The 228,261-nt window shown below is 45.7% G+C and overlaps 8 protein-coding genes, 2 long non-coding RNA genes and 1 other non-coding gene across 19 annotated transcripts in view; 6 read left to right on the top strand and 5 right to left on the bottom strand.

Annotated features, from left to right (window-relative positions):
- Positions 1–12,306: 12,306 nt before the first annotated feature.
- On the top strand, positions 12,307–58,899 carry Dcaf8 (DDB1 and CUL4 associated factor 8). Of its 5 annotated transcripts, none has more exons than XM_076862373.1 (14): positions 12,307–12,436; positions 13,524–13,597; positions 31,266–31,340; positions 33,667–34,337; positions 35,833–35,973; positions 37,550–37,644; positions 43,399–43,509; positions 48,610–48,682; positions 49,147–49,204; positions 49,722–49,829; positions 51,194–51,324; positions 55,550–55,669; positions 56,088–56,204; positions 56,780–58,899. In XM_076862373.1, the coding sequence occupies exons 3-14, from the start codon at positions 31,292–31,294 to the stop codon at positions 56,894–56,896; spliced, it is 1,791 nt and encodes a 596-aa protein (XP_076718488.1). In that variant the 5' UTR covers positions 12,307–12,436; positions 13,524–13,597; positions 31,266–31,291; the 3' UTR covers positions 56,897–58,899. The 5 variants fall into 5 exon arrangements, with proteins under 5 accessions (XP_076718488.1, XP_076718490.1, XP_076718487.1 ...); XM_076862372.1 differs by lacking the exon at positions 12,307–12,436 and adding an exon at positions 12,443–12,607; XM_076862374.1 differs by lacking the exon at positions 12,307–12,436 and adding an exon at positions 12,617–12,759.
- On the top strand, positions 17,477–17,549 carry Trnav-cac (transfer RNA valine (anticodon CAC)). The gene has a single exon. It is a non-coding gene; the product is annotated as a tRNA-Val (tRNA).
- Positions 58,900–59,260: 361 nt separating the features above from the next.
- On the bottom strand, positions 59,261–69,756 carry Pea15 (proliferation and apoptosis adaptor protein 15). Of its 2 annotated transcripts, none has more exons than XM_076862378.1 (5): positions 69,610–69,756; positions 66,601–66,714; positions 62,946–63,119; positions 61,445–61,600; positions 59,261–61,303 (listed from the first exon to the last, which is right to left on the bottom strand). In XM_076862378.1, the coding sequence occupies exons 3-5, from the start codon at positions 63,115–63,117 to the stop codon at positions 61,239–61,241; spliced, it is 393 nt and encodes a 130-aa protein (XP_076718493.1). In that variant the 5' UTR covers positions 63,118–63,119; positions 66,601–66,714; positions 69,610–69,756; the 3' UTR covers positions 59,261–61,238. The 2 variants fall into 2 exon arrangements, with proteins under 2 accessions (XP_076718493.1, XP_076718492.1); XM_076862377.1 differs by having other exon boundaries at positions 66,601–66,693.
- Positions 69,757–73,201: 3,445 nt separating this feature from the next.
- Positions 73,202–85,303, bottom strand: Casq1 (calsequestrin 1). The gene is made up of 11 exons (XM_076862371.1): positions 84,776–85,303; positions 82,643–82,727; positions 81,781–81,881; positions 80,814–80,925; positions 80,429–80,502; positions 79,912–80,042; positions 78,047–78,092; positions 77,484–77,538; positions 77,162–77,262; positions 76,088–76,162; positions 73,202–73,835 (listed from the first exon to the last, which is right to left on the bottom strand). The coding sequence occupies exons 1-11, from the start codon at positions 85,034–85,036 to the stop codon at positions 73,677–73,679; spliced, it is 1,200 nt and encodes a 399-aa protein (XP_076718486.1). The 5' UTR covers positions 85,037–85,303; the 3' UTR covers positions 73,202–73,676.
- Positions 85,304–85,369: 66 nt separating this feature from the next.
- Positions 85,370–92,397, top strand: LOC143404008 (uncharacterized). Its single transcript, XR_013091913.1, has 3 exons — positions 85,370–85,571; positions 89,286–89,469; positions 92,327–92,397. It is a non-coding gene; the product is annotated as an uncharacterized LOC143404008 (long non-coding RNA).
- On the bottom strand, positions 88,809–122,081 carry LOC143404006 (sodium/potassium-transporting ATPase subunit alpha-4). Its single transcript, XM_076862370.1, has 22 exons — positions 121,929–122,081; positions 121,312–121,371; positions 120,355–120,558; positions 119,445–119,558; positions 116,491–116,625; positions 115,632–115,749; positions 112,384–112,652; positions 110,074–110,272; positions 109,726–109,835; positions 109,387–109,521; positions 105,650–105,839; positions 105,336–105,508; positions 100,523–100,659; positions 99,985–100,135; positions 99,402–99,570; positions 97,756–97,910; positions 97,485–97,608; positions 95,960–96,105; positions 92,517–92,647; positions 92,307–92,408; positions 89,242–89,333; positions 88,809–88,981 (listed from the first exon to the last, which is right to left on the bottom strand). The coding sequence occupies exons 1-22, from the start codon at positions 122,079–122,081 to the stop codon at positions 88,953–88,955; spliced, it is 3,096 nt and encodes a 1,031-aa protein (XP_076718485.1). The 3' UTR covers positions 88,809–88,952.
- Positions 93,349–97,206, top strand: LOC143404009 (uncharacterized). The gene is made up of 3 exons (XR_013091914.1): positions 93,349–93,441; positions 96,868–96,990; positions 97,084–97,206. It is a non-coding gene; the product is annotated as an uncharacterized LOC143404009 (long non-coding RNA).
- An 8,428-nt stretch (positions 122,082–130,509) lies between the features above and the next one.
- Atp1a2 (ATPase Na+/K+ transporting subunit alpha 2) lies at positions 130,510–156,954 on the bottom strand. The gene is made up of 23 exons (XM_076862359.1): positions 156,849–156,954; positions 151,693–151,797; positions 151,544–151,603; positions 149,423–149,626; positions 148,649–148,762; positions 148,264–148,398; positions 147,466–147,583; positions 145,295–145,563; positions 144,270–144,468; positions 143,805–143,914; positions 143,486–143,620; positions 142,461–142,650; positions 142,150–142,325; positions 139,059–139,195; positions 138,178–138,328; positions 137,915–138,083; positions 137,535–137,689; positions 137,158–137,281; positions 136,660–136,805; positions 136,320–136,450; positions 133,365–133,466; positions 133,145–133,236; positions 130,510–132,287 (listed from the first exon to the last, which is right to left on the bottom strand). Exons 1-23 carry the CDS (start codon positions 156,858–156,860, stop codon positions 132,259–132,261), a joined length of 3,063 nt encoding a protein of 1,020 aa, XP_076718474.1. The 5' UTR covers positions 156,861–156,954; the 3' UTR covers positions 130,510–132,258.
- Positions 156,955–171,639: 14,685 nt separating this feature from the next.
- Positions 171,640–178,527, top strand: Igsf8 (immunoglobulin superfamily member 8). 4 transcript variants are annotated; one of them, XM_076862351.1, is made up of 7 exons: positions 171,640–171,845; positions 174,800–175,177; positions 175,805–176,266; positions 176,639–177,046; positions 177,273–177,686; positions 177,960–178,090; positions 178,276–178,527. In XM_076862351.1, the coding sequence occupies exons 1-6, from the start codon at positions 171,797–171,799 to the stop codon at positions 178,073–178,075; spliced, it is 1,827 nt and encodes a 608-aa protein (XP_076718466.1). In that variant the 5' UTR covers positions 171,640–171,796; the 3' UTR covers positions 178,076–178,090; positions 178,276–178,527. The 4 variants fall into 4 exon arrangements, with proteins under 4 accessions (XP_076718466.1, XP_076718469.1, XP_076718468.1 ...); XM_076862354.1 differs by having other exon boundaries at positions 174,719–175,177; XM_076862353.1 differs by having other exon boundaries at positions 172,965–175,177.
- Positions 178,528–181,759: 3,232 nt separating this feature from the next.
- Kcnj9 (potassium inwardly rectifying channel subfamily J member 9) lies at positions 181,760–185,458 on the bottom strand. The gene is made up of 2 exons (XM_076862091.1): positions 184,609–185,458; positions 181,760–182,091 (listed from the first exon to the last, which is right to left on the bottom strand). Exons 1-2 carry the CDS (start codon positions 185,456–185,458, stop codon positions 181,760–181,762), a joined length of 1,182 nt encoding a protein of 393 aa, XP_076718206.1.
- Positions 185,459–227,632: 42,174 nt separating this feature from the next.
- Kcnj10 (potassium inwardly rectifying channel subfamily J member 10) overlaps positions 227,633–228,261 on the top strand; it is a 1,140-nt gene continuing 511 nt past the window's right edge. Inside the window, exon 1 of the mRNA XM_076862882.1 lies at positions 227,633–228,261. This exon is cut by the window's right edge and continues 511 nt beyond it. Coding sequence (XP_076718997.1) covers positions 227,633–228,261 — 629 coding nt within the window.

Genomic DNA, 228,261 nt, shown 5'->3' with positions numbered 1-228,261 from the left:
TTCACTTTTACTTCCAGGGTCTTTGTGCCTTGTCTCTACTCCCTCTCTTGGATCTGGGGAGTAGGGGCAGAGTCCTGGGACTCTTATTTCTACACTTCTCTTGGACAGGGACTTTGGGAATGGAGAGAAACTTAGCCTCAGCCGGAACTGTAGATCTGTCCCTTGCTCTCTTGCCTTTAGACAGACCATTCTGTATTCTCTGAAGGGAAAGGGCCTTAGTATCTATTACAGTAGGGTTGGAAGAGAAACCTTTTCCTCCCTCTAGGTGCTGAGTCCTCAACTTCCTGTTCCAGCCTGAGAACTTCAGTTGCTATCCTGGTTCTTTCTACAATGCTGTATGATCCGGATGAACCTCCTGCCTGTCCTCTTATCTCCTTTTTAAAATACCCTTCATTCCAATCCTTCTTAGCCCACACTAAGATAAAGAAGGGCCCTTCCCATTCCCCCCCCATTTGGTTCATCCACCACTTTGACTGATTCCTTCCCTCTCTGGCAAACACATAGTAGTAATGTCAGATGTGGCAAATGAATGGCTATTCTACCCAGATATATTCTGGCTTATTTGAATCATCTGATTCCTTTAGAATCCTTGGTTCACGAAGGTGCTTAGGGAAGGAGAAGGGGTGCAGCCTAGGTCCTTTTCCTGCAACCTCATGGGGCAGTGTCTAATAAATATTCTGAGTGAGGAGTGTGGCCTGTTTTTCATCCAGGTCTTTTTCTGTTTCCTTAGCTTCTATAAGCTGCAGTGTAGGGAATGTGATTAGTTTTATGTAACATCATGCTAGCCTTCACCACCGCCCCCATTCCCCAGCTCAGTCTGCACCTCAGTTGGCAAAGGAGAATAGTTCTCTTTCCTCATTTTTCTCTTGGGTATTTCAATTTGAAAAGTGTTGCAATTGGTATTATATTTTTACTTTTCATTTTTATACTATGATTAATGTAATATATTGTTAACATGTTTTCTCAATTATTTATCTTTGAGCTGACATTGCCCTTCTCAGTGGATCTAGGTATCTTGGCTGCCATATGTTTGGTGGATACCCTGGTCAGCCTAGCTGGCTGTCCTTGTTCACTGGAAAATAATTCTTGCCAGAACAAATTCACATTTATCATCTGAGTCACTTTGAGCTACTGACATGTCACTTTCCCCTGGTTTAAAATTTTTTCACTATTTAAAAGTCCCATACATTCTCTGGCCTTAGAAAGAAAGGAAATGTTCTTGAGGCCTTAGGCTATTTGGAAAAGTCCAGTACCATACCTAATGAGAGCTTGGAAGAACCCAGGTCTGAATGTGAGACTTCTACTTTGTGACACATAGAAAAAGTACAAGGGGACTTGTGATGACGGCTATGTGGCCTGAATGCCAAAATTCTCTCCTTAAAGTTCCAGCCCCAAACTGGAAAAGAATAGAGAACAGGAAGGATGAGTAAAAGGGCTCTGCTCTTTGAATTGTGTATATACTGTCTTGCCAGTTTTCTTTTCTGGTAGCCTGACCAAGGCTTTTAATCCATGGATTTAAAAGATGCTCTAGTCTACTTTAGCTCTGTTCCCAAGACACTTGTTTTCATTTTCATTTATTTTGATTGAACATGAGCAAATTGACTTCTGATTACTCTCTGATTCAAAGTACTATTTGAATTATTCTAGGACTTGTAGAGGGATAGAGCTGGGTACCCTGGCAGTCTTTCTTAACCATGTATGGTGTAGAACCAGGTTTTTTTTGTTTTTACACATCTAATTCTTCATATATCAAAACTGACATGTATGGACTTTACCCTGCATTGAACCCACCTTGTAAGATTTTGTTTTTGTTTTAATACAGGGGATTGAAGCCAGAGGTACTTAACAACTGAGCCACTTCCCCAGTCCTTTGCCCAGGGCCTGGCTGAGTTGTTGAGGCTAGCTTTGAACTTAAGATCCTCCTGCCTCAGTCTCCTGAGCCATTGGGATTAGAGGCATGCACCACTATGCAAGTTTGACAACATCCAAACTGTCGAGACCTTGTTCAACAGGTTGAATCCATTGGTCATGTTCTTGGACATCACAACAATGTAAAATATTTAAAAGTTTCTTAACACTCTCAATTTCTAATTCCTCATGCCACAAATTGGAGGTTGGAGCCTTTTCACAGACCAACACAAGTCTCAAACCACCTTTGAGAAGCATTGCTCTGGGCCCTTTTTAGTTTTTTCATAGATCATAGTCAAACATACATTTCTATGCTTGTGGAGTTCGCTCCCATGTGAGAGTTGCCCTTAGAGAACTTGTTCTACAGCAAGAATATGTCACTGGAAGAACATCTCACATTTTTCTAGCCTGCCTTTTCTTCTGCTTAAAAATAACTATTGGCAAAGCTTAGGTTTGATGAAATATTTATGCTGCTCTCAAATTTTATAGAAGATGCTTCTTTGTTCCAAAATTCTATATCTTAGATAATAAACTTGTGATTGTATGGATGGCTTCATTAATTAAGAATCAAATCCATACAGAATTTGTAATATTAAGAATATGTTCCTGTGACATCCTTTTAAAGCCTCATGAAGTAGTTATACTGTTGAGATGGCTTTTGGGAGCTTGGAGAAAACTGGTCCACATTAAAAAAGACTAGAAGGCCTAAAGGAAGTGGGCATGTTATATAACAATGAAAAACCTAACCAGCTGACCATATCCCTCAGAAAGGCCTGGGGCTTTTTTTGTTTGTTTGTTTTAATAAAGACAATAGGAATAGGAAAGACACTGAGGAAGGGTTACCAGCAATTTGAGAACTTTAGAAGTGGCTATCTGTAAATTGTTATAGAACTGTTTTTCTTTGTCATGATGAGATGATAGGATTTAAAAAATTTTTTTAGTTGTAGATGAACACAATACCTTTATGTTATTTATTTTTATATGGTGCTAAGGATCGAACCCAATGCCTAGCATGTGCTAGGCAAGCACTCTACCACTGAGCCACAACCCCCCACTTCCAGGATACCATCTTGACATAGCAAAGGATAGTTGGCAACATTTAATTTTAGAAGCAAGGTAGGTGAATTTCTGTAAGGGAAACAAGTTCAAACTAATTTAACAGATGACTAATAGAACATGAGTGGTCTAGGAGTAAGGTGGACAGCCATGAGAATTTTAAACAAGAGAGGTGAAGAGCTTGAACCAAAGACTGTAATGAAAAGTCAAAATTCTTTGCTAGTTTCTAAGCCCAAGACAGTCTATAGATTCACAAACTAACAATTGAAAGAGTTGTTTAGTTAACTACAAGTTAAGGTGGCTGGGGATGTAACTCAGTGGTAGAGCCCTTATCTAGCATGCATGAGAGGAAAGAATATCCAGAAGAGTTGGAAAACAGGGATATAGGGTCTGAGTAGACACAGACACCCGGGAACCCAAAGCACCACACACTGCCTCCCCTCATAGTAGTAGTAGACCCACTCCCATTAGGAAAATGTGCAGTCAGGACATAAATGGAATGTTGGCCCAAATCTGCCATACAGTGGGTCCAAAGACCCACTTTAAGCCAGGCACAGTGGTGCACGCCTGTAATCCCAGTACATTTGGAAACTGGAGAAATGCCCATTTTTGTTTTGTTTTGAGACAGGGTCTCTTAAAGTTACTTAGGGCCTCACTAAATTGCTGAGGCTGGCTTTGAACTCTTATTCCTTCTGCCTCAGCCTCTTGAGTCACTGTGAATATATTCTTTCAATAACCTTCAGGAAGGAAAATTAGAAGCTGTTTGCATTTATGAAATATAGGCAACAGTCTGTATGTACTCACTGTTTTAACCTAGAGTTATGTTAATATAGTCAAAAAGGACTTGAGTGCGGAAGGCTGAGGCAGGAGAATTGCAGGTTTAAATCTAGCCTCAGCAGCTTAGTGAGGTCCTAAGCAACTTAGCGAGACCGTGTCCCTGGTACCAAAAAAAAAATGGGTGAGTTGGACCTGGAAATTCTGCAGAATGTACGTTTGTTTGCTATACCAGGGTTATGGCAATCAGGTATTTGAGGGTATGTTAGTCAAACCTAATGATCAAGTACTTTTCAGTTTCTTGATGAGATTATATATACATATACATACATTAATATATATATATATATATATATATATATATGTGTGTGTATATATACACTCAAGATGGGAAATAAGGGGCCGAGGTTGTGGTAGAGCGCTTGCCTAGCATGTGTGAGGCACTGGGTTCGATCCCGGGCACCACTTTAAAAATAAAAAAGGTATTGTGTCCATCTACAACTAAAAAAAAAAAAGATGGGAAATAGGACAAGTCCTGGAAAGGTGCAGGGGTCTGCCACATTTTAGTCTATTGGTCTGAAGCATTCTGGAATATTCCCTCAAGTAATGGACAGGTTATCACAGAGTTCTTACAGTTTTGGAGGCAGCATATTCTTATCCTAAGGCAGCTTAGGAATGCAAGAAAGGGTTCAGCAACAGGTATTGGGGGGGCATGTCTCCTGGAAAATTCCACAGTACTAGAGGTATATATGATAGGAAATGATCCTATGTGGATTCCCTGGCAATCCAGACCTCAAGGATTCTGGAGTAAGATGGTGACATCTTCAGCAAAGAAAGTTTTGAGAAGTGTCTTCTGGCAGGCTGTTAAACTCCAGTAGAGACTCAGTTCCTGAGATATTAAGTGACTGACTGTATGATCAGTTACCCATATAACTAGCTGGTTCTTGTCAGACCAAGTTGTAAGGTTAGGTGGATACAGCTACAGTCCATTTTACAACAGAAAAATATAGTCAGGAAGAGGCCCAAGCAAACTTGGTGGCACAAGTAAATTAAATTGAACAAAGGGTCTCAGCCACCTTCCTGTGCTAGTTACTTTAATTGCATTGAAATCTTTGCCTTAGCTCATACCTATGGCCACATGAAAATTCCTTCAACTGTCTGACAGGAAGGAAAAATTGAGGTCTAGACAAGTTGGCTTTTTGCCTTGGGGAAAGCCAAATAGGGCCTACAGCCTCTCAGTAGCCCCACTCAGAAGTAGCTCTAAAGAGAGATGTTGAGGACAAGTCCTTTCAAAGTGTAGGGTATCAGGTGCAGTGGTACATGCCTGTAATCCCAGAGGTTCCGAAGGCTGAAGCAGGAGGATTGCAAGTTCAAAGCCAGCCTCAGCAATTTAGCAAGGCCATAAGCAATTTGGTGGGCCCCTATCTCAAAATAAAAAGGGCTGGGCATATGGCTTAGTAGTTGAGAGCCCCTGGGTTCAATCCCTGGTACAAAAAGGGGAAAAAAAAAAAGGCTGGAGATATTGCTCAGTAGTAGGGTGCCTCAAGATCAATTTCCAGCACCCACCCCACACACAAATCAATTGTATTTCTTTTTTGTTTTGTTTATTCTAATCAGTTACACATGCCAGCAGACTGTGTTTCCATTCATTGTACACAAATGGAGCACAATTTTTCACTTCTCTGATTGTACACAAAGTAGAACCACACCATTCGTGCAATTATACGTGTACCTAGGGTAATTATGTCTGTCTCATTCCACAAATCAATTGTATTTCTATACATTTATAATGAACAATCTGAAAATGAAATCCAGAAAGTAAGTCCACTCAGCAGCAAAAGGAAAAAAAAAAACAGATGAAGTGAAAAATTTTTGCCATGAGAACTACAAAGCATTAGATCAAAGAAGATCTGAATAAATGGGAAAATATCCATGGTCATGGGTCAGAAGACTTAACAGTTATTAAGTCTGTAACAACCAGGCGTGGTGGCTCATGCCTGTAATCCCAGATGCTTGGGACACTGAGGCAGGAGGATTGTGAATTCAAAGCCAGCCTTGGCAATTTAGCAAGGCCCTAAGCTATTTAATGAGACCCTGTCACAAAATAAAACATAAATAGGGTTGGGGATGTGGCTTAATGGTTAAACATCCCTGGGTTCAATCCCTGGTACCAAAAAAAAAAATACACTCCCCAATTAGTCTCCAGATTCAATGCAATATCCATCAGACAAGTGGATTCTAAAATTCATGTGGGCCGGGCATGGTGGCACACACCTGTAGTCCCAGAGGCTCAGAAGGCTGAGACTGGAGGATCACAAATTCAAAGCCAGCGTCAGCAAAAGTGAGACATTAAGCAACTCAGTGAGACTCTGTCTCTAAATAAAACACAAAACAGGGCTGGAGATGTGGCTCAGTGGTTGAGTGTCCCTGAGCTCAAAACCTGGTACTCTAAAAATTTTTTAAAAAAGTAAATAAAATAAAAATTCATGTGGAATTTCAATGGACATGGAAGAACCAAAACAGCTAATAAAGAATAAAGTAGGCGGGCTCATTTTTCACTTTCAAAACAGTACAGAGCAATGAATGGTACTGGCACAAGAACAGACACTTGAGATCAATGGAATAGAATTGAGTCCAGAAGTAAAACTTTATCTGCAGTCAAATGATTTTTGTCAAGGGTGCCAAGACCATTCAGTGGAAAAAGAATGACTTTCTCACAAATGGTGTTGAGTAAATAGTCATATGTAAAAAACAAAGTTTTGTCCTTACACCATTTACAAAAATTAACTCAAAATGTATCAAATATCTAAAAATAAGAACTAAAACTAGAGCTGTTAGAAGAAAACACAAGGATAAAACCTTATGACTTTGGGTTTGGCAAAACATTCTTAGATAGGATACCAAAAGCACAAGCAACAACAAGAGATAAATTGTATATCACCAAAACTAAAAAGTTTTGTGCTTCAAAAGACTGTCAAGAAATTGAAGAGAGGACTGGAGTTGTGGCTTGGCGGTAGAGTGCTCACCTAGCACATGTTTGATCCACAGCACCATATAAAAATAAATAAAGATACTGAGTCCAACTACAACTAAAAAAAATTAAAAAAAGAAAGAAAAGAAAAAAGAAATTGAAAAGACAATCCCCTTTTAAGTGCACGAAGACTTTGAATACTCATTCCTCCAAAGAAGGCATAAAATTGACCAAAAAGCACATGAAAAATTTGCTTGACATCATTAGTCTTCAGATAACTGTAATGAAAACCACACTGAGATCCCACTTCACAACCTCCTAGGATGACTAGAATCAACATAATGAGATTACAAGTATTAAAAAGGATGAGGGGAAATCAGAATCTTCATACTTTGCTGCTGTGAATGTAAAATAGTGTGACTGCTTTGGAAAACAGTGGGAATTCTTCAGATATTTAAGCAGAATTAAACATGATCCACCAATTTCATTCCTTGGTACATATCAAAGATGAAAATGGATCCACACAGAAACTTGCACGTGAATGTTCATATTAGGATTATTCATATTATCCAAAAAATGTAGCCAGGTATGGTGGTCCATTGCCTTTTAATCCCAGCGACTCTAGAAACTGAGGCAGGAGGATGGAAAGTTCAAGGCCAACCTCAGCAATTTAGCGAGGCTTTAAGTAACTTAGCAAGACCCTGTCTCAAAATAAAAAGTAGAAAGGGCTGGGGTGTAGCTCAGTGGTAGAGCACTCCTAGATTCAGTCACCAGCAAGAAAAATAAAAAATAATAATTGCCAAAAAGTGAAAATCCAATGTCAATCAACAGAATGTTGTTTGTCCATAAGAAATGAAGTATTTGTTAGGTGCAGGACAGGCTGAATAAGTTGTATGCAGGGCATGCCAAAAAAAGTTAGCTGCAGGGTGAACTGGCCACTCAAACCCTCTGTCTGGTTCTTTATCACCTGTTTGCTTCAAGCCCAAACGCCCAAGTCCCCGCTCAAGACTGAACACTTAACCCCCCTTGTGCCAACAAGACAGCTTGCAGACCCAGAGACCCCATTAGAATTTGGCTATAAAAACTTCCTCCTGTGGGGCCCCTCTCTCTTGCTCTCTCTCTTGTGCGTGCTCTCTCCCTCTCCTCTTCTCTCCCCCACCCCCTTTTTCTTTCTCTCTCTCTTTCTCCTCTTTTGCACTGCTACAATAAAGCTCTTTTGGTCGCTCCAAGTGTTGTGGTCACTTTCCTTTCAATACTCATACATGCTACAACAAGAATGAAACTTGAAAAACTGTGCTAAGTGAAAGAAGCCAGTCATAAAAGACCACATACTGTACAATTCAATTCATATGAAAGTTCAGAATAAAACCAGATACAATGCACACCTGTAATCTCAGCAACCCTGGAGTCTGAGGCAAGAGAACTCCAAGCCAGTCTCAGCAACTTATTAAGGCCCTGTTTCAAAATAAAAAGGCTGGGTATGTGATTCAGTGGTAGAGTACCTCTGTTTCAATCACTGATACCATGCAAAGGGGACAAATATTAAGTTCAGAATATGGAAATTTCTGGAGACAGAAAATAATAGTTTCTTAGGAATGGTGACAGCATGGGAAATTGGGGGCAGGTGATAGCTAAAGTATTGGGTTTCTTTCTTCTCCTTCTCCTCCTTGTATACTACCAAAATTAAAAAGTAGAATTTATTCATTTAAGAAGAAAAGAGAAAACTCTCACAGGGCAAGAAGGGACCCCCTTAGAGTTGCCCTAGGTTTCTGTTTGAGGTGATGAAAAGGTTCTAACATTGGCTGTGGGGATGGTTGCACTTACCTGTGAGTTGTGCACTTTGAGTGAATTGTACATAAATTATATCTTAATAAAGCAGTTTTTTAAAAAAGTGTCATCCATCAAGTCTGTGAGTCTACATCTTAAAAGAGAAGCCTGGGTTTCCAAGTAAAGACTTGAAAGTCAAAGTATGTGGATGGTAGTTTAAACTGTAAAAACAGATACAATCACTTTGGAAGAATGTGTAGACTAAAAGGGAAGAGAAGCTAATGAAATAAATGGTCAATGGGATGATGTAAATGCAGCCATGGAAAATAGTGTCACCGAAATTAATATGATTGAGTATCTTGAAGACATAATTATCACAACCTCAAATTCAATAGGACAGCCCAAATGAGAATGGGAAAATTTAGTGCTAATGGCAGTTGTTTTGGTGGGAATAGTAATGGTATTCATGAAGAAATGGATACAAAAAAACAGATCATGGAGGATGAGGCTTTTAGTCCCCTATCCTTCACTAAAACCACTCTTGTCAAAATCTTAAATCTCCATTTTTTAAAGTCTGTTGGTCAGTTTTTAGTCATCTTCGGTCTTTTGAGTGGGAGCGATGCAGCTTATCCAGCACATCATGGAACATTTTTGGGAACGTGTTTTGTAAGACCTTTCACTCCTGATTTTCTTAGCTTTCTTTCCTGACTACTCCTTTTTGATAACTTTTGCTGAATGCTCCTCTTCTCTGACCCTTCTAGTTAGAATGCCTCACAATTAAAGGTCTCAGTCATTAGACTTCTCTTCCACATTAACTGAGCCCTCCCCATCCCATTGCTATCTATACCATTTATAATTTAATGACTCCCCAATTTATCCCTACAGTTTTCCCTTCTGTGAGCTCCACATACATATTTCTAATTGTTTATTCAGTAGCTCCATTTAGAAATTTAATAGGCATCTCCAGTTTAACATCTCTAAAATAGAACTGAATGTTTTCCCAAAAAAAACTATTTCTATTCCCCCATATGCTCTCAGTAAAAAGCATTGCTATTTATTCAGTTACTCAAGTCAATCTGAGATATCCTTGACTCTTTCTTACATCTAACATTCAATCTATTAACAAGGCATTTCTATGCCACTTTCAAAGTATATTCTGAGTCCAACCACTTCATATCATGTCCATTTTAACACTAGTCTTGCAGGTCTGCAATATTTTCCTCACTGGTTTTTAAGCTTGTATTTTGCATCCTTGCAGGCAGTTAAAAAAATCAATCAGGCTGGGCACAGTGGTGAACACCTATAATTCCAGCAACTCAGAAGGCTGAGACAGGAGGATCACAAATTCCAAGCCAGCCTCAGCAACTTAGCGAGGCCCTCAAAATTAAAAATAAGACAGAATCACAGACTCTGAGACAGGAGTCATCTTTGTTTTCCATTTGCTAGCAAAGCAATAAAACTTTTTCCTTTTCCTCAAAAATAAATAAATAAATAAAAAGGGCCGGGGATGTGGCTCAGTGGTTAAGTGCCCTTAGTTTTAATCTCTGGTGCCCAAAACCACAAAATCAACAAGAATGAACCTCTTCAGCCAAGTGTAGTGGCACACACCTTTAATCCCAGCAACTCTAGAGCCTGAGACAGGAAGATTGTAACAACTTCAAGACCAGCCTCATGGGCTGGGATTGTAGCTCAGTGGTCGAGTGCTTATCCAGCATGCTTGAGGCACTGGATATAAATGAATAAATAAAAAATAAAGGTCCATCAACAACTAGGAAAATAGTAAAAAAAAAAAAAAAAAAAAAAAAGAGACCAGCCTCAGCAACTTAGTGAGGCAATTCAGCAAGACCCTGTCTCAAAAAATAAAAAGGATTGGGGCTGGGGTTGTGGCTCAGCGGTACAGCGCTCACCTCGCATGTGTAAGGCCCTGGGTTCGATTCTCAACACCACATAAAAATAAATAAATAACTAAAAGTTATTGTTTACAACTACAAAAAAATAAATATAATAAAAATAAAAAGGATTGCGAATGTGGCTCAGTGGTTAAGTACCCCTAGGTTGAATCCCCCATTCCAAAAATATTAAAAAAAAAAAAAAAAAGAAAAAGAAAGAAACTTCAGTTATAACTCAGATGATGTGACTTTTACTCAAAATCCTGTGTGGCTTCATAGGATAAAATTCAGTCTCTCCTTGGTCTATAAGTCTGTAAGTGACCTGGCTCATCCTCCAACTAATTTCTTTACCTGCTCTTTTGCTCACTGGCTTTCCAATTAAGCACACTCAAGCTTCAGAGTCTTTACCTCTGACTGGAATGCTCTTTCCCAAGTATGCATGGGTCACTCTCATAGTTCAGGTCTTTATGCATATGTCACCTCAATAAAGGGGCCTTCCCCAAACTCCCAAAGAAAAAGAGCACCCCCATAACCCACTTTTATTTTCCTTTACAGTACTTCTCATAATTTTGTGCTACTTTTTGTCTCTTCTCACACTACCTTCCCATCTACTCCAGTAGTCAGTTCCATGAATGTTAGAATCTTGGTTTTATTTACTGCTGTAACCCCAGCACCTAGAACAAACCCTCCCAAATAAGTAGTACAGTAAGTAGTTGACTAGCAGAAACAATAAATTATAATGGTCGTCATAAAATAGCTACTTTGCACTCCAGCCCTGTTTTACGTGTTAAATTACAAAGATTTTTTTTAGACACAGTTCCTGCCCCCAGGAGATTATATTCTATAGGATAGCTAGATTAAAAATACATAATTATATATTAAATATTATAGACAAAAAGTCGTGAAAAACGCAATACAAACTGGTGTGCTAGACCTGATTTAAGTGGAAAAATCCAGTCTAATAAAGATTTAATAGATGCGCAGTCCAAGAAAAGGGAGCAAGCCTTGGGGCTGGAATCTGCTTTGGTCTGACAGCCAAAAAGGTCAGAGCAGAGCTAGGCAGTGTGGGAGGAGATAAAAATCAAAGAAATAAGTGCCAGATCATGTACAGCCTCGCGTGGAGGTCACTGCTAATTTTGATTTTTATTATGTAGTCAGACATTATTAGAGGTTTCGAGCAGGGGGCTATGACCCGACTTCCATTTTAAAAAGTCACTCCAGCTGTCCTGATTAATTGCAGCAGGGCAGCGATGGAAGCAGAGCGCCTATTGCACCAAGTAGTGAAGTAATGTAAGACTTGGAATAGGATGATAAGGGTAGAAAGGTCCAATTCTTGCACCCTGACCTTCTGGTTAAAAGGGGCGGGGAGATAAAGAAATAAAAACCGACCGATCGATGGATCCCCAGCCTGGCAGCTGGGAGTAATCTTCTACAGGATTCCTTCAGGTGTCAGAGCGAAGTAGAGTGTACAAAAATCACGCTTCGTCACCGACCCATTCTTGGGAACCTTCACATCACCCCTCTTCGAAGAAAGCCTCCTGAATAGCTTAATTGCACCTCAAACTTGAGCCCCTTTTACAAAGACGGATAAATAAGGACTGTCGGGAACATGCGCCTCCTTAAGCCGCTCACGAAAACGAAAGTCGTCAAAGGAAAGGGTTTTTTTTCAGAAGAAATCTGTCGATAATTGCTCGTTCCGGGTGTGCAAGAATGGTGGTCACCCAGGAATTTGCCTACCAGACCCTTGGAAATGAAGTTTATTTCCGTCACAACTCTGGGAAGCCCGTAAATCGCACGAGTTTTGAGTTATCACGAGAGACGCCAGCCCTCCGCAACATTACGAAAACAACTTTGCCTCCTCGGTAATGCGCACGCGCCCCACACAGTTTTCCGTTGACTTTAAGCCCCGCCCCTTATGCGTCCTCCGTGGAGGGTTGGGAGCCTTGAGCTCGCGCGACCACTCTTTCCTCAGTCTTCTAGAGCACATCGTCGCAAACGAGGCCGGAAAGCGTGGCGGCGCAGGCGCAGGCGCAGAGAGCGGAGGCGGTGGTGGTGGCGGCCGCTGGCCAGTGTAAGATGGCGGCGGCGTTGGTGGCGGCAGTGGACGGGGCGGCTGGGCCTGGAACAGTCGGAGCAGCCGCTGGCAGAAGGATGAGCCAAGACGGGAAGCGGGCTGCTGAGCCTCGCCGGCTCCCGTGCTTGTAACTGCCCCAGCCGGACACCCCCCCCCTTGACCTACCCGGTCCGTGTCTCGTTCCGGCTTGGCCTGCCCCCCTCTCCCTTGCCGGTACCCCACAGGGTAGTCCTGATCCCTTTTCCAAGATCCTGGGGCTCAGGTCTTCTCCTTCCTTTGACCCGAGTCACTGTCAGGAGGACCGGTTGTCCTATCCACAGGTCTGTCCTGGGGTTGCCCCCAAAGCCACCCCCATAATTCACAGGGACTTCTTGCTTCGTCGGGTGACCCATTTGTGTGCTCTTATTTCTCCCTTTAAATTGGGGGATGCGAGTCGCCCTGCGTCTCCCGGTCACCTCGGGGCCACCGCGCAATGTGTCCCCCTCCCCCATCCCAAGTTCTCAGGCCCAGCACCTTGTACGGAATGCCGAGGTCCAAGGAACCGGGAGTCGGTTGTTGCCGTCTGGTCTTGTCCTCTTTAGGATAGGATTCTCTTAGTTTACCAACTCCCACCTCCAAATCGCTTAGGACACCTTAGAACGGTCCCGTTTGGTCCCTGTTAGTTGGAAACCATCTGGCGGCTTGAATTTCTGACTCATATGATTGTTGCTGGAGTCTCTGTAAACAAACCGGCACTAGCGCTATCACATTCTCTCCGAGATTCCCACCCCCACTCCCTGCCCTGTGCGTTCTTGTTGAGAGGTTGTTTGGTTGTGGTTTAATGTTGAAAAGACTCAGGTTTTCCTTCTAAATGACTTCTGGTTTTAGTGGAGCTAGGATATCTTAGCTTGCCTGGCTTCTAATCCTTGGATTTGTTCATTTTATTTCCCTGTGTGTGGGGATTATTGTTGAGCTGTCAGATAAGTTATTCTGTTTTTAAATAGTTCAGAGGAGGTCTAAAAAAATACTAAAATGTACTCATAAATATTTTTATTATGTTTAGTAGAATAGACACCTTTGCCATGTAAACTTTAACTTTTCTCAGTCCTTCAGTGAATCTGCAGACCTATTTTCTCAGGAGTTCAGCCTGGCCTTACTTCAGTGATAAAAGGAGGAAAGGTGAGTGGGAGTTGAAGGCATTTAAATTCCTAAGTTCTAGAGAGACCCTGCCCTGATGCTTAAGTGTTGACCACTTAAGTCAAAATTGCTATCACAATTTCCAAAAGAGTTTGGGTATTGTTCTTGGCTGCATTCCAGCTTTGGTTAAATTACTTTTCCAAGTTTAATTTGCTGTGTTTTGACTTTCTGTCCTAGACTATGGCTGTCTGTATTCAAATGGCTTAAGCCTAGAAGTGAATGTGTGTCCCCCATCCCCTGTCTCCCTTTTTTCTTGTTCATTTGTCTTGTGTTTTGCCTTTGTGAGGATTATGTTTCTTAAACTGTAAAAAAACTAAGAATTATTTTGCCTGAATTCTGTTCAGCCTTTTGTCAAATCAGGTTTCTTCCCCTCTCAGAGGGCTCTGGGTTGTCATCTTTGCCATTTAGAGAATAATCACTTGTAACTAACTAAAAGCTGAGGGTTGGTGAATGATGCTGCATTTATTTGGTGTCTCAGACCTGTCTCTGAATTCCAACTTTTCAGAATATAGTGGGGAAATTTTTGGTTAAAAAAATACAGTAGGGCTGGGGATATAGCTCAATTGGTAGAGTGCTTGCCTCGAATACACAAGACCCTGGGTTCAGTCCCAGCACCACATACAAACACACACACACACAAATGTATATACAAATATATATATATATGGGTTGTACCTGGTCTGGTCTGAAGAATTCTTAGCAGAATTATCCAGTGCATTCAACAGCATGAGAGAAGAGTGCTAAGGTTGAGGTTCATAAGGTATGACAGAAAAGCTGACTGGCTCTGGAAGGTAGGCTTAGCCAATTCATAGTATTTATGATGATTCTTTTTTTATTTTCAGTACTGGGGATTGAACCCAGGTATGCTCTGCCACTGAGCTTTATCTCCAGCCCTTATTTTTGTTTCGAGTCAGGTTCTCATTAAGTTGTTGAGGCTGGCCTTAAACATGTGATCCTCTCACCTGAACCCCCTGAGTAAGATTACAGGCGTGCACCACTGCACCTGGCTATTTTTTTATGATTTGTAGTAGGAAACAGTTAAAAGAGTGATACTGGTAAGGTTTTTTCCCACATGGTGCCCAGATTAGAATGTGCTCATTACGGACTGGATTATAACATTTTTAATGATGGTGTATATGTAAGTTAGTATGTAAATCTGTCATAGACCTGGGTTTAACTTTATTGAGTTAAGATTCATTAGTTGTGTGACCTTAGGTGAGTTATTTAAACTTCTTTCTTAATTTCCACATCTTTAAAAGTGGGATAATACCACTTACCTTTCATAGTCATTGTTAGTATTATATGGGAGAACCTATATAAAGCTCTTAGATTATGCCTAGCATATGGTACACACTCAAAAAAATATTTTATTTTCTCTGCAGGTCATTGAAACAGCTTTGAGGGGTTGGGGTTGTGGCTCAGTGGCAGAGTGCTTACCTAGCACACATGAGGCACTGGGTTCAATCCCCAGCACCACATTAAAAAAAAAAAAAAAAAGTAAATAAAGAAATAAAAAATATTTTAAAAAAATAAAAGAAATAGCTTTGAATAAGTTATAAATTCATTTATACTTATTTGCATTTTGTTTTAGAACACATTTTTCTGGTTAAATTTTTAAGTTTTTTTTTCCCCTTTGGACTACTGGAGATTGAACCCAGGGCCAGCAAGTTTTATATCTGAAAAAATAAGAATAAAAAACTGGTTGGCGGGGCTGGGGATGTGGCTCAAGCGGTAGCGCGCTCGCCTGGCATGCTTGCGGCCGGGTTCGATCCTCAGCACCACATACAAACAAAGATGTTGTGTCCATTGATAATTAAAAAATAAATATTAAAAAAAAAAAACACTGGTTGGCCATGGGGGTGCACACCTGTAATCCCAAAGACTCAGGAGGCTGAGATAAGAGGATCACAATTTCGAGGCCAGTCCAGGGAATTTAATGATAAGTGCTAAGAAAGTCTTCTTCTGCTGAGCTCCCCATCCCCTAATTCATTTTTAATTGTTCACCTTAGATATGTACTTTGCAAATGCCCACCCAGGGTTGCCTTCTGAACCCCTTTCAGGACAAAATGATTAGGGTTCAAGACCAGAGGATAGAAGGAATACTAGATGTTGGTGTATGTATATTTCCAAATGTATTCTTAAAGTCAGCATCAGTCATTTCCTTTGTTCTTTACTTCCTGCCTCTTGTTCTCAGCACACTTGATCCAAGTTGTCAGTGATGTAAAAGAAAGAGCCCTTCTGCTGTAATGTTGCCCACCTGTACTGCAGCTACCTTTTATGCCTTTCATTTTAGCCATGGAGAAAATACATTTTCTCCAAGATATTAACCTTATCAATGGATTATAAAAGATTATTAGAGATCTCTTTATTTAGGAAATGAATCGGTACTAAGAGGTTATGAATACAGAGTTGTTTTTTATTTTACAACTGGACTTGTTTTTTTTTTTTTGATACTGGGGCTTGAGCCCAGGGACACTTAACCACTGAGCCACATCCTTATCCCATTTTATTTTTTATTTTGATACAAGGTCTTGCTAAGTTGCTTAAGGCCTCACTAAATTGCTGAGGCTGGCTTTGAACTTCTGATCCTCCTACCTTGGCTTCCTGAGTCACTGGGATTACAGGCATGTGCCACCCCCTCTACCCTCAGCTTGGACCATTTTAGTAATAAAACAGCACTGTAAAGAATTTAAACCTCTCAGCAAAAGTGAAGTGCTAAGCAACTCAGGGAGACTTTGTCTCTAAATAAAATACAAAATGGGGCTAGGGATGTGGCTCAGTGGTCGAGTGTCCCTGAGTTCGATCCCCAGTACCAAAAAAAAAAAAAAAAAGAAACCTTCTTTTGTGGGCTTCCACATATTTTTGGAAGAGCCAAGGTTACATGAAATTGTAATATACTGATGACATTGCACTGAAGGCAACTTTATTGGTTCAGACCAGTTGTCATTTCAGGGTTTATCAATTTTCATTACCACCATTGAGCTTCTGAATTGTCTATTCTAAGGTAAAGACTCTTGCCGGTATTGATGAGGTGGGCAATTATATTTTTTTGAGATCTGGAGATTTGTGTTGTATGGAAGAAGGGTCAGAGGAGAAAAGGAAATAGGTTGATAGAGGAATAACTCTGTTCTTCAATGCCACATGTGCTAATTAAGAATCCCACCTGCCAACCTTCAGGAGGAATTCATATTTTATGGTCCAGGTAACATCTGTGTATACAATATTCTTATCCAGGGAATCATAGCTGTAAAATTATTATCTTTCTGTAAATACTTTTATATTTTATTTATTACATAAGAATTATGAAATCTTATTAGAAAGTATTTTCTAGTATGACTGGGGTAGGAGATTAGGTATGCCTGTGACTTCTTCATTCCTACCACCAATCTGATAGAGCATTTTGTAATACAGTCTATTAAAAAATGTGTAAGAAATCAGTCTCAGTGCCATTGTCCTTAGTGTTACTAAAATCGCCCTAAAGTTAGAAACTTCTCTTCAGAAAGAGCTAAAAGAAACCAGCCTTTTTGTTGCCACTTTAAAACAATCCTGGCATTTCAAAAGCAAGACTCTAATATGGTACATTTTATAGAGGTTACTCTGTTGTGGAAGTCAGATATTCAGTTTTATGCCCTAAGTCCTGAATCCTATCATGTGAATTATAGGCTTTTAAAGTCATGAAGTGACTAGTTATACAGTTTTCAGATTTATTACTGGATTGTTTGTACTGTAGAAATGTTACTCTAAATATGTATAGGAAATGTCCAGATTATAAAAGAGTAGGAAGTATCCTAACACAGGTTTCTTATTGTATAACACTGGTGTTAGAGTTATTTTTAAATTTATGTTAATTTGGTGGGGGCTGGAGATATAGCTCAGTTGGTAGAGTTTGTGCCTCACATGCACAAGGCTCTGGGTTCAATCCCCAGCGCTGTCAAAAAATAATAATAATAATAAAGAATAAATTTATGTTAGTTTTATATTTATGGAGTATAGCATTGGGTGTTTTGTTTTTGTTTTTGTTTTTTTTTTTTTTTTTTTTAAGTAGGTTATCAATGAGCCCAAATGATCTGGTGTTTCTCCTCACCTATTTAGAATATAAGCATATGAATTAATTAAATTAGTATCAGGCATGGAGGTAGTGACCATGTGTACAATAGCCCCCTGCTTTCTCTGGTCAGCCACAATACAGAAATATTAAATGGGAAAAGACCAGAAATAAACAATTCATAAGTTTTAAATTGCTTGCTATTCTGCATAATTTGGTGAAACCTTGCCTTGACCTGCCTGGGTATGAATCGTCTTCTTGTATGGTATCCCTACGCTGTATACCCACTTATGCCTTGCTTGGCAGTCATCTGGGTTATCAAATGACTGCCAATTAGAAAATTGAAAAATTAGATGTTTTTCTTAATAATGGACCCAAAGTGCAAGTGTGGTGATGCTGACAATTCAAATATGCCAAGTGTTTCTCTTTTATGTATGTGGTGCTGAGGATTGAACCCAGTGCCTCATGTATGTGAGGCAAGCACTATCTACCACTGAGCTACGATATAACCCCAGCCCTCAGATAACTTTTATTATAACATAATGATATAATTATTCCATTTTGTTGGTTATTGTTGCTAATCTCTTATCGTGTCTCATTTATAAGCTAAACTTTATCATAGTGTATGTATGTAGGAAAAAACATAGCATACATAAGAGTTCAATACTATGTACAGTTTCTGGCATCCTATGGAGCCTTGGAACAAATCCCCCTTAGGTAAGTGGGACTACTGTGTCTTGATTTGAATGCCAAAAACCAATGCATTTTAGATTAGCTTTATGGTAATAAAGAAAATTTTATCTTTCATTTTCATAAATGTACCCAAGAAACTTCAGTGCTGCTAAAATCTGTCAGGAAAAGGGATTGCCTACTCTTGTTTATTGAATTTGTCATTCTACTCTTAGAGTGAAAAGAAAGTCCTGAAAGCTCTTCTGAAATTAGCCTGTTATAGGTTTGGGGTTTATAGCCATCTTATCATTTTATCTCTACAGGTTATAGTTTCTGTGTCAGAAGTCCAATCTCTCAGGTACTACCTTATCCTAGGAATGTATTGTAATGTAGATTAAATAATGAACTGAACTTGCTCTGAGTTAGCCAAGGGTATTGGGGAGTGATTAATGTAACAAAACTAGTATTTTATTAATGAATTGTGGTATGTCTAATGGATTGGATCATTGCATAGGTTTTCATCATTGTATCTGAAAAATTAGATATTTCCTCTTATCCTCTGAAGATCGTGTTTAAGGCCGTCTGGCCAAGTTCTAATATGAAGCATTTGTACTTGTCTCTTTTTGTTCTTTCTGGTTTTTCCTAGCCATTTGTAAAACTAATATAAGGTTTACCTCTTTTGGTAACCAAGACTCTATTCCTTTGGTGTACTTTGTTCATTGCCACATTATCAGGTATGTTTTGTTGAACTTACTTGGTACTAAGCATTGGACCTGCCCTGTAACCTGAAATGGGTAGGAGAGTACATTGTCCTTTTTTTTTTTTTGTACCATGGATTGAATCCCAGGGGCGTTTAACCACTGAGCCACATCCTCGGCCCTTTTTATTTGTTTATTTTAAGACAGAGTCTCATTAAGTTACTTAGGGCCTCACTAAGTTGCTGAGGCTGGCTTTGAACTTGCAATCTTCCTGCTTCAGCCTCCCAAGCCACTAGGATTAAAGCATATACCACCATGCCAGGCAAGAAGGTACTTCTTGATGTTTTCAGCCTTTTTTTTTTTTAATAGTATATTTGAAGCATCATATTTTAAAATTATATTATATTATATATATATATAAATTATATATTTGGTATAGTGGCTTTTCCAGTGATTTAAGAAAAATTTGAATTGTGAATGGCAGAAATTGAAATAAAATGGGGACTGAATTTTGATGGTAAAGATAAGTCATGTTGGAAACCCAATGAAAAAATAGATAACCCTTAGGACTATTTAAATTGAGATAAATGGACTTGCATGTTATTATAAAGAGTAGCAACTTTGCTGCTGGAAAACAGCACTTAAGGATTAGAGTGCATTCCTAACATACTCTAAAAAGCTATTACTAGAATTAAAACCAGTAAACTGTAAACTCTGTATTTGGTGTTACCAACATGGAGAGAAGTCATTAATCCAAAAAAGTAATGAAGTTTCTTATTCATAGAATACTAGAAAGAACTTCCATCTTGGGTATCCTTGGAACTTGAGAGGGAGGCTTATGTTGTGAATTCCTGGATGGATTGCTTTGCCCCAGTACACAAAACATGACTGTGCTCAAAAGAAGTTATTAACAGAGTTCTCTGAATTCTTTAAAAGGCCAGTGAGACTGGTAAGCAAATTTCATAGACTTGGAACTGTGTCCTAAATTACAGTGTATGGAGGATCATTTCTGAGTAACAGAGAAGCCCAGACTTCTCTAAGTAATGCCATCTGGCACCAGAGTTGGAAAACTACTATGTACAGACAGCTTCTTTGCATATATTATCTTTAAACCTCTAAATCAACTCCTGCAGAGTTGTGATATTATCCTGTTTTACAAAGGAAACAAATATAAAAATACTAGAATAGAATTCATACGGTTATTACTGGTCTTTTTATATAAATACACATATATACAAATATATGTAGATGGATATAGATTTATGCACACACACGTATGCAATTTGAATCTTTGGAAACTTTAGTTGTGCTGTTAACTTTGGAAACAGTATCCCAGTTTATAGTGTTGAGTTGGCATTGTATAGAAATTAACAGCCATATTGGTCTAGAAACGTTAGTCTTTTTCCATTTGTACAGGGGTATTTACTGTATTAAATATGTAAGATCTTATCTACATGGGCTTGATTACAAAACTAATAAAGTATTATCTAAACAAACTAAAAAAAGTAGAATTCAAAGCCAAGTCTGACATGAAAGCCCTTTTCTTTCTGTTTTACGGTGTTGTCTTTAAGAACAGGGCTCTTCACTGCCAAATGATGAGCAAATGAGCTGAAAGGTAGAATTAAATATTTCTTATAAAAGTGTATGTAAAATATAAAAAGTATTCAGATGACAGTATGAATAAAAATGTTTATTTAGGACTGGGGTTGTAGCTCAGTGGTAGAGCACCTGCCTAACATGAGTGAGGCACTGGGTTAGATCCTCTGCACCACGTAAAAATAAATAAAATTAAGATATTGTGCCCATCTACAACTAAAAGAAAAAAAGTTTATTTGTTTAGACATGGTCACAAGTTATGATAAATTGATAGGCTAATGAGTTGGGGTTTTTTTTTGTTTTTTGCTTTTGTACCAGGTATTGAACTCAGGGGCACTTGACCACTGAGCCACATCCCCAGCCTTTTTTGTATTTTATTTAGAGACCGGGTCTCACTGAGTTGCTTAGCACCTTGCTTTTTGCTAAGACTAGCTTTGAACTCATGATTCTTCCATCTCAGCCTCCACAGCTGCTGGGATTACAGGTGTGAACCCAGTTTATCTGGTTCTTAACTAGGACCCTATATAAAGAAAAATAAAGGAAAATAATAAGTAAAAAAATATTTTTTTCTACTGTGCCAGTGCAGCTAATTAGTTTCTTAAAGAAAGAGTTTTTATTTGGGCATTGTGGTACATGCTTGTAGTTCCAGTGACTTAAAAATTATTTCTATTTTATAGAATTAAATGAAGAGATAGCTAAATCCTGGTGATTTTTTGTTTTTTGTTTTTTGGGGTTTTTTTTGGTTGTTGTTGTTTTGTTTGTTTTTTGGTGGTGCTAGGGATTGAACTCAGGGCCTTGTGCATGCAAGGCAAGCACTCTACCAATTGAGCTGTATCCCCAGCACCCCCCCCCCCCGTGTTTGTGATGCTTAAATAGGGAAGAAAATAATTCAGATCCTGTGGCAATTTCTTGGGAAAAGCTATTATGACTCTTAGAACCTTTTCTTAGTATATCTCCCCCACCTGCCCCTGCCCATAGCATTGGATATAGGGGAAACATGGACATTTCCCACCTGCCTGAAACCTTTTTATCGTTGACTTCCAAGGCATTTAACATTATTTTTCCTACTTCTCTAGACCATTTATCTGTTTCCATTCTTGCTTTTATCTGAGGATATGTATTTCTTAAGATTCTTTCTGTGGATCTCCTTTCTCGGAGCTTGCGTTTTTTTTTTTTGTTGTTGTTGTTGTTGTTTTTAAGGAATGTTTCATTCTTTTTTTTTTTTTCATATATACCTTTATTTTATTTATTTATTTTTATGTGGTGCTGAGGATCAACCCAGGGCCTTGCATGTGCTAAGCAAGCGCTCTACCGCTGAGCCACAATCCCAGCCCCTCAGAGCTTGCTTTTGTACTTCTTTTTATTTTTAGTTAAGTATAATTTATAAGATATCTGATATTGAAATTTCTTTGTACAGATAACTCAGAAATCTATATGTCAGGTCCTAATTTCCTAATTTATTTCTTCTTCCTTTTTTTTTTTTTTTTTTTTGTACCAGAGAGTTAACGCAGGGGTACTTAAACACTGAGCTACATCCCCAACCCTTTTTATTTTTTATTTTGAGATAAGGTATCACTAAGTTACTTACAGCTTGCTGAATTACTAAAGCTGGCTTTGAGCTTATGATCCTTCTGCCTCAGCCTCTCAAGAGCCTCAGATTATAGGTGTGCACCACCATACCCAGCCTTAATTTATTTATTAATGTCCTTACCTGCATTGGTTTCTCATTACCTTCCTAGCATGTCAATTTGGATTTTAAACACATTCAAAATCAAAATTCATCTCTTCCCTCTCATGTCAGCTTCTCATTTGTGGCATTTGATTTTTAGGCTCAAAACTTGTGTTGACTTTCAGCTTTATAACTACTTAAAGAGCTAAATATTATCTACCTCTACAGTATTTCTCATATCAATTCCCTTTTATTTTCATCTGCTGCTACCAACCTAAGACATGCCTTCTTTACTGCTTTTCTTGGCAACTACCATAGCTATTTAACTTGTTTCCCCTTTCTTTTTTGTTAATTTCAGTTTATCCTATGTTTGACAAAGTAATCTCCCCGATGCATAACACGCACCTGTCAACTTACTGTATGGGTGTTTTTTGTTTTGTGATGCAGCATAGAATGCACATTCTATGCTGCTACTCTACCACTGAAGGATATCCCCATCCCTCCACTTACTACACTTCATTTTGTTTTTGTTTTGTTTTGTTTTTTGGTGCTACTGGAGATTGAACCCAGCAGCCCTCTACCACTGAACCACATCCCCAGTACCCTCTTCCCTTTTTTCATTTCCTTCCTTTCCTTCCTCCCTCCCCTTCCTTTCCTTCCTTCCTCCCCTCCCTCCCCTCCCTCCTTCCCTCCCCTCCCTCCTTCCCCTTCTTTCCCTCCCTCCCTCCCCTCCCTCCCTCCCCTTCTTTCCTCCCCTTCTTTCCCTCCCTCCCTCCCTCCCTCCCTCCCTTCCCTCCCTTCCCTCACTCCCCTCCCTTCCCTCCCTTCCCTTCCTCCCCTCCCCTCCCTCCCTTCCTTCCTTCCCTTCCCTTCCCTTCCCTTCCCTCCCCTTCCCTCCCCTTCCCTCCCCTCCCCTCCCCTCCCCTCCCCTCTGTTGACTATACTTTTTAATTAAATCAACCCTGCCTGTCATCTACTTCTCATATTTTCTTGAACCTGTCAGCTTCTTAACTTACATGTTGTTGCTCATTCTGCACCTTCAGAATATCTTTTTTTCTCAATTCTACCCATTGAAATCCTATCCTTTTTTTAAAGTTCATCTTGAAAGTTAATTTCTGGTGGAAGCTTCTCCTTCTCCTTGAAACTAATATAATCTTTTCCTCTGTTCAACTGTAACATTTTTATTTTTTTAAAAGTGATATACTTGTATTATAATTCTGTACTCATTTTAAAAAATTGATTATGGCTGCAAAAGGGATTGTGGACACATTGTTTATTTTTGTAACTTCTATATTGCATACCAGCATGTTTGTCTACAGATGGGCCACTGGGTGGTGCCAGAGGCCTATAATTTGAATAAAAATGGGTACTATGTAGAGCCTGTATACAATTGGATTTCCTTCTGTTGTCAAATCTTGCACAGTAGGAAAGGAAATTAATTTCCCTGATCCAGCAAATCCAGCTTGTCAGAGGAGACTATGTTGATTATTCAACCCCTCCAAGTATTTACTAGAAAGTAACCTAAAGTTCTGTCTCCCTTTAAACATGTTTTATACAGCATGAGTTCAAGCTTCTTTGGGGTCGTCCTTTGAATTTACATGCCAGAGGTTCTCTGTCTGATTAATAAACATTATATTGTTAGGGTGTAGCTAGCAGCAGAGTAAAAAATTGGCTTGGAGAAGTATTTGTTATGAAGCAGAAAAATATTAAGGAAAGAAAAATGAATTTAAAATGAGCCATTGCATTTTGAAAACAAAAATTGGGGGTAAGGAAAGTAGGACTAGTTGATACCAGATGGACTGTGGAGCCTAGAAAAGCAAATTTGTACTTTGGATGGAGATCAGCCCTGAACATCTGTTTAGTTATAAGAGATAGGGGACATCTGTCCTTTCAAGAGGAACCAGGGACTGTATGACTCTCAGTATTTTTGTACCATCATCTTTCAGTTTCAGAGGAAGTTCTAAAACCTTGCTTCATTGAAATATGGATGTTTCTGTAGGAAAGTTGGGCAGTTGAATTGCAGAATGAGTCATAGACTGGACTGAGAATACTGGGATTATGTAAGTTATAAGAATTGACTGAGTTCAAGTCTTAGTAAAGAGACTAACAACAGTCCAGTAGTATTAAATATGTTGATGTTTCCATTAGGCTCCAGGTCATATAAAGTTATCAGATCAATTTTTATAAGGCCCTAGATGCCAAAGGACTTAAAATGAACTAGAAGTAAATTTTAAAAAATAAAAAGCACAAACATACAGGTGCTGGGGATATAGCTTAGTGATAGAACATGTGCTTAGCACACAAAAGGGCTGGTTTTGATCTCTAGCACCAATAAATAAACAAACATACAAGTCAGTAGTACAATTGCTAGAAAAACTTTGATCTACTTTTAGTCTCTGATATTTTTAGTTATCACCACAACAATAGGGTTGGAGATTTTTTTTATGTAATTCAGATTCATCTTATAATTCACATGCTGGTAAATCACAGAGTGGCTTGGTGGCAGCAAAAAATCCTTCTGGCACTTTTCAAGTGAGAAGACCTGACATTTTGTTCTCATGTACTGTGATATATTCACTACTTTAGTCAACTTACATTAATAATCACAGCCTTGAGAATTTTCTGTTTTTAATTGTTGAATATTATCTGTTATATAAAAAGATCATGACTTTTTTTTTTAATCTTCACCACTCTCCTCCCATTCTCACTTTCTTTTTTTTTTGTACCAGGGATTGAACTCAGGGGCACTCAACCACTGACACATCCCCAGCCCTGTTTTGTATTTTATTTACAGACAGATTCTCACTGAGTTGTGTTTAGTACCTTGGTATTGCTGGGGCTGGCTTTGAACACCAGATCCTCCTGTCTCAGCCTCCCCAGCTGCTGCATTCCGTACCAATGTACTCTTTATCCTACAGTTTTATCTTTCCCAGAAAGTACCATAAATGGAATTGTATATATTACATAACTGAGTCTGGTTTTTTTGCACTTATTATAATGTGATATTCATGTTGCTTCCTGGGGTGGGAAGGTTACCTGGAGTGGGATTCCTGGTTTGTATGGTATGTTTTCCTTAATAAGAAATTTCTTTTTTTTTCCTTTTTTTTTTTTTTTTTTTAAAGAGAGAGTGAGAGGAAGAGAGAGAGAAAGAATTTTAATATTTATTTTTTAGTTATCGGCAGACACAACATCTTTGTTTGTATGTGGTGCTAAGGATTGAACCCAGGCTGCATGCATGCCAGGCGAGCGCGCTAGCGCTTGAGCCACATCCCCAGCCCCCTTAATAAGAAATTTCCAAAACGTTTTTCAAATTACTGTTTTTTATTTTTATAAGCATTGTATGAAAGTTCCAGTTGTTAAACTTATTGTTAGTACTTGATACAAATTTTCCTCATTATTTAAAAGTTTTTACTCATTCTGATAGGTGTTTAGTGGATTCTCATTGTGGGTTTTTTTTTGGGTGTGGGGAGTGTTTGTTTTTTCTAGTACTGGGATTGAACCCAGAAGCTTTTTACCACTGAACTACATCCCCAGACGTTTTTATTTTTTATTTTAAGACATGGTCTCACTAAATTGCTTAGAGCCTTGCTAAGTTGCTGTGGCCTTGAACTTGTGATACTCCTTCCTCAGTCTCCCAAGCCACTGGGATTACAGGCATGCACCACTGTGCCTGGCCTCATTGTGGTTTTAATTTATATTTCTCTAATAATGTTAAGAATTAACTCCTTCTCAAGTGACTACTATTTAGTTATAAGAGTTTAAAAATGCATTATGGTTATCGTTCTTTACCAGTCATGTTTTCCGGATATTATCATCTAAAACTTGGTTTTTTTGTGTGTGGGGGAGGTGGCACCAGGGATTGTTCATTGAGCCACATCCCCAGCCAGGTTTGGTTTGATTTTGTTTTGAGACAGGGTCTCACTAAGTTGCTTAGGGCTTTGCTAAGTTCGGAGAAGGGCTTTGAACTTGAAGTTGCCTCAGCCTTCTGAGTGGCTGGGATTACAGATGGGTACCACCCAGCTTTGAAGAGATTTTAATTTTGATATGTCCAATTTATTAATTTTTCTTTTATGCTTGTATTCTGTTCTAAGAAACAGTTGCCTAACTGAGGGCCACAAGGTAATCATCTTTGTCTTGTTCTGGAAATTGTATTGTTTTAACTTCTACATTTAGGTCTGTGATTTCTTTAATGTGTGTGTGTGTGTTGGATGCTTGGGCTTGAACCCAGGGCCTTTTGCATGCTAAGCACATGGTCTACCATTGAACTACACCCCAGCCTAGAATCCATTTTGAGTTAGTTTTTGCATATTGTGCAGTGTATGGGTTAAGGAGTTTTTGTTTTTTCCTTTTTTGTTTGTTTGTTTTTTCCCCTCTCTTTTTTGCTTTGGATATCCAGTGGTTCTATCATACATAGACTCTTGTGCGAGGGAAAGTAGCCCCAGAGACGTTTGGGGCTTCTATAAAGTCCTCTTATCCAATATATAAACTCCTCTTCTGCATGGTTTTTAGTTAATATTTTATATAGTTGGCTAAAAATGTAAGGCCTTATTAAGGCATAAAAAACTAGGCCACTGGAGTTTCTTAGTGAAATTAAAATGATACCTGGGTCTTTTTTCTCCATCCTCCACTAGTTTACTCTTTAACCTTCAGTTTGGTAGGGGTTATGGCTATTTTTAGAGTACAGGCAGGAGAGCTAATCTAATTAAACTCCTCCAGCTACCTGGGGCAGTGAACTCATCAGCTTTTCTAAGCCCAGCATGGTTTTCTCTGGACTGGATGTACATGGATATTGATGAAAGTAGAAACAGTGGATTTTGGGGGTGGGGTATGTAATGCATTGAGGAATGAAGAAGAGTCAGACCGGTGATGCACACCTGTAACCCCACTGGGGGCGGGGCTGAGATGGGAGAACTGCAATTTCAAGGAAAATCTGGGCATTTTTAGTGAAACCTTGTCTCAAAATAAAAAAGGATTCAGGGTATAGCTCAGTGGTAGCGTACCCTTGAGTTCAATCCCCAGTACTGGGGGAGGGGGGCATGAAGGTAGTGTGAGTTTGAGTCAAATGTCCCAAACTTCAGATTATAAGGTTGTATTTGTTGGTGAGTGCAAAAAATTCTAGAGTGGCTCCTATACTTGAGTCTAGGGCACAGACACAGTATCTCTGCCTGCTTTAATTTTGATAGCATTTTAAATAGCTCATAACAAAATACTTTAGACTGGTGCCTTAAACAACAGAAATTCATTTTTTCAGTTCTGAAGGCTCCAAATCAAAAGATTGAAGTGCCAACACGATTGGTATCTGCTGAAGGCTTTCTTTCTCTCTTGTACATGTAAACCTTATCTCTGTGTCCTAACATGGCAGTGGGGAGACAGAACTCTCTGGTGTCTCTTACAAAGACATCTTGTTGTGTGGGCCTCAGCTGTGACTTCATCTAAACCTAATTATATTCCATAGTCTCCTTATCTAAATACTGCCATGTTGGGAGTTATTCCTTCCACATATGAATGGGGAGGGGGATAGATAGAATTCAATTGTAGTTACTCTACTTTCTGCACTAGAGTTGAACTGGTTTTGTTTTTTCGTTTTGATAGATTACAGAGTCTCTAAATTGCTGAGACTGGCCTTGAAATCACAGTCCTCCTTTCTCAACCTCCCCAGCCTGTAGGATTACAGGCATGTGCCATCACATGTGGCTTTTGATTAAAATTCATATTCTAAGAATAACAACTCATTCCAAAAGTGGTTGTGTTTTATTATTGTCATCGTATCTTGACTTTCTAGAGAAGTGGTCCCATGAAATTGGAATTAATGCACTTAAGAGATGAAAGATGACCCAGTGATATACAGGAAAAGGATGTTGAAATATCTATTAGGTATTTATCCTAGAAAAGTTATCTGAATATTGAGTGAGAATTGACAGTATATCAACACATATTGGGCGTTTATGCTCAAATTTTTTGCTGAGAGAGATTCATGAAGTTTGGAGACCACTGCTCCAGAGTACCCTTTTGCAGAAGTTATAAAATAAAATTCGACTTATCTATACCATCTCTGGAATTACTACAGGTAGAGTGACCCTTATATGAAATGCTTGAGACCAGAAGTGTTTCACATTTCAGAGTTTTTCAAATTTTGGAATATTTGTATAGACTTTACTGGTTGAGCATCTCTAATAGGATGAAAATCTGAAGTGCTCTGAAATCTGAAACTTTTTAATTGTAATGTCAGAGGTCAAAAAATTTTAGATTTTGGACACCCCCCCCCCCCCCCCCAGGGATTGAACCCAGGAATGCTTAACCACTGAGGCACGTTACCAGTTCTTTTTTTTTTTTTAAATAGCTAGAGAAAATAAAGTTCAAAGAAGGTTCAATAGCTCATGTGAGGGCATGAAGTATGCTAAATGGCTTGGCTCACATACTGAAATCCTGGACTTCTGGTTTTTTAGTCTAGGAATGATTTTACTAAACTCTGTGGCTTCTGTCTGTTAACTGAGTGATTAAACAGGGTTGACCTAAGTTTTTTTTTTTTTTCCCTTGGATACTGAGAATTGAACTCAGGGGCACTCAACCACTGAGCCACATCCCCAGCCCTATTTTGCATTTTATTTACAGACAGGGTCTCACTGAGTTACTTAGTGCCTCACTGAGTTACTTAGTGCCTCGCTAAGTTGCTGAGGCTGGCTTTGAAAGCTATCCTTGAGTCAGCCTCCCCAGCTGCTGGGATTACAGGTGTGTGCCATTGCACCCAGCTTGACCTAAGTATTCACAGGGTTTTTGCTTTATGAATTTAGCAATAAATTCTAACAGCTGTTTTCCTCTAAGAGAAGATTTGTTCTTGAAAGAACCTTAAGCCAGGTCCCACCAAAACTACTCAATAACCTCTTGGTATAAGTTGAACTTCCTGGCTCCCTCTTTCCCACATCTCAGAGCTGGATATGAATATAGTCTCTGGCTGTTACTGACCATGGCGTTGGAAAAGCAAATATATGTTTTAGAGCAGATATGACTCTATAAAGTTCAGGCAGTTTGGACTATTGTAGAAGTTGATTAGTTTTGAGAAAGATTCTCTGGAGCTGTCTTTCTAGATTCTTATCTGGGAGTGGATAATAGTAGGGTGAGAAGTATGATATGGTAAGCAGTTTTAATTCCGGGGTAGAAAAATATCATATCCATTCCCAGTTGACCACAAGACTATATTGCTTATACCTTTAGTTTTTAATCTTTGTAAAGTAGTACAATTATTTTCCCCATGTCATAGGACTTTTGCAATTAATATAATAAGTTTTACACCAATTATGGGGGAAAAGATACTGCTAAGATGCTAAAGAATATAAACAGACTATTGAGAAGGAAAAGCAAGTGCTGTGTTAGGAATGCTGTATAGAAATATACACTTCAAAGTTAGAGGAAAACAGCCTGCTTACAAATGGCTCTTCACTGTATTCTTTATGTGGCTTCTCATGTTCTTTTAGTTGACATTGTCTTTTACCATCTCCCATCCAGATGTCTTTTCCTTATATTTAACTTCAGCCCTGTTCTTGTAGTATTTCTACTACCCAACCCTGCCCTACAGTGAGCAGCTGTCTCTTGGCAGAGGATACTTTTTATGAAGCAGCATGGGTTTCTGTAGAGGAGAGTACGGGGTAAAGATAAGGATGGGAGCCGGGCACAGAGGCACACCCTGTAATCCCAATTGTTTGGAAGGCTGAGACAGGAGAATCATGAGTTCAAAGCCAATCTCATCAACTTCGAGGCACTAAGCAACTCCGTGAGACCCTGTCTCTAAATAAAATATAAAATAGGGCTGGAGTTGTGGCACAGTGGTCAAGTACCCCTGGGTTCAATTCTTGGTATCCAAAAAAAAAAAAAAAAAAAAAAAGATAATTGTTATGGGAATGAAAGAGCTGTTGAAAGATTAGAGGCCAGTGTGCCTGGGCCCAAGGACTGGGGTCATAATCATACTTTGTCTTTTACCAGTGCCTTTTGTCCAAGGCCCTGAAAGGGCTTAACAAAATTCTGGTCTGAATAACATTATTCTTTACTCTTTGAAATTTGCTAGAGGTGGCAGTAAGGCCCTGGGGTGCGGGTGGGAATGATCGTGCTATAGTGGCACAAAGGAAATAAGCTAGATAGCCTGGTTCCTAGTTAGAATTTTGCCAGAATGACAAGTCTGATGAAAGTTGTTGGTATTAGGTGAAAGTTTGCCATTGTTTAAAATGAACTGAGGTGGTTTAATGGAAATGCCCTTTTCTTTCCCACCTTTGTACATGGTGACTGTAAGTACTAAAAGGGGGGAAATTTTAAGAGATTTTTTTTAGGAGTCTTAAGTGCTCTTGAGTTCAAGTATAAGAAGCTGTGCTTCTTATATTCCTAAGTATCTATGTTTGTACTAAGCTTGAAACTAGGAGTCTTGAGTGAACATAAAGCCCAAGTTCAGTAATTAACAATAGCTTGATTTATATTGTTTATTTCTGTATAAAATGATATTCAGAATCTGACTCACCTTTTCATGTTGTGAAAATAAGAGTTTTACAGAGTTTGTGGATACATATGAATATTGCTTAAAACAGAATACCCTTGTCTACAGAAAAGTGCTGAAGCTAGCTTTCTGTGTTGAGTTGAGGCTCTTTGCCTGCAATACCCTGTCATTTGATTTGTGCCTGCTGTTTCAGGTTTTCGGTTCCTTCTTACCCATCTGAAAAAAAATTGCCAGTTATTCAGTGAATAAGGTTAAAGAGATGGCAGTTGACTTCCCCAAATATGTTCCTTTTTGGAGTAGACACGGGGGTGGGGGGGGGGGGAATCCTGACATGCTTTTCTGTAGCTGAGAAGCCCTGTTAAGCACACATAACAAAAATCATTTTTATAAAACTGACAAAGTCTATACATTGTTAAATCTCTTTGCCCCTTTTGTAGTCTTTCTGAGGTTAATTGTTTTCTAATTATTTCATTTTCTTCCTCTCCCAAATCCAGGCTGGCTATAGCAAACATCATTCAAGATGTCCAGCAAAGGAAGCAGCACAGATGGCAAAACAGACTTAGCTAATGGTAAGGGGCCAAAATGAAGGTGAAGCTATTTTTACTATGAACTGAGGTCCTCCTCCCTGCAAGACATGGGAGGATTTTTGTGGGGGAAGAAACCCTTCTTGGGTTGTTTTCAGTATAGGGAAACACATTATCTGGTACTTTTTTCCTTCAAATTTTTGTTTTCAGAAAATCAATAACATGTCAAGAGGTTTAGAATTCTGAAAGGCTGTACAGGTAGGCTGAACCTAGGAAATGCTATTAATGAAGGAGAAAAACAAGACCTAATTGATGATGGGAACAGGGAGATTTTGGGGAAAGATGAGGTTCTCCAGTTATATTGAGAGGTCTCTTTCCATGATAAATAAGAGTTTCTTCATTAGAGGTATTAGATAAGAGATGAAGTTACCAGGCTGGGGATATAGCTCAGTGATAAAGTGCATGCTTAGCATGTTTAAGCCCTGAGTTTAGTCCCTGGTGCCAAAATAAAATAAAAAAATGAGTTACAACCCTAACCAACGAGGATTGGGCCTGCCTTCCTTTTTTTCCCTCCCCTCCTTTTTCACTAGGATTAGTTGAAAGGCACAGAGTTCCAGAGGGATTTAAGTTAAACTATTGATTTGGAGCTTGGTCATTAGTTTAGATCAGGGATTGGCAAATTATAACCTACAAGCCAAAGCCAGCCTGCCACTTATTTTTGTAAAAGTTTTATATCCATTCATTTATGTGGTGTCCATGGATTGTTTTTGTTCTAATGGGGTTGAATAGCTGTGAGAGTGCCGTATGATCTGCAGATACTAACATTTTTGCTGTCTGGCCCTTTACAGAAGAAATTTGCCAACTCCTGAACTAGATCATGATCATTGACAGTTGGGGCCTTGTTGCTGAGTGTGTAATACGTTCTGGCCCTTGTATTAATGTGGTAGGACTTTCAGAGTCTGAATTTGTTAATATTAATAATTTCTAAGAGTTTTGGTGTTTTATTTTTCCTCTCCCCACATACTTGTTAGGTGTGGTGTTTTTAATCCCTTCTTAGCACTTCCCAGCTCAAGCTCCAATTGCATTTCAAACTATATCTCTCTAACTTTTGAAGGATTGGAGGGTAGTGGGAATTGAACCCAGGGTTCTTTACCACTGAGGCACATGCCCAGCCCTTTTAATTTTTTTATTTTGAGACAGGGTCTTGCTCAGTTGTTTAGGGCCTTGCTGAGTTGCTGAAGCATATGTAACAGTCTCAGCAAATGTGGTTCTGTTATTTTTCCCTTTTCGCTCCAACTCCTATCCCAGTTGATTTTCACACTGTGCTGTCAGTTGAGGTGCTTCTATGTCACCCATCCTTCCATCAAAACAAAGCATTTGTATTGTTATATGTTTTATGTACTGGATTTTGTCTAGAAGTTCCATTTCTTCAAGGATCTTCACAAATTACTGCCCTAAGCCAGATGGCTAGTTAGTAAGGTGCTCCAGTTTTAAATCCCTAAACATCAATATTGGAATATTAAACATCATATTGGAGTCAACAGCTGATCTGTCTTCCCCTAACAAGTTTTAGGTCTGGCAAGATAAAATTTGTAGTCATCTGAGGAAATATTTCTTTTTTAGTTGTAGTTGGACACAATACCTTTATTTTATTTATTTATTTTTATGTGGTGCTGAGGATCAAACCCAGGGCCTTGCATGTGCTAGGCAAGCGCTCTACTGCTGAGCCATACTCCCAACCCTCTCAACAACTTTTTTTTGTTTCAGGGGTACTGGGAATTAAACCCAGGGCCTCATGCATGTTAAGCAAACACTCTGCCACTGAGCTACATCCCCAGCTCTTTTTATTGTTTTATTTTAAGACATGTCTTACTAAGTTACCCAGACTAGCCTCCAATTTGGAATTCTTCTGCCTCCGTCTCCTAAGTCCCTGGGATTACAGGTGTGTGCCACTGTACCCAGCTGGAGATTTTCTTATAGACAGTCTAATTATTTGCTGCAACTAATGGATGTCTATCCACCATCCACCAGGACAGAACCTAAGTGGTTGCATCAGGCACACTTTTGTATAATATTCCAATGCTTAGCCTCTCAAGAAGTTATTATAGATTGTCCTGTAGTTCTTTGCTTTTATTGAAATTCATTTATGTGTGTGTTGCTTTGATCTTAATTTTTTCAATTTCTGTTCTTTATAAGATTTCCTCTCAGAAGTACTCTTTATGAGCATTTATAATGGAAACACTTTGACTGAAGTTTGTTTCTTAGTCTTTTGATGTAATGGTTTCTTACAGTGGGAAATCCCTCTGATAACTATGCTAATCCTGTTTCCTTATTTTTGCCTCTCACCTATTGATTCTTCATCAATGTGCAGGAAGCCTGTCTAGCAGTCCAGAGGAGATGTCTGGAGCTGAAGAGGGAAGAGAGACATCCTCAGGCATTGAAGTAGAGGCCTCAGATCTGAGTTTAAGCTTGACTGGGGATGATGGTGGCCCCAATCGCACCAGTACAGAAAGTCGAGGCACAGACACAGAAAGCTCAGGTGAAGAAAAGGACTCTGACAGCATGGAGGACACTGGCCATTACTCCATCAATGATGAAAACCGAGTTCATGACCGCTCAGAGGAAGAGGAAGAAGAAGAAGAGGAGGAAGAAGAACAACCTCGGCGCCGTGTACAACGCAAGCGAGCTAACCGTGACCAGGACTCATCAGATGATGAGCGAGCCTTGGAGGACTGGGTGTCCTCAGAGACAACAGCCCTGCCCCGACCTCGATGGCAGGCCCTCCCTGCCCTTCGGGAACGGGAGCTGGGTTCAAGTGCCCGCTTTGTGTATGAAGCCTGTGGGGCAAGAGTCTTTGTACAGAGGTTCCGCCTGCAGCATGGGCTTGAGGGCCATACTGGTTGTGTCAATACCCTGCACTTTAACCAGCGCGGCACCTGGCTGGCCAGTGGCAGCGATGACCTGAAGGTGGTAGTGTGGGATTGGGTACGGCGGCAGCCAGTACTGGACTTCGAGAGTGGCCACAAAAGTAATGTCTTTCAGGTGAGGCAAGGATTCATAATAGCAACTGAGAGAATCAGACATGAATCAGACAAATCTGAGTTGCTGCTTAGAGTGGAAGCTGAAAGTGAGTTTTGGTAGGAATTAGACATCAGGACTCTACATTGGTTCCCTTAATGACACTGAAGGCCCATGGTAACTTTTTATCTCCTTGCATGTAAGCATTAGAAGCTTCATTATAGGTTCTTGGAACTTATCCGGAAGATATTATAGATGCTATGGTAGAAGGTAATATAGTATTAAGAGCATGGACTCTTGAACCAAACTGGCTAGATTCAAATTCTGGCCCTAACATGTAATAACTATGTGAAGCTGAGCAAGTTATTTAACTTGTAAGATGGAACTGAGAGCAGAAAGAATTATGAGGATTAAATAACAGTTGATAGGCTAGGATGTAGTTTGGTGGTAGAGTTCTTGGGCTAGAATGTGTGAGGCTCTGGGTTCTAGCCCCAGCACTACAAAAAAAAAAAAAAAAAAATAGCAAAAGCAATGGAAGCTAAGCACTTAGAACCATGGCTGATACTTAATAACATTTGCTAGAAACTAGCTAAGATTGTTATTATTCCTTGGAGATTTTACTCCTTTGCCCCATCCTCCATATTAATATTAGCTCTTCATCCATAAAATTTGTTCTTTTTCTTTTTCCCTGTATTTCATAATTTCCTTTTCCTTTGTGGCAAAATTCGTTTGCTTTCTGAATATTTCTTACTTTCTCTCCTATTAGGTACATTCTAATTCACATGAGCTTTTTTTTTTTTTTTTTAGAGAGAGAGAATTTTAATATTTATTTTTTAGTTTTCGGCGGACTCAACATCTTTGTTTGTTTGTATGTGGTGCTGAGGATCGAACCCAGGCCGCATGCATGCCTGGCGAGTGCGCTACTGCTTGAGCCACGTCCCTAGCCCCTCACATGAGCTTTTAATCATGTACTACCTCACCCTTACAGAGTTAACTGAAATTTCCCTTTACATCAGAGGAAGTTTTTTCTATCACTTTTCTTTAACTCCTAGATGAAATTAGGTTTATTCAGCTGTATGAATAGAAAAGCACCAGGCACAGTGGTGCACATCTGTAATCCTAGCCACCTGAAGCAAGATTGCCCAAGTTCAAGGCCAGCATGGGCAACTTAGTGAAACCCTCAGCAACTTAACAAGACCCTGTCTCAAAATTTTTTTTAAATGGGGGTGGTGGGGTCTGAGATGCTTGCATAGCATACACAAAGTCCTGAACTCAATCCCCAGCATTTCAAAAGAAAAAAAAAATGTTAAAAAAGGCTGGGAGCAAAGTTTAGTGGTAAAGCACACCTGGCTTTAATCTCTAGTACCCCCCAAAAAACAAAAAGAACAGGAAAGCTACATCTAGCTTTCATGCAAGAAAAAAGTGTGAACTTGGATCATCATCTCATTTTTTTCCTCTCACATTCGTCTTTTCAAATTTCTTATGTATCTTTTTTTTTTTTTAATTCTTAATATTCCAGGCCAAATTCCTTCCCAATAGTGGTGATTCCACCCTGGCAATGTGTGCCCGTGATGGGCAGGTTCGGGTAGCAGAACTGTCTGCCACACAGTGCTGCAAGAATACAAAGCGTGTGGCCCAGCACAAGGGAGCATCCCATAAGGTAAGAACGTCCTTACTCCAAAGTTTGTGAGTGTAAGCTAGATATGGTAGCACATGCCTGTGATTCCAGCTACTTGGGAACCTGAGGCAAGAGGATCGCAAGTTCAAGTCCAACCTAGTCAACTTAGCAAGACCCATTTTCAAAATAAAAAGGGTTATCAATGCAACTTGGTGATAGGGCACCCTGGGGTAACTCCCCAGAACTGCACAGAATAGTGAAAAAAAAAAAAAAGTTTGTGAGTCCAAATCCTTTATGGATATCAGCCATTATCACCCTTTTCTCTACCCATTGTGTTCCTTTTGTTATGGTAATCTGCCTCACCTTTTTCAGTGCTAAGATTGGTTAAGAAGGGAGCAAAAAAAAAAAAACAACCCAAGCAAAGTATAAAGTATATCATTGGTCAGATCACATACTTATAGCATTCCGTTGAATTATATCTCGCTCCTAAGCTGAGCTATGGTTGATTTGGAGATCCTTGAGATCTCATGCTTTCCAAACCCCTTAAGGTTATTCTGATTGTTTTTAGAACGTTTCTAACAGTCCCAGAGTGCTAGTAGTTGGTTCCTCAAATGTTAGAGCTCCAGCTTCTCTGCTTACAATTCAAACTCACAAGTTACACTATTTCTGGAAGCCACATTTAGAGCTGTGAATATAGGCCAAATGGTCACGGTGTTAGCTAGTAAGGAACTAAGAGCTGTCCAGTCTCAAGGAAGGTATTGTGTTTTTCAGTGTCATCAAAAGAGGATGGTTTAAAAAAAAAAAAGATTGTACTCTCTTCTTTCAAACCGTAATATGTAGCATCCTTTTCCAATTCAGGTGCTTCAGGAAACGTGAAAATCACCTATTTCTTAAACCTTTCCCCGACCCACTAGATAACTACTTTTTAGAACTAGGATGTAGGGAATGAAGCTTGGAAAAAGAAGAGAATTTGATTGCCATGTTTCTCCATATCTGAAGGCATAGAATTGATTTTTTAAAAAATATTTTTTTAGTTATAGATGGCAATATCTTTATTTATTTACTTTCACGTGGTGCTGAGGATTGAACCCAGTACCTCACATGTGCTAGGCAAGTGCTCTACCACTGAGCTACAACCCCAGCCCATGAAATTGATTTTTGAGAATGAACTTTTCATGACTGATATTCTCCTTTGGTATCTCTATTTTGATCCTTTGGGACTTAGTTAAAATTGCAAATCATCTGTCTTTTTTGAGTTGTATAGAATAAGCAGACTTTGAATAGTTCACAGAATAAGAGTGAGTGGGGAGCTGGGGTTGAGGGCTCAGCAGTAGAGCGCTTGCCTAGCACGTTCAAGGCCCTGGGTTTGATCCTCAGCACCACATAAAAAATAAAAATATTGTGTCCAACTAAAAAATAAATATTAAAAAAAAAAAAAAAAAAAGAGTGGGGCTTAAGTTATCTCCCTTCCTAGGATTTTACAACAACAGAAAAGGCAGACATTTCTCTTGCTGAGACATTTTATATGCAGCTCTTCCTAAAAGTAAAGGAGTGGGAACTAGCCTGACTAAAATTCTGAGCTTTAAAAACCTTATCCCTTTTCCTTTGTCTCCTTCAGTTGGCCCTGGAACCAGACTCTCCCTGTACGTTCCTGTCTGCAGGTGAAGATGCAGTTGTCTTCACTATTGACCTGAGACAAGATCGGCCAGCTTCGTGAGTATAGCAATAATATCTATAAAATACCATTCCTTGGCCTTGAAAATATTTTTTTTCTTTTTTTAAAAATATTTTTAGTTGTAGATGGACACAATACTTTTATTTAATTTATTTATATGTGGTGCTGAGGATCGAACCCAGTGTCTCACACATACTAGACAGACGCTCTACCACTAAGCCATAGGCCCAGCCTGGACTTGAAAATATTTCATGTGTCCCAATAATGCTTAGCTCTCAGGTCCATCAGAATAGTACCTTTCTGTCTATGGTAAGAGATAGTTTAAGGTTTAGAATTCCTTACTTTTTATCCCTGTTTCTCAGCATTTTGCTTTCATTTCTCAGTTGGTGTTTTTTATATGTGGACTTCAATAACTTGAACTCATCCTTTCCAGCCACTTAGGTACCATTCATCTTATAAAGAAGCATTACATATTAGTTTAGAGAGACAGGATCATATAAATTTGCAGTTCAGTTAATATTATAGACAATCATAAGATAGACCTTGAAAAATATATTGATAGCTATAGTAGAGTTCTGACATACCACAGCTCATTTGTACATGAATTTGAGATACATGATTTACGTATAAATTATTTTAATTCTGTGATACCATAGAAAAAAGCACAGCATCTTGTTTGGATATAGGTAGACCTGTCCTAGTTCAAATCTTAACTCAGGCCCTACTAGTTATGACCTATGTAATATTTTGAACCTCAGTTTCTTTGTTTTTACAAATATAATAATATCTACCCTGACTTAATAAACAGATACATTTTAAGAGATTCATAGACAAAATATTAATGCTTCTTGTGTATCCCCTATTTGTGCAGCTATTGATAACCACTGTTAGTAATTCTTTTTAAATATTTATTTTTTTAGTTGTAGTTGGACACAATATCTTATTTTATTTATTTTTATGTGGTGCTGAGGATCGAACCCAGGGCCTCACACATACTAGGCAAGTGCGCTACTGCTGAGCCACATCTTTTTTATACACACACACACACACATACATATCACAAGCCTCGACTTGTTAGTAATTTTGAAAACATTTCCAGATCCTTTTGTATATATTTGTGTACCTAGGTATGTATATACCTAGTACACAAATGTGTACATACCTAGGTACACAAATATATACTGCCCTCCATAAATGGGCTAATTATATGTATGCATACATGTATACTTTTGCAATTTGCTTTTTTAATATTATATTGTATTTTGGAGGTCTATGTCAGGCTATAAAAGCCTACCTAATTTTAAGTTTTATTTATTTTTGTGTGTGGTACTAGGAACTTCAGCACTGAGCTATATCCATAGTACTTTCATTTTTTATTTTGAGACAGGGTCTTGCTGAATTGATAAGGGTTTTACTAAATTGCTGTGGGTAGCCTTGAACTTGCAATCCTTCTGCTTCAGTCTCCTGAGCAAAAGCCTATTTAATTTCTTTTTTTAAGAGCTTTATAGTTACACATAGTAGTTGGATTCATCATAATGCTCAGCTCATACATCCATGGAAATTGATTTTAGTTCGTGATTTCCCCCTTTTCCCTCCCCTCCTCCTTTACCTTTCCCACTCTTTTTCCTCTTCCTTTCGCTCATCTATTAATTTCTGTTTGATTGGTTCTTTGTTATCCTATTCTTCCCTCCCCCTTTTCTTTATTTTATTCTAATATCCACGTATAAGAGAAAATATTCAACCTTTGAGATTCTGAGTTTGGCTTATTACACTTAGCATGATATTTTCCATTTCCATCCATTTACTGACAAATGCCCTAACTTGTTTTTTCTTTTCTTTCTTTTTTTTTTTTTTTTGTAGTAGGGATTGAACCTAGGAGCACTGAATCACTGAGCCACATTCATTCCTAGCCCTTTTTTTTTTTAATTTTGAGATGGGACTTTGCCAAGTTGCTTAGGGTCTTGCTAAATTGCTGAGGCTGGCTTTGAACTTGGGATTCTCCTGCCTCTGCTTTCCAAGCCACTGGGAACACAGGTGTGTGCCACCATGCCCAGCAGTTTCGTTATTTTTTATGGCTGAGTAGAGCTCCATCATACACACACACACACCCACACACATACACACATATACATATATACACCACAATTTCTTAATCCATTCATCTTTTGACAGGCATCTGGGTTGATTCTATAATTTAACAATTGTGAATTGTACTGCTATATACATTGAGGTGGCTGTATTGCTGTAATGTGCTAATTTTAGATCTTTTGGAAAAATACCAAGGAGTGGGATAGCTGGGTCACATGGTGGTTCCATCCCTAGATTTTTGAGGAATCTCTATACTTCAGCCTACCTAATTTTTAAACATGGCATATGTGTCATAACATTGGTACACCACTGTTTACTTCATCACTGCCTTGTTGATTGATACCTAGATTACTTATTGTCTTTTTAGATGTAAAAATTATAACAAATTTCATGGTTCAGTACCAATATTAGGAAAGGGATGTCAATGTTTTTATTTTTAAAGAGATATCTTGAAAAAGTTGTCAGGAAGATAGAATTTCAACAGCTGCTTAAATGATGGAAATGTTTCAGGCTTAGGAAAAGGATATGCTGGTTATTCATATACCCTTAAGAAGACGAAGTTTGGGAAATGGTGCTGGGTATATAGTGAAAGGGGAGCTGTGTGGTGGCACAGGCCTGTAATCCCAGTGACTCAGGAGGCTGAGGTACAAGGCCAACCTCATCAACTTAGTGAGACCCTGTCTCAAAATAAACAAAAAGTGCTGGGGGTGTAGCTCAGTGGTAAAGTACCCTGGATTTAATCTCCAGTATCCCATGCCCCCTCCCCACAAAAAAAAAAAAAAAAATACACAGAGTGGAAGGGAGTAAGCCTGAGTGTCAAGGGCTTTGCCCTCTAGTACAGATGATCCCCAACTTATGATGGTTTGACTTAATGATTTTTCAACGTTATGATGGTATGAAAATGATATTGATTCAGTAGAAACTACACTTTAAAAACTTGAAATTTTGATCTTTTCCTTTTTTTTTCTTCAACAAATAATGTATTTGAATATATAGATATACAGACCCAAATAGATACGCATACACACACACACACACACACACACACATACACACACACACATACACACATACACATAAATATCCATTTTTACGCATTTGGTAAAAAATTAAGCATATTCTTCTACAGCACCCTTTTTAAAAAGAGAGAATTTTTAAAATATTTATTGTTAGTTTTTGGTGGACACAACATCTTTATTTTTATGTGGTTCTGAGGATCGAATCCAGCATCCCGTGCATGCCAGGTGAGTGCGTTACCGCTTGAGCCACATCCCCAGCCCCTACAGCACCCTTTTTATACCTAATCATATAACTTGTAAGCCAATCCCTATTCATACATCTAGAACTGTCTTTTTTTTGAAGAATAATGAGATTTTATCCTGTAGATCAGGTTCAGAGGGAAACTACTATTCAGCCACAGGAATGGTTGAAATAATGGCTAGTGTAAATGAATTTGGCAGATTATTGAATTTGAAATAAAATGATATAGGCAGAAAATCTGGCTGAGAGCACAAACAATGGTAGGCAGCATGGAAAGTAAAGAGGGAAAATTGGAAAAACTTTTGCCCCTCTCTTTGGTCCTAGGGATTAAACCAAGGGTTATTTTACCACTGAGCTACATCTCCAGTCCTTTTTATTTTATTTTATTTTTTTTTAATATTTATTTTACATTTATGTGGTGCTGCCTCATGCATGCTAGATGAGCACTCTACCACTGAGCCACAACCCCAGCTCCTTTTTTATTTTTTGAGACAGGAAATTATTGAATTGTTGAGGGTCTTACTAAGTTTCTGAGGCTGGTTTCAAATTTGCAGTCCTCCTGCCTTAGCCTCCTAAGTCACTGGGATTACAGGCGCATGCCACGTCCTGGTACATTGGAGAAACTGGATTAGGAGGAGGCCCAGATTCTAGATTGGAGGCATAAGAGTATTTTAAACATTTTTGCTTTAGGAGTTAAAGAAGTAGTTTTACAGACTGGAATGAGGTGGAAGGCTGAATTGTGAAGGTCTCAGTCAAAAAATTCAAGCTGTTTTCATGTGTTCAGCTAGTACCTAAACACTTGCTTATATCATGCATTTTGTGTGTGTGTGAAGTTGGCATGGGGAATTTTTTGTATATAATTTTTTTGTACACTTTCTTTTAATGGAAAACTACAGAGATTTTAAAATCACAATCTCTCTACTTTGCCTAGAGCTGAACTGATTTTGACTATGTAGAGAGGATGCTAAAATTGTTTCTTTACAAAGAAACTCATTGTCATGGTTATATTTTTTCCTGTTTCCATAGCATCAAAAATGAATTAAACCTTAAAATAAAAAACAAAAGCTAAAGCTAAGTCCCTTTCTGTAGTTTCTTGATGTCTTACTTGTAAATTTATTAATCTCCATGATGTCAGATTTGACTGGACACTTAGATATGGGAAGAGTATTCATATTGCCACCTTTAGGCTGGGATACATTGTAGTTGTTAAGCCAGATTCTCCTCACTAAGCTTCTGAACTTTCTGTGGTTTCCCCGAGGCTCTTTGCCCTCCTATCACTCACCTGTCTTGTGTTACAACCAGGATAATTTGAAAATGTTTTCTCAGCCTTACAAAGAGCTATCTTCATAAGAATGTTCTCTTCTGCTTTCTTTTGGCATACCTCTAGGTTAGAAAACTATAGCTTTTTTTAAGTATGTGTTTTTTTTTTTGTTGTTTTTTTTTGTTTTTTAATGCTGAGGATTGAACCCAGGGCTTCACACATGAGTATTCCTACCACTGAGTTCTACATTCCCAGCTTTTTGATTTTTGAGACAGTGTCTTGCTAAGCCCTGACTGGCCTTGGACTTGCCATCCTCCTGCCTCAGCCTCCCAAGTATTTGGGATTACAGGCATGTGCCATTGTACCCAACTGTGTGTGTGTGTGTGTGTGTGTGTTTAGATGTTGATGGACCTTTATTTTATTCAAACCCAGTGCCTCACACATGCTAGTCAAGCTCTCTACCACTGAGCCACAACCCCAGCCCCTTAGTATATATTTTTAAAAGCTAGGGAGTTTTTTGGGGGCGGGGGGCAGGTACCAGGAATTGAATTCATGGGCACTTGATCATTGAGCCACATCCCCAGCCCTATCTTGTATTTTATTTAGAGACAGGGTCTCACTTCTGCTGAGGCTGGCTTTGAACTCAAGATCCTCCTGCCTCAGCCTCCCGAGCCATTGAGATTACATGTGTGCACCACTGTGCTTGGCTTTAAAGCTAGGTTTTAAGTGGCATTTTTCCAGAATCTGGGAGACACACTCTGACCTAAAGTTATTTTTTAACCCAGTGGTTCTGTAAATTTTTCTCCACTCCTCTCCAGGTGATTGGGAAGATATACAGTATTTACAAATAGAGGAGGGAACTGAATGGGTAACATCTCTTTTATGACTGGTTGTTATTGTGTTGGACTTCCTGAAGAGCATATACCTTTAACTTACATTTCTTAAGCAACACAAGAAAAAAATTTTACTGAATATTTTTTCCATCTTCAAAGTAGCATGTAGTGAATATTTGTGCTTTTTCATTTTTCATTGTCTAAGACAAACAAAAATAATTTTTCTTTCCAGATGAGAATATTTTCGTTTTCTTATTAGCCATACCTTTATTGCTGTCTTGGCTCTAATTTGTCATGACCATCTAGATCTTATGGAGACTAAAGTGTTGTGTATTTTTCTACTCTTACAGAAAACTGGTGGTGACAAAAGAGAAAGAGAAGAAAGTGGGGCTGTATACAATCTATGTGAATCCTGCCAATACCCACCAGTTTGCAGTAGGTGGACGAGATCAGTTTGTAAGGTGAGTCTATTGCTTTTCTGTGTTTTTGAGAGTTTGAGACTCTGGCACATTGTCTTTTAAAAAAAAAAAAAAAATCTGTAGGATTTATTGCAGGTTTTTAAAAATAAAAGGAGAGACCATTCTTAGTGTTCAAATTTGTGAACCTATTGCCATGTATTCCAGAATGGTGAAGGGTGAAATGCCTAGAAGTTCATTTACCACCATTTTAAATTTTTATCCTCTTCCAGAATGCTTAAGCACCTTCTGAGCTGTTCTGTTCCTTAATGTAAACAGTCTCTGAGAGATGGCTTTTCCTGTTATATAGATGACTTTGCATGTTTTAAAGAAACCCGATTAATTGATCAAGTTCTTTACTAGTAGCTAAGACCTAATTTCCAGCAGGTGCTGTTTTAGTGAATTTTCTACCATTTTCTTTTTCCTTTTTTGGTACTGGGGATTGAACCCAGGAGTACTTTACCACTGAACTTCATCTCTAGCCTTTTTTTTTTTTTTTTGAGACAGAGTCTTTTGTTGTTATTGTTTTAATTTTTTCCACATTTTTTTATTGATGCATTGTAAGTGTGCATAATGATGGGATTTGTTGTTGCATATTTGTGCATGTGCATAATATAACCATATAATTTGGCCAATATCACTCCCCAACACTTATCTCTTCCCTCCCTGCTTCTCATCCCTGATGTCTTTCCTTTATTGATGCCCCTCTCATTATCTCTGGTTTCTGCATATGAGAGAAAACATACAACCCTTGCCGTTCTGAGTTTGATTTATTTTGCTCAACATAATGGTCTCTATTCCATCTATTCTCCTGCAAATGACATGATTTCATTTTTCTTTATGGCTGAATAAAACTCCATTGTGTGTATATATACCATTCATTAGTTGATAGAGACCTAGGCTGGTTCCATAGTTTGACTGTTATGAAATGTGCTACTAAACCTGGGTATGCATGCATCACTGTAGAATGATGACTTTAATTCTTTAAGATAAATACCGAGGAGTGGTTTAACTGGGTCATATGGTAGTTCATGATTAATTTTTTGAGGAACCTCCATATTGATTTCAATCATGGTTATATTAATTTGCAGTTCCTCCAACAGTACAAAAGTGTTCCCTTTTTTCCACCTCCTCCCCAACACTTATTATTTGAATTCTTGAAGACAGCCATTCTGACTGGTGTGAGAAAAAATCTCAGTGTAGTTTTGATTTGAATTTGTATAATTGCTAAATTATATATATAAATATATATAAATATATTTATAAATATAAATATATATAAATATAATTGCTAAATTGTAATACATGAACATCTGTTCATGTATTACATAGTCCTTTGTATCCCCCCCACCCCCCATCCCCCGTGCTAGGAATTGAACCACTGAGCTACATCCCCAGCCCTTTTTATATTTTATCCTGAGACAAAGTCTCAGTGAGTAGCTGAGACTGGCTTTGAACTGAGACAGGTTTCTGAGGCCTTCATACTTGCAATCTCCCACCTCAGCCTCCCAAATTGCTGGGATTATAGGCAAGAGCCACTGTGCCCTATTTCTACCATTTTCATAAATAAATTGCCATTGCACTTGCAATTTTGTATATTGGTTTAGGATTTAGAAATAATTTGACTTGAAAACCCTAGGTGTGAACTGAGGGGTTTTGGCTCTCACTATCCTGAGCCATTTTCTTTATCTGTAGTGATAATCTTTGTTCCTATGAGCATTTGTTGAAACCCTGACTATTGAGGCAATGTTCTAAGGAAGCAGGCATCATGGGTTCAACCTCTAGTTAGTTTCCTTCTGATCTTTAGTAGGAAACTGTACCCATCCCTCTCCAGTTTTTATTTTAACTATATTTATTTGAGATTGTCAGTTTGAAAAAGAGAAGAGGCAGTATCACTAGAAAAATGAATGACTTTGCTTTCTTTTTCTTCTTCTTCTTCTTTTTTTTTAATTTGTACCAGGGATTGAACCAGCACTTAACCACTGAGCAATATTCCCAGCCCTTTTTATATTTTATTTTGAGACAGGGTCTCACCAAGTTTCTTAGAGCCTCAGCCTCCCAAATCACTGGGATTACAGGAATGACTCTGCTTTCTTTATGGTAGTTAAAAAGCATCATCTTCCTTTTGAAATCAGACCACATTTTGTAAATGTATTTTGAAATAAATTGTATTAATAAGAAATCATGGGGGGCTGGGGATGTGACTCAAGCGGTAGCGCGCTCGCCTGGCATGCGTGCGGCCCGGGTTCGATCCTCAGCACCACATACAAACAAAGATGTTGTATCCGCCGAGAACTAAAAAATAAATACTAAAAAATTCTCTCTCTCTCTCCTTCCCCCACTCTCTCTCTCCCACTCTCTCTTTGAAAAAAAAAGAAAAACAGAAGAAATTATGGGGATAATATTTTTAAAAACACATGAGAGATGACTTTACCTTGTTCAAGAATCCTGGACAGCTGGGCACAGTGGCACACACTTATAAGCACAGCAACTCAGGAGGCTAAGACAGGAGAATCACAAGTTCAAGGCCCATCTCAGCAATTTAGGAAAACTGTGTCTCAAAATACAAATGGCTGGGGATATAGGTCAGTGTAAAGTTCCCTTGGTTTCAATCTCTAATACCACTTTTTACTTTCTTGCTCTTTAAAAAAAAATTGCCATCAGGTGCAGTGGTGTATACCTGTAATCCCAGTGACTTGGGGGAGCTAAGACAGGAGAATCTCAAGTTCAAGGCCAGCCTCAGCAATTTAGGAAGACCCTGTCTCAAAAATAAAAAATAAAAGGCCCTGGGGATGTAGTTCAGTGGTGGTAAAATGCCCCTGGGTTCAATTCCCAGTACAAAAAAACACAAAACAAAAGTTTGCCAACCCTTGTCTAACATCATCATATATAGGATATAGTAAGTTCTTAATAAATGGAGAAAGGGAAGAAAATTCCTATAAAGTAGAAGGCCAAAAAGCATTACATACTGAGGAACACAGAATTCTACCATATTATCAAAAGGCATTCCATGAAGCTTGAGTGTTTCAATTTTTTTTTATTAATTTGCTGACTTGTTGAATCTTATAATGGCTTAGTGATATTTGAGAGCTGTTGATTTAAACTTAGTTAAGAGAAAAAAAAATTTGATTAACAGCTGATAAATCTGCTGAAAGAGTTGTAATTGATAGTGTAACCATCCCTCTGCCACCCACCTGGCTTTGTTATTGTTCATTTATCATGCATTTCCTGGGTAATTCTCTCTTTCTCCTTCCATTTCTCTCCCTCCTTCCTCCACTGCCCATCCCCCACCCCGCCTTTTGTGTGTGTGTGTGTGGTACTTGGAGTTGAGCAGGCCCTTGCACATGCTAGGCAACTCCTCTACCACTGAGCTTCATCCAGAGCCCTTTTTATTTTGATACTTTGAGACAGGACCTCTTTAAGTTGCCCAGGCTAGCTTCAAACTTCCTATCCTCCTGTCTCAGCCTCCCAAATGGCTATTGTGTAGAATATTGAAGCAGTGGTAGGCACCCATACTAAGGAGTTTGAACTTTATTCAGTTGGTTGTACAAAATCACTGAGGAGATACAATCAGGGAATTTACATAAAATTTAGCGTTTTACACATAATTCTGATGACAGTTCAAGCAGGGAAATTAGAAGGATAATGCTAATATCTAGGCAAAATATGATAAGTGGTGAAGAAAGCAAATATTTTCTAAAAACATACCCAGGGAGTAAAATTGACAAGACAGGAATTGCTATATAGGAGAGAAGGTACCTGATTTCTTGCTTGATCACTCCCATTTATGATAGTTCCATTATCAAAGATTCAGGGGAAAGGGATAGGTTTATAATGAGTTTGCTTTTGGGGAACCTATTATAACATCCATTTGTTAAGTAGATGTATGTCTGGAGCTCATATTAAGTATGATTTGGAAACACGGATTTAAGGCATTTATCCATATTTAGGAAGTAGTGCTTAAAGCATCAGTAAAGAAAAATATGCATAAGCAGTTTCTGGAGGTTTACATATTCTTTGGACTCCAGGTTAAAATTCCTTGGTATAAATAGTCAGATGAGAATTTAACACCAAGCCCCAGGGGAACATCAGCATTTAAGGGATAAACAAAGACAAACTCATGGACCCTACTGAGGAATGATTGGCCATCAAGGAAGGATGATGTTTCAAGGAAGCAGTTTGGATGAACAATGTCAGACCAAGAGAGAAAGCTTTGAAAAGTATCTTCTTAGCTTTGGCAGTTAGGTTACTAAAGATTTCAGCCTAAGAAGTTTAGTGGTAAATTGAGGGTAAAAGCCATATTGGAGTGGGTTGAGAAGTGAACAAAAAGTAAGGAAGTGAAAACATTGAATTTATATTGTTCTTTTGAGTAATTTGCAGAAGGAAAGAGAGAAAGCAACAGTAGAAAAGAAATGTTTGACAGTGATGAAAGGAGAGATTGAAAAATGGAACTAATTAGTCAAATGAATTCCCTGGGGATGATGAGATTAAGAGCATCTTTGGAGATTAGAGAAGACTACTGAATCAGGATAAAGACTGGATCTGCCTTCTCTTTCCTTAACGCATTTTCACACTTAGCACAATACTTGAAACATTTGTGCCATAAATATTTATGAAGCTTGAATTGGAAAGAGTAGGAATGCTGAAGGTAGTTTGCTTGATGGCAATAAAGGAAGGAGAGAAGGTCTTGAAGAAAATTGTGATTTTCTAATAGTTGTTGTGGGGTATGAGAGGGAGAACTGGCCAAATAAAAAAGAATCAGAGACCCATTCACTTACAAACAGCATGATCTCTGTCCAGGAGTAATAAATTCTTTGGGATAGGTAATATACATTTTAAAAGCTCTATGATGTTAGTTGTTTCAGTGGAATAAGCAGAAAGTGATATAAAAGTTGAAACTGGTAGAATTGAGGAAAGTACCAGCATGAACGAGTTAGGGTTTGAAAATGGATTGAGGAATGGAGGATCTTTATAAAAGAGCATGAACTGGAAGTTTGATGGGGAAAATATCCTTTATCTTCATCCATTTGCTTTCTGCCACTAATTGCATCTCTTTGAGGGATCATCTTATAAGTTTTGACATTTCTATTGCTTCTTCCATTGCAGGATTTATGACCAGAGGAAAATTGATGAGAACGAGAACAATGGTGTACTCAAGAAATTCTGTCCTCATCACCTGGTAAGATTCATGAAGGGCCAGTGACTCCTGGCTTCCCTGACTTGATCCCAAGTCGGCCTTTGAACTTATTGGTATAGTGGGAAAAGCAGAGCTTGCATTTTCACCTGGATTTGAATCTTGGCTTCCCAACTTACCAGCTTTGTGATCTTGGGCAGTCAGTTCACCTCTGTTAGCCTATTTTCTCATCAAGAAAGTAGAGAGAACAGTAACAGCCTTGGACCATCATGGTGAGGCCTAATGAAACCATGTATCTGAAATAAATGGCTAGCAGAGAGAAGACAACAAGGCCCTAAGACTTTCGTCTTTGAGATGGTCATGTTTCATTAGTTGTACTCCTATCTGTCTCTGTTTTTCTCTCATTCTCTGGGAGAAGATATAGGGGAGTTTGAAGGAAAACCTGTTCCTGAAGATGGTATGCCAAATGGGGGGGTGGGGCATCAGTCAGTATCTGCTCCTTATTGCAGGTGAACAGTGAGTCCAAAGCAAACATCACCTGTCTTGTGTACAGCCACGACGGCACAGGTACGTGAGCAGGGCCCAGCTCCTAGGCTGGCATGCCTCCTCTGTCTAGAGAGCTGCTGAGCCAGTGAGGCACGTGCCCTCCAGTGCTCACCACTGTGCTATAGCTCCAAGTGGAGCATCTGGGGAGTAGTTGCTGATGGTGAGCACATAGTGGGAGGATGCAGCAGTGACCCTTGGAGATGCCAGGCACCATTTGCAGAATGCTGCAGATGATATTTGGCAGGGCCTGTCCTGAAGCCCAGGCTACTTGGCCTGAGCAGGTTCTTATGCCTTTTCTCATCCTGAGTGAATGGATGTGATCTTCCTGAGATCTTCCTCTGCTACCCCTGGGTTGGCAGTGTGTTCCTAGTCTGCCCTTACAACTTCACTTGCCTGCTGTTCCAACTGAGTAAGATGGGTGTTACACCTGGGTATTAGGAGGGGGCACTACTGGCAAGAAGCCCCATCCCAACCCCCAACTCCTGATTCCTGCATTTTTCAGCCTTTGCCTTCACTGCTGTGTTCTTGTTCTTGGCAGAGCTCCTGGCCAGTTATAATGATGAAGACATTTACCTCTTCAACTCCTCTCACAGTGATGGGGCCCAATATGTTAAGAGATATAAGGGCCACAGAAATAATGCCACAGGTGAGACTGTTTTTCTAGGTTTCTGTGGCCAAATCCTATTGGCTTGGAGAACCGTAGTATTTTGTTCAGCTTGTACATAAGAAGTTACCTAAGGAATAGGCTTCTGTGTTCCTTGGGCAGTGAGAGTTGATCCCATTAGGCTGGCATTTTCATGTTTTCTCCACTTTGCTTGAGAGCATCTTCACTGCAGTAATGTTGCTTCTAATTGGTTTGAACATAAGACTTTACTAATTTTTTTTCCTTTTTCTCTGTATTTTAGGTAAATTTTTAGGCAAATTCCAAATGGGTACAAGAGCTTGTTAAGGAGTCAGGGAAAACCTGCTTTAGTCAGTGATGCTGAATTACTTAAAATGGGTCATAAGCTTGTAGAAGAGGATTTTTTTTTTTTTTTTTTTTTTTTTTTTTTTTTTTGAGTGAGGCGGAGGAGGAGTTGTGATAGTATCTTAAATTTGCAGTGAAGATTGACCTTTTTTTATTCAGTGTCTATGGTTTCCATACTTTGGGGCAAATTAGAGTCACCTGATAGTCTTTTATAAGTATCATTGCCTGGTGTCCACTCCCGTATGTTCTGATTTCATTGGTGTAGGGTGCAACTTGAGTGCTGGTACTTTTGTAAAGTTCCTGTTCTAATGTACAGAAAAGTTGGGGAATTACTGACTTTTGTTGTTACCATTCCTAACAGTCCTGTCATAATTTGACTTGGAGGCAGGAGTTACATTTACTTTTTCTTTGAGCTGATGAGAAGGGAAGGAAAAATCTGTACTTGGATCTCAGCCCACGGGAAGAGTAACAGCGTCATGGCCAGTATGGATGGCTTTAGTAGTTGGAACTCCTGGCTGCTTTTGCTAATTTTAGAGGGTGGAGCCCTGTTATTCAGAGTCCTGGTAGAAAGCATAATTCAAATGAGTTAGGTGATTGTGGCATATACTTTCATCAGTCTCAGATCAGCCAGTGACCCAAGAAACACTGACAAATTACCAATGAAATATATAGTAATGATAATCCTAGAACATTGGTGAATGCTGCCTGGCAATAGGCAGAGTTAGCACATGTAGGTTCAGACGGGTAAGGTCATTAGTGAGACCTGATAGGGTATAAATGAGGCAGGCTATTGCTAAGCAACTGGAGACTCCTCTGCCCTGTAGAGCTCGTTGAGAGAATATAAGTAGTCTCTGGGACTGGTGTGATTCTTATAATTATCTGTTATACATGCATAATCTTTTGGTTTGATTTGTAAAGATGAAAGGAATTATTTGGCTTGCAGCTAATTTGGAGTTTGTGAATATTTAGTTATTTTTCCCTGTGAGAAATATATATAGGCCTGATGCCAATCCTCATGTGGTTTGTTCCCTCATTTATTTCAGTAAAAGGCGTCAATTTCTATGGCCCCAAGAGTGAATTTGTGGTGAGCGGTAGTGACTGCGGGCACATCTTCCTCTGGGAAAAATCATCCTGCCAGATCATTCAGTTCATGGAGGGGGACAAGGGAGGTGTGGTAAGTATGGTATGCTGAGCTGACTGGCTCCATAGTATTTCAGGTCAATAAGGTAGGTTTTAGTAGGGACCCTGAATGTTCACTGTGGCTACTTAATATGTCTTAGAGGTCCAGCCAACTACATTTAATTAAAAGGCAGCATAGTCTGAGGATGCTGAGAGGTATTGTGTTGTGTTTTGTTTTTGTTTGGTTTTGGTTTCAGTTTTGTTTGTTTGATTGCTGGGTTCAGTCCCCAGCACCACTTTACAACTGAGTCACCTCTCTACCCTATTTATTTATTTATTTATTTACTTACTTACTTACTTATTTTTGGTGCTGGGGTTTTAACCCAGAGGCACTTTACCACTGAGCCACATCCCCAGCCCTTGATTTTGAGACAGGATCTCACTAAGTTGCTCAAACTGGCCTCAAACTTGAGATCCTCCCATCTCAGCCTCTCAAGTCACTTGGATTATAGGCGTGTATCACCTTGTCCAGCTTTGTTTTTGAGACAAGGCCTTGCTAAGTTGTTGAGGCTTGCCAAAGACTTGCAATCCTACTGTCTCTCATTTCCCAAGTGGCTCCAATTTCAGGTGTGCACCAACATACCTAGCTTAAGCATACCTTTTCCAGAAGAGTGACTATTAGAGTTCAGGGCACATCACCCCACCTATACACTGTTAAAGATGCCTCCTGGTTTCATCCCCTATCCTAGATCAGATAAAAGTGCAAAGGAACATTTTTTGAATAGTTGGGAAAATAAGTATATGGTTTATATATTAAGTAACATGGTATCCAACATTAGATTTATATCATCTGGTAATATTTATGTAGAAAAATATCTTTACACTTAGTCGACACATGTTGAAATATTTAAGGTTGAAATGTCACACCTACTTTCGAATGGATGTGTACATGTATAGGGAGAAAGCAAATGTGGCAAAATATGTTTTTTTTCTCAAAAAGAGTGGATGCCTGCTGTATAACCCTTGATTATGTCACAGTCTAGTCTGCCTGTCTTTGAGTTTTGCAGGCAACCTCTGTGGAGATAGGGCAAAAAGACAATGAGGATCAAGTTAAGGAGTGGAGAGTGGTTACCTTTTAAGATATATCTAGTTAACCATGTTACTTTTTCTTTTTAAGACCCAGAATTAGGAAAAAAGTTTAGAACTTCCTATTATAAGGTTTTTAGACCACAGAAGATAGGAAAAAGACAGTTTGAAAGGCTAGGTTGTACTAATTACCCAAGATAGTCTGGTTACCTGTGGCCTCTAAATAATGACTGAGACTGACTGCTTAGACTTTCTTCCTTTTCATTCTTTCTAAGCTGTGGGAAACTTCAAAGAGCCTAGCCATGACTTTATGAGGTTTACCAGAGAATGGTTTTATAATTTAGAATGGTTCCTTGCAATCAGGATCCCGTTCCTTCTTGTGTTTTTCTTACCTTGATCTGAGAATGTTTCAGATTTTCCTCTAAATTTTTGAGACATGGGACCAATATACAATAGGGCTTCTATAACCTGAATGCAAGAGGAGAGAAGTCTAGAAGTACAAGGTGTGTCCCTTTCTTCCCTGCTTCATTTCCTACTCTTCCATAGGTCCCCTTCTATCATCTGTAGTTAACAAATCCAAAACACTAGAGTCTTTTTTTTTTCCCCCTTTGGTATTGGGAATTGAACCCAATGGTGTTGTATTACTAAGCCACATCTCAGTTCTTTCATTCCTTTTAGTTTTTATTTCGAGACAGGGTCTCTTTACATTGCTAAGGATCTTGCTTAGTTGCTAAGGTTGGCCTCGAACTTGTGATCCTCATGCCTCAGCTTCCCAATTTGCTTGGATTATAAGCATATGCCACAGCACCTGGCACACTGGAGTCTTAATGAGAAATTACATAATGGGCATGTAATCAGAAGGAAATCCAAAGGGATTTTCCTTCCCCCACCTCTACCCCTCTTTTTGGTACTAGGATTGAACCCAGGAGCACCTTACCACTGAGCTACATCCCCAGCCTTTTTTATTTTGTCTTGAGACAGAATCTAAGTTGCCATGGTTGATCTCAAACTTGAGCTAGTGAATCCTTTCTTGATAATCAACTATTGTCTTGCATTCTGTTCCAGAGAGATGAAGGGATGAATCCCCTTCTCCCAGACCAGCACTTATTTGTTCTCCAGAAGCACTCTACAGGCCGGTTTGCTTTTAGTTTAGCCAGTACCAGGGTTGGATGATTAACCTAGGTACTCAGGAGGGGAGAGCATCTACTTGAAATGGCCTGAGTTCTAGTGGTTTTAAGAATGAGAGACTAGATAGAACAAGAAATAGAGACTGCCCACTGAAGTGAGCTTCCTTACTTGTTCTTGCCTCTGTATAAGCTGCATGATCTGTGATCCTCCCTTGGCTCTCTCTTTTTTTTTTTTTTTTTGTCCTAACCTTCCAGCAATGGAGGTTACCAGACTCCAGCCTCAGTGGAGATTGTGAAACAATTCTATATCACAAAGTAGAATCTTAGAACTGGAGCAATTTGAGAAGTCATCGTCCACCTTTCCTAGGTCTCCTAACTCTTATTTTGGGTTCCTTTCTTTGTTCCCATTCAACTTCACAGGGACAAGGGTGGGGAATTTCAAAGGACAACTCCTTACTCTCCCGAGAGCACTTTGATGCTTTATTCCATTTCCTACATGCCCCCAGCCCAGTCATCTAAGGCCAGAGCTCTTTTCTCTGCTCAAGAATTAATGAGAGGTAAGTTCTGGCATTCAGGTCTGGTGAATTGACCAGGTCCCTGGTCCAGAAGTTCTCTATTGGCTTCCCTACAGGCTCCACCTCAGGTACTGTATGTAATTTATTCTCTTGTTCCTCTCTTGCCATTGGCTTTATCCTAGTCTTAATATTTAAGACTCCCCTGAGCTTTCCTTAGCTTTATAATTTTGCTGATTTGTTGAAGCCCAGCTATCTCAGAGTATATATAGGTCTATAGCAAAGGTTTATCAGGAGCTGGATGAATAAATTCAGGTTTGTATGTGTAAGTTGACACATACCTTTTGATAATATTTTCAGGCCATGGAGTTTATTTCTAGTCCTTCCTTATGCTCCATATCTGCTGCTGAAAGAGCCAGATATTAACTGCAGTCACAATCTCAGGCTCAGATTTAGATTGTATTCTCTGAGCATTTGTTTATCTATAAAATAGAAGTCAATGAAGGTTGGGAATCTGCTGTTCAGCTTTATTCTCTGTGCTTGCCCCTAGCTTCTCCTTAGTTGCTCTCTGACTGAAGGTAAGGCAGGGAAGATTGGTCCAGAGAGAACCATAAAAGAAGCTTTTTGCCAGGGGTTATTATTTTCTTAGACTGCAGGGCAACTGCAAGGCAGGGTGTCTTATCTATTTCTCATCTGACTAAAAGCCTGAAAATGCTTTAGCAAGCTAGATCTGTATCTAGCTCTTCCTGTGGGGATGGGAACTGCCCTGCCCTGCCCTGTTAGGAAAACTCAAGTTTCCAAATCAGACAGCAGGGGGCATAGGTGTTTTCAGACAGAAGGAAATTGCCTGAGTCTTAAGACTTATCAGTGAAAAATACAGAGGGTAGCTAAAATTGATGCAGTGGGTGCTCCAGGGAGCTGCCTTATTTATATTGTGCTGCCCTATAGCTGAGTTTATTGTGTTCTTAGGGAAGATAGCAGGATGCTGTCCCCTGCGATATATAGGATTTGAAAGCAGACACCAGCCTCCATCATTCCCCCTCCAGCTCAGCCTCCTCTTCCCCAGCCTCTGCCTTCCACCAGTTAGTAAACAGTGCCAAGTGAATATAATTGTTTTCTCACTCTTCTCTGGGGGCTCACTGGCAGCTACTGCTTTCTTCATTTTTAAAAATTTATTTACAACTTCATGAAAGCCACTGAGTTATTCTTTTTTGAGCCTCAAGCAAATTGGAACTTTTAGGATGTAGAGTGAATGAGGTCATCCAGACCTTGTAGCCTTCTTGTGAAGCCAACAGTAAACATGGCTACTCACTCGCTGTGTCCAGGAATGAAGCCACCACTGACTAATGCATAGGAAATGTTAGAGGGGCCTGGTCTTGTACTCAGTTTGTCCAGTGTCTCCTCCACCCTTGGGGCCCTTTGGCCTAAGCTCAGGATGGGAGGGTCTGCCTTTCTAGAAGCTGCTTCAGCCCTAAGCGAGCTCAAGGTGAGTAGTGGATTTTAAACCCTGCTCCCACATACCACTTAGCCTGTGTTTTCCTTTTCTCCTGACCAGGTCAACTGTCTTGAGCCCCACCCTCATCTGCCAGTGTTGGCAACCAGTGGCCTAGACCATGATGTAAAGATCTGGGCACCCACAGCTGAAGCTTCTACTGAGCTGACCGGGTTAAAGGATGTAAGTGGCTGACTGCAGAACTTTTCTTTCTACTTATTCACATGCTGTTAGGATTCTTCATTGCCATAGGAAGGAATGACTTGCTGCCCAGTTCTTTAAGGACATTACTCTTATGCCCTCCCCAAACATTCCTGTTCTTCTCTCTGGAGGAGCAGTCCTGTTCCAGAGGACAGCTATGAGTTCCTCTTGTTGATAGTAGGATGGGATAGGGAGCATCTTTAGGAACTATTATTCTGTATTAAAGCCTCCCATCTTCTCAGTGTCTGAACCCAGGATTTCCTTTCCTAATTGAATCTGGCTCCACTTCAGTGTAACAGCACCCAAGGAAGCTTTTATTGGGATGGAACACCAACCTTCTTGATTAGGTCCAGGGTCCCTATTCATTACTGTCCCCAACCCCAACCCTTTTGGGTTTCAGGTGATTAAGAAGAACAAGCGAGAGCGTGATGAAGATAGCTTACACCACACTGATCTGTTTGATAGCCACATGCTCTGGTTTCTTATGCATCACCTGAGACAGAGACGCCATCACCGGGTAAGCTGGGGTTCAATGTGAGCTCCCAAGGGCAGTGACCCTCTTAAGAGGGCTACAAAGTTCCAGTGCACACCTCCTCACTAAATTAAGGAGGAATCAAGTGATCTTGGTTGGGTTTCCCATCCATTGGTCCCCTGTTCCCTTCAGAGCCCCCAGAGGAAAGGTTGGTGTCTGCTCTTATCTTCTGTCACCATACGTGCAGAGTTCTATCTTCATAAGGGCCATAGTAGGAGGGTGGGAAGGGAGTGGAGAAGAAATGTCTTAGGGTACTTTTTTGTATTTACTGTCATGCTTGAAGAGGCAGGGGTCAGCAAACTGGCAGTTGGCCTACTGCCAGTTTTTGTAAATAAAACTTTATTGGAAACACAGCCACATCCATTCTTCATATTGTCTATGACTGCTTTCATGGTACAGTGGCAGAGTTGAATAGCTTCGACAGAGACCATGTGGCCCACAAGTCTGAAATATCTTCTCTTTGGCCTTTAAGAAAACACTGCTGATCCCTGGCCTAGCTAAGACCTTACAGTCTTGTTCTTGATCAGGAAAAGTACTAACAAGGCTTTCCCATTCCACAGCGCTGGCGAGAACCTGGGGTTGGGGCCACAGACGCGGACTCTGACGAGTCTCCCAGCTCCTCAGATACATCGGACGAGGAGGAGGGCCCCGACCGGGTGCAATGCATGCCATCCTGAGGCCTCATGCCTAAGAGGGGCGGGCTGGGGCTGCCAACCCGATCCTGCCTGGGCACTGCTTTCCTGTCCCAGGCCCTTAAATTCAGCAGAAACGCACTTTGGACTTTTTGTTTAGAAGACATCCCAAGAGAAGGACAGACCAGAGGGGGATTGAACCAGCAGACAGCACCTAGGAGTGGGAGTTGAGCCCTGGAATGGGTTCTGTGGAGAGGCACAAAGGACTCAGCAGAAATGGCCTCTCCCTGAAGCTTTTTTTTGGGGGTGGTGGGGAGCCTGTTTTGTTAACTGGTTTAGGATAGGCAATGGGGCTTCTTTTAATCTCCCTTGTTTCCTTTGTGGGGGTGGGGTGAGGGCAACAACTGGCTGTTCAGTACCAAGGGGCCAGAGTGGAGGGTAGGAGTGCCACTCGCTCTTTGGTTTAGGTTTTTGACCTTTTTTTTCCTTCGTTTTTTAAAGTCTATGACAGTTTCATTGTTTTCCCCCTGAGCAAATCTATCCCAGGATCCTGTTTTTCTGGGAAGTCCTTAGAGCCCTTAACCATCCCACACTTCTCACTTTCCACCTCATTCATTCTCTGTACTCATCACAGTGTTGTGCACTTGATTATGTATCCTTCACTCTCTTCTCTTCATCCCATCACCCCCTAAATAGGTCAGGTGAAGGAGATTGGAGAGAGGTGGGAGGAGGGGCAGAGGTGGAAGAAGAATAGGAAGGATATTACCTCTTCTGTTATTTTTTTATTTTTTTTTTTAAAGAATTGTTTGGTGGCAGCAATCTCCCTGTCCCTATCACTATTAGAGGCCTAATTTTATATCTATAAATATATTAAAAAGCAAGTCAAACTTGGATGTATCAAGTTAAAATTATTGTCAAAGTTTAAATACCTATATATTCTCTATGAATGCAATAAAGGGACTTAAAGGAAGAATGAGCAAGAGTAATGATGTCAAAATGACACCCATGGTTAAGGTGCCCTTTATATATGGCCTTTAAAGCCTAGGGCTTACTCTTAGGTTTTTAAGAGGCTCAATAATGGAAGGATCCTCAGTTCTGCCCTTTTCTGCCTGGATATAGGGGTTGGAAAAACATTTTCTCTAAATTCTGCTTCAGATCCCCTAACTCTCCTTAAGTCTCATGGGAGCTCCCAGGATGGGTCTTCAAATCAGAGGCCGGCCTAATTTTAAAACATGACAGACCTGTGACATTAGAAAAGGCGCTGCCACCCACTGCCTACTCTCTCCCGATCTTGTGTATGACAGAAAATACACACATTCTCTTAGCTATGATTCTTTAAGCAATCCGGCTCCATATCAGCCCTTCCTAATAAAAATAGTAAAGGGCAAATTTCTTGGGTTTGACTTTATATAAATTTTGTCCACCTCTTGGTATCTTGGGATTGAGGGACAAGACAGTAATCTAACCAGGCACAGTGGTTCAGGAGACTGAGGCAGGAGGATTTTAAATTCAAGGCCAGCCTCAGTAATTTATGGAGACACTGTCTCAAAAGGAAAAAAAAAATAGATTTGGGTTGTAGCTCAGTACTAAAGCACTCCAGGTTCAATTCAAAGTACCCAGAAAAAGAAAGAAAACAGGATTCTGATGGCTAGGGTTTGGACACCTGTCTTATCGCTTGTCACTGAGTATGAAAATCCTATTTGAATTCTTGCCCTTAACTGCTTTTGCTGCTATTTCTCTGCCCCCAATTTCCACAAGATCCAGTTAGGAATTCTGCATCCTGGAACAGTTGGATTCTACTAAACCAGGCTGTGAAGAAAAGGGGGGAAAAGTGAGAGGATGGTAGTGCCAGACATTCCTTCCTCCTGCCCCTTTTCCTAGCAGCTCTCAGACTCGATGTTAGCTATTGCACTTTCTTCCTGAGGTAGGGAATGTGTAGTGACTCGAGTGGTTTGTCTCCCTATTGCTAGTGGAGTGATACGGTGGGACTTCAAACCATGCACTTTGGAATTTGTTGTATTTTCTCAGTAAAGCTTTCCCCCACACTCTGCTGCTGTGTGTGATATGTGGCCCATTCATTCATTATAGACTGCTTTTGTTCCTTCCATTGTAGGTGCTTAGTCTTGCCCACTTCCTCTGTTCATGTTAAGATTTTAGGAAGCCCAGTCTGGAATATACCTAGTTCTCTTGCTCAGGCTCCAGTTGGAGACGGTTTAAATGAAATAGGCCCCATTTAGCTCAGTGGTCCTTTGCAGATGGGGATGAGGAGGGGAGGATCCTATTTGGGGTGTTTTCTGGGTCCCTATACCAGGCTACAATAAAGAATGTAGGGGTAAATATTGCTCCCCCTCCCTTCCCAGTCATACAGAGGCTCCAAAATCCTGGTCACTCAGAAATTCTGGAATCCAGTACAGTACAATCAGTCACCTTTATTCCAGGGTTAGAACAAGGCCGTGCACACTGCAGATGGAGGAGCACAAGATAGGGGCAGCCTTACAGCAGGACAAAGGGTGGGAGGGCAAGTTAGTCTTTTTAGATTATTTTGCCTTGCAGAGAAACTACTAGACTCTGCCGAAATAACCCCATCTTTTCTTTTCCTGTTTATTCCATAAGGAAAGCTCTTTATTAATTCTCATTTTCTCCCTCTCCCTCTCACATAACATTCCAAATAAAAGGACAGTTCATGCTCATTTCCCTAATTCCAGTTCTACAAGTATCTCTCCCTAAGGGAGAAGCCAGACAGGGCTGGGGAGAGTTGGGAAGGTCCTTTAAGGCAAAACCGTGGAGTACTCGAGGTGTGTATGTTAAGGCAGGTGTCTGCAACAGTAGCCAGAGGGGACACACAGACTGGGCTCAGCTAGGAGTTGAGGGTGCACTTTGACCAGTCTGGCTTCTTCCCTCTTCCAGCAGCCAGCCCGCTGCTCCCACTGAAGTTTTGCTCCCACATCCTAAAAGCTGCTAACTTCCAACTTCCTCTAAATAGTCTCAGTTTGCATGTGAATCTAATTTTTTTTTTTTTTGGTTTGCTTTTTTTTTTTTTTTTTTAATATAAAAAGCTTTTCTGTTCGGAATATGTAGCAATTTGCCTCTGCCACTCCCGTCACTGTGGCACTCCCTTGCCACCCCCACTCTGGCCTAGACAATAAGTTAATGCTAGACACCACAAAAAAGGGCAGACATGGCAGTGCGGGTTTAATATACATATATGTAGAATATATATGTACACACAGTTAGCACGGTCAGGGTGGGGAAGGGCATGTTGGGACAGGCAAGAGGCTGGGGTCACTCACTGTACTCTATTATTTGGCTAGGAGGCGTCCACAAGCCCAAGGGGGCCGGGGTGTCAGTGAGAAGGGTTACCAAGTCCCCTCCGAAGACTGAATTGGCATGGGGATCAGTGCAAAGGAAAACACTTCTTTCTGGCTTGGGGTGTTCTAGACTGAGTAGAGAGAGGGTAGTTGCCTGCAATATCCACATTGGGACCCTATAGCGGGGGCAGGTTGAGATTAAAACCTAAGGATCTCATTTCTCAACCTAAGTTTGGGGTCAGTGTGTGCAACAGTCTGAATAGGAATAAAGGAGTGACAAAGGGGCCCATCCCTCTATGTCCCCATTTCAGGCTCAGTGGTGCATGTTCCCAGCCTAGTCTTTCCAGAGCAAAAAGGTGGGGGGTGGGGGTGGGGGTGGACACTGAATGCTGGCTGCTCCATAGGATTTGCTTTTAGGGACCAGGAAAGGATACAGTGGTCTTCTTCCATTAGATCCCTGGCTTATACCCATCGTAGGCCCATGAGAGGAGCATAAAAAGGGACCTGCTGGTACCTAGGCACTCTAGCCTGAGGAACAGCAGGAAATGGAACTTTTTAGCTAGTCCAGCATCAGGATACAAACACTGAACTCTAGCTTTTCTTTGCCCCTTTCAGGTGGAGACTGGCCTCTTCGTCCTCCCTCCTTTCCTTCCCTGCTTTTCCTTAGATCTACCCACCATTCCCATACCTCACCATCTCAGCTCCTCAATGTAGGAAAATGCAGGTCCTTTCTGCTTCCACATTTTAAAAGATGTGGTCAGGAAAAGTGGAAGAAAGGGAAGTAGGAATGTGCCAATTTCTATTTGCATAGAAATAGCCCCCACCTCCCCCTAAGAGTGGGGAAACTAAGCCCCCCATCCTGACCCCCACCCCCTCACAAGGAGGAGGAACTAGATGAGCTAGACATATAGACAGACAGCCAGAGCGTGCGCACACGCACACACACGCGCACAGTAAGGGAGTTAGGACCAGGTTAGTAAGTGGGTGCATGGGAGTGCTGCCCTTGCCCCCTCCCTTGGAGGCTGGGGAAGGGAGTGATCTGATGAAGGTCCAACCTTCCTCTTCTTCCTCCCCCTTGCTCAGGCCTTCTTCGGTGGGGGAGCCAGTTTGATGATCTCTTCCTCAGAGGGCTGCCGAATAATGTCTAGGGGCAAAAAAGGATGTGTCCAGGGATGAAAGCTGTGGGAGGTGCCAGATAAACCCACTGAGTACCAACATGCATGCTCCCCAAATGCACTTATTCCAGGGATAACGGAAGGGGTATGCCAAAGACATGAACTCTTACCTTTGTACTTCTTGGCGCTGGGAATGCGGGTTAGCTTGGTGTCCAGCTCATCCTCCTCAGAGATCTTCAGCACGCGAGTTCTGTAGTCAACCACCATAGTGAGTAGGTCTGGACGGCGGGAGATCTCAAAAATGTGTTCAATATAGGAGAGGTTGTCTGGAGGAAGGCAGGAGACTAGGTCAGAGCTGGAAAGTAGCAGTCCCCTTGCCTCTCTGACAGTGTTCTGGAACTACTACAACATTGGCTCTCAGAGGGCCACACTGGAAGACGGGCTGGGCTACTAAGCCAGGAAAAGAAAGCTAAAGCACCCACACAATGGTACAAGACTGTTTCTGGGAAGGGCAGGGAGTTGGTCAGTGAAGTTTCTAGGTTGTAGAATTAGAATGAGGGCTTTGAGCCAGGCATGGTGGCACGTGTAATTCCAGTAATGTAGGAAGCTGAGGCAGATGAGATGGTAAATTTGAGACCACTCTGGGCAACTTAGATCCTATATCAATACAAGAAAGAAAAAGGGCTGGGGATGTAGCTCAGTGGTAGAGCGCCCTTGGATTCAAAACCCAGCACCACCACCAAAAAAAGAGAGGGCTTTGGATTAGATAGCAAGTCCCTGGCAGGGTTAGGGAAAGGACAACAGAAAAACTGTCTTCCAGATACCCCACCCTCCCTAACCTTTTTCCACTTTCATCCAACCATCAGGAAGAATTTCCCAATAGCACACATGGGTAGGAATGGTGAGATCCAAGAGAAGTTCTGGGCCTAGTAAGAAAAGTCACTCTAAATGAAAGATGTGGACATAACCAAAAGAATGATCACCCTGGTTTTCAGCCAGCTCCAAGATATTACTGATGACTTCAGACCTCTGGCTCCTAACCTTATTATGTCCTTCAGCTCCCCTCCCTGCTCCCACATTTAATTTAGTCTGAATAATATTTCTGAAGAGCTCTGAGGTCACTCACCTCACTTTCTCTCAAATGTCACTCAAGGCCCTCCACAACAGAGTTTTGACTTACCTTCATTCCTTCACAGCTACTTCTGAATATATAGAACGTCCCAGTCAAGGTAAGCAGGACTTTGCTTTTCCACACACACCAGAAACTCCCACCTCTGTGTCTGTCCCTCTGCCTACCAGGCCCTCTGGATTTCCACTTTCCTTTCAAGGCCATCTTAAACTCCCAAGTCCTCCTGAAAGCCCCCAGCTGCATGGCATCACTCTAATCTACAATCCCCAGTCCCTCTAGAGCAGGAGTCTCTAAAGGCAGATAAAAGAAAGTTAGAATTTGTTTTATTTTAAATGCTGCCACTTTTAAATTGCTTTTATGTTCTCTATATATGTAATAATAGCACAGGAGTATCTGAATAATGCTTTTACTGCCAAGGGGCACAATGAAAACTGTCCAACGCCTCCTGCCCCTTCCGTTCTCTCGCCTTGTCGAGAGGTACACGCATGTGTGAGAGCTCTGTGCTCATCTCTCTGCCAAGTGGACCAAGCCCCGTCCCGCACCTTTGTCCAGCTTGTTGTGGCTCTCCAGGAAGCTAAACCAGGCACTGCCTGTGGTGATCTCCTCGCTCTTCTCACTGGGGATGTCCTCCTTGCAGGCTGACTTCAGCTGTTCCAGATCTTCAAGGGTGATGTTGTTAGTCAGGTCCTGGAGGAGGGTCCCGTATTCGGCCATGACTGGGGTGGGGAGGCAACAAAGGGAAAGGATTCTGGACTTGGTGTACTGAGTCTGATTCACATACTGGCACTATCCACACCCCCTCACTGCCCTGCCAGGCATGTGTCTAGAACACGGGTGGGCAGAGCCAGAGGAAGAAAATGAAGACCTAGGAGAAGCATTGGGGACAGACAGAAAAACACTTAAGACAGGAGCAGTGCTGGAGCCTAGAGTGATAAGTCATACTTCCCCCCTCCACTGTCTTTTTCCCCCTCTAACAGTAACCCTGGCAACAGCTCCCCTGACTGAGGAGGCGGTTACCATGGCAACCTGCTCCCGACTTTCTCACCCGCTGTTTCAGAGTCCCCCCCAAGAAATGCCCCACCCACCTCCAACCCCTCCCCCTGTCAAGAAAAAAAAAAAAAACAACCTCAAAACAACAACAGGGAGAGGCTTGCTGTGGAAGAAGAAACTGTAAAAGAACTGGGGGTGGGGGGTTGGTTGAAATGTTAGCTTCCATTCTTCCCCAGAAGCAAAAGGGTCCTCACTTCAACTGCCCACCACCCCACTAATGACTCACTTTGGAAGGATGCCTAGTTGCTTGGTCTGATGGTTCCCTGGCCCCTCCATGCATAGCCTCATATTAAGCCATCAGGGCCTGGGGTAAGGGGAAGCAATGGGCTATCCCCACTTTGCCCATTTTCCCCCTTCATCATTACAGGGGCCCCCACTCAGCCTTGTCTCCCAGCCTTTGTGCTGTGCTTGCAGCCCCCGCGCCCAAGAATACCAAGCGGCTGGCTCTGGCCCCCTGCCCAGTTCCCAGGCTTGCTGGGTGGTGGGGGGAAGGGCACCAAGATGCAGCTTCGGGAGAGTCTGGCAGGAAGGGGGCTGCCACCCCTTTCTGCATCAACATCCTGCTGGCACTGCCTTTAGCGTGGCCTCCCACAGGGTGCTGGGCAAGGCCACATATCATCTAGGCCTTCATTCATGATCCTTAGGTAAGAAGGTGAAGAACATTCAAGGCCTCCCTCCCCTAAAATAGGAACTGTAGCTAAGACAGGAAGAAAGAAGGATGAACCTTAGAATGAACTTGCTGGGTTTGATAAAATGTGAAACACTAGTAGTGAGCTCAAAACAGGCACTTATTTCCTACAATGAGTATATCTCTTAAAATCAGAAGGGTAAAACAAAAAAAAAGCTTGGTGCCGTGGCACACACCCATAATCCCAGCAACTCAAGAGGCTGAGGCAGGAATATTGCAAGTTTGAGGCTAGTCTGGGCAATTTAGGGAAAGCCTGTATCAAAAAGGACTGGGAATGTGGCTCAGTGGTAGAGCATCCCTGGGTTCAATCTACAGTATCAAGGAAAAAGAAAAAAGAAAGCATGTCATAACCCTCTGTGGCTAGAACAAAGGGTAGCAAAAAGGTAGATGACCTTGTCCCTGACCGAGGATGCCCATGAAGCACCCCAACATTGGGCTGGGAATTTGGCAGTTCAAAGGGTTCAGGCTGACTGATACACTCCTATTTCCCTTACTTCTAGGCTCTATTGTAGGGGAATTGAGGCAGAGAGGCATGGCCATCACACAATAAGAGGTGTGGACCTAGAAGTCCCCACACCCAGCCCCCTTCTTGGACCAGAATAACAAGCCTCCCTTGGTGGCAGGCACCGTGACACAAACAATGAGCCAGACAGCAGGGCCAGCACGACCCCCACAAGAAACAGTCACTCATAGACACTCTCACTTGCACACCCAGGTGCAACCAGACAGAAGGGCCCAGCGGTGGCCCTGCCAGGCTGGACCAGGAACAATGCTCTCCGACTGTCAGCACCAGGAACCATCCCAGCCTTGAAATCTAGGTCACAGCAGCAGGCTCTGGAGCCCAGCCCCGCCTCCACTGATAATCCCAGGGCAGAAAAGGGTGGAGATGGGAGGGTTATGATGGGGAGGGGGTCTAGAGATAAGGATAGGGACTGGGGGATGGGGCATGCTGGCTGGGAAAGCACAGCATGAGAAAGAGACAAGAACCTGCCCCAGTGGATGGGACCCTGCCACCAAACCCTCAGCTTCAGCTAGGAAAGGGGGTAGCATTAGGGTCAAAACAGGCTTGGTTTCACATGGAAGAAGAGTTTGTAAATATGTTAGGTCCTGTGGGAGGAATGAGTGCAAGCGTGTGTGTGTGTGTGTGTGTGTGTGTGTGTGTGTGTGTGTGTGTGTATGTGTGAGAGAGAGAGAGAGAGAGAATATCTCAGGAAGAATTGAGATTTAGGGCTCAATCTAAAACACAGATCTATAAGGAGGTGGGTGAAATGGGATTAGTGTGTGTGACACACCCACCCACAAGGCTGGGGGCAGTGGGTAGGAGCTTTCTAAGAGTGAAACAGATACAAGGCCCCTAAGAGGAATGGGGGTGGGAATGTAAAGTGGCTAAGGGGGTGACGTGTATGTGCCAGATTCTATGTATGTGTGGATGCTGATCCCTGGGTGTGTGTACAGGTGTGTGGAGGAGGCAGTGGGTGTGTTTGGATGTTCTCGTAACTGGCTGTGAGTGTGTGTGGGATGTGTGTTTGTATGTGTCTGAACCAGCTGAGTGTGTGTAAGAAAGTACATAACCACAGGCTCCCATCCAGAGGGAGAGGGGAGCCTACAGAACGGAGGAAGAGAGCAGGAGACGGGAAAGGGAGAGACTGAGGCTGCGAATGAGGAATCCTAGGGGAAAGTGGGGGGATGGAGCTCAGAGTCCACAAGGCTGCAGCCTCAGCTCAGCTATTAGCACAGCAACCTTGGTTCTGGGTGCTGCCCCTGCCCCCCGAATCATCAGGGCAATGATACCACTGGATGGAAGGAGAGTGAAGACTGGGCAGTAAGGGACAACAGGATAGGAACAGGGCCCCCTAAGGGAGTAAGGAAAGGCCACGGTTACCTGCCTTTCTAGATCCCATTTGCCCATGCCCAGGTGTGGCAGCAGAGGCAAGGGCAGAATAGATTGGGGGGAGGTATTTGGGGGCGGTGGAAAGATGGAATCTCCCTTATATGGGTCTCAAGACTCACTGATCAACTATTGTCCCTGGCGGGTCCGGTGGTGGTGGGACTTGGCAGAGCCTGGCTCCTTCATCCTCCGTGACTCTTTCCTCATCAGAGATTTAGAACTACTTAGGACCCACGGAGAAGTTTTCTCTCCTCCTTGCTCTGAAAAATCCTTCTGATCTCTGGGGCAGTGTAGAGGGCTGCCCAGGGAACACCAGGCAGCCTGGGCGGATGCCATTCTGAGGACAGGATACCAGTGCAGGAACTGGGAACCGGAGCTGAGGCTGCCAGGAAGTCGGTCCCCTTCCCTCCCAGCTCATTCTGTGTGCTGCTCACAGCTTCCTCATACCTTCCTTCCTTCCTCCCTCTCCTAAACTAGCTCCAGGTGGAGCCCTAACAAAGGTAGAACCAACTGACAAAGATGATGCTGAGAAACAGAAAGAGGCAGGAGGTAAGCATTGTTATATACTGACCTTTTAGGGCAGGAGTTGGGATGGTGGCAGGTGGTGCTCCTTCCGTAGGCACTGGGGGAGGAGGAGGCAGGTCCTGGGTCTGCTTTGAGAAGCCTGGCAAAATGGGACAACCACCTATGAAGGAAGTGGCAGCACCAAAAGAATTTCTGTGCATTTTGCTATTAATTCACGGTAGAGTATCCCCTCTCACTAGAATTTGGTTCCAGTAATTTTTTTTTTTTTTTTTTTAGTACCAGAGATTGAACCCACGGCACTTAACCCCTTAACCCCTGATCGACAACCCCAGTTCTTTTTTTTTTTTTTCTTTTTAGACAGGTTCATCCTAAATTGCTTAGGGCAATTCTCTGGAGTCTCTGGGTTTACAGGCATGACCACCAAGCCTGGCTCGCCTAGCTCAGTAAATTTTTAAGAATCTCAAGAGAAGCCAAGGATTAGGAGCTAGGAGTGCCCTCCCTCTTCCACATCTGCTGCAGCTGCCTCAGGCTGGGGGGAGGGGCCATCCTGCACAGCTGCAAGAACCTATAATGGGAAGGAGGGGATTCCTAGGCAATCAAGTCTGTAGGTCTTGTTACCTGAAGTTGGAGGAAGTAATCGAGGTATCGGGTGGGAAGGGAGAAGAGTGTGGTTCTAGCTGTCCTATTTTAAATTATATCTGGGAACCAAATTCAAGCAGTCCTAAGTTTATTTCCTTTAATATCATACTTGGCTTCCTCCCCAAATTTCTATCCGGTTTTCTTTAGGGGGAAAGGGTGGGAGGATCATCTTCAGTCATGTATCAAAGGAAAAAGAGGATTCTGAGGTTTCAGAGTCACTCAGGGAGTAAGGGGAGGCAGGACACCTGGACCCCAAAATGTTCAGGCCAAGAAGAAAAACCTCTGGGTATGGGGACAGAGACAAAGCCTTCAGCCCTTCGTCTAATACAAGAACCAGACCCAAGATCTGACTGGGGCACTGCCTACTCCTATTTCTGTCTCTCTCCCATCTCTATTTCCTCTCTCCCTAGTCTTTTGATGTCTTTTCCTCCTTCCCTTTCAATGGACATTCATCCCTTCTAGCTTTGCCTATTCACCCATCCCATCTAGTAGTAGCCATGAACTTCCAAGGGCCAGTGACTGAATACTGAATACTCACAGCAACTATTTAGGAAGAGGTGAGGTCCAGGGTTCTGTAACTCAGTGTCCCCATCTGAATACTCAGAGCAACTATTGAGGAAGGGATGAGCCTCCCTGATACAGTATTTGAGGGGAGAGACCTGAAGATGTAGTGGTTGGCTACCCACTGTCTGGAGGGTCTGTCCTTCTTGACATTGTAGGTGAGGATCTATGTGACAGTGACCCACTGTATGACTCTGTAACCCTCTTCATGCATGAACATATGTGCACATGATGGGCACAGGTGTCACAGAAATGAGGAGGAAGTAGGCACCTAGAAAAGCTGGCAGCCTAGGGCATCCTTGGCAATTTCCCCAATGGAGTGTTTAACCGCAAAGGGAAGAGCAATTAACGCTAATCGCTCTGACAGCCTGGGGGCCACACACACAACCCAAGAAACAAGATACACAAATTCAGCCTGTGCTTCCTAATTCCATGCTTTCATCCTCCCTAATTTCTTCTGGCATTTTTTTTTTTTTTTTATGTACTGGGGCTATAACCCAAGGGCACTCTTCCACTGAACTACATCTCCAGTTTTTTGTTTTGTTTTGTTTTGTTTTTCTCTTTTGAGACAGGCTCTTGCTAAGTTGCTCAGGATGGCTTCCAACTTGTGGTCTTCCTGCCTCAGCCTCCCCAGTTGCTTTGATTACAGATGTGTGCCACCACGCCCAATTCATGCTTCTTAATTTCTTTTTAGTCCACTCTCCAGCACTCTTTTGCATCCTCTGACCATTTCTCTCTCACTTTCTCCCTTCCCATGATTCCCTGACTATATCTCTGACCCTCTCTGGCTCTGTCCCTTTCTCCATGTCTGTCTCCTTCTCACACACATTCCTCTCATTCTGTCTCCCTCTGACTTGCGCTCCATCCTTGGCTGACTCATACTCATTCTTTTTCTTCCTCTCCCTTTCTTCCACTCCCTCCTCCATTCCTTGGCCATTCTGATGTCCAGAAACTAGCCACTCCCAGTGCCCTAAGCTCTAACTGGACCCAGCTAGACAGGCCACCAGAACCCATATTACCCAGCTAAGAGCACTGACTCATTAGTCTTCAATGTCCTGTCTCCTTGTTCTAAAGGAGACCAGGATTTTAAAGCTGCCCAGAAAACCAGGATGGTCTTGGGGACAGTGGCCCCTTCTGTCCATTCCTCTGCTGTCCTGTTAAACTGATGTCTTGGAGCCCCATAGTCCAGGAGACTCCACATGGGAGGCAGTGGGTTGTGGTGGGTGGTTGGATGTGTAGCACAGGGAAGGCTGTGATTTGATGTGTGCGAGCCAGTATGTGTAAGAGTCACATGGGTGTGTGTCACTGTGAGTGCTGGTTGTTTCTCAGAGGTGTGCTTGTGTCCCTGTCAGTTTTGACACCAATTATATGGAATTAATTAGGGGTTTAGTTAGATACACCATTCCCCTACATCCCCAGCTCCTTCCTCCTTAAGCCCGGCCCCACCTCTCTCCCAGGTGCAAGTGGGCAGGGGTGAGGGCACATGGTGGCAGGCTGAGCTGGAGATGGCCAGCGGAGGGCCAGCGGAGGCGAGTCGGGAGCCAGAGTGGGGAGGGCGGGAGCGGCCGGCCGAGCCGGCTGGGCGGGAAGCAGGCTGCATCCTAATCCCAGGCCCCGGCCGGACTCCCAAACTGCCGATCGGCGTGGAAGGGGCGGCCGCAACCACGCCGCCTCTGGCCCGAGCGCGGCGCTCCGGACGCACGCAGAGACCGAGCCCACCGGGCCTGACACCGAAAGGGCCAGTCGGGGTCCCGGCGCTCCCCTATGTGTCCCCCGGCATCCCGGGTGTCCTACCTCCAAATCCAGACCCCAAATCTGTCCCCTTCCCGCGACATGCCCCCTCTGCCCCTCTCACCGCCTCCGGAGCTGAGAGCTCAGGGCGCGGGCACTCCCAGGTCCCCGGTTCCCGAGCAGCGTCCGGAGCCTCCTCCTCGGCTCCCGCCGCCGCCGCCGCCGCTTCTGCCGCCGCCGCCGCCTCTTCCGCCCGCGGAGCCCGAGCCCGAGCCCAGCGCCGCCTCACCCCACCCGGCTGGCCGGTGATGTCAGAGCCGGGGAGGGACGGGGGGCGGGGAGCGGCAGGGGGGAGGGGACGCGGGGCCGAGGGGCTGGGGTTCTGGAAGGCTCCGAGGAAGAGGGACAGAATTGGGCGGAGGGATGCCCGCCTCCCCCCTCAACTGTGAAACAATGTCCAGATTTAATTCTTTCCCAATGGGACACCTTCCTCCTCTTCTGATTTTTGGGTGACCACTACTGGGACCCCTGAGAGGACTTAGTAAATCAGGGTTTAGGGATTTGACCAATGTCTGCTCTTAAGCTATTTGCTTTGGTATTTGGAAAAACCGCTCTCCTAGCTTTATGGATCAGGGGACTGGTAGTAAATGACCCCACTTATTCACCCTGGAAGTGGAAGCAGAGGGTCCCCGGCAAGAAGCAACATGACCTCCTTTACTTGAACTGAAACCATGGATTGTCTCTTTAGGGTGAAGCCAGACGGCCCTCTTGTGTCACTTTCACCTTTCTCAAATACACCCCACTCTTTCTCCTCCCTTACCATGATGTAATTTTATTTTCGGGGGAGAAAAAGAGCAGCAGTGACCTCACCATGCAAATATAGACAGCTCCCGAAGCCACACTTAGCTCTGTCTCCTAGCTCTGCCCCTCTGCTGGGGGCCCAGAATGGTAGCTCTCACTTCCCCTCCACCTCAGGGACTTTCCTCCCCCAGATTCTCAGCCAGACTGAAAAGAGGGAAGGGAGAATTGGGGAAGCATCTGTTTCTCCCCATCCCCAGCAGAAGGGTCACCTCAACTCTGGCAGGGTCTGGCCCTGGGAAGAGGGGTGAGAACTCTGTTTGTACCACCTCATGGAACACCTATCTTGCCTCAATTCCAACTTGAGGGAATCTGTTACACTTCCAGAAGCCTCAGATGAGCCCCTACTTTCTTAGGTCTACATTGCTCCTCAGCTCAGGTTCCTGCCACTTTGGGCTTTACAGCCTTTTTCTTTGCTCTTTTATCCTCAGCATTGCCCCCTTTGAGAGTAACTTACCCTCATAATTTGCCTTTGTATATGTATCTCATTTGCTCCTTGTTGCAGGGCCAAAACCTATTTTCTTAATCCATCTTTGAGATTCAAGGAAACTGCATGATTTACCCACAGACATGCAGTATCTGGGTGAAATAAGACAGGCAACAAGGCACAGGGACTTGGGTTTCAAGCTTGCTCAACTCTTTCCTAACACAAAGTATGCCCCTAAGCCTCAGTATCCTGGCCAGTAAGAAGGGGATGCCAGTGACTGATTTATAGGGTCCTTCTGAGATTCAGAAATGCAAGTCTCTAGAGACTGGCCATTTAAGATGGGTGCTTAAAGAAATAGGAACTATTATTTAGTCTGGGGTCTTCCACTGATCTATGCTAGACAGTAAGCTTAATAACATTTTTCTAATACAAAACTAGTGCCTGTACTGCTTATTAAATGGGTATTGGATGGATAAATGGTTTCTATTCTCTAAACTCTGCTGCTTCTCTAGGAACACTTCCTAGATTCGTCTGTGGAGAGTGAAAACTGGAAAATTAACCCCCAGATCCCAGTTTTTACTTAGCAATCCTCGGTATACCAGCAATAACTTTACACTTGCTCCATGTAAACTATAATTTGTTATATATGGATAGTTCAGCAGTTTGGTCCTCCCTGCTCCCAACTGCTTTGTGCCCATCCAGCCTGGACCTATCCTGGAGAGTCTGTGGGTCCTTCTTGCAAAGAACTCTTGAAAGGGCCAGGTCTAGGGTATCCCCATTGTACAAAAGTCAATGTCTCTTCTCCATCCCCATGACCACCATGGGTTCTGGGTTCTCTCAACTTCCTTCTGATAATAACAGCCTCTGACTATGATTTGGGCTCCTTGCCTCTAGAATCCTCGTCATCCCTGCCTCCCCATGTCCATCCCCCTCTCCATTTCTACCAGGTGAATTTTTGCCCTTCCTCCCCATCTCACAGGATTAAGTTAAAACATCTCTGCAATCAGCCCTTAATCTTACCAGCTTCAAGGCCTTGAATTTCTCCTCTTATCTCTGTGATCTCCATACCCCCATATTACAAATACTTCCTGCCAGTGTTGTTTGTTTTGTTTTTGTACTGGGAGCTGAACCCAGGGGCACTTAACTACTAAGCTATATCCCCCAGTCCTTTTTATTGATGAGACAGGAACTTGCTAAATTGCTGAGGCTAGCCTCAAGCTTGTGATCCTCCAGCTTCAGCCTCCCAAATTGTAGGAATTATAATGGCCTGCCAATGTTTGTGATGTTTCCACTGACTTAAATGTCCACTTTCCAACTCCCTTGCTTCCAACCAAGTCCCATTCTTCAATTTAATGCTTAGAAAAGGCTTGCTTCCTTTAGGAAGTCATCAAGTCCTGAGTCTTTTTCTAAATGTTTCTTCTTTTTTGGCGGGGGAGGGGTAGTACCAGGTACTGAACTCAGGGGCCACTGAGTCACATCCCAGCCCTATTTTGTATTTTTTTTGGAAACAGGGTCTCACTGAATTGCTTAGCACCTCACTTTTGCTGAGGCTGGCTTTGAACTTGTGATCCTCCTGCCTCAGCCTCCCCAGCCTCTGGGATTACAACATGCACCACCACACTTGGCTAATTTTTCTTCTTTTATCAAATGTTACGGGAAACTTTTTATGTACAGGCCTTGTGGAAATAAAGAAAAAGCCTGGGTTTGTCCTCATAGCGCTCATAGTTTAGTGGGGAATACAGAACTGTAGTGAAGAACTATATTATACCACGTGTTGATTACTAGAATGGAGATATATAGGAAGTGCTTTGTGAGTCAGGCTCATTGACACAGGCCTGTAATCTCAGCAGTTTGGGAGGCTGAAGCAGGAGGATTGCAATTTCAAGGTCAGCCTCAGCAATTTAGAAAGATCCTGTCTCAAAAAAATAGAAAGAGCTGGGGATTAAGTTTGGATACAATCCCTAGTATAGCCAAAAAAAAAAAAAAAGTGCCACAGGAAAAGTGCAGATTAGGGGACTGCAGGAGGGGCAAGCTTATGAAGGCCTTATTGAGGAAGAATAATCAGGGTTCAGTCTTGATGTTCAAATAAGAGCTGCAGGGAGGGCGCTATCAAGCAGCACATAATTGCTTAATTACATATTGCTTTGTGTTTTTTTTCCAATTGTTTAGTGTGCTTGTCTTACTTCTTGGGGAGGCTAATCAGCTCTAGAGTAGGGACAGGCCTGGTACTCTCTGTTCTCCCAGAGCCCAACAACAGCCCTGGACAAACACCATGTGTTCAGAAAAGGCTTGTTGACTTGAAGCTGATAAATAACCCAAGCTTCTCCGGAATAACTGCCTGGAGGGAGCCCCAACCCCTCCCATCATTCCTCACAAGGCACCCACACCTTAATCTCCCATCCTGCCGCAGGGGTGAGACTTCAACACTTGCTTGTGCTGCCCCAGATCTCTTTTATTAAGTCCTTGTATTTGACCTGAATACATTAACAGGAAACGGCTGAGATACAGCCCCAAACAGAGTACCCTCCCTTCCTCCTGGCCAGGGACAGGACAGTCAGAAGGATACAGGATAAGGGAGAGGGTTGGGGAAGATTGTGCATAGATGGGAGGAACGGGAGAGATAAGGCAAGGGGAGAACCCCAAGCAAGAAAATGGAGAGTATTGGAAGAAACAATAAAATTCGGATGTGTTGTAGGATAAGAAACAAGTCAGATTAGAGAGGTGGGCTGATAGCTGCTTTCCTCATTGGTTGAGGGGGATAGAGCTTAGCACCCAATATATAGAGCCCAGCTAACCCTATGGTAGGATGACCTAGTTAGCGTCCCCGGAGGAGCTCAGGAAAGGACAGGGAAGACAGGAGGGTACATGAAGAGCAAGGTGGGGCTGGGAGATGGTTGCCATAGCAACTAGTCATCATCGTCGTCATCATCATCATCATCGTCGTCGTCGTCGTCATCATCCTCTGTGTTGATCTCACCCTCCAGCACGTCCTCTAGCCAGTCTTCCAGCTCCTCAGCGGAAGGCAGGTCCTCCTCATCGTCCATCTCCATCCATACGCTATCCGCCTAGGACATGGCACAGGTGGGGGATGGAAGCTAAGCTGGGCCCAGGTCTTTGAACTTGTCCTCCCACTCACCAGACACTGAACATCCTTCTCACAGCCTCTGTCCCTTCCTTTCATCTTTCAGTGGCCGGGGGAACTGTCCAGGTGAACGTGTAGGTTAGAAGAGCCACAAGTGGGAGTGGAAAAACAAGCTGGATTGGCAGAAGAACTGCCTGCAGTCCACCTCCCATGTTCTTGTTATACTGAGCTTCCAAAACCAGACCTCTCTATCCTGTCCTTGCCACAAAACCACTGCAGCTTTTCATGGCCAATGAAATCAACTAGCAACTCTTCAGCACTCAAGTTTGTTTGTTTGTTTGTTTGTTTTCTCCAGTAATAGGAATTGAACTCAGGGGCACTTGACTACTGAGCTAGTCTCCAACCGTTTTTCTTTTTTTTTTTTTTTTTTTTTTTTTTTTTTTTTTTATATTTATTTTTTTAGTTATTGGCGGACACAACATCTTTGTTTGTATGTGGTGCTGAGAATTGAACCCGGGCCGCACGCATGCCAGGCGAGCGTGCTACCACTTGAGCCACATCCCCAGCCCCTCCGTTTTTCTTTTCTTTCTTTCTTTTTCTTTTTTTTTTTTTTTGAGAAAGGGTCTTACTAAATTGCCCAGGCTGGACTTGAACTTGTGATCCTCCTGCCTCAGCCTTAATTCACTGGGATTACAGGCACCTGCCACTGTGCTGAGATATTCAAGGTTTTTCCTGCTTTTTCAATACTGTCTTCAGTGATCACTAAATGCTAAAATCATAATAAAGTCTTGCCTATTCCCAAACCTGGTATTCATTGTTCTACCTTTGACCTTTTGAGCTTACTTTTTCCTCATTTTATGGATGACTTCCCTTCACCATCACTTATTGAAATCCTTTACATCATGCAATCCCCCCCCACCTTTTTTTTTTTTTTTTTTGGTACAGGGGATTAAACTCAGGGGCATTCGATCACTGACACATCCCCAGCCCTATTTTTTTTTTTTTTAATATTTATTTTTTAGTTCTCGGCGGACACAACATCGTCTGTACGTGGTGCTGAGGATCGAACCCGGGACACACGCATGCCAGGTGAGCGCGCTACCTCTTGAGCCACATCCCCAGCCCTATTTTGTATTTTTTTTAGAGACAGGGTCTCACTGAGTTGCTTAGCACCTTGCTTTTGCTGAAGCTGGCTTTGAACTCGTGCTCCTCCTGCCTCAGCCTCCTGGCCGCTGGGATTACAGGCATGTGCCACTGCACCCATTTTACAATCTCCACTTGTTTTGTTTTGTTTTGTGGTGCTGGGGATGGAACCCAGGGTCTTGTGCCTGCGAGGCAAGCACTGTACCAACTGAGTTGCACCCCCAGTCCTACAACCTCCATTTTAATGCTACTCTCACTCAAACTGTTCTCTGATTCTCAAGCAGAAATCCCTTTACTTTCTCTTTGCCTTCCTAACATTTTAGTTCTATCTTTATTATGAAGTTCATTACATCCAACCTCATTACTAACAGAATGCTTGCCTACCCGGTTAGATTAATTCTGTGAAAGCAAAGATTATGGTTTACTCAGTTCAACTCAAGAAATTTTGAAGTATCTAGTACTTGTGCATGAGAATATTTCTGCCCATAGAACTTAAAGTCTACTGAAAGAGACAGGCAGGATACATAAATAGCCATTTAAAAGTCTTGTTTTTCACTGGGCCCTGTGGTACACACTTGTAATCCTAGTGACTCAGGAAGCTGAGGCAACATCACAAGTTTGAGGCCAGCCTCAGCAACTTAGTGAGAACCTGTCTCAAAATAAGAAGGGCTGAAGATATAGCTTAATAGTAAAGCACCCCTGGGTTCAATTCCCAGTACCAAAAAATTTTTAAAAAGGCGGGTGCCGGGGGGAGGCTAAGCTCAGTGGTAAAGCACCCCTAGGTTTCAATCCCCAGTATTAAAAAAATAAAATCATGTTCTCAATCTAGGTAAGCTCCAACAGTGCCATGGAGGGAATGATTCCAAATGAAAGACCTCATGGAGAAGAAAGGATGTGAACTGGGCTTTGAGGGATGAGCAACTGATTCCAATGGTGAGGACAGGGGCATGTTCTGATCCTGAATCTCCCCCTCCATCTAGCCATCCGACTGGGCAGATCTGCTTCTTCTGGGAAGGGCTCAATTTCTAGCTAGCAGAGGAGAGGAGAGGAGAAAAGCTGGGGGTCAACCAGGGGTGAGGAAAGGAAACTCACATCAGTGACATTGACGACTCCTATTTGTGGGGCTGACAAATCGATGTCAAATGTCTTCTCCCAGTACGGCACCAGCTGTGGAGAGATCCAAATAGGGCAGCTTAGTGGGATCCAGGACTCCAGGAGGGTGAGTGTGAGGGTCAGCCCAGGGATAAGGAGAGGGGATCGAATTAACTGTCAATGGATGGGGGACAGGTCCAGCAATAGGGCCTGAAAGCAGTGGGTAGAGCTAAGCAGAGAAAGTAGAAATTCCAAAGGGAAAGTATCGGGAGGGTTGGCTGGGCACTCCAGCCCCTGCTTTGCGATGAAAAGTTGATTGAAAACCCCTGTTCTGATCCTGGATCTGCTCTGATTGACCTTCTGACTTCAGGCAAATCACTTCTCTCTAGCTCTCAGTTCCTGCATATCAACACTAAGGTAGTTTTGTTGTAGCTGCTGTTTGTTTTATTTTGTTTTTTTCAATACTGGGGATTGAATCCCGGGGCCCTCTACCACTGAGCCACATCCCCAGTCCTTTTTATATTTTGAGACAAAGTCTTGCTGAGACTGGCCTTAAGTTTGGGATCCTCCTGCCTTGGCCTCCAGAGTTGCTGGGATTACAGGCATGCGCCGCCATGCCCAGTTTAAGGTAGTAATATTGGCAATCACGGATGTTGCTACATTTCTGTTTCTTCATTCAGTTATTTATCCAACTGTGAGTGCTAAGTGCTGGAGATTCTACTGAGGATAAAACCCCCCGGAGAGTCGCGGAATCTCTGCTATGATTCTCTGATTGAGCGTGTACACTCATGCCCAGCTGCTTGTGAGAACTCTACTTTTCTGGGAGTCAGTCTCCCATGAGAGCTACCTGTGTAGCCTCTGCTCTGAGAATTGTGTTATGTCCCCTGACGTTACTTTGGGTCCTCCTCTTCCCTTGCCCACATCACCCTTGAACATACAATACAACAGGGGCAACCTCCCAAGCCCCCCAGCTGGGAGATGGTAATGGGATTTCTGAAACAAAGCCCCCACTCAGAATGTGCCACAATGCAAGGTCCCATGTTAGGGTAGCAGTGGCTGAGCAGGACCCTTTACCAGAGGGAAGTCATCAGGGTCAATCCAGATGATGCTAAGGTCAGGGTTGTCAGTATTATCTTGGGCCACAGACTTGAGAGTCTCTAAGAACTCGTAGCCATCTTGAAAGGAACAGAAATGAAATGAGTGAGATGGGACAGAGAGAAAAGAGATACAGGAAACGGGAATCCAGATCTGTTTCCCCACCTACCACAACTCCACATATCTAGCCCCAGGCTGCTTGCAAGCTCTCTGGAATGCCTCCCACATGAGGCCTGTGCTCCTACAAGCAACTTGCCATCCCCTGCCTGCCCCCAGGTCAATCCCAGTGTTTCTCCCTCACCAGGATCAGCTTCCTCTGCAAAGGCCACAATGTGGATTCCATCCAGGTCATCCTCCTGGTTGGGGATGGGAGGGGGGACAGGACAGAGTGGAGATCTTACTGTACTCTGTAAGGTTGGAGAGCCCAGACAGACCCCAGATGTTCCTTGAGCCTGGATCGCATGGACCCAACGCTAGCTGAGCCACATCCCCAGCCCTTTCTATTTATTTTGAGACAGGCTCTCAAAGTCACTCAGGCTGGCCTCGAACTTACAATCCTCCTGCCTTAGCCTCCCAAGTCACTGGGATTTCAGGCACTGGACCCACACATTCTTGTAATAGTGACTCTTTTCCAATTGACACTGTCTGTTTTGGTTCCAGAACTCCCACACCTCCTCCTCTTGTAACCCCTTGGGTCTCTGCCCTTGTCATCTTTATCCACTTAATGTTGGTCTCCTGATTCCTGCCACAGTCTTCAAAACACAGCCACCACCACCCCTTGCTGGCGCACTGTCCCTAGGACTTACATCTTCAGCCTCCCCTGCTCCCTCCTCCCAGAACCTGGTCCTAGCCAGGGACACTCACCCAGGTCTCATACATACTCTCAGGCTTCAGTTTCCGAAGGGTTGATCTAGAAGAGACAGACAGAGAGGTGCTATTCAGTGGGTGAGAAGGTCCCCAATAGCAGAGGCTGCCTGTGGGTCAGGCCCAGGGCACAGACAGCATGAAGTCCAGAACAAAGCCATCTGGCACAGCCTAAGCCCTGGGCAGTAGGCCCAGATCACTGCGGGGTTAAAGCAGTGGGGGAAGGGGTGTCAAGGGGACTGAAGAGAGACCTTTGGAGAAAGGTAAGAACTGAATATCAGGGAATTCATTCATTCATTTATTCGCTCATTTACTCATTCAGTCAAATTGAGGGTGTGTTATGTTCTAAGCCCTGAGCTAGGTGCTTGGTAGAGTCGACCCAGGCAGACATGTTCCTGCTCTGATGAAGGGGGCCGTCTCCAGTGGGAAAGAGTAAGTAGTATTTATACTGATGAGTGGGTATTTTCAGTTGTGGAGTACTGTGACAGAAGAGAATTACGTGTGAGTGTAGGGCAGCATTTCCCAACCTCAGTCCTTCTGACTTAGGTTTTAGGGCCTGGTGATTTTTGTTTTCTTTTCTCTCTCTCTCTCCTTCTCTCTCTCTTTCATTCCTGGAGATTGAACCCAAGGGTGCACGACCACTGAGCCACATCCTCAGCCCTTTTTAGTTTTTATTTTGAGACAGGGTCTTGCTAAGTTGCCCAAGCTGGCCTACTACTTGTGATCCTTCTGCCTCAGCCTCCTGAGTTACCGGGATTAGAGGTGTGTGCCATTGTACCAGGCAGGTCCTGGGTCATTTTCTGTTGTTGGTGGCTGCCTTGGGCACTATAAGATGTTAAACAGTATCCCTGGTTTCTAACCAGGAAATACCAGTAACACACCCAACACCAAATCTGCCTGCAGATATTGCCAAATATCCCCTGGAGGGCTAAACCCTTCCCCCACCTCCCACTTCCTTCATCTCCCTGGAGAATTAAATGAGCAAAGACTTGGGACAGCTGGCCGGGGTGGCATGTGCCTGTAATCACAGCACCCCAGGAGGCTGAGGCAGGAAAATTCCAAGTTTGAGACCAGCAGAAAGTTAGTGAGGGCCTAAGCAACTTAGCAAGACCCTGTCTCAAAATAAAAAATAAAAAGGACTGGGTAGTAGCTCAATGGTAAAGTGCCCCTGGGGGTTCCATCCTCAGTAACATCCCCCCCACCCTGCCACGCACCCCCCCAGCACACACACACACAAAAGGACATGGTACAGATCAGGGAAAAATCCCAGTTTTGGCACATACTCCCTGTCACTGATGTTGAAAAAGGACTTAAATATAACAATAGCTACAGAAGATACCTTGCATCTTCAAGCCTGACCACACATAGGCACTCAGCATTCACTTATTGTCAGAGATTATTTAAATCACAATCAATGAATTACATCACAATGAACTATACACATTTACAGAGGCCCTTGTCTGTGTAGGGTGCAACTATTGGGTTGCAAAATATTGTAGGAGCTGGGTGTGGTGGTGCACTCCTACAATCCCAGCAATTTGGGAGGCTGAGGCAGAAGGATCACAAATTTGAGGCCAGGCTGGGCAACACAGTGAGACCCTGTCTCGATAAAAAGGGTCAGGGGATATAGCTCAGTAAGGAGGGCCTCTGGGTTCAATCCCCAATACACCACACACACACACACACACACACACACACACACACACAGTGCAAAATTACCAGTGTATCTATCAGTGAGCAACCAGTGCTCAGAAGTGTGTTCATCCAGAGGAGACCAGCTTGCCAGTTAACTGAGGTCCCCAGCCCGTCTCATAGACTGGGGCTCTAGCCTCAGAGGACCCTACCCTGGGAGCACCGGTCCTCACCTCCTGTGCTCCTCCACAAAGCTGACAATCTCCTCTTCGCTATTGGGTTTGTCTGGGATGGTCACAGGCTCTTCCATGAAGGCCTCATAGAAATCGATCTCATTCAGCTTCAGGGTCAACTTTTTTGCCACCTTTCAGGAGCAGATGCAAGGGGAATAGAGCAGGTGATGCGGGGTCACAGTGAGAAGCAGTTATTATGGGGGGGACAAACATTGGTTAGAGAACCTGGGACTTTGTCACTGCCACTGTGACACTGGACAAGAGTCTTTTTTTTTTTTTTTTTTCTGGACAAGAGTCTTAACTTCTCTGGTCTTCAGTTTGACAGGAGAAGGGTGGGTTAGATAATCTGAAGCCCTCTTCCCTTCAGCTCTAAAATCTCTAGGAAAAAGAGGAGCTGGGTTTGGGGTGGGGTGTGCCAGCATGTAGGACGGGACCAGGTCCCCTCAGGGCTGGGAGAGGAGGCTGGGGGGCAGCGTAAGGGTGTAGGGAGACCCAGTGTGGCCACGAGAAGGAGAACCTTGCTGTCGAAGGTGGCAAAGAAGGGGATGTAGGGATGAAACTCTTCGGCCGCGTCCTCGTAGGCTTTGTAATCTGAGGGGGGAAGGTAGAGTCAGTCTGGAATCAGAGGCTGCCAGGGCCTCTCCCCAGTTCTTCTCTGGTAGGAGGGTTCACTCCGAGACCCACCCCCTCTAGTCCTCGGAGAGGGGGTAGAGCACAGAGGGCTTAGTCGGGGTGCTGCAGGGGCCTGTCTGAAACCCTGCCAGGGAGGTGAGAACAGGTGCTGGAGCCCACCATGCAGGAGGAAGATGAGGGCAGGGAATTAGGAGGCCAAGATGCTAGGAAGGCGGAGGAAGTGGGAGACAGGGGCCAGGGAGGGGAGCAGGAGTGTGGGGGTTACCCACGCTCTGAGTCTTTGTTCTTGAAGTAGCCAATGAGTTTGATCTCGTCCTCGATATTTTCAAATGCCTGCAGCTCTCGTTCACCCTCGATCAACTCCACAGGGTCCTCCAGGACCTGGAAGAGCAGGGACATTGAAGGGCAGGGTTTCTGTCCTCAGTGACCAGAGAGGGATGGAGGGAGAAGGTGGGGACGTGAAGAAGGGACGAGAAGGTATACGTGGTATACGTGGGTGTGCAGTGTGTGAACTGTGTTACATGCTGTATGTTGTGCCCTGCGTGATGTGATTTGTGTGTTTTGTGTGTGATATACATATATGATGGGTATATGTTGTGTGGTGTGTTTGTGGTGAACCTGAGTGTGGTGTGTGTCATGTTTGATGCATGTGTGGTATGCTGTGCGTGTTATGCTGCGTGTTTGGTGTATGACCTCATGTGTCTTGTGCTGTGTTGTATGGTCTCTGTGTTGTGTGTCTGGTGTGTATGGTGTGTATATGTGATGTGTATTGTGTGTCCTATGGGGTGTGTGGTATACATGTGTGATGTGTGTTTGGTGTGTGGTATGCATGAAATGTGTTGTGTGGTATGTGCATAGTGTACCATGTGTGTTGTGTGTTATGTGTGCTATATGTTGTGTTGTATCTGGTGTGCGTGGTGTACATGTGATGTGTGATGTGTGTGGTATACATATGTGATGTGATACACATGTGTTATGTCTGGCGGATGACATGTGTGTTTGGTGTATGTGGTATGAATGATATATGTTTCAGGTGATGTTCATGTATTTGTGTTGTGTGGCATGTGCGGTATGTCGTGTGGTGTGTTGTGTCTGGTGTATGTGGTATACATATGTCATGTGTGTTATGTGGTATGTGTGGGGTGTGGGGGGTAAAGTTGGGGTTAGCAAGGATCATCAAGGATCATGGGGCGGTGGAGTCTTAAAGCAAGGTGATCCAGTCCGGGGAGTCCTCACATCAAGCAGAAACTCCACCAGGGTGTCAGCTGAAAACTCGCCATCATACTCAATGACTTCGTCTCCCTTGAACACATAAACACTGTCCTCTTCAACAAGTCCTAGGGAGTGAATGGAAAGTGAGCCATGACTCCCCTCTTCCCACGGATTCCTGAGTCTAGAACCCGGGTCACAGTCCACTCCACCATCCCATTGGACCCCGCATCTTCCACCTCTCCTTCTCTCTGTCCCACCCTCCTCCACTGTCCCTTACTGCTACACCACTGGTGTCCACAATCCTGGCTTGAGCCAGAGGCTAGCCTGGCCCCAGGGGATCTCCAGGGAGAAGATGAGGGGATCAGCTAGGGTGTAAGGGGAGGCAACAGGGAGACAGATTCTACCAACATTGTGGTGCAGTCCTGCTATCTCCTCTGAGAACTCTGGTGGCTAATTCTGTGTCCTGCCCTTTAACATTGCTATTACTGACCAGATGACTTCATTATTACTAACTACCCCTCCCCCACCCACATCCGGAGTCTGGTCTCGAACGTGTGCTGCCCCCTGGTGGCTGGGCACTATAACACCCAGCTAAGGTTCTGGAGCTGGAGGGGTTGGAAGAGGAGATTGCATGGTTTCCCCAGCCTTTCCTGGATTCCCCTTTCTCTCCAGAACCTGGCCTTGTGTCTAGGGAAATAGAAAGCCACCCCACCTCATGCTGGGATCTGAGTACAGAGTCTCTATAAGGAACAGGCTGGGACCCACCAACACAAGTAGAAGAGTTCTCCAGCCCCTCAGATCCCAGGGCTGTCCCCAAGTCCTCCAACCTAGGCCTCCCCATCCCACAGGCTGCTTCCCCTTCTTGCTCCTCCCTCCCTTCCTTTACCTAGTTTCTTGGCCACGGCTGCGTCCTTCTCAGAGTCCACCAGCCCGAAGCCAACACCCTTGTCTTCTAGGACTTGGGCTGCTAACTAGAGGGAGGGGTTAGAGTTAAAATTAGTCCATGAAATTTTTTTCCCCCTGCAGTCCTGGGAATACAACCCCAGGGTTATCCACTGAACCCCTTCTCCAGCTTAGAGTCTCACTAAGTTGCTGAGGCCGGCTTTGAACTTGCGATCCTCCTGCCTCAGCCTCCAGAGCTGCTGGGATTACAGCCACTACACCTAGCTCCTGGAATTCTTATTACCTCTTCTCCCCACCCCTTGGGTACAGGAACTCTAAGAGTTGACCTTGGCCTTATGCTAAGATCCAGAATATCCCCCAATTCCCTACAACTTCACCATTTCTGCATTTAGTTCAACTTTAAGTTTATGAGTATTTATTGCTCAATCATAGCATGCTTGCTGTGTTGAACTTGAAAGCACTAAGCTTGACAATGTACAGTTCCTGAGGAATGCTGGGAATCTGGCTTTCGAGTGACTGAGGGACCTTTTTCTCCTGTACTCTGTTCCAGTCAAAGGTCAAGCTCATAATGTTAGAATCCCAAGATCCTTCCAAGTAACTACCAACACAAGAATTTTTGCTGGTGGGTGTGGAGGGTCTGGTCATGTTGCTGAGGAGTGGGGAAGGCCAGGGAGTTGAGAGTAGAGGTCACCAATTGACGAGAGACTGGCAGAGACTAGACAGTTTCTTTCACACTGAACTTTGGCCAGTCCTTAGACTGTGGACAGTCCCTGCCCCCGTAAGCCTCCCAGCTCCACACTCAATCCTGATTCACTCTTCTGTGGGCACAGAATGCAGCTTTACCCCACCCAACATTCAGGCACCACTGTGATTTTTAGGGGGACAGGGAAAGGAGGCAGATGGCAGGTGGATGGCCAGGGATACTGAGCGCTTAGGATAAAAATACTTGCCTCATTAATCAGAGGGTGGGGGGTGCTCTGGCATTCAGCAGAGGCAAACAGAAATGAGAGCCTGTGGTCTCAGTGTCTCACCCTGAAATGCTTCATGCTCTGGTCAACCCAGGGCCCATCTGCACTGCCAGAACAGAGAAGGGGCTGAGGAAACTTGGACAAGGAAACTCAAATACATTCCAGCTCCTAGAGGGGTATGTGCCACCACATCTCCAATTCTAGGGTTTCTTCTTCTTGTTATTTTCCATTTTCATTTAGAGTAGTCATCTCTGCTTTGGATCTGAAGTCAGATTGGGGGTGAGGAATCTCATTCTACAAAGAGAAGATATTCTGAAGCCTCCTTCAACCATAGAATTTTCCATTGAAGATATCCAGCTTGATCTAATAGAGCCAGATAGGGAACTAGGCGTCAGGGAGGAAGAAAGAGGGGGCAGGGAGACCAGTGGGAGGCATGGTGGTCTCTAGGAGACATTGAAACATTTAACTTTAAGTGACAGGTGAATGTGATATCAGTAGCATTTAATTTTTAAAAAATACATATATATATTCTTTATTTTTAGTTGGACACAATGCCTTTACTTCACTCATTTATTTCTATGTGGTGCTGAGGATCGAACCCAGGGTCTTACACATGTGAGGCGAGCGCTCTACCGCTGAGCCACAACCCCAGCCCAATAGCATTTAAATTTATGCTCAGTTTGGATCCCATTGGAGTGCAGCCCCTAAATGTATGAAGAGGGAGCATGTTCTGGTTAGGAGAGTATATTGGTGTGTTGGGGGTGCAGTACATAGTACTATGTCCTAGTTCTTCCCTTGCCCCCAAGTACCTCCCTTTCCCCTTTTCACCCTCCTTCTGAGCCAAACCTAGATTCACCTCCTACACTAGTTACCTATTCACTAGCCTCCTACAACTTGGGGGGCAATCACCCTGCAGCGTCTCTTCTATAGTTATCTAACTGTGGTAGTACTTTTGGGTTGCTGAGTCTGTTTCTCATTTGGCTAAGGCCACAGGCCAGTTGTATCCTGTTGGTCAAGACAAAAGGTCCTCCTGCACTGCCCCCACCCCCCAGATCCCACCCCTCAAAAGATCTCCCTGGGGTTGTGCCATAGGGCTTGCAGAGAGGGGCTGGGCATGCGCTGCCACCGGCCTGCAGTCTCCCACTCACCTCCAGGATCAGCTCCTCCATCTCAAATTGTCTTTGTGAGGCCTTGTCATCCTCAGGGGGTTCGTGGTAAAGGAGTGCCAGCACCTCGTACTTCTTGAACACATTCTTGTAGTTCTTTGCGTTGACATTGACCACGCGGTCCACACCATCGTACTCAGGAAAGTCCAGCCCTTCCTCCCCTTGGACCCCTGACTTGGGTGTCCCCAGCACCAACAGTAACAGCAGTGCCTGTCTCAGACCTGGCACCATCCTGGCCCCCATCCTGTCTGTCGTACTCCTGGAGGTAGAGGATCTGGGCTGCTTCTCCTGATCCAGAGGAGGTTAGCTGGGGACAGGGAAGGCCCCCTAGGTACCAAATCCTGAGTTAGGGGCTCCACGTGGGGGTGGGGTAGGGAGTGGCCCAGAGCAGCGGACACTGCTGGGTCCTGGAGAAACTGCCCAAAGAGCCAAGAGAAAAAGGGTCAGGAGGAGGAATAAGAGCAGGGGGCGGGGAGGGAACCGGAGCTGCCCCCTGAAATTGGCACCCCTCGGTCCCCACCTGGTCCTGTCTAAATATGTCTCCGTGGTTGGCAGGAGAGACAGATAACCTCCCCAGGCTAGGACAACTCCATGAGGGCCGGAATCCTCCCACATCCTACACCTCTCCCCCAAGCTCCCAGTCTCTCCTTCCCTCCCCCTCCCCCATGTCCAGGGCTCCTCAGCCCCTGTCCCCATGCAGGCCCTAAGAGCTCATCACCATATTAAGAAAGGAAAAGGGAGAGACACTGATCTAAAAATAAGACCAGATGAGTCGGAGGTAAGTGAAGCTGAGACTGGAGGAGGGGAGGCAGGGGGGTAATTAGGGATCACCGAGGGTAGGGTGAGGGTAACAGACGGAAATGCAGGTGGAGGGGAGGTGTGTTCTGGGGCAGCGGCTAAACTGATAGTATAGGACCAAAGGGACAAGTGTAGTACTGCTTCCACACCCTAAAATCTGGGAATCTTCTAGCGGTGAAGTCTGTTTCTTTGATCCTGTGAGAGAGAGTGGGGGAGGGGGCAATAAAACACAGTCTGGGATGCAGGCAAGAGACCCCCTGCGGTTCCCTTTAAAGAATCGGGACCAAGGATGAGATCATTCTCTGAATAAAAGATGGAGTGGAGTCCAAGACTGGCGACCTGGCTTAGCTCCAGCCAGTTTCCTATGCTTCACTCAACATTCCTGACTGGGGAATGCAGGGGAAGGACAGGGCTGGCCCAGATCCCATCCCGTAGGATGCAGATTTGGGGTTTCTTTACCCAGATGGCCCACCATGAAGAGGGGAATGTCACTTGGCTGCCACCTCCCGTGTGCACTCTCTGCCCTGAGCCTAGGGGACCGTTTTCTAGGGCACAGTGGGAAGGTAGGATTCCCCAGGCTGAATGATTCTGAAGACAGCTAATAGCTACGGTTTATTCCTATGTCGTTGGCAAGACAGAGACAGGATTAGGCATAAACACTGGTGAAAAAAAAAAAATTAACAGGAGGAAAACCTGATGAGGTGGGGCCCTGTCAGTTGATTCTGTGCACCTGAGACCTAAAGCAGCTTGGGGAGAAAGGGCTGTCAATTCTGCATTCCAGCTTGGAAGTGAAAACAGAGTAAATGAGTTCAGCTCTGGGTCCCTAGACGGATAATTTCCGTAGCTGGCCAAGGCTGTTATCATGCACAGGTAAACTGAGGCATGAGGGAGACCATGGAGAGACCAGATCAAAGTCAGATGACCCTACCCTACTCCCAAGGTGTCTCTCATTTTGGAAGTACCACATTTATTTTGCATTCAGACAAGGGCATGGAATTGTATTAGCAGGATCATTTTTGCACACTGCCATGGGGCAGACCTTACATAGCTAAGTGAGGAAGGCCACAGAAAATCTCAAGAGCATGGCAGGACCGAGTCCAATAGGAACAGCTGTCACGGTAGCAGGAGAGGCCAAATCTAGCTCAAGCATGGCACATTACAGCTGAAGAGATCTCAGAATTCCACCTCCTGCTCTCCCAGGAGAGCAACTGACGTGCTAGAGCCAAGAACCCTAGCCAAGATGGTGGGGAGCAATGGGCAGGCCTGCCCAGAAGTAGATGACCCAGATGATGACCGGCCCCAATTTCTTACTTCTGCAGCATTCTGGGGAACATTTGAACAGAGACAATGGGACATTAGACTTATTCCATGATCGATGGGACCTTTTGCACACACCCCTCCTCCCAAAAAGGGCGTGAGACAGGACTATGAGGTGACCCTGGCCTGCTCCTTCTCCTCATCCTCTCCTGCAGTCACTGCTCCCTAGGGGTTGCCCTTTTTGGCTCTAGTTCTAACCCTTACTCTTTCCGGCTTCTGTACCCGCCACCCCGGCTCTCTCTCTGATGCTGGGCTCTCTATTTTCTCCTCAGTCCCCTTCTCTCTAGGCCCCTTGCCTCCAGGCTCTTTGGACTTATCACGCCTCAGCCGCTGGTATCAAATGACCCTGAGTTGGGGCCTCTGTATTTTTAACCCACCAGACACCCAAAGCTCCTGCTACTGAAACCCGAGGAGCCAGCCCCTCTGCACTCCCCCTCCCCAGCTCACACACATACCTCCTGGACCTCCCATCTTCCAGAGTCTGGTTCAGCCATGTCAGCAACCAGGGAAGGACCCCAGATAGACACAGCTCTGTCCCTAGGAGCCCTTGTATTGGAAGAGAGAGCCTGAGGAGGGGCTGGTGGAGGGGAAGAGAGGTGGGCTACCCCTGTCCCCTGGGATTGCCTTCTCTTTGGCAGCCCATGGTCCCTCATCCTCCAGATCCACCCACGACCTCTCCTCCTTCGCCCTCCTATTTTGTTAATGTTTTGTTTTTCCGTTTCAGCCCAGCCCTTACTATAAGACTAGGCTGAATAGTTGTTAAAGGCACAACTTCTAGAATCAGACAGACCTTGGTTTCCTCATCTACGGAATGGTGTGGTAGGACTACATTTGCTTGAATTAATTGATGGTGTGTGTGTAGCCTTTGTCCCAGTGCCAGGCCTAGAATGCAGTTACTTATTACATGTGTTTTGTTTCTGGTAACAGCTGATGGTTCCCCCCAGCTTTTCTTAGCATTTCTGTCTTGCTCTGTATACTTTTGGGCGAACCCAACCCTTTACTCTTTTTTTTTTTTTTCTCTCAGTAAGTACTAGGGGGTTGAACCCAGGGGCACTCTACCATTGAGTTATAGCCACAGTCCTTTTCTATTTTGAGACAGGACCTCAAAGATGCCCAGTCTGGCCATGAACGTGCCATCTTCCTGTCTCAGCCTCCTGAATTGCTGGGATTCCAGGTGCATGTCACGGCACCCGCTGAGACTCTTCTAGTGCTACAATTCTATGGTCTGTAAGGTAGTTTGAGGAAATCCAAGGCAGAAACTAAGTGAGTGGCCTCACTAGCCTTGGGCCTGGGGGTATGCGTGCATGCTGTGGCCCCCTTTACAGAGTACAGCTCAGCTGATCACCTTTCACCCTCCCTCTTCCAGTCTCTGATCACAGCTAAACTTTTGGGGGCAGTTACTAGTCCCTTGCTCTCCAGGGGACAGAGAGTTAAGATGGGGGATATGGATTGGGGATGCAGTGAGAGAGGGCTTACGTAGAATGCTCAAGTCCCAGGGTTCAATCTCCGGTTCCAAAAGCGGGGTGCTTAACAGCCCTCAAGGGGCAAGGATGCTTGATTCTGCCATTTTCTTTTTCTTTCTTTTTGTGGTGCTGGGGATTGAACACAGGGCCTTGTGCCTGTGAGGCAGGTACTCCACCAACTGAGCCAGCCCCTAGAGATCCCCTTCAACCTCAACTTAGGTTGCTTACAGACCATCCTTCCCTGTTACCATGAAGATGTAGGGATCCCCACTCCCCAAAAATCAGATGGAACGCATTCAGCTTGGTGAGAGCTGTTCTAAACATTTACTCTCTAGACTGGCTCCTGGATTCTATAGGACTATGTCCCTCCCTGCTGGGCTCCAGCCAGATGCAGGCTGGGATTCCCCTAACCCACCCCACGATGCCCTCAGTCCAGCCTAGGATTGCTCTCTCTCTCATCCAGGGTAATTTGTCCCAGTGTCTTCTGCCCCCAACTCATATGCTCGCTCAGATATTGTGTCAAACCCATAGTTTGGGCTTCAAGACACGCCTCTCTCATGTGAAGTCGTCTTCTTCTGAGTTTAGTAGTATGTCTCCCTCTCCAGCCATCCTGCGGAGGAGGAGAGATCAGGGTGAACTGCAAGAAGGCAGCAGGGGAGCCTGGCAGAAGGGGAACCAAGGGGAAGGTTGGGGGCCTGTGGTCTGGAACATGAACAGGGTGGTGGAGTCAGGGACAAGAGGGCTGGGGTCCAGGCATAGTAAAGTGACATGGGGGGGGGAATGCAGTGAGTCCTGAGAAGCCAGGCCTGATGGGAGAGCTTATTAGGGGATGGTGACCCCCTCCTTTAGATCAGGGCTGGGGAGCCTCACCGCCAGGCCGTTGACGGATGATGAGTTTCCTGATTTCGTCATAGGCGAAGATAAGAATGCTGTAGGGGAGGGCGCAGAACCACCAGGCTAATCTGTAGAGAGCAAGATTTGGCTAATGTGGCTGAAGTTACAGAGGCCGGAAAAGAACACGCTCAGAGGACAACACGTGGGAGTCGCGTGTTTCATGTACGTGCTCACGTGTGGCTGAGACTGTGCCGGAGACAGTAGGTGAGTAAGATGAAGTTGATCCCCACCTTTGAGGAGGTCAGAGTCTGGGGGGTTAGTGATTGGGCCAATGATAACATGATAAATGTCATATTCAGAGGTATATCCAGTGTTCGCAGGGATTGTCCTTCGACTTTCATGGAACTGCAGAGGGAGATTCCCTTTGCTTTCTTTATGCTCTAGATCTTGAACTTAACAGAGGGAAGGTTGCTGGAGCAGGATGGGTTTATCTGAGACAATCCCCAGACACCTAGTATGGAGATATTCTGCCAAGAAAACAAAATAACAAATACACTCCCACACAGACACACGCAGACACACACACACACACATACACACATATAGGATTCCATATACATTTGTAAAACTATATATACATATATGTGTATATATAATTTCATATTGCAAAAACAGGGATGTGTTTTTTTCTGCCTGTGTCTCTTCCTTTTTTTTTTTTTTTTTTTTTTGGTGGTGCTGGGATTGAACCCAGGGCCTTGTCTGTGCTAGGCAAGCACTGTACCAACTGAGCTAGATCCCCAAACTCCTCTTCCATATTTAGAGACCAGGAAGATGCACTCTGGGAAAGGGTAGAATCAGGACCACAGTTGTTCTCTTGGGTGACAAAGTAAAGAGACAACTTACAGCCTCAGCAACTTAGTGAGACCCTGTCTCAAGATAAAAAGGGGCCGGACATGATGGTGCATGCCTGTAATCCCAGCAATTCGGGAGGCTCAGGCAGGAGAACTGCAAATTCAAGGACAGCTTCAGCAATTTAGTGAAGCCCTAAGCAATGTATAGAGAGGTACCATCTAAAACAAAGAAATAAAGGGTTGGGGATAGAGCTCAATAATAAATTGCCCCCTGGGTTCAATCTCCATCACAAAAAAAAAAAAAAAAAAAAAAAAGGAATAGTTAAAACCAATGGCACTGCCCCATAGAAATGCAATAGTTTGCCGTGTGTGAAATTTCAAAAATTTTAATAGCCAAATTAAGTAAAAAGAAACAGGTAAAATTAATTTTAATAATTTTATTTAACCCAACATATCCAAAATATTATGGTATTGACATGTATAATAAATATAAACATTATTGGTGAGACTGTGAGCACTCTTGTCCATTTATAGATATCTTACACTTATAAGATATCTCAACTCAGATACTGAATTTTCAACAATTAAAGGGAAGTTAGTCCAACTAGAATAATAAAGTCATATTTAATAGACAAATATATTTAATGTTGCTTTAGTTTTCAACTTTAAATGAACTGAAATTAAAATTATAATTCAGTTTTTCAGACTCATTAGCCATATTTCAAGAACTCAGTAGTGGGTCCCCTGTGGATAGTGACTGCTGTATCGGATAGTGCAGGCCCAAGCCCTGGCTCATTCTCCACACATGGACACAAGTATAAACTTTGATACTTGTTCACCCATTCATTGAACCACAGTCATATATCTACTCTGCATCTCTGTTAGGAATTGGAGAAATAAAAATGGTTACATGGTGGTCTTTGGCCTCAAGGAGTTCAAGAGAATCAGAGAAAAGAGGGCGAAGGCTCACAAATAAAAAAACACAATATTAGGTGCTAAGTACTACAGTCAAGGTATATACTGAGTATGTGGAAGCACAGATAATATTCACCTGCAGTTGTTATTACTTCCACATTGACACTATAGCAGCCAGAGTAAAGCTATTATTGACAAAGCATCTGAGGCTGGGGTTGGGGCTCAGTGGTAGAGTCCTTGCCTAGCATATGTGAGGCACTGGGTTCAATCCTCAGCACCACGTAAAAATAAATAAAGGCATTGTGTCCATCTACTACAACAACAAAAAGCATCTACCATGACCCAAGCATGCTCCATGCTTTATATCCATTTCTCTGTGTAATTCTCAACTCTCTGCCAGGTGTGTATTTAGTGATTTAATTATTTGCAGTGTTGAGGATCAAATGTAGGACTTTATATTGGGCATAAGTTCTACCACTGACCTACATCCCCATCGATGCCAGCTATGAATTATTAAGACTTTACAGATGAGCTGGGTGTGGAGGCACATGCCTATAATTCCAGCTACTTGGGAGGTTGAGACAGGAGGATTGCAAGTTCAAGGTCAGTCTCACTAACTTAGTGAGACTGCCCCCCCCAGACCCCACCCCCCAAAAAACAACAAAAAAAGCTGGGGATGCTCAGTGGCAGAGCACCCCTGGGTTCAATTCCAAGTACAGCCAACAACAACAAAACCCCTACAGTTTACCAAGGAAAGGTACCAGATAATAAGAATCTTATACACATTAAAATATATTTGTATTAATACAATAGGAGGGGCTAGGGTTGTGGCTCAGCGGTAGAGAGCTTGCCTAATATATGCGAGGCCCTGGGTTCGATCCTCAGCACCACGTAAAAATAAATAAATAAAATAAAGGTAATGTGTCCAGCTACAACTAAAAAATAAATTTAAAAAATACAACAGGATTTAGCTAAGCCTAGATTATGCTATTTTTATGATTGTTTCAGCTCTAAGAAATATGTATTTTTGCACAACTGTGCCTCATATCATTGGAATAAAAGAGTCCACCCATTTAAACACTGGTAAATCTGCTAAATTTGCATATCTTGTGGCTTGTGATCACTTGGCACATTCCCTAACACCTCCCTAAGTGAAATCTATTTATCAGAGAACAGATGACTCTCTCCCGAAGTGACTGAGTGTAGCCCCATTTATCCAGCAGCCGCTAGTTGGTGACTGTCCTGTTCCAGCACACCCTTTCTCCCACTTCCTCTCTCATGCTCTCTCTGTGCCCGGAGAATCAATTCCCTGCTTGAATCCCTTTCTTTACTCACTTGAGTGGGTACATTCGCAGGGCCACGTCCATGCCTGGAGTGTAGGACAGAAAAGCGGCCAGGAGTGTCTCCTCCAGGATCCCGAATATAAGAACCTTGTTTCTGGGAAGAAACATTTATGACTGATCTGGAGACAAGGAGGAAAAGGCAGGGGAAATGGCTCGTCTCTGTGTGAGTTTGGGGTTACTGGGGCATTTGGTAGATGCTCACTTCATGCCCTGCTGGAAGACGGAGTTGCGGCGGGTCTTGCAGATGATGAGGTCAGCCCACTGCACAACCACAATGCTGACGAAGAAGGCCGTCTGGCATGTGAACTCCACCACCTTCCTCTGCTCATAGGTCTGGGGCAGGGCAGCAGAGTGACACCTCAGTGTCAGAGGTGCTTAGACAACCCAAGACTCCTTTTCTCTCCTGCTTTCAGGACCCATAGGCTGAATTACTTTCTTTCTCTTTAAACACCACTTTTCTCTGCTTTAGCACCTTTATATTGTCCTGTGATTTGTTAATGTGCTTTCTTACTTGACTGAGCGTGTCTCAAAAACAAGGACCTGGGAGCTGGGGACTTGGCTGACTGATAGAGCACTTGCTAGCATGCACAAGGCCCTGGGTTCAAGCCCCAGCATCAATGGGGGAAAAAAAGAAAGACCTGGTCTTATTTATCTTTTCCCTCCCCATGTGCAGTTCATGGCTCGATAAATATTTATTAAATTATTAAGGGACTGGGGTTGTGGCTCAGTGGTAGAGTGCTTGCCTAGCATGCATGAGGCACTGGGTTCGATCCTCAACACCACATAAATGTAAAATATATTGTGTTCACCTAAAACTTAAGAATAAATATTTAAAAACAATTATTAAGAAGTATCTTGTGGGGCTGGGGATGTGGCTCAAATGGTAGTGTGCTCGCCTGGCATGTGTGGGGCGCTGGGTTCAATCCTCAGCATCACATAAAAAATAAAAAAAAATAAAGATGTAGTGTCCACCAAAAACTATAAAAAAAAAAATTAAAGAAATTCTCTCTCTCTCTCTCTCTCTCTTAAAAAAGAAGAAGAAGAAGAAGAAGAAGAAGAAGAAGAAGAAGAAGAAGAAGAATCTTGTAGAGGAAGAGGAACTTAAGACAGCAGAGCCAGAAAGGAAGGTAGGGCCAGAAAAGCAATATGAAAGCAGAGGGGAAAGGAATGCCCAAAATAGTGGTGGATAAGAGATAGTCACTTACTCATTCCATGCATTTTATATACACAAATAACTTAGAGACTCTGGGTACAGGGGCACATGCCTACAATTCCAGAGACTTGGGAGGCTGAGGCAGGAGCATTCCAGGTTAAAAGCCAGCCTCAAAAACTTAGAGAGATCCTATCTCAAGAAAACAAAACAAGGGGGCTGGGGATGTGGCTCAAGCGGTAGCGCAGCTCAGGTTCGATCCTCAGCACCATATACAAACAAAGATGATGTGTCTGCCAAAAACTAAAAAATAAATATTAAAATTCTCTTCGTCTCTCTCTCCCCTCCCCTCCCCTCACTCTCTCTTTAAAAAAAAGAAAAAAAAAAGAAGAAAAAAAAAATGGGCTAGGGACCTAGCTCAGAGGTAGAAACTTCCTAGGTTCAATTCCCAATACTGTAAAGAATTTAGAGACTAGTGGGAGACATAAGTATGCTAATTATGCCAGTACTATAATAGAGTATAAAAGAGAAAGCACACAAGGCTGCAGAAACCCAGAAGAAGTACATCTAAATTAGACTCGAGGAGAAAAGAAGAGTATAATTAAAAAAAAAAAAAAGCATGTTTATAAATAACTCATATATCAAATAAGAAATTTGAGAATATATAAGACCACACAAGAATGAGATACTACATATCAAACCACATGAGATATGGTTGAACTTGTGCTTGGAGAAAAATATAAAATTTTAAATGATTGAAAACAGGGCTGAAAGCTGATGAGCCAAGCATAGAATTTAGATAAGATCAGTGGGCATGTTCACGTGCACCGGATGACACACCAGCTATCCTTCAGGGTAGTCATCTTTCTCACCTATATAATTTCCCATCTTTTCTTGTTTTGTTTTTTCCCCACTAGGAATTGAACCCAGAACTTTGTGCATGTTAGACAAGCCTCAGCCTTCCAAGTTGCTGGGAGTAGAGGTGTGCACCACCATATCCAGCCACAGTTAAACTCTAGAAGCCAAGGTGTATGAAGGGCATCTTTCCAACAACTCAGATTTGAATAGACTTTTGAGAAACCTTCAGTTAGCTTAATTGAGGTGTCATGGTGAAGTGGGAAAGTGGAGGACAGGCATCAACAGTCCAGATGTCTAGTCCCACTCCTGTAGGGATTCTCTGTAGGACACCGAGTAAGTCATTACACTTCCTAGATTCAGTTTCCTCACTTATAGACTAAGTCATAGACTAAATATCCCTTGAGATGCTGTAATTCTTGTGCTAATTGGTGTCACGTGTCTTATGGTCTTAGGAGTTGGAATGGGAGTGTCCACAGTGGCAAAAAAAAAAAAAAAAAAAAAAGCAATAACCAGAGTATATTGTTACATTGTGGGCAGGTATGAATATGAAACAACAGAGCCCACCATTATATATAATTACAATGCACCAACTTTAAAAAATCAGCATGTTTCATAAAATTCTGGAACGGGGATAAGGCTTCAGTTTGAGCCTCATTCATCTTGGGTATAAGGGGAAATTACTACAGAGCTATCCTCTAGATTTAAAAAGTTTGGAAAGATTATGTGCATATATGAACATAAAATCTCACTTTTATGCACAATTATACTGTATTAATAAAAAAGAAGAAAGAAGTTTAGAACGATAGGAATGAGTATACAAAGAATATAGGTTTTCAGATTTTAAGTCATATTATTTGAACTCTTATGGTGGGAGGGGTTGAAACAGGAGAGGACCCAGCATTCATTTGGGGAAAAATTCTGGTTAAAACCTGGAAATACAGAAATTGGCCCAGAAAAAGTTGATATGACAAAGAAGACCTCCAGCTCCAAAGGAGCCCAAAAGACTAGGAAGGTAAGGATACACAACAGATAGCAGGAACCAACCGAAATTAGAGCATTATAGGACTGGGGCTCAGTGGCAGAGCACTTGCCTAGCATGTGTGAGGCACTGGGTTTGAGTCTCAGCACCACATAAACAAGTTAACAAATAAAATAAAGGCATGCTGTCCACACACAACTACAAAAAAAAAAAAAAAAAGAGAAAGAAAATTAAAAAAAGAAATTAGGGCATTATAAATAAAGAGAAGAATTTTGCATTTGTGATTGATTGGAAATATGGTCAAACAGATCACTAAGTCAGGATTGGGGATGAGGTATCAACTCTGTTTGGTGCTTCCCCTTCTATCACCCTTCAAAGATGCTCTTCCAGTTGGATGCAATGGCTCATCCCTATAATCCCTGGGACTTGGGAGGCTGAGGCAGGAGGATCAAAAGTTCAAAGCCAGCCTCAGCAATTTAGTGAGGCCCTAAGGAACTCAGTGAGACCCTGTCTCTAAATAAAACAAAAAAAGTGCTGGGGATGTGGATCAATGGTTAAGAGCCCCTGGATTCAATTCCTGGTACCAAAAAAAAAAAAGCTCTTCCCTGTCCCTTCCTCATTCTTGGTCACTGTCTACCACCCCATCTTGTCTACTCACCCACTGCTGTCCATAGCTGTCCTCCAGGTCATTTATGGAGCGATCATCCCATTTCAGGCGGATACCCAGCAGATCAAAAGGTTTAAAGCCATTTTCGGCCAAGATCACAAAGTAGGTGAAGAATCCTGCTAGAGCCTGGATCATCCCTATGTGTGAAAGAGTCACAGGACTGGGGAACCCGGTTCCGAGGACCCCCAAAGGCAGACCACAGAAGGGGCAGAGGTTGACTTCCAGCTGGGTTGATAAGTGTCTATGCAGTAATGAAGATTCTTGCCACCAACCATCTGATCCTATCATCCCTGTGTGGCTTGTTGCCAAACTCTGACATTCGTTTCTGACACAGAGTCATTTTTTAAAAATATTTTTCAGTTGTAGGTGGACATTATGCTTTTATTTTGTTTATTTATTTTTTATGTGGTGCTGAGGATCAAACCCAGTGCATCAAACATGCTAGGCAAACACACTGAGCTACAACCCCAGCCCCAGAGTCATTTTTGAATCATATAATCTTAAGACTAATAAGGACTATTTGGTGATGGCTGGACTTCTCCTTGATCATTTCTCTTGGACATTTGGACGCTTACCAAGTTTTATTCTCTTCTCACATCTCTGCCATATACCCTTTGCCTGTCCCTTCGTCAAAACTTCTGTCCTCCAAGCCTGGACCACAGTGATAGCTAACATTGATGTTTACCTCCTAACAACAAGGCTGTGCACTTCCTATGCACCTTATGGATACAGATCCTCACACCAACTTTGAACTATTGTTTATAATTCGTAAGTGGGAAGCTGAAACACAGAAGATTGTCATTGTCTAGGGTCATTCAGGTAGTAAGTGGTGGAATTGGGATTCAAACATACGTCTGATTGCTAAGTCTACGCTTTTTCCTCCATCTCTCCTCCCCCAGGTATTGGGATGATCTCTCTCATCCCCAATCTCTTCCCTGTCCATCCCTCACTCTACCACCTGAAACTCCCGACTGTGGCAACTCAAGAACAAAGACGTCCCATGTGCTCAAATGTCTTTCAAGGTTTGTCGCCATATAATGCTTCCTATGTTTGCAGCCTTCTTTTCTATGAAGACTAAGAGTTCCAGCAAACTGGTTTAATTCACTCTTCTCTAGCCATACCACGTGAACTTCCTATCTCTGCTGGTCCCCCGCACCTGACCATATACACGTGAGTCTAAGCGCTGGACTCCAATGCCAAGTTAAGTTCTATTTCCTCCATAAGACTTCTCTGACTATCTCATAGCCGGTGAGTTTGCTTGGGTTTGTTCCTGTACCCTGGTAGGGCTACACTGTCCTTGTTACTCAGCCCATGGAAAGATGGAAAGATGCTATCATCTTATGTAGATTTGTTCCTTTTGTACTAGACTCTAAGTCAAGGGCAGATCAGCAGATCAGCCATCCACAGTTCTTGGTGTCCCCAGGGCCTTCTAGAGAACATATCTCCCAGACTGGCTCAAATGGCGAGGCAGAGGCAATTGCTCCCTCTCCCTTCACCCCTCACTCCTTGGGCTCACCAATCTGTCCGTAAGCCATGCCAATGAGGCGATGGTTCACCAGATTATCAGTCTTTGGGTTCCGTGGGTGCCTCTTCATGATGTCACTTTCTGCTGTCTCATAAGCCAAGGAGATAGCTGGGACCTGGAGAATGAAAATGACAGGGCCCCCAAGTTCAAAAGGAGACTCACAAGTCACTTCAGCTCCCCCCTCCTCACTTGACATGGGTATTTCCTACTCCTGATCCGTCTCACAAGAGTTCCAAGAGCTGCGTCCCAGCTGGCTCCTCACCATATCAGTGCCCAGGTCAATGCAGAGGATGGTTATTGTCCCTAGTGGCAGCGGAATACTGAGGATGATGAACAGCAGGAAGGGGGTGATCTCAGGGATGTTGCTGGTCAGGGTGTACGCGATGGATTTCTTCAGGTTGTCAAAGATGAGGCGGCCTGGGGGGGACAGTGAACCCTCTGTGAGAAGCACAGAGAAAGGACAGACCTCCCGCTAACCAGATCCTGGACAGAGAGACCATTAAAAGAAGTGCTATGGTCCCTGAAAAGATTGGGAGTTCAAAGTAGACCTTGGTGGTCCCAGTTTCCTTTCTAAATTGTGTGACGATTATTTATTTACTTATTTATTTCTGTGGGTTTCGTAGATGTCTCTTCATGATGTGGTACCTGGGATTGAAATCAGGGCCACTCTACCACTGCGCTACATTCCCAGTCCTTATTTTTAAAATTTGAAACAGGGTCTTGGCTAAATTTCCCAGGCTGGTCTCCAATTTGCAATCCTCCTGCCTCAGCCTCCCAAATTGTTGGGATTACAGTTATACACCACTACACAGAATTCTTGTGTGACTATTAATTAGAATCATGATTTATTTGCGTGCCCTTAATATGTACTCTTTGTTCTTGGATTCAAAATGGTTGATGTTATCTGATCTTTGAAAATTAAGCAGGGTTGGGCCTAGTTAATCCTGAATATCTGAGAATGCCAGTATTAAAGACTTTAAAGGACTAAGGCGAAAGTGGAAAGAGCCCAAGTCTGGGACAGGCTTGGGTTTGGGTCTCATTTTCTGACATAACTAGCTTATGACCTTGGGTGCCCCTTATCCCTCTGAGCATTATTCCCCTTGCCTTGCAAGATTGCTGAGTCCTTCTCTGAGTACCTGTCAAAGATTGTAATCCTTCCCTGCTGTATTTTTTTATGTTTATTTTTAGGACTGGGAACTAAACCCAGGGGTGCTTACCACTGAGATATATCCCCAGCCCTCTTTTAATTGTTTTTTTTTTTTTTTATTTGAGTCAGGGTCTCTAACTTGTGATCCTTCTGCCTCAGCTTCCCGAGTAGCTGGGATTACAGACGTGTCATTGCACCCAGAAGATAGTCACTATGATTATGTGGATCATCATGTTTTAGTAACAGAGCTTCAGGCAGAGAGCACAGAGGCTGGGTTTCAGCATTCCGGGGTTCTCTACTTCACCACTGGGCATTCTTTTTAGATTTCTCTGGGAAAGAGGGAGCTTAATTAGGTTCATGAAGTCAATTCATAGGTAGTCTCTAACCTCTTTTGATGTGTCATCATCATTCAGGCAGAAAGTTCTTTCGGGGACCCTTCTGGAGACTGTAAAAGAGTACAGCCTCATCTTGCTGTAAACACACTTGAATCCCAACAATAGGACAAAAGAAGTACTTTGCTATACCAGAGTCCCAGTCTCCCTGGCAAATCTGGACTTTATTCCAATCTCATTTAAAAAGTGACATTCTAAGTATCAGCTGACTCTAATTTGCAAAATATCATCATACAGCGATTTTATTTATTTATTTATTTATTTATTTGCATGGAGATGAGATGATGGGCAAAGGGAATGAGGTCATATACACCAACACCTACCTGAGTCTAAGGGTCAGTCCCAACCCTGGGCACCCTGCCTCCTCACCCTCCTCCACGCCTGTGACGATGGAGGCAAAGTTGTCGTCCAGCAGGATCATGTCGGCCGCCTGCTTAGAGACGTCAGAGCCAGTGATGCCCATGGCGATGCCAATGTCAGCCTTCTTCAGCGCAGGGGAGTCGTTCACCCCGTCCCCTGTCACCGCCACAATGGCTCCCTGGAGAAATCCGGGAAGAGGAAGTGAACACTCTACTGCATTAGATCTAGGACCAATCCCAAAGTTCAGTTTGGTTTCTGCACCTCATTTCTTTTTTCCTTTTGAAATGGGGATCTTGCTGTGTTGCCCAAGCAGAGCTCAAACTCCCTCCCCCCACCTCAGTCTCCCAAGTAGTTGGAATTACAGATGAGAATCCCATTGCTTCACGGACTCATGCCTGATCTAGGCATCTCAGCCACTCTCTTTTCTGTTCCCCTGAGATATTTAAGCCCAGTCCAAAAGCCACTGTGGAGGTTCAATATGGGGATTTACTTCAAGGAGTTTTTCTCTAGCCCAGCCCACAGGTTCCCCTGCTTGGTTTGGGGTTGGGCTCCTCCCCCATGATTTCTGCAGGGTACCCCCAGGGCTCCTTACCAGCCTCTGACAACCCTCCACAATGTTGAGCTTCTGCTGAGGGGAGGTCCGAGCAAACACGATCTCCGGGTGGTTCTGGAGGATCCTGTCAAGCTGTTCTGAGTTCATGTTCTTTAGGTCTGCACCATGGACCACTATGGCTGTGACATTCCTGCAGGAGAGGATTTCAACAGGCTAGTTCTGGGTTGGAAATTCACCATGGGGCTGGTGCCCTCTAACCAACCCTTCCCCGAAATGCCTCCATTCTTTTGACCCAGTCTCTTCCACTTGTCGCCAGCATTCACTGTCCCCCAGATGACACATTCCATCCCCTCTCCCTTTCTGACAATTTCTCCTTTCTTCTTCTTCTTTTTCCTTTTTCCTGATCCCTCTGAAAACTCACTGACACATTCCCTTGGTTGTTTCCTTATTATATTTTCCTTTGTAAAGTGTAAACCCCACAATCCTACCCACTGAAATTGACTTCAAGAACTTTAGGAAGTGGGATCTGGGTGGGGCAAATTATGGAGGGCAGATCTGAGTTCCAAAGGGGTCTCACCTGGTATCCACCTGGCTGACAGGGATGTTAAGCCGGGCAGCAATGTCCTCTGCTGTCTCTGCACCTTCTGAGATGATGCCCACACCCTTGGCAATGGCCTTGGCTGTAATGGGATGATCTCCTGTTACCATGATCACCTGGGTCGGGGAGGGGAGGGAAGAGAAGCAGAATCATCTTTAGAGAAGCCCTGGATCCTTTTTCTGGCTCCCCCAGGAATAACAGTGTTCTACTTTCATTCAATAAGGGTTTTAGTAGATCATCCCCCCAGAACTTGTTATATAGAACAAACACCTCGCTTCTGTGACTTCAACCCTTGGGAGTGAGTCAGGGCTAGCAGACCATAAAACACAGGATGATTCAGGTTCTAGAATTCCCAGGAATAAGTCAGAGATTTGGGTGTAAACCTATATTCAGAATTTCATTTAATTTCTGCAGAAGCTACTCTGCTTCCTTAAGCACCAAGACAGGAACACCTACACATAGAACAAGTGGTAATTAATAGAGGAACGTCTGGAATAACCCACCTGCCTAGCAGACTTTCAGGTCCTCACTCCTGCCTCTCTCTGTCTCCCACTACCTCACTCTGCCACTGAGTTTCAACTCACCTTTGGCTGCCTGGTACCTAGTCCTGTCCCACTGCCACCCAAAGATGACCTGCCCATGCTCTGTGGTTTGGTGGCATCCTGTTCTTTCCCACATTTCAGCACTTATCACTTTTCTATGTCATAATCACTTGTTCTCTTTCCATCACTGGACTGAGAGCTCTGTGAGGGGAAAATGCTTGTTAAGTTTTTTGCTCCGGCACAATGCACAGCCCATAGTAGGCCATCAACCAATAACCCTGGACTGGGGGAATGAAGGAATGATGGGTACCTGGGAACCACCAAGTGCCTTCCAGGCACACAAGTTTTCAAGCTCTCATGGGAGGTAAGAAGAAACCATCTGTTTGACTAAGTTGTCCACTGCGTTCAAGAATAGAGATCCTGCAGAGGTTAGTCTATTTGCTTTCAAAGTATGGAAGTAAGACTCGCAGAAGCATTCCCCCAAGGAGGAGGGCTTTGTGAGCCCTCATCATTCCATATCGGCACCCCTGACTTCCTGGAAGAAGACAATAAAGTGCTAACGAGGCTGTGTAACCACACACAGTTCAATTGCACTGAGCTTTAACCCATGACCTCCCATGTCAAGTATCCTGGTGGGTTGCAGGGCACTGGATCCTCACAGGCTTGGCCTGTGGGAGTGCCTGATAGCAGGTGAGACCTGGGACAAAAGTTGGTCCGTCCTTGGGGGCTGGGGATATACCTCAGTTGGTAGAGTGATTGCCTAACATTCACAAGGCCCTGGGTTCAATCCCCAGCACCCCCACCACCAAAAAAAAAAAAAAAAAAAAAAAAAAAAGTCTGTTCTCTATATGTGGTTCAGAGGGAGCCTTTAGTGATGCCATTCCAACTTACAGGGCCCTGCAAGCTTCCCAGTGGTTCCCAAGATCTGTTGGACAAGGTGTAATATCATCCTCATACAATCCCAGAACCTAGCTCATTTGATCCTTTAAATGGACTGTTCTTAGTAACTTCCAGCAATACCACCTCCATTCCAGGCCTGAGAAATAGTAATACTAAGTCAATCACCCCAAGAGTGAATTCCTGGGACAAAATTCCTCCAAGCACTGAGATACATTCATACAACAGAGGCATAGTTCTGGGGAGAATGGCTCATCTAGCAGTTTCTGGAATTCATCCAGTACTGAAAGAATTTCATTTCTAACTTCTTGGTACTGACCCTACCTCTGATGTTCCCCTTCAGTCCCCCTAGATGCCTCCTCCTTATCCTTCTACCCTCTTCCCTCAGATTAGATCTATCTGAGGAAAACTACGCAGTGTTGGTAAGGAAACCAGAGGCTCTCACAACAACATTGAAAGCCTGGCTGTAGTTCTTAGAGGGGGCCAGGTTCTTTGCAAGGGCCAAATGTTCATAGTACTGAGATCCTGCTTTACATATATTTAATGGAAACATTTTCAATTTTTTCTCTTTTTTTGTGGTACTGAGGGATTGAACTGAAGGACACTCTACCTTTGAGTTCCATCCACAGCCCCTTTTCATTTTTTAAATTTTGAGACAGGGTTTTCCTAAGTTGCCAAGGCTGGCTTTGAACCTGTGATCTTCCTGCCTTAGCCTCCCAAGTTGCTGGGATTCTAGGCATATGCCACTGTACCTGGCATTTTTTAATTTTAAAAAATCACATTTATTTTCAAGTTGTGAGCACAAGGCAGCCTGGGAGACTTAGTCCCCGCATCATCTCCTTGTCAAAACTTGGCTGTCATGTGAACATGATGCAACCACTTTTCTTCAACAGCCCTGTGTCATCCATCAGCCCAGCCATCGGCACCGACCCTGGAAGGATCTATCTAACCTACGTGACCAGCTCCCAAGTGTTTATTCCACGTCGTCCTCCCTGTTAGCACGATGCATATGTCTTGTACTTTCCTATATGGAAGATGATTCTCATTTCCTCAATGATTCTGCCGGTTTAGGGTCCAGAAGAAAGTAAGAAATTGCAGTGGGGACCTGTAAATTTGTGACCAACAAGTGGCCAGAGAGCACTGAGGTCTCTTGCTTCAGCTGCCAGCTCACAGCCAGCCCTGGGAGTCTTGAAGACCATCATGCACTGAGTGCCTCAGGCTGTGACAACATCCTGATTTGCTAGACATCCTGACTGTTACCCCTGTGTTCCTTGTTAGGGCCTCCTCACCTGTCGGCCCAATTGTGACTGTTCTTGCTAAAAGGATCCGTAAACTCCCAGATGAGATACATTTTAGGTTTCATCCACAATGTGATTTCTTATTTGAAGAATCTCATCACAAATGGGATTAAAAAAATTCGAATTTTTTTTTCTTGTATTGCAGATTGAACTCAAGGACGCTCTACCATGCAGCTACAGCCTCAGCTCTTTTTGTTTTTACTTATTTGGGGGGGACTGGGAATTAAATCCAGAGGGGTTTTAACACTGAGCCACGTCCCCAGAGCCTTTTTTATTTTTTTATTTTGAGACACAGTCTTGCTAAATTGCCCGGGATAGCTTCCAACTTGTGATCCTTTTTCTTCAGCCTCCTGAGTCGCTGGGAACAGGCATGCACCATTGCACCCAGCCCAAAGCTTAGAAAATTCAAATCAACCTCAACTTCCACAATGAAATGGTAGTTTATAGAACCATGGGGGAATAGCAAGGTAATCTGGTTATTCCCTGCAGACATGCCATAACAATGCTATCTCTGCAAAAAACCTACTACCTCAGAAACCTTATAGTGATTCATTCACAATAATTTCCCACATCCTTTCTTTTGTTCCCACTCTAGCGACCAGCCATTGAACTTAAACATGGCCCCAGCTGACCCCTAGAAAAACTGCCAACAGTCAGAGGTCTAGAATGAATCTATTCTAACAGAGAACATTTAATCCATCTTAAATGCCTCCCACCCCTCTGCGCTAACCTGCCCTCCCCCAAGTCTAGGACCCAGGATATGTAAGTGATCTAAAACATAAGGTATGAGCAGAAAATATCTAATCTGTGAATGCCTATGTGAATCTTTGAGCCAGAAAATGTGGGATACACAGCATTTCAGAATTAGAGGAATTCTACTGCTGTCATCCCATATGAAGTCCAAGGCCCACCCTGACCAAAGAGGACTTCTCAACACTTAGGTTTGTTTTGCAGCAGAGTTTCATCCTTGGACCACTTGATTTTCACTTCTGGCTTTTACTCCTGGACATAAACCAGTTAGGACAGCTGCTTACTCTGAGTCAGACCCACTGAGGTCCCCCTAGTTCTCATTATCTCATCTCACTATTGCCTGCTCCAGACTCCCAACCCCCTTAGCCTCACCCTCTTACCACCCATTCCAGAAGTGTATTTATACCACATCGTCTAGCACTTTGCTTCTCCTAGTGCAGTTTACAGACCACCACCAGCAGCAGCAGCAGCAGCTTTGGGGAGTTTGTTTAACATGTAAAATGTCCAGGTGCCCTAAATCTATGAAATAAGATCTGCATTTCAAAACAATCCCCAAATGATTCACATGTACATGAGTTTGAGAAGCACATGCTAGAAACTTGTCTGCTCAATGGGTTTTTGTTTTGTTTTGTTTTGTTTTGGTACCAGGGATTGAACTCAGGGGTACTCAACCACTGAGCCACATCTCCAGCCCTTTTTTAGTATTTTATTTAGAGACGGGGTCTCACTGAGTTGCTTAGGGCCTGGCTAAGTTGCTGAGGCTGGCTTTGAACTTACGATCCTCCTGCCTCAGCCTCCCCATCATTAGGGATCTGAAGAAAGTTTTTTAATAAATAGAGATGCCTAATGCCTGGGATCCATCCTGAGAGTTTCTAATTTATTAGGTCTGGGTGTGGCCTAGATTTGTCAAGCTTTCCTGGTGATTCTAAATGCTCATTGTAACATAGAATTCTAGCTACAGAGGCAACTTAGTGTTACAAAGCTCTTAAGACTAAAAATCTCTGAAGCTCAACTGGGCATGGTACATGCCTGTTGTCCAAGCTACTTGGGAGGCTGAGGCAAGAGGATCACTTGAGCCTATGAGTTCCAAATCAGCCTGTTAACAGTGAGATCCTGTCTCAAAAAACAAGCAAACACCCACCCCTCAAACAACAACAGACAACAATAAAAATGATAAGCTCCGGGAGGCAGAGCTTATAATTAAATCAAGATCATTAAACACCTATTCTGTGCAAGGCTTTCTACTAGCTGCTCCAACTTGTGACAGGTGAGGGTCTTTTCTGGAGTGGGCAGGTGTTTATTTACCTTAATCCCTGAACTACGACACTTGCTCACAGCATGTGGAACAGCTGCCCGGGGAGGGTCGATCATGGATATGAGGCCCACAAAACACAAAGTGTCCATAGGAAAATTTATCTCATCTGTATTAAATTGGAATCCCTTGGAGAAGCTGCTAGGCAGATTGCAGAAGCAGAACCCTGGAGAGAAGCAGACAGGAGACCAGTAGTCACTCATCTCTCTATTTCCCTTTTCCCACATACCCCAAATTCCTAGACTGTTCACTCCACAAAAAATTATCTCGATGCTATTCTTTCCAGGGGGTCCTCCCAGCGCCTCACCCAGCACACGTTCCCCCATGCCTCCCAGTTCTAAGTAGGCCTTTTGGAAAGCAGTCCTCATTTCATCATCTATTGGATACTCTTGGCCATTCAGGAAGAAAGTAGAGCACAACTCCATGATCTTCTCAGGAGCACCTTTCATCATCAGTACGTGGGCCTGGGAGCTGTCCTCCCGAAGGTGGATGGACAACTAGGGAGGAGAGAGGAAGCAGAGATGGGATAGGAGAAGAGAGCCAGGGTCAAGGGCAAAAACCAAGAGGAAGGTTTACAAGGTTAAAAACATTAAAAATTAAAAATTAAAAAAAATATATATGTGTGTATAGCACACACACACACACACACACACACACACACACACACAACTGGTTTCACATGACATTTCCTTTGGCCCCCATTGCCCCAGTCAAATTGGGCTCAAAATTGAGCCCAGCTGCCCTTTCCAGGACCCCCCAACACCAGTACTATTTGTACATGAATCTCCATTACAGGAAGACTCTGACGTTCCTTCTCTCTTTTACACAGGGTCTCACTAAGTTGCCCAGGCTGGCCTTGAACTTGTGCTCCTCCTGCCTCCTGAGTAGCTAAGATTAGAGGTGTGTGCCACCATGTCCAGCTAGACTCGAACTCTCTGAAGGGCTCTTTTGCATTCTTCCTGATTCCTTGCTGATTGGATGGCTCAAGAGCAGAAATAGCAGAGCTGTCAAAGAAACACAGCCAGGCAGGCAGAAAACTTTTAAGAGTCCAAAGACCTATGTTCTAGGGCCAGCATGAATGCCTTATTCGTAGCTTCATGAATCCAGGTCAACCTACTTGACCTTGCAAAACCTTTGTTCCTTCCATAAAATGTAAAAGGTTCTGCTTTGTCTGCTCCAGTGAGTTTTTATGAGAGAGAGTTATGAAAAACACTTTGAGTCTGTCGTCTCAGCTATGAGGGAGAGTGAGGCAGGACCATCCCAAGTTAGAAGCCAGCTTAGGCAATTTAGCAAGACCCTGTCTCAAAATAAAATAAAAAGGGCTGGGGATAGAGCACTTGCCTGGCATGCTGGAGGCCGGCCCTAGTTTAATCCCTAGTATCAAACAAAATAAATGAACACATAAAAAAAATAACAATAAGAAATAAATTTTTAGGGCTGGGGATGTGGCTCAAGCGGTAGCGCGCTCGCCTGGCACGCGTGTGGCCCGGGTCCGATCCTCAGCACCACATACAAACAGCCGAAAAAACTAAAAAATAAATATTGAAATTCTCTCTCTCTCTCTCTCTCTCAAAAAAAAAAAAAAAAAAAAAAAAAAAAAGAAAAGAAAAAAGAAAGAAAGAAAGAAATTTTAAAATTATGAAATTTTTAGGTTAGGCATCCTAGTCCTCTAGCTGCTGAACTAAAGGTGAGAAGTCCCCTGAGAGGGGCTACTAGAGATAGGTTGTAGGGTGAGGTGGGGCAGAGAAGGGGCATATTCGTGAGGTGAACCTGAGGAGAGTACAGCAACCAGGAGAGACCCATAAGATCAGCTTAGATTTTGCGTCTTCTCTTGATCTCTGATGTATGAAAAGGAACTCTCTCTGGGGTTCCTCTTGTGAGTGATAGGAAATGCTTGCTATATTGCCTGTTGGGAACAAAGTCAGCCCATTGAAAGGAACTGTGGGAGTGTGGGGGAGGCCAGACTGCACGCTCAAAGGACAAGCAGGGTGGGAAACCAGTGTGTAAAGTGTGGTTACAACCGTTCACTTGGAGACTGCTCAGTTCATGTCAAAATATGCTTAAGCAGTTAACAGGAAAACCCATGTTTAAGCAGAAAGCTATAAAAGGATTTAAAAGCTCAATTTTCCGAGTGCTCAATAAATATTTGTTGAATGAGTTGAAAGGTTCAGAGGTGAGAGCAAGACCTATTTTAAGCTAGTAACTTGGTCACAAAAAAGCTTTTTAAAAAAACACTTTTTTTCTTTTTTTTTTCTCAGCACTGAGGATGGAACGCAGGGGTCCTCTACCACAGAGCTGTACCTGAAGCCCTTTTTATTTTGATTTCTTTTTTCTTTCTTTCACGGTGTGAGGGATGGAATCTGGGTTTCACACATGGAAGGCAAGTGCTCTACCACTGAGCTACATCCCCTTACTTTTCATTTTGAGACAGGGTCTCACTAAGTTGCCCAGGTGGGCCTGAACCTTTGATCCTCCTGCCTCAATCTCCCGAGTTGCTGAGATTTTAGGCATGCACCACCCCACCTGGCAAAAATCACATCTTGAGAGAAGATTAAATAGATAGAGAAGATGAAGGGAGAAAGCTGGAAATACCAGGGCAGAAGGTCTGTTTCCTATCATCTCCATCTCAGGGAGGGAAAGAAACCAAGCTTTGCAAACGACCGGCAGACTAAGATGCTCTTTGCAAAGACGAGAGTTGGCTAATTGAAACAGCTAATTCAGAGCCTCCCAGAGAAAATTGGCTTGTCCATGTGGTGTACCTCAGAGGACCGTCCTGCCGTTTGAATTTGATACTCAGTATCTCAGAAGAAGCTAATAGTAGTCATTTTAGAGAGCAACGCTATTTGTTGAACACACGTCAATGTTTGTGAATAGGTTTTGATTTTATTTTGAATCACATTGGAGGGAGAGATACTTAATTCTTTCCAAAGGATTTACTCAGGCCCTGCCAAGCCACAAAATTCCTGTCTGGTTAGTGAGGCCATCAAATGCTAGAAAAAAAAAAAAAATGGAAATGATGTTTGCAGTTTGGGCCTGGGAGACCTATTTTATTACACTGACTGAAAACCAGTCAAGACGGGAAATATATGGATCTATATAACTTTTATTTGATCAGTGTTCAATATGAAGATATAGATAGATAAATTGGGTTTTAAAAATCTATGTAGATTGTATTTTTTTATTACTATTATTATTTATTTACTTACTTATTTATGGTATTGAAGGTTGAACCCAGGGACACTCTACTATAAAACTATATCCTCAACTTTTAAAATTTTTAAAATTTTGAGACAGTCTCATTAAATTGCCAAGGTTGGCCTCGAACTTGTGATCCTCCTGTCCCAGCCTCCTGGGTAGGTAGCTACTTGCATGTTTTTAAGACAGAAAGACATAACTGAATTTCATCTCTCCTGCTACCTGCATCTGAATGGGCTTTATGGCAGTACAGAGAGTTGGGGAACCTGCTCCTCCAAACCAGTCAGGATAGTGTGCATAGAATCCAGACCCAACTAGGAGAGTTAGAATCATGGTAAAGCCACCCACTGTTCCCTGCTTTCTACTGGAACCTTCTCTTCAACATCTGCCAGAATTCTCACTTGGCAGAGAAATACTCTTTCCTGTCCCTCTATGGGTTTTATTGTTTGTGCCGTGACTGTCCCTCACTCAGCCTTTCCTTTTCTATTGTTTACTTCTCCCTGTAGAATTGATAAAAAATGTTCCCAGGAAATGAAAAACTTCACAACAATATTGGAGACGCAATGGCCTACCTGATGCTGCAGCAGTCATGGAGTGAATGGAAAGATCGATGGCTAAGCAAGCACGACCTTTTTCATAGCGGACCCAGGTACTTCCACGTAATAGCCACGAGTGACTCCCACGTGACTTTCACCCAGCAGCAGCCTTTGCTACTTCCTCTGCTGGTGATGCTGGTTCTCCTGAGCTCTTCCACTGCTCACAGTGGAAGTGGAAGGCCAAGGCCAAGCTCCCCCTTGCCTCCCTCACCCGTCCTTCACCACCATTCTCCTACCTTGGTTGGTTCTGTACCTGGTACTTGTTGGTAGAATTAAAGGGAATCTCTGCTACTTTGGGGTACTTCTCTCTCATCTCCTTCACGGAGCTGTAGGACTGCTCGATGAACTTGAGGAGGGCTGACTCAGAAGCATCCCCTGTTGTTTCCCGCTGCCAGGATGGGTGGTACAGTCAACCCCAGGAACATGCCACCTGGGCGTGGGGCTGGCCTGAGGCCACAGGGCGAGGGGCAGAGTGGGGACGACCGGCGGGTATCTGGGGGAAATCACCGGGTGCTAAGAAAGAGATTTGGGGGCGGAGAGGGCAGGTGATACCCTGAACACGGAGGTACCTCTTCCCCCTTAGGCCTGACACCTGAGCTATGGGCACGGTTTCTTGATGAGCTTTAAAGTCTGCCCGATTGCAGAGGCCAGCGATTTGGGCCAAGATAATCCAAGTATCAGAGTCCTTGGCAAATGTTTCCCCTAGGGAGAAAGAAGGAAAGAACTGTGAACGGGGCACAGTTAAAAGCAGGGGATTATTCACATCCTGTTCTGTACCCAAATACTGCCCCAAAGTGACATTTCTTTTCCTCTATACCTCCCTTCTCTCCGCTCCCCTCTCTTGAAGCTCTCTCCTCTTTGTCTGAACTCAACATTCTCTGAGCTCACTCATTACCTGCCCCCATCCTTCCATGCCTGGTCTACCAATACCACTAGTCACCAAACTGTCTTTCATTGGTGTCAGCCTCATGCACGTTGTAATCAAACCACAAGTGGGCCACGGTCATGCGGTTCTGGGTGAGGGTGCCCGTCTTGTCCGAGCAGATGGTGGACGTGGAGCCCAGCGTCTCTACCGCCTCCAGGTTCTTCACCAGGCAGTTCTTCCGCGCCATGCGCTTGGCTGTCAGGGTCAAGCACACCTGTAGCCACAAAGACGGGAGAGAATGGACCCAGAGATGGATGACTTACATGACTTTGTGTTTTGGAAATTTAAACATTTTTATTTCCCTTCTGTTCTCACCTACTCCTTAGAGAGTTCATCTGTGGCCCCGGCAAAGGAAATTAGGAAAGTAATTTTTTTTTTCACTACTGAGGATTGAACCCAGGACCACTGCACCACTGAGCTACATCCCTAGTCCCTTTTTATAATTTTCAATATTGAGACAGTATCTTGCTAAGTTTCCCAGGAGTTGCATTTGAGATCTTCCTGCCTCAGCCTCCTGAGTCACTGGGTTTACAGACTCGTGCCACCACAAATCCCGCTAGGGAAGTGATTTTGATTTGTGCTTCGTGGCAAGAGTTTCGGTGTATTTCTTACCAGAGTCACAGGTGATCATCTCCCCCAGGGTCCTTGCAGGGTTTTCATTCAGCAGCCTCTTCTCCATTCAAGTCCAGGCCACATCTCTGTCTTAACATCCAACCTTTCTACGACTGCCTAGATAGCTAATATTTTGTTGTGGTGTAGGATGCTATGTATGTGTGAATGGATTGGGGGTGAGACACTGTACCAATAGTTGAAAAAGTAGATAGGATGAAATAAAGACATGGGGAGGGAATATTACAACATTGAAAAAGGACCTGAGAAATCATTTAAACCAGAAGATTTTTGTTGACCAAAAATTCAATGTGAATGACTGGGGTGGCACATGCCTATAATGTCACTGACTTGGGAGGCTGAGGCAGGAGGATTCAAAGTCAGCCTGGACAATTTAGTAAGACCCCGTCTCAAAATTTAAAAATAAGAAGAGCGGGAGGTGTGGCTCAGTGTTTGAATACCCCTGGGTTTAATTCTCAGTGCTACCACATTAATTAATTAATTAACTAACTAAAAGTAAGCCTGGTGTGTGGCAAGGTTTTTGTAAACGCTAATAAATTCTTAGATTGTGGTTATGTAAGTACAGGATTCTAATAATGAGGTTGTAGTTTATTTATAATCACCTGACCCAATGTTTTCATGCTAGTCCAAAACACCCCAGGTATTATTCTCGTTTCTATTGTAAGACTATTGATAAACTGGAGCATACCCCAAATGGGTTATCAGCAAGACAAGATGTCTGAAAACCTTGTCACAGGAAGAATGGCTAAAGGAAAAGGGATTATCTTTCCTCCCACTGGGAGAGTTTGAAGGGATGTAATGGATACCATCATTAATCTACAGGGTTAGACTGTAGGAGAAAGAGAATCAACTTATTTTGTATTTCTTAGGTGTAAAAGAGAGAAGATGAAATTGCAGAATCACATTGCTGCTTAACACAGTGACATTTAACTACAGGAGCTGGGCATGGTGGTGCAGGCCTGTAATCCCAGAGACTGAGGAAGCTGAGGCAGGAGCATCACAAATTCAAAGCCAGCCTCAGCAAATTGGGGAGACCCTGTCTCAAAATAAAATAAAAAGGGCTGGTAGAGGGCTGGGGATATAGTTCAGTTGGTAGAGTGCTTGCATGCACAAGGCCCTGGGTTCAATCCCCAGCACCCACCAAAAAAAAAAGGGGGGGGGTGCTAGTAGGGCACTCCTAGGTTCAATCCCCAGTACCAAAACAAAATAAAAAACAAAAACAGAAGAAAACTTAAATTATAGCAATCTAATAGTTAAATGCTAGAGACAATGAAAATGGAATAGAAAAAAATAATCTTCCATGGATTTTATAGAGGATATTGAACATTGGTTCAAAGGTTGGAAGTCCTTTCCAGTAGAATTCTGTGATTCTAAATTAATCTTTCTCTATAAACTGATGAAGTGAGGCCTGGAGATGTGGAATCGTTTGGCCAAGTTCACCACTAGTATACCCAGAAACTCGAATTCAGACCAACGCTCCCTCCATCACCATTCACTTCCTCTCACCGAGGCTAAAGAGAAGATGCCAGAAACTATGGCAGAGGAAGTGATGTAACATTGGTAGCTGGATTCTTTCCGGCACCCATATTCGTATCAGGAATACTGTATGTGAAAGGTTCAATGACAAAAAGGTATTTCATTTCCCCGGGGGTGATTTGCCTGCCTTCAAGGCTCTCCTCCACCCTGTCTACTCACAGTGACAGTGGCCAGCAGCCCCTCAGGCACATTGGCCACAATGATGCCAATGAGAAAAATGACAGCCTCCAGCCAGTCATAGCCCAAGAGAAGCGAGAGCCCAAAGAAAGTGACACCGAGGAAGATGGCCACCATCGTGATAATACGGATGAAGTGTTCGATCTCCCTAGCAATGGGCGTCATGCCGACCACCAGGCCTGATGTTAGCGTAGCGATTCGGCCCATCACTGTGGAGTCTCCTGTAGCAATCACAATACCCTGGGCTGTTCCTGTGGATGAAAGGAGAGGGACAACGTGATATAGAGATATAAGAAATACTGTAGTGGTTTCTGCTCCCAGTTCCTGGGATTGAACCCAGGGCCTCATGCATGATAAGGAAGCACTCTGCCACTCACTGATAGCCCTAGCTCTTGCCCACAGTTCCTGACAGAGAGCTCCTAAAATCCTTATCTGCTAAGAGAATCTGTTGTTTTTGTTTTTCTTTTCTTTTTACCATCCCCCACCCCTGACTTTTTTTTTTTTTTTTTTGAGACAGATCTGGCTAAATTAGCCAGGCAGGGCCAGGCAGGCCTAGAACTTGTAACCCTCCTGCCTCAGCCTCCCGAGTTGCTGGGATTACAGGCATTTGCCACTGTTCCCAGCAAACTTTTCCTTTTTTAATATGGTGCTGGGGATTGATCCCAGGACCTTGTGTATGCAAGGCAAGCACTCTACCAACTGAGCTACATACCCAGCCCCCAACTTTTCCTTTTTAGAAGTGGCAGTTAACCAAGACAAGTTCAGTCATTAAGATTTTATTCTCCTTATATTCAGTTTATGCAAATAAGGGTCTCCAAGTTGGAAAAATCTCTGAAGAGATCTCACAGTTATCCAGTGATACTGCCTAAAGTGCCTTGAAGAAGGTCTTCAAGCCAGGTGCATGGTGGCATACGCCTGTAACCACTGTGACTAGGGAGGCCGAGGCAGGAGAATTGCAAGTTTGATGACAGCCTCGGCAATTTAGTGAGCCCTAAGCTTTTTAGTGAGACTCTGTTTCAAAATAAAAAGTAAAAAGGCCTGGAGATGTAGCTCCATGGTAAAATACCCGAGTAATAAATAAATAAATATTTTTCATTCGAAAAAGAAGGGTGGTCTTCATTACAACTTATCTGGATATTTCCTGTTGCCTGTATATTCCCTCCTCCATCTGCTGAACCATTTTTACACCCCCAGGAATGGTTCTCAACTGGAAGCAATTTGCCCCCACCCCTCACGCAGGGGACTTTTGGCAATGACTGGGGACATTTTGGTTGTCCTAAACAGGCTAGGAGGAGCTGCTATTGGCATCTAGTGGGTAGAAGCCAGGGATGTTGGTAAAGATCCTGCAGTGTCCAGGACAACCCAACCTTCCCCCTCCCCCAACAAAGAATTGTCTGGCCCCAAATGTCAGTAGTCGGGAATCTCTGCTTAACCTGCGCCAATACTGGCTTTGCTGACTAGAGCCAGTCTGACCTCTGCTGGGGAGCACAGGCCACAACAGCTGGGCTGCTGTGCCTACCCAGGGCTCTTCTCTCCACCAGCAGTGCTCCAGGAGCCGGAAGGGCAACTGGGACATCAGGTGTGGCTTTACCTACACATGATGCGGGCGTTCTCCACATGGGTGGAGATGAGGGGCATTGAGATTCTTGACGTCAAGTCATTCTTCCTGCTTTACCATAATGACTGAAATTTCTACTATTGAAGTCAGAGTCAGAATCACTCAGGAAAGAAACATATTATGGAAATAGCCCTGATTTTAAAATTCAGTGTACATTCAGTCTTATATCAGAAGTTACTCTTTTCTTTCTTTCTTTCTTTTTTTGGATGGGGAGAATGGAGATTGAGGTGTGCATGCTAGATAAGTGTTCTACCACTGAGTTATATCTTCAGCCCTGTTTTTAAACTGTATTTGGAGACAGGGGCTCACTACAATGCTCAGAGTCTTGCTACATTGCTGAGGTTGGTCTCAGATTTGTGATCCTTCTGCCTCAACCTCCCAAGTCACTGGAATTACAGGAATGTGCCACTGTACCTGGTTAATGACCTCTCTAGTACTGGATTCAATCCTCAGTTTCAGAGGAGGGAGGGGAAGGGAGAGAAAGGTGATAAACAATCTTTTAGTTCAGATCAAAGTCTTGGAAAGAACAGGGGCTTTGGCAATAGACCTGAATTAGAATACATGAGCCTCCTCTTTTGATGAGTTTTACCTTTGGATAATTAATTGCTTCGAACCTTCATCTTTCATGGGTAAAATAGGGCTAATACCTACTATATAATATTGTGAGGATCAGAGATTATATTGATAGTATTTGACATGGTGCATCCAATAAAGTGAATTTATGCATCCAATAAAATGTAGCTATTTCTGGATACCCAAACATATATTCTTAAGCATTAATAATGGTTCTCAAGTGTGTTCCAGAGAGTCTTCAGGCTACTTTAAGGGAAAGGGCAAAGGAGAGATTGACATAATGCTATTGAGTCCCTTGTTACCACTTTGGGTCAGAATTGCCTCCTGGTTTAAAGATGCCCTATTTTCTAGGAGCAAAGTTAAAGTCTGAGGAGTACGTCTGGTTACTCAAATTCTCAATGCCAGTATCCTCCTTGGACAAGGGATATTTAGAAGTTAGGGCTTCCCTAGGAAAAGAATGATCTAGCAGGGATGAATAATTTTTCCTCCTTCCTGTGTTGTTTTAAGCACATAGAGGGTAGTCATTCACTAGCTAGAAAAATAGCTTATAATTATAGGGTACTTACAATGTATCAGGCCTTGTGCTAAGAACTCAATACTTTTGTCATCCACAGAAAAATCTAGGCTAACGACTTTTAGTATCATCAAATGTGGAAATGTGCAAGTGGGGGTCTTTTGTGGTGGTGGGAATGAAATTGGGAAAAACCCCAGAGGGTGCTTTTCCACTGAGCTATATCCCCAGCTCTTTTTATTTTTTCTTTCAAGACAGGGACTTGCTAAATTTCCCATGCTGACCTCAAACTGGTCTTCTCCTGTCTTAGCCTCCCAAGTCTTGGGATTATAGGCACGCACCACTGCACTGGTAGAAATGGTGGTTTTGACCTTGAATGAAAAGGTCACACAGCTCATGAGCCACGGCTAGGCTAGGCTATTCACCAGTTCTTCCTATCCCAATCCCGTTAGAAGACAGAGCACTCTTGAAATCTTTCTGTTTTGGTTTCTGCTTTTGAATCTATGCTACTTATGATCCAATATTCACCTTCTACACAGTTGGTGGAGAAGAAGCAGATATTTCGTGTCTCCAGAGGGTTCTCATGGGTGAAGTCAGGGGAGCGGGATTGGGGCTCTGACTCTCCAGTCAGGGAGGAATTGTCCACCTGGGATGGGAAGGAGGACAGGTCATTAGATGAGTGTGGGGGGGAAAGGCAGGTACATTTGTATCTCTACTTACCATCATTTACATACAGACAGAAACAAATGGACATAACCAGCATCTTACTGCCTAACCTTAGACTCACACTAGTAACTTCTCAAGGTTCTGAAATTTTTTTCTTCTGTGTGTGTGCATGTGTGTGTGTGTGTGTGTGTGTGTGCATGTGTGTGTGTTTGATACTGAGTATTGAACCCAGGGGCGTTCTGCCACTAAGCTACATCCCTGGCCTCTTCTATTTCTGATTTTTTTTTTTTTTTTTGAGTGAGTGAGAGAGAGAGAGAGAGAGAGAGAGAGAGAGAGAGAGAGAGAGAAGAGAAGAGAAGAGAAGAAAAGAGAGAGAGAGAATTTTTTTTTTAATATTTATTTTTTAGTTTTCGGCGGACACAACATCTTTGTTTGTATGTGGTGCTGAGGATCGAACCCGGGCCGCACGCCTGCCAGGCGAGCGTGCTGTCGCTTGAGCCACATCCCCAGCCCCTATTTCTGATTTTTTTTGGGGGGTCTTACTAAGTCGTCTAGGCTGACCTCAAACTTACGATCTTTCTGCCTCCGCCTCCTGAGTCATCAGGATCACAGGTATGTGCTACCACACCTGGAAGGTCATAGTTTTTCTCACTGAGCCTAGGTCTCTACCATACCTTCAGACCACCTTAGCCCCCTCCCTTAGCTCTCCACCTCTCCTCACCTTACATCCTTGTGAAGAGATAAGCCGGAGGTCAGCAGGGATTCGGTCTCCACCTTTCACCTCTACCAGGTCTCCCACCACCACGTCTTGTACATCAATTTGCATCTTCTCTCCGTCTCGAATTACCAGAGCTTGCTACAGGAAGACAGGGCAGAGTTGTTTCTAAAACTTTTGGTTTTCCCAGTCTCTTACTTCCTATTTTTCTAAAACTTCAGTTCCTGACTCTTTCCTCTGACTCCTCTTTTTTACTGTCACCCACTACAATATTTCTGAAGGAGTCTTTGGTAGATTGCATATTGCTGCCAGGTGTGGTGGGGCACACCTGTAATCTCAGCAACCTGAGAGGCTGAGGCAGGAGAATTGCAAGTTTGAAGGCAGCCTGGGCAATTTAGCAAGACTCTGTCTCAAAATAGAGTAAAAAGGACTGGGGATGTAGCTTAGAGGCAGCATACTTGCCTGGTACAGCATGCTCAAGACTCTGAGTTTAATACCCAGAGTATAGGGGAAAAAAAAAAAGATTGTACATTCCTGTAGCCACCATCTGCAGGACTCTTTGCAATGAGACTTTACTGGTCTTTCCATCAAAAGGTGGGGTCTATCTTTTCATTCCTAAGCCGAGGCTTAGCCATGTGACTTGCTTTGGCCTTAAGATATTAGCAAATGTGATGCAAAGTATAGACTTAACAAGTGCTTTTGTGTTGGGATTTGTCCTGTCGTTAAAGGAACCCACTGCCCCCATCTGGACAAGCCTTAGCTGGTCTTCCAAAAGAACAGAGATCATGAGGAGAAAGGCCCCTGTTGTCCCAGACCTCTGAGCCAAGGCCCCAAATAAGTCAATGAGGTCATCTTAGATCATCTAGCCCCAGCTGAGGTCAGCCCAGACCACAACAATATCCCAGCCTCAGAACTGTCAGAAAGAATATGTTGTTTTAAGTCATTAGATTTGGGAGTGGTTTGTCAGGCAGCAAAAGCTAACTGATAATTTCCAATCCTAGTTCAAAACTACCAAAACACTTTCTTTAAACCTCTTACCCAGAGACAAAAATTTTTTTAAAAATTCTATTTTCATGGTTCAGGGGATCGGATCCCGGAGGAACTCTCCCACTGAGCTACACACTCAGCCCTTCATTATTACTTTTTAAAAATTTGAGACAGGGGCTGGGATTGTGGCTTAGAGGAAGAGCACTGGCCACACAGGTGTGAGGCACTGGGTTCGATCCTCAGCACCACATAAAAATTTTAAAAATAAAGCTATTGTGCCCACCTATAACTAAAAATATATATATATATATATATATATATATATATATATATATATATATATATATATATATATATATATATATGCCTCCCAAGTCACTGGGATTAACCCATATGCTCAGCTGAAAACATGAAATCATATTGATACCAAAAAGAATCCTCGGCGATAGTGGTATTACATGGTCAGGAAATTTTGCCACCTAGTCTTTTACAAGTTTCAAGGCATGTGCCTAGGAACCTCTGTTTACTGTCTGTTCTTTTCAGGTATCTGTACAAAAAAAAAAACTTATTTGAAAATAATTTTAAATTTTTGAAAATTTTAGAAGAATAAAAATAGCATCGATGCTTGTAACCTTTAACCTACATTCGTTCACCTATTAACATTTTATCTCATTTGCTTTATTACTTTCTTTCTGTGTGTGCATGCAAGTGCATGTGAATGCTTTTTGCTTGAATTATTTGAGGTTTTGTAACATATTTCACGATCTTTTATCCTAAGTGTTTCAGTGTGCATTTCCCAAGAATTTGGGATATTCTCTTATATAACCACAATACAGTGATTGATTTTGGTAAGTTTCACATTGATATAATATTTTACCATCTGCATTCCATTTTTGTCAATTGGTCCCAAATATCTTTTAAAGCACTATTTTCGGATTGCAGGTGTAGCTTAGTGGTGGGCTTGCTAGCATGCAAGAGGTCTTGACTTCAATCCTCAGCACATTCATACAAATAAAGGCATTATTTTTTTTCCTCTAGCACTGCATCAAATTTAGAAGTGTAAGTACTGAATTTAGTTGTCATGTCTTTTTTTTTTTTTTTAATACCAGGGATTGAACCCATGGGCAGTTTTCCTCTGAGTTTTATCCCAAGGCCTTTGTTTTTTATTTTTAAATTTTGAGACAGTCTCATTAAGATGCTTAGGGCTTTGCTAATTTGCAGAGGCTGGCCTTGACGTTGTAATCCTCCTGACTCAGCCTCCTGAGTTGCTGTGATTACAGGTATGTGCTACCATGCATGACTAGTAATATCACATCTCTTTAACCTCCTATAATCTGGAACAATTCCACAGCTGTTCATTTTGTGTGTGGGGGTGGGGTGGGTTGGGTGGGAAGTGAACCCAGTACCTCACACATGCTAGGTGAACGTTCTACCATTGAGCTATTCGTTATCTTTAACTTCACTGACATTTGAAAAATCTAGCCTCCCTGCCAACTCTTGTCTTTTATTTTTCTTATTAATATTCTGTGGTGCTGGAATTGAACTCGGGGCCTTATGAAGGCTAGGGAAGTGCTCTACCACTGAGCTACATCCCCAGCTCATTTTCAGACAGGGACTTACTGTTTTCCAGGCTGGCTTTGAACTTGTGATCCTCCTGCCTCAGCTTCCCAAGTAGCTGGGATTACAGGCCTGTGCCACTGTGCCTGGCTCTATGCCTTTTTTTTTTTTTTTTTTAAATAGAATGCTCTTTTTTTGAGGTGAGGATGCAGTTTCCTCATCAGATTCCTATTGTGCCTTTTAGACTAGACTACTTAGTTGTAGTGGCATCTCTTTTGCAGAGGTTCACAGTTTTTAAGGCCTGATAGAGTCGCCCGGTGCCTTCAATGCTAGCCTTGCTCAGCTCACTCTTTGTAGGGTATGATTCTCCAGGGGACTTACTAACTCATCCGTCACATTCTAAACACTTGTCCTACCTGTGGCACCATGTTCTTAAAAGATTCCATTATCTTTGAGCTCTTGGCCTCCTGGTAATAGGAGAAGCAGCCGGTGATGATGACCACTACAGACAGCACGATGCCCAGGAACAGCTGGAGACGGGGAAAGGGCGCATCAGTAGGTGCTTTTCTTCCTCTTCATCCTCAGAAAAGCAACTTCCAGAAGTAACAGCCAGGTGTCCAGGGGAAATACCCCCAGGGCTGAGTTGGAGGGCAGAGGGGCTGAGAAGAATCAGGGCAGCACCCATGCCCTTCTTGGGGAAGGAACCTTGAAGTTTGGTGAGTGGTCAAGAAAATCCAATCCAAAGAAGGTCTAAACCACCCTCTCTAGGAAGGCTATTCACGAGTGGGCGTGGGTAGTAGGGACAGTAAGGATAGAGGGGCGGTGAAGAGGTTAAGATTCTGGAGAAGAGGAAAGGCCTGAAAAGTATTTTGATGATCAGTTGGAAAGATCATCAAAGGAGAGAAAGTTCTCGCCGCCCCTCGCCCCACAGTACTGGGGATAGGATGATCCAGGGCTGCTCTACCTCTGAGCTATATCTCCAACCCTTTTTATTTTTTTGTTTAGCAACAAGGTCTCACTAAGTTGCCCAGGTTGGCCTTGAACTTGCAGTCCTCCGGCCTCAGCCTCCCAAGTTTTGGGGATTATAGGCATATGCCACTGTACCCCGCAAAGCAGAGAAAGTTTCTGAGGGGAATCCTGTATCTCAGACAGCTGGACCAGGAGCTTTCTAGATAAAGGCAAGGAGAACTAAGTTGGACCAGGGGCTTCCTTAGAAAGTGCTGGTACTCCTAGAGACTCAGGCCAGAGGACTTCAGGAGTGTAGGCAGAAGAGTTTCAGGGGCTGAGCAGAGACTGGACTGGCCAGTATTCCTTGAGCAGACTCACATTATCTTTGGGAGGTTCCTGATGGGCATACAGCTGAATGCAATAGGCCAAGAAGCAGAGGATGGCCCCAGTCCACAGCAGGAGAGAGAAGCCGCCAAATAACTGTTTACAGAATTTGACCCATTCTGGAGTGGTGGCCGGAGGAGTAAGTGCGTTGGGTCCATCTCGAAGCAGGTTTTCCTTTGCTTTTTCGGGGCTAAGACCCTGAGTGGAGAAGAAATAGGGATGGAGATCAAGATGGGGGGGGGAGAGAAAGAGAGAGGGAGAGAGAGGTGAAAAAAGAGACAGGTGAGCCACACCCCCACCTTTGTGGGTTTTTTGAGACAGGATCTCACTAAGTTTCTGAGGCTGGCCTCAAATTTGCAATCCTCCTGTCTCCGTCTTCTGAGCTGCTAGTATTACAGGTGTGCCCCCCCTGCACTGGCTCTTTGGGGTCCTTGGTAAATGATAAGAACTGTTACGGGATCCTAAAGACAAAAAGTTTTGAGAGACACAGCCCTGGACCATCCTCACTTTCTTAAAGTGTCCCAAGCTTTGTTGGGGTAGTTGCATGGTGTCCTGTGGATCTTAGCTGAGGGGGAGAAGTAGGGACATTGGACTTGAGGTTAGGGAGCATGATTTCTAGAGCTAGAAATCATCAGTCAGTGCTTTTCTTCCTCTTCATCCTCAGAAAAGCAACTTTGAGAAGTAACAGCCAGGTGTCCAGGGGAAATACCCCCAGGGCTGAGCTGGAGGACAGAGGGGCGGAGAAGAATGGGGCAGCCCCCCCCCTTCTTGGGAAAGAACCCTGAGGTACCTGGGGAAAACCCAGTCCAAAGAAAGTCTAAATCCCCCTCTCTAGGAAGGCTATTCATGAGTGGGCAGTGGGTGGTGAGGACAGTAAGGATACAGGGGGCGGTGACAGCCTCAAGGTCAGAGTTGGGGACGGCTGCCGCCTTCTGGGAGCTCCTTACTCACTTTGTTCAGGTCCACAGAATACTTGGCACTCAGCTCATCCAAGGTTAATTTGTGGTCGTCCTGCAGGGACAGTAGAGTCATTGAGGGGGGAGGTGGTGGCCCCAGGTTATTTTCAGGGAGAGGGGGAAGAAGCATCCTGGGGAAGAAGACAGCCCAAGCCTGTGTAATTCGCTCTCTACCTTTTTTGGGGGGTGGGGTGGGGGGTGTACTAGCAATTGAACCCAGGGAGGCTCTACCACTGAGCTACATCCCCAGCTCTTTTTATTTCAGTCAATTAATTTATTTGCGCAACTTTGTTTTATGTATTTACTTTTATGGGGCACTGAGGATGGAACCCAGGGCCTCCCATGTGCTAGGCGAGTGCTCTACCCCTGAGCCACAAACCCAGCCCTATTTTTTAATTTAATTTTATTTTTTAAATCTTGAGACAGGATCTCACTAAGTTGCCCAGGCTGGTGTGGAACTGGGGATCCTCCTGCCTCAGCCTCCTGAGTCAGTCGCTGGGATTGCAGGTGTGAGCCACCAAGCTGGCCTGTGTGATGCCTTTAAGGAGTGTTGTTGGGAGGCAGAGTGGGGCTGAGGGCTGTTTCAGGGCCACCTGCGTTGGGCACACTCACCATGACCACCTCCTTCTTCAGTTCCTCTAAATCTTTCTTCTTTTTTTTCCTCTTCACTTTTGGTTTCTTACTAGTTTTAAACCTCATTCTGGGTCTTGGGCTTGGAGTCCTCTCGCGGAAACTCATTGTCCCTTTTTTCTCTCCAAACCCCATGGTTGTCCCTGGAGAGAGAGGGCCCAGATCAGCAGGTGGGAGGAAGCTAAAAGAGGGAGCGGGGGTGAGGGATGCAGAGGAGGGAGGAGGGTGTGGGGGGCCGTGGAAGGGTGGGAGGAGGGCGGAGGAGGCCGGGAGGAGTGGAGCAGAGCAAGGGGGGAGGCAGACCCAAGGGAAGGGAAGGAGAATGAGGGAGAGAGAGACCTGAGCAGTACAGCTGAGAGGAGGAAGTTTCTAGAATGAAGGAGCTGGGCGAGAGGAGCCTGGGCTTCCAGAGCTAAGGAAGAGGTGGAAGGTTGACTGGTTGGAGCTGAGGCAATGAACAGTGTGGCCAGGACTTCTGGGGCCTAAGTGCTGAAGATGCCCAAGGCACCCAGCAGGTGGGAAGTGCAGCAAGAATGGATGAGGCCTGAGCGGGCTTCAGGGCGCTGGGAGCCCCCAGCCCCAGGCCCCGTGGGTGCCCTGGCAACCGCCCGGGCCTGGCATCACAAAGGCCTGGTGGAAGTTCCAACCCGGAACGCACCCCTCTCAGTCCCTGGGTCTGAAGGTGACCAGGGCAGATTCTGCTGCAGAGAGCATCTGGGTCTGAGGGCAGAACTGGAACAAAGCCCTGTGTGGTCCTGAGACCGCTGAGGCCTCCAGAGACCCCAGGGGGATGACAGAAAAATAAAGCTGGTAACTCTTGCATGTGCACGCCTCTTCACCAACACGGAATCTGATCCTTTAATTTTAGAGATCAGCTGACCAAATAGACCTGATGTGGAAGAAGACCTGGTCTGATTTGGAATAAGTCTTTTGAGTTTGAATCCTGACTCCTCTGCTTGTCGGCTGAATGATTTTAGGCAAGTTCACTAACTTCTCTGTGCCCTTTCCCCCTTTACTGGAAAGGAGGAAGCCATCTGCCTCATAAGATGGCAAGAGTAAGGGTTAAAGTAAGGTGCTTTCCATAAAGCACAGCGTCTGGCATATATGGGGTGTGCTTGAATTTGGTATTAGTCTTTTTTTCTGGTAATGGGAATTGAATCCAGGGGTACTTAACCACTGAGCCACATCCCCAGCCCCTTTGTGTATGTTACTGAAGCCAAGGTCTTGCTGAGGTGCTTAGGGCCTCACTAAGTTGTTGAGGCTGGCTTTGAACTTGTGCTCCTCCTGCCTCACCCTCTGGAGCCACTGGGATTCCAGGCATGCAACACCATGCCCGGCAGTATTAGTCATTTCATTTGTGGCTTCATATACAGTTCTTCTCAGAGTAAAGCTGTATTCTTTTTTTTTTCTTTCTAATTTTTTATTGGTTGTTTTTTAGATACACCTGACAGTAGAGTGCATTTGACATACATACATACATAGACTATAACTTATTCTAATTAGGATCCCATTTAAAGCTATCCTCTTCCATGTGAATATCACAGTATTCCCTCATTTTATTTATTTATTCGATTGATTGATTGATTTTGTAGTACTAGGAATTGAATCCAGGCACATTCTACCACTGAGCTGAACCCCCAGCCCTTTTTATTTATTTATTTTAGTTTTGGGGGTATACTGGGCATTGAACCCAGGGGCACTTAACCACTGAAGAACACGCCCAGCCCTTTTAAAATATTTTATCTAGACACAGGGTCTCCTTGAGTTGCTCAATACCTTACTAAGTTGCTGAGGCTGGTTTTGACTCATGATCCTCTCCTCTCAGCCTCCAAAGCCACTGGGATTATAGACATGCAACACCATACCTGGCTATTTCCTCATTTTAAAATGATGTATTTATCTCTCCGTTCACCTTTGACAACTCAGTAAGTGCTCTGACTTTAAATGTTTTATGTGCAAATATTTTTTATTTCCTTTCAAAAAGGATCTGCAGTACTTAATGTGTTTCTATCAATCATTTATATATATTTTTTCAGTTATGCATATCACATGCATATTTCATTTCTGTTGTTTGGTATTTATTTAATTGCATTTTGGTTGGACAAGATTTTTTAAAATATGACCATATCTGAAAACATCCATCTTGGTACTGCATGCAATTCTCCTTCGGAATTCACAAGTGAAAAATGATTCCTTCCCAGCTAGAATCAGGGTTAGTCTGTTTCCTTAATAGATTAGATTTTTCTTCTCTATTAAAAAATGTATAAAATAGGAGTTTCTGGAGAATAAAATTGATCAAATTATGTTGTGTACATGTACAAATACATCATGATGAATCCTGCTATTATGTGTAATCATAATTTACCAATAATGTACATAATGTACCATGATATACCAATAAAAATCTAAAATAAAGATTCGAAGTCCCATTTCCCTTCCCTTCCGACTCTCCATGGCCAGAATGACTACAGTCAATATACTGCCTACCCTTCAGTCTTTTTTCTGTGTTTATACAAATAGAGACCTAAGTGGAGATATATTTCTAAAATTTATACAATCATCCAATCTTGCTTTCATTAATCAACCTGTCAGGTGTATAAAGCTTATGGTTTCAGCAGCTGCAAAGCATATTCTGTGTTGACCATGGCCTCTTCCATCATTCCCACTGCTGATGGATTTATAAGATGCTTTCCAATTATTTTTTAACTATTAAAAACACTGCCTCAGGGGCTGAGGTTGTGGCTCTGTGGCAGAGCACTCGCCTAGCATGCATGAGGCACTGGGTTCGATCCTTAACACCACATAAATGTAAAATAAAGATATTGTGGGCTGGGGATGTGGCTCAAGCACTAGTGCGCTCGCCTGGCATGCGTGCCGCCCGGGTTCGATCCTCAGCACCACAAACAAACAAAGATGTTGTGTCTGCCGAAAACTAAAAATAAATAAATAAATATTTTTAAAAATTCTCTCTCTCTCTCTCTCTCTGTCTCTTTAAAAAAAAAAAAGATATTGTGTCCATCTAAAACTGAAAAAAAAAAAAAAAACACTGCCTCATAGCATCTGTACTATTGGTAGCTTTAGCTTTTATATCTGCAGAATTAATTTCTGTTGCTGAAACATAGAAAACTCTCATTTAAAATCTTAAAATATATTTTTAAAAAATCTTAAAATAGTTTACCAATTGTTTTTAGGGCTTTTTTTGTCTAGATCCCAGTAAGTAGGTGCAAGAATGTGTACTCTCCATACTGAATGACCTTGATCATTTACATTTTTCACCATTACACTGGACAGAGATTATCTTGTAATGGGTTTTTTGTTTTGTTTTGTTTTAATCTGGTAATGGGTTTTTTGTTTTGTTTTGTTTTAATCTTGTAGTCATTTTTGAGGTACTGGGGATTGAACCCAGGGATGTTCTACCACTGAGCTACATCCCCTAGCCCTTCTTATTTTTTATTTTGAGACAGGGTCTTGCTAAGTTGCCCAGGCTGGCCTTGAACTTGCCGTTCTCCTTGCCTTAGCTTCCCATGTCACTGGGATTATAGCCATGTGCCACTGTGTCCAGCTTATTTTTGTAGTTGTAATTTGCATTTCTTTATTGTCTTGTGAGCATTTTCTCTTGTTTGTTTTTGTCTTTTTTCAGTTGATGTGTAGGAACCCCTTGCCATGTTGCAAACATTTTCTCCTGTCTTGGTGTTTAATATCCATTATAAAATCCTTAAGAGCAAGGTCAGAATTAAAGTTAAAATTGCTGAATTCATCTCTGCATCCTCTCTGTGACAACACTTAGCCTTGCTCATAGAAGGTCCCCAGAAGCAACTCTATGGAGATACAATCAATTGGAAGTATTTTTGGAAACCCCTTTCAGATCTGCAGATCTAAGCTCCAGAGTTCACCTTTTCAGAGAGACCTTCTCTGAGAGCCAATGCAGAGCAGTCCCTCTGGCCCCAACCCTCTTCACTTTGTGGTGCTGTTCACTCTCTGAAATCATCCTGCCCACGTATCTGTATTTCTTGCTCATTGCCTCCTTCTTCGTGACCTTTCCTGGCCTCCAGAGGAACACTTGGCCCAGAGCAGCTTGTCCTTAACCCATGTTGAATGATAAGTTTTCTGATTTCGTTTTGATGTTACAAGATTTTGATAATGAATTCACTTTGGTTTGAAGTGCCTCAACAAGATCTGTTGAGGTAAACATGCTATCATAGTTGTATATTCATTCATTTCGTAATTACTTATAAAAAAATATCCCTCAGATTCTTGCCTGATTACTGTTACAACCAACATGCTACGTTTTATGAAAATATAATGAAGATTTTAATTGATATTAGATTAGCTCTTTTATATAGTAACATTTTTTTTTTTCTGGGGGTGGGGACTGGGAATTGGACCCAGGGGCACTTTACCACTGAACTCTTTTAATTTTTAAAAATACCTTTGTTTTATTTATTTACTTTTCTGTGGTGCTGAGGATAGAACCCATTGTCTCACCTGTGCTAGGTAAGCACTCTACCACTGAGCCACATTCTCAGCCCCTAATTTTAAAATTTTGAGACAGGATCTTGCTAAGTGGCCTGGGCTGGCTTTGAATTTGCAAGTTTGCCACCCACTCAACTACAGTATATATATTTTTTTCTTTCACGACATTCTGTCTTCCCAAAGTTTTGTTCTCCATATATTCATGCCATGTACCACACACACGAAACCTTGATTATAATTTGTTCTGTTGGAAAATAGAAGCCATTTGTGCTGTATCTTCTTTAATAGGGATACATTTATTTGTTTAAAAACTGATATGTTGGTGCCCTATAATTTTGAACTTATGTTTCCAGGAGATACACACACACACACACACACACACACACACACATACTGCTATTGCTTTGGTTGTATTCCTTGCATTTTGTAGGCAGTCATGTCATTTACAAAAAGCAATATATTTTTATTTATTCTAGCTGGTTTCTTCTTTAGAATTCATTTATTTATTTTTGTACTAGGGAATGGCCAGAGTTGCTCTACCACTGAGCTACATCCCTGGTGCTTTTTATTTTTTGAGACAGGAGCTCAATTTATGCCCAGGCCGGCCTTAAATCGATCCTCCTACCTCAGCCTCCCTAAATCCATTCCCTGGGATTACAGGCATATGCCCCCATCCAGGCTAGTTTGTTTCTTTTAAATGCTAACTTCTTATCCAAGATTTTGAATATTGTTGCTATTGTTTTTTTGCTGCAGTTGCTGTTATTATTAGTGTTCTAGACTCCATGCCTTCTCCTCTGAACATGATGACATTTTTCTCAGCATGCTTTTTCCTCAAAAATTTGAATTAAATATAGATGTTGATATCAATAGCCTTCTGAACATTATTTGAAATAATGTTGAATCATTTTTCTAGTCAATACAAGTTATAACATTTTCCTTGTAATATACTTGCACTCCACTATGTGGTGGTAATCAAGCTAATATATGTATGATAAGATTTTGTCAAGCAGGACTCAGTGGTTCACACTCATAATTCCAGTGATTTTCGGGGCTAAGGCAGGAAGATCACAAGTTTAAGGCCGGCCTGGGTAACTTAACAAAGCATTGTGTCAAAATTAAAAAAAAAAAGTTTTAAAAGGACTTGGGGATGTAGCTCAGTGGTAAAGCATCCCTGGGTTCAGTCCCATACAATAGGCCAGGCAACACAAAATTCTTTTCTATAATTTACTACAATATAAATAATATGAGGATATTCTTTGAGGAATTTGGAAAAAAAATATCTCCATTGAATTCACTGGAGCCAAGGATGTTTTTGTAAGACTCATTTTGTATTAAATGTCTTCCTTTGATATTGATCTAATCACTTCCTAGTTTTTTTGGTTTTTTGTTTTTTTTCCTGTCTCATTCTCCTGAGTCACCAGGGTTATAGGCGTGCACCACCATGGCCGGCTTCTTTGTAGTGTTTGTTTCATTCTTAGTATTTTTTAATATTTAGCATATTGTCTCTCCCTGGTAGATGATCACATCTGCTATTTTGTAGACAGAAGGGAAATGCCGCTGGCTCAGTGATGCATGCCTTTAATCCCAGCAGCTAGGGAGGCTGAGGCAGGAAGATCGAGAGTTCAAAGCCAGCCTCAGCAAAAGCGAGATGCTAAGCAACTCAGTGAGTCTCTGTCTCTAAATAAAATACAAAATAGGGCTGGGATGTGGCTCAGTGGTGGTGGTCGAGTGTCCCTGAGTTCAATGCCTGGTATACCCCACCCACACACACACACACACACACACACACAAAAGGGAAATGCCATGAAAAGCATCTCTTCTGGGTCAGGGGTAGGCCTCGCCTTCTCACAACACACCCAATAGTAAGATTCTCTTATGTCTTTGCTAAAAACTTCTAGCAGGTAGTTGGGTCTCTTTGCATCTCAGCCCCTTCTCTTTTCTTTAAGATCAGATCTTCTTTCTCTGCTTCTAATCACATGGATCTGCCCAGCCCCTTTGTTCCAGTGGCCTTTGTCCCCAAATTCCTGGCTCCCTTCACAGCCTCCACACTTCACTAAGCCTTTGGATTGATCAGGGCTTTCTGCAGCTGGCAGGTCAGGTGAGCATGGTGGTTCAGGGGGCTGGTCCTGAGCCAGACTGGCCTAGGTTTAATCCTGCTTCTGATACCTTTGAGACTCCTGGCACATAATTTAACCTGTTTTATCTACAGATTGGGGATAACAGTCATCTCCATCTTTTTGTTTGTTTGTTTGTTTGTTTGTTTTAATTAGTTATACATGACAGTAGAATGCATTTATACACTTTGATGTATCATATATAAATGGGATATAACTTCTCATTTTTCTGAGTATACATGTTGCAGAATCATATAGTCATCTCCATCTTACTGGATTGTTGTGATGATTTAAAAAATATTTACTAATTGCGTAACGTGCATCAGATATGGTTTTAGGTAAAAGGATAAAAGTAGTAAACAACAACAACAACAAAAATAGAAGTCCAGTCTCAATGGAACTGGTTCTAGAAGAGTCAGCTGAATTAACAAAAGTATAAATAAACAAACAGTATACAGACACACACACACACACACACACATAAAATTCTCTCTCTCTCTCTATATATATATACATATGTATACATATACACATGTGTGTGTGTGTGTGTGTGTGTGTGTGTGTGTGTGTGATGCTTGGGACTGAGTCGTCCAGGGTCTTACCCATGCTAGGCAAGTGCTATACCACTGGACTACATCCCCAGATCTATGTGCATATATTTTTATATATCACATCTATTTACATTTGAGATAGTAAGTATTTATGAATAAAAATAAAGAGAATGGAGAAAGAGATATCAGGAGTGTTACTTTATATGAGGTGGGATCTGAGGGCCATTCTGAGGGGGTAATATTTAAGGGGTGATCTAAATGAAGTAGGGAAGCCAGGCAGAGGAGAGGACAGTGTCCATGTTGGAGGGGCCATTGAGAATATAGGCCCTGAGGTAAGATAAAGGGACTTCGATCAGTTTCCTTTAATCAAACTTTTAGGGATAAAAGTTACATAGCCATGACACAAAGCAAGCTGCAGTTATTGCTCCTACAAACATTCCTAGGAGGACCAACATCACTCCACCAATAGTTTTAATAAAGGGGTCAGAACACAGCTTGGGTAAGAAGTGACTTCTGACTGTTATTCTGAAATCCTGGTATGGGCTATAAGAGATGGTGTCTCCCAGGCCCCAACTCCCAGGTTTCCTTGGAGGAATGCACACCACCCATCCACCCCTCCAACTCCAAGCACAAAGTGTCCCGCCCTACTGCCCATCACACTCTGCCCACAAAGATTACCAACATGTCCTACTCAGGTGAATTTCAAGGCTGTGGGTGTCCCCTAAATCCAGAACAGGATTCTGAATATGGTATAGACTATTGATTGGGGTTGACCTTGAGACTCTCAGCCTATGGCCTCCTTCCCGCAACTGGACAGGTTGAAAGTGGCCTGATTTTGGTCTAGACCAGAAAAAGTCAAACTGGCCACGAGGTCTGGGCCCTCATAGACATACAGACTCTTTGCTGTCCTGGAAAAACTATTGTGGCTCTTGGAGTGGGATTGGCTCTGAGGAAGGGACCTCCTCTATATTTTCTTGTAAGTTATTTTGCAATCTAACTTCTTAGCCTCTTAGCTTTCTCCATCAGCCCCGTCTGCTCTCAGGTCTTTTCCCTCATACCCTGGATACTTGTGCTCTCTCTGTTGAACCCTCTACAAACCAAGGCCTGCCATAGCACATATTTTAATACAGCCATTTGGGAGAGAGACAAGTATGAAGTATAAAAATCAATTATGAAAGACTTTTTTTTTCCATAAAGAAATGCAACTTTATTATTTTCAAGTACATATGTAGTACCTCAAACTAATGTCTTACAAAAGGTCACCAGTAAAGACCTTGTAGATGTTTCTTTAACAATTCTGTCAGGATTGATGATAATTAGCCCATGCATTTGCTACTTCTAAATGGATGTTCTTAAAGTGCCTGAAAAGTATTGTTTTAGGGAGAGTAAATATGCCACTCATAGCAATATTATTGATGCTCTTAATTTACTAAACAAAATGCCGTATTTATTGATTGTGCAAGATGAATTTTTGTCCACAGTCAATAATTTCAAATTAATCAGACCCAGATAAATATGGTTTCCCATTCAGATTTCCAAGCCCAAGACCATGACTCACTTATTTCAAGGTGCTTCTGATAAGACAAACTTCCAGTGCAATGAAATGGTAGCTGTTGGCAGTCTGTATACAGGCCTGACCTAATGTTTGTCTTTTGTGCTTCCTCCCTTTCTGCCTTAGGCCGCCCATTTCCCCTAGGCATCTCTCTTTCTCTTTTGCTGGCTCAGGCAGGTGACCCTGTGCATTCCCAATGCCTTCTAAGCCAGGCTTAGAGAAGGGGCAGAGCTGCCTGCAAAGCAAAGTGGAGAGGGAGTAAAGAAAAGCTCTGCCATAGGAACATGAAACCAACTCCCTGGCTCCAGGGCAGTGGGCCCAGTGATCATCAGTGTGAAGGGCACTTGCCTGGGAGGAGTATCCCTGCCAACTGAGAGGTCAAAGGCAAGTTTCTTAATATTTTCCCTCTTGATGTCCAAAGGTTCTGGCCATGTCATGAACTATGCTGATTCTGTGTGTCCCCGAAAGACAGGAATGTTCTGGGAACTTGTCCACCCCAATTCCAGCCAATGGCCAGGGAATGCCTTTTCCAGGGCTGGCTTGGCAGGGCCAGGGATGACTTGGTTTCATCAGGACGGGCATGAAGGGGCAAGAGTGGAAAGGCTGGGAGAGAACTGGCAGCTGTCTGTGGTCTCAGAACACATGCAGTGACCAGAAACTTAGGGGGGATATTGCCAAGTGTGTGTGTGTGTGTGTGTGTGTGTGTGTGTGTGTGTGAAACAGCTGGAGTTTCTGTGACCTCTGGGTCTGCTGGAATGAGAAGACCACTAGCCAAGAGCCAATAGGACACACAGTGCACAGAGTGTGGCATCCATGGAGCTCCTCAGATTGCCTCCTGGTCCTGCTTCTGCTGCCACTCTGAGAGTGTGAATTTGGTCTGCTGGCAGGGTATTCTGGAAGGTCAGGACACAGACCTGGAGCCCACCTGTCTACCTGAGGACTCAAGACACATCAAACAGCTGCTTCTCCTCTTCTGCCCCTCTTCCTTAGTTGTCTTTCTCCTCTGGTCAGGACCCTAGACTCCCACTTGCCTGCCCAGGTCCCTAACAGGCTCAACCTCTCCAACCAGCTTCTCTACATGGCCTCAGGCTCTTGCGCTCACAGGAGGATACTTTGATTTCAAGAGCTGAGAGAAAGCAGAGGAAGAGAGCAGGAAAGATGTGAAGGAGGGCAAAAGTGGGGGGATTGGCGAGGCTGGAGCCATAAATGGATCTAGGAAAACCTGAGAGGGTTTCCTCCTCTCCATTAGACAGCCCCCTGCCTTTGGATGTTGATCTGTTAGAGTAGGAGGTGGGAGTGAAGGGACAGGGCACCAGGAGGGCTGGGGCAACCCTCAATTCCTTGGGACAAAATAGACAACATGGTGGAATGGAACGAGAAAGGACCTGGGGAGGGGACACTGACATGCAGTGTCTAGTCCACATGTTCACAGTCAGGTCTATGGAGCAATCACCCTAGGCTTATCTACCTACCCCGCCAACTGAGGCTACTAAGTTGTCTCATTTTCTCTTCTCAAATCCCCCAAATACCACCCCAGTTTTTTCCATCCGTCCCCATCACCATCTGTGCAACACCTCTGAAGCACCCCATCTCTCCTGGGCCTGGTTCTTCTTCCACTGGGCTTAGTAGTACGTCTCCTTCTCCACCCAGCCTGTTGGAGACAGTGGGGTGAGGGTTGCTGTCAGTTCAAAGGGAAGTTAGAGATCAACTGCCTAAGGGCAGAAGGAGGGAGGGGGAAGGAGAATTTGCCTGCAGGGGAGACTTGCATTTAACCCACTGGTGGGTCACGCTGCAAATTCCAGCTGGGCTACTAAGGGAGCAGGTAAACTGTCAGAAGCAGCTGCCCCCTGGAGCTGTGAGCAACTCCGTCATGGGATCGACAGTTCTTCTGATTTTTCAGAAATCAGAAATTCAGATTTCATGTCAAAGTCCCTAAGTTTTTTTTATATAGGAACAATTTAAAAACCACACGCCCCCCCCCCCCACACACACACCCACACACCATATTGGACATGTGAAACCAAACACTATCCATGAACTGTAGGTCATTCATTTTTAACTTAAATAAGCCATCAAAAATGCTTGTCCACAAAAACACACAACTTGTTGGTTGGTGCCTGGGTATTCAGAGACTTGTTTCTAGTGCCAGTTCTGCTATTCCTTGCTTTATGACCCTAAACAAATTCACCTCTGTGTCTCCTCTCTTTGTAAAATATGGAGGTCAATAGGTGACCTCAAAGGGCCCCTCTGATTCTGATGTTCTGTGATTCCAGGCGGAAGGTGGGAGTCTCAGAGACAGATGGTGAATTAGGCAGAATGTGTTAGGTGGGAGGCAGAATCCCAGAGGTCAGGGAGTGGGTGGGTTCCAGAGTCAGGGGGCTCTGAGGAGCAGAAGCAGGGATCTATGGTGGGGTGGAGTCTGGGTGCATAGCCCTGGAAAGAGGTAACCAACCCATAGTGGGGGATGGCTTTGCTGGGGGGCCCAGGTGGGGCATGTGGGGTACTTACCCCCAGGATATCTCCGCAGGATGAGCTTCCGGACCTCGTCATAGATGAAGATGAGGAGACTGTAGGGGAAGGCACAGAACCACCAAGTGACCCTGAAAGCAACAGAGGAGAGTGTCAGGAGCGTCAGGGTTGGCAAGGTGTGACACAAAGTGGATTTCAAATAGATTCTGAATCCTGGAGGGGCCCACTACTCATTCAGGCCACCCACAGAGACACTTACTTGAGCGGGTACATGCGGAGAGCAACCCCCATTCCCGGGCAGTAAGACAGAAAGGCAGCCAATGCTGTCTCCTCTAGGAGCCCAAAAATCAGGATTTTGTTCCTGAAAAGGCAAAGAAAGGAATTTAAGAATCATTTTTTTTTTAGAGATACTTTTTTAGTTGTAGAGGAACCCAATACCTTTATTTTATTCATTTATTCTCCTGTGGTGCTGAGGATCGAACCCAGTGCCTCACACATGCCAGACGAGTGTGCTACCACTGAGCTACAGCCCCAGCCCACATAAGTAGCATTTTAAGGGGGGTCAAGAGGGAGAGACCCAAGGATACCCCTGGGGATGGAAGAGGAGAAATGTAAAGGAAGGGCTATAAGTGACAGCTTCCTGTGTCCCCTTCAAAATCCTCATGCTTTATAAAACCAAAGAAAGGTTTTCTCTTCTCCAGGTGTGGTGGCAGAAGGCTGAGGCAGGAGGATTGAAAGTTCTAGGTCAGCCTCAACAGCTTGGTGAGATCCTGCCTCAAACTGAACAAAAAAATACATTTTTTTTCTTTTTCTGCTTATTGGGTTGACCTGCACTGGTTGTCTATCACACACATATTCCTTCAATAAATAATTGTTTCTTATATGCTGGATGATGTGCTCTGTGATGCAGTGGTCAACATGGGGCTGCCCTCAGGCAGCATAATAAGTCTTATCATTGCTCCAGGCACATGGTCTGGGAAAGTGTCATCTCCCCAGCAAGCTATTCCTTTGGTGCGGAGCCTACGTATGTCCTGTTGGATGAAGAGGATGTTGTAGAGTCCTTAGCCCAGGGGAAGCTCATGCCCACTACATCAGAACTGAAAAGCAGGACAGAATAAGGTTTAGATGGCAGTTTCTGGAGTCACAAAGGTGGGGTCTATCCCCAGCTCTGCCACTTCCTGGCTTTGGGTGATAAACAAGGCTTAACTTCTCAGTCTCATGTTCTTTCTCTGTAAAACAGAATTTTTCACCTTTATATCATAGAACTTCTGGGGAAAATAAGAGAACACTACCTGGAAAGCTCTGGAACACAGAACGCTTGGTCATACTGTCACTCCCTCTTCTGTAGGCTCATGCACAGTACCCTTCATGGCTTGAGGACTCCCCAGCTGTGTGATCACCAAGGACTATCTTGTTTTTCTTCCATAAACCCCACATTTTAATTAATCTTTGTCTCTTCAGTTGCATTAGTTAATAAGTAATGAATATATTTCCCCATTTAAAACTTTTTAGACTTAGTCATGGCTTCCAAGCAGAACTGGGGATTAACAAGCAATCACTGTACATCATGATATTTTTTTTTTTTTTTTTTTACTTTTGCTTGAGAACATGTTGGCAAGCCTGGTCGCCTTCTCATAGGTAAGCATTTGATAGTTTTTAAAAAAAATTTTTTATGGTAACTAGGGATTGAACCCAGGGATGCTCTACCACTGAGCTATATCCCCAACCCTTTTTATTTTATTTTGAGAGGGGGTCTTGCTAAGTTGTAGGGGCTGGCCTCAAACTTATGATCCTCCTGCCTCAGTCTCCTGAGTAGCTGGGATAACAGGTGTATGCCACTGCATCTGGCTCGATAAACTTTTTAAAATAATGCAAACAGCAACTCTGAGGACCCCCAATGGTCTCTGGACCTAAGGTGAGGCCAAAGTGCTCTGAGAATGCCAGGTGACTCGTTGGTAATGGTATTCCTTCTCTATACCCAGCTGGACTTTCCCACTTGCCCCTCGGATGGGCTGGACTTGGCCAGTCTTATGGTTCACCTTCCTGTATCAGCCTGGGGCATAATAAGTTCCAAGCCCCAGGACTGTACTCAATTTCTTAGACTCTCTGGGACAAAACTCACTTGGGGAATCATGACAATTAATTTCAGTAGAAGAGAATGAAGATCACCAGACTGATACTTTGAGCATTCCTCAACACCCATCCACGCTGGCATCACAATTATTGAGTTCTGAACAGGTGCCAGGCTCTGTGATGGGTGAGAGATCACATCGTGAACTGGGAGCCCAGAGCTTGGGCTTGGTGGCTCTTTGCCAGCTGATGGCCTTAGTCCATTTAACTTTCTTGGGGCCTCTTGTCCATTCAAGTTAAACAATAAGATCCCCTTCCTATATCTATTATGAGGCTAAGAGTGTCTGTGAGAAACTTAGCATCGTGCCAGGCGTATGGTCTCCCTGTGAGAAGGCCAGGGTATGCTTTCAGGTGGACTGTGGCACCACAGGGCAAATGCTGTACACTAGACGACTTGCTGAGTGGTGGTGGGAGCACAGGAGACCCTGGATTTAGGGCCGGGCAAAGGGTGAGGGTGAGTGGCTCTCAAGTAAGAGATGGGGAAGGGAGCAGGGTATACAGGGATTACAAGGAGCATCCTGTAATTCCAGCTGCTCAGGAGGCTGAGGCAAGAGGATCACAAGTTTGAGGCCAGTCTGGGCAATTTAGTGAGATCCTGTCTCAAAATTAAAAGGAATCAAATTATGTTATCTGCATGTATGAATACAGCAAAAGTGAATCCCACTATTACGTATAATTATAAGGCACCAATGAAAATAATTTAAAAAAAAAGGGCAGAGAATGTGCTCAGTGGTAGAGCATCCCGGGTTTAATTCCCAGTACTGTAAAAAGGGAGAAAGAGAGGGGGTGGGAGAGAGAGAGAGAGAAACTGGAAAGGAAGGAAGGTGGAAGAGACTGTAACTTTAGGAGCAAAATCTGAACTCATTGGAAATAGTCCTATCATTCCTTCCTTGTCTTTCATCTATTTCAAATCTGGCTATGGATAATCTCTGGGTACCCAATTAAAATTGGATGCCCCCTTGGCAGACCTGGGCCCAGGGGTTTGAGTCACGTGAGCTGGCGTTGGAAGCCTGGCCTGTGGCTTGGAGAGCGAGCCCAGCGCACTCTGCCTGGGTGGGTGGGTGCCAGTTGGGGTGGGGCTCACTTCATGCCCTGCTGGAAGACGGAGTTGCGGCGGGTCTTGCAGATGATGAGGTCAGCCCACTGCACAACCACGATGCTGGCAAAGAAGGCCGTGTGGCACGTGAACTCCACCACCTTCCGCTGCTCGTAGGTCTGGGGAGGGTGGCAGAGAGAGGTGAGAGTGTCAGAGGAAGGGGTGGGACCAGAGCATGCCATGCCTCGAGCTTCACATGGCCCTGTTAAACGCTGGCATCCAATCTACACTCTGCCCCCAGTCCCTGGGGTCTCTGTGGCCACTCCAGCCAGGTGTTCACCACCCCGGCCCTCCGGACGTGTGCATCCCATCACACAGCCCCACTCACCCATTCCTGGCCATAGCTATCCTCCAGGTCATTCATGGTTCGGTCATCCCAGTCCAGGCGGATTCCCAGCAGCCTCGATGGCAGGAATCCGTTCTCTGCCAGGATCACGAAGTAGGTGAAAAAGCCACCCAGGGCCTGGATCATCCCTGTGGGTGGTGGACAAAGGGCAGGGCCTGGGTCAGAGAAGGAAGCAAGAAGGGGCCAGCTCCTCAGGGCCAGAAATGAAGTCCCTCGGGCTGGGGCTTGGCTCAGTGGCAGAGCTTTTGCCTGGCACGCGTGAGGCACTGGGTTCCATCCTCAGCACCACATTAAAAAAAAAAAAAAAAAGGAATAAAATAAAGTTATTAAAAAAAAAAAAAAAAAAAAAAAGGAAAGAAATGGAAGTCCCTGACTCAGAGAGCTGGTCCCTGTCCTGGAAATTTTCTTGAGGCTCATCCCTCCTGCATGCTGGAAAAAGAAGCCTGTGAGCTTCGCTCCCCAGTCCCAGGCCTGACGCACCAATCTGTCCGTACGCCATGCTGATAAGCCGCTCATTCACCAGCTTGTCTGTCTGGGGGTTCCGTGGCTGCCGCTTCATGATGTCACTCTCAGCAGCTTCATAAGCCAAGGAGATGGCAGGGACCTGAGTGGGTAGGACGGAGGGAAGGGAGGGCATTTGAAGGGATGTGGGAGATGACAGGAACAGCAGCCCGCTGGCAGCGAAGACTCTCAGACACAATTCAGCCCACAGGTATTGACACCCTATTATCCGGTGGGCCTGCACCTGTCTTCTCTAACCGGCCAGCCTCCCGAGAGCTCCTCTCCTTCATCTGCACCCAGCCACCCACTGTGACGACAGGACTTCCTTGTCTGCCCCCTGCTTCCTTTGGGCTCACCATATCTGTGCCCAAGTCGATGCAGAGGATGGTCACGGTGCCCAGAGGGAGGGGGATGTTGGCAATGATGAACAGCAGGAAGGGGGTGATCTCAGGGATGTTGCTGGTCAGGGTGTACGCGATGGATTTCTTCAGGTTGTCAAAGATCAGGCGGCCTGCGGAGAGGTCCGGAGGGCGTCAGGGGGATTAGAGGAACCCTTCCCACCCCTACCTGCCCTTTCTCCTGAGAGAGGAAGGTTTTATGTTTCAGGGAACCTAAAGCAGGCTGGGGCTGCCAGCTGGAACCCTGGGCCGACCCTTTCGTGGGGGCAAAAGGTCCGAGAAGCAGAGATGCTGGCTTCAGACGCCAGGTGCTGCCCCAAGACGTTGAGCCTCCTCACCCTCCTCCACGCCTGTGACGATGGAGGCAAAGTTGTCGTCCAGCAGGATCATGTCGGCCGCCTGCTTAGAGACGTCAGAGCCAGAGATGCCCATGGCGATGCCAATGTCAGCCTTCTTCAGCGCAGGGGAGTCGTTCACCCCGTCCCCTGTCACCGCCACAATGGCTCCCTGGAGAGAAGACGTGGCCGCTACTTGAGGACCAAGTCCGTGCTGGTCTGACCCCTGACTTTACCCTGTCCCTGTCCCCGGCCCCCCCGCTCACCTGCCTCTGACACCCCTCCACGATGATGAGTTTCTGCTGCGGGGAGGTCCTGGCGAACACGATCTCCGTGTGGTCTCTGAGGACCTCGTCCAGCTGCTCCGATGTCATGTCCTTGAGGTCCGAGCCGTGGACCACACATGCTTTGGCTTCTCTGGAGGGTAGGGGAAGCAGGGACTGAAAGCTTGTGCCCAAGCCAGTCCCCCTCCATCCCCTTGCCACCTCTGGGCCCCAGGCTCCTGCTAAGCCGGGCTCCCTCACTGTTTCAATGCCCCTCTCTCCGAGTGCTCAGTTCCCCCATTTCTCTCTGAGGAGGTGACACTACATCCTCATGCAGCATCACCATGGGCATGAGTCCAGTGTGCCAGGTGTGCGCTGGTCCCCTCATGCATGTCCTACTCCTGCAGGAACCCTGCGTGTAGATGCAGACGGTGTCGTCGTCGTTTTTTTGGTACTGGGGACTCACACGCGCTAGGCAAGTGCTCTACCACTGAGCTTCGCCCCCAGCCCTTTCTATTATTTATTTTGAGACAGGATCTCGCCAACTTGCCCAGGCTGGTCTTGAACTTGGAATCCTTCTGCCTCAGCCTACTGAGTAGCTGGGGTCACAGGCAGGTGCCAGCATGCCTTGCTGGCACCCTCATTTTGTAACTGAGTAAATAGAGGTTCGGGGCGGTACAGATGCCTTCAAGGTTACAGAGATTGTTAGTGGAAAAGTCTGAACCCACACTCAGGACTGAGGAACCAGTCACAGAGGTCAGAGGTCAGGCCCTCATCTGACGGTCCCGGAGATGCTGTCCACACACTCACTCCCAGGGAAACTTCAGACCTCTGTGGGAGAGGATGTGTTGATTAGGAGCAAGGGGTTCCTGCAAAGGCCTCACCTGGGGTTGACTTGACTCACAGGGATGTTGAGCCGGGCTGCAATGTCCTCCACGGTCTCATTACCCTCTGATATGATGCCCACACCTTTGGCAATGGCCTTGGCTGTGATAGGGTGATCACCGGTTACCATAATCACCTGGTGGGGAGGATAGGAAGAAAAGGAGAGCATGGTTGACATTTTCACCTACTAGTCCTTTTCCAAACTCGGATAAAGACAGACAATTAGCTATCTGAAGCTGGTGGGTCCCAGTCCAAATAGTGAAAGTGGGGGGCAGTGCATGGGGGAGACCACGACACATTGCATAGTGTTCAGGGGATCTGAGATAGTTTGTTTAAATGGGGGAAAGCATCCATGACAGAGTGCAAGTTCAGGAGGATCCCCTGAAAGAGAAGCCTCAATTCTTTAGGATTGTTTAGATTTTTTCCACTCTTTTTCTTTTTCTGGATCTGGGGATTGAACTCAGAGGTGTTCTACCACTAAACTACATCCCCAGCCTTTTTTTTTTTTTTTTTTTTTTTTTTTTTTTTTTAAATTTTGAGACAGGGTCTCCCTAAGTTGCTGAGACTGGCCTTGAATTTGCAATCCTCCTGCCTTAGTGACCTCAGTCACTGGGGTTACGGGTGTGTGCCACCAGACCCAGCTCTGACCTCCTTTCTTGAGCTCTAAACCGTATTCCAACTGTCCCTCGCATCTCTGGGTTTCTCGCAGATGCCTTAAACCTAGGGTCCAAATTGAACTCATTATCTCTACTCCTACCACCCTGACAAGGCCTGCTCCTCCGATCTGTCTCTCCTCTCCCATAATCATCTTCCCTCCCACATCCGTGCAGTCACCACGTTCTCCAAACAGTTTTCAACTGCAACTATTTCTCTCCAGTCCCTTTGCTGTTGTCCTAGTTCAGGACACCATTTCTTGTTGCAGCTTCCTTTTTCCTTTAGGTACGGGGATTGAACCCAGGGGCACTTAACCACTGAGACACAGCCCCACCTCTTTTTCCTTCCTTCCTTCTTTCCTTCCTTCCTTTCAATTTTGAGAGTGTCTTGCTAAATTGCTCAGGGCCTTGCTAAACTGCTTTCAACTCATGGTCCTCTTGCCTCAGCTTCCCAAGCTGCTGGGATTACAGGTGTGAGCCACGGCACCCAGCCGGCCTGTTAACCTGTCTGCCTGACTTCAGCTCTCCCCCAAATCCAGTCCCTCCTCCGTCCCTAGTCGCCTTGAAGCCAGGCCGGTGACATCTGGGCCCTTTGTGACATACAGGATAAAGGCCAAATCTGGAATCTAAGTAAAGTTGTTCCAACTGGTCCTGATCCAACGTTCCCATCTCAATTCCCAGGGCTCCTCTGCCATCCCTCCCCCAACCCTGCCCCCTCCACCTGCTCTGGTCCCATACAATGTAGCCATGTCAGGGCACATGCTGTTCCCCGGGTCTTGCCATGACTTCCCTTCCCTGACTCCAGACTTCAAGGCCCAGATCAAGTGTCGTCCCCTGTGTCGAACACTGTCCAGCTCTCTGAGTTCACTTCTCCCTGATCTGACCTCCCACGGAGTCCTTGCCCGGGCCACCATGATTGAGGCTTCTGAGCCGGGAGGAGGAGCAGGGCTTCCAGACAAGCCCGCCACGCTTCATTTTCTCCAATCCACCTCTTTCAGCAGTCCTATTTTGAGCAAGCTATTTAGCCACTTTGAGTTTTCGTTTCTTTTTTAAATGGAGGTAATGATGTTTCCCTTAGAGACCGAGTGGTCAGGGTGGGGCTCAGAGTCTACACATACACACAGCACCAAGTCCTCCTGTGTGATGGTTGAGAAATAACAGGGGGCTCCGGGGTTGTGTGGCTCAGTGGCAGAGCGCTCGCCTGGCATGCACGAGGCACTGGGTTCGATCCTCTGCACCACATAAATGTAAAATAAGGATATTATGTTCATCTAAAACTTAAGAATAAATATTAAAAAAAAATAGCAGGATTTGCCTCGTTTCAAGTTCTGGCTCTATGACTGTCTGTGTGACCTTGGATTTGTTCCTTTCCACCTCAGTTTCCCTTTCTGTGAAAAATGGAAAACACTAATGGTTACTCAGAGGGCTATTATGAAGATTAAATGAGATCGTGGAGGTTGATTGCTTATAATAGAGCCTGACTCATGTAAAAATTTTAAACAACTGAATTTTTGCGGTGCTGGGGATCCAACCTAGGGCCACTCTACCACTGAATCCCAGACTCAGCCCTAATGGACTGTTTTTATGAGAGTACCTGACCCATAATAGGAGCTTGATGATCTAACTGTTCTGCTTGTCCTGTGATGGGCTGTAAATGCATCTGACTCCCTAGAGGGACCAGAGATTGGAGGCCAAGCCCTGTGTCTCATTCATCTTTGTATCGTCAGTGGCTACCACAGGACCTGGCCCTCTATAGATGGCCTGAGTGGCATTCATTTGGGAGCATCCGAGATGTTGAAAGAAGAAGAGCGAGTGATAGTACCAGAGTGGAGGACCAGAAAAGGGGGATGGTAAACAGCTGTCTTGGAAACAGGAAAGTGAGAAGATGGAAGGGAGGTTTTGTTTGTTGACTCCAGCGCCTTGCACGGTGCCTGGTATACAGTTGGCAAACAAATATTTGTTAGAAGAACAAACATAGCACGGAGGAGGGAGTGGTCCCTGAGAAGCCAGTGCAGTTGGGAACGGTATGGAGATGTCTACGGGGTGACGGGCAGTGACTGGGGGCAGACAAGAGCCTGCTGATCCCAGTGCAGACAGTTCGAGAGTGGGCAGGAGTGGGGAAAGGCCAGACAACCAGGGCTCCAAGGGAGGGGAGCCTGCCTGTGCTTGCAATCAGAAGCGCAGGCTGCACAGGCAGGTGGGACATGAGCTGTGCCAGGGAGGCAGAGGATGGCTCGGGACACTGACCACTCTGAGCAAAGAGAGGGCAAGAGCTCCAGGCTGAGGCCTGCTTCTCCCTCTGGAGGGACAGCTCCTCTGCGTCAGTGGGAAGGCAGCCCCCCGTGGGCTTGTGTGTCTCAGCGCAGCAGCGAATTGCAGTCCCTTGACCTTTGGCAGGAGGGCAGTGAGGACAGAGGGGAGGAAGGGAAGCCGGTACCTTAATGCCTGCACTTCGGCACTTGCCCACAGCATCTGGCACAGCTGCCCGCGGGGGATCAATCATGGACATGAGCCCCACAAAGCAGAGCTTCTCCGTGGGAAAGTTCAGTTCATCCGTGTCGAATTTGAAGCCCCGAGGAAACTTTCCAGAAGGCAGATTCAGATGACAGAAACCTGGGGGTGGGCGGAAGGGAGGAGTGAGGGCCGCAGAGTTGCTGCCTGGGCACGCCCAGGGGTCCTTGCCCCAGGGACACGGCAGAGGCTCGGGAGTCCCTTTCTCAGCCCTGGGCCCCTTTTCTGGCCCCTCACCCAGCACACGCTCCCCCAGTCCTCCCAGCTCCATGTAGGCATTTTGAAAGGCGTCTTGCATCTCCTTGTCGAGGGGGATCTCCTTGCCCTGCACCAGGATGGTGGAGCACCGGTCCAGGATGCGCTCTGGGGCCCCCTTCATTACCAGCACATGGCTCTGGGGGCTGTCTTCTCGCTCGTGGATGGACAGCTGGAAAGGGAAAAGGCAGTTACGGAAGGGGCTGTATGTGTCTTGGTGGGCTCCACTGCCCAGCACAGGACTTGGTTCAGAGCAGTGAGCTCTGGTAAGGAAATCTCCTTTAAAAAATCCAATCAAACAGGGTCAACACAGGGAGAATCTCTGTGTGTAAAAGGGTGCTCTTGTGATCTGAGTGAGAGTTGCTTCCGTAGGACAGTTATTCATTCAACAAATAGTTATTCAGATCAGTTAAGAAGCCAGGCATGGTGGTGCACACCTGTAATCCCAGTGACTTGGGAGGCTGAGGCAGGAGGATCGTGAGTTCAGAGCCAGCCTCAGCAAATTAGCAAGGCCCTTACTCACTTAGTGAGACCCTGTCTCGATATTAAAAATCAGTTAAGACAGGCACTGTGCTAGCAGATAGATGGGCCTCATGAATATCCCCCCATCCTGCAACGGCCCAGGGGGCTTTACCTTCACGGCTCATAGACATTATAGCTGAGGCTGTTCTTAGCATTTAGCAGATGTCTAAAAACTACCATAAGGGAATTAGAGAAGCATGCTTCAATTAAATGGGATGGCAGAGCTGGAGGACAGTGGATGGGGAGCTAAGGGAAGACGAGTTGAGAGGGTGACAGTCTGCATGTGTAAGGGATGTAGTAAGGTTTGGGGGTTAGTGGGTGATTGCAACCAGACATGCCGTCAAGCGAGTGGTTCTGGGAGTGAGCGGGGTGAGAGGACATGACCTTCAGAGACCTCGTTCATTCTTTCTTTTGATCCCTTTGGCTATATCCACTCTCCATAATTTTTCCCTTTCTCTCCCTCTGTCCCAGAAGCCCATCCAGACCTGGTACTTGTTGGTAGAGTTGAAAGGAATCTCTGCCACCTTGGGGTTCCTGTCCCTCATCTTCCTCACTGAGCCACAAGACAGCTCAATGCACTTGAGCAGAGCTGACTCGGAAGCATCACCAGCTGTGTCCCGCTGCCAGAGAGAAGAGAATTTCGTGTCACAGCAGGGGGAGGAAGGGAGTGGAGGACTAGAGAAGAGGGCACTCACGTCCCCAAGGCAGCCCCACAGGGTGTGAGGGGGGGAAAGCTGGGCACCACAGGGGGACTCTGGGGACATCCCCCCAACACACCTGCTGTGTGGCTGGCTGACTCCTTACCTTGGACACAGAGATGTTCTCCTGTCCAGCCTTGAACACAGCACGGTTACAGAGACCAGCAATCCTAGAGAGGGCTGTCCACGTCGGGGATCGTTTGTCAAAAGTGGCCCCTGGGAAGGAATGAGGGAGAATCAGTATCAGTAACTTGGCTCCCGTGTGTGTGTGTGTGTGTGTGTGTGTGTGTGTGTGTGTGAATGTGTAGTCCTGGGGACTAGACCCAGGGGCACTCTACCTCTGGACTGCATTCCAAGCCATCTTTTAAAAGGTTGACCCAAGGTCTGGATAATTGCCAAGGCTGGTCACAAACTTGCAGTTTTCTTGCCTCGGGCTCCTGAATTGCTGGGATTACAGGTGGGCACCACCAAGCCTGCCTTTGCCCCCCTTTTAGAACCCTTATCTCACCCCCAGCCACCCTGCCATTGTGACGCCCTCCATTCCCCTCTGTCCCCCGGAGCGCCCAATCACCAGACTGATCCTCAGTGGTGTCAGCCTCATGGATCTGGTTGTCAAACCACATGTGAGCGACGGTCATGCGGTTCTGGGTGAGGGTGCCCGTCTTGTCCGAGCAGATGGTGGACGTGGAGCCCAGGGTCTCTACCGCCTCCAGGTTCTTCACCAGGCAGTTCTTCCGCGCCATGCGCTTGGCTGTCAGGGTCAAGCACACCTGATTGAGAGAGAGGAGAATTAAAAAGGGTTAAGTTGGGAGCTATGGATGTCCATGACCTTGTGCTAGACCATGGCTCTATTCTGTCTTCCTTCCTCCTTGCAGTGAACAGTGAATGTGTTCAACTTCAGATGTGTTGAGGTGGGATCGTAGGTGAATATTAGGGTTCAGTGCCCAGCAGGGGGTTGAAGATATCGGACTGAACTCCAGAAAGGGAGTGGGGATGTGACCGCCATCCTCACAGAAGGTGCACTAGAAACTGCGGGAGGAGATGGCTTCATTCTGGGGGTACAAGGAGAAGAGCAGAAGGCTGAAGCCCCATAATCAGAGTAGGGGATGGAGGAGAAGAGAACCAGGAGAGTGACCCATCACAGCACTTGAGGGAGGACAGAATTCTAGGAGGATGAACTGCAGTATCCATTTCAGCTGCAGAGTTACGGATGGGAGCTGAGAAAAGGTCACTGGATCTGCTTGTTAGTCATTTGTGACCTTTGAGAAAGCCTTTGCAGGCAAGTTGGCCAGGAGGAGCCCCAGCCGGCACAGAGGAATGAGCACATGGTGAGAAAAGGTGACCATAACAAGCTCCAGAGGAGAAAGTCAAGGGCCCAGATATATTCCAACTCGAGATTTTTCAGACTCAAACTCTGAACCATGAATCTCTCAGAACATGATCTCTCAGAACAGCACCTGATATGGGACTTTAGGCACTCGATATTAACAACAACAACAAAAAATGCTGAATGCTAATAAGCACTTGTGCCTCTGTCATTTTGAGGACAGGGTCATGAGGGCCTCCCCTGGTGGTACTTCCGTCTGATCTACTCACAGTCACAGTGGCCAGAAGCCCCTCGGGCACATTTGCCACGATGATGCCAATGAGGAAGATGACTGCCTCCAGCCAGCTGTAGCCCAGGATGAGGGACAGCACGAAGAAGGAGACCCCCAGGAACACAGCCACCCCTGTGATGAGCTGGATGAAGTGTTCGATCTCCATGGCTATCGGTGTGCGCCCAACCTCGAGGCCTGAGGCCAGAGTGGCGATGCGGCCCATGACTGTCCGGTCACCTGTGGCGATCACCACACCCCTGGCAGTGCCTGAAACAGAGGTAGGGACGCCAGGATGATGCCTTGGGTCTTCCAGGGATGTTTCTGAGCAAAGAAAACCATGAACTTGAGAACTCAGATCCTGGAGCCTGTTTTCAGTAGGTGGCACCTCGCACACGCTTATCCTCTCTGCATAGGTCACCAATCCCAGACTTGATACAAGAGCAGATTTTTTTCTCTTATATTTAGGCCCCAGGATCAGCCTTACAAATCATTCTGAAGTTCAAAGGGAGGAGATCTGATAAATAAAGTAAAAATTGCCTGCGGCATTTTAGTAAAATCAATCTTGGTACTATCCAAAAGCATATTGTGAACACAAAGCACTCATTATGGATTTTTTTTTTTTGTGTGTGTGTGTGTGTGTGTGTAATCTCAAGATTTGATTTCTTGATGTTTGTTTCACGTTTCATGAATTTCTGTAAAAGGAGCTAGGTAATTATTAACTCTTATGTGATATTACAGGGATTCTTTGGGGAAAGGAAGTGTGGTATAGTGTAAAGGATATGAAAGTTGAAGTCAGCCAAATTTGGGTTTGAATTCCTACCTAGAGGTTGTTTTAATAATTAAATAAGATAATATCACGGGCTGGGGCTGTAGCTCAGGGGCAGAGTGCTTGCCTAGCATGTGTGAGGCACTGGGTTCGAGCCTTAACATCAGATAAAAATAAAAAATAAAAATAAAAATAAAGGCATTCTGTCCATCTATAATTACAAAAGAAAAAAAAAAGATAATGCCATCATGTACCTAGGTCAGTGACTGGCACACAGTAGGCAATCAACAGCTATTAATTCCATTCACTTCCTTTTTTCAAAGCCAGTTGCAGAATCAACAACATGAATATCTTATCAGGCATTTCCGAACAAATCAATTGTGGCAAATGTAAATTTTAGAATCTCAGCATATTAAAAATTCAGGAAATTTAGTGCATGGTTATTTTTATTGTAATTCCAACTTGCTGAAGGAGGAAAACAACCCCAGAGAAACATAATATCCTGAGGAGAAATGAGTGATAGGAAGGGAAAGGTGTGGACACAAGGTCTCCTTTGTCCCGCTTTCAGAGGCCTGCGGTCTAGCAGGGTCTCTTTTCCCTCCTGTCTCTTACTGCCTGCTCCTTCCCTGAGTCATCCTGACTCAGCTCACTGGCTTGACCACAGAGGGCACAGGTTTCAATTGTGTTTGGACCCCTGCCTTTAAGTAATGGCAGCTCCCAGAGTTCTTATTGACTTTTGCTGTCCCTCTTTAGAATCCCAAACAGGGATGGGGCAGATTGGGCAGCCACTTCAAAGTGAGTCCACAATGCAGCCTGAAGAGGGACCCAAGCTTTCCTCAATCTCCCCAGCCTGGAGCTCTGGTCAAAGTGAGGAGATGGAAGCCACTAGTCCACAACCACAATCAATAGAAGGCATCATTAGTTGAACCCAACGATGACTAGGAATCTCTATGTGCACGTATATGTGGTACTGAGGATTTAGCTCAGGGGTAGAGTGCCAGCCCTTTTTGTGTTTTAGTTTGAGATACTCTTGCTAAGTTGCCAAGGTCAACCTGAAACCTGCAATCTGCCTGCCTCAGTCTCCCGAGTAGCTGGTGCTGCAGGTGCGAACCACCCCACCCAGCCATGTGCAGGTCGGTGTGGGGTGCCCTTGACCCAATACCTGAAGGCTTTGGAAACCACTCAGTGTCAGGATGGACAGGCCAGAGACTTTCCCATGGAGTCATACTGCCCCGGCCAGTATTCTGCTCTCTGGAGGGTGCTATTTCTGTAATATTCAGGGCCTCCAACTCCTCAATGCCACTTTCTATGGCAGAGTTTTTACCAAGTAAGTGACATCGCAGACCCCAGATTTGGGATTCCGTTGTGCTACGAGGAGCTCCCCTAGCAGGTCAGCTCCTTACCTTCCACGCAGTTGGTGGAGAAGAAACAGATATTGCGGGTCTCCAAGGGGTTCTCGTGGGTGAACTCGGGGGAACGGGTCTGGGGCTCTGACTCGCCTGTTAGGGACGAGTTATCCACCTGAAGAGGAAAAAGTGTGGAGTCATCAGCTGGGCAGAAAGCTGTCTCCTGAACCTGCTCCAACCACCCTTAATCTTCACGACAGGAGGAACAGAGTTACACTTGGCCTCATCACATATTTATGGCATTACTCAGCTATGGTCCCTGCTCTGATTTGGAATCCTGGCTCTTCCTGACTTCTTACGTGACTTTGGGTTATTTGCTTAACTAACAGAGCCTCCATCTACTCATCAATAAAATGGAGAATGGGAACAAAATCACTACATTGCCTACCTCCAGGGGGCACCACTAACACTATTTGTAGCCTCTGAAAATGGTGTCTCCTGAGGTTGCCCAGGGCATAACCCGTGGGGTCACATGCACCAGTTCTTTCAGACTGCAATCAAATAGCATGTGTGAACTTACGTAAAGACTCTGACACAGAATTCGTACTCAATACATGATCACTGTAAAGGGGCAATCAAATAAATACCCAGGGTATAGAGCATTCACAACACACAGAAACAAGGCAACAGGGCAAAAGAACCATCTGCCATTAGAAGGTTCAGCTGGGAGACACAGGGGAGGAGTGGACGTTGGGAATTACGTTTCCAAATTTTTAAACCTCCAAGTGGGCCACTCTCAGTTCTGTGCGGTCTGCTTCTTAGGTCTAACCACTTGCTCTGCTGTGACCTCCTCACCTTACAACCATGAGAAGAGATGATCCGGAGGTCAGCAGGAACACGGTCTCCACCCTTTACTTCCACCAGGTCACCCACCACCACCTCCTCCGCGTTGATCTGCATCTTCTCTCCCTCCCGGATCACGAGGGCTTGCTGAGGAGAGGCCATAGGCATCTCGTGAAATGCTTGTCTCCATGCCTGCTCTCACCTCCTGATGGTCTCCTCCAACCCCACCCAGGGTGAGGAGAAGCCCCCACACTCTTAAGGACAAAACTAAAGTCCTAGGTCCTGGTGTAGGGAACCGGAGAGTCTTTTCTATCCTTTTCCATCACAGAGCACAAGAGTCGAGAGGGGCATAAGTTGGACCATTCCAGAACCCTTAGGCCCCGGCCTTGCCATCTACCTGAGGCACCATGTTCTTGAAGGAATCCATGATCTTGGAGCTTTTGGCCTCCTGGTAATAGGAGAAGCATCCAGTGACGATGACCACAGCTGCCAACACCACACCCAGATACAGCTGATAAGGGAAGAGATTTTTTTTTTTTTTTGTACTGAGGGTTGAATCCAGGGGAACTTAACCATTGAGCCATATACCGAGTCCTTTTTTATTTTTGAGACAGGATCTCCTAAATCGCCCAGGCTGTCCTCAGATTGGCAAGGGGATTACAGGTCTATGTCCTGCTCCTGGCAAGGAGAGGGCATTGGAGGGATCTGACCTTCTCCACCCTAGAGGGGCAACCGTCACTCAGAGTGAATACTCAATTTCATCCACAGGAGAGCTCAGACTTTCAGCTGTGCCTGGGAGTAAGAATGGCAGGGGAAAGTCTTTTCAACCTCCTTAGGTATTCCGACTCCCAATCTCCTAGGACAGAAGGGGCAGGGAACTTCTCAGAGAGTTCCCAGGGCTAAGATTTCACCAGGGGTGAAGACCCAGGAATGAGGACAAGCCCACTTCCTGGGGAGGACCAGGGAGGGGCTGCAGTGTTGAGTCTGTGGGTTGGGGAGTGCGTTGTAGATGCGTCCTGAAGCCTCACGCCTTTATCTGCCTGAGGTTCAGGGTCAGCTGTGGATCTGTGACTCGAGGCTCCTATTCCCTGCACCCTCCCCATCACTGTATTTGGGGGTTTAGGGTGGGACACAGGGCCACTAGCTGGGCCAGGGGTCAAGGGCAGCTTACGTTGTCATTGGACGGTTCATCCTCCATGGCAGCCTGGATGCCATAGGCCAGGAAGCAAAGGATGGCCCCAATCCAGAGCAGGATGGAGAAGCCCCCGAAAAGCTGGCGACAGAACTTGACCCACTCAGGGGTTGTGGGGGGAGGAGTGAGGGCATTGGGCCCATCCCGAGCCAGAATGTCTTGAGCCCGCTGGTTGGTGAGGCCCTAGGGAACAAGGAAAGGTGTGGAAGCATCTGGAACCAACTAGCCCTCCCCACAGCCCAACAGCTCCTTGGCAGGGAAATGATGTCCATCTGGAGAGGAAAAACCCCACCTGGTTGGAAGGGGCCGGGGAACACGAGGAGAGACCACACAGAGGAGGTGGCATTTGTGAGGACTGGAGGCCTTGCAGGCTCCACCTCTGGTTGTATTGGGATTGAGACGCATTTTGATTAGGACCCAACATCTCCCTGGAGACAGGCTGGAGATAAGCCCCCTGGAAGGAGACCTCCTCTGGTTCTTCCTCATCTCTCTCTCTCTTTTTTTTTTTTTAGTTATCCCTTGTTACCAAGGCTACAAAGAGAGCTATACATCACTGACTATCAGTATTACTCAACTTTCCACAGAAAACCTGGCCAGGCGCTGTTCCCCTGGTGCCAGGTTCATGGGTCAGATGCCCTTTTCTGTATTCCCATAATACAGTAATAAAATTCTGTTTGCAATTCTATTTATTTGTTTATTGCTACTTAACTTTGATCAGGAATTTCTCCTTTTTAAATTTTTGGGATATACTTGGGATTGAACCCAGGTACCACTTAACCACTGAGACACATCCCCAGTTCCCCCCCCCCCCCCCGCTTTTTTTGAGACAGGTTCTTGCTAAATTGCATAGGGACTAAGCTAAGTTGTTGAGGTTGACTTTGAATTTGTGATCCTCCTGCCTCAGTCTCCCAATCTGCTAGGATTACAGGTGATTTCTTTTTATTTATCGTTGTGTCTATCATTCATTTACTAAATGTGTATTGAGCACCTACTACATATCCGAAACTATGCAGAATCCAGCGATGGACAAGACTAGCAAAGTCCCTACCCTTGTGGAGCCTGTGATCTAGAGAGGTCATGAGCACAATAAACAAATGCATATTAATGCCAAGGAGTGCAAAGTGTTGTTAAGGGAAATAAAGTAAGGTAAAGGTATGGGGGCATGGAATTTTAAGAAGGGCAGCTGATGGCTTGGGAGGCTGTGGCAGGAAGATCTCATGTTTAAAGCCAGCCTCAGCAACTTAGGGAGGCTCTAAGCAACTTAGGGAGACCCTGTCTCAATAAAAAAATGAAAAAAAAAAAGGGGCTGGGATGTGACTCAGTGGTCGAGAGCCCCTGGGTTCAGTACTTAATACCCTCCCCCAAAAAAAGGGCAATCCAGAAGGAGTGGAATATAGGAGGAGATATTGACCTACTATATCTTTTTTATTAACACTTTTTTTTTTTTTTTTGAGACCAGAGGGTCTCACTATGCTGCCCAGACTGGGCTTGAACTAAATCTCAAGTGATCCTCTGGTAGCTGGAATAACAGGTGTACAACCATGAGGCCCAGAAGATTAACAATACTTTACATATTTCAAAATGATGAGCTTGACAATCTGACTGTGCCACTCCCTTGGTTGTTATGTGACCTCGGGAAGTTACTGTCCCTCTCTGAGTTGCCTTGCTTTATAAACCAGGCCAACAGGGTATATTTCCATAGGGGTGTTGCAAGGATTAGGGAAATGTCACTGTGCTATGTCTGCAACGGGACTCAGCAAATCACTGTCCTAACAGGAACGGGCCACCTTACTATTCCACGTGGGTCAGGCTCTGTGAGAGTTGTGTGTCACTGGTTTCCTGGGGTCAAGGAAAGAGCCCTGACAAGAGGCCTGTGTTCTAAGGAGCCCTGGCTTCCAGGGATCACAGGGTAAGAGCTCTGTACTGGGAAGCAGGGGTCCAGATTCTGGTTTTGACTCTGCCACCAACTAGCCACGTGACCATGGGCAACCCTCTTATCTCTGGGCCTGTTTCCTCACCTGTAATTATAAGAACAGTGCATTACAGTCTCAAGGTTCTCCCACTTGATACCCGTTTCTCTCGCCTCTTGGGTCCACTCACCTTGGACAAGTCCACTTGGTATTTACGGCCCAGCTCATCTAAGGATAGCTTGTGATCATCCTGGGAAGAAAGGGACGTGGAGTTACTTTGAGGAAGGAGGCTGAGGGGACTCGGGGCACAGGGGCAGTTCTCCCAGCTGTGGGCCTCACCATGGCCACCTCCTTCTTCAGTTCATCCAACTCCTTTTCTTTCTGTTTCTTCTTGCCGCCCCCATTCTCTGCAGTGGTGGCGGCAGGCGAGTACTCCCGGCCATCCTGCAGGAGGAAGGGAGAGCACAGAGGATCAGTGAATGTCTTTGCCCAACACCATCGTTATTGTCTTTAGAGAAGAGGAGAGACGGTCAGGGATTTGGAAAAGCAAATCTTGGGGCAGAAAAGGGGAGAAAAAGTTTGGCGGTAGAATGGTGCCGGTGGAAAGGGTGGAACCGATGAACTGAGACAAGCCTGTGATTGGAGGGTCAGCATGTGCCCAGGGAAGGAGAACCCAGGGGTGGTGGGAGCGCCGTCCATCCTGCTGGCCAGGATTCACAGCCGGGGTTAGGCAAGAGAACCAGGCCTGCCCGGGACCGGAAAAGGTACTTCTCGGGTCTCAGTGCCCCAGAGCACAATGGGGTTAAGTGGAAACTTGGTTCCACTTGTCCCAAAATATAAGAGATGGCATTTGAGAGTAAATCGAAAACTCGAATTCATGTGACTCTTAGATCTGGCCACTTCCTGGGTCATCTGTGAGATGGGGTGGACGTTCTAACTATAGACTCATGAAGCCCCCATTTCCCTCTTTCTCTTCAGGGTCATTACCAGGCCTCCACAGTCTCACGGGGAACTTCTGGGGAGAGTGGGGGTCCAAGAGCAGGCCATCTTAGAGTGATAGGTTAGGGGGTGCTGGGTGAGGCCTGGCATTTGTGGCTAGTGCCCAAGAACCGTGGGTGAGAAACTCCACCGTCTTCCCCATTTCTCCTCCTCTCCTTCAGGATACAGTGTCCTCGTCACACACGGGCTGCTTGGTTCCTGCCTGGTGCCTCTGGTTCCTCACTGGATCCTGGAGGCTACGCTGGGCTTTCAGGAAGGGGTTTTTCTAAACCCCGAGGTGACTCTTCTTCTCATCATGAAGACTGGTAGGATCGACCGCCAAAGTTTTTGATTTTCTTTTTCAGGATTATGCAGGTTTGGGCGGGAGATTGTTTTGAAAAATGGGCTGAACTGGGCACAGTGGCACATGACCATAATCCCAGCAGCCCAGGTAACGGGGCGAGACCCTGTCTCAAAATAAGTAACAAAAAGGGCTGGGAAGCAGCTCAGTGGTAGAGCACTCCTGGGTTCAGTCCCTAGCTCTGCAACTAATTAATTAATTAGAGGCTGACTTGGGGAGTCATTTTGTTTGGGTTCACAGTTAAATTGAGTGGAAAGTCAAGGACGTCCTCACGCATTCCCTGCCCCCCAATTGCACAGCCTCCCCCACAACTGCCATCCAGCACCAAAGAGCACAGTTTTTTGTTGTTGTTGTTGTTGTTGTTGTTGTTGTTTTAGTTGTTGATGGACCTTTATTTTATTTGTTTATTTATATGTGGTTCTGGGAATCGAACCCAGTGCCTCACAAGTTCAAGGCAAGTACTCTACCGCTGAGCTACAACTCCAGTCCCCAAAGGGCACATTTTTAATCATACAATGTCCACAACCTACAGAAGGGTGCATTCTTGGGGGAGGGGTGTACATTCTATGGCTTTGAACGCATGTATATTCTTACGTATCCGCCATTGTGATATAACAGGGAATAGGTTCACTGCTCTTCACTCTACATCCTCTGTGCTCCAGAATAATGCATTTGATGTGTGAGATGGGTAGTACCAGGGACGGAACCCAGGGTCACTTAACCACTACCGTATCCCCAGGCCTTTTTAATATTTGAGACAGGGTCTCTCTAAATTGCTTTAGCGTCTCACTAAGTTGCTGAGGCTGGCTTTGAACTTGCGATCCTCCTGCCTCAGCCTCCCAAGCTGCTGGGATTACAAGTGTACATCACCATGCCCAGCAGAATAATGCAATTTTTAACCATCAAAGAATAGTTAGGAGTAGTCCCAGGAATATGGCAGCTGCCCCGATCATAAGAGGTCACAAAACTAGCCCACTGAGAAGCAGAAGTCTGGCCACAGGAGCAAGGTCATCTGCAGGAGGTACAGTGCAAGATGGATACCTGTTCCCAAGATGCAGTGACCTAAAAGCATATGAGCTCTTGGTGGCGTGTTGCTCAGAAGTGATCCTCTCAGAAAAAGTGACCAATAAATTATGCATTTGACTTCATCTGAATCATCTTTGAATCCAATCCATTTCTAGCCTTCTAAGGGATGATCATATCAAGGAGACAGAAGTAGCTCAACAGAAGAAGTGGGGAAGGACTTGGGGATAGTTCCACTTCTCTTTCCCCGAGGGGACTTAAGAAGGTTCATTTTGGGGTGGGGGGTGGCACTGGGAGTTGAACCCAGGAGTGATCTCACCCTTTTTAATTTTTGAGACAGGATCTCACTAAATTGCTGACCTTAGACTTGCAATTCTCCTGCCTCAGCCTCCTGAGTAGCTGGGATTACAGGTGTGTGCCATTGCCCCAGGTCAGAGGGTTCATTTAATTGGATGAATTAAAATTTTTTGAATTTACTAACTCTGTCTTTGGTGAGACAGGGTTGATAAAGGATGGAAATCGGGGCTGGGGCTGTAGCTCAGTGGTAGAGCACTTGCCTTCCACGTGTGAGGCACTGGGTTCGATTCTCAGCACCACATACAAATAAATAAAAAGATATTGCATCTAGCTACAACTAAAAAAATGTTTAAAAAAAAAGGATGAAAATTAATGAAGGGACCAGAGGCAAGAAAGCAAGAAATCAGACCAGAGAATAGACAACCCCACACCCTGGAGCTTCCAGGATGGGAACAGAGCCTGGGCATGCGTCAAGGGGGGCTGGGGTTGGGAGCCGAGGAGCAAAGCTCAGAGAAATTTTAGTACATTCAGACATGAAATAAAGTAATAAAAATTAGAATCAAATACATGCTAAGTCGCTCCATGCAGGGCCTCTTTTCCCTAAGCTCCCACCCCATGCTCCCACAGACCCAGAGCTTGGGACATCCCCCTCCTCCTGCCCTGGCAAAGATCTCAGGCTCCACAGCCAGGAGCCTGCGGAGATTTGGGGCCAGAGGCTACCCAGGCAAAAAAGAAAGAGGAAGCAAGGACCCCCCCCCCCTTCTTCCCTCTCCTCCTCCCTCCCCCAGCCACAAGTCCCTCTCTCTGGGTCTTGAATGCTGAAGGAGAACAGAGAGTTCTTTTTGAGAAAGCCAGAGGCTGGGACAGAGTGGGGGCAGCTGGAAATCAGCCAGTTCTTCCCACCCCCTCCAGCCTCCACGGCAGCTGGAGCAGGCTGGGCTCCCTCCCACCAGTGTCGTCCCTTCTCCTAACTCCTACACTGTCCTTCAGGGCCACCCGGTGATGGACTGTGTTAGGCCTTGCTCTGGAGTGGAGAGGCAGGGAAAGGACAGAAACCCGAGAACAGGGTGTGGGTAGTGGGTGCTTTCCCTCTTTGGAGGTCTCCTTAAGTTGGACTCTAAGCTCCAGGGCCCAAGTCCTCCCACTTCACACCCCGCCTTTGATGCCAAAGAGACCAGGTCTTCTTCTAACTCATCTTGCTGTTGCTTTCCCCGTAACTACTGGGGGTGAAGGCTCAGGGGGCTGCAGGAGTCCCAGGAGAGAAGAACAGACTGGAGAAGTCAAAATCAAATAGCTTCCCCGGCCAGGACCCTGAGCGAGCCGGGATGACACTGTCTACAGCAGCACAGGGTAGGGGGGTAGCTTCCTTCTTTCCACTTGAGGTTTGCCTGACCCCATCAACCCTGGCCTCTCTTCAAAGGCTCTGCACCTCATTTGGGGACTCCCTTTCCATAGGGAGCTAGAGATATCAAGGTTTAGCTGAAGATCCCAGGGTTGTGACCTCTTCCTCCATGAAACCCTCACCTCACAGACAGCTCCTAAGGGCGGGTTTACAGACCCACACCTGCTCCAGCCCACAGTAACCTCTATGTGCCCAAGGCTTAAAAGTTTGCACATTTCATCTGCTGAGAAACAAGTACAGGTGCTCATCCTGAATATCTGCAGCACTTCAGCCTATGAGGAACATGTGACCGTGGACACATGCACGCGAACGCACACACACGTGCACGCACACACACGCAGGCGCGCACACAGCGCACATTCATGCACTGGTTCTATTTCCAGCTCCCACCCAGCTCAGGAGCCCTGGTGTCAGGCTCAGAGTTTTCCCAGCAGCTCAACTCAGTGCAATAACACGTCCTTGCCTTCCTCTGCCAGGGACCCAGAAATTGGCCCACAGCTCCCCACAGGCACGGTCTTCCTCATACCCTCCCACGGCTCTCTCCGTGCCCTTTCCCTCTGTGCCCTCTTTTGCCAGCGGTCCACAAAAGGAAAGCAGCCAGGCACAGTATGTAAAGGCACTGGGTCGCTTTCCTCCATATGGGAATTTCATTTCCAAGAAATTCTAAGCCCTGTCCCTGCCTGCCCCGACATGGTTGTTAATCTTCCCCTTGGCAGAGCCATAGGCAGGAGTGGACTGGAACTGGGGCTAGAGGGGCACAGATCTCACCAGCCTTTGGGAAAGTCCTCAAAGCCCATGGCCTGGAGGGGAGGACAGTGCTGCTGGGGACATCCAGAGGAGTGCCAGCGTGGGGACTGGGGACACATCATTCCTCCTCCTCACACCCCTCCCAGTTGTCCCTGGCACGCAAGGCCCCTGGAGCTGGTGTTGGGCACTGCTTGGTGACACTGAGAGAGCGGGATGCTCCACTGCTCCCCTCCAACCTCAGAGGGGACCCCCACGGTCTCGGGCTGGAACTCCCAGAGGAGTGGATGTTTTCAGAGGGTAGCAGAGGCTGGGAGATCTAATAGTGTCAGCTTTAGGCCCGAAAATGGGGTGAGAGACTGTCCTGAGGAAGACGTGCACAGAAATGTGGGGTCGGGGTGCAGGGAGGGCTGGGGGGTGCATGGTGGCCTTCACGGCCAGTCCTGGGAGGGAAGGGAGGGACAGAGGCAGGTTGAGAAGAGGCATGTAGGCCCCTGAGTGTCAGTGTCCCCTGAGTGTCAGTGTCTGGGATCTGTACATGTGTGTGTGGCTGGGAGACTCAGTTCCAAGTTCAAACTATCGCACTTGGTCAGCTTCTGGCCCCCTCCCTCCCACTCCTATTTCTCCTTCTCGTTCTCGTTGCCTCCCTCACCCTCCAGAGAGTGGCCCCTGCTCTTTGGGGATACTCACCCCACGACCCATCTTGGGGCAGAGTGGCTGAGGGGACCTAGGCTGGAGAGGTCACCAGGAAGATCCCAAGCCCACACCACCCGTCTGGGGCAGCCGGAGACCCTGGCAGACAGACAGAGACAGCCGCAGCAACAGGGTAGCTTTAAATAGGTCCCTCTCCCCCTCGCCCCCGCCTTCCCCTCCTCGAAAAAGAAACGTTTGTTGAAATAGGATCCCTGAGGACTCCTCCCCTCCCGCCCCTTTAGCAACTGGTCTGTTGATGGTCCCTTTTGTCCCCGCTGTGGAGTGCCCCCCTGGCTCCCCTCAACCCCCCACCCCCACCCTGGCCTGCGGCAGCACCAGGGAGGGAGGAGAAGGGAGGGAGGGGAGTGGGGGAATGTGCCCCTCAGGGAGCACTCAGCTCCGGATGCCAGGATGCCAGAGGCCGTGTGGTGGCCTAACCCTTCCTACTTTTCCAGGTGAGAAAACTGTGGCTTAAAGGAACTGAACAATTGGAGCTGAGAGTACAGAACCAGAACTCAGGTCTCCCGAGTAGACATCCTACTGTCCAGAAAGGGAAGCAGAGGCTCTGTCCTCCACTGTAGAGGCTGCGGGGATATTGAAGCCCAGATAAAGCAAGAATTGGAACCCGAGGATGGCCCTTGCATTTGAGGCGTCTCAGAAGGGGGCCCTTGTGGAAGTCAAAGGAAAGCAGGAAGACAGGAATGGAGGGGAGAGGGTCTCCCCAAGCCCCAGACTTGCCACTCTGTAACCCCAGTTTTCCAAGGTGGTCAAGACTCTGGGGTCAAGAGGCAGGCAAGGGATATGGGACCCGAGGGACTGCCTTCCTGGAAATGGCATCCAAAAGTAGCAGGTATTTGATGACATATCTGCATTTTGCTTATGGAATGGACATAACTCTTCTTTTCTTTTCTTTTTTTTTTAAAGATCTTTATTTGAGTTTATTTATTTACTTTTTTATGTGGTGCTGAGCACTAACCCAAGGCCTCACCCATGAGGGGCAAGCACTCTACCACTGAGCTACGACTCCAGCCCCTGGACATGACTCTTCTTTCATAGCTGTTGAAGAGGTTGGCAAGTCAGCTGCGTCCTTCCCTCAAGAGGTGAAGGAAGGCAAATCCGCAGCATGCAGGATGGAAGCTGGACCGAAAGAGGCCTCCTGCAGTGAAGTATTGGTCAGTTTCTGAAGGAAGCCTGGGGCGTGGATAGAGGGCCTCATCTTGGGCTGAGAGTGTTGTCTTTAACCTTATTCCAGATGGAAATGGGTAGAAGAGATGACCAAGTTTGGGGCCAGCTGGTCCAGGGGGATCGTTGCTACTCACTTGAGGAAAGAGTCACAGAATGGGGAGCAAAGAGAAGGAGAAACAGAAGGCGCAGAGAAGAAAAGTATCCTGCCTTTACTTTCTCCTAGGAGCAAAGGACACCTGCTGGAGTACCCCCCTTTCCCTGGACACAGGGGTGGAGTGAAGGGAAGCCAGCAGAACAGGGGCAGTTCTGGAAGCTCTGAAGGAAAAGGAGGAGGAGGACCGAAGGGAGGGGGTGGGGCTTTGGCTCAGAGGCCTAAGGTACCCGCTGGCTGGGCTGGGTCCCTCTCTGGCTCCAGAGGGAACTCCCTGCAGAGGGATTATCGACTTCTCCTTCTGCAAATCCACTCTCAGGGCACAGGGCTCACATCTGAATTCCCTAAATAACTGACCCCCTCTGGGGCCTGCAGCGGAGATTTTCCATTACAGGGACCCGGAAGGTCACATCCCATTTGCGACCTGTTTCCTCCTCCAGGGTTCCGGCAGGAGGGTGGGTAGAGTGAGCAGATAGTCCCTCTCCAGACCTTGGAATTGGGTCTGGAGCATGATGGATGCAGCTGAAGGCTGTAGCTGCAAGTTCTGGGATTAGACACCGGGAGAGGCTGCCTCTGTCACTGGAAGAATGGCCCAAAGGCAGTGGGGCGGTCAGCGCAGGGCAGACTTGCCCTGGGGCTGGGTGCGCATGAGATGATAACTTTGGGTTTAAGGAGGCACCTGCGCCTTGGGTTCCTGGCCTAGAATTCCTGGGTCATCTTTGGCCCAGGTGGGACAAAAGAGAAAACTTGAGTTCCAGAACCTGAATGTGGCTTGGACTCCAGCCATTGGTTTCCCACCCCTCTCATCCCTGCTGGCACCTCCGAGTACTGCCTGGTCCTTCCCAAGCCCTGGCTCTGGTCCCTGGAGCCAGGCTCAATACCGGAAAGGGCTGGCTCTTCTTCTGCCCATACAGCCTGCTGGGCTTCTTGCCATGCCCTGCCATGCCCTCAAGGTTACTGCTGCTCGAAAACTTGAGGACCCAACAAGTGAGAGGTGGACAGGGCACCCCAGACTCACTTTTCGCCCAGGCCTCACTGACAACCCCCTGCCCACGAGAGCTGAGGCTCTGGGAGGTCATCTGCTTGCCCACCATGAACCCCATGCCGGGACACAAGCTGCTGCAGATACCCGGTGCTTTGATCTAGTGCCTGGGTCAGGCTGCTGCTTCCTGTGAACCCAGACAGAGGTGCCCATTTGGATCAAGGCCCTGTTGTTGAGAGGAGCAAAGGAAGGAGACAAAAAGACTCTAAGGCAGGATGTGGGAAGCCGGGATGACCACACTGGAGAGAAAGTCACAGATCAGAAAGATTGGAAAGGGGTGCGCCTGGGGCAGTATGGAGAGTAGTTTGGTTGGTAGAGGAGGGTTTGGGACGTAGGGATGTGTGCATGTCAGAGAGCTGGGAAAGTAACGGGGAGTCAGAGAGGCAGAGGGATGCATTTGGCTGTGTGTCTGTGCTAGTTAATGAGTGAGGGACACAAGAGTCCTGTCTGTGGGTACGTTCCAAGTCCAAAGAAAAGGGCAGTACTCTCTTGGATGAGTGATCAATCAGTTGCAGATCAGCTATCTGTGTATGAGTGTGTGGCCTGCCACGTGTGACTGGGCGTGCGTGCCTGTGTGTGGGCCAGCGAGGAACTCGGTGCAGCCGGGCGTGGGCGTACGTGAGCGTCCATGGGAGAATGAGTCTGTGCACGGGGGAGGGGTGGGCGCTGCTCAGCTGCAGATGGGCTGCAAGGTCTCCAAGAAACAGTTCTGTTTCCTAAGTGACTGGCCTCCTGGGGCTTCCAGCCCAGACTTGAAGGTTGTTTCAAGATCATGAAAGGAGAGTGGGAGGGATGGAGGGAGGGAAGGAAGCTGGGGAGGCTTGTCACCCCCACAGTCCCCCCTCCCACCCTCACCCCACTCCTCTGCCCCAGTCCTGGGTTGAGCCAGCACTACTCCTGGGCGCTGCTACTCTGCGCCAGGCTGCCGGGCACCTCTCCCGCTCCTCCTCCACCCTCCAACCTTTCCTTTCCCTTTCTTCTTTAGGGGCTGTCATCTTGCCACTGTGACCAGACTTCTGGGAGACTTCCAAGAGGAGGCCATCTTTAGGGGATGGGGGAATCTGGGAAGGCCAGGGGTGGCCTTGACTAATGTCCAAGAGAGATGCCTTCTCGTCCCCCCTTCTCCCTGTCCTCTGCCCTCCCACTCCCTCAGACTGTCGTGAACTCTTGGTGGGCTCAGAGCCACAGAGTAGCTGTCTTAGCCAGTTGCTGCCTCAGTTTCCCCACTGGCCCACCAGGATGGCATCGGATTTTCTGTCTGTCTCTTCCTTTACGACTGTCCCTGTTTTCTTCCTGGTCCTTATTTTTTTTTTTTAGTCCATCAAACAAGATTCTAAAATATCTCTTCCTTTGTCTCTCCTTAGTTCTCTCATTTTTAATCTCTCCCCCAGATGATTTTTATTGTCTTTTTTAAATGGTGAAAGCCATATTACCTAGAATTTAGAAAAGAGGAGGAAAAGCCAGGTGTGGTTGTGCACACCTGCAATCCCATCAACTCTGGGGGCTGGGGCAGGAGGATCCCAAGTTGGAGGCCAGCCTCAGCAACTTCATGAAACACAGTCTCAAAATAAAATATAAAGGGCTGCATATGTAGCTAAGTGGCAGAGCATCCCTGGGTTCATTCAGTCCTTGGAGGGAGGGTGAGCTGGGGAAGAAAATGAGGAGTATTTTCCTCAATCTCTCTATTTCTGCTCCATTCTTTACTCCTTTCTGGATTTGGAGAGCTCCGTGTTGTGTTCCCACCTAGACACGCAGGTGGAGATGCAAGGGAGGAAAAGGAAAGAGTCTTTGGAGTCAACCTCTCTCCCCAGGCATGAAGGTACAAGGCTGCTCTGCGTCTCTGTTTCCCACCTGCCCCTCTCTAGGGTTCCCACCATGATCTTTTACAGTCAGGTCAGCTGAGGTTGGTCCCAGCGAGGCCACGAGTCACCTGAGAAAGCTTGGACAAGAGGCTGCTCCACTCTGGCTTTGGTGTCTTCGTCTGAGTGACAAGGAGCAGCACTGGGAAACCTTGAAGGTCTTCTTCCAGCACTGATGATGCCGCGATCCTGTTCTCGGCTGCTGTCTCCTCAGCTCAGGGAGCAGCAAAGTTACCTGCGTGAGAACCGCTACCTGGAGACCTGGCTGGGAAGGAGAGCAGGGCGCAGTGCTCTTGCCCTGTTTACTAGCATGTGCCCCTCGTTTGTTTAGCGTGGCCCACAGAAACGAGCCTTGTCCCTTTAACTCTGGGCATAGAATCCAAGAAGGACTTAGGACTTGAGCTAACACTGCTTTGGTCTCTTACAGGGAGAACCATGACAGGGGGGACGGGGTCTGGGGAGAAGGGCTCTTGGCTGGTATCCACCCAGCAAATACCAAATAAGAGGATGTTAGGGCACAGGAGGAGGACGGGGTTAATTGGGTCTTGCTGAGTATGGGGGGCAAGGGTCACAGCTGGGCCCTGCAGGGTTCCTGTTTGCCTTTGATTCCATCTGGGCAGGGAGGGAACTGGCCCCTAAGCCCCTGAGGAAGGTTTGCTTTGGCCAGAGATCTGACCCAGGCCCTGGCCCGGAGCACCCCGCCTCCTTGCTCCCCCTATCAAGAGGCAGCCTGACTTGGTCCCCAGCCTCCTCTTTCCTCCCTTACCAGCCCCTTCCACTTAGCCCAGGATGTAGCTCTGTTTATCTGCCTGTTCCCTTTGGCCTCTGGACACCCAACTAGGACAGGATGCCCTGCAAACATCTGGCACGCGAAGACATGGTCCTCCTCCACAGAATGGACCCTTCCTTGAACTCCAGGGAGCTTGGCCTCCTCGGTGCCTCAGTTTCTCTGAAAGTCCAGGATCCTTCTGCTCTAGTGCTCCTGCCTGGAAGTTCCCATCACTTCCCGGGTGTGTGTGTGTGTGTGTGCGCGTGAGAGTGTGTGTGACTTCGTCGACAGTACATTCTCTTTCTGACAGCTATTGCATCATTCAGACATTCAGTCTACGTGCTGAGCACTTACTGTATACCATATTCTATGTGAGTATTTGAGAGACAGTTACAACCCAGGCAAGCAAGGTTCCCACTCTCATGGCTCTTTTGTTCATAATCCCATGCCATTAGGTCACCACATCCCTCCACCCCATCCCTGAGCCAGTCTTCTCAGGGCCAGCTCCTAGCTCTTGAGGACTCCCTTTCCCCATTTCCGTAAGCATGACAGGCCTTCAAGGCCTATGATATGGCCCCAGTATCCTCTTCCAGTATCTCCGTGTTTCTCCTGTGGGCTCTGGGTACTGTAGTGTCCTGGTCAACTAACCATTAGCTAGAGATCTTGGTTGATCCAAGGGAGCACTGAAGGTACAAGGCTGCTCCATGTCTCTGTTTCCCACCTGCCCCTCTCTAGGGTCCCCACCATGGTCTGATACAGCTGAGGTTAGTCCTCGCCTGACCCAGGTTGGTCCTGAGCAAAGACCCAGCCCTGGCACGTTGGAAGTCACTCTGGACTGGATGGGACAGTGGGCAGAGGCTTTTGATGAGGACTTGTTCCACCAGAAACATACCTTGTATGCTTGACTAAATCCTTTACCTCACATTAATTCAGTGAAGTAGTTGGACTAGCTAAGAATTCTCATCTGTAGCAGCATCTTCATGCCCCATGCCTGGGTCTCACCCCTAGGGATCCTATTTCAATTTGTCTGAGGTAGGGCCCAGGCCTAAGCATTTTTCCAAGGTTCCCCAGATGATTCAATGGGCAGGCAGGGTTGAGAGTCACTGAGCCTGATTGCCACCGAGATCTCTAACTCATCACAGCTAATGGTTAGTCGACCAGGACACTACATGTCCCCCACCTCCCCCAGTTGAAACCTTAACCCCTAATGTGAGAGTGTCAGGAGGTGGGGCCTTTGACAGGTAATTAGATGATGAGAGTGTAGCCCCCATGATGGGTTTAGGCCCTTAAAAGAAGAGGGACAGAAGACAGCTTGCTCCCTCTCTGCTCTCTGTCACGTGATGGCAGAGACGTGGGCCATCTGTAAACCAGGAAGTGATCCCTCCCTCACTAGATTTGGGATCTGCTGGCACCTTGGTCTTAGATTTCCCAGCCTCCAGAAGGGAGGGAGACGGCATGCATTGCTTAATTTGGTCCTCATAAAAACAGATGGGGAAGCGGAGACACACAAATTCTAAGTAGTTCTAAGGGGGACTGGGATTCAAACCTCGTCAGTTTGATTCCAGAGTCTGAACATTCAGTCTGCATGCTGTGAAGAGAAGGATCCGCTCTGGGTCCTTGTCTCCAGGAGCACGTGAGCAGAAATCCCTGACTTCAAAGATGACAGGGAGGAGTGTACCAGAAGACAGAGGGGAGGGAAGAGGGCCAACCCCAGTAGCCGTGAGCCAAGGCCCTGCCAGGTGCTGGCTGCACACTGGTTTTAGTCCACAGGAAGATGGCGAGAAGGAGAAGATGGCTCTCAGTTGGAGGATTCAGGAAAGTCTTCATGGAGGAGGTGACATTCTAGTTAGGCCATGACAGAGATCTGGCTCAGAGAGAAAGAGGAGAGGGAACAGCCTGAGCACAGGCAGACGGCGCCGTACCCAGAGCCCAAAGGAGAAACATGGAGATGCTGAAAGAGGATGCTGGAGCCAAATCATGGGCCCTGAACGCCTGTCATTTTAAACGCTTGTGTTTCCTAAGAGGCTCTGATGATAAGAGTCACCTGGATGCCTGTTAAAAATATAAAACAGCAGGCCCGTCTCTCAGAGATTCTGATTCATGAGGGTGGAGGTGGGGAGTGGGAGTCTGTATTTTTACCATCAAGTAAGTTTGAGAAACATCGCTATAAACAATATGGAACCATTTAAAGTTTCTGAGCAGGGGCGTCATCTCATTCAAACTGTAGCCCAGGAAGGCTCATTTGATTGCTGTGTGTGTGTGTGTGTGTGTGTGTGTGTGTGTACACGGGTGTGTGGGGGGCTGAAAGGGTGGGACAGGTGGGGACTATAGATGGTAAAACTCTGGAGGTCAAGATGGGACAATGACAGAGAGGAGACAGGGGTGAATGGAAAGGATCTTCAAGGAGACAGGATTTTAGGACTTGGTAGCTGATTGGATATCAGGGTAAAGGAGGAAGGAGTTGGGGGTCAGGGAGTTGGGGATGCAAAGTCAACTCAAACAAGGTAGGGAAGAGAGGAGGTCACTCAGGAGAGAAGCCACAAGTTGTGTTTTGGGTTGTTAAGTTTGAGGTAGCCCTGGCAGGTAGAGAAGGTGACCAGTGAGTAATGGAAATGGAGACTAGAGCTTGGGAGAGAGCAATGGCCACGGAAGTCACCTCCACAGAGGTGACCACTCAACAGGAGGAGATTTGCCAAGGTAGAGGAGCCAGAGGACAACAGGTCAAAGGTCTTGAAGAGAACTCTGGGCAACACCTAGGGTAGAACAGAAGGTCTGGAATATGGAGGGGCAGAGAGATGGGAGAACTAGATGAAGCCATGGGACCTGGCAGTTGAGAGAGAAAAAGGATTAAGGGGCAAAAAGAAACCCTATCAGTTTCAGATTTCAGATGCTAAGGAGAAATGAAAGTTGGTCACTTTTTTGACCTTTGAAAAAAAACATTTCCATGGTAGGTCAAATTTAGAAATCAAATTGTGAAGAGTTGAGGAGGGTGTGGTGGGAAGCAGGGGGGTATGGGTTACCCCCTCCCTAGGGGATCACAGGAAATGGAAAGACCCATTTAGAAGGGTCTCCTCTCCTGGTCATGGATCCCACTCTACCCCTGTGCCCCAGCTTTTTTCATCATTTCTCTCAACAGCAATCCTCAGAAAATGATGAAGTCAGTGCTACGATAATTCTCATTTTAAATATGATGAAAACTTAGGTGAAACTAAAGGCTAGAGAAAGCCAGTAATGGGATCCAGGATACAGAGCTGGGAAACCCAGCTCTGTGCAATGTTTTGCTGCTTGGTTCTGAAGTCCCAGCTCCACAGATTTTTAAAAATCTTAATTGGGTACAAAGAGACGTTATTTCTTGCACCTAAATTCCTGATGGGTAACACACCTTATCCCCTAACTTTTAGATTTGTTCTGTCTTGTCCCCTTTCCCCAGGAATAGTTTGGGACTGGGGTCCTCCTTGTCAGTTTGCAGCACCTTGAGAGGTCAGTCCTGCCATCCTGGACTCCCCATCACCGTGGCCTTGCAGCTGACTGGACCTCCACACCCTTGTTACCCCCTCCCCCCACTAGCTCTTTCTTCCTAAGATGATTTGAATGAGGCAAGATGAAGCTTTGTCACATGGCTAAGAACTTGTGCTGGGGAGTTAGAAGTGCCTAGAAAAGAAATCTTAGGCCGGCCACTAATTGGACATTTGTTTGTTTTTGGCTACTCTGAGCTTCGATTTCTTTGCTAGCTCTAACTCATCCACTTGTGTTGAGAACTGCAACGCTTGATGAATGTTAGCCATTATTTTCTGCCCTCTATTTCCAGTGTCGTGGCCTTTGGACTGCAATTTCTTTTTCAGCTGGATCCCATCTCCCGCACCTTCCCTCCCCGGAGGACAGAGCCCAGCCCTTCCTCGGCTGCCCAGGAAGCTGGCCTGGGTTATTTCTTGAGGGATGGAGAGTTTGGGTTCTGAAAGAGGAGAAAGGAGAAACTTTCAGCTGTGGGTGGAAGTGGCCGGTGAAGATGGACTTGGGAAAGAGCGGTGCCCACTGTGGAGACCATATGGCCACCAAAGAGAAAAGACCCAGATTCCCTCTCATGTCCCCCACTCCCTGCTCACTCCCTGGCTCAGCCAGCCGTTCTGTAAATGTCTGGGGAGATTCTAGTCCTTGCCAGGCAACTGGGCTAGGAATGGGGACAGAGCAGAAGAGAGTTAACCGTGGCCTTGAGAAGCTCATGGCAAGACGGAGAGGCCGACAGAAACAAGCCTCCTTAATTACAACACAGAGTGCGAGATGTCATGCAAGGGCCAAGGACAGGGTGCTGGGGGCAGGGGGGAGAGTGAGCGAGGGGACAGTCTCTTAGCATCAGGACGCTGGGATCACACTCGCTCCCATGGCCCGCTCACTCACCCCCACTGTTCCATCTGTTTCTTTGTTTTGCAATCTTTATTTCTGGCTTTGTTTTCCATTTACTTTTCTAATAGAGAGGCTTTGGAAAAATTCCACACTTGTTTCAGTTGGACGAGGCAAAAAGGGAATTGTCCACTCTTCAGCCAGAAGAGCCCAGGGGTGTCGGGTTCCTGCAGGGCCCAGGTGGACAAGTGGAGGAAGCAAGAGCTGGCCACAGGGAGGCCAGGAAAGAGCCTGCAGCCCCCAGGGCAGGGGGGCTGAAAACACAGGAGGAACTGAACTTAGCTCAAAAGTCTGGGGTGACCATGTCTCCCTTCTTCCCAGAGCTCTCCTCACACCCCACTGCCTTCTGTTCTGATGGGAGGGGAGAGTGCAGCCCCTCCTCCTCAGAGCATCCTGGGAAGCTGGGTTCCATCGCTCCTTCCCCACCTGGTGAGTTTGAAAGGCCTCAGAGTTGGAAGTGAGTCTTCAACATTATCCAAGGTGGAGGGCTAGGTGTGTGTGTGCATAAAATCTTCCCTAGTCTTTCTCCCTCAAATCCACCACATGACCTCATGGTCTCCTCATGTCCTGGGTCTCTGACATTGTTCATTGATTCATTAATTCAACAAAACATTTATTGAACACTCACTATGTGCTAGAAATTGGAGCACATTAGTGGGAAAAGATAGTTATTTCAAAAGTTTGTATAGACACTAGGAGAGAGAGAGAGAGAGAGAGAGAGAGAGAGAGAGAGAGAATGTGTGTGTGTGTGTGTGTGTGTGTGTGTGTGTACGCACATAAGCATATGTGAACATATAAATAAACGTGTGCAGGTTAGGGAAGCAGGAGGAAGAATGTTCAGAAAACTTAAGTTTGGGAGTCAGTTTGCATTTGCATCTAGGTGCTACCTTTTGGGGGTCAGGGTACTGGGGATTAAACCCAGGGGTGCTCTCCCACTGAGCTACATCCTGAGCCCCTTTGTATTCTTTATTTTGAGACAAGGTCTAGCTAAATTGCCAAGACTCTTCTTGGACTTGCCATCTTCCTGCCTCAGCCTCCTGAGTTACTGGGATTACAGACATGTGCCACTGTGCCTGCCTGGGTGCTACCATTACTCCCTGTATGAACTTAAGGTGAATTACGTAACTTGTCTGTGCCTATTTCCCATCTGTAAATTGGCGATAACCACCTTGGGTTGTTCCTACCACCTGGGTTTTATGTGAAGACTAAATGAGTAAATGTGTGCAGAATGTGGGTGACAGTGTCCAATACAAAGCGGCCTTTCAGTAAGTGTTAGTTATTATCACTTCCTTCTTTCTTCACTCAGAGCTGTGTCTAGACAAACCTATGAATGACCTATTCTCCAAATCTGCTTCTTGCTTAACCTCGGTGACTCAAGGGGCAGTCGCCTGGTGCTAACCCCCTGTTGCCCCCTGAGGCTCATCTACAATACTCACCCTTAGACTTTTGTCTACCCAAACTGTTGCCATCTGCCACCCTCAACTTGCCCACCCGCACCAAGCTGCTCAGGTTGGGGAAGAAGAGATATCACACAGTGGGGCTTGCCTCAGCCCCCTGCTCCCTCCAGACACGTCTGCTCCAGCCGTTCCCTCTTGGCTGGCTGGGAACAGAGGACAAGAATGGGGAAGGAGCCCAGGCACCCACCCCGTGGGCCTGGGGAAACAAAAGAACTTGTCAGGGGAGAGAGGTCCGAGGGGATTCCAGCTCAGAGGGATCCATGCATGGCATTCCAGAGTAGGTGGCAGCTGGCACTAGCCTTGGGTGCAGAAATGGCAGGGTCCTCTCCGGGGTCAGGGCTAGGTTGTGCCAAGGCCCCAGTGGCATTGTGACTCCCCTATTCTTGAACAACTGTGCCACTCCCTTGGCATAGGCCTTGAGAACTGGGGCAGGAGTGTGGGCTCAGCTAGGGTAAGGGGAGGGTTTAGAGAACACACACACACACACACACACAGGGTCCACCATGAGGTGCAGATCCTGGTTCTGAGGAGGAAGGGGGAAGAAGGTGTGGTGCAGATGTGTGTATGGGTGGGGGTGGGGGTGGGGGAGATGACTTTGTGGTTCCATGACTATGTTGGGGTGGGCCCTGTGTCTGTGTGTTTATCTCTGCCCTGGTTTGTTGTCCAGGTGAGTGTAGGTTTTTGCTTTACCTCCGACCCTTTGCTTGAGCCTCTCAGCAATTCGGCAGTGAGAATTTTCTCTTTGGGAGGGTGGGAAAATCCAGTTTCTCAGTGCAGTATGGGTCAAGGATTTATAAACACACACAAACAGGACATTCTTGTGTGGGATCCTTAGCTCCCCAAGAAGCTGGGTTTGCACTCATTTGAAGGAGAGAGCTGAGTATTCCTAGTGTGTCTGCATCATTTCCATGTGTGTCAGTGGCTGTTATGTTTGTCATTTTGTCTCCACAGTAATATCTGTGTCCATAGCAAGTACTTGTGAATGCTGGGCTCAGATTTAAATTTGTCTTTAGTGATGTTTGCCTTTAAGAAACAATGTAACAGGGGTTAAAAAAAATCCTGGGTTCAAATCCAAGTTTGGACAGTAACTAATCCATTAACTCTGGACAAGTTCCTTAGCTTCTGTATGTCTCAGTTTTCTCACGGGGATAATAATAACAATAGCACTAACCTTACAAGGTTCTGTTGAGGATTCAATGAGATCATGTTGCACACCTGGCACAGGTCAGGATATTTTTAACAGTCCAGTCTTTGGGTGTGCTCCTCTTTGAGGGACATGACTCCTCTGTTGTGACTGCAGTATGTGACATCTCAGCCAGATTATAAACCGTTTTAGGGGAGAACATGGGTTTTAATGGTCGTTAATAATACTCATGAGAACTCAGTACCACCTTTGTAACCATGTAGTTTGGAGGTGAAATGAATTAAATTAACATGTAAAACAAGACTGGTGTTTGACATATGTCCACATCTGGTAGTGGGGGGGGGGATGGGAAGCTGGTGATGGTATAGTGACAACACAGCCCAGCCGGTGCCAGGGTCCCCGCGGTCACTACTGCACCTGTGTCTCTCTGTAATCCCAGACTCCCTCCTCGTGAATGTCCTAGTCTGGCCTTGAGGCTCACTTAAACCTCCTTTTCTCCTTCCTGCACTCAGCCCTGCCCCAGTGCACCAGCCTAGGTGAGCCTGTGTTTTCTTGTGGATGTGACAGATGGGGACAGAGATGCCCTCCAGTCTACACGATACATTCCTCTTTTGCAGAGTGTGCGTGTATTTGTGCATCACTCTGTTGGGTGTATGTGCAGCACCTTTCTGCGTAAAATCCCTTTCCATTACGGCGGGTACATGCGTCTGTGTGTGTGATGAGCCTCGTGCCTGCCATTTCCTCTCCTCCCCCAGCTTTTCCAGTTACATAAGCAGCTGAGGGGCGAGTCAGTCTTGAGCTGTCGGCTCCCCCTGCTGGCCACCTCTGGAACCCACATTTGCGGGAGGGGTATGTGGAAGAAGTTTTGCCTCAAGTCCTCTGGTCCTCCATCCCTACCTGCTCTCAGCTCCTTCCCAGTCCTAAGCCATGGGAGGAGGACTAGTATATCAGATCCCTGAAGAACTCCCTCATAATGCCCAGAATGAGGTTTGGTTATTATTTGTTTACAGTATGTTCCCTGCAACACAATGGCTACTTTCCCTGAGGGAAGGGGACCAAGATGGCCTTGACCTTGTTTATCAAAGCACTGTCTTGTTTAGCACAAGGCCTCCCCAATCAGTATTTGGTATATGAATGAGTGTAACAGGATAGAAAAAGGCTTGGAAGGAGAGACAGTGCAGTATAGAAAGATTTGGGGACAGGCAAGCCTGGGCTCAAGTCAGGCCTTGATTACTTGAAAGCTGTGTGGCCTTGGGCAAGATGCTTTAACCCTTCTGAGCCTCAGGTTCCTCTTTTGTTAAAGGACACCATCTTGTAAAACAGACTGTAAAGGCAAGAAATCATACCCCTCTGAGTACTGCCCTTATTGTGCAAGCATTCCATAAATCTATTATGATGATAATGGTATCTTAACATCTGTCAAACCATAATAATCAGGAAGGCATTAAATCCATTCAGTTTCTAACTAAAGGGAGAGAATGGTTTTCCTCTAAATGCCTCTCTGGGCCTTTCATTTTCACACAGCTTAACAGGGACTGGGGATGATTTAGAGAAATGGATCTGAAGAAACCAGTCAAGGCAGGTATGGTTTGGCTTGTGCCACTTCCTGCCTCTGGACCTCAGTTTTCTAGTCTGTAAAGGATGCCACCTAAGTAGAAGGGTGGAGGGGGATGAGAAGAGACAGGTAGCAGGGTGGAGGGTGAAGGGTGCTGGAAAAGCTCTGGGGTCACAATCCAGGGCCACTTTGACAGCCTTGTCTTTGCAGACCTGCTTCACCCTTCCTGACCCTCCTCACTCTCCATCTGCTCCAGAGTCCAGGGAAAGACAAAGAACCTAGGTAGAATGCCTCCACCATGTCCAGGGCAGGTCCCACACTTCCAAACACAGGGCTATGTCCATCTCTTGTCACTTAATATAGAAACTTCTTCAGCTAATTCCCCTAAGTTTTAGGTCTAAACTAAAACTAAACTACTTAGAAAGCAGTTTAAATATTAATTCAAAAACAAAACACCCCCTCCCATTTCGTGTTAGTTGCCCTGTGCCAACCAGCTTGTGTACATTACCTCAATTAATCACCACTGTAACCCCTTGAGTGAATGTCAACAATTTCAGCTCAATTTGTGGTTGAATGAGGTTAAGCAACTGGTGCAGGATCCCTCAGCCAGTAAGAAACGGCTTTTGAATGGTCCACTTGTCCAGCACATTTTCCTTTGGTTTTGCCCTCTGAGGGATTGGCAAACAGGTCTCCCATGACCTTCCGGGCCCTGAAGCACTCTTGGACCCAAACCCTTCGCGTTCCGAGCTCCTTTGTCCCTCTGACCCCCACTTAAATCAGCAGGATTTGCAGCGATGACTAGCGGCTCAGAGAACTTAACTGGATTCTGAGAGCTTGCACCCGACTCCCGGCGTCACAGGTGCTCGGCGGGGTGAGGTCTCGGTGGGGGTGGGTGGAGATTAGCGGGGGCGAGGCGTGGCCAATTCTGCCCGCCGCTGGCCTGGGGCGGAGCCACCGCTCGATTCCAAGTCCGGCCGAGTCAGGGGATTAAGGAGGGCGGATCTTGAGGCGGGGACCGAGCCAGGGCTGGAGACTGGCCGGGCCTCAGGAGGGCGGGGTATGGGCGGGGCCCTGTTTGGGGCGGGGCTAGGGCTGGAGACTGGCGGGGCCGCAGCCCCGTCAAGCTGTGGGCGGGGCCGAGGCGTGGGCGGGGCCGAGGCTGGGGCGGGGCGGGAACGGTCTCCCGAGCTCCCTAGGGCTGGAGGGAAAGCGGTGGGAGGAAGGGGGGAGGGAGGGGACTTGGCGCCTCCTGCTCCGCTCGGCTCTGCGCACCCACGCCTCGCTGCTCCGCTTCCTGCCCCCCACCTGGGCATGCGCCCCCCGTACCCCCAGCCCTCCAGAGCCCGCGCAGCCCCCCGGAGCCTCCTTAAAGCCGGCCGCGCAGGATGGGCGCCCCGGGTCCCAAGCCGACGCTGCTGCTACTGCTAATGCTGGGTAAGCTGGGTCCCCGCCCTGTCCTGGGCACCGCAAGGCAGGTGCCGGCCACCCGGCGCCCATCCGGGCCCGCCTTCCCAGCATTTTGGAGCTCTTCGCAACCCCCCCTTCTCCGTCAGGTGTGTCTCCAGTCTCCCCGGGCTTGGCGCCCAGCTTCCCTTTGCGGCAGCCCGCCGAACCAGTCACGCGGAAAAGGGGTTCCCCAGGGCTAGTTCCGTAGCCGGGGTGGGTGGGGGGCACAGTGAGGACCCACGGAGGTGCTGCCCGAGGCACCGCCAGGTCTTCGGAGGCAGGCCCTACTTCTCAGCCTGCAGACCCAGTTGCTGGGGTCGTTTTGTCCAAATGGTGCGATTCAGTTGTGTCTCACACTCAGCTCCAGGCCTGGCCTTGGGTGCCTGCCCTGTGTGGGCAGTGCCCGACGGTCTTCATAATTGCCCCAGAGTTGGCTGGAGGCCCAGAGGCTGGTTCTACCCACATCTTTGAAGTAAGTCTCCACTAATTGCTCCCCATACACTTCATCATTTGAGGCTCCCTCCCTTGCCCCCATCTCCACCCTTGGTTGAGTTCCTAGGTGCCCTTCTTCCCCTCTGGCATACAGCACTTTGGCCTGTTGTGAGACCCCTCCCCCCCCAAGTCCCAGTTTCCCTGCCTCAAGAGACCAGGTTCAAAGAGACTGATCCTGAGATCTCCAAGTTCCCAGTGTCTCTGGGGTGGGTTCATGGTGGAGTGTACTGGAACCAACCATGCATTGGGATAGTGACAATGGCCTGAACTGGAGGGTTCCCTGTAGGAGGTTGTCTTGGGAAGAGTGTGGCATGGAGGTAGTTAAACTACATGTACAGATTTTAGGAGACTGAAGCCCTTGAAATAAGAGTGCTGCAAGGGAGGTGGGTGGGACTCCAGAGCTTCTGTAGTCCAGGCAGAGGCCTGTGGTGCCCTGAGCTACACAGTGGTGCCAAGTGCAGTCTTCCCCTGTTGCAGGTCCCTTGGCCTCACATTCTGAGTGAGACCTCTCCTTGGGGCCCTGGGGGTGGGGGTGTGGAGAGGCAGTTCCGTGTACCAAGAGGAAGGAGCTGTGGGGATTGGTTGCCTAGCGCTTGCTCCTTTTCCATGGAGCAGGGAGGAGCCCAGGGATGGTGCAGAGAGACAGGAGTCTGTTGGGATCTGAGTGCCCACTGCATGTGACGCTGTCATTCATCCACAAATGAGGAAAATGAAAATGAAGTAACCTGCTCTAGAGAGCATATCTAGTGAGTGTTGGGGCCAGGATTTGAACCCAGATCTGATTCCGAAGCAGGTCTCTGCTTTCCTGGCTAGTACAGGGGAGAGGACCTTGCTGGGAGAGGGAACTTGAGCAGCAGCTGATTTCCTAAGGTTGTGGGGGTGACTTTCCCATGGGGATCTCCAAGCATCAGCAGCTGTGGAGCCAAGAAGGTGGGAGTGGGCCTCCTGAGCAATCTGCCCTAAGGCAACCTGGGAAGATATCTGCTTGACTGCCTTGCCTTCACCCTGATTATGAAATGTGCCTGGAGCTGGGTCCTCCTGAGCCACACCCTCACTAGCTGCTAGCTGGCTGTCAGAGGTAGAAACTCTCAGTTCTCTTTTGGTGCAGAAATTGAGGCCTGGAAGAGGAAGGAACTGGTTCCAGACCAAACCACTGGGGATGAGGATGGGCCCGAAAGCCACCTCCTGCTAGCTTGTGGCCTATCTAACTACTGACCATGTGTTCTCCCCGTGACTCAGCCTGAGGGAGAAGAAAGGGGCCTAGAGCTGGAGGGTGGAGCTGACCCCTGGGTATTTTTCTACAATCCTAGCAGAAAGGCTCTAGAATACCCCTGGGAAGCCTGGAAATGACTGTGGTTGGTAAGGTCCCTTTGGGAGCCTCCCCTTGGAGTCTCCTCATCTTTCTCCCTGGTTTTGACCCTCTGCAGAGGACTTTCCGGGATAGCAGGATATTGATCAAAATACTGTATTTTTCTTGCCTTATTTTTCTCATCTGTAAGCTGGGAGCAAAGCAACCTCCTTACATCCTGGGGTTCTGTGATCTTATCTGATAGGAGCTTCGGAAAGGTGAAGGAGAGAAGGAAGCAGTTGGGTGATCCAAGGCTGTCTAAGCTATCTCCTGGGACAGGATGGAGTCTGGTGTAGAGGAGAAAAAATGGGCTTCTGGGGGCTTAGGGCCTTCCAAAAAAAAAAGGAGCTATATGTAAATGATGCATATCATATGCAAATGAAGGCTTTGTTAGGGAGTTGGGGTGGGGGTGCAGTGTATATCAGCTGGGCTAGCCAGAAGATTGGCAGGCACTAGGGGAGGGAATCTTCTGCCCCAGGCAGGGCAGAGCCTGGTTCTTGCAGCAGAAGCCCCAGCTGCCTTGGCAACTCTGTGGGGTAGGAGAAGCAGTGAGCTCATGGCACAGCTGGAGAGGGGAGGGCATTGTGTGATGAGAACTGGACTGGGTCTGTGCCCTGTCCAGAGAGGGCCACTGGCTCCATTGTCTGGCCTAGGTGACATAGCAAATAAGCCAAAAAGCCCTTCTGAGCAATATTTTTTGGACCCCCTCCACCAAAGGAGGTCTCAGGATTCCTGAACCAGAAGGCTCCCCTGACCAAGTCCTAAAAAAGTAGAAGCAGACATGGAAGTGGGGAATGGGGTAGGAGAGGTAAGGTCTACATGGAAATGAGACGGGTAAAGTCAGGGGATCAGACGCTAATAGGTGCTCTGTTTCTGGCCAGCCAGAAATGGGATGTTTTTGAGTTCTAAGGCAAACCTGGGCCTGTGTCACTTTCTTGAGACCCAGCATCCCTTCCCTGTTCTTGATCAGAGGCTGGCCCTCTGTGTACCAACCTTCTCTGGGTTTCCTTTCCTTTCACAGTCAGGGTCAAGAATGGTGCTGGTGGTCTTGGACATGGAATGGGGACCTAGATACCTCCTACTCCTCTGCCTTTCCCTACAGGAGTCGTGTGTTGTGCCCGGGAGGTGCTGGTCCCCATGGGGCCCCTGTACCGAGTGGCTGGCACAGCTGTCTCCATCTCCTGCAATGTGAGTGGCTATGAGGGCCCTGCCCAGCAGGACTTTGAGTGGTTCCTGTACAGGCCTGAGGCCCCAGAGGCCGCACTGGGCATCATCAGCACGAGGGATACACGATTCTCCTATGCTGTGTTTGGGCCCCGTGTGGCGGCTGGTGAAGTGCAGGTGCAGCGTCTACAGGGTGATGCCGTGGTACTCAAGATTGCCCGCCTGCAGGCCCAGGATGCTGGCATTTACGAGTGTTACACTCCCTCCACAGATGCCCAATACCTGGGCAGCTACAGTGGCAAAGTGGAACTGAGAGGTACTGGGCACTGGGATGGGATGGGCCATATTCACCCTCAGGTTTTGCATTTGAAGAACTTAAGGACCAAAGTATGACTTCAGAGTCACCCAATGAGTCATTGGCTGTTGTGGGACCAAACGTAGATCTCTTTTTTCGCAGTCCGTTGCTTTTCTTCTATCAGACTACTTTTTGGGAGAAGAGTAAGTGTCCTTCACTGTCTAGTCCCACTCTTGGATTGGATGGGGAAGTATGATGGATTGAATACTCTATTCCTAGAGAGTCCAGGACCCAGATGTGGGGAGGGAAAAGTATAGATGGGTAGGAATTATGCCATGGGATATTCTTACGCTCTTAAGTTTGTCCTTTGAGAAGGAAAACAGGGCTAGTTTTCCAAGTATTTCAAACAGGTGCCAGTCTTTAACACAACAGGGAGAGGCAATGGGCTGGTTCTAGGAAATTCAACAAGTATTTATTGAGCGCCTTGGTGTGCCCAGCACTGTGCTTGGCGCCACTGAGTTACAAAAGAAATAATATAACATGCAATCTTTGCCTTTTGGAGCTCAGACAGTTCAGGGGATGGATTGTACACAGGAAATAGTAACAAGCCAGCTCCCAGCCTTCCCTCATGCCAGCTGTCCTCTCCAGTTCTTCCAGATATGCTGCAGGTGTCTGCTGCTCCCCCAGGGCCACGAGGCCGCCAAGCCCCGACCTCACCACCACGCCTGACGGTGCACGAGGGGCAGGAGCTGGCCCTGGGCTGCCTGGCTCGGACAAACACAGAGAAGCACACACACCTGGCTGTGTCCTTTGGACGAGCTGTACCTGAGGCTCCAGTGGGTCGAGCCACTCTGCAGGAAGTGGTGGGACTCCGGTCTAATTTGGCTGTGGAGGCTGGACCCCCCTATGCTGAGCGGCTAGCTGCAGGGGAATTGCGGCTTGGCAAGGAAGGGGCTGATCGGTACTGCATGGTGGTCGGGGGCGCCCAGGCCGGAGATGCAGGCACCTATCACTGTACTGCTGCTGAGTGGATTCAGGATCCTGATGGCAGCTGGGCACAGATTGCAGAGAAAAGGGCTGTCCTGGCCCATGTGGATGTGCAGACACTGTGTGAGTGCTACACGTCTTGTCACAGAAGGGGGCATCTCAGTGGGGTCCCAGAGTTAGTAGATTATCATTGCCTGACTCCACGGAACTCATCTTGCATGAGTTCTTCGTCTTGCGTAGGGTGAGCCCCACTGTTAGCACTGCTCTCCTCTCTACCCATGACAGATTTTCTTTACTTGGAAATTGGGCATGGAGATAGAAGGGCCATGGGTGAAGGGCAGGATTCAGGCCTCTGGGCAGGGGAGATGGTCACACCAAGTGAAGGGTGGACAGGAGGCCTGCAAATTGTTGCTATCCAGGAAGGAATTATAGGTGGGGAATCAGGTGCCTTTGGGTCCCTGCCTCTGAGACGCCCTTCTTCCTCACATGTTTCAGCTAGCCAGTTGGCAGTGACAGTGGGGCCTGGTGAACGTTGGATTGGCCCAGGGGAACCTTTGGAACTGCTGTGCAATGTGTCAGGGGCACTGCCCCCACCAGGCCCTCATGCTGCTTACTCTGTGGGCTGGGAGATGGCCCCTGCAGGGGCACCCGGGCCTGGCCGCCTGGTAGCCCAGCTGGACACAGAAGGCGTGGGCAGCTTGGGCCCTGGCTATGAGGACCGGCACATTGCCATGGAGAAGGTGGCATCTAGAACCTACCGTCTACGGCTAGAGGCTGCCAGGCCTGGGGATGCGGGTACCTATCGCTGTCTCGCCAAAGCCTACGTTCGAGGGTCTGGGACTCGGCTTCGAGAAGCAGCCAGTGCCCGCTCCCGGCCTCTTCCTGTGCATGTACGGGAGGAAGGTGAGATGGAGTTGTGTTCTCAGCAGGGTTTGGGGCTTCTAGGACCCTTTCCTTCTATTTCTGTGCCCCCTATCCCAGTTCATTAGCTGTTGCCATTCTTCAGTCTCAGTCTTCTATCAGGATTGTGGGAATAACCTAGAGTTTTCTGGATACTTGCTTCAACACTAACCCTGACACCATAAATCCTGACTCTTCGCTCTCTGATCCCATGTCCTTCATTTTACAGGAGTGGCACTGGAGGCTGTGGCATGGCTAGCAGGGGGCACAGTGTACCGTGGGGAGACTGCATCCCTGTTGTGCAACATCTCTGTGCGTGGCGGCCCCCCAGGGCTGCGGCTGGCTGCCAGCTGGTGGGTGGAGCGACTAGAGGATGGGGAGCTGAGCTCTGGCCCTGCCCAGCTGGTAGGCGGTGTGGACCAGGATGGTGTGGCAGAGCTGGGGGTCCGACCAGGTGGAGGCCCTGTCAGTGTGGAGCTGGTGGGTCCCCGAAGCCATCGACTGAGACTGCACAGCTTGGGGCCTGAGGACGAAGGTGTGTACCACTGCGCCCCCAGCGCCTGGGTGCAGCATGCTGACTACAGCTGGTACCAGGCAGGCAGTGCCCGCTCAGGGCCCGTCACAGTCTACCCCTACATGCATGGTGAGTGACTCCCCTCCCTCCACCTGCCATACCTCTGCTTCCTCCCAGCCCTTGTCCTGTTCTTCCCTTTCCATCTTCCCAACCTCCTGCTGCTATCACTTCGCATGAAGAGCCCCTGTGTGCCCATCTGTGTCATGGCAGAGGGCAGGCAGGGAGCAGGGAGGACTCTCTGTGCATGTAGGGGGTGAGTCCAGAGAACCTGAAGGCGAGAATGTGACGGAGGGTGGGGAACGATGGCACTCCCCCTGAACACAGCCATCCTCTCTCACCCAGCTCTGGACACCTTATTTGTGCCCCTTTTGGTGGGTACAGGAGTGGCCCTAGTCACTGGCGCCACCATTCTTGCCACCATCACCTGCTGCTTCCTGAAGAGGCTTCGAAAACGGTGATTCCTTGCTCCACAGGTGAGGGAAGAAACCTTAGCCCTGTCTTCTTTAGGCTTCCCCAAACTGCTGAGTGGCTTCCTCCTGGGCCCCACCTGGAGGAGGAGCAACCAGCGTGGTTCTGTAGGATCCTGTTAGTGGGGCGAGGGCCGAGAGGGAGCTGCACCTAGGGCTTGTCCTCAGTCCACGCTGCATTCTCTCTCCAGTTCTTGCAGGTGTCAACTGTCTTCCAGCCAGCTCCAAGTCCTCCTCTGGTTGCCCGGATACCCTCTCCCTCTGGCCACCCTTCCTTTAATTTATTTGACCTACCCCCATGCAAAGTGGGAGACATGACCCCATGCCCCACACTTTCCTGCCCCGGCTCCTCCCTCTGGCCTCTGTTCTTGGTCTTATAAAAAAGGCTATTCCATGTCCTTGAACTAGTTTTTCTAAAATGTGAATAAATTTGTTTTATAAAATCCAGGCCTAGCTGTGTCTTCTCCTGCCATGAGGCTGTAAAAGGCTGGGGTATGCAGTAGGGAGGTTGTTGGGGGCTGATAACCTGGACAAACCACGCCTCTCTTCCCACCATAAACACCATCTGGCCTCCATGGGCCTTGTCACCCACCCCAGGAGGAGACACCTGGGTCCCATCTGCTGCCTGAATTGTCAGTGCTGAGCCAACTCCTAAGGGGGCTCCTGTTTGGGGAGGGGACCCTTCTCCCACATTATGGGCAGGGACTTCCAGGGGCAGCGCCTTTCTGAGCTCCCCTGACTTGGCCATAGCGCTCTGCCTGTCTTCATTTTCCTAGTCAAGCTAGTTTCAAACCTGTCTTCTCCCTCCAGGCCCTGGGGCCTCAGTCTTTTTCCTCCTGACTTTAATTATGCTTCCTGACACAGCAGAATAGGCTTCCCAGAACAGGGACAACAGCACTCAGGGGAGGGCCTCCATTGACTGTGCCCACCAAGCTGCTACCCCTACATACCCCACCCTGCTGGCTTCCCCACCCTGCCTTCTTTCACCCTTTGCCTAAGGATCCTCTGATCTTAAACTTCTGGCCTGTTCTGCCCCTATAGAGGCATCCAGTCTACCTCTTTTCATTTAATTATTTAACATTTATTGAGCATAGCTGGTTTGCTAAGTGTCGTTTTTTACAGATGAGGAAACTGAGGCCCAGAGAAGTGATGAAACTTGATGAGCATCACTTCTCTGGGATGCGAACAAGTCATAGAGCGAGTCAGTGACGGTGTCGGCACTAAAACCCAGGTCTCCTGACTCTTTGCACTGTACAGTGGTGTCCTGAGTGGTGACAGTGGTGAGGACAGGTGTGGCCACAACTTGGTGATTTCCAGGGGAAGGAGGGGTCTGTTTTAGCCTCAGTTTCTCTTTCTGTTCAATGACAGTGGTTTCAGTGCTGTGTGTGTGTGTGTGTGTGTGTGTGTGTGTGTGTACCAAGAAGACCCCCACTATAGACTTCACCTGTTCCACTGAATTAAACCCAGATTGCTCCCCATCCCCTATCCCAATATCTATTCTTGGGAGAGTAGCTGTCATCAGCATTCTAGGACCTTGTCTTCGACTGAGGGTGACCCAGGTGGCCCTGGGACCTGAGGCAGACACCCATGCCTAGACTGAAGGGAAGGCATGGGGCTTAGGTCTTCCTTCTTGCCTCTGGAAGGTGCAGTGCCACTAGGATCCTGGCTTCCCAGCCTGAGATGGAACAGACTAGGGTGTCTGCCTCCCGCCAAGGGGCTGCGACTTGTTATTCAGAGAAGTGAGTGGGGAGCAGTCAGGCTGGGAGATGAAGGTCCTGGTAGGTCCCTTCAGGGTGCGCTCGCCTGGGCGGTACTTTTCTCCAGGAAGCCAACCTCAGGTTCTCTCAACCAACCTTCTGCCTTTTTTCGACTTGTCATTGCTGTCCCCTTGCCATCCTGGGATGACTGGGGTGAGACTGTTTTCATCTCCAGGGATTCCTGTTCCGGGGGGCCTGACGGCAGGCAGTCAACACACCCAGATGTTTGGACTCTCGTTTCCTCCCATGTTCACTTCTGCCTTTTCAATTCTACAAGGGATTTGATCCTTTGCCTTTGAAGCCCTTTCTGCTTCAGTTCCCCATTACCTCTTTAGGAGTCTCCAAAAGGCCTTCCTTCCAACTACCTTGTCCTATGTATCTTGCCCACTTGTCTTAGCAAACACCACCTCAGTTTGTCATTGACCAGTTCCCACTGAATCCCTAGTCCCAAAATTAAACTCGTTAGTCTGGGCTTGGGTCTCTTTTCCCACACACAAAACTCTACCTCTCACATTTCTCGACTCCCCCTGGAGTCTCAGTTTCTTTTCAGCTACTCCCCAGGTTATTTCACCCCTTAAAGTGTGGTTCCCAGTCCAGCACCGTCAGCATGACTCGGAAACTTGTTAGACATGCACGTTTTTGGTTTCCACCCTAGACCTATTGAGTCAGAAATCTGGGAGTGGGGCCCATCACTGTGCATTTTAACAAGCCCGCCAGGTGATTCTAATGCCCAGAAAAGTTGTACAACTTTGGCCTTTCATCATTCTCTCTGCCTGACTCAATTCCTACTATCTGATCACCAAACACCGCCCACTCCCTGCTCCAAGAGACAGCATAGGTTCTCTGTGCCAATGGTACCTTGTTCAGTTGCCATAGCTGTATGTGTGCTCGTTCCATGTGTCCTGTGTTCTGGCGATAGGAATGAGATCTTTGAAGGTCTACCACACCTAGCACTCAATCAGTCATTTGGACAATCTGCCTAACTCTGCCTCAAGGACAAACTCTGCTTCCCCAAGAACCACCATCTCTCTCCAGGACAGCACTTTCTAGATCTCTCCCCTGGCCCTTTGCTTCTGAATCTCTCCCATTCTACCTCTGCAGTAGTACCCACAAAATCTTATCTCTTGTCAGAAAATAGCCATCCCTGGATCCCCCCCCTCCCAGGACCTGCTCCAGAGCCCCAGCTCCAGCATCTGTCCTCACTGCCTGTTGCCCTACACCTGAGTACCAAAGCCATTGAAACTTGCTGAGCTCTCACCCCAAGTTACCTCCTCCTGAGTCTGTCCAGCAGGAGGGTGGAGCTGGGGGGGTGGTCCCCATCTGTGCCTGCACCTGTCTGGCTTTCTCTCCTCTGGTTCGGCTTGGGCTACTCTATTCATTTGAGATAGGTGTGTCACACACAGAGGATGCTGAGGAGGTGAGTGGGGACTGCATTCCGTCTCACACTGTTCCCCAAGCCAAGCATCCTGGTTTGGGGCTGCATGTGTCTGGAGGGAAAAGATGCCTTTTTAGAATTTGCACAAAGGTGTGCTATGGTAGCTATAGCCCTGAGTGCACCAGCTGTCCAGATAAATGGTACCAACTGATTGGTCCATTTACCTATCCATCAGTTGCCTTTTTGTCACCATCTTCCCATCTGACCCCCATAATACCATCCTTCTGCCCATCTATCCACCCATGAACAGATGGCGAAGGTCAAACACAGAGAGATGGTGTGTTTGCCCATCCCCATCTTCCATTCTCCTCAAATCAGGGAACTTCCCTTCCCTTGTATTCTGGACTCAGGTTCTCAAGGAACCTCTCTAACTTTAGCACCTTCTCTGGGAACTCACCTGGCTCCTCTTCCACCTCCAACATCCAGCTCCCCATGTACCTGTGTCTGGCCCCCGGTCTGCTACAGGGGTTTGGAGGAAACTGGTCACACCTTAGACTCACTCTCTGGGGGTGGAAGGCAGCCATTCTGTTCCTTGTCAGCCTCAGCTTCCCCACCTGCCCCTTCCCCTGCCCCCTCCTCCTCCACCTTCTCATCCAGCCGACTGGGGATAGACCAGTAGAGATGGGCGTCAAGGCGAGCTGCAGCCTCTGCCAGCTCCCGGGCACTGCATGAGGGCGTGGGCACTTCAAAAGTCTGGTGGAAGCTGGCATAGTCCACCTCGTAGAAGCCATCCTCCAGGGTCAGCACTGATGTGAAGCGGTGGCCCCACAACACCTCATCCACCAGGTAGGAGCTCCGAGCTTGACATGTCATTCCTGGGGAAAAGAAGCATGGGTCAGGGGATCCCAGCCCCAGGCTGGGAGCTCCTGTCTCTACCCCACAGTCCCATTCCTAGAACCCTCCCTGCCATCTCTCCCCCAGGCCCCCACCTCACTTTGGTCCAGCCTATTTTCTTCCCCGTTCCAATTCCTGTTCTCGTCTACCCACATTTCATTTCCTGGCTCATGCTTCCCCCTCCTTAACCTTGAAACTCATCTTAAGGATTGTCTATTCCAATTTCCCACTCCACAGTGGGTTCCCAACAATGGGCATCTACTTGATTACCTCCCAGGATTGATGGCCTACCGTCTCAGAAGAAGCCCATTTCTTTGTGTGATTGCTCTAATACTTGGGTTGTTTTTCTTTATGTAAACTAAAATCTTTCTCCTGGGATTTTTACCCCTTGGTCTCATTCTCTTCCTACTTGACACCCCTTTGAGTATATAAAAACAGGATTCAGGTTCCCTTTTGTTTTCTTCCAACTAAATATCCCAAACCTGACCTGTTGGCGAAAAATTTTACTTTCTTGATTGCAAACCAGTAAGGCCAAAGAGGACTCTTGAAGTGTCCCTTTGAGTGCGATAAATTCTCCAGTTGTGGCCTGAATCATGCATAAAAGAAGGCTCACTATCTCTTGCTTCTGGCCAGGATGCTGCAGCTAATAGGGCCTGTGATTACATTACATAAACGCTTCTGGAAGCTGCATCACATTGCTACATCAAGCCTGTGGCCAACTAAAACCCCCACTTTTTTTTTTTTTCACCAGAGCTCCATGCTGTGCTTACATAAGTGATTTTTTTTTTAAAGCCTAAATGTAGAATTTTATATTTATTCCTTTAAAATGTCATCTTGTTGAGTTTTGGCTCATTATTCTTGTTTTTCAAAAGCACTTTAAATCCTAAAATATTACCATCCTTCCCAGCTTTATTGCTCTAGAAAAATCAGACAAGCTCCCATCCCTATCATCTCTACCTCACCCTCCCCAATTCTCCCTGTTGGGCTATTGCACGCCCAGGGCCAGTCAGTCTCCTCCTACCCCAGGGTCTCTCCCCAATTCATCTCCAAACAAGGGGGAAACAGAAAGTGACTATTAACTAACCAGAGACTGGTTCTAACTTTGAAAGTCTGGCCCTGAGACGTCTTGGGGGAAGGCTAGAATAGGAAGAATCCCTCTGGGGAGGAGAAAAGGCACAAGAGTCACTGCAGAAAGGGGGGCTGAAAGGAAGAACGGCAGGGGCTGAGGTTCAAAGGGAAAAGAGAGCAGAACATGAGGTTCCCAGGGTTCTTTCTGAGATACTGGCTAAAAAGGAGTGACAGCTGGAGAGGTAAAGGAGGGGGAATAGGGTGAGTGGGGAAGGGAGACAGCTGAGTGAGCCCAGTCTGAGTGAAGGTGGAATGAGAACATTGAGAAGGGAGTTAGTAAAGGTGGGGTGGGGCTGAAGCCTCGTCTCAGTTTGAAGGGGCCAAGGAAGGGGTCTGAAGGCACCAGCTTGTCCTAAGATGATAGCAGGGAGCTACAGCCCTGGCCCTAGTAGCAGGAGCTGCAGCGCCCCCTAGGGCCTTTATTCCTCACCTGTATTTTCCTTATTCTCATCCAACTTCTAGATCTCAAGTCCTAAGGAAATGTACTGCTCCTATATTATTTTATTCATACCTGCTCCCAAACACATCACTGTGTAGGCCCAAGCTGAAGATATTGACATCACATGTGAGTCTCCAGTTCCTTCTGGGAAGGGGCCAGAATCGGTACCATAATCTATTTCCTTGTCAGTACAAGTTGAGGGTCTTGGTGAATTGATGGGATACCGAGACAGAAGTGAAACTAGGTATCAGCCTCTCCTTAAGGTCCTCTTCCAGGAATAACTCGGGCCAGGGAAAACCTTCACCATCCCATTCCAGGAGCCCAGACCTCTTGGCAACAAGAAAAATTTTGAACCTAAACTTTCATTCCAACTAGGGAATCACTAAGCACTGAAGCTAGATCTCATATGTCCAATCCAGGCACAGCTACTTATTGGCTTATGACGGTGGAATGCGTACTTAAACTCTTTTTGGGGCTATCTCATCTCTGAAAAATGAACACAATAAGTTACCTTCAGAGGGTTCTTGCTATAATTAAATGAACTGAAAGGTATAAAGGGCTTTGAAGACTGGGGATGTCCCTTGGTGCTAGAGTGCTTGCCTGGCATGAGTGAGGCCCTGGGTTCTATCCCCAGTGCCACACACACACACACAAAGGTATGTGTGTGTGTGTGGGGGGGGGAATGGTGCATCACACAGAGCAAGTATTACCAGTGTTATGGATTATTATTACTCTTCTTACTTCATGTGACACATTGCTCCAGTAGGGGTCCCCCGGCCCTCCCTCTGTTCATACTTCTAGCTTCCACCTCGGTGCCAGGCTGCACTGTCTCACCTCGATATCTGACCTCACCATCTTTTGGTCCATCCTTCTGCAACTTCCCAGGCCCTCCTTTTCGCGACCTCCCTCCCCTCCTGGAGCTCGCCCGCACCCGTTGCTTCCACCATGCCCTCTAGGATGACCACGATCTCGAAGTCGTCTCTCTCCATAGCACGTCGCGACGCCTCCCAGAAGGGGCTGGCAGCATCGATCTCATGGCTGATGACAAGAGGGGAGACCAGGAAGAGGCGGTCGTCGCCGGTATCGAAGCCCACGCTGAGATCGGTCTGGTGCAGCGGGATGAACTCGCCCTCCAGAGTCTGGCGCGAGCGGATGAGCTTGGCGCGGATGGACGCCTCCACAATGTGCGAGGAGCGCAGGTCGCCCACGCGGAACATGAGGCAGAGGCGCCCGTCGCGCAGTGACACCACCGCGTGAGAGGAGAAGACGAGCGTGGCGGCGCGCTTGTTGGGCTGTGAGATCTTGACGAACATGCAGCCCACCATGAAGGCGTTCACCATGGAGCCGAGGATGGCCTGCAGCAGCAGCAGCACGATGCCCTCGGGGCACTGGTCGGTGATGACGCGGTGCCCGTAGCCGATGGTGGTCTCGGTCTCAATGGAGAAGAGGAAGGCGGCCACAAAACCGTTGAGGTTGTTGACGCACGGCGTCCACGCCGTGTCCTCCAGGTGCTCCAGGTCCCCGCGTCCGTAGGCGATCAGCCACCAGATGGCGCCGAAGAACAGCCAGGTGAGCGCGTAGGCGAGCACGAAGAAGAGGAGGCTGAGGCGCCACTGCAGGTCCACGAGCGTGGTGAACAGGTCGGTCAGGTAGCGGTACGTCTCGCGGACGTTGCCCTGCTGGACGTTGCACCGGCCGTCCTTCTCCACGTAGCGCTGGCGGCCGCGACGCCGCGGTGGCTCCTCCGGCCCCGGTGAGAAGGCCGCATTTTCTTGTGCCATGACAGCGCTGGGCGACCGGCGACCGGCGACAGGCTGCAGGCGTCCTCAGTGCAGGCACAGAGCGAGCCTGGAGACCGCCGGGGGCCCCTCGGTGGCGTCGGGGGTCCTGGAGGGGCTTAATAAAAGTTTACCGAGTTAATGGACCTTCCCGGGATGGGGGAAACTCGAGATGTCCCGGCCAGCACCGAGTGGAGTAGCCCTGAGGGACTCCCTTTGTGTTTCTTTGCCTCAGTTTTCCTATCAGTACAAGGGGAATAATGCACACAACGCTATCTGCCCATAAAGCTCAAAAAGTTGTGTTGATTAAATGGTAAATGCACATGAACTGAATATAGTTCATAGTAATGCAAGTTCAACGATTATTTTTCAGGAAAAGGAGGTACTCCAGGACCTAAACCTTGGGTCAACATCTCTAGCTGGAGTGTTCAGCACCTCACAGGAAAGTCCCTAGACAAAACACTAAGGCCATGAGGGAATTTCTGAAATCATTAGAAATGGGCTCCTAGGGGGGGCAGGCAGTTAATTGGCCTCTCTTCTTGACCTAAGGACTTCTGCCGCCCTTCCCCTGGCTTGGTCAGTGTAACCATCCACTGAATTCTCTACGGTTCAACCTGAAGGCTCTTTTGAAGTCCAACTCAAGATGGATGCACAAAAAGCCTTTCCCATTCTTCCCTCCCTGGACCTCACTCTATCCACTCCTCCCTATAGTTTTTTTCCCCCACAACAGACTTACCAAGGAGAAAGAAATGTAAGCTGTAGCAAGCAAGGATTGAATATTTCCACAGTAGGACATTCCCATTGGAAATGCCCCTGGAGGCCTAACTATGATCATTGCTGCTCTAGTGTCACGCCATTTTCCCTGGGTGCTCTCCCCCTGGAGACAGCCTGAAAGTAGAGGATGAAACCCACTGAGCTCATCCAGAGTTATGCCCTTGGCACACTATTCCTCATGAGAGATAAAATCAGACCAAGTGAAGCACTGAGCACCTCATCTATTTCCCTGCCTGCTCTAGTTCTTTTCTCACAGCCTCCTACTTCCCATTCACTATCCTAAGCCAACCCCACTCCCACCTGCCATATGCCCCAAAGCCTACATTCCAAGCGAAGCCCACCTGATTTTGCTTCAAATTCTTCCTCTGAGGAGCTCTCTGAGCTGCAATCTGCCCTGAGAGACAGAGGTCTGAAGTCCTTTCTTAGTCACCCAGGGACTCCTAAGCAGTATGAACCACAAAAGGAAAAGTCTAGAATAAGGAGTTAGGAACAGTCAACCTTCCCTCCTCTTTCCTGGGAACTGTCCTCTATTCCCATTCCAAGGAAGCCTAGGCTGGCTGTGGGGGAGGGAAGCAGGAGTGTGGCAAAGAAGATCACAGATGGCCTGGATGTTTGACCAGTTCCCGGGGAGAAACTGGCTGGACATATAACTGCAAATCCAACACCCTGGATTTTAAACTCTGGAGCCAAGTGCTTTGCACCCAGAACTTTGGAGAGAGTATGTATGTGTTGGGGTAGAGGACAGAAGGAGAAATGAAAAAGAGATGACTTGGAACTTAGAGGTACTCCCACATTTATTTTCCATAGAGTCATGGGACAACTAACTCCATGGAGGATCCGGGGGCACCTTGGCAATAGCAGATTAGGACCTTTCCCCCTCCCCCAACAACAGGCTTCTTCTCTCTTCCCCGTAGCTCAGGATGTCCTAGAAGTGATCTGGCTCGGAGACCCCAGGTCATGCAGTAAAGTAGCCAGGTAGGATGCATCCTAGCTTTAACCCAAAGTGGCTTCCAGACATTCTCTCAGGGTTTGGATAATCTGACCTCCATCTCTATGCCCAGGCTTGAACAAGAGACCCCAATGTCTGATGACCCCCAGAACTCTCTTGCTCTCCATCATCCTAGGAATATAGTGAGCCTTCTTTTGAATGTGTCCCATGTCCCGTTTTCCTGAGTGAGAAGGGGCTGTATTTCTGTCATGGGGAAGGAAAGGTGTGTAATTGTTGCCTCTGTCTCAAGATCAAGGACTTGACTTTTGCATCTTCCCTCCAATAATTCTAGTTCCTCCAAATCTACTCCTACTTCCTGGGCATGCTATGACCCCTTTCTAGAATATCCCAGCACCACATTTTCCTGGACTCTTTTTCCTTCCCCTCCAGGGTGCTGGGCAGCAAGGGGACTCATTTTTTGGAAGGAGATCTGGTAAAATCTCCTTCAGAAACCAGTTCCTCCCAAACCCCACTTGCCTTGGATACAGGGGCCCAAACCCCAAGTCCCCCACAACTCAACTCACAGCTCGTGGAGAAGAGAGTAGCCAGCAGCAGAGACCCTGGGGGGGTGCCGTCCATGCCCCTGACACCGCCCCCACCCCGATGGGCCCCCTTGGAGAATGGGAGCCGCAGACACTGCTGTTTCTCCTAAAGGTAGCGGCAGCTCCGACTAGGACTTGCTATCTGTGTCATCCTCACTTCCCAGGCTCCCCTGCTCCTTTCCCGTTTCCATGGCAACCAGTCTGGCGACAGCTCCAGAGCATCCCCCTCCTTCCCCCGGTCTTGGGTACCACTAGGGGCTGATCTACACGCCACAGCTATTTTTAGTCAAAGTCCCTCCTCCTGGACAACTCAGAGCTTGCCTCCTCACCCCCTCAAAGGAGAGAGAGAGAGAGAGAGAGAGAGAGAGAGAGAGAGAGAGAGAGAAGAAAAGAAAAACAAATGCTTGCATGCTGGTTCTTTCCTAGTGAGCTCCTTACTCTGGGAAACTATGGGCTTTGAGGTGTTTGGGAATAAATGTTTGGTTTCCTGGAATTTCAAAGGGCCATCTGGGAACTCACCACTGCCAACAGGGTCCTCTGTTTGCAGGTACTGCTCTGGGGTCAGGCCACCATCACAGCCTCTATTTTTGGAGAGGCCTCTGATCAAGAAAGAGGCTGCTAGAGGGAAAAGATATCCACTGGAGACAGGGAAGGGAGGCAGGATCAGGATTCTAATCCTTGTCACTGATTTGTGATGTGACCCATAGGAATCTCTTTACTTCTCTGAGACACAGTCGTTTCATCTATCCCAGAATATGTACATGCGCAAACAACCCCTTTCTACCTACCTCACAGTGTGCAGGTCAAGTCAGGCAATATAAATAGAAGGGCTTTGAAATATATTTTGTTAATATCAAAAAGTTGAGAAACAACCCAGATGTACAACAGAGAGAAAAGTTTAGGTTAGTACTCGTGGTAACTATTTATCCTACAGCTTTTAAAAATTTTTTTCTTTTTTCTTTTTTTTTTGGTGGTACTGAGGATCAAACCCAGGGGCACTCAACCACTGAGCTACATTCCCAGCCCTTTTTAGTTTATTTTGAGACAGGGTCTCATGAGGTTGCCGAAGCTGAACCCGAACTTGTGATACTCCTGCCTCAGCCTCCCAAATAGCTGGGATTATAGGTGTGCACCACCATATCTTGCTAAGACTTTGTCTGTTTGTGTGTGTGTGTGTGTGTGTGTGTGTGTGTGTGTGTGTGTGTTGAGGATCAAACTGAGGGCCTCTTGCATGCTAGGCAAACACTTTACCACTGAGCTATACATGTAGATCCAAGATTTTATTTCTTTAGGGCAGTTTTAGGTTCACAGCAAAAATCAAGAGAAAGGTACAGAGATTTCCCATGTGTCCTCTGCCCCTGCACTGCATAACCTCCCCCATTTTCAACACCTCCTGCAAGAGTGGTACTTCAGTTACAATTGATGAATCTACATTGACACAACATAATCACCCAAAGTCCATAGGTGATTTACATGATGATTTACCCTTGGTGTTGTACATTCTGTGGCTTTTGATAAATATTTAATGCATGTATTCACCATTACAGTATCATGCCAAGTAGTTTCACTGCCCTAAAAATCCTCTGTGCTCTGCCTAGTCATCCCTCCCTCCTACTAACCAGTGGCAACCTCCGATTCTTTTACTGTCTCCATGGTTCCGTCTTTTCAGAATGTCATATAGTTGGAATCCATACAATATGTAGCTTCCCAGATTGGTTTCTTTCACTTATACATTTTTTTGTTGTTGTTGGGAGGGGTGGTATTGGGAATTGAACCCAGGGCCTTACACATGCTAGGCAAGTGCTCCACCACTGAGTTATCCCCCCAGCCCTAACTTATGCATTTAAGGTGGCTCCATGTCTTTCTTTTTTAAAGTATATTAATTTTGTTTTATTTTCCACCTTTGTTTGTTTGTTTATTTTTATGTGGTGCTAAGAATCAAACCCAGTGCCTCACACGTGCAAGGCAACTGCTCTACCGCTGAGCCATAACCCCAGCCCCTGCTCCATGTCTTTTTATGGCCTGATAGCTCATTTATTTTTGGTGCTGAGTAATAATATTCCCTTGTCTGGATGTGCCACAGTTTATTTATTTATTCACCTCCTGAAAGACATCCTGGTTGCTTCTGAGTTTTGGAAATTACGAATAAAGTTGCTATAAACATCTGCGTGCAGGGTTTTGTGTAGAAACAAGTTTCCAACTTCTTTGAGTAAATAATCAAGGCGCACGAATGCTGGATCCTGTGGTGAGAATATGTTTAATTTTGTAAGAAACCACCACACTGTCTTCCAAAGTGGCTCTGCCATTTCGCATGCCCACCAGCGGTGAATTCCTGTTCCTGTGGCTCCACATCCTTGCCAGCATTTGATATTGTCAACTCCATGCTTTTTCTGCAGTAATGTAATAACTGTGGCATATAATATAATAGGTTAGTATGTTGGAAATCAAAGTAACAGTCATGTTTATGTATGTGAATTTGTGTATAGATAGAATGTTATGTAAAAAAGCACATCACTAAATGTTCTTATAAGTTGATTGTGTTTATATGAGAATAGCTGAAGGGAGCACTGAAAAAAATCAGGAAAAAAATATCTTGGGGAAAATGGAATACTTCAAGGTCCATTTTCCCTCAGAGAAGTTAAAAAAAATTTTTTTTTTCAGTTTAGGGATTGAACCAGGGTCTTGTACCTGATAGGCAAGTGCCCTACCACTGCTACATCCCCAGCCCCAGTTCCAGGGTAATAATTAAAAGCAGAGTTGTATACAGATACAAGGTGTTATTGTTGTTATCTCTATTGTTATATCCAAGATATAGATCTATTCTTTTATAGATCTTTTAAAGTTGGAAGAAAATATGAATTGGAGGAGCAGAAAGATGTAAAAAATGAACACTGGCAGGCTAGATGTTTCTGAAATGAATTTGCAAGTTGGGAGGCAGTGGGGGATGCTGAATAATATAAACTTGCGGGGCAATGACGTGGGTTAAAAATCTCAACTCTGTCCTCTGATACCTGGGTGACTTTGAGAAAATTTTACTTTGCCTCTCTGGACCTCTACATATTTTTCATCTAAAAAATGAGAGGGGCTGGGATTGTGGCTCAGCAGTAGAGTGCTTGCCTAGCACGTGTGAGGCACTGGGCTCGATCCTCAGCACCACATAAAAATAAACAATTAAAATAAAGGCATTGTGTCCATCTACAACTCCAAGAGATTTTTTTAAATGAGAATAACTATGTTATCCATTTCTTGAGGGTTGTCACAAAGATGACATAAAGCAATGCCCAATATGTAAGTACCACATAGATGCTAGCTTCTATTTTCCTCTCTCTCTTCCTCCTCCTCCTTCTTTACCATCATAGTCAGCAGCATCATACCATCATCCTAGGGACCTTTCCATAGTCCCATCCATTTTGTGCCACCTTCCTCTGTCTTGGCACCACCCAGTGAGACCTGCAGGGGGCACTCCTGGTGCACTGCCCTCTGCCCAACCCTTCTGCCTGTGTTTCTTGCTGTTTCAAGTGGAAATATCGAGTTTTCAGCCTGAGATTGGCATCAAGACTGCTGTTAAAGCCCCAGTCAACATCCCTGTCTCCTGGGCCTCGCCTTGTCACCTGAGCCTTGCAACTGCTAGTCTGCCCTTCTCTGTCCTGCCAAGTGGCTGCTCACGTTGGTTCTACTGTGCCAGGAGCTCAGAGAGAAGAAACCAAACTCCTGGGCAAAACGAATTTGCATACAGCTGGCCCCATTTGCTGAAGGGGGAATCACAGGGCTGGCAGTGCCCGTCAGAGGGTGTTTTCAGTCAGTCCCCTGCCTCAGTCCTGGCTGCCCTGAACCTAGCCTCTCTGACAAGGAGCCCATGCTACTCTCACCTGATTGATTTACTGATCTGCAGGTTTTAGACTTTACCTGTTATCTAGCCTCAATTCCTTGTTTATCACTGAGCTTGAAGTGAGGTAGGAGAAAAATAAAACTTTTCCTAGGCACCAGGATAACAGAAAAATAGGCAATAATACTTGTAGGTACTGAGAGAATGAAGCAGCTTTGCAAGGAATCAATCCAAATATGTCAGTTATGATGATGAGAGATTGCAACTGAAAAATATTGAGGACAGGAAGGGCACAGTTGGGGCCACTCTGCTGGTCTACACAGAAACTTGGTGCAAACTAGAAAAAGCAGCCTACTGGGTAATGCCGTCCTTGTGGTATGTGGCTTGGAGAAGAGGTGGGATTTTTTTGGGAAAATAAGTTCCCTTCCTCCACCAAACCCAGCTCTGGGTTCTGATGGGAGGACTGGCAGCTTGGTGGGGGTCCGCCCTTTTCTTGTGCCATTAGCTGTTGTTTTTGTGGCAAGCCCTGGGGTCAGTCCATCTGGGAAGATTTGCTTGGGCAAGATCTTGGGCCTTCTTGGGCAAAAGCTTGGAGATTGGAGGGAAAGCATGAAAGGTTGAGGAAACAAGCTTGGTGGAGCAGGGAGGCCAATCTAGTAGATTATATCAATGTCTATAAATTCAAAAGAGATGTAGCCCTAGAAAACTCTGGACAGAGGAAGGATATGGCCAAAGAACCACAGCTGGAGACTCCAGTGAAATGTAGAGCATCACAGCACAGCTCCAGGACCAACAGTCTTGGCTGGGCTCCTGAGGCTGTGATGCTTCCTGCCTTTCTGGTATTTTCAGCACAGCAAGAGGACCAGAAGCCTTCCCACACATGGTTCTGGGTTGCTCTATAGGATTGGGAAGAGATAGACTGGGATTTTAACATTGACATTTAGAATGGTCCAGGAGTTGCCTCATTTACAGGTAATAAATGAGTACCCAACTCTAACTCCAGGTGTGTGGTCACTTCTTTCTTTCTCTTCTCCACCCCGCCCCCCGCCCCCATCTTTTTTCTTTTTTTCCTGCGACCAGGGTGCTATACCACCAAGCTATTATCCCAAGCCCTTTGAATTTTGAGACAGGGTCTCATTAAGTCACTGAGGCCTATCTCAAACTTGCAATCCTCCTGCCTCAGCCTCCTGAGTCACTGAGATTACAGGGGTGCACCACCACACCTAGCTTCTGGTTATTCCTCCCTCCTCCAACCTTCCTTCCTCCCTCCCTCCCTCCCTTTCTTCCTTCCTTCTGGTACTGGGATACATCACTAGCCCTTTTTATTTTGAAACAGGGTCTTACTGAGTTGCTGAGGTTGGTCTTGAACAGTAGAGCGCTTACCTAGCACATGTGAGGCACTGGGTCACTGGGATTACAGGTGTGCATGACCACACTGGTCGATTCTTAATTCCCTGTTGTTCCAATCTCTCACCACAGGGTACTGGGTATTAATGAAATGTCTATCAATGAACCCAGTTGGAAAGTCACTAATAGAACCACATCATTAAAGACATTTTCTTTCTCTTTGAAGGGAAGAATTCTTTTGCAATGTAATTAGGCATCCCCTAGTATATGTCTTATAAAATGTGTGTTTGTGTATATGACATTTACTTAAAGGAAGTGGTCTACCTAAATAGCAATCTATTAGTGACTGCAGGATGTAGCTCAGTCCCTCTCTTGGATCACTCCTCCTGACCAGAGACATCCTGCTTCTAGGTGCCCTAATGGGACTTGTTTAGCATTGTGGGCCCTCAGCACCAACGTGTCAGATGGAATCCAGAAATAAGCCCTATCACTTCCTCTGTTCTTTCCAGCTAACTCCTCTGGCTTGTTAACTGTTCCCTGTTCTGAGCCTCTGCCAGGCCTCCCAACACAAAGCTTCCCTCCACTCTTGCTTCTCCCAGCAAAAGCCCCTCAAACTGCTGCACATCTGTGGACTCTCCTCCAATAGTCTGCTCACCCCTGCACTCTTCCTGAGGGGGGCCCTACCCCCATTATGAATGAGGTGAAAGAAGGGAGGAGGCCAAAGTTGGGAGGAATAAATCTGAAAGGAGCAACAAACAAGATCAGGAAGATATAAGTTGCCAAAGGAGAGAAGAGAGAGAGATCCTCAAGGACAGCGTTCCTTTGTCCTTTTGTATGGTGGACACTAGACGTCATGACCCAGGGAAGTTTTTTATATTATGTATCACCACGGGTCATAGCCTCTAGTTGAAAAATAAGACTGTGCTTAAACCATACAAATTCTCTCTAGTATTACCCTAAGACAACTCTGGAGTCAAACATACATGGATTCAAATCACCGATCTAATGCTTTCTAGCTATGCTACCAGGCAAGCCACCCAAACTCTCTGAATCTTGATTTTCCTATCTCAAGATTGATCATGCATAGGAAACACTCACAAATACTAATTTCCTAAGCCCCTATCACTGATTCCCTATTGGGTTCCTAGTGACTAATCTACATATTCTTTTTTATAAAAGAAGTAAAAAATTTAAACTGACACTTCATATGAATGAAGGAATATTAATGATGGATACAACGGAAGAATGAAAACTCAATTTCATTCATTAATTTAAAATTGGAATATTATAAGCCAAGTGTGGTGGTACATGCCTATAACCCCAGCTGCTTGGGAGGCTGAGGCAGGAAGATGGCAAATTTGAGGCTAGCAACTTGGAGAGACCTGTCTCAAAATAACATTTGAAAGGGGCGGGGGATTGGGAATTGAATTAGTTCAATGGTACCAGGTTCACTCCCCAGTACTCCCCCACAACAAGAACTTTATAGTATTTTAAAGCTGTCTGTGTGCTTTCCCGCAGCCTTGCACCCCAGTTGTTCTAGAATATCTAAACTCTCTCTAACTGGACAGTCCCTTCCTCTACCACCCTGAGTTTTCCCAGATGACTCTTCTGCTCTGCAAAGAAGACACAGACTATCTGAAATGAATTTTTTTCAGAGATACCTTCAAGGTTTCTCTTTCGGCTACTGCCCTTTGGTCCTTTCTTCTTTCCCCTCACAGAGGAGTCTCCTGAAGCGCCCAACAAAGGAGTTCAGACTGTGAGATGTAAAAAGGGGCACTGTTTGGGCACCTATTTGATTCCATGGCCCAGGGACTGATATAATGAAAACAGGCTGCCTCTTCCCTTGAGACTGGAGAGAAGGGTGAAGGGCAGAAGGGCCAGAACCTGGGCTGGTAGTGATGTTCCTGATCCTGGGCAGAGGTCATGAAAATGAAAAAGGATATCCTAGAGAGAGATAACTAAAGGAGACTTAACAAAACTCTGGTGGCTTAATTGGTATGCCATGAGATGGAGCATAGGGCAAGGGTAAAGATTCAAGACTATTTTTAGATTTTTAGTCTACTTGACCAGGAGTGACACAGAAACGAGGAAGTCACGAGCACTCCCCCCCAGGAGAGGACAAGCTTGGTTTGGGGCCTGTCAAGTGGACCTGGAAATCCCCTGTGACTAGAATCACGGAAGTGTATGTAGCTCTAAAGAGAGTGCAGGGGTAAAGAGAGAGATTTGGGCATTGCTCAGAGACACTGTAAGTCACAGAGGCTCCAGGAGCAGGATATAAAAAGACTGATCCATGGGTTTTGGAGGAGGAAGTTGTTCTAGGTTTGGAGGTATAGGTAGGGTCAGTAGAAGAAGATGAGGGTGGAACGGTGCCATGTCCAGGTTAAAACGGGCCTTCTGTCCCATGCTAAGGAACTTGCATTTTACTTATAGACTGTTGGCAATTATTGAAGGTTTTTGAACTGAGAAGTGACACAGATTTGTGTTTCAGAGAGATATGTGTTATTGGTGTTAATGATCTCTACGTAAAAGAATTCATGATCTAAAGGATTATTAGAGCGGAGAAAGACTGAAAGTAAAAAGACCAATTAGAAGCTGCTACAGTAATCCTGTGAGATGGTGTCCCAGGTTATTGCGAAATAGTAGGATAGAGAGGAAAGGAGCAATATTTAGGTGATTTAGGAAGCAGATAACTTTAGCTGGGCTGATAGCACACATCTCTAATTCCTGCTACTTTAGAGGCTGAGGCAAGAGGATTGCAAGTTCAAGGTCAGCCTGGGCAACTTAGCAAGACCCTGTCTCAAAATAAAAGATAAAAAGTGTAGCTCAATGGTAAAGCAACCCTGGGTTCAATCCCTAATAGAAGGGGGAAAAGAGAGAGAAAGTAAATGTATTCATTAGATAAGGAACAGGAAGTAAGGAAAAATGAAGAGTCTAGTAAGCTGCTGTGTTTCTGGTTGGGTTATATAGTATATTCACTGTGGTAGGAAATAAATGAACAGGAACATTCATGTGAGCAAGGTGACAAGTTCTACTTTTAAAGTGCTGAATTGGAAATGAATATCCAAGTGGGTTGGAGGTACTGACACATGGATGATAACTGAAGCCAAATGCTTGGATAACATTTTTGGGAAAATATAAATGCAAAATGAATGTCTATTAATGATTCTATAAATCATTATAGTTCTTTGGTTTCTTTTCTCTGGTGTTGTTTATTTTATTTTGTAGTTTTACCAAAGCCCCCAAATCTTCTCTATCAGTGAATGTCAAGACTGTGGGCTCTTTAGGGATCTTTTAGATATTCCGTTCCTACTGCCTTCAAGATCTTAGAGCAGCCCTGCAGAGTGGCGTTTAGAACACCTTAACACAGCCCCTCATTTCTATTTGCAGGAATAGAGAGTATGGGGAGTTTGAAGAAAGCCTAGAAGACAGTTTCTAGTACATTGTCCATATGCCTACTGTATTTCTCTCCTTGGAGTAAAGTTCTCTGAAGGGTGACTTGTACTTGCCAACATTTTCTCACTTTCAAATGATAACCCCTTGTAATCTAGTTCCCACCTTGATCACTCTTCTGAAACTGCTTTCAAATGTCACTAGTGGCTTTCTCATTGCCAAATATTTTCACCTGCCGACACTGTTACAACCTCCTCCTGAGCAGTTTCTCTTTCTTTGACTCTTGTGACCCACTCTTTGACTCCTGTCTGCCTGTCTGGTGGATTCTCTGGTACTCTTTGGGGATCCTTCTCAGTTTCCCAGTGTGAGAATTCCTCACTCTCTGTGTCAGGCTGTCTTTCCACTGTTCAGTCTTTGTTGCAAGCTACCTCGCTGTCATGGCTTCAGCCCACCCTGCCTTGGCAGCAACTTTCTCCGTCTCTCTCTGGCTCCAACCCTTCTCCACGACTCCCAGTTCTGACCTCATCGTCTCTTCTTCCCCATTTCAGTCCTTTCACCAGGTTGGCTCCTCCCCTAGCTTCTTTACGTCCATTAAGGATCTCATAATTTTCCTGATTGCTCAATTTCAGATTTTAGGATGATCCCTGAAGCCTCCCCTTTTGCTTGTCAAGTTGATCCTTAAGTTTTTGTTTTCTTTTTTTATTTTTGGGGTACCGGGGATTGAACCCAGGAACGTTGTACCACAGAGTCACGTCCTCGCCCCCGCCCCTTTCCTTCTTTTTTTAAAAATATTTTTATTAGTTGTTGATGGACCTTTATTTTATTTATTTATTTACATGCAGTGCTGAGGATTGAACCCAGTGCCTCACACATGCTAGGCAAGTGCTCTACTACTGAGCCACAACCCCAGCCCACATCCTCAGTCCTTTTTGTTTTATTTTGAGAGAGAGTCTTGCCATTCCTGAGGGTGGCTTAGAACTTGTGATGCTCCTGCTTCAGCCTCCAGAATTGCTGAAAGTACAAGCATGTGCCACTGTGCCTGGATTTTTGTCTTCTTTTGACTTTTCTGAACCCCAATATGTTTTATCCGTTCCACCTTTCATTGTTACCACTTCGATTAGGCTCACATATCTTCATGCCTGAATTACAACAATTATTTTCTATTTAGTCTACTTGCCAACTGTTTCCCCTTGATTCAAACCTCCTTGCCCTCACCTCAATACAAATGGTGCCTTAACTTTAGCCCAGTTCTTCCTTCTTCCCCAGTGAAGGCTTTTTGAAAGGTACACTTACCCATATATGGCTTTAATTTCTAGTCTTTTTGGTTTTGTCTCTGGATTTGTACCAACTGAATATGGTAACACTGCTTGTTCATGAGAAGTTAAATGTCCATACTGAATGAAAATGGGAAACAACTATGCTCTTCTTTAATACATGCCAAGAGTGGAAATTGTGGATTAAAAAAAAAAAAAACTCTAAAAACACGGATCCAGGTAATGAAAGAAATCTTGATGATGAAGTGAAGTCCTGCGCATGTTGATAATGCTGAGAACCACTTCTCTATACCCTAATCCAGTGGAACAATCTCATGCTGTTTTCCCCCCACCCAAAACGGACTTTATTTTCATTTCCCTTCAAAACTTTGCTTAGGTTGTTCCTCTGCCTTAAGCGTCTTCCCCACCATTTCCTATCTCCTAAATCCTCTGCATCCTTTGGGACCCTCAGCAGATGCCTGTCTTTTTCCCTCCACATCTGGGAGCCCCTTAAGTACGGTGGTCTTTCCCTTTCTGCAGCCTTCAAAATCTCCCACACTTTGCTCCTGTTCCGGCCTTAGCTTCCTTTCCCGGAGAAACCGCTGCAACTGGGGATGATGTTCTCATTTCGCACCCAGCACGGCAAGGATTATTTAGGAAATGGTGAACAACAAAAGTTGAGCTGAATAATATAGCCCTGTAGCCCGGGAGCCCAGGCCAAGCTTGCTCAGTCTCACTCCCGGGCGCAGCCCGCCGGGCCAGTGGACCAGTCCTGAATTCATTTCCACCTCATTAACTCGGCCCCAGTCCCACCCCCGCGGCTCGCGTTCTGGTTCCTCGTCTTTGACACGGCCGCCTCCCTTTTCTTCCTTCTCTCTTCCCCTGTCATCTTGCCAGGTCGGCTTCTATCGCTTCTCATATCGTCCCTTCATCTCTCTTTCTCCCCGACTCTGTCTGAGTCTCAGTCTTTGGGTGCTTCTGCGCCTCCATCTGTCTGGGTCTCCGCTTCCTTGCCCTCTACGCCCCGCCTCCTGGCCCAGCCCTTCCAATCCCCACCGCTCGGGCCTGGCGCTCCACTCTCCCATTGGTCGGTTCAGGGCCCCTCCGCCCCCGCCCGCCCGGCCCCCCTCCCGGCCCCTCCATTCACACAAAGTTTGGCTCCTGTGTTGCGGAGGGAGGGGGCGGCCCGGCCCGGCCCAGCTCTGCCCCCGGCCGGCCCGACCCCGGCCCCGGCCCCCGGACAAGCCCTTATCTGATCCCAGCTCCCGGTTTAAGAGTCCTGGCCCAGCCCGTCGCACGGCTCCGCTCTTCACTCCTGCCCTCCCCGTGTCCGTCCATCTGTCCCGCTGCCCCGCAGCCCATCCGAGGGACCACTCCACTTTCGACCCAAGGTAAGACCCTGGCCCTGATGAAGGAGTGCTGCCGCCCTGGCCGGGGTCCTGCTCATTTAACTCTTCAGAGACACTGACTTGATTCCTACCCTTGCTGGCCTCAGCAATACATCCAGTTCCCCCTCCTTCCACCTTGGGTAGTCCCAAATAGACCCTCCTGGGAAGGGCTCCTTATACAGCGTACTTTACCCAGGTTGGTCACCTCAGTCCTTTCTTCTAAGGAAGGACCTTTCCTCATGTCCCTCCCCTGGCAGACCAGCAGCTCTTCCAGTTCTTACAGCATCAACCACACATAACCATGCACCGCCCCACACTCGCAAACAGACTGTGCCCCCTCCTCTCAATATGGAAAGGTTACTCTTATGCTCCCCCCATACAGTGACACACTCATAGTGACACCCACTGAAAACCAATTCACACAGGGGAGAAAAAAACACAGGTTAGAGGGAGACAGCCGCCTGGTGTGCTTGCCCGCCCCTTGCCTTCCACTCCAACTTGGCTCTCACCTAAAGACCTCTCCCTATTGCCCCCCACCCACACCCAGCTATTTCAAGCCAAGAGTTCCAGGAAAAAAGGAGCAGAGCAACTCCTTCTAGAGTAAGAGGGGAGATTTGGATCTATAAATTCATTCTCCCAAGGGAGATGCCCCCTTCCCATCCTATCCCTCCCCACACCAGGAACTAACCAAGGGCACTTGTATTAGGAAAGACATGAAAGTTGGAACTTCCTGATTTGGTGAAGGAGAGCTGAACCCTAGGATAGGTAGAAGGACAAAACTGGAAAAAGGTGGGGGTAGGGCCTCTGGTATCTTGAGATTTATTCCAGTAAATGGCAGGCAGTGGCAGATGGAGAAATGGAGGTGGTGAAGAAGCCAGTTTAAATTTGGACCCCCAAAGAATCCAAAGCTTAAAGCCCAATAAGCTTGTATATCAATACAAATTCCGGCTACAGATTTCTGGCCAGTTTGCTCTTGCTGTGGCGCTTGAATTATTTTTCTCCCCACTGGGACTCCCCTCAGGTAGTCTAAGAGAGAGGTGATAGTGAAGAATTTGGTGCCCACCTTTTTAGGGGTGCTGAGGAGGGTGTGGAGTGGATAGTAGGAAACCAGCCCCAGAATGGGCCACTAGCCACCAATGAGTTCAGTTTAGTTTTATCCTGAAACTCTCTCTCCCTGATCTCCAAGGGTTTTTGAACATGTTCCTGGCATGATGGTGGGCGCCCTTCTGGGCCAAGGGGTAGGACTCATTAATTCTTCGGGGTGTAGACAGAGATCGGGGGACCAAGTCTAGAAGGAACCAGGTGTCCGGGCTCCTAGCTTGTTCTTCAGAAAGGAGAGTAGGGGGAGGAGAGGGAGGGAAGGCATCAAGCCAGGGAGAGGGTCCAGGGCAGGACTGTGGAGGCAATAGGCAGGGCCCGGCAGTGCCAACTCCCCCCTGCCCCGAGAGTCCTTTGGTGGTGTGGTGAGGGAGGGAGGGAAGGAGGGGGAGTTGGGGGTGATCTGGGCCAGTCCAGCCTCCCAAAGCTCTTGCCAACCTGGGCCTTGAAAGGAGCTGCTGTTTTCTGAGCCATCCCCCCACCCCCCACCCAGAGCCCAGAGCAGCCAAGTTGTCTCAGTGGATATCAAATGGCAATGACTCTACTGACTGGGGGGTGGGGGGTGGGAGTGGCAAGGGGGCAGGGTTATGGTCCCATTTCTTCTACAGCTCTATTGCAGAATCCCACTGCTGTCCCCTACCCCAAAAGGGAAAAATCTGTCTCCCCAACATTGCCCCACATCCAGTGTATGGGTGCATATGCTTGTTGGGGAATCAGCTATCTCTGCTGGCATTCCCCCACCTCCTCTGTGTGGCCCCAACTGTACCACTCTGCATGGAGCTCATTTACAGCTCCAGTTTTGCTGGCTTGGGCTAGAAGGGAAGAGACTGGCAGAGGACCCAGGGGCCTTCCTTTCCTTATTCTTACTAGGGACCTGGGAGGCTGGGACACTCAGATCTTGGTGGGTTCAGATGAAGTTCTCTGGAGTTATCTTGGGATTGCTTGGATAAGGTGTTTAGGGTTCTTGGGGGTAAGACCTATTTCCTCAAAGGACATTCTTGGGCCTCCTAGCAAAAGATTTGGTTTCTGCGCACAAGATGGAAAAATAGGTTGAGACCTCTAACATTGGTGGAGAGTGAAGGAGAACATTAGGTGATGAAGCCCCTAAAATTTCCTGCCAAAAGTTATTTAGGACGGAAGAAAAAACTTCCATTCTTCCTTCTCTCTCCCGGCCTAGATTCTTCTCTTGCCTGACTGGTCAGTGCTACTGTCCAGGCTGAAGCCAAGCTGTCCAGGACAGTACTGAGGCCCTGGAAGGGGCAGAGAGAAGTCCTAACACAAGAGAAGTCTTAACAGAGAGAAGGGGCGGAGAGAAGTCCTAACATAAGAAGTCCTAACAAGGGACAACAGTGAGATGAAACTGCAGAAAGATTGGACAGAGGTTTGGAATCCAAATGTTGTAGCACCCAGTGAAAAGTGGTTGACCGGGGTAGCTCCGGAGAATGACAGCTTCTTGAATTTACTGTGTTATCTCGGTCTCTTTCTCAGGTTGAAGTTAAATGCTCTTTTTTCTTCATCTGAGTTTAGTCGCTGCCACTTTTTCATGGAGTGCATCCTGAGTGGTTCTTCTTTGCCCCCTCCCCCATCAGAACCTTGAAAGGGCAAAGAGAATGGGATTGTGGGAGAAACCCTCCCGTGGGTGTCTGCCAGCCTGGAGCCTGGATTTGAGGTGGTAGGGGAAGGGGAGGGGCTGGCTCTGGAATGTGGAAGAGAAGTCAGAACTGAACTGTGTGGCCTTCAGGTCTCTAATGTAGGAAGGGAGTATGTGGCCCTTTTGCAGCTCTTCTAGTAGGTTAGATTTTGGGAAGCACATCCCATAAGAAGAAAGACATTTGAAATGAAGATTAGGAAAGAAAGAAAGAGAAACTTCTGGGGGGAACTAAATAAATAAAAATTTAAAATAAGAACAAAAAATAACCCCTAAACATAAAAACTCATCATGGAAAGAGCTCATCTGAGAGGTGCTCTGAAGCTCACAGGTGTAGAGATTATTCTGACAACTGTCAAGGGGCCTCTTGTGGATGGCTGGACTACATTGCTATCCCAGATCTCCTTTTGGGTTAAGATCACAGCCTTGAAGTCAGACTTCCTGGGTTTAAATCACCTCATCTATACAATGGGGTTAATAATAGTTTTGAGGATTAAAAGAGTCAATATTTGTAAAGGGCTTAGAAGGTAGTTAGCATGTTAAAAACTGCTCTTGTTGGCTGTTAGGGTTCTCCCACCTCTCTCTTTCTACTCTGTCATCTCTCCTGGCTTCTGGGCCTTGTCCCAGCCTGGCATGGTTGTTTTTCTTAGACTCCGTCCTAGGTCTCTATCTTCCACTCCTTTGGAGTTTGGGAAGATGGAAGAATGATCAAGTAGTTTAAGATGAGTTTCCTATTTTATTCCAGCAGGCTGGTTGTCACCTGAGTCTGGGTCTCCACACTTATAGTCATTCTTCCTATGAATTTTTACTAAACAGATGTCCTGTCTTCAATTCAGATTTGGTAAATGTGAACTGAGCTGTTGAGCATCCCCAAAATAGTTTCTCTCCCATTCATTCCCAGTAACTTCTGGCTTCTACCAGCTTCTCTCTATCCCCACATCTCCCGCCTGCACTCCCCACATAACTTTGTCTCTTTTTTTTTTTCCTCTTCATCCTGTCTGTCCTCTTCCTGCTCTGAGTTTGCCCCAACTTGTTTCAGGTTTTAGTGTCTTCCTCCTCTGTCCTCTGATTAGCCTGTCCATCCCTTCAGCCTGCTTGCCTATGGCAGCCTTCTTGATGACCTTCCTGAAAACTCCAGACTCTCTTTCCTTGATTCCTTTCCTTTGCTCCACCATGGAATTAAAACTAGAACTGTCCTCATGAAGTATCAGTTTTTGCCCTTTCCATTGGCATCAGAATAAAGTTTCCTAATCAAGGTTTCCAAGATTGCCTTTCCCTCTTCCCTCCAGCACCCATATCTCTTGGGACTGTGTTCTTCAGCTGTTCTAGGGGACCATATTCAAGGGCAGTCTCTGGGCCACACTCTTCCCCAATTCAGGACCCTCACACTGGCCATTCTAAGTCCCACCCCTCCTGCAAACCACCTTCTTTCTGTTTCCCTCTCTGCTCTGCCATCTTGCTTTTCCCTTACAATTTGACTTTGCCCAGGATGCCCTATGCATGATGATGTTGGAAGAGACATCTTGTCTTCCTCATCTGATTTGGGGGTTCCTTTAGGGTAGAGCCTATGCCCCTTTAGGGGACTCCCTGAAGCAAGGCATCTCTTCTCTCCCCCGACTCCTTGGCACCCAGCAAAATGCCTGGCTCCGAGAACGCAGAGTGGCTACTGTCCAGCTTGACTCTAGCCAGGAAACCTTTCTGTTTGCTTATTCTGGGGGAGGACCCTGGATTTAAAGGCTTCTTTGGGCATTCTATCATAGGGCATATATAAGACCCCACTTTCCAACTCTCTGGTGATCCTCAAGAGAGACTTCTTTCCTACCACTTCCCCATCCTGAAGAGATGGCTTCACCCTAAGATTGCAAACAGTAGCCCCTAGAACATCCAATTTCCTGTCCTCCAAGCATTGTTGGCTCAAATACACACAAAAAGCATGTGGGTGTCCAGGCCCCACAGAGTCTTTCTCTAGGGAGATCTGACTCCAGCCTGATGCCGGGCTTGTCAACCAGTGTCTGGAGTGGAAACTGGGGTTAGAGATCAGAGTCTGACTTGGGATGGTTCCATTGTCTTGTACATACCTCTGAGCAGGGGCTTGCAAGGTAGGAGATGTGGGGACACCTCCGGGTATAGGCCTTGCCTTTTAGTGTTACATTGCCTCTAGACTGGCCTCCTTAGCTCCACCCACGGTCCCAGTCCCCTTTCTAGACCCAGGCACACAGTTTCTTACCATGTCTAAATCTTCCTGGATGACCCTATTATTAAAAAAAAAAAAAGACACCAGCAGCTGGTGTGAGGAGAGAGCTTCTGAGGTTAGCTAGAGCAGTGTAGTGACTCTCAAACTTGTGATCTCAGGACCCTTTCACACTTCAAAGTTACTGAAGATTTTAAAAAAGTTTGTATGGATCACGTCAATATTTACCATGTTAGAAATGAACATTGGGGAGATTTAAAATCATTATTAATTCATGGAAAATATAACAGCAATAACTCTACTTCCTGTTAACACAAATGACACATCTTAATGAAAAATACCTATATTTTCTAAAACAACAGGTTTGGTAAGAGTGACATTGTCTTACATTTTCTCATCTGTTTAATGGATAGCTTAATTTTAAAAAGTTGGTTTCTCCTATCTGTTGCTATATTCAATATGCTGTAATGTATGTCATACAGCTTCTAGAAAATTCCACCTAACACTCTTGAAATTATGAAAGTGAAAAGAGCAAATAATGTAATATAACATTATTATGAAGATAGGTTTGACCTCATAAAACCTCTGAAATTGTTTCAGGAAACCTCAAGGGTGCCTAGGCTTTACTCATTTTCTTTTCTTTCTTCTTGTCATCGTCATCATGGTCGTCTTCTTCTTCTTTAACTTTAAGACAGAAATCTGCTTAGTTGCTGAGGCTGACCTTGAACTTGTGATCCTCTTGTGCTTCCCAAGTTGCTGGGATTACAGGCATGTGCTACCATGCCTGGCTTCTGCAAACATTTTCAAGGACCCTGGGCCAATTTAAATTTCCTGGCTTATTTCCCTCAGCCAGATCTTTTGAATGTTTTCACTAGGGAGATTGTATGGGAGTAGTGGTTAATCATGTGGGTACTAGGGACAAACTACCTAAGTGAGTTTGAATATTAGTTCTGCCACATACTAGCTATGTGATGTTGGGCAAAGCATTAGCATCTTTGTGCTTTGGTTTTCTCATCTGTACAATGGGACTTTAACAAAGTCCTTTTAGAGTTTCTGATAATGAAATGATACGGCATTAGAAAAGTGCACAGTAATGTGAACTCTTACTAAATTCCTGAACCTTGTCCCTGAATCCACTGCTCATCAGACCAGAGGAGAAAGACACAGAGGTGATCTTTCCATATTACACAGGGGGCCTCTTGACTCAGGGCAAGTGACTAGTGCAAGGACCCAGGGAAAGTTAACAGGGTTGTGGGACTCTGAACCAGGAGTCTGACTGTGCTCTCTCAAGTGGACTCTATGAGGGGGAGTTTCCAGAGGGGGAAGGAAGCCCATATATCCTATCCCCCAGCATTCCCAGCTGACCCCACAGGACCCACAGAGTATAGCAGAAAGCCTTGAGGATAGATGGCAGGGAAGACTTCCTGACCTCAATAACATCTGAAAAGAATAGAAAGAAATCTAGGAAGACATTTCTAAACCTAGGAGATTCTTCTGTCTTGCCTTGGAAGCCTGTACAGTGCTCTAGTTGTCTCTTCTGGCCCCAGGGAGAAGAAGTCTGATTGGGCAATACTATAGCTCAGGTAGTGTCCATCTTCTGCAGCCCATTGCAATCATTGCCCTCTTCTCAGATCTCCTGCCACCTGACCCTGAGCCCTCTACCTGCATCCTATCTCTGCCCTTTGTGCTGTGACACTGGACAGAACATGGCACCTTGGGAAAGACAGCTGGTGTGCTGGGGGAATCCCTGGGGGGGAGCAGACAGTGGGAAGGGAGGAGGTAGATGGGGAGATAGACACACACACCAAGGAAGGGCTCGTCATAGCTTATGGCCCTTGAGCAGAATCCCCCTGAGCTGTTCCCCCTTATCAGGTCTGCACGCCTTGGCAGAGCTGTAGGGGCTGTTGTCCCTAGTCACCATGCCAGCTTCCTCCTAGTGCTTTCTTCATTCTCCCGTCACAGCTTTGGAGGTCTTATAAGAGGGTGGCACACCCAAGGAAGCAGAAGCTCCAAGATCCCCAAACCCTGACAACATATTCTTTCTGGGTTTTGGGGGCTTGGATCCCTCCCCTACTCCCCAAAACCTGACCAGTCTGAGACGCAGCCTCTGTCCCGGTGGTGGCTCTGGGGTTTGGTTTGAGATCTTGCTGTTTAGCGCTCTGCATTTGCTCTTCTACCCACACGTGCCCTGGACTAGATGGAAGGTAAGAATAGGTGGATTCCTCTGGCCCACCCACTTCTACAGATCAGCCAGGGACCAAGGGGCCTGGTCTCCTACAGCCCCTTCCCACCTCTCCTGTCCCTGTGACTGTCTCCGTTTAGAGAGTCCTCTCCTGGAAGTGGCAGGTTTGGGGGCCCTCATCAAGTCTCCCTCTCCTGACTCCTGGGCAGTGCCCCCAGGGGAGCCCCTGTGGGTAAAGGTCTCCTCAGTCTCAGTCCTGCCCCACCCCCGTCTTTCTCTTGCCAGCAGCCCCCCAGCTCCCACCCCTGGGCTGTGGGACAGCGAGAGGGCTGAGGGGCTGGCTCTGCATACTAATGTCCTGCCCATTGTCAAAGCCCCTTTGTGCCAGAGAGCTCCATTGAGGCGGCTCTGGGGCGGGCACAATGGGGGCTCTGTCCCCGAGTTCCCCCAAACAGTCACCTGCTTTCAGAGCCTCCCCCCACCACCCCCCAACCGCCCCAGTGTCCGGAGGGCCCAAAGAGCACGGGGGAGTGGGCCCAGGGCCAGGGGGAATGGGCAGGGTGACCCCCCCACTCCCTGGGCAGGCTGGTGAGATGGGCATTTGACAGGGCAGCAGACTGCGGAGGGCACAGGAGGGGATAGGCCCTGCTAGCAGTGGCGGGGGCAGTCTGTGGATGGAGTTGGAATGCAGGTTCTTTGAGACTGGGCAGGGGCACTCGAAGCCTGCCCACGCCTCCTTCTATATGCCCAGCCTGGGCCTGTGGCTGCCCAACCCCCTACTCCTCCCACCACAGGGACACCCTTAGGCTCATATATGCAGAGACACACAGGCACGCACTCATCTATGCAGCCCCATACACAGCTCCCCCAACACGCCCAAGTAGATGTGCCTAGATGCAACATGCCATGCCGGGCACACAGACTGGCACGTCCACACTCCCTGCCTGCCAACACATGCACCTGCACACTTTTTCTGCCCACCTCACCCCGGCATCTCAGCACCACCACCCCACCCCCCACCCCCCACCCCCCCACCACTCCGCCCCCCCACCCCCACCCCCCCACCACTCCGCCCCCCCCTCCCTGTGGTGCCCCAGCTGCCCTCTGCTGCTCCAACACAGGTTATAACAAGTTTGCACTTGTTGTGACCTCAAGAATGTAGCCCTGGGGCGGAGAATGTCCTGCTGCCCCAGACCACACCTGCTTATACGTTAACCACAGACATTAACCACAGACACAGCCTCTGCTGAACTCTGAGCGTGGCTCCCTCCACCCATGGAGAGAATCTAGTAGGCCAGGACCCCCACTCCAGTGCTGAGTCAGACACACTGGATGGAAGGGCGTGTGAATACTAACCCCATCCTGACCCAGTACAGGCCCAGGGTGACCCGCCTTTGCATTTGCCCAGCGTACTCTGGCATATTCCGTTCTCTCACTGCTCTATGAGGTAGGTGAGACAGTATTTTCCCAGGAAGGCTCTGAGAGGTGAGACAATGAGTCCAGACAGCTGGTGGCAAGACTGGGACAGACTGGTCTCTTGCCCTAGGGTTTGTGTGTGTATGCATGTGCTGGTTATCTCTTGGCTCCACTCAGATGACCCTGTACCACTGTAGAATATTAACAGAACTATCTTTTACATACCTTTGTGAAAAAATGGGGACATGGTTGCAGTTGGGAGTAGGGAGAAGAACATCAGGATCTTAAATTGGTTTCTGGGTCTAGAAAGAACCTTAAAAGTTCACTTGGACCCTTCCACATAGTGCAGGCAGAGTGAGCCTACCTCCTTCCAGTTCCTCCCTTCCCACCATCCCCACTCCTGCTCTGACTCTGGATCACTGAAGGGAATAACTTTATAGCCTTCTTCTGTGAGTAAGTACTTCACGATGCCCAGGTCTGAACTTCCCAGGGACTATCCTATGTCTGTATAAGAAGCTGTGAGGAGTGTGTCTGACTCTCCTACTCTTCTAGTTTGGGCATCTTCTAGCAGCCTGGAGCAAACGATGTAAAAGAAGAGGAGAAGGCCCATTGGAAGCCCAGGGACTTGAGGACTGACTCCACTATGGAGACCTGGGAGTGAGGATAGGTCACAGCTAACTTGATAGTAGTTTGCTCCTCTGTCAAAGTTATTGAACACCTATCTCCATGATGTTTCCCTTACATGAAAATTACACAAAAGGGCTGCAGCATTTTTCTATTCTTTCTCTCCATTTGCATTTGTTTTTATACTGGAGGAACCCATGGGTGCTACCACTGCACCACATCCCCTGTGCTTTTAAAATTTTTTTCTATTTTGAGACAGGGTCTTGCTAAGTTGCTTAGGGTCTTGTTAAATTGCCTAGGCCAGCCTCGAACTTGCAATCCTCTTGCTTCAGCCTCCTGAGTCACTGGGATTACAGGTGTGTTCCACTGCACCTGGCTTTCCCTGTTCCTTATCTAGATGTCCCCCCACCCCCTGTTCCTGGATTCTGCTTACACTGCATCATCCATCTATCCTCGTTTCTCTCCCAGCTTTGCTGTGGTTTTTCTGCCTCCAAATGTCCTTTTAAATGTCCCCTGATGGAGAAAGAGGACTGCTCAAAAATAAAACTTCAACTCCCTTGCTGTATTGGGGCAGTTAGTTATTTTGGGAGAGAGGAAAGCGAGACAGTCACTTCTGAATCTAGTTCGGTATCTGGTCAGTGTCTGTATGCCACCCCTGCCCCTATCCTTCTCCTAAGTGAGGAATGTGGACAAAAAATAAATGGAAAGCTAGGAACGGGTGATGATGGACCCTCTTGGACTTCTCTGTGAGAGGGTCAGAGGTTGGTCTCCACGTACCAGACAGTAGCTCTAAAGAAAGGGAGTTAAGAGGACACCTGTCAGTGAAGGTGGCTTGAGTATGAATTATAGGTCCAGAGCACCTAGGGATCTCCCTCTCCATCAAAGATGCAAATAAAAATAAATTGCTTAGGCGGCCACAGATAACATTTGACCGAACAGGAAACATTTCCTGGGTTTAAAATATTTCTGGATATAGGGGAGGGACAGGAAGAGATGCGGAGAGGTCCATTTTTTGCTTCATATTGAACAAAGTTTGGGTGGCCTGGGAGATAGTTTCAGTGACTCTCAGAGCCCCCGTGAACCATGGGATTTCCAACTGTTTCCGAGGTACTACTCCTTTGACCATTTTCATGGTCCCCAATAGAACATCAGTGAATGTGTCCCCTCCACTTCCCAGGGATCTCACTATTTGCCTTTTATTCTAATTTGTTGGCTTATTTCTGGACCAGTTGCTGCAGGGGGATGAAGGACACCCCTGAGATCTTTTGGATGGGAGGATCAGATGGATCACATCCCACTGTGACTATGTATGTACAGGGGAGGAGCTCCGTGGAGTCCAAGGTTGGCTCCACATCAACTGGCACTTTGGGACCCCAGGGTCAGATCTTGGAGGAAGAAGGAAGTTGGGATGAAGAAGGCCAGTGTTATTACTCTGATTCTGATATGAAATAACATGCCCCACTAGTTAGCTTGGGAAAGTTCCTCACCATTTTTAGCCCTTGGCTTCCACTTCTGTGAAATGACCGGCTGAATGGGTATCCATGGAGGGCCTCTGAACACCAATATTCTATGACACAGCGCTGAGCAGCAAGATGGCAAGCACATTTTGGTTTAAGTGGCCCTGGGTCCAACTTATAGTGCCACCTCTTCTTTACTAGCAGTCCCCCTGGGAAGGTCAGCTAGTCTAAGTCTAGTTTCCATACTTTATGTGAGAGCAATGCTATAAGCGACCCCCCTGAGGGGACAGGATGATGCACTGTGAGGACCACTTAGCACAATCCTGGAACTCCGAAGGGACTGAGACGGGTGCAGTTCATGGTTACTCTAGAAACATAGAGAAGGGTGCAGCTCACATGGTGGCTGGATTCATCTTTTAAGGTTTTCCAGAGAATGTAACATCTAAGCTGAGGACTAAAGGAGAAATTAACCAGGGAAAGTGGAATGGAAAAGGGTCCAGGGAAGAGGCTCCATTATTTGCAATGTACTCTTGGGAGGAGAAAGCATGCTGAGTTCCAGGTCAAGAGAAATTTGGTGTAGCTGGGGGATGGAGTATGCATGTGAGGGGGTGGATGGATGGAGGATAGAGAATTATCAGTGCTGGGGAGGTCTGCAGAAACCATGTTGACGACGCACCTGTCCTACCTGTCCTTCTAGAACTCTGCAGGTGGAGTCCCTCTGCTTCTCTTCTGCCCTTCTTTCCCAACTTTTCTTTCTCTTTTTCCTAAGACTCATCCTTCTTGTCTTGGTCAGATAGGCACTGGAGGCATTGAGGCCCCTAGGAGGATCTATTGATCCAAAGCAAAGCTTCAGCTTTAGTGCTGTCTGACTCTGCACTCTGTAGCTGTTTGGGCCCAGGACTGACATTTTCTGTCTCTCTCCTTTCCCATCATGAAAGATGTGTCTCCTCTGATGAAGACTCTGTATGTCTGCAACTGGGGCACCTCTGCTAATCACAGTGTGCTGACTGTGAGCCTGTTTCCCCATATGGTCATCCTCACTGTGACAGTAGGAATGGTGTGGTTGAAGTGGGGCTGAGGATAGTATGGAGTAAAAACTGAGGGAAACAAGAGAGAAGACAGCTCCCCAGTTTAGAGTAGAGGCTGATGGGGGGGGGGAATTGAGCCCGTGTCTCCCAGTGCCATAAGTTCAATGGGAAACTTGGAGGAAGGACTTCCCAAGGACAAAGCATGATACTCAGTTGGAAAGAGGGCCTAAAGAAAGACAAATAATGGAGAATATCAATCTCCCAGGCTCTTTTAAGTTTCAGAAATATAGCTGAGTGGTGGCACACACTTGTAATCCTAGAAACATGGAAGGTCGAGGCAGGAGGATTGCAAGCTTGAAGTCAATTGGGCAACTAAGTGAGGCCCTATTTCAAAAAGAAATAAAAGGGGCTGGAGACATAGCTGAGTGGTAGAGAACCCTGGGTTCAATCCCCACAATAAATAAATAAGTAAACACATAAATAAATAATAAAAAATAAAAAGTAGTGAAGAAGGAGCTCAGTGATAGAGCATTCCTGGGTTCAGTCCTTGCAATTAAAAAATAATCAATCAATCAATCAATCAATAAATAAAAAGACTAGGGACATAATTTAGTGATAGAACACCCTTGAGTTCAATTACCAGTAACCTTTAAAAAAAATCCAGAAATACCAGGCACTGAGGAGGACACAAAAATGAATAAGATACAGTTAAGGATCAGTTCAGGAAATATTCTTCTCTTTGGGAAGACAGAATGGTCTTTCCTGGAAGGAGGAGGCAGATGCCTATGGCAGCTGCCCCAGGAATGTTCGCGTTTTGGGGAGTAGCTCTGCCTCCCCAAGCATCCTATATTACCTCTTGGGCATCTACCAACTAGGTTCAAGCCCTCCCTTGTCACTATCCAAGATGGCAAATGAGAAAGTGTACAGAGAAGGGTATTCAGCTGGGAACTTGTCAGTATCCTACTCTCTCTAAGGTGGGGATCCCCATCATGACCCTGGAACCTCCAAGGAAAAAAGTCCAGGCTGTAGCCTCTTCCCTCTCTAGTTTCCCAGACTCTTGTGACAGATCAGGCAACAGAACCTTATCTTCTAGGGCCTGGCCATGCTGGGCCTCAAGAATCCTACCAGCTTCCTGGAGTCCCTGAGTTTGGGGGCAGGTGAGATGACAGGGGCCAGAGGATAGTAACTAAGGGACTTTGCTCTATTTGGGATCCTCACCACATGTCTTTCTCACCTGCTGACAGGTCAGTAGGAAGCCTCATCCTGGGAATGATAGGGAAGTGGAAAAGAGAGCAGGAGTCCGAAGCTTTCTCACATTCTGTGACTGTAGTAAATCCTATTCCACGAATCACTGTTACCCTGGAGAAAACAGAAATAAGGAAGAGGGTTAGCTTGAGCATCGTTAAGCCCACTGGGGTCTAGAGAAGCAATGTAAACAAAAATTAATGGGACTTGGAGACAGAGTCCCATTAATTTTAATTTAATTGCTATTAAATATATGTTGACAAGTTACCTTACCTCTGTGAGTCTTAGTTTCCTTAATTCCATAGGATTTTCTCTTCATCTCCAAAGTAGGATAATAATAATATCCTTATTTGCAAAAGGCCTTACAGATTTCACACACTTTATTTCTCTCAAGTAATCCTGTACAACATGAAGTTTTATAGTCTCCTTAGATGAAGAAATCTAGAAAGATTAAGAGATTTTGTGTGTGTGTGTGTATCTCAATATCACATTTTCTTTATCCATTCATCTGTTGAAGGGCACTTAGAATGAAGTTCCCTTAGCTGGTACATGAAATAGACTGGGATGACAAATAGTGGCAAAGAAAAATAGGTAGGGACTTTTGGCTGTGACCCAGTCATGCCAGGATAAAAAATACTTTTCATTTCTTAGGTTTACTCCGTTCGATTGGAAGTGGTTTTGCTGTGTTAAGAAAGATTCTGAGGCTCAGACAGGAAAAGGTACCGTAATGAACTAGTTGGATCAGCTGAGGGGTGGGGAATGAGTAGTGATTCATGTGCTGTATAGTTACCATCCCTAGCCTAGGATCACCAGGAGATTTCATGTTTAAGTCTTTTTTCTATTCTAAACAATTAGTTTAAATTCAAAAGAATCAGTTAAAACTCAAAGGTAATCTCTGCCTTCAAAAAGTTCACAATCTCTTGAGAAGGATAAAGGATGCTCTAGCAAAACGTTCCAGGAATACAGAGATAGACTAAATATTTCTATCTCAGAGCCAGGGGAAGGCTTCACAGTAGAGGAGACTTTGAAACAGACCCTTGAAGGATAAAAGGGATTTTAGATAGAAGAAAGGGGGCCTGGAGGAGTTGGGAGGACAGCAAGAGGCATTCTAGGTGGGAGGGGGATACAGGAGCAAAGGCATGGACAGGCAAGGAGAGTGTGAAGCATGTTCTCTTTGGCTAGAATTTGGAGAAGGAGCAAAAGGAGAGGCTGTGAAAAGTGAGGTGGAGTCAGATGGTAAAGAATTCTGAATACTATGTCAAGCCATTTGGGTCTCATCACAAAAACCATGGGAGCCCAATCCTCTAATGGACAAGTCGGAGTGGAGTGATGGGATCAGAGTGTGTTGTACAAAGGTACTGTGGCAGCCAAGGGGCTGGGAGTGAGGAAGGTGAGCCTGGGGCAGTTGGACCATGAGGTCATTGCAACAGTTCAGGTGAAAGAGAATACAAAGCTGATCTAGGACGGACTCAAAGACATGCAGAGATACCTGCAAAGGCAGAATTAATAAGATCTAGTGATAACTGGACAAGGGCAGAAGGGAAATCAGGCGAAACTCTAAGGTTTTTGTTTTTTTTTTTTTTTGAGGTACTGGGGATTGAACCCAGAGCCTTGTGCATGTGAGGCAAGCACTCTACCAACAGAGCTGTATCCCCAGCCCATCTCTAAGATTTTGAGCTTGGGCGCTAAATGGGCACTAATTCTGTGAACAAAAAGGGCAACATGAAAGAGACTGTTGAGGAGAGAGGACATGGGACCGAGCATGTTAAAATTGGAAGATCCTAGAAAGAGGGAGCCTGGACATACAGGGCAGAAGTGAGGTGGAATCCATGGGAGTGGTTGAAACATTTGAAGAAGGGAGGATAGAGGGGTTAGGGCAGATACCTGAGAAAAACCAACATTGATGGGGCAGAGGGGAGACCACAGCAAAACAGACCCATCAAAAGTCAACAGAGTTAAGAAATGACAAAATCATAGAATTTGGAGGGAAATGGATGGCATTAGAGCAGATTATGCTAAGTGAAGCTAGCCAATCCCTCAAAAACAAATGCCAAATGTCTTCTTTGATATAAGGAGAGTTACTAAGAACAGAGTAGGGACGAAGAGCATGAGAAGAAGATGAACATTAAACAGGGATGAGAGGTGGGAGGGAAAGGGAGAGAGAAGGGAAATTGCATGTAAATGGAAGGAGACCCTCAGGGGTATACAAAATTACATACAAGAGGAAGTGAGGGGAAAGGAGGAAAAATATAAGGGGGGAGAAATGAATTACAGTAGAGGGGGTAGAGAGAGAAGAGGGGAGGGGATGGGGAGGGGGGATAGTAGAGGATAGGAAAGGCAGCAGAATACAACAGACACCAGAATGGCAATATGTAAATCAATGGTTGTGCAACTGATGTGATTCTGCAATCTGTATATGGGGTAAAAATGGGAGTTCATATCCCACTTGAATCAAAGTGTGAAATATAATATATCAAGAACTATGTAATGTTTTGAACAACCTACAATAAAAATTAATTAAAAAAAAAAAGTCAACAGAGGCCAGTCTATCATTTCAAGGACTCTCTACATACTTAGTGCTTCCTGACTCATAAAGAGTTCTTCTGTGCATGATCTCATTTAATTTTCCCAACACCTCTGTATTATTAGAACATTTTGTAGATGAAGAAATGGAAATTAAGAGATTTAACTGATTTGCCCCAAATCACAAAGCTAGATTAGCCTTAGTGGCTAATTGAGGTCTACAAAATCAGTGAATTCCCACCTCACTTCAATAGAAGCCAAATGAGAGCAAGTCAGGAATGGACAGGCTGGTCTTGGTCACTTAGGAGGCTGAGGCAGGAAGATTGCAAGCTCAAGATGTTGTCTCAAAATAAAAATTAAAAAGGCTAGGGGTGTAGCTCAGTGGTTAAGCACCCATGGTTCAATCATCAGCAACAAGAAGAAGAAGGATGGCGTGACTGGTCATTGGTTTCAAATGCTGCTGTGGATGGATTTAATGATTAGAAGGTCAGCTGTGACCTTGAAGTGAGCTTCCTGTTGCTTTACTTGCCACCCAGTATGGCTGTGTGAATCAAATGCAATTATTCTGAATTTGTACAAGTGCTTTGTAGGCTGCAAAGCCCTAGATTCTGAAGGTGGGAGTTACTATTATTTTCATTGTTAGTATTATTTGAATTATTTGATATTACCAATTATGACTTTTTTTTTTTTTTTTTTGGAATGGGGATTAAACCAGGGATTTATGCATGCTAGGCAAGCACTCTACCACTGAGCTACATCCCCAGCCCCTAGACCCATTTATTGTTAACTGGCAATTTCATATGATTCAGCCTAATAGTAAAGGGAGTGGGCTTGGGTGTTGATATGGGCAGTGATGAGCCTCTGTGGAAGAGGGCAGGCTGCTCAGGCAAAGGCACTCTGAGGGATTGGGGAGCCCTGCCCCCTTGTGGTAGGGAGGTAACTCTTCAGCTCAAGGAGGAGAGTGGCAGGTAGCTCTGAAGTTTTGAGATTTGTAGGTACTCATACAAATCTCACCACCCCTGCCCTCCATCTGTAGTCCTGACAGTCCCCCTGCTGAAAACTCAGCTGAGACAGGAGTGGAGGTGAACTGTCCTGAGGTGCCTTTGTTTGGAAGGGTATTTTTAATATTTAAATTAATTGATTCCTCAATCAATATCTTTGGAGAGAAGTTGAACCTAGAGACCTCTTATAGAGAACCCCAGGACCTAGACCAGGCCATGACTGATTGCAGAGCCAGGGTAGAGGTGACAAATGAAGGAGAGATCCTAAGCAGACATGTTCATTCAATTCTTCTCTAACCCAGCCCGACCCTCAGATTTCCCCCAATTTCCTGGGAACCTTTTCAATATCTCATGTCTTAACTGATAACAATAGGTTAACAACAACAATAGGAATTATTCCTACATATGCCACTCCTTCTAGCTGAATCTTACTACTAATAAATTATTTTCCTGGCTCTTCAAAGTGAGGAGGATTGGGTTAACATCTCCAAGTAGATGTTCTTCTGAGTGGAAGACCCAGATGGGGCCAGGCTAGCAGGCTCCCAGGATCAGTGGAGCTGGGGCTGAGGGTGAAGTGGTACAGCATCTGTCCTCAATTGAACTGTACACAGTGCCAAGCTCCTCACAAAGGACCAACTCCCTGCAGAGCCCAGGATGTGCAGCCTTCCTGTCCCAGACGATGTTTAGGAGCAGACACCATGACTTGTGGTCACTTAGGGAGGAAGTATGCTGGGGATGCTGTGGATGGTTGGGAGAGCAGGTGCACAAAGAGGCAGTATGCCACGGAAGTCATCCTCCCACCCATTAGGAGAAAAGGGGGTCCCTAACACGTCACCCTCTGGGCAGCTTTCTGCAAGAACACTTCTCCCCAGAAGGGGACAGAAGGTACTGCCTGGGGATTGGGATGGAGGAAGGGGAACTGGTCCCAATCAGCTTACAATGACAGGCAGGGGTGGTGTCTAAACAGAGGAGAACATCTGACATGGCCCCATCTCTTTGTCCCTCCTTCTCTTGGAATAGAAAACACACAGGGGGGTCAGAAGGGCCAGGCAGAGGTCACAGACTCCCAGGAAATGCTTTGAAGGCTTTTATCCTTTCTTTTGATCAAACTATGAGAACTTTCCAAACGTTGACACAAGGGAAGAAAAGCCTATTCTTTCCTGGCCCAGAGTCTTGGTGTCAGGCTGGGGCCAGAGGATGGGAGGGCCAAGGGGAAGGAGACTCGAGGGTGGGAGACAGAGGCAGCAGTGACCCAGCTGGAAAGTCAGGCCTCTGGACACACACACTGCCCTCTTTTTCCCCACCTCAAGATTTGTGTGCATCTGGCTCCATTTCCATTTGTTTATTTTCCTTGGGGCAGGACAGGAGGGAGATTGATGAATAAAGACATTAAGTTTGAAAAGAACCCCAAACCCAACCCCATTCTTCTTCTAACCTTGAGAGCTTACATAATCCTGTGAGCTTTTCTTATTGCCCTTCCTCTTATACCCGTCTCCTTCCTCTTCACTTCCCCCTTCTCTCATTAAGAACATTTGGAAGGAGATGGAGATAGAGCTCAGGGTAGAGCTCCTGCCTAGCATGCATGAGGCCCACAGGGTTTAATCCAGTACCACCACCTCCAATTAAAAAAAAACAATACACATCTGGAAACCTGGAAATGCATCTTTTCAGTTCCCAGTGCAACTGATCTCTTTCTGGAGGCTTCAAAAGTCACTATTCAAGTGGGCCTTGGTATCCAAAAAAAGATAATACAGTTGATGGAAGGTAGATGAGTACTTGTTTCCTCCCTCCACTGAGGCCAGTGGGAAGAATGAGATTGGACCATAGTAGGAAGAAGTGACCTTAGTCATCTTCTAACATAGCACCTCCAAACTGACCCAGCAATGTTTTTTTGGATGAAAGAGGAGAGGGAGCTTGTGTTCTGAAGCTACAGAGACCAGCTGCAGGTGCTATGCATTAAATGCCCTTGAGATTTGTTTTGGTCTTAAGTAATATAAATGTCTCATTCTACTCTGTTGTGCATTCCTTGTTTATATGTATATGTTTTATTATTTATTTACTTATTTACTTACTTATTTCAGTACTGGGGATGGAACTCAGGGGCACTCTGCCACCACACTATATCCCCAGTCCTTTTGATTTTTTATGTTAAGATAGGGGCTTGCTAAATTGCCCAGGGTGGGCTTGAACTTGTGATCCTCCTGCTTCAGCTTGCCGAGTAGCTGGGATTACAGGTGTGAGTTACTGTGCCTGGCACTTGTATAATATTAAAATATTGTTTTCCCTCAAGATTTTTAACATTGATATCGGAGGAAAATATGCTAGAGTGCATCCTGTGACTCTAGTGCCTCCTGTGCAAGGGTGTGTGCTCCAGTTGGAGGGGGAACTGATACAACCTTCCACAGTGAAAACCATGAAGCTGAGAGAAGTAGGGACTTGCCCAAGTTCACAGTGAGTCAGTGGCAGAGTTGAGACTGGCATCTGAGTCTTTTGGTTCCCAGTGCAGTGCACTTTCTTCCTGGCAATGCTTGCTGCCCCTTTTTGCTGGGCCTGGTCTTATCCATCCTTGTGCCTGATTGTCTCATTTGTCTCCAGAATGCTATGCATGGACACATACCTGGCTCAACTGTGAGATAAGCATGGGTTTGGAGACAGTCTAGCCTCCAGTTCTGAGGCTCAAAACCCTTCTGCCTGTGAATAGGACTCTCTAAATATCCAGCACCTGGGTATGGTGACTGATTCTGGGACAGAGAGTGAGCTGGTGCTATCTATAATTTTTTTTCTCTCTCTCTCCTTCCTTCCTTCCCTCCTTCCTTCCTTCCTTCCTTCCTTCCTTCCTTCCTTCCTTCCTCCTTCCTTCCTTCCTTCCTTCCTTCCTTCCTTCCTCCTTCCTTCCTTCCTTCCTTCTCTCTTCTACCTCTTTCCCCTCTTGTGCTAGGAATTGAACCCAAGGGTGTTCTGCAACAGAGCTACATCCCCAGCCCTTTTTATTTTTTATTTTTAGATAGGTTCTCACTAGTTGCCCAGGCTAGGCTTGAACTTGTAATCCTCCTGCCTTAGCCTCCCACAACACCTGGCACAATTCCCTATTTCTATCTACCCAACAGTGACTGATTCAGAAATACCTTCCAATCTAAAAAAGTTGTATGATTTAATTACCATAGTGGGTATTGCCCCTATTTTCTTGGAAACTGCCTTCTATTCTGATCCCACTCCCAAATCCTTAAATCTAGAGACCCTTTTGCAGAAAAAAATCGGGATAATGCTCAAGAGGATCCAGCACTTAGAGTATCTCTATTAATGTGGACAAGTAGGTCTTGGGAAATAAGAGAATAGTAGGATAAAGAATTTCAAAATAAGGGTTGAGATTAGCCAGGTGTGGTGACACATGCCTGTAATCCAAGTGACTTGGGAGGCTATGGCAAGATTGCAAGTTTGAGGCCAGTCTGGGCAATTAAGTTAGGCCTTATATCAAAATAAAAAGAGCTGGTGGTATAGCTCAGTGTCAGAGCATCCCTGGGTTTGCTCTCTAGTACCCAAAGTAAGTAAGTAAACAAATAAATAAAAGAGAGAGTTGAGATTAGATGGATAGAATAGCATTATTCCTCCATATCACCATCTTTAAAAAAATCAGACCTCTAGGATGGAGGATGGAGAAATTATAAGAAGAAGGATGATCCAGAAAGATGTGTAGAGAGTAGAAAGACAACATGGAGGGTGAAAAGGAGAACAGAAGGGGGCAAACATTTTAGCAACAGCCAAAATGAAATTAAGATGGGGCAAGTGGGGCAGCATCCATGATAGCAGAAAGGAGAAAAGGAGGATAGCACCAGAGACGGAGATGGGGAAAGAGGATATAGACATGAACTGCTGGGAAAAGCAGCCACAAAGAAAGATTTTTGCTTTTAATCACCAGATGTATCATGCTGGGAATCATTGCTAGGGTTCTTTTTTTTTTTTCTTTCTTTCTTTCTTTCCTCAGTACTGGGGATTGAACCCAGGGAATCTCTACCACTGAGCTATATCCCTAGCCCTTTTCCTTTTTTGTTTCAGTACACAGTCTCGCTAAATTGCTAAGGCTGTCCTCCAACTTGGGATCTTCCTGCCTCAGCCTCCAAGTAGCTGGGATTACAGGCAAGCACCACCACACCCAGCTACCACTGCTAGTGATTCTTTTTTCTCACCAGTTAGGCTCCTGCCAACCACTTAAGGTCCTCTTCTCCAATTTTGGAATGTTGTATTTGATCATTGAAGGAAAATTCCCTGTAATATTAATCTGAATCTACAGTGGAAAAGACTTTGAAATATGATCAGAACCAGGTACAAATCCCAGCCCTGCTACTTAGAAGCTGTGCCCTCTGGCTTTCTGAACCTCAACTTCCTCATCAGTATTTTAAGGTTAGTAAGGTATGCTTTAGGGAATATTGCAAAGATGAAATGTGAAGTGTTAGTGTAAAGTAGGCATTCAGTAAATGCCGTTGACCCTCATTCCTTCCATATCCCCCAGATAAACATTTGAAAGAGGAAGTACTCCATGGTCAAAATTGAAAGTCACCTAGTGGTTCTGTGAGAGGATGCCCAGCAGCCTTGATTGAGCTCTACAGGGAAAGGGACAAGGGAGCTGTGGTTCCACACCCATGCTGTAGCTGCTGCCCAACCTTAAAAGCATGAAGCAGGCTACAAAGCAGGAGGCTGTTGTGGGATCAGATCACATCATTGTTTTTCCAGTTTGTCTTATTAAGGTCTTTCCTGTGCTGTCCCATACGTCAATCAAATGCCTTCTTATTCCCTGAGTAGCCCTGGATTTCCTCAATGTTATATCTTTTCCTCTATGCTGTTTTCATTGTAAGGTCCTTCTCTTTGATCCTCCCCTACAAACCTCAGTCTTCAAATCTTGCCTATCCTTTAGGCCCAGTCCCAATGTCACCTTTCTTCATGGTCTTCCCTGAGTGTGGCTGTCAGGTTTGGAAGAAAAATCTCAGCATATGATCTTACTCACTAAATATATTTCTTGGTCTGAATGGGGACAATAAAATTCTTAAAGGATTCTTTGGGAGAATTATAAGAGTTAACACTAAAAGAGAAAACCAATTGATTCCAGTGCCTAGGTGCTCAGCTAAGACATATTAGTTACCTCTCCAACCCTGATTCCTTAAGCTCGATGTCACTTTTCTCTTCATGAACTCCCCTTGCTCTTCACTGATACCTCTTCTGTGGCACTCATGACTTCCTTCCTGTTTTATAATCACTTCCTTGATCAGCTTCGAAGGTGTTTAAGGACTGAATCTTATCTGATCCACATCAATAATTTCAGTGCTTTGTTTAGAATCTGGTACTCAGTAGATGCTAAATAATAGTTATTGTAATGGACGCATGAAAACACAACTCCAACTGCGCATGGTGGGCAACATCATCACACAAGAAAACATTTGGTTTGTTTGCATATCTATTAGTGTTTCTAATTAGTTATCTGGGATTCCCATGTGTACATGAAAAAAGAGAAAACATTACAAGAAAAGTCAAGAGAAGATACAAACAGGAAGGGGGAATGAAAAGCTCCAAAGGCTGTAGGACAAAGTGAAGTTTCATCCTTTCTGTCTAGGACAAGAGTTTTCAAGTGTCCTCAGTCCTACTATGAGGTCAGAGTCCCTTCTAGTTCTCCTCTGTTGACCCCTATGTTGGAGGGTTTTGGAGCCCCTTCTTCTAATTTATTCACTCATAAAGTACTTCTTGAGCACTTACTATGTGCTGTACGTTGTGCTAATTGTTAGGGTAACCAAGATATATTATTCCTAGAGTCTTCTTTCAATAGGCTTATTTGAAGTAGAAGTCAAATGATGTGACATGCACCAAGAGATGTGCCTTAAAGGGTATTGATGTGTATAAGTGTTGCATATGTGGAAATCCACAAAGTGGAGCTATAACTTAAAGCTGTGGATATAAGAGAAGGCTTCGGAAGAGGGATCATTTGAACTGGGCTTAGAGGCCAAGATGGAAGAGCATAAACAATCATATGAAGGCAGGAAAGAAGGGAATGGGGGGTTGTTGGTTTCCTCTGATTTGTGCTAAAGGTAAGGAGTGATAGGAAATAAGGCTGGAAAGGAGGTTTCAGATCAGATCACGGAAGGCCCTAGATGCCCTTGAGTTTGACCTCTTTGGTAGCTAATGAGACATTAAAGTTTTGTTGAGCTAGGGAAAGAACTGAGACCATTATATTGTAAAGAAAAATGGAAAGTTGGAGAGCCAGAGGACCTAAGCATAAGTCCAGCTCCACCATGCACCCATTCACATCACATAGGAACTATGAGCTTAATATCTTCTAGGATAGTCATGAGAATAAAATGCAAAAGTGTTTTGTAAAGTACTGGATAAATGTTCACTGATTTACGATCAGAGGTGTAATGAGGAAGAGTAATCCAGTGGCAAAGTAGGATGGATTTGAGGACAGAAAGAATGGATATGAGGTGAGTAGGAGGCTAGAAAGAAAGACCAAAAGGAAGTCAACGAAATGAAGGGAAGAGGCACAAGGAATACATCCACAGGATGGAGGAGAGTATGAGATGATCCCAAGACTTTGTAGCTAGTGGAGAGGATAAGGGCATCTTTAATGATTTAGGGAATCAAAAGAGGAGAACAGATAGGAGAAGAGGATTTGTTCACTTTTGGAAATGATGCATTTAGTATTTATCTCCCAAGTGTCTTTTTAGTCGAGTTGCTCTTGTTACAGAGAAAACAAATACTACTCTTTCCTTGGGGTCCCTTCTTCCAACCTGACAGGTTTGGGGAGAAGGTGCACAGCTTTTTCCTGTGTTTCTGCTCACTACTCCTGGGAGGGACTTGATGCATCTTTTCTAGTCACATAATTTAGCATAGTCAACTCCAGCACTCTGCTGCAAAAGGCCACTGACCCAGATGAGGGCTGGCACTGATATCTAGGGGCTTTCTTTCTCCCCCTTTTCAAAAAAGAATTTGTAAGCCTCTGCAGCATTAGTGAAGCCTGTGTAAAGTTGGGTCCTCTCCCACAGAGCCACAGCCACTAGTTATCTCCTGAGAGGTGGACTGAGGCTGCAACCCTACTCACTCTGGACAAGCCAAGGCTTTTATTCATCCCTCCATTCTGCCTTTCTTAATAAACTACACTTGGTTCTAGGGAAACAGATGCAAGGCAGTCTGTGGCCTTGAATTAAGAGACCACAGAGGGTAAACAAACATTTCAAAGCACTATGGTGTTGTAAAATGGCAATATGCACAAGAGCATGCTTCTTGAACCTATGTCGGGGTGGGTTGGGAGGAAGCCCAGAGAAGATAAATCTATTTCTCTGAGGGCGGGGAAGGCTTCCAAGAGCATCACTAACACTTCAGTTGGGTTTTAAAAGGTAAGCAGATGGTCATCAGGTAGGCACAGAGCTGGGCAGTATGAAAGTAGGTTCAAAGGTAGAAAGGATCCTGAGGTTCTTTATAGAGCTAGAGTGTAGGCATGTGTGCAAGATTACCAAGAGTAAGGTAGACAGAGGACAAATCATTAAGGGCCTTGAATGCTGTGCTAAGAGGCATGAAGTTTACCCTGAAGCAATGGGGATGGGGAGGAGGTTTGGCCAATTTAGTTAGAAAAGTCACAAGAGCCATGTCCTAGATGGACACTGTGTCTCATACCTGTAATCCCAACAATTTGGGAGGTTAAGGCAGGAGGATTACAGACTTGAAGCAAGCCTGGGCAACTTATTGAGACCTGTCTCAAAATAAAAAATAAAAAAGGCTGGAGATAGGGTTCAGTGCCCATGGGTTCAACCCCAGTAGTTAAAAAAAAACAAAAAAAAAAACAAAAAAAACAAAAAACAAAATAACAACAACAACAACAACAACAACAAACAACTCAAGATCAGTCCTGCATCCAAGAAAGTCTTTGATAAATTCATTCATTCTGGAGAATAAGTGACTTCCAATTAAAATAAATGAGCTTGCATGTAATAAAACACAGCTCTAGGGAGCTTAAAGCACTGAGCAGTATGTGGAACTGGTATTTGTTGAAGGAGTATGCTGGACATTCTTGTAGGTGTGACTGGCTTTTGTATTAGGGAAAGAATCATTCGTTTAGTTCTTAGAGGAGGGAGACAGTGGATGAACCTGTTTCTGTCTTTCACTGCTCACAGGCTGGTCTTGTCTTGATAATGGGGTCTCTGGTATTTGACTGGGCCTGTTTGGGGGGAAATAGCACCCTCTAGAGGAAGGATGTGTAATTTGGGTGGGGCAGCGACAGAACTTTGGCCTGCTTCCTTCCCCAGGGGCCTTGGCCAGTTTGGGGGTGGAGTGTACTGATTGTTTATCTGCTCTGACTGGGGCCACCCTGGAGAACAAAGCAGCCTGGCTGTGGGAGGTGTCACAGCAGCTGGGAGCAGCAGATCACAGCCGGAGGTGGCAGAAATAAAGGCTGGCAACAGTAGGCATAACATCTGGAGGCGGCAAACACAACAGCCGGGGGCAACAAAGAGGCTAGCCAGTAGCCAAAATCTCTAGTGCCAATTAGCTGATGACCTTAACGCTGGGATCCAGGAGCTCCAGGTTCTGTCTTCTCTGTCTCAACTGTGGTCCTTGGTACAGAGTTACACAGGTACCTTCTGAAAGCATGAGATCTATAAAATGAACCTGGGGTCCACAGAAGCAGTTACTACAATTTTAAGGATCTGAACCAGGAGACAGAAGACTTGGGTTCAGGTCCGAACTCCATCACTCATCTATTTTGAGGCAAATCTCTCTGAGCCTTAGTTTCTAATGATGTCTTTCCTAACTACTTGGTGTTGTGAGATCAAATTACATATTTTAAAGTAATAAGTAATCATAGGCTATTATTTTAAGAATGATAAACAAGCCTTTCCTTGATCCCTAAGAGCTTCCAATCTCCACAATATGCAGAATCTTTCCTCAATCCCCGAATGTCACCACAGAAAGTGCAGGGGTAGCCAGGTGTGATGGCGCATATCTGTAATCCCAGGAGCATGATAAACTCAGGCTAGCTTTGGCAATTTAGTGAGACCCTATCTCAAAATTTAAAAAATAAAAAGGGCTGGGGATGTAGCTCAGTAGTAAAGTGCCCCTGTTTCAGAATCAGGGAGGAGACAGGCATCCTGATCCTCTATGAGTGAAGTCAAAATTAGAGACAATCTTTCAACCCCCATCTTAAACTTTAATCTTCTACATAGGATCTCTGTAAAGTGCCGGTCCAAACTATCTTTGCACGCTGTCAGGGTCATGATACCATCCACCTTTTAAGGGACTCTTTACACATTTGGATTGTCCTGATCCTTACAGTGTCCTTTATAATATAAGATTGGAAGTTTTCTCCCTGTAGTTTGAACTCACTGATCTGGTTGTTCCTCTTGGAGCCCAAAAAACTAGACCAAACTTACATTCACATGATAGTCCTTCAAGTCAAATAATGGCACACGTCTGTTACATCCTTACCTTGTCTCTTCTCCTGATTGAATTCCCTTTTTCCTTCAACCATTTGCCATGTGATCTGGCTCTGAATCTTTTCAAATCCTGATTACTCCTTGAGACTCTATTCTATAGACGTGGGATGAAGGGAGTAGAGTAGAACCAACTACTTTCTTATTCTAGGGACTTTAAAGTAGCTTAAGATTGTATTGCTTTTTTTTTTCTCTTTTGGCAAAAGGGAACTTCTGCTAGATTATTTTCTGCTAAAATATTTAATTCTTTTTTTTTTCATGGTACTGCTAGTCAAGTTACATTCATCTTCCTTGTCTTGAACTTGTTCAGGTAATTTTTGAACCCAAGTAAATAATCCAGTGTTAATCCTTTTTATTACTTTGGCTCACTTATCTGGCTCCTTTGAGATCCTAATTCTGCCCAGCCCTTGTATTTGTAATCCATCCCAGCTTTATGTCATCCACATAATTGATAGCCATGGTGTTCTCTGGTTTTGAATGAAATTAGTCTTTAGAACATGAATAGGCCAAGACAAAAGATAAAGCACTCTGGTACATTAATAGAAAGCTAATTCTAGGCCATGATGGTCCACTCACCAGTGCAACTAATTTTCTACTTTTAAGTCACCTAATGGGATTATCCTTCTTTCATTTATCTCTCTCTCATCCTCCAGGATAAGACATATGATAGATCTGGTGAAAAAAATCTTGCTGAAGCTTAAGTACGGCTTAATTGAATTTCTCTGATTTGTCAATTTAACAACTTTATCATTGAAGGAAATTAAGTTATTTTGATGCAACTTGTTTTTTGTAGACTTACACTGAGTATTATTGATAACTTTCTTTCTCCCATCCTGCTTAGAATCTTAAAATTGTATTCAAGAATCTTGCCTAGGATCATTATCTTACCTATTTGTCTATGGTTGGCAAAGCATACCTCATTTTTCTTTTTGAAAATTAAAATCATGGACTGGGGTTGTGGCTTAGCGGTTCAGCACTCGCCTAGTATGTACAAGGCCCTGGGTTCGATCCTCAGCACCATATAAAAATAAATAATATAAAGGTATTGTGTCCAACTACAACTAAAAAATAAATATTAAAAAAAAAGAAAATTAAAATCATGTTAACCCATCTCTAACTCTCTTGAAATTCCTCTGTTCTCCAATATTCCTCAGAGTCTCTTATGGAGGTTTTAAAACTTCTTTTCAAGAGTTCAAGGATCAATCAAATAAGATTTACATTGAACTCTAAAATGGAACCTATGCATAGGCATTGTGGTGGGGTTTATTATTGTTACCACCACTGAATACTAAATAGCATTGTCTTTGGGCCCTAAATGGGAATTCTCCAAACTTCAGAGTTGTAGAGTTTTTTGTTCGTTTGGTTGGTGTTGTTTTGTTTTTTGCTTCAAAGTAGCCAAAGACATTGGGCAGTAAATAGCATTCAAGTCTGGTTGAGTAGTATTCTTAGGTAAATAAAATTCCAAATGGACTGTGGACTGGTAAATGGGCATCCTAGCTGCCTCTGAACATTCACAATATTCTCATTCATTGGTGATCTCCATTTCAAGTGTTTACCTGGATGGGAATATGAATGGACCAAACTAATGTAGAATTTTCCAGGGACAAGGGAGGGGAGAAATGTGAAGAATGATAAAATGCAACAGCTCAGGCTTTTGAAACGAAGAATGATAACCCTCTATGATCTCCAGAAAGGGTCAAACTCCCTAGAGATCACTCTACTCCTTCCCAGAAGATCCGGTTCATCAAATCCAGAGTTCATGGGCTTAGTGATTGAATTTTTGTCTGCTGGAAAAGTACAAGTTATTCCTTGGGCAGAGATGCCAGGGACCTTGTGAAATAAATTGTCTCCTATTTCAGATCTTTGTTTCACTTTCTATTATCAGGGAAAATAGCAATCCTGAATTTGATCCTGTGCAGACATAGCCACTAAAATGCCCTTGTAACTCTCCTGCTTCTGCTATTTCCTTACGTTCTGGCCTTCCTACCAATTTTTGGGGTAATGGTTCAAGGATACCAAGAAGCTTCAATATGTTATTTCTCTTCTATCACTGCTTTTTGCTCAAGTCCTGTCCGTGTTCTTCCTGAGACAACTGAGACCCTAACCCAGACCTGATTTCCCCAGATGATGCAAACATATGATGATAATAATAAATAAAATGGGCTGGATACTTGAAGAGCATCTTGGAGGGCAGAAGAATGGCAGTTTCTGCTATTTCCTTACTCAGATGAGTATCTTAGTATCATAAATGGTTATTAACTTGGAACTAGGAGAGAGAATGGAGAAACTAAGGGCATATGTATATGTTACGAGGGATTGGCCTAGAAGGATTTCAATGGAGTAGCCTTTCTTGCCTTATAATAGATATTTGTTAGGATCCTATTTCAAAATTATATACTTGCTTAGAACTGGTTTTGTGACGAATGGAGATTAGTAGAGCCTTCATTAGTCTTTCCCTACTTTCAAGGAACCATGAACTTACTACTCTTTATTTTCTACCTCTTATTTAAAAATTACAAATATCAGATTGTATTGCAATTATTTGCTTACTGAACTTATATCTTTCTCTCTAGACTTCAAATTCTTAGAGAGCAAGGGTGATTCTATTTACACCTTTGGTCATCAGCACCTTGCACAATGGCTGCAATATACCAAGTGCTTAATAAATATTTGCTAATAAAAGAACAAATAAGTAGGGCCAAGATGAATGTTAATGCCTCATTCTTATTATGTGATATCTAGGAGTTGGCTGGATTTCTACAATAACATTTCTTCTGTCTTGTCCCCTCCAGATGACATCAGTTGCCAAGGTGTATTACAGCCAGACCACTCAGACAGAAAGCCGGCCCCTAGTGGGCCCACCGATACGACGGCGGAGAGTCCTCACGAAAGATGGCCGCAGCAATGTGAGAATGGAACACATTGCTGACAAGCGCTTCCTCTACCTCAAGGACTTATGGACAACCTTTATCGACATGCAGTGGCGCTATAAGCTCCTCCTCTTCTCTGCAACCTTTGCAGGCACCTGGTTCCTCTTTGGTGTTGTGTGGTATCTGGTAGCTGTGGCCCATGGGGACCTGCTGGAGCTGGGCCCCCCTGCCAACCACACTCCTTGTGTGGTACAGGTGCACACACTCACTGGAGCCTTCCTCTTCTCCCTTGAATCCCAGACCACTATTGGCTATGGCTTCCGCTACATCAGTGAGGAGTGCCCACTGGCCATCGTGCTTCTTATTGCCCAGCTGGTGCTCACCACCATCTTGGAAATCTTTATCACAGGTACTTTCCTGGCAAAGATTGCCCGGCCTAAGAAGCGTGCGGAGACCATCCGTTTCAGCCAGCATGCAGTTGTAGCCTCGCACAATGGGAAGCCCTGCCTTATGATCCGGGTTGCCAATATGCGTAAGAGCCTTCTCATTGG

This window comes from Callospermophilus lateralis, chromosome 7 (genome assembly GCF_048772815.1).
Source record: "Callospermophilus lateralis isolate mCalLat2 chromosome 7, mCalLat2.hap1, whole genome shotgun sequence".
NCBI lineage: Eukaryota > Metazoa > Chordata > Mammalia > Rodentia > Sciuridae > Callospermophilus > Callospermophilus lateralis.
The sequence above is the reverse complement of the archived record's forward strand: the minus strand, read 5'-3'. Positions and strand labels throughout refer to the sequence as shown.

Bases quoted from the DNA above. Each gene is read 5' to 3' on its own strand.
- Dcaf8 (XM_076862375.1), top strand. From the start codon at position 31,292: ATGTCCAGCAAAGGAAGCAGCACAGATGGCAAAACAGACTTAGCTAAT. The intron at 34,338-35,832 runs GTGAGGCAAGGA...TTAATATTCCAG, and splicing joins ACAAAAGTAATGTCTTTCAG to GCCAAATTCCTTCCCAATAG. The intron at 51,325-55,549 runs GTAAGTATGGTA...TCTCCTGACCAG, and splicing joins AGGGGGACAAGGGAGGTGTG to GTCAACTGTCTTGAGCCCCA.
- LOC143404006 (XM_076862370.1), bottom strand. From the start codon at position 122,081: ATGGGGTTTGGAGAGAAAAAAGGGACAATGAGTTTCCGCGAGAGGACT. The intron at 120,559-121,311 runs GTGAGTAAGGAG...TTCTCCACTCAG, and splicing joins ATTCTGTGGACCTGAACAAA to GGTCTTAGCCCCGAAAAAGC. The intron at 109,836-110,073 runs GTGACTAGTGGT...CTTTCTCCCTAG, and splicing joins CACCAATGAAAGACAGTTTG to GGGAAACATTTGCCAAGGAC.
- Pea15 (XM_076862378.1), bottom strand. From the start codon at position 63,117: ATGGCCGAATACGGGACCCTCCTCCAGGACCTGACTAACAACATCACC. The intron at 61,601-62,945 runs GTGCGGGACGGG...GCCTTCCTCCAG, and splicing joins CCACAACAAGCTGGACAAAG to ACAACCTCTCCTATATTGAA. The intron at 61,304-61,444 runs GTAAGAGTTCAT...TTTTGCCCCTAG, and splicing joins CAGCGCCAAGAAGTACAAAG to ACATTATTCGGCAGCCCTCT.
- Atp1a2 (XM_076862359.1), bottom strand. The intron at 147,584-148,263 runs GTGAGGAGGTCA...TTTCCTCTTCAG, and splicing joins TCTCTTCTCATGGTTGTAAG to GTGGATAACTCGTCCCTAAC. The intron at 136,451-136,659 runs GTGAGTGGGGCT...CACCCTCCCCAG, and splicing joins ATAGCTATGGCCAGGAATGG to ACCTACGAGCAGCGGAAGGT.
- Igsf8 (XM_076862351.1), top strand. From the start codon at position 171,797: ATGGGCGCCCCGGGTCCCAAGCCGACGCTGCTGCTACTGCTAATGCTG. The intron at 175,178-175,804 runs GTACTGGGCACT...TGTCCTCTCCAG, and splicing joins TGGCAAAGTGGAACTGAGAG to TTCTTCCAGATATGCTGCAG. The intron at 177,047-177,272 runs GTGAGATGGAGT...TTCATTTTACAG, and splicing joins TGTGCATGTACGGGAGGAAG to GAGTGGCACTGGAGGCTGTG.
- Kcnj9 (XM_076862091.1), bottom strand. From the start codon at position 185,458: ATGGCACAAGAAAATGCGGCCTTCTCACCGGGGCCGGAGGAGCCACCG. The intron at 182,092-184,608 runs GTGCGGGCGAGC...TCTTTTCCCCAG, and splicing joins GGGCATGGTGGAAGCAACGG to GAATGACATGTCAAGCTCGG.
- Casq1 (XM_076862371.1), bottom strand. From the start codon at position 85,036: ATGGGGGCCAGGATGGTGCCAGGTCTGAGACAGGCACTGCTGTTACTG. The intron at 80,926-81,780 runs GTGAGGACTCCC...CTGCTCTTCCAG, and splicing joins TGGTGGAGTTTCTGCTTGAT to GTCCTGGAGGACCCTGTGGA. The intron at 80,043-80,428 runs GTTCTCCTTCTC...TGCTCCTGAAAG, and splicing joins TTGCCACCTTCGACAGCAAG to GTGGCAAAAAAGTTGACCCT.